Source organism: Zootoca vivipara, chromosome Z2 (assembly GCF_965207765.1).
Source record: "Zootoca vivipara chromosome Z2, rZooViv2.hap1.1, whole genome shotgun sequence".
In the NCBI taxonomy this organism is placed as follows: Eukaryota; Metazoa; Chordata; class Lepidosauria; order Squamata; family Lacertidae; genus Zootoca; species Zootoca vivipara.
The window spans coordinates 29,376,660-29,635,104 of NC_142585.1; the positions used below are offsets into that span (position 1 = coordinate 29,376,660).

Sequence of the window (258,445 nt, forward strand, 5' to 3'; positions counted from 1 at the left end):
GTTGCCATATTTCGAACAGTGAAAATCCAAATAGAAAAGTTGTTCAGCTTTTTTTTTTTTGCTTTGCTCAAAGTTGTTGAGCTTTTTGGGCAAAATTGCTTTTAAAAATGCCTTCCTTGAGCTATTTTTATGGGAAAACGGCACTGCCATATGTCCAAATTTTCCCAGATGTTTTACCGATTCCTGCACAGACACTCCTGTCAACTGCAGTAGAAGAAGAATCTTTATTTGTATCAGCCACTAGCAATAAAATTGAATAAAATGTACTGAAGATACAGGTTGAAACTTAACTATAGAAAATACATTTTGGGGGTTTCCATCAATCAGGGCCGTCTTAAGCGGATCTGGCACTGTGGTTCGAAGATCGCTCCAATGCGCCCCCCCCATTTTCCAGCGCAGCGGGCAGGTGGGCACAGCCGCGCGGCGCCCCCCTGGCGGCCCTGCGCCACCCAGCCTTGCATTAGAGCCGGCCCTGACATCAATAATCAAATAGCAGGTCTTATTCTAGTTGCCCCTGCTAAAAACCTTGCAGTTTTTGCTGTCACCTGCTCATCTTGATCTGCTAAAAGAAAGGACACAGTAGCAATGGTTGAGCGACCCGGCAGGGACAATAATAGAGAGGTAATAACCTCACTCCTCAAATCTTTATAAAGAGTGCAAGCCAGAAGCACATGAGCCACTGACTCAATACTGCCATCTCCACAGGGACATAACCATTTTTCCAGTGGAATTTTTTGAAATCGACCCTCGAGTACAATCTTGTGAAAGTGAAAAGCACATCTGTATTTTGGAATTGTTAAATTTTGCAAATAGGGTGCCAAAGTGTCAAAATGACTACCAGTAGGTGGAAAATAACCATACCATGGACAAAATATCCTTATTGTGGCCAGATTATTCTGTCACTCAGTATCATATATGCACTGTCTAATTACATTATTTGCTTTACTAAAGTCCAGTATTAGTAACTGTTGTGGTGGTAAACCAGAAAAGTAAAGCTTTTGGTTGACAATTTTAGTCCAAGCACTCTCATGACAAGCTTGCGATAAGTAGACCAGTAGGGTTTAAATTTAGGCGAAGCCAATAATTAAATGTCCTATGCCAAACCTGTAATTAAGCAGAGGGGAGGTTAGCCTCTAAGCAAAATGAAGCATTTGGAACACAGGATGGAACAGGGGGAGAAATTGCCTTAGGAACATAGATTGAACAGCTTCTGTAGATCCCAGGTGAGTGCCTGTCCAAATCTGAGCCCCATGTAATAACTGTGCTAGGGGTTTTGTTTTAAACGCTTCAAGTGCTGATGGTATGCAATTGCCACCTTTTGTATGGAAAAAGTGTTGCCAGAATTTTGGCACTTTGGGAACGCTTTTTGCTTTGCATATTTCTAAAGTCCTCCCCATGACCCTGTTGACTGGAAAATAAGGCCGAGGTATTTAAAGACTTTAACTTGTTCAATCAACTGATTATCCATATGGGTCCTGTAGTTTCTTGAAAACACCATGACTTTAGTTTTCTTGTAATTCACAACCAGCTGTTTTCTTTGGCAGTAAGCCAACTGCAGTATTCCGGATATGACATATTGACATAGGGTAAGGTTACCAGATGTCCCCGTTTCCCGGGGACAACCCCCCAAATTTACAAATCAGTCCCCTGACAAAATCCATCTATGTAGTAGGAAGTTGAAAAGTATCCCTGGATTGACTGAAAAAAATCTGGTAACCTTAACATATGGCAACCCTAGCTTATGAGCTCTTTTTGTGCAGTTTATCTGGTATGGAAAGAGCTTTTCAGCTTTCTGCCTTGCTTACCAGGCAAGGTCCACTCAGGGCATGGACTCTGAGATGCTCTCACAATATATTGCAGCCGGGCTGGCATGCTGAGAGGGCCCTGCCCGTTAAGCAATGCAGAGAGTTCAAAAGCTCATTTTTCACCAGGTAAGCCAAGCAGACCCAATGCAAGAAGTTCTCTGCCTTGCTAGAGGGCGGGGAGCAAGGCCCTCTCTGCATGCAGGTTACAGAAGGGTAAAGATGCTCCCATGTGGATGGTTCAAGTATGTGTTATTGCAGATACATGGAGCTCTTGGAACTGAATCTCTGTGTAGGATGCAATCATACTCTTAAAAGATTGAAAGATTTTTAAAAGCTGGTATCAGTGGATCATGTTCGTCAATTGTTTTGAATTACTTAAACAAAATAGTTCTAATGGATTTTGATTAATGGAAATGTTTGTTCCAGCTTAGGTGCATGGCTCTCACAAACCACTCTTCCTATATTGATTATTTAGGAACGTTACTATTTTGGAACTAAGTCTAGTTTCACTGCCTATGCAACTTTTTCTGAATGCTGTATGGAAAAGCACATGACTCTTCCCTTTGGAGAGTTTGTAAGTAAACCATTTTTAACTTACAAAATCTGTGGTATTTTTCTTTGCTGGGGAAGAGGGGAACCTTGGAACTCACAAGGGGATATTTTAAAGGTCTAACATCCTGTATTTCCTTACTATACTGCATATTTTTTTTACTTTAAATCTCTGTAGTTCTCACACCAAAAAATACTTGGCCCAAACTTGGATCTTGGCACCCAATATTTTTTTTTTATATACAGGCAACTCCCCATTTATGCATGCTCTATTTGCGCATGACCATGCACACAAGCGGTGCTGAGAACCTGGTAGTGGAACCTGGAAATGGGGAGCACCCTGGAGAGTTCTCCTGGCTTGTGAGGACTTTCCCAGGGCTCAAAGAGGATGTCCCATAAATGTGTTGTGAGATCTGCTTTTTTTAAAACAAAAACAAAAATCAAAAAAACTGCTGCTCTTCACTGCTGTGAGTTTTGTTTTTAGGTTGCATTTTGCCCTGTCTTTAGTTGTGTTTTTATCTTGCTTTGTACTGTGCGTCGGTTTGGTGCCTTTGTGTACTTTTGTAGAAAGGTTAGGTGTGTATGTGCATACATTTACAGATAAATGCATGCGGCTGAAGACTTAGCGGTTCAATCTCCATGAGGTTGGGCAAGACTTCAGACTCTGGAAAAGAGCAGCTGCCAGTCAGTGTAGACAATACTGAGAACCTCCGATTCTCTATAAAGCAGCTTCTATCAAAGCCAAGTTTAATAGGTTTACAATGCACTCGAAATTGCCTTGACTTTTAAAGTAGCTTACCTTTTTAAATAGCCAAAATCCTTTCATGGCTCATGTTTTATTGCAAAGAATTTCGATGATAGATCTGTACAGAATGGCATACCACCCCAAAGTTGTGTTTCTTCTTATCATCAATATTGTGGTGGCGGACCTTCCGCTAGCTGCAAGCTGGAACCTAATGCACAGGATGTTTTGGTTGCCCAGATGAATGTTTCAGGAAAGATTTAGATTTAGGTTTTTCATCTCTGCCAAAAAGGAGTCAGCAAACATTTCCCTAAGCAGCAGCTGCATCCTTGAAAGGAAAAGGGATCCTGTTTCAGAGCTTTGGCCCAGGGCAATATGTGAGCCACAAAGCTGTGTGGGACTCACCTTCCTTACATCTTGACAGCCTGTTTTTACAGGAGAAGGGAGATGCAAAAGTTGAAGGTCCACTGTCATCTTGGCGGTTAGAGCATGTTTCGGTAAACCACACATTGGGCCAGCCTGCTCCATTATAACTATTTCTGCTGTGTGCATGTTCATTTTGCCCCCATTCCAATGCAAAATGCTTTGTCTAGTGATTGTTGCTGTGTGGTCTCCCTTTAGCCCATGTAAACGAGGAAAAGGAAGTTAGCCCTCCTATTGTGCCACTTGCACAATTAAAGTGCACTAGTAAAGGTAAAGAGTCCCCTGACCATTAGGTCCAGTCCGGATGTCTCTGGGGTTGCGGCACTCATCTCGCTTTACAGGCCGAGGGATCCATGACTAAGCCGTTTACCTTCCCGCCGGAGAGGTACCTACCGTCACAGGGATTCGAACCACCGACCTTCTGATCGGCAAGCCCAAGAAGCTCAGTGGTTTAGACCACAGCACCACCTGCATCCCTCTACAAAGCTACTATTGAGACCAGCCTTCCAGAAATCCTGGCATGTCACCAATGATTTGAACAACAATTCCCATCACCCTGTAGTGATTGATGGAAGTTGTAGTCCAATCACCAGGAAGGCACTGCATAATGAAAAGCTGATTTAGGCATTCTCTAATGACAAACACATACGGTATCAGCTGGCAGGAGGTTGGTGCTACTATTGTAAGTCAGCGAAATTCTGTTCTTATAATTTAAATGACTAAAAATTGTAGTTTGCTCGGGCCCACTTCCGCAGCTACTACAGGTACCGTAACACCCACTCCACATTTGTAGGAACTCAAGTCCTTTTGTGTGGCAGCCCCTACACTTTGGAACTCCCTGCCTGTTGACATCAGGCAGGAGCCTTCACTGTATTCCTTTTGGCACCTGCTAAAAACATTTTTTTAGACAAGCTTAGAAAGTTGGTGCAAGCTACAATCTGTTTTTAGTCTATTATTATTTTAACTTTTTGAAAACCTTACATTGTTAATAATTATTCCCTGGGTTTTCCTCCCAGCTGGAGCTCAAATCAGGTGGGCACCATTGCCATTATAAGAGAACAAGAGAGGCGTTCATGGTGAGTTCCAGCACCTCTTTTTCTAGAAATATAGCACTGGTTCTTCTTCCAGTTGATAAAGTTTATTATTTTATCTTTTTTTTTTTTTGGTAAATGGCTTTGAAGGCTTCCCCCCTGACAATCAAATGGTGTAAAAAATTTTTAAATGAAACGAAATATAAATAATGGTTTATCCTGCCCTGCTGTAGGGCAGAGCTTAAGCCCCACTTAAGTCTCCCCAAGTCTCTTGAGAGTCCCATGGACTGCTAGAAGATCAAACCTATCCATTCTGAAGGAAATCAGCCCTGAGTGCTCACTGGAAAGACAGATCCTGAAGCTGAGGCTCCAATACTTTGGCCACCTCATGAGAAGAATCCTTGGAAAAGACCCTGATGTTGGGAAAGATGGAGGGCACTAGGAGAAGGGGACGACAGAGGACGAGATGGTTGGACAGTGTTCTCGAAGCTACGAACATGAGTTTGACCAAACTGCGGGAGGCAGTGGAAGACAGGAGTGCCTGGCGTGCTATGGTCCATGGGGTCATGAAGAGTCGGACACGACTAAACGACTAAACAACAACAACAAGTCTCCCCAGCAAAAGGGGAGACATTATTGGGCTGGGGTGAGCAACAACTTGAGCAATTCAGGTTGCCAACTTACCCACGTCAGGCCACAAGAGGAGTGAGTGAAGTCAAAGCGGGTAAGAACCAACCAGGCAACATACAGGTGAAACTCGGAAAAGCAGAATATCATCGAAAAGTGCATTTATTTCAGTAATGCAACTTATTATTATTTATTTTTCTTTTAATTTTTACAAATGCTTTCTTTTGGAAATTCCACAGTAATAAAACAAATAGTTACAATAATACAACCCCCCCCCAAATAGACATCGCTTTTACATTTCATTAATTACAGTCCATTTATAATTGACCCGCCTAACGACAAATAATTACAACAATTATATATCTTGCTTTGCATGTCATGCATCTATCTCATGTATTGGTTTCACCTTTTAAGTTGCATTACTGAAATAAATGCACTTTTCGGCGATATTCTAATTTTCCGAGTTTCACTTGTAAAAGGTGACCTACCCAATTTCTAGCAGTTAAGAGCCTTGCTCTGTTGGCCACCGCTAATCAACACAAGTTGGTGGTCACCCCACTGCCAATTTTGTGTGTCAGTGGCTAGGCTTGCCAATGTTTTTTCTTCTTTGATTTTAGGTAAATTGCTAGAAATTAAAAAGGCGGTATTTGCTGACACTAAAACGCAGAGAGGCGAAAGTGTCATCTGACACAATTTGGGCAGGGCACTACTAAAGGCAGAACAGCCCTGTCAGGAAAAACACAAACAACAATGTGTTGTTTGGGGGGGCAGAGTGGGGCTTTTGCATTGATCCCTGAGAACACTGTTTGTTGTGTTACGTTTCTCAGTATGTGACTAACCTTTATATATATTGTTGGGTAGACCAATGGGCATGGCGGCTGGGAGCTGGAGTCCAACAACTGGAGTTAAGAACCACTGTGGTGTAGTGGTTAGAGCAGTAATGGCCCCTCTATATGTTAGGTGTAGTCGAAACATCTGCAGGCCTACCCCTGGGTTAGAATGCTGGACTAGGCCAGTGTTTCCTAAACCTGGGTTTCCAGATGGTTTTTGGACTACAATTCCCATCATCCCTGACCCCTGGTCTTGCTAGCTGGGGATGATGGGAGTTGTAGTCCAACAAGTTTGGGAAACACTGGACTAGGCCCTTGGAGTCCTCTGTTCAAATCCTGAGAGCCTCAAGTTAGCCACCCCTGTTGAAAATGTTTCCATCTAAACACTGATGTGGATACTGAAAAAGTAGAAGTGCTAAAAACAGTCTGAAGCAAATATATTTTCAGAAACAATTTTATTTTCTCCATAAATACAGTACAGGTACACTTTGTCATGAGGCTTACAGTCTAGACATAAAAAATAATAATACACACATTCCTATACTGGTGCAGGAGAAGAAATATATATATAGAGAGAGGCACCAAGCGAAGACATTCAACATGTTCAGAGCTCCGCAAATTCCCTCCTTTCAACAGACTGGAGACACAAGATGTTGGTATCATCCCTACAACCAGTTCCTGAATCATCTGGTCTAATGGGTCTGTTCCCAGTGGGAAGACGTTGCAGGAAAGACCCCTGGAGTGTTGCAACAGGGTTGGGGGGAACGCAACACCTGTTGATTTGCTTTCAGAATCATAGGATTGGATTTGACCCTAAGGGTCATCTAGAGTCCAACCCCCCTGCAACGTGTAAGAATAACTACAAAGCCTTCCTCTATACAATCTACACATAGTCTTCCCCGCTGGTGCCGTCAAGATGTTTAGAACTACCACTGTCCCCCCCCCCTCCCCATTGGCCATGCAGGCTGGGGAAGATGGGAATTGTGGTGTTCCCAGCTGGGGAAGACTCATCTACAGCATAGCTTCTATTACCCGAGTTTGTGTTAAAACTCTTAGTCTAAGGTTTGGTTCGAGCACAAAGGTTATCAGTTTTATATTGTCTTGCCTCATGTCCAGTACCAATAAATTTTACAGATGAAAAGGAGAAGCAGAAGAAGGAGCATTGCGCAGCATAACTTCTCCTAAGTAGTGTCAACTTCCAACTTTAATTCCACAGCAGGCCAAAAGTTACATGCGAGGAAAACAATTTTTCCTAATCAGCATGCAGATTCCCAAAGTCCCATAATTAGCATAATGAAAAGAGTGGGTGACCAGTGGAAAAATTCACTTGCTTCCACAAAACTCCCAGCTACTATGAGGCTAATTCGTAGCAGCAGAGAGTTGCAAAAAATAAAAAAATCAGGGTGTCCCCAAATGTGCATGGAGAAATCTCCTTTGAATCTGCGTCTCTTCTCCCACCCAAACTGGCACAACATTTTAGGGATGAACCTGCAGCCCTCCAGAACTCCTTTTGCTGGCCTGGGGAGAGTACACTCTGAAATAATTATATGGTATAAGATCACTTGCTTTGTCCCTATTAAAGGGAAATAATCCCGAAGGTCAAAAGGCACCATAGGACACAATGGATGCTTCACCTTTCTTTATGCCATTTCAGATCTTGATCTTCTGAAGATGCTAAGGAGAGGCTTGCATGCAACATGCTCTCTCACCTACCACAGGATTGGAGGCACCTGGATAAAGGAGAATAGACTTGCGCTCAGAAGGCACTTCCCTTCGGACACAACTTAACCCACAGACTCAGAGTTTACATTTTGTTCAATGGTTCCCTCTGTTGCCTCTGAATGACATAATCTAGTTACTCCCCCACTTCTGCTCATTTCTCTAATATACGTAACTTTGGGATCTGTGCTGGCTGTTGTTAAAAACATGTACGACAGAAACACATTCTTTTTTCAAACTTTTAAATGCATGTTTAAAATCGATCCTTGCAAAGTTCTCTACCTAGTGCTGCAATATTTATGTCAGCTCCCAAGAAACAAAATAATGCATGTTACGTTACAGGTGTGTGTCTATCTGTATGGGTATGAAAATCTGAAACCTTAGTTATGAATCTATTATAATTTCTAAATTTGTGCAGAAGATTAATGAGTTTTCAGGAAAACGCAAGGTTTTCAACCTGCAGGGTTGCTTTACTTTATTTAGAAAAGGACCCCAGTGTAACTATTATCTTGAGTAAGGCACTACATTCTTACATCAAACTATACAATTATTTTAAGAGAAAAAACTGCTAACTTCTGGAATGAATCGATTATAGTCTAAGAAGGCATGTGGAAGAGGCAAAAATATGGTTTAGGGAAAACTCCCCAGCATGGCCACATAGAAAATCAAGTTTCTGTCTGGTGACACACCCTGCCACTTGCTTAGTTTAGCAGTAACTCCAGTCAAGCCAGCTGAATGGCTGCGGTTTAAACGGAACGGAACAGCAGAACAACATGGAGAAAAGGCTCACAGCTTGTTCACTGAAATCCTGAATGGGACACATTATTCCCCATCCTGCTGCAAGGGTAGGAAGCCCTTTGACATATATGAAATAAACAGAAAACTCCCCTTACATCTTGGGGTATCTAACGAATGGACAGAATGATATGAACAATAAGATGTATTTTTTTTTTCCTAAAAAAAAACAAAAAAACGAGTGCAGGCACATTGTGGAAATCAACTTATTTTTTTCTAGTCCTGGAATGTTCTGTGAAAACGGACACTCTAGCAAAAAGGGCAAGGAACGTGAAAAAAAGTCGTTCCACCCTTTGGAGTCCCATACGTACAATGGTTCTCAGGGACCCCTGAATATTTGGGACATTTAAACGACACTCAAAAGTGACAGCACCATGTAATCATCTGGCAAACAGAGAAACCTGGGAAGTAACAGGCTTTGTAAAAAGGCATTATGGACGTCAACGTCTAAATAAGGTCCTTACTTTCCTTACAACACAGGGTTGTTGTTTTTTAATAACAAAAAAAAATACTGACATTTAAAAAATTTAGTGCATTTAAGAGCTTGGTTTAATTTTTATCCAGATGCTATCAGATCCAGTATTTTTAAAGAAACAGAAAGAAGATACGGGAAAGAACCTTCTTAAAAAAACAACCCAGAACTACTTTAATAATTTTGGAACAAAATATAAGTTAACCTGTCCATACCTTTGAGAAAATATATATATATATATACAAAAACAGCAGAAAGCTCTGGGTTCCTTTACTATGATTTGCTATTTTAAAAAAAAAGTTTCACAGGGGGAGGGGTACGGAGACACTTCTTGCTAGTCCGCTTCAGCTTTCAATTTCTTCAGATGAGATACTCCACCATTTCTGCATCGTTGAGGTCCTGCCCCAAATTCTGAGCTGGGTTCTTCCTTTCTAGAGTGTTGGAATGGAAAACTGGCGTATCTATAAAGCAAGAGAAGGAAATAAGTTTAAAAGGTGGTGGGGTATGTGTGATGATAAGTTTATAGGGGTGGTAGTCAATTGACAACTATATACTTTTCCAGCTCTTGTTTCCATCTAGCAAAATGCCTTCCATCTAGGGCTGCAATCTTTAAGTGATTTAACTGGTGAGATCAGCTGTTCCCCAACCTGATGCCCTCCAGGTATTTTAGATGGCAACTCCCATCATCCCCAGCCAGTATGGCCCCTGGGCAGAATGTTGCTTTAACTCATTGAAAGCCTTTACATTATTGCTGTTCATTATTCTTAAGTCCTGGCTCAGCCAAAGGGAAAGTCCTCATTACCTGCTTTGTCCGAAGTGTAGGTCAGATTCATAGCAGGGAGCCTCCCTTGCACAGGAGGCAAAGCAGAGGAGGAAGAAGAGGTGGAGACCTTGCTTTGCTCACTTCCCCGGTCCGTCTGAGTGCTACAGTCTCGGCTGCCGGTCTTGGAGTGCGCAAACAGCAGCGGAGGGGAGGGGAGGATGGGCGAAGGAGTGGAAGGAATGGATTCGGAGCGGCATTCTGTTCCCAGCAGAACACCTGAAGGGGAGACAAAGGACAAGGCAGTTGCACACCAGATGCATGATGCCAGCTTCATCTTATACAGTATTCTTCTCCCTGGGAGCATCCCACAGCACCCAGTCTGTTAAGACAATGTAGAGTTTCAGGAAAGGGTCACAGCTCAGAAGCTGAGCATCAGGTCTGCATGAAGAAAGGTCCCCAATGGCATATTCCAGGTATGGCTGGGAATGACCTCCACCTGAAATTCTGGAGAGCTGCTGCCCATTAGTGTAAACCAGGGACATCCAACTCCCAAGAGACTGTGATCTACTCCCAGAAAAGAAAAGAAAAAAATGGCAGTGATCCATCCATTTGGGGGGGGGGGAGTTCAGATTTGTCAAGCTTTTTTGTCAAGTTGTTGTAGAGAGACGCAACATGGAGGTGATTATTTTAAGTTGGGAACCCAAAAATCGCTCACCAAGACAAAAGCTGGCCAGCAGCCAGTGCTAACTCTGTCATCCGGTTTAGCGATCCTGAGCGACTGAAGGAAACGGGGATCCCAAGGATTGACCTGCTGATCCCAATTGACCAGTCGGACATCCCTGGTGGGGACAATACTGAGCCAGATGTCAGCCACTGTGGTCTGACTTTTGTATGTTCTTAGGAATCTATCTGTGGGTGCAATATTGCCATTTCCCAAGACACCCAGGCATTTTGGGTGTGTGTTTGTTTTTAATTTTTTTGACCCATTCTTCTTTTTTGCTTTCATTTGCCTTACTTATTGTGTGTTGTTGAGTTTATTTGTTGGTTTTTAAACTGAATATATAATATTTACATTTATTTAATAATAAAAAAGAGCCAAGAGCCTTACTAAAGTATGCATTCCAGAGGGTCACAACACAAATACACACTTCCATCAGTGCAACTTTAGGCAAGTGATTATAATGGCACAGCCAGAAGTTCAGAGTGGGAAAAGATTGTGCTGCTGTGCATGTGCTTCACTGATGGCTGCCATGTTCATCACTGCCCAAAGCAGGAAGATGTGTCCACCCCACCCCCTGCCACAGGTGTGTAGTATTTGAGCCTGGTGTCAACATATTGGCACCAGAGAGATAAAAATCCAGTGATTGTTCAAATACAACAATAAATCAAGGGGTGGGGGTCATTTCAAGATGGCAGTTTGAGTTGATTCTCTGTCACTTCCATGGAGACAAATTCTAAAAATACATGCCGCCGATGTCAAAATTAAATTCTACCAAAGGATAGGGCCGGTCCTGCAAGGCAGCATTTAATCTCTGGTCAACTGGACTGCTCAGAGCCCATGTATTATTTGTGAAACCACACCACCCACCTACCCACCCCTACACCCACACCCACACACGTAAATCACCTAAGCTGCCCTTCCAGCTCTTGTCCTCTCTCTTATCTTCCAGAATGGGAGTGCTGCTCAGTGTTGATGAATGAGAGAGCAAGCCTGAGCCAGTGTTGGAGATGGACATCAGGGATTTCGCTGGCCTCATGGAAGACAGCTGGTCTGTCTTGCTGGCCTCTTTCCTGGACCGCTGCTGGAGCACCTTAATCATGGCATCCTTCTCAATGATTTGAGCATGGAGTGTCTTGATCCTAGGAGTGGGCAAAAGGACAGTCCTCAATATATCAGTGATCCTGGGGCTTTTTCTGACTGCATCCCTCTTCCCAAATATTAAGAAAACTGGGCAGAGTTCATGGGTATGTCAATAGGATGCTTGATAGCCCATGGGCTCTAGCGAAAGAACTGAGGGATGTCCTGCTACACTCAAGAAGATTCCAGATAATTTGTGCAGGACAGCCTCTGCCAAGCCTGGTGTTGATGGGACTTGAGGTCCAAAAAACCATCAGGAGGGCACCAGGTTCATCTACATCAGGGGTCCCCAAACTACGGCCCCCGGGCCGGATGCGGCCCAATCGGCCTTCCAATACGGCCTGCGACGACCCCCGCCACCCGCTGCCGCCGCCCGCTCTCACGGCGCGCGGCGCAGCGACGATCTTGAAAATCGGCAAAAAATCGCCGAAAATCCTTTGTGCGCATGCGTATGGGCCTCTCCCGACCCGGAAGAGGTAATTTCTGGTGCACTTCCGGGTCGGGGGAGGCCCATACGCATGCGCACAAGCGATTTTCTGCGATTTTTTCCCCGCCCGTGTGCGTGTGCGCACGGGCGCGCACTCCCCCGCCCTCCGGCCCGCTGCGCGCGCACTCCCCTGCCCTCCGGCCCGCCGCGTGGTCGGCGTGGCGGGCACCGGCCCGCCGCACGGTAAGTCTGGGGACCCCTGATCTACATCTTCTTCTCATCTAGATGACTAGATGAGGAATGCTAGATGAGGAGATCTTACCGAAGGACAGGTATATTCTAATGTATGCAACAGTAGCGGCTAGATTACTTATAGGAAAAAATTGGAAGAGTAACAGGATACTAAGCAAAGAGGATTGGCAAGTAAATATGATATCATATTACAATTTGACAACAAAAACAGCAGAAATTAAAGGAATAAATGAGAAAGAAAAGGATAAAGATTGGAAAAAATTCAAAGATTATATAGCTAGCTTTGTGGAGAACGCTGATCTCTCAACAGATTTATGAAGGTTCAAACTAATGAATATTAAAAGGGACAGTAAGGACATAGGTATACATATGAGCAAAGGAAGAGAAACAAAAAGCGCAATATAAGACTGGCTGGAAAACACAATAGGGTGGGTGGAGGGTTGGGTGGTGGGTGGTTGGGGTGGTTGATGAGATGTAAATTGTTTTTTAATTAAGGAAAGATTATTTATTATTTATTGTAATTTTGGTTAGTTTGTGGTAATTATTATTTACTATATTTTTGGTTTGTTTATGGCATTTTTTGTAAATTTTTGCATGAAAATTAAAATTGAATTTAAAAAATTACTTTTTTTAGAAAAAGGGTGGCACCAGGTTGGAAAGACTTTTCTTTAAATAATTTTTATTGTTTTGTACATAACAATTTTATCACTATGAACAAGAAAAATCAAACCAATGTGGAAACAGAAATTCAATCCCCCTTCCAAATAACATAAACATTCTTGATCCTGAAAGGATATCTTAACTACTCTCAATGTCCTTTATTAATCCAGAGAGATAAATAACTACAAAATATCAGTTTATTAATATGTGTATGAAAATAGTAAAAAACAAAACCAATCCAACTGGTTAATTCCTAGGAAAAAGGAATGTTAAAACAACAATAGTATGTTAAAGAACTGAATGTTAATAAGCCAAAAAGATAAGAGGAACAGGAATAATCAGATTATCATTTTAAATTAATTCATCAACTAACGCTTAAATTTCACGTGTTACAAATTTATGCATAATGTGAAGGTGGCTGAATATAATTAACGCTAGTATAAATATAATTGGCAAGACATGTCTGATACTCAATGGAGTTTCTAATCAGGGGCAAGAGAAAGAAGAGCCAGAGAAAATATAAAGGTTCTTGAAAATGAAGCATTTTTAATACAGTACAAAAAAAATATCACATTCCAAGAGGAGACTTGCCAGGCAGTGTTCAGGCATGGTTCAAAGCAATTCAATTTGATGCTGGACACAAAGGAGGTTTACATGGAAGGAGGAACCAAGAAATATCTAGCTTTTACACTGTTATAGTTGCAACATAACACTTGTTCCACATTTGTAAGAACTCACACTTCGGAACTCCCTGCCTCTTAACATCAGGCAGGTGCATTTTTGTGTTTTTTTTCAGCACCTGCTAAAAACATTTTTGTTTAGGCAAGCCTATCCAGATATGTAGAATGCTGAAATGTGATTTAAACTGGCTTATCGATTTTAATTGTGTGTGTTTTAATGTTTTGAACAGCTGTTTTTAACTGATAATCTTATTGTTTTTTGTTCTTTTTGTAAACTGGTTTGAGATTTGTTTTTATAATTTAGTATAGAAAATTTATGGGAGGGAGGGGAGTTAGACATGTGCGCACACATCAAAGAAGTTATGCTCCTCTTCCATGGATCAAGCTATCCAATCCTGGGAGGGGAGGAGCCACCTGGCTAGCCAGAATCTCTTCCTTTGGTGTTGTACTACTAACCCTGCTTGTGTTCATTCCCACAAAAAAGGTTTTCTGCAATCCTATGGATTGTGCAGCATCTCAATTTTGACTCCAGGAAAAAGGGTGTGGGTATGTGAAGAGAAGAAACGTTTCCTATCCTAATTAATTATGTACAGGTGAAACTCGAAAAATTAGAATATCGTAGATAAGTGCATTTATTTCAGTAATGCAACTTAAAAGGTGAAACCAATATATGAGATAGATGCATGACATGCAAAGCAAGGTATGTCAAGCCTTGATTTGTTGTACTTGAAATTATTTATCGTTAGGCGGGTCAATTATAAATGGAATGTAATTAATGTAATAGCAATGCTTATTTTTGTATTATTGTAACAATTTGTTTTATTACTGTGGAATTTCCAAAAGAAAGCATATGTAAAAATTAAAAGAAAAATAAAAAACAATAAGTTGCATTACTGAAATAAACACACTTTTCAACGATATTCTAATTTTCCGAGTTTCACCTGTATTTAAAAACTGATACGAAAGAACAGCACAAGAAAAATGATCAAGCTGCAGTTTACCTTCCCTCCATGTCTAGGCATCTCCTGTTAGCCATCAGGATTTCCTCCTCTTCCTTCTGGATGCGGGCTTCAAGAGAGGTGTCGTAACTGGCGTTGGGCGAGTGGCTGATGGCAGTGGTGTCCCTGAAAAGTAAGCAGGACTAGTAGCTGGGCAGTGTGTAAGCAGGATCCCTACCGAACAGAAGCCATCGCAGTGTAGCTCCTGCGTGTAACCAGGATGCTCAACCTCACCCAAACGCTAGCCAAGCTCCTGTATCAGAAGAATCCCATGTTGCCCCACAACGCGAGGTCTGGGTGGCTGCAGGATTTAGAAATTCTAGCCCTTGTGGTTGTATGAAAAAACACACAAACTTTTATTAGAAGCCAGGTTCATAATAATGAGATCCTGGAGGTTGCCCACTCTTTTTAAAAAAATAAATGTTTTACTAAGAGTATTACAGCAAATTAAAGTAAATAAGAACAAAAGGGGCAAAAAATGCATTAAAAACGTTTTTTAAAGCAGAGGAAAACAACACTCTCCCTAAAGGAGCGGGAACGCAGCTTCTGCATGCTTTTCTGTCGTCTGAGGCTCAGGTGACCTCAGTGGTGCAGAGTGGGTTCCATCAGCATATGCTTCGGCCCTTGAAACAGACACACCTTACTTGCACATCAGTTTACAGAGCCATACTCCATGAATGAAGTGAAATGAATAAATAAAAACACTGTGGGGACGGGGGCTCTAAAGAAACACTCTCCTCTCCCCCGGTTTCTGTACTATCAACTCCGCTTCCTACCTCTGGGCAGCAACTGTAGCTGCGGCATCCAATGCAAACTGCCTCATGACGCTTTCTTCCAGGTACTTCTGTTCCCACTTCGTCATGTCTGCTTCCAGGGCAAGAATCCGCTCCTCCTTTTCCCGCAGGAGCTCCATAAGTGCTGTGGCGTTGTATTCAGAGACACTGGCCGGCTGAGACGTCCCCTGGCGCTGATGATAAAACGAGCCAATAAGCTGCTTAGAATGAAGGCTGGTGCCTTCCCCACTGAACACATTATTATTATTATTATTATTATTATTATTATTATTATTATTATTATTATTTGTTTCAGGATAAATATTCGTTGAAAAGTGCAAACATAATACGAAGGGAAAGAATACAATGAACTGAAGATGTAAACCAATAGGGCCTTCTTGGTGGCGGCTCCCAGACTCTGGAACTCCCTCCCTAGAGAAGGCAGACTGACTCCCTCCTTCTTGTCTTTCCACTGGCAGGTGAAAACTGTTTTATTCTGACAGGCTCTTGGGGACTGACTGTGCTGTTTTTACCAATAGACCTTTTTTATATTGCTTTAATTCTATTACAGTTTAAGTATTTTTAAACTATCATCTTTCATGTTTTTAGCCTTCTGCATTTAATCAGAGTTGTTTTAATTCATGTAAGCTGGCTTTCCCAGTCTGGGGAAAAGGTGGGATATAAATAAAGATAAAGATAAACCATAGGACATCATAGCCTGTACAGTGCATCTCCAGAAGGGATAACAAGGCATTGATTCATACAAATATCCCATTTACAAGTATCAAATAAATGCAAAAATAAAAGTGTTCTCCACCTGCAAACTCTGACATTACTGAAAATAAAGGTTCTATAAAATCGTAGGTGTGCCACACATTTGCCTATGCTGGGGACACTGAGCGACTGTCCCACTGATCACATTATTATTACATTTGCTAACTCTGCGGCTTCCTGGAGAATAAAGTTTGATTCACCTAAGTCAGCCAAATGTTGGATTGCTTGGCAAGTTTGAAGTGTGCTAATTATCAGTTGTGGGACCAAGCCGTTCTGTGGCTCACTTGGACAGAACAGTTTTTATCCCCTAGTAATAAAAATGCATGCATCTCACCATGGGCTGAAAAACATGCAGTGGAACAACCTGACAACTGTTCAGCTGGAAGCTCTGCTTTGACACACACTAAATTCATTACATAACAGAGGCACTTTATGAACAGTGCAGGAAGCAGCAGAAGGAAAGGCGCCTGTGATGTGTCTCCTAACAGAAAAAAAATGCTCACTCTTAAGTCGCTAACTAGGGCCAATGGCACAGTGTTTGCGCCACATGCAGAAGGGCTGGGAAAGATTCCCTGCCTGAAATGCTGGAGAGCTGCTGCCAGTCAGTGTAAACAATTCTGAACTTGAGGGATGAAGCAGCTGATATGGTGTTAGGGTTAGGTTCCTGTGTGTGTTCACCTCCTTTCAAAAAAGCAGTTGGTTAAATAAGTTTCACCAGGGCTTTTTAAAAACCAGAAGCCCAGCTCCTCCTCCTCTTATTATTTATACCCTGCCCATTTGGTGGGTTGCCCCAGCCACTCTAGGTGGCTCCCAACAGAATATTAAAAACATGATAAAAGATCAAACATTAAAAACTTCCCTAAACAGGGCTGCCTTCAGATGTACTCTAAAAGTCAGATAGTTGTCTATTTCCTTGACATCTGATGGGAGGGCGTTCCACAGGGCAGGCGCCACTACCAAGAAGGCCCCCTGCCTGGTTCCCTGTAACCTCACTTTTCGCAGTGAGGGAACCACCAGAAGGCCCTCAGTGCTGGACCTCAGTGTCCGGGCTGAATGGTGGGGGTGGAGACGCTCCTTCAGGTATACAGGACCGAGGCCGTTTAGGGCTTTTAAAGGTCAGCACCAACATTTTCAATTGTGCCCAGGAACGTACTCAGTTGGAAAGTGGCGGTCTGCTTAAGATCCTCTTACCTGCTGCATCCGAAGGGATTCAAGTTCCCTCTCCAGCCGTGTCCGCAGTCGGTGTTCCAGCTGTTCGCGCTTCTCACAGGCTGCCTGCAGCTGAACTAAGGCCTGTTGCATTTTCTCCACCTTCTCAACATAAACCTGCTTCTTCTTCAACTAAAAGAAAAAAAGGGTGGGGGGGGAGTGTAGGTGGTGAAGCTCCTTTTAGTATCCAGAAGCATCATGGCACCTGCTAGCTCCAGCAAGCATTTGTCAAGGGCAGAAACCTAGATTCCCCCCCCCCATTATCCCAAAAGCACAGCAGGGGGAGGGCAACAACCACCCTTTTGCTGTCCCCCCAAATCAGGGGAAGGGCTCAGTGGTAGGGAACTGAATGCAGGACATAAGAAGAGCCAGCTGGGTTAGGTCAAAGGCCCAACTAGACCAGGACTCTGTTCTCACGCCCACTGACCAGCTGGGGAGTCTGCAAGCAGGACCTGAGCACAACAGTACTCTGTGGTTATGGGTTCAATTCCTGACACAGCTAGGTAAGGCTGGGAAAGACCTCTCCCTGAAACCCCAGAGAGCTAAGAAGGGCTTCCTGGATGAGGCAAATGGCTCACATAGTCTAGCGTCCTGTTCTCACAGTAGCCAACCAGATTCCTGTGGGAAATCCACAAGCAGGAACTGAGCACAGGAGCACACCCTCCCCACCTATGGTTTCCAGGAAATGGTATTCAAAAGCATTTGCTGCCTCCAACTGTAGAGGGCAGAGCTCAGCCATCAATGTGGGACGCGGGTGGCGCTGTGGTCTAAACCACTGAGCCTCTGGGGCTTGCCGATCAGAAGGTCGGTGGTTCGAATCCCCGTGACCGAGTGAATAAACCTGTATTCTGTATGGGAGGGTTTTGAGCATGGCTGAGTTGTCGCACAGAACCTTTGAGAACCAGACACCACGAAGCGCCACCGTGCCTCAAAAGCAACTCAAGCCAAACTCATCTGGTCAGTTCTTTCCCACTTTCTGTTTGCTTGTTTTAAAATAAGTTATAACCCTCAAAGAGTGCCTCTGGAAAATTACTCACAGACCAAAATGGAGTGATGCAAAAAAAAAAGAGAGAGAGAAGTTTAAAAACAACCCAGCAATTTCTGTGCCAATGCATATGCATGGGCCCTTGAAACAGACACACTATAAACAGACATGTTATATCTATGGTGTCCTAGTCACAGAGTGTTACACTAAGACCTGGGAAACCAGGGTTCAGTTCCTCACAATTAGCCATGAAGCTCACTGGCTGACCTTGGGGGGAAGTCACTGTTGTGGGGATTAAATGGGGAGGGGGGAGAGCCGTGTATGCCACATTGAGCTCCTTGGAGGGATATAAATTGGGATATAAATGCAATAAATGGGGGGTGGGGAATGAGTAAAATGAATATTCTTGGGCGATTCCACGGAAACTGGAATTTGATCTTGTGATATCCCCCCACACACTTCCGAGAGAAGGAATAGCGGACTGACCTTCTCCATCAGTTCCGCTGATAGAAGATAACTATGCGGTGATTGATGGTAGTCAGACAGATGGTCTGACTATTAAATCATTTTGGGAGATAAGAGTGATCAAATAGGAGAAACCTCAAATGCTTTGATCAAGGCTGTTCTCTGCTTTCTGCACCTGGTGGCTTGGATGGGTGACAGAACTAGATGGCAAGCTGAAGAGCTGGCATTGTGCCCAAACGCCACGTAACGACCCTCTGTGGGTAAAGAAAACCTGCACCCTCTCTTTCATTAAATACTTCTGGGACGAGAAAAAAACCCTGCAAATTAGAGAGATTTCTCTGTCTGCTGATTAAAATATACAATCAGAAAACTTGTAAGAGCCACTTCCTGTCTCTAAGAACAAAGGGGAAACTGGTGGTGGGAATTAATGGACATAAAGTTAATATTAAAGAAAAAACTTGGTTGATATTTACCAATAATAATAACAATCTGGGAACCAGTCCTGGACTTTGGTGGGGGAAAAGAAAAGAATGATTCTGAGACGCTTTGACTTAAAAGAAATACTGTTTAACAGAAAGTGGAGAAGATGGATGTTATCTTGGACTGACTGATTATTTCTTTTAAATGTAATTGGCAAATGGAAAATTGGAAGCCCCTTTTATCTCTCTCTAATCCTCTCTCTCTCTCTCTCTCTCTCTCTCTCTCTCTCTCTCTCTCTCTCTCGTTTCTTCTTTTTATTTTTTCTTTGGAATCCTTTGTTAAGGTCCAGGGAATTAAGTACTGTACCCCGTATTCATGCGGGTGGTGGATGGTTCATGGAGGACCCTGGGTGGGAGACAGGGGAGTGTTGCCGCCCTCCCAGGGTGAGTGGCTGGGAGGAGAAAGGAAGGATCCCAGGTGAGAGATGGGAGGGACTGATATGTTCTGTGGGTGGGGGCTGATAATTGCCTACAAGAGAGGAATCTATATTCTACTTGTTTTGCTTGTCGTTATGGTAGCAGCTATCTTATTGTATTGTGAAAAACTTTAATAAAAATATTTTAAAAAATAATAATTAAGGAATTAGATGAAAAAAACGGAATTCATATCTTCCCATATAACAAAGGGAAAAACTTGGCTAAAAACAATCCAGAATTTGAAAAGTATACTTTGAAAGCCAAGTTAACAAATACTATTAGCAGCTTGGATTTGATCACCACAATCAGTATTCAGAGGTAAAAAAGTAAATTAGAAAACCATGGCCATATTATCCCTGTTGATGCTGATCAATAAACTTTCCCTTATTTTCAAAAATTCTTTTGGTGCATATTCTGCGCAGTGACTCAAAGCACAAGATGTCTTCCCAACGGGTCAAAAATTCCAAGCAATCGTTCAGCCAGAGCTCTAGAGCTGCCACAGTTTGGGAATGAGTCCCAAGAGGCTTGGAAATGTTTTTCTCGTAACAGAGATGAATCCTTCTCCAGCTCCTATTAAAATCTGGGTGAGAGAAGACTTGCATGGCACAGTCACAGAAAAAAAAAACCCTCTCTTCAAAGAAGATGGGAAGACAACCAAGGCGGCTTTGAAAGAGGATTAAGGCAAATTCATGAAGGAGGAGAGGGCTAGCAGCAACAATGGCTCTTGCTGTCTGCCTCTACAGCTGGAGGCAGCAATGCATCTGAGTATCTGGAATGCTTCTGAGTTGCTGGAAACTGCAGGAGTAGGGTGTGGTCTTGTGCTTGAATCCTGCTTGCTGGTTTCCCACAGGCAACTGTTTAGGATAACAGGATGCTGTACTAGGCGGGCCATGGGCATAGGTGCCAACTCCCAGATTGAAAAATCCAGGATCGGTGGCACTGGAAGTCATGCTGCGGCCATTTTGGAACTGGGCAGAGCAGCACCGGAAGTTGCTTCTGTGCATGCTCTGCCCATTTCCAAAATGGCTGCAGCGCCGGAAGTCACGCTGCGGCCATTTTGGAGCTGGGCAGAGCAGCACCGGAAGTCGCTTCTATGCATGCTCTGCCCATTTCCAAAATGGCTGCAGCGCCAGAAATCGCTTCTGTGCATGTCCAGAGACTCCAGGCATGTGCAGAAGGAGCCTCCCCAGGCCGGTAAGAATCCAGGGCATTTACGGGTTTTTTTAAAAATCCGGGCTGCCAGCAGGAAACGGCTGGAAAAACAGGGGTTTCCCGGGGAATACGGGAAACTTGGCAGCTATGGCCACAGGTCTGATCCAGCAGGTTCTTATATTTTTAATGCAGCTGCTCTGAAATCGGATCACGCAGCAGCTGCGAATATCTTCCATCATTTGTACCGAAAACACAATAGCGCCAGCATTCCATTGCATGAGGGTTTCCTTCTTTTCTTTTCTTTTACAGCCTTGGTCACCCTGGTGCGCCCAAGATACCCTGGACCACAACAGCCATCAGTCCCTGGCCAGCCCAGTTCCCCCACCTGCACAATGAGCTGATGTAGCCCCCCCAAGCTCCCCATTGCTACTTTTGGAAGCATGGAAAGAAAAAAAAACAGAGAAAGGAGGAGAGCACAGTTCCCCATTTTATTCCCCACATACAAGACTGAAATCCTGCTGTCTCAGATGCACTTAAGAATAAGGATGCCACCGTCCAATTTTGTTATCTGGGCACCAGGAATGAAGCCACCCCACCCCACTTTATTTCCAAGAGCAAGCTCAGAGGCCCAACTGGACTTGCATAAAAAACAGCCTTCACAATACTATGCCCAATCATCCTCTTAAAAAGGAGTCTGGAAAAGGTTAAGCAAGCAGAGGAGAGTCAAGGAAGCAGCGTGCACAACACACACACACACACACACACACACACACACACACACACACACACACAAAACTCAACCATCTACACGTGCCAAGAACACCACTTAGCAAAATCCTCACTCTTTTGTAAGGCTAGATTGGAAATTATTTACAATTAACGGGCTCAGAAATGTGGACTAAGCACACAAAGGATCTGGCCAAACCACCTATAATAGCATTGATAACCAATCAGTGCTAAAATCATAGGCCTGGTTCTCCTTTTCAGAATTCAAAACACCCTTCACACAATGGTGTTTTGGGAAATTACAGTAAAAAAGAAAATGGCAAATCTTTTAGGGATTTTGGTTTCCTTAATAATGCCCAGTGAGTGTTTGAAGAAAGGGGGTCCAGCAGTCAAGCTGGCATCCTTAAGGACATTCCATTCTTACTGCCTTTTAGCAGTGCAGATCCTGTAAGTTTAACTGGTGCTCATTCATGGAAGAGCATCCACATTTATTTGCAAGAGGAATGAAAAGCACCAACCTGGTCCTTCGCAAGAGCGTCAAGCACCAACGCAGGTTGGCTAAAAATATGACAGTTGTCCATAGAGATGATGGGATCTCACTTATTTGAGATGAAAGCAGTGGAGGTTTTCCTTTTCAAAATGTTTTGTTTTTAAGACCAGTTTCCAAACTTTCTAAACTCTCCAAGGGATCTTTGCAGGTATGACTAAAACTGAGCAATACAGCTTTAACTACATTCTTTCATGACTCTCTTGAGATAGATGAAAAAAGCTTTTGTGCTGCCCCCAGGACATTATATGATGGCCATTCGGATAATTTGTATGGATTAATAAGAATCATTTATGCTACTGTGCAACTTGATATGACTTACTTTGCTTTTCTGTTAAAAGTGAATGTAGATGGCAGAATGCAAACACAAAAGTGTGAAATGAGAAACAGACCGAACATGTGATGAGAACCTCCAGCAGTTCCTCTGCGCTGGGGAATGGGGCCTTACCTCTTCTTCCAGTTTCACCACTTTGGCTTGAGCATTGTTCAAAGCCTGGTCGCGAATTTCAATGTGCCTCCTCTGTTCCTCATTAGCAGAGCGAACTCCGGCCAGCTCGATCTCCAGCTTCTCCTTCTCCCTCTGGGATTCTTTGTCTGCCCAAATAAAGAGGGGGTGGAAGGAAAACTTTTTAAGAAAGTGGGCATAAGGGCAAGGAGAAAGATTGAGTCGTCTTCTGGGAAATCCATTTAAAATCTGTTTCTTTTAAAATGCGTATCATCCTTCTTCATTCTACCTTTCCTCCAAGGAGTGCAAGGCAGTTGGCATGGTTCCCCCCTGACACTTTTATCCCTACTACAACCATGTGACAGGCCGTGACACTGGTGGATCTCAAGTTCTAGTAAAAAAACAAATTACGACTCTGCAAGCCTGATGTTTGTCCACCTGTGTTTTATATATTAACAGCCTAAAAAACCGTAGGTCTTGCAGCAGATGTCAAATTCAGTGCCCCACTATGTACAGAAAAGGACAATATGCTGCCAGCAGGAATGATTTCGCACACCTAATTTCCAGCAAGATTATCTGACTGCTTTGGTCAAATCCAGCCTTCGCCCCATTCCTTAGCTACGTGAACTCCACAGTGTAGTTTGCTACAAATGAGACAGACAACACCCATACAAACTGCAATTCCTTGCTCCTGTTTAGGAAAGTTCATTCTGGTGTGCAAAAACGTTTTGTGCTAGTGAGATTCAGATGACTTCCACACAATATGCCTAGTGTGATTTGAGTTGGGTAATTAGAGGGAGAGAAGTGAGTCTACCCCCACACAAGGGAATTGTGTAAACTGGACTTTAACTAAGGACATTTGGTTTGGCTGAAGCAAGCGCACGTGAGCGCGCGCACACACACACACACACGATGAATCCCAAATGGAGTGGATTCGCTGCTTGCTTTAATCCAGCAAGAAGTGTTCTACGAAGAATGAACAGCCTGGAACCTCTGCAGTGAGGTGTCCAAACAAGACCCATTTTATGGGTTACTATGTTCAAAACAAACAGGATAATCCAGGCATGCCTAAGGCATGAGGTGGCGTGGCACAAATGAAGAATGAATTCACCAAGGGTGCTGCTTTTTGCGGAGCTGCTGTGGTTCTCAGCATTCTGCCAGTTGGATGCCAACACTGACTCAGCTGCAGAATACACACCTCTTGAATAAAATACATCCAGCCCTGACAACACAGGAGAAAGCACATTCCAAGCTGCGGCATCATCCCATGCCTAAGGAATGACACCAAGTGGATAGTTTTGTTAACAGAACCAGATTTTATCCAGCCAGCAGACAGGCTAAGCAGTGCCAATCTTGCAGGTGTGGAAAGAATGAAAGCAGAATTTTACACTGTGTTCACATTAAGATTTTAGTGGTAGGGCTCTGTTTATATGTTATAAAAGCGACCCTATAGACGTGTAGTATTTTCACACCCTACCCATGGGGAATGGGATGGTGCATCTCATTCGGTTAGCACTGGAATATCCACCAGGAGTATCAGCAGCATTTTCTCCTTTCAAAATCAATTATGTTTCAGGAGCAAACTGGAGGAAGATGGATGTTGGAGCAAGACAAGCCTTGGGTCTGCTCCAGCAGGGGTCTTCCTAGATTCTTATCCCAACAGGTCCTGGATCTACCTACAATGGCCAGTCAGATGCTTCCAGAAAGCCCACAAACAGGGGCATGAAAGAAAAAGTCCCCCATCCACCCCCCGGTAGTCACTCCCTTGCAGCTAGCATTCGGTGATAGTCATCATGGCTGGGCTCAGGGGCAGCCCAGCAGCCACTGCCCAGGGAAGAACCATAGCTCAGTGGCACTGCACTTGCTTTGCAAACATAAGGTCCTGGGTTCAATCCCCAGAAACTCCAGGAAGGGCTGGAATCTTGTCTAAAATCCTGGTAAGTTGCTAACTTTAAGTGTAGACTGTAATGTGGACGCTACTGAGGAAAAAAAACCCCAAAACATTAAACAGCCCAACAATTTAAAACTTTCAAAAAAAATTGAAATCAACAATACAGTCGTACCTCAGAAGTTGAACAGAGTACGCTCTGGAAGTCCGTTTGACTTACGAAATGTTCGACTTCCAAAGTGCTGCTTCTGATTGGCTGCAGGAATGGGTTCGCTCATGTAGGGAAGGCTTAGTAAACTTCTCCCTTTGCTGGTCCTGCACCATCAGCTCAATGAGCCAGGAAAAAAATCCCTGCCGGCATCTCCAGGAAGAGCTGGGAGAGTCTTTTAATCTCTCCCTTTGTTTTGCACTATAGAACTATATCCAGTGCAATTTAGGAAAGGTATCGGTAAGGTGGGGGAGAACCAAGGGGTAGAGAAATAAATGTTCAGGGGAAGTGTGAATGTGTGGAAGTAAAGAACTGTAGTGAGTAAAGGGTGGGAAAGAGAAACTGCTCATTACTATGAGCAGCACTGATGGTGCCTTATTTTTTTTTAAAGATGCAAGCAGACACCACCAGCATCTCACCATCTTATGCTATGCTGAGCCATTCCCAAGCCTACCCACTGCTTGCACTAGTGATTTCTGAAGAGCTGTCACCTCAAGCCCACCTTTGCAACAGGCCTCAACCATATTAAAGGAGAAATTTAGACTCACTTTGTGCAAAGAGCTGGCAGATGGTTTTCTTGTTATCCTCAGAGCCTTCCTTCTCTGCAAGCTGCTTGTTGGCCGTTTCCATACGCTCTGCAGAGGAGAGGATAAATACATTTTACAGAATCCGCACAGGTAATTGCAGCTAGCATATTGTATGTTTTCCTAACACCAAGCTTCCTCAATCAATCTGGAGCTCCGGCTGGAGCTGATACCAAGTTGCAGTGAGGTGGACAGCAATTAAAGATGACTGGATAAATTCACGGATGGTTAAGCTATCAATGGCTACTGGCCACAATGGAGGCTGGTTCTCATGGCTGAAGAAGTAAGTGCAACAGTACTTCAAGAAGACTCCGCCAGGCAACCAGGGGTGGTGAGGGGGCAATGGGAGGAGGAGAGGTGCAGGGTCACTTTACTGGAGCACCTGAGAAACCAGCAGCTATTAGCCCTTCCTCCCCCTTGAACTGTTTATATCTCAGCTGCTCATTAGAAGATCTCTTCACTAAGGACTGGTATCTGGGTTTGCTTATTTTCTCCTTCTTCCCCACTCACTTGCCTTTTCTGCTGTGTCTTTTAGATTGTGTGCCTGAGGACAGGGACAGTCTTTTTTTCCTTTTTTTTTAAACCTGATCTGTAAATCACCCTCCAAGACTTCTTTTCTGGCTGAAGAGTGTAGTTAGAAAAAAGCTATCAATAAATAAGAGTTTTAAACATAGCATTTCTCAAAACAGGCTAGATAGCTTTTAGGTATAGAATCATAGAATCGGAAGAGACCACAAGGGCCATCCAGTCCAACCCTCTGCCAAGTAGGAAACACCATCAAAGCATTCTTGACATATGCCTGTCAAGCCTCTGCTTAAAGACCTCCAAAGAAGGAGACTCCACCACACTCCTTGGCAGCAAATTCCACTGTCAAACAGCTCTTACTGTCAGGAAGTTCTTCCTAATGTTTAGGTGGAATCTTCTTTCTTGTAGTTTGAATCCATTGCTCTGTGTCCGCTTCTCTGGAGCAGCAGAAAACAACCTTTATCCCTCCTCCATATGACATCCTTTCATATATTTGAACATGGCTATCATATCACCCCTTAACCTTCTCTTCTCCAGGCTAAACATGCTCAGCTCCCTAAGCCGTTCCTCATAAGGCATTGTTTCCAGGCCTTTGCCCATTTTGGTTGCCCTCTTTTGGACACGTTCCAGCTTGTCAGTATCCTTCTTGAACTGTGGTGCCCAGAACTGGACACAGTACTCCAGGTGAGGTCTGACCAGAGCAGAATACAGTGGTACTATTACTTCCCTTGATCTAGATGCTATACTCCTATTGATGCAGCCCAGAATTGCATTGGCTTTTTTAGCTGCTGCATCACACTGTTGACTCATGTCAAGTTTGTGGTCTACCAAGACTCCTAGATCCTTTTCACATATACTGCTCTCAAGCCAGGTGTCTCCCATCCTGTATTTGTGCCTTTCTTTTTTTTTTTGCCCAAGTGTAGTACTTTACATTTCTCCTTGTTAAAATTCATCTTGTTTGCTTTGGCCCAGTTGTCTAATCTGTTAAGGTATGGCAAACTGCCACAATGGCACAATTCACCATCTGTGTCGCTAGAAGAGAGTCAGAAGACAGAGAATGCTGCACTTGAGTTGAAACCTCCCTTAAGCTGTGACGCCTATCAAACAACCTGGAGTTCATCACATGCTCTCAGCAGAACAGAGTGCCTGGGTGGAGTAGGGGTTAGAGTGTCGGACTAGGACTTAGGAGACCAGGGTTCAAATCCCCACTCAACCATGAAGCTCACTGGGTGACTTTGGGCTAGTCATTGCCTCTCAATCTAACCAACCTGTTGTTGTGTGGATTAAATGAGCCAGAGAAGAACCACGTATAGCACCTTGAGCTCCTCGTGGCGGAAAGAAGGTGGGATATAAAATGAATCAATTCTCAGGGACCTCAGAGTTGCCATACTGCAAGTTTCATAGGCAAGCAGGATACCAACGTTTTCCCAGTGCAAGTTATTACACAGAGCTGTTGTAAGGGGAGGCGTGCTAAGACTTGTAAGCCAATAAAAATTATTTACAAGGGAAATAAATAGTGTAGTATTAGAATCAAAAATCTTTCTATCATGGCACTAATCTTAATTACATACATTAGTCAGTCATCAGCTATCAGTACTAACACGTAGAGTATTTTAAATGTCTTTTTAATGCCTGTGTGTGCACTCCTGGAACTATCTGTTTGGAGAAATGCTGGTAGTCTTAGTGGCCAAAGGTGATTTTTATTAGCCTGCACAGTCACCATGGCTCTAACTGGAACACCTGTACCTGGAAGAAAATGACATTGGCATAATGTGTTGCTGGACGGCAACTCCCATCATCCTTGACCACTGGCTTTGCTGGCAGGGGCTGATGGGAGCTGGAGCCCAGCAACTCCAATCCCAGGGAAGCCTGCTTTAAACTCATGTATAAACAGAAATTTACCTCTGAGGTCTCTATTGAAGTCGTGCAGCCTTCGTATCTCTCCTTCCAGCTTGTTCCTCATGGTCTTCTCCAGGGTCTCCCGCTTTGTGGAAGACTTTTCCAGGTTATTGTAGGCTTCTGAAACTTGCTGAATTTCTGTTTCCAGCTGGAGCAAACAAGAAAAGAAAACAATGCATGCATTATCTATCTATCTATCTATCTATCTATCTATCTATCTATCTATCTATCATCTACCTCCCTATTCATCCACTATATAACAGTATTTAGCATGGCTATATATAGGCTTTGTGGTGGTAGTGGGGGAATGAACAACTAGACCTCATGCAAGAGAAAGCAGATCACAACCATGTTGCAAACAGAACACCTTTCACTCAGTGAGCCAAAAGCACGTGATACTGTTCTGGTACTGAACCAAGCAGGTCTGGTCCTGAGAAAATTGGATGGGAGAAGGAGGGCCATAACTCAATGATCAGAGCATCTGCTTTGCATGCAAAAGGTCCCAGGTTCAAGGCCCCAGCATCTCCAGGTAGGACTGGTAGAGACCCTGTGTCTGAAATCCTGGAAAGTTGCTGCCAGTCAGTGTGGACAATACTGAGTTAGGTTGACCAATGGATCAGACCAATGGCCCATCTAGTCCAGCAGCCTGTTCTTACAGTGGTCAACCAGATGGCTCAAAAGGAAGCCCACAAGCAAGAGCCCTCTCCCCTCCTGTGGTTTCCAGCAACTGGTATTCAGAAGCATTACTGCCTCCAACTGTGGAGGGCAGAGCATGACACCCTGGCTAGTAGCCATCAGTCGCCCTCTCCTCCATCCATTTGTCTAAATCTCTGTTAAAGCCATCCAAGTTGGTGTCCATAACTGCCTCCTGTGGGAGCAAGTTCCTGTGCTGCATGTAGAAGTCTTTTCTTTTGTCTGCCTTGAATCTTCCAACATTCAGCTTCACAGGATGCCCACAAGCCACCTAAAATACCTAAAAGGCATGGAAGATGGAGCAAGCTTGTTTTCTCCTTCTCCGGAGAGTAGGACCTGAACCAATGGCTTCAAGTTACAAGAAAGGAGATTCTGACTAAACATCAGGAAGAATTTTCTAGTGGGAGGGGCTACTCAATAGTGAAACAGAAGGTAGTGGACTCTCCTTCCTTGGAGGTTTTTAAGCAGAGGTTGGATAGCCATCTGTCATGGATGCTTTAGTTGAGATTTTGCATTGCAAGGGTAGATGACCCCGGGGTCCCTTCCAACTCTACAATTCTATGATTCTATGAAATGAGTCTCCTCCACCTTTCCAAAGAATGCAAAGTTTTGTGGGTCTACAAGAGAGGTGTTTCAACACCCTCACAAATGCCACAATTTCTAGGACATGTGCACAGGAAGCTGCCTTCTTGGTCAACGGGGCTCAAGCGTTGTGCACGTTGACCGGACATTGTTCTCCAAGGATTCAGGCCAGCCTTGCCCAGCCCTCTCTAGAGATGCTGCTGGGGACTGAAGCAAGGACTCTCTCTGTACAAAGCAGGTGCTCAGACACTGTGCAAGGGTCTTCTGAAGCCATAAGCAAGACCGCAGCAGATGTACGTAAAAGCAAATGTGGTCCAACAGTATACATGCAGGCTAAACCAAGACATAAAAAGGTGCTCCCAGTAGATGCTTGCACACAACAACCGTGGTGTTCTCCGGCTTCCGAAAAGGGCAATCAAAGTGATGAAGGGAATGCCATCACTCCCCTATGAGGAAAGGTGGCAACATTTGGGACTTCTCAGTTCAGAGCAAAGGCGAATAAAAGGCCAGACAATAGGAGTTCATAAATTATGCATGGCCTGGAGAAACTGGATAGAGAATAGTTTTCCTCCCTGTCTCATAAAACCAAAACTTGCTGACATCTGATTAAGCTGAATGTTGGAAGAATGTTGGACAGGTAGAAGAAAATACTTCTTCACTCAGAGCATAGTTAAATGGTGGAACTCCCTCCCACAGGAGAAAGTGATGGCCAACAACTTGGATGGCTTAGAACAAATTAATGGAGGATAAAGCTATCAATGGCTACTAGCCATGATGGAGGCTGCCCTTGGCCTCCATGGTCAGAGGCAACAATGCCGTTGATGGAAACTGCAGGACAGTAGAGGGCTCTTGTGCTCAGGCCCGGCTTATGGATTCCATACAGGCATCTGGTTGGCCGCTGTGGTAACAGGATACTGGGCTTGGAAGGGCAGCGGCCAGATCCAGCAGGGCACTTCTTACACTCCTAAGAATGAAATACTAAATAGGCCTTCCTTGTGCTGCCGTGCAGGGGGTTGGACTAGATGACCTTTGGGAGTCCCTTCCAACTCTACAATTCTATAATACTATGTGGGGGTGGGGTGGGGAGGTCCCATCAGTTCTTACCTTTTGGAGCCTGGCTACTTTCTCATAGCATCCTTCCAGCTCCTGGCGCAAAGCTCTGTTCTCATCAGAGAGGATCTCCACCATCTGCTGGGCCCTGGAGACAATGGCGAAAGGGTCTACGGGCATCTGCTGGTATGGGGAAGGGGTCGGCTGGGGCCTGCTAAGGGCCGAGTAGGAGTCCCCTTGCTGATGCTGATGATGTTGCTGCTGCAACTGCAGCGGCAGCTGCGGCTGCTGGAAATGCTGCTGCGGCTGCCCAACCACAGGCTGGCAGAACCGGTAAAGATCTCCCTGGTGGACATGGCTGGGCAGAAAGAGATGCTGGGTCCGTTGCTGGGAGAAAGGGTCTCCTTGGATGGGAGTGTTTGGAGGCTGGGAAGGGGACACCCTGGAGGGAGGCAGCGACTGCAGGAGCGTCATGGAGCCCAAGGAGGTGAGTGAAGACGTTGGGCTGTGGTGGTGAGGAGGCCTCTGCTGCAGCTGGTGCTCCGGGTTCTGCCTGCAAAGACCAACAAACACCAGTGGCTCACTTGGGCTGATCTGGCAAAGAGAGAAAGTCATATGAACAGAGATGGGTGTGCGGCCAAGGCCTCTACAGCCTGGCCATATGATGCAGGGGGTGATGGGAGTTGTAGTCTGGCCTGCAGGGGCCGGTGGGCATTGTAGTCTGACCTAGAACCTGCACTGTACCACTTCAGATTGCAGGTAATGATTCTGACCATGGAACAGTACCCGACCAAAAATGGTTCCTACAGATGAAGAGTGAGCAGGTCAGGTAAAAAGCCTTCAACCCAAATAACTCATTTTTAATGTGTAAGACCTTGTCCTTTTTTCTGGCATGGAGGAACTGTCAATCACATGGGCCCCCATGTGCAGTCTGAACTGGTACAGTCAGTTGGTACTGACTGACAACCTCAGTAAGAACTAGATGCTTGTTTGGCCCAGCTACTGTGTATCAATCTTCCATCAAATATGCTTGCCTGAAAGCATAACTATTTCAGAAGCAAATAAAAAATTTTGAGGCTGGTTTAAGAAAATTCCTTCTAGCACGCCACAGGGGGAAAGAGGAGTGATCGAAGTGCCCCACTGCAAAAACCTTTGTTCTCATGCTAAGGTTCAATGTCTGAACCTCCCAAAAATTTCTTACCTGCTGCATTCTGCATTTAAATTTATTTGTAAAAAACATTTTGCCTGCTGTTCTCCAGATGGAGAACAATATTTTTTTAAAAAAATGCAGCGAAAACATCAATACAACTATTTAAAGGAGACAGTGAGCATTCCCTCTCCCAAAAGATGTGGCAAACGTTAAAAGCTTGTTTACAGTTTCCTTTGAAGAGACACAGCCCTGAATCTGCTGGATGCCATTCTGTTAGGGTATGGAAAAAGACATACTGTATGTGCTCCCTCAATTGCTACCCAGCAGCAATCCTGAACTCTCCATACCAGCTGTCCACTACAAGAACCTTAACTTTAAGAATGTGAACCTAAGGACAAAGACTGCCTTACTACTCATTTTCGTTAGGAGTTCTGGAAGCCCTTTCAGCTAAAGAACAGGGTAGAAATGCTATGAATGAATGAATGAATGAATGAATGAATGAATGAATAGGCTACTGGTTCTGTAATCTGTAGGCCGCCATCAAGGAAGCCCTCTTCACAATGACCATGAGCATACAAAGAAAATAATCTAAGCAAACTCTTAAGAATGGGAAAGTCTCATATGGAAGAAGACACACCTTCCGCAATCAATGCTCAGGTTAGAAGCAGAGCCTCACCATCTTGAATTTCACCTGGTAACAAACTGGTTAGCAAGAGCAGCTCTCACCAGCCCAAGTGTTAGATGCTCTCTAGCACCAACACCAGAAATCACCTGCTTAACACAAGAACAGCCCTACTGGATCAGGTCAGGGGTGCCAACTATAGGGGGCCCTAGGGGCCTGAGCACCCACAAAAATTTTGTTGTGGGTGCTCAGAACCCACATTGCTGGGCCCCCGACACAACTTCCGGTGCCTCGTGATGCACCAGGATTCATGTCTGAGGCTTTGTGAGACCTTGGAGATGTTAAACAGCATTGGCAACGGTCACCTTGCAAGACAGGATAGCTCAGTTGGTTAGAGCTGACAAGAGTGTGGTGCTAATAACCCCAAGGTTGCAGGTTTGATCCCTGCATGGGACAGCTGCATATTCCTGCATTGCAGGGGGTTAGACAAGATGATCCTCAGAGTCCCTTCCAACTCTATGATTCTAAGAGGGTTTCCATTTTATCTTAGAACAGTCTGTCCTACCGTGGCATTTGGAGCAATGTGTGCTGGTAAATACTCCCTGGTAAGTTCGTTCTTTTAAAAAATCTTTTTTTAAAAATCACATGCGAGAGGATTTGAATCTCACAATAGAGATTCTACGTCTAGAAGAGATGCTACTCAAAGACTGCCCGCCGGCCTAATAAATTTACTTATCTGGACAGGTGGGGTGGGACTGGGTATGCTAGTCCATAGCAAACAGCAACCTGGCATTTTGAGATCATGCATGTCCATTTACATACATGTATGCATGCCAGAGAGATATGACAGACATCTGCCACTCCAAGATGCAGATTCTAAGGAGTTGGAGGAAGGGACTCAGACTTGGGAAATAAACATTACAAAAAGAGATATCTGATTTTCCCTTAAGAACAAGAAGAGGATTAACAATGGAGGTACCTTTAACAAGGATCATCCCTGACACAACAAGATGCAACTAGAATACATGCAGATGGCCACTATATATGGCAGGACAGGGCAGAAGGTAGACTGGGATCTACCAGCAGATCTCCAAGCAACGAAAAGCTTTTGTCCCTTATGAAGAAACACTTTGGAAAGACCCAGGAATGGAATATTTCTTGGCGGATAAAAACAATAACGTTAATGACCAAGTTTTGCTTCTCAGCTGAAAGGTCTCAGAAGATGAAACTCTCACGTTAATTGCAATCTGTATCTCATGTTTTTATTTTCCATATCATATAGTATTTTAAATATGTGCATGTCTTATCTTTTGCATCATACTGAATTTCAAACAAGGAAATGTTTTAATTAATCCTCAACGTTTTTATTCTTTGTATGCTCTGGGTCTGTGACGGGATAATAAATCACAGAATCATGCAAAGTCAGAAGAGACCACAGGGTCATCCAGTCGTACCCTCTGGAATGCAAGAATCTAGCTAAAGAATCCCTAAAAAGATGGTCATCCAACCTCTGCTTGAAAGCCTTTCCAAGATAACTCCATCCCACTATCAAACATCTCTTACTGTCAAAACTTCTTCTTGATGTTTAGTTGGAATCTCCTTTCTAATAACTCGAAGCCACTGGTTTGTGTCCTACCCCCTGGAGCAGTAGAAAACAAGCTGGCTCCATCTCCTATGTGACAGCCGTTCAGATAATGGAATATGGCTATCATGTCTTAGAACATCAGCCTTCTCTTCTCCAGGCTAAACAAACCCAACACCCCCAACCATTAATGACTGATCAATTGACAAAAATCCTGCCCAAACCATCTAAAGATTAAGCAGGAGATTATTATTTTTTTGGTAGTGGATTCTGTGACCTAGTCATGATTTGCGAGCTAAGCAAGTGCCTAGAGGAACACTGGCCCTTAAATCTATGTTCTGCACCTGCACACACACAAAGCACACACATAAAAGCACACCAGGCAAAAGCCACTATATGGGACCTGGTTCCAGTTAGTGGATCACAGGGTTCTAGTCAGAAAAAACATAAGGATTCCACAAAACCATATAGTGCCTGGTCTGGTCTATGGAAGCTACTCCTCCGACTCCAAAAAAGGGAGGGAGAACGAGACACAGTTTATTATATTCATTATTGATCTAATTACCTCATTTATAACTCACCTTTCCTCCAAGGAGTTCAAGGTGACATGCATAGTCTTTCTCCTCCCCATTTTATCCTCAGAGCAACCCTGTGAGGTGGGTCCAGCTGACAAGTAGTGACTGGCCCAAGGTCACCCAGTGAGCTTCATGGCCAACTGGTGATTTGAACCCTGGTCTCCCAGGTCCTAGTCCGACACTCCAGCTACCACACCACAACTGGCTCAGTTTCTCCTCCAAACAGTAAATGAGGAAGAGGTGGGTGTGGCTTCAGCAAAGAGAAAAGGGTCTGTGTTTCCCCTTAAATATGTCAGGAACCACATTAAGTGTTATATGCAAACTCAACCCTGCTGAATTCATAGCTGCAACAGATGGCCTGGGACTGCAGAAAGGAGGCGAAAGGACAGTCTTGCCCTGTCCATTGGCCGAAGGAACAACAACCACTAGCCAGCTGCTTATTAGGCAAGATCGGCGAGAGAAGATCAGCTTGACCTGAACCAAATATAAATACATAATAGCTTAGCAGTTCATTGCAGTCTTGAACAGTTGAACCCTGTCCTACATATTTTGCAAGCTTTGTCTTCTTAGTCTGAAGTCTGATACTTATTATTATTATTATTATTAATGCTAAGGAGTTGCTTTGGGGGACAGTAATGTTAACATCTGATATTTTGTGAGCACAGTATTATTTCATAGTACCCTATGCAAAATGAATTACTGTACTGGATTCTGTTCACTTTTTGCTAGGCTTTGTGTACATCTTATGGGCAATGAACTAATGTGACTTCAATCATACGCAGCTGAAGACAGACGGGTTGAAATTCTGCAAGTTAAAGGTGGAGAACTTCAAAGCTCTTTTTGCACTAGGTTTTCCTGGAGCAAAAATATCTTTTCAGCTCTCAGCCTTGTTTGGGGGAACAAGGCCCTCCTTGTCACACTGGTTCTGGGATGCACTCACAGGATCTCACAGGGCTGTCTGAGATCCCAGGAGATTTCACATTAGCAGGGCCCTCTCAGCACAGTCACTCTGGAAAGTTGGGATGCTCGTATGGAGGAAGTTTGAATATACAGTCATACCTTGGAAGTCGAATGGAATCCGTTCTGGAAGTCCGTTCGACTTCCAAAACCAACTTCCAAAGTGCAGCTTCTGATTGGCTACAGGAAGCTCCTGCAGCCAATCAGAAGCCACATCGGATATTCGGTTTCCAAAAATAGTTCACAAACTGGAACAGTCATGTCCGGGTTTGCAGTGTTCGGGAGCCAAAACATTTAAGAACTAAGCTGTTCGTAAACCAAGGTACAACTGTACACATTTTTGTGTACTGAACCCCTGGAACCAAACCACAGCATAAAATACAACTGTACTGTAATTATAGAGTAGCAATATGGGGTGGGTTTTTTTTTAGTAAAACAACCTCTAGTACAGTCAAAACTAACAATGTAAATGAACTGAATGGCAAAAAGTATGCAGCCTACAAGTGCTCTCAGCTGCTCTGAGCTCTTGGTTGGCAGGCAATGAATTTTTTTGTAAGTTTTAGGTGTTCTTAGTCCGCTGCTGCCCTGCTCCCATTGCAGAATATTACCTGAATTAATTAATTGCCGTCTGAGTCTCACTTCCACAACCCAATTGCTGCTGCTATTACTTCCCTCCACAAATTACAAGTTAGGAGCAATGTGTTTAAGTCTTCTTATTGTTCTTCTGTTACAACTGTCTTCACAATGGGGGTTATTCAGGTTTAAAAGGGAGGGATCCTTGTACATTTTACAGAGGTGAAATTTCAGCCGTTTCCAGCAAAAAAGGGGGGAAAAAACCATTCTAAAATTCTCCTAATTAAAAAAGAGGGGAATGAAGTCATATGAATATTTAAATTCAAATATGCAGAACAGGATTCACAGTCCAAAAAGAAGAAATGTATCACCAGAAGATACAGATTTTGCATTAAACCGACATGCTGATTTATAAGCACAGACACAGATTTAGAATTGATTGCTATGATTTAAATAAAATTATGGTGAATCTGACCATGGAGCGTGGGGGAGCTGTGCTACCCCAATGCAGAAAAAAATAACTCTAATATACTTTAACACCCAAAGGCTGTCTGTTGGTTGAAGTTCCCATAGAAAATGAGCCTTTAGAAAAGGACATTATTGTCATTAATAGTAGTAGTAGTAGTAGTAGTAGTATATTTTATTATCATAATCATGAGCAATCTGTCAGTTTCTAAACCACCGCCTCAAAGTGATTTAAACAAGTGAAAAACAGCAAGTGCATTTAGAACAAGACTAAAACCCTAACAGAAAGCCTTTCGAATCAACAATGTCTTTTGATTGTTTCTAGAAAGTGCAGGCAGTTTGCATTTACAGGGATGCTATTCTACACGGATGCTATTTGCAAGTGCGGTGCAAGATGTATTAATCACCCTGTCTTATTTATTATTTATTTATTATTTATACCCCGCCAATCTGGCTGGGTTTTCCCCGCCACTCTGGGCAGTTTCCAGCAAATACCAAAAAAAACATTAAAATATCACAGATTAAAAACTTCCCAAAAAAGGGCTGCCTTTAAGTGTTTTCTAAATGTCAGGTAGTTGTTTATCTCTCTGACCTCTGATGGGAGGGCGTTCCACAGGACGGATGCCACTACCGAGAAGGCCCTCTGCCTGGTTCCCTGTAGCTTTGCTTCTCACAGTGAGGGAACTGCCAGAAGGCCCTCGGCACTGGATCTCAGTGTCCAGGCTGAACAATGGGGGTGGAGACGCTCCTTCAGGTATATAGGACCGAGGCCGTTTAGGGCTTTAAAGGTCAGCACCAACACTTTGAATTGTGCTCGGAAACGTACTGGGAGCCAATGTAGGTCTCCTAGGACCGGTGTTATGTGGTCTCGGCGGCCACTCTCGGTCACCAGTCTAGCTGCCGCATTATGGATTAATTGCAGTTTCCAGGTCACCTTCAAAGGTAGCCCCACGTAGAGCGCATTGCAGTAGTCCAAGCGGGAGATAACTAGAGCATGCACCACTCTGGTGAGACAGTCTACGGGGAGGTGGGGTCTCAGCCTGTGTACCAGATGGAGCTGGTAGACAGCCGCCCTGGACACAGAATTAACCTGTGCCTCCATGGACAGCTGTGAGTCCAAAATGACTCCCAGGCTGCGCACCTGGTCCTTCAAGAGCACAGTTATCCCATTCAGGAACAGGGCTTCATATAGATGTTAAAAAGCTTGGGGGAGAGGACGGAACCCTGAGGCACCCCACAAGTGAGAGCCCAGGGGTCTGAACACTCATTCCCCACCACCACTTTCTGAACACGGCCCAGGAGGAAGGAGCGGAACCACTGTATGACAGTCCTCCCAGCTCCCAACCCCTCTAGACGGTCCAGAAAGATGTTATGGTCGATGGTATCAGAGGCCGCTGAGAGATCCAGCAGAACTAGGAAACAGCTCTCACCTTTGTCCCTAGCCCGCCAGAGATCACCAACCAGCGTGACCAAGGCAGTTTCAGTCCCATGGTGAGGATTGAATCCCGATTGGAAGGGATCCAAATGGTCCGCATCCTCCAGGCGTGCTTGGAGTTGTTCAGCAACCACTCGCTCAATCCCCTTGCCCAAGAATGGTAGATTTGAGACTGGGCGATAGATTTGCCGGGTCTAAAGATTTTTTTTAAGAAGCGGTTTAATGACCGCCTCTTTTAGCGGCTCTGGGAATACTCCCTCATAGAGGGAAGCATTCACCACTCCACGGAGCCCATCACCCAGCCCTTCCCGGCTCACTTTTATTAGCCAGGATGGGCAAGGGTCAAGGAGACAGGTGGTCGGTTTCACTCGTCCAAGAAGCCTGTCCACATCCTCGGAGGTAACAGATTGAAATTGATCCCATGAAACATGACTAGACAGGACTCCAGCACTTTCCCGCCCCGGCCCTGCTCCCACGGTGGAGTCTACCTCCCTCCGAATCTGAGCGACTTTATCCGCAAAAAACTTTGCAAAAGCATTGCAGGAGATATTGGGGTCCCTACCAGGCCCCGATGACGAAGATGGTTCGGATAGATTGCGAACCACCTGGAACAGTCTCCTGCTGCTGTTTTCTGCAGATGAGATAGAAACGGTGAAGAAGGTCCTCTTCGCCGTCGCCACTGCCACTTGGTAGGCTCGAAGTTGAGCTCTAGCCCATGTCTTCCAGTGGTTAGAGCAGAAAAATAAGAGTACTGGATTGGGATGAGATGGGTAAGGATTAAATAATACATGAGAGGTTCAGGTATGAGAATAATCAAAGGAAGGATGGAGAGCCTGTGGCCCTCCTGAAGTTGTTGCCTTCCAACTTCCATCAGCTCCAGCCAACATTGAGAGCCACAGGTTGGCCTGATTTAAGGGTCCTAAATGGGAACCAAAAAGCAGAATATTTAGGAAAACACAGATTGATTTTCCTGCACGAAAGAAACCAAAGGCGGTATTCAACGAATCCAGTGGTTCCTGAACTGTTTTTGAAGGTTGGTTCCGTAAACTCACCCCGAATGCCCCCTACCCTATAATAAGCATGATTCAGAATAGTGGTTTGCACGACCCACTAAGGAAGGTAACAACACAATGAAAATTCAGAACCGTAATGATTAATTGCACATTTATTCAAAACTAGCTGGCCCGGTCATGTGTTGCTGTGGGTCATCCCTGTGATTCCCCCCACCCTGTCCCGATCCATGACGTATCCCACCCCTCCTCCCTCCAACCCCCTGGCTCATCCCTGTGTTTCAGTAGGTAGGACATCCTTCCCTCTGTTTTTCCCTGGGAGTGTTGTCCTCTCCCCCCTGTATATTTTTAGATTAATTTTTTTTGAAATAAGAACATGAGAAGCAGAAGTTATTATTGCTTAACTTTATTTTTGGGATTTTCATTTATTTTGGTGGGTATTGTATGATTTGGGCGTTGTTGTGTGTTTCGGGGTGTGTGTGTGTGTGTGTGTGTGTGTGTGTGTGTGTTTTGGTATTTGGATTTTCTAATTTTGGATTAGGTGACCCAGAGAACCTAGAGAACTACTTTAATAATCCCGACCGGGGTGGTTGAATCAAATAGCGAAGACCCACAGCCCCGTAGCAACAGAAGGCGAGTTCCGAAGCACCCAAGCTGTTCGGTTCCATAAGAAACCCAGGAAGTGGCAAGGGGAAGGTAGGAGATTGTAAATGGGGGAGGGGGTTGGCCACTGCAAATATCCGAGGACTTAAACTGGGGGGAGAAACTTGTTGTTTTTTAAGACGCAGAGGCTTGCGATCAGTCATAGTATAAAGCGTAGGTTACAAGGGGCATGACTGCCCTTACTTAAAATGGCCGCCGGAGCCTTGCATGTGACACAGCGCCCGCAAAATTTTAAAGTAAAAACCCCTTGCCATGCCCCCAAGTGTGTTGCTGTGGGTTATTCCCCCCCCCCGGGCCTAGTGGGGGCCTGGCAGGGGCCTACATAAAACAAAGGCTGTGCGGCCTGCGATCCATGAGCTTGCCCTCTCCCCCACCCTGGGCCTAGTGGGGGTCTGGCAGGGGCTACATAAAACAAAGGCCGTGCTACGACCTGCAATCCAGGCACTCACCCTCCCCCCCCCCGGGCCTAGTGGGGGCCTGGCAGGGGCTAGGGGTCTGGTAATGGCCACCTTGGTGGTTTCAGTTGCTTGGTTGATGATGTCATTATTTGGTTTGTGGGTGTGGTGTAGATTTCACAGGAAGGGATGGGGTGTACTATGGGAGGAAATCCACTTGAGGGTGCTGTTTTACTTTGTTGAAAAACAGGTTTTTACCTGCAGAGGTGTGAGATGTGTGGTGTTTTTTTCTAACAACACTCAGGGAGTGGCCTGGATCATTGTGTCAAAATTTCAGGATGATAGGTCAAGCGGTTACGGAGCCCCCACTTTCATGATTTTTACATTTAAATATATATATATAGATGCAATTGAAACTATTCAGTTTAATTAATTTAACAAAACTGATGAAGTCTGACAGTCATTGAAACATCCAGCGCCTCCCTGCCTGTTAGTGCTCCCTGGGGTGTGGGTATGTGCTTTTGCCCACTTGGGGAAGCACTGAACTAAAGTGTCCCATTGGCTCAAGGACTACTGTTAGCACAACAAGGCATCTCCATCTCTGTGTCTCATGCTCCCTGCCCTGCATCTTTATTTATTTATTTATTTATTTATTTATTTATTTATTTATTTATTTATATTTATTAATTAATTACATTTCTATACTCCCTTTACCTTTCAAAGAGCTCAGGGTGGTGTAGGTGGTTCTCCTCCTCCTCCTCATTTCATCCTCACAACAACCCTGTGAGGTAGGTTAGGCCAAGAGATGCTGACTGGCCCAAGGTCACCCAGTGAGCTTCACGGCTGAGTGGGGATTTGAACCCTGCTCTCCCAGGTCACAGTCCCACACTCTAATTATTATGCCACACTGGCTCCAGAGGATTGGAGGAACCCCAGAATAGATTTAGGAGGGGAGGAGAGAGAGGAGAAGTGGGAAAGCTCCATTGTGCAAGAAGAAATCTTTGTGCCGACAGAACTACTGACTTAGTACTACCCTGACTTAGCACAAACCCAACTTGCGTTTTTACACAAAAAAAGGACCTAAGAGCAAAGTGCTCACCGCTTTTGAAAGACATCATGCGAAATAGGGTGTTTTTTTCCTCCTCAGGGCTGGACACCACCTTATTGGCAAGTAGACCTAGACTTCTACAAAGCTGCTCAACTACATACCAGGAGAGAGGATGTTTTTAATCTTTGTGGGTTTGAATGCCTCAAGCTCTGATGACCCCGGGAAGGCTCACTGCCTGATCTCACGCAGAGTTAGGCATCTGGTTTAGGCGCATGCAATTATTCATAGGACTGACTTCCAGAGCACAGTGGAAGATATGACTTTAGCTGTTAGTTGGTGGTCTCCAATTCTGGCGAACTTAGCAACACAACAGGCCACTTTCCTTCAAGATGGCGTTCCCGTATAGTTGTGCCATGCCAATCCTTAAGAAAACCGATCACTCAGATCCTTGGAGCTACAGACCTATCAATCTTTTAGCTGTAGTCTCTAAACTATATAAGCTAACTAAATAAGTTATAAGAATGGGATAGGAAACAATCTTTGGAAAACAAGCAGGTTTCATGCAGGGCAGGAGTACTGCTGACCAGACATATCAGCAAATTTGTGAATACAGCAACAATCCAAATAAATTCATTTTTATAGCCACTGTTCATGTTCATCAGCCTTTGATTTAACAGAGAGTGATTACAGCATAAACATTGATAAAATACTACTCTGGCTTATTCAGTTACAACATCAAGAGAATTATTTGCCTTATCACAAGCATTTCTTATCAAGCAAGGAACGAAACAAGGCTATATTTTGGCGTCATTTCTAGTAACTATTAACTATCTAAATCCAGGTATGGATTTCCCCTTCCTACTTTCCCCCTTCCATTGGAAATTGCAAATTGTCTGAAATGCTTTGGGTTGATGACCTGGTCTTGCTCTCCTTGAACAAAACAGGCTTTAAAGGAACATTAACCAGATTTGGGCAGCTCAGTAAAAGAAGATACTGTACAATAGGAAAACGAAGGCCATTAGACTTAGGAAGAAGGCACCTAAGTTCAGGTGGTCATTAGATGGGCCTGCCCTTGAATAGATCCACTTGTTTTAAATACAGTCATACCTCCGGTTTAAGTATGCTTCGGTTTGAGTACTTTCAGTTTAAGTACTCCGCGGACCCGTCTGCCACTTTCCATTACTTTCAATGGGAAAGTTCGCTTCAGGTTAAGTACGCTTCATGTTAAGTATGGACTTCCAGAACCAATTACACTCATACTTCGGGTTAAGTACGCTTCAGGTTGAGTACTCCACGGACCCGTCTGGAATGGATTAATCCACTTTCCATTACTTTCAATGACTTCCGGAACCAATTGTGTACTTACACCGAGGTACCACTGTACCCAGGTGGCGCTGTGGTCAAACCACTGAGCCTAGGGCTTGCTGATCAGAAGGTCGGCGGTTCAAATCCCTGTGACGGGGTGAGCTCCCGTTGCTTGGTCCCAGCTCCTGCCAACCTAGCAGTTCGAAAGCACGTCAAAGTGCAAGTAGATAAATAGGAACCGCTACAGCGGGAAGGTAAACGGCGTTTCCATGTGCTGCTCTGGTTTGCCAGAGCGGCTTTGTCATGCTGGCCACATGACCTGGAAGCTATACGCTGGCTCCCTCAGCCAATAATGCGAGATGAGCGCGCAACCCCAGAGTCGGTCACGACTGGACCTAATGGTCATGGGTCCCTTTACCTTTTACCACTGTACTTATGACTTCATATTGATGAGAAACTCTTACGGGTGCCATTAAATTACTGCATACCAGGTCCATACAAAAGGCGGCTAATTAATCAATGCTGCGCTTGAGATCTTTGTGGCTAAAATCATAGCACAAAAAATGTTACGTGGGGCATAAATTTGGGGAATAGGAGCCAAATCTGAGCTGGAAACTCTGCAGAAAAAGTTTATGAAGCAGACACTGGGGGCATTCCCCACTGCTCCATTTCAGCCCTGAGCTTGGTCTTTCATTGACTGCAGCTACAATCTGTTTAGCATACATCAGATATTGGCATAGACAAAAAAAAGCCTAGAGGACTAAGCTTTGCTGGTTGGAGCATTTGAAATGCTATTTCACTGTTATAATTTTTGTGTTCTTCCATGTAAGAGATCTATTAAATAGCACTACTGTTGCAACCCACCTAGGACCTTAGGATAATGGGCAGGCAATAAATGAAAAAAATAATAATTAATGAAAATAATAAAAAAACAAAAGTTGTTGACCTTTTTTCTTTTACGGAAAACTTCAGAATCCAAAATCCCCACCCCCACCCCGATAAATGGCAGCCCTAAAAAAAAGCTTAGAGGGTGAGGACAGGAGTGTTAAGATAAACAAAGGATTTGTAATCACCCCATGGGGAAATATCTGTCTCTTAGTCCCCATGCTATCAGGAACTGGATTTTGGATCATAATGGATCAAGACGAAGCATCTGTGGTTGATGCTCCCCCCCCTCACCCAAAATCAAGATCAATCATTCAAGGCCCCGTTATTTCTATTCACAGCTTCTCAGAGCTTTTACAAAACCTAGGTTTTGGCAGATGCCCTCAGCATATTTGGACAGGAGATACCTTGGAATCTCAGTTGCAGAATGGATATGTATATCCGGTTGTAATCAGATCTAAAATATTATGCATATCTCCATGCATATCTGCTTTTCTTTTATTGATTTGATAATTGCAATGAAGTGCAGACATAACAAAAAGAAAGCAAAAAATCAAAAATTGTAAGCCATTAAGTGCCACAGCATGGAAGGACAAAAGTACAAAGCTACAGTACAGGTCCAAAGAAATAATAAAGCATTAACTCATACAAAGATTCCTTTTACAAATAATAAAGATTTATAAAAATAAAAGTATTGTGCACCTATGGATAATAATATTATTCTCCTTATTGAGAATAAAGATTATATATAGTCTTAAGAAATAAAATTTGTGTAAGAAATAAAATTTGCTGTTCTGTCCTTTCCATTTGGAGCCCAAAGAGAGATATTTATCCCCTATTATTCAGCTGTATTCAGAATGTCTAGCTGATAAACAATTGGACATTACACATTAAGTAGCTAAATTTGCACTGTCAAGAATTATCATGTATTATAAATCTTAACACAATGTTTTGTTACCCTTGCTGGATGGCACACATGGCTACTAATGGTTGTCCCGTGACTTTCTGCAACATGCATGTCCTTTAATTCATGCATTGCTTTGGAAACTATATATATATATATATATATATATATATATATATATATATATATTACTGGAAATGCCTTTGGCTATGTTCAATAAAGCTGACTGTCAGCAGCTGGTGGTGGCTCCCTTGCTCAATGGGAGGAAAAGGCACTCTGCATGTGCTCAGGTGAACTCCTTTAATATTCCCACTGGCTAGAATAAATAGCATTGGCTACCAAACTTGGACACAATTTGCTGACTGGGACAAATAAATAAATTTTGGTCCAAGCTGGGTGGCAATAATATTTCTCATTTCATAGAATTACAGAGTTGGAAGGCCCCCAAAGGATTATCCATTCGAACCCCCTCTGCAGTGCAAACTTTTCCGTAAAGACAAAATTTAGAATACATCAACCAACAATCAGAAAGGGGGGGGGCTCCTTTCCTGCTGTTCTTCAATATCTATTCAGAGGTATTATACAACTAATTTCAAATCATGCATGAAAATCAAACTTTAAAACAGAGAAGAAGCGCAGAATTCATCCAGCAAAACCCCTGTTGAAAACCTCACTAATGGTCTAGCTGCAATCTGAAAAATGCACAGAACGTTTGTCGACATTTGGGACAACTCACATGTTGTATCGTGAAGTGTGGAAGGTAACAGAGTCACTCCTGGGTGGGAGAACACGTTTCCCCAGTGAAACCAAGCAGCCGGTAAGCCTAGGTTTACATTTCCAATCTTTGGAGACACCAGGTTTGGAAAAAAAACGCTCCATCATCAATGCCTGAGCCAAAAGCACAGCAAGAATCCTAGACTCAAGAACACCAGGTCCTTCCCTCAGCAAGTGAGACAAGCGTGGAACCAATGTGGAAGGGAAACGCTTACAGGTCCATACAATGAGAGAGAGAGATCTCAGTGCCTCTCCAAGAACACATACCAAGGGGCATGTACACGGTCAAGGCAACAACTGACATCAGGCATGCGCCTTCCCTGTGCTCCTTTTGGCGCAGGCTAGAAGCATTTTTGTTTAGGCTAGCCTATCTAGATATGTGGAATGCTGATATGCAATTTAGTCATATTCCAGCTTAATCGTCAATTTTAACTATATTTTGAATTATTATTTTTTGTAAACAAACAAACAGATGTTTGCAACTTTGTCCCAGCTCCATCGTTTTAATGCTTTGTTCTCCTGTAGAATGCTTAGAGGTTCTATTTGCTGTCAAGAAGGCAAGAGCCAGTGTGGGGATGAGGACCTGGAGGAGACCAGGACTCAAATCTCACCCACTTGGCCGTGAATCTCATTAAATGAGGGGCAGACCCATGTACACCACACCTTGAGCTCTTTAAGAGGAAAAGGTAAGATGGAAATGCAGTGAATAAATGACTGAACTGATTATTTTATTTTAAACCCTACTCCGCTTATCTGGACAATGTGTTTTGTGTGCTTCTTACATAGATCGTAACAATAAAGATTTGAAGAAAGAAAGGATGGTTTGTTTATTTATATATCACACTTAGATCCTGTCTTTTCTCCTCCACTCCAGGGAGCTCAAGATGGCACACATGGTTTATCACCCTCCTCATTTAACGCTCACTACAACCCTGTGAGGTAGGTTAGGCTATAAGGGGCAGTAACTGGCCCAAGACCACCCAGTGGGCTCCATGGCCAAGTGGGGATTTGAACTCTGGCCTCCCAAGTCCTAGTCCAACACTTTAACCACTACACCACACTGGCTCTTAAATAAAGGTTTGAAGATTGGGCCAAATGGAGCTCTCTTCCAGGTCCTGGAATCCCACCGGACTGGCAAATGGATCTTACTTGAACACTAGCAATGGGAGAACATCCTTCACCAACCCTGAGGTAGCATGCCAAATTGCAGTGGTGGGACAAGGGGAGGCTATGTGACAACAGAGGGGAGTTGCTAGAGGCTCTGGAGCAATAACTGTGGACTGCAGCTGCCCCTGAGAATCTGCCTCACACTGTCTAATGAGAGGGCTGGGCTTGCTGAACACACCACCAGGTTCTAATTCAAACTATATTCAACGAAACCCTTGCTCAACCATGCAGTACACCACAAGAGCAGCCACAGAGAGCTGACAGCATCCTGCTGCAGAGTGTGGTTTCTGTTCATGGAGAGCAAAAGGGGAAGGCATGGAAGAGGGTACCCCTGGAACATTTCCCAGAATCCTCTGCAATGGGCAAGCCTTCTGCAGTGAATAAATTGATGTGGCATGTGTGCCCTGAGGGAATGATTTTGTGCCAAGTTCAATTCTCAATGGGATCCCCAGGTATCTTGTGCCCAACACCCAGGAGAACCACTGCCATTCAGTGTTGACCATACTGAGATAGACAGAGCAACAGCTGACTATCACAGCTTTCTACAGTCTATTTATTTTAGTTATCTGCTTAACTTACAAATATAACTGCTCTTTGTTATCAAATATAACTGCTCTTTGTTATCAAATTTACACACACACACAACAAAACTGAAACAGTAGTAAGCAAAAATCATAAATACTGTACAACAATCCCATAATAACCTCCCTGCAACAATGCCAAACAGAAAACATATCACTCAAGAGGCTGGTAAAAAGATGAGCAAATGTTTGTTTATATACGTCCGTCTCTGACAAACTAAAAAGATGAGCAAATGTTTGTTTATATACGTCCGTCTCTGACAAACTCCAAAACATACTCCAGCAATGAGTTGGAGCAACAAATGTGCTACACCAGCAAAATATCTGTCTCTGGTTGCCTCAAGATGTACACTGGTAGTCAATGAGAGCAACCAAGAAGGCATGATGCACAGATCTTAGTGAATGGGAAGCTTGACTGAGCTGACTGCTGCTAGCCTGAGTGATGCCCCAGTAACTGCTATGCAAAACCACCAGCGGGAGAATTACCACTGGCAGGGTCAGGCCTCTCACACCCCTTTCTGCCTACAGCACTTTTCAGTGACAGGTGCAGCTATCAGGAAGTGCTCTTGTTCCTCCAGCTGTTTTTAAGGAAAGCCAATTTCACATTAGAAGATGGCTACTGGCCACCATGATGGCCATGTTTTGCCTCCCATGTCAGAGACAGAAATGCTTCTGAATACTAGTTCCTGGAAACCATACTAAGGAAAGAGGCTCTTGAGCATCTGTTGACCACTGTGAGAACAGAATGCTGGACTAGATGGGACATTGGCCCACATCCTGCAGGCTCCTTATGTTCTCTTGATTCCCATCACGGAAGTACAAAACTGAGACATCACCTGAAAATACCACAAGTTCCCAAAGATGGTTTGTGCAGACAGGAAAGGAAAAAGCCAAGAAGAAATTTTCAAAGCACCAGCAAAATACAGTAATCCCACAACTTATATGCATTTAACTTGTGCAATCAGCTGTTATGTGTGTTGCAAGAAAAATTAAAAAGCGGTGGAGACAGAGTGCAGGGTTCCAGGAAAAATGACTTTGGCATTCCGGCTCGCCACTGAACCCAATGTGTCTTGACTATAAGTGATTTTAGCTTTAGGCATTATCCTCAGAACATAAGCCCTGTCTATGTTGCGGGCTTACCATAGCTCATTCTGGGCCCTTTGAGGACCTTGGGCTGATTTGCTCCCTTTCTTTGGTTTTGTGCATGAAAGGCAGGCTGCTTACCTGAACGATCCATATTCAGGAGGATGCTGGTACCTCATCAGTGGCCCATCAGCTCGGCCTTGCTGACCCAGGCGGTGGTCGCTGTAGAAATGCCCAGGGTCGGGCTGCTTACAGCTCATTGGTGGGGTGGGCATGTTTTTGTAAGGGTACTCGGGAGGGGGCCCCCTGTGCTCCATCCCTTTAATGTTTGGCTGGGGAGGGGCTGGCACAGAGTTCTTGTAGAAGTCGTTGGTCTGCTGGGAGGAGAGTGGGGAGAGTGGGGCGCTTGTGACGGGTGCGTGGGCCTTCACGCCGCTGGTGGCCAGAGACAGCTGCATCAGCCTCTCGCTCAGGGAGCGGACATGCCCTTGCTTTAGGTCCTTGAGTCCTTCGTCCTGGTGGACCTTCCCAGGGCTCACACGCTGGACCGTTGGGCGCCCCTCAGTCCTCATCTTCTGGTTGGAGACCCCCGTCACATAAAATGCCGCCCCAACGCTGGCGTGCTGCTGGCCCCTGAAGTACTGGGACTGGACTTTTGCTTCCTCGTAGGTTGGGAGGTCTTCACTGTTCTGGAGCCTTGGGGAGAGCTGCTTCTCCATGACACTGTTGTCCATTTGTATTTCCTGGCCCTGGGGCTCCTGGCGGGCAACATGGGTTCCGGCCTGGTGGTCCTGGGGGCTCAGCCCTTCGCTTGGAGCCCCTGGGCTCCCGTTGCCGGCGAAAGCAGGTGCGTTGCCCGTAGCTTGGTGGTGCAAAGCGAGGAGGTTGCGGCTGTCGTTTGGGTTCCCATATCGCAGCTGCTCCTGCAGCAAGCGCTGTAAAACTGTCGTGGCCGTTTGCTCGTCTGAATTCCTCATCTCAACAGCGAGGCCTCAGGGCTGGAATGCGAAAGGGGGCGCGCAGGCTGCCCGTGACCTGGAAAGGAGGGGAAGAAAAGAGGGGATTGTTGGCCTCCATGTTGAGCTGATAAAGATGGAAGTTTGGAGGGAGAAGGCAGAAAACCCCATACCTTTCCTTATTCAAGTAGTGGGGCTTAACATAAAGATTGCCATTAGCACCTTGGGACCAGAAAACTTGGGACCAGTTTATCTATGAGACTGCCTTACCCTGACTGCTTCAATCTGTGGCATTAGCACTATTATGGGCACTACCTGTTCCACATTTGCAAGAAATCAATCTTTTAGTGTTGCTGGACCTATAGTCTGGAACTCCCTGCTTATTGACATCAGGCAAGGCACCTTCAATGCATTCTTTCCAGTGCCTGCTAAAAACATTTTTGTTTAGACCTACCTGCGCAGACATGTAGAATGCTGACACACGATTTAATCTGTTTTTCATTTATTGCTGCTTTAATCTTTAATACATGTTTATAAGAGGCTTTGGTTTTTTTACTGTTTTTACTGATAATTTTATTGCTTTGTTCCCTTTGTAAACTACTTTGAAGGGCTGTTTTGGGTTTTTTTTAAATAATCAAGCCATGTCTAAATTTTGTGAAATAATGCATTAATTCAGACTAAGGGATTTATATGAGAAAGGGGTCTGAAATAATAGCCACCTCCCACAAGGAGCGTCAAGAGTCTAGCCATGGGTTTGATTGCTAAAATACAGACAGCATCTATATTGTCTAGTTCACACCATCATGTTAAACCATGGTTGAAACCTCCCCTCCCCCCCACAACTCCTGCTCTGCTGCCAGGAAAAGGGACAGAGTTTATGGCTGTGTGGGTTTTGGGGTTTTGTTTTTGTTTTTTGAAAAAGCAAACTTCCAAGCAGTAAGCTCCTTATTTGCTCCTTGTTTGGAGAAAAACAAATCAAACGCCCAAGTTTGGACATCGCAACAAGCTAGCCCACTGGTTCCTTAACATTTTTGGCCAACCAGCCCCTTGGTTCCAATAAGCTGGTGCCCATCCCCTCCCCCCGACCTTACCTTATAAAGAATGTTATTTAGAATAGCGGTTTTCATGATCCACTAAGGAAGACAGTAAGACAATAAAATTCAGAACAGTAACAGTTACTTGCACATTTATTCAAAATCCAACTAAAACTGTTCCGTTTAATTGATCCAACCAGACTGATGAACTTGATCCAGTGACAGTAGCATTTCAAAGTCTGAGCGTCATTTACACCCTCAGAGCCTCCTGCTGTCCCTTTGCCTCTTAGAACCCCCTTACATAATCCCACCTCTACCAGGTAGTGCTACTGCCCCTTTGGGAACCACTGAACTAGATTCTGACTAGCAGCAGCAGGAGTAGAGAAGGAGCACAGAAATAACTGTTAAATGTAAACACGGTGGAAAGCTTAACACTTCCGTTTTGCACTGGGTAACCCAAGAGGAACTAGAGTAAAAAAGGATTTTAAGCTCTCCGCCTTGCTTACTGGGCAAGACTCAATTTGTACACAGGCTCTGGGAGAACAGGGGATTCTCTCTCTCTAACCCTCATCCACTAGTTGGGTGGCAGACACAGTTGCAAAAGCTTGCCTATATGTGATTTCTGTGATCTTAGAAACGTCATCAATAAATAAATACCACAAAATATGGTATATGGTTGTATAAAACAATACAAATAAACCAACCTAATTTAACAGCTTAAAACTAAGCAGGAGAGAGAATAATGCCTAACACAGTAATATTTTTTTATTTAAAAAAACTAATATACAAATAATCCACACTCTCCAGAGAATGCATTTATTTCTAAGCGTTTGTATCCAAGATTCAATCTTCAAAGATCCAGAGGTCCTGGCCACTAGAAATCCCCCAGTTTCTAGTTATTTTCTGCAACTCAGGAGCACCCCCTTGCAACCAAGTTGAGATTTCCTGCTGTGAGATTTGGGACTCTCCTCTGGTTGGGTAGAAGAGCCAAAGACAGCCTTTCAGCTGCTCCCCAGGAAGCCTTTTGAAGTGTTGAAGAGGAAAACTTTCAATTGTTGCACGATTTGCATAAGCAAGCAAACAAGCTGTTCAAGCAGTAAAATGGACTACTTCTCTCTTGGGCCAGGAGCAGGAGGTGAGATCTGGCTGATTTTCACCCTTAAATCACTAACTTTGCAGGTAGCAACTGATTGTATCTTCTGGGGAATAGTCTCTCAGTGTGAGATTTGCACTTTTACTTGTGGAGCTATTGCTAGGCTGGCTGATTATTTAAGGGGTTTCTAATTGGTTCTGGTTTTGCTTCTCAAACCAGCTCTAGCAGCAAAGTAGTGCTTCTCTTCTTGCTTTGCCTTTCATTTCTTCTAATAATAATATTTTTGCTGGCTTCCCTGCAGAATAACGGTTTCCCCCCTTTATTTGGGTTCTGCTGCATCTTTTTTCCCCCTAGGAATGCAGGGCTGGGGAGAGCAGACTGGAAATTATGACAAATTATTCCTGATCCAATAGTCACCTTTGACTGGACTTAACTGTCTAGGGGTCATTTACCTTTACCCATTCTAAAGTTTTATTTTGTGTATCTGATGGTGTGTTTGGTATGGAGCAGGGAGTGAAAGTAGGGTAAATATTCTTATATCTTGAAATAGATAAGAAAAGCATTCTGGTTTAATTCTTCATTCTGGTCCTACCCATCTGTGATAGTGAGTTAGATATACTGGATGCATGTTGTCTGCTTTAGGTTTGCAGCATGAGACACAGCTTCTTTCTAGTCCTTTCTGGAGTTACAGAATCACAGAGTTGGAAGGGACCCTGAGGATCATCTAGTCCAGCAAAGTTTGCTGATGACACCAACTTGTACAGGGTTGTTGCTGTTTAACTAAAAGAAGCTATGAGGTGACCAAAAAGACCTCTCGAATCTGGGTGAATGAGGATTAAAATCACAAAACTGGTTCAATGTTAACAAGCATAAAGTGATGCCTGCTGATTCTAACTTTACATATATGTTATTGAGGTCAGAGCTGGTGGTGACTGACCAAGAATGAGATCTTATGGTCATAGTGGATGGATCAATTAAGATGTTGATGCAGTTGTGGCAGTGGTTTAAAAAAAGGGGGGGAAGAGAATTACAAGTTTTGTGGATCATTTTGAAAAAGATTCAAAACGGAACTGGCAATATCATAATGGCTTTATACAAGTCTATGGTGTAACTGCTCTAGAAATACTGTTTATGATTCTGGTCACCACATCTCTTAAAGGATATCATAATGCTGCAAAATTTTAGAAAAGGGCATAAAATCCCAATCCTGTTGTCCTTACTCTTGAATATCACATTTCCAGAAGGTATGGATTGAAATATTCATCATCCCACCCCCCACCCCCGGCATACAAAGGAGAAAATTATAAGATTGTAGCTGAATGGGAATGAGATGCAAAAATATGGCCAGTGATAATTACAGCTTAAATGTATGTTCAATAAGTGGTGAGATCAAACATGAGAGAAGTGGGTTTTGGGGGGTTGAGGAGAAAGGTACAGCTCCTTGCCAAGGGCACAAACAACCCTCGGTATGCCTCTGCTACTGAGTTCAACTGCGACTTAGCTGTCTAAAACCATGTGTAAGTTTATCACATTCTCCAGCAAAGTATCCTTGGATCTTTTATATATAAAGGGATAATTGAGAGACCTCATGGATTGACCTCCATAGAAATTTTTTCAAACAGGACCATGCCACCCTCATCACAAGAAAGCCAAAACACCGGTGGGATATTTTAGGAAAGATTTCAAAAAAATATTGTGAAAAATGAATAGGCTGAATGTGTGCAATTTGATGAGGATCTATCTATTTGTGACTCTGCTCCTGAAAATATTTTAAGAACCAACTCCTGGATCTTTTGCTAGGGGGAATATTAGAAAACAAATTGTACTGTCCATTTAGCAAATAAATTAGTATTACACACTACTGTAATGATAATAGTGCTACCTTATTAAAATTGGTTTATGGATTTAGCACAAGTAATGCATAAAATATTATTGTCATATCAGGTAGTGTTTCATACTAATCTAGAACAAGATGTTACACATCCACCAGTATTTATAAATATTAATTATTCAAATGACTTGTGGTTGGCACCAATTGCTAAGGCTGAACCCTGTTTATGTTTGTGGGGTCCAATTAACAATTGCTATGAAAAATGTGATATTAAAAATGTGTCACTGCAATAAACCTTTGCAATACATAAAAAAGAATGCCAACACACTGCATTTTAAGAGTTCACTCTGAAACCCAGTAAGGGAGGCAGTGAAGAGCTCTTGGCTCACCCCTGCTCCTTCTGCCTGCGGTCAAACCTATCTTACCAATGTTGGCAAATTATGATACAAGCACTTTCCAGCAGAGATTTGTACAGCCACATGAAAGCTGCCCACAGTTATCTTCTTGCTTGGAAAAGATTATGGAGGCCTTTGATGTACCTTAGAAAACAAACTTAAACTGGCGGCTCCAGCCTTGGCTCTTGCAGCATGAAGTGGGAGTTCTGGTATGTGAGATGACGATAGTCCCTCTTTTCTTCCTTAGTCAAGAGTCGCAGCGTATTTTGGGGTCCCTTGAAAGTTGGGTTAGCTTGGCAATTCCTTTACACTTTAGAAAATTCTGAAAAACAAGAAATGGTGGAAACTGATTAAATAAGGCAGTATTAGAAAACAGCTACTAACTTAACTCCGGAGGCATGGTGAGATAGGCTATGCAACACAGCCCTTATACAGAAATGAATGAAGCATCTTAGCATGCTCAGAAAAACAAAGGCTAACGGTAATTTTGAAACTGTATGGCCACTGACCCATGTACCGGTATATTCAGTGCGCTGGAAAGGGCAGTGCTGCTCCCGACCCACAGCTGCCCACAGCTCCCTCTGGGAAAATCTGTTAAGACAGAGACTCAAATTGTAGAGTTGGAAGTGACTCTGGGGATCATCTAGTCCAACCCCCTGCAATGCAGAAATATGCAGCTGTTGAAAGCACGTCAAAGTGCAAGGAGATAAATAGGCACCGCTTCAAGCGGGAAGGTAAACGGTGTTTCCATGCGCGGCTCTGGTTCGCCAGAAGCGGCTTTGTCATGCTGGCCACATGACCTGGAAGCTGCACATCGGCTCCCTCAGCCAATAATGCGACATGAGCGCCGCAACCCCAGAGTCTGTCACGACTGGACCTAATGGTCAGGGGTCCCTTTACCTTTACCTTTAAACAGTGGAGACATCCAACGGATGTGATCCATTCTAAACTATTTACAAATTTAATGTTTAGCTGCATTACTTACATGGTATATGCATGGAATGTTTATTGGGGGTTAGGGATAACATGTTTATGTTTGTTACATGTACTTTTAGAAACCGAAAAATAAAGTTAAGAATTGTTGGGTTGTTGTTTTTGAAAAAAGGAAACATTCCTACTTTCATCCAGGGGATTTGACAACACTGCGTCCAGTTTTGACATGCTTGATTAGAATGCTGCATTATTATTTTTTTAAGCAAAAGGAAGTGCAGTAAACAGCACTATTTCTATGTAAAGCAGGACATTTTCCTCTAAGTTCCGACCCTAACGGAAATAAAACTGAGCAGATCAGAATCAGTTAAAATTACAAATCTAAGTAAGATTAATGCTGCCCGTGTCCGTGCTGACACAAATAAGGCACAAGAGCCTTTCTGCACACACACACACACCCCGGTGGCCCATAGCACCCCAGACGATAAAAGAGCTGACTTCAATGCTCGAGAGGCCCGTTATTTGTAGGGCAAGGGGGTTGGTCTCCCAATGATAACTGCATTAGCCTCTCTCCATTGCACTTAAAAGTATTAGCAGCCCAGCAGAAAGAACGGAGTTTCACCTGCTAAAGAGGATCCCACAGGCAACTGGTTGGCCATGTGAGAAGAGGATGCAGGACTAGATGAGCCACTGATTCAGGACGGGGTCTTCTTACATAATTATGGAAGCCAGCAGAGAGTGCTCTTATCCTCAGATCCTGATGGTGGGCTTCTCACTGGGGCATTAGCTTGGCCACTGTGAGAAGAGGACACTGGGCTAGATGGGACATTGGTATGATCCCACAGGCTCTCCCTCTGTTCTTATGTAGGATGCAATATTTGTCACTTGCAACCAAAAACAAAAGCTGTGGGAACAGGCAGCCGAGCCTTGTGCGCTCCTGCTGCTGCTGCTGCTGGAGGAGGAGGAGGAAGGAGCCCAGAGCTCGAGGCGGCCGCTCCGGCTGTGAGGGGATTGAAGGGGAGAGGCCAGCCGGGGGGCGGCGGTCCTCGTGCCCGCCTCGCCGCCTCAGCCTGGCTCGTCTCCCTGCTGGGCCAAGCGGTCACCAAGCTCCCCTCTCCGAAGTGTCTCTGCGCTCCAAGTCCCAACGGCTGTCCATGGGGCACATGCGCAGTAGCGCAATCCCATGGACACAGGGACTGGACGCAGAGACACTTGGACTTTATTATATAGGATATGCCATTGTTTTATTTCTTATTCAAATATTGAGGGAGACAGTCACTCAGCACCACCAGTATATGCAAATGCCTGGCTCATTTAAGACTTTACAGAAACTATTCTGAATAATGATGGAACTCTAAACTACAGATATGTTATAAAGCAAAATGAGTTGGTGGGGGAGCTGAGGGAGGGTGCCAAATAGCCTCTTGGAATGTTTTCGAAAAAGTAGATATTGCAATAACAATTATTATTTCATCCAAGCTCAAGTCTTTATTCGTGATTAAACACACAGAGACACACACACAAGCAATCTCTTTTGCCACTGATTGTATGGATTCTGAGGCTAAACCCAAGAAGATAACCAAATTTAAACTGGTTAAATAGGGAGGCTTTTAATGTTTAATAATTATTTCATTTCATTTTTCTGTTGGAAGCTGCCCAGAGTGGCTAGGGAAACCCAGCTAGATGGGTGGGGTATAAATAATAAATTATTATTATTATTATTATTATTATTATTATTATTATTACTATTAAATAAGAAGTGACATGACAAAAGTTTATGAAATTATGCATGCCATGAGAAAGTCAGTAACATTTTTCTCCCACTCTCGTATCACTGGAACTCACAGGCATTGGATGAAGATGAATGCTGGAAGTTTCCAGGGCAGATAAAATAAAGTCCTTCCTCAACACAGAACAGAATTAAACTATGGAACTTGCTCCCGTAGGATGGCCACCAACTTGGATGGATTTAAAAGAGGATTAGTCAAACTCCTGGAGGGAGAAGACTATCGGTGGTTAATAGCCATGATGGCTCGGCTCTGCCTCCACAGCTGGAGGCAGTAATGCTTGTGAATGCCAGCTGCTGGAAACCACAGGAGGAGAGAGTTCTTGCGCTCAAATCTTGCTTGTGGGCTTCCCATTGGGGCATTTGGCTGGCCACTGTGAGAGAAGGATGCTGTAGATGCAACACTGCCTTGAACCCGCAGGTTCTTCTTATTTTCCTAAATCAAATCACCTCCTGCTAGATTCAGAGGGATGTACCCTAGTGCCCCCCCAGATGTTTTGGACTGCAACTCCCATCAGCCACAGCCACAGCACAACTACTGGGAAAAGGCTTCCTAAGTACATCTGCCAACAAACATTCCAGCAAAGGTGAATCCAAGTCTTAGAACAACAGAAAAGCAGAACCTTTCTGGCATGTTTTACAAAGAGCTTACTAAAACCATTCTTACTTCAGCTGTCCATTTTAAAAAAAAAAATGCCCAAAGCCACTCACAACACAAACATAGTTAAAATAGCAAGCAGTGAAGGGAAATACAAGGAAAACAGAAGGGGGAAAAACAGATTCAGACTAAAATACAAAGACAAAAACCTTAACAGAGCAGCTGGTCAAATATCTGATGAAAATAAAAGTCCTCCTCCTGCAACAGAGGACCACAAGAAAGGAGGGCCAGGCAGGACCCACTAGGAAGACAGTTCCACGGGCTTGGAATGGCTACAGAGAGATCCCACATCCCAAAGAGACACACTGCTCAGACTGCAAGGGACAGTCTTTCCAGAAAATCTTACGGCCTGGACAAGTTCATGAGGGTAAAAAGAGTTCTTGAAGCACCCTGATTCCAAGTCATTTTTTTATTAGAAAGAAAGTGGGGCTTTATTTGTATTAGACAACGTGAAAGTTTATTCCTGCCTCTTCACTGCCATATTCTCCCAGTGTCAACTGGATACTCCCATTTACCGTACTTGTTCCACATGCTGTTGTTTTAAACGGACAGACACACTCTTCTCTGTTCTCCAGAGTACACTTTGGTAACCAAAAACATTCCACAGATCCTAGTTTTCAATCTTAAAAATCTATTTAAGGGGTAGTGGTAGTGGTGAAGATTACCTCACTGGGTGGAATCAATGCACATTTACGAATAAGCCACAATGCCCAGGAATTCCACTCTCATGCTGACTGGGATGATTAAGATGACAAAGACTGGCTCCTGATTGTGTGACCAAGTTCAAAATCAATTACTTCCACAGTCACCACCATTTTCTGCAGGCCTAAATTCCAGCAATATTCAATCAATCGACAGCAACAGCACAATTTTACCTGCCTGCATCAGCCCAAGGTACTCCTTAGTGCAATGACCCACATGTTTAAACCTCATGCCTCACACAAGCTTGTAGTCCCCAACCTGATCTTACCTCTACTCCATTTTATTCACCATCCTACTCTTTCATTCTTATTTACTTTTTTTACTCAGCTGTTCATTTCACCGATGCAGTGTTTTCCTTTATTTCTCCTTTCTTATACAGTGGAACCTCGGTTTATGAACACCTCAGTTTACAAATTTTCGGTTTATGAACACTGCATACCCATCTGGAACGGATTAATTCACTTTCCATTACTTTCAATGGGAAAGTTCGCTTCATTTTATGAACGTTTCAGTTTATGAACAGACTTCCAGAACCAATTACACCCATGCTTCGGGTTAAGTACGCTTCAGGTTGAGTAATCCGCAGACCCGTCTGGAACGGATTAATCCACTTTCCATTACTTTCAATGGGAAAGTTCGCTTCAGTTTATGAACGCTTCAGTTTATGAACAGACTTCCGGAACCAATTGTGTTCATAACCCGAGGTACCACTGTATTTATCTTCACCTCAATTTCCTCCATTTTGAATGGTTATTTCCTGGCCGGGGCCCTCAAGAAGCAGGCCACAGCACTTTCACCTCACATGAGAGACCCTGCAGGCATCTCTCACCCTGCTCAGACCTGCAATGGTGCCTCACCAGGGAGAGCGCGGCTGATGGTCACGTCAACCAGAGCTAGGGAATGGAAACCAGAAGCCATGATCCATTGCCAGGGGACTGGAAGAGTATCAAGGACATTTGAGGAATGGGTTCGTGTTTTTGAAGCAAAGGTGTTGTTAATGGAGCGCAGTGCCTCGGGGGCACTCTCTGGAGAGGGCCACAAACTCATCCTGCAACCGCTTCAATTATCCTAATTCCATGCAGTGCACACTTCAAATGTCAAAAAGGCCACTTGAAAAATATGGAATGAAATAAGCAGGATGTAAGTACTCACGTGGGGGATCAAGTACTTGCAAATTATGCCACATACTACTTCCAGAGAGTGCTGCGAGTTATTTGTCAGATTGACTGCTGCAACTGAAACAGTAACAGGCACGCACATACAAGTGCTTCTCCTCTGCTTGCAAAACTAAGAAAAGTGGGCCACAAGTTTTGGTGTAACCTGCAATAACTTGCCCTGGAAAGAGAGCCCAGCCCAGCCATGAAATTAATAGGGAAATACTCTTAACTGGAAAGAACAAGTTCACCTCCTTTTGGGGGGAGGGCACCAAGGCAGGCCTGACCCTATGAGTAATACCATGTTAGCCATAATAAATAAAACTAGAGGGCTCAAAGGCTTGGGCTAGTGGACTATTACCGATATTTCACAGTGGAAGGTTCATGCTATTCTCGGAAGGTTCTCATTATGTTTGAGAAATGCAGGCACCACACAAGCATCCACCTTATTTGCAAGAGGAAGGGAATTGTGCTAATTGACAAGTCTTATGAGAAGTCTCTGAGAATCAGAAGCATTTCTCTGCCCTCAACCCGGCAGTAAACCTGTGAGTGTACACCACGTTCATGGAAAAAACCCGCTCTAGTAAAATGGGGAAGATTTGTGAAAGTGAATCTATTAGAAAAGGGCTGGGCAAAAAGGACAAATGCTCAGTGTCCCATTCAGCCTGAGGCATCACTGTCAGACTGTGATAATGAAAACTTCAAAAGGTGGCTTCGGCCCAGAACTCGAAATTCCCATAAGCAAACAACAGAGATCAAAAGCAGAGGGGATAGAAATCCTAAAGGACCCAACTCAGAGCCTGTGGAACTCTTAGGGGTTTCTTCAAATCACTAAAATGCTTGAGGTGGAGCAGAAAAAATAGGAGCATGTTGACATGAGAATGAAATGACCAGGAGGGAGGCATGGAGTGGAAAGCTTGGCTAAGAAGAAGAACGTTTACAAAACAATGTCTTTTCGGCTTTATGTATATCTAGAGTTAAAAGTCAATTATACTGAAGTGTACACAATTTGTCCCAATTAAGTAAATACAGTGACAAAGAAATGGGCCGCATTGAAAATTACAGTGGTACCTCTGGTTAAGAACTTAATTCATTCTGGAGGTCCATTCTTAACCTGAAACTGTTCTTAACCTGAGGTACCACTTTAGCTAATGGGGCCTTCCGCTGCTGCTGTGCCGCCAGCACGTGATTTCTGTTCTCATCCTGAAGCAAAGTTCTTAACCCGAGGTACTATTTCTGGGTTAGCGGAGTCTGTAACCTGAAGCGTCTGTAACCCAAGGTACCACTGTATGCTCCTTTAGCTACCCCTATCCCAGTTGCCTGCCAACTGTGTCTCAGGTGATCACACAGGTGTGGCACGAAGCAGGTGCATGGACAAGGGCCAGTATTACACATCCTCATTCCAGAGAGTAAGAGTCACCCTCACCACCACCTCCTGTTAATTAGAAACAAGAAGTGAGACTGCGGGAGACATACACATATTCTTAGCATGAGCTCAGCTTCCCAGCTCCTAAGGCAACGGAGTCGTACAGGCGAAAGGCATAATGGAAATTGCTCCTATGACCCGGTGATGCAAGGCAAGAGCTCATTTTCAGCAACCACTTGCCACTTTAAGAAAGGAGTTTAAGCTGTAACCACAGCCCTTGTGATCTGAGCGTTTCCCAATAAATTAAAGTTCAAAATTGGAACACCAGAACATATTCAGACCGAAATAATAATAATATGATAATAATAATTTGATGGGCCAAATTCTCCAAAATGAACCAAACACAGTATGATCGCATGTTACGTGGGGAGTTCGATTCCAAGAGTTCTGCATAAACACGAAAATCAAGTACCGTATACCCAAACTCTTTGAGCCACCCCTGTGACTAGCAGGTATTTGGGGGGGGGGAGATTCCCCAGCACTCCTAGACCCTGTATGCTAAGTGGGCCTTGCCCAAAAAGCAAGGCAGAGCGCTTAAAAACTCCTTCCAAGACAGGAAACCCCAAGTGGACTTGAGATAGCTCAGTCTCTATTATTATTATTATTATTATTATTATTATTATTATTATTATTTATACCCCACCCATCTGGCTGGGTTTCCCAACAATTTTAATGTATTTAGTTACTTGTTGGCTGGCAGTTTCCAACAAGTAACGAAATACATTAAAATATCACAGATTAAAAACTTCCCTAAACAGGGATGCCTTCAGGTGTTTTCTAAATGTCAGGTAGTTTTTTTTATCTCCTTGATAAAGCATGAGCATGAGTCCATTCATCTCTGGGCCAAGGGTTCGAGCCCCACGTTGGGCAAAAGATTCCTGGTGGTTCCCAAAGCTTTTCAGGCAACCACCCACTTGGTTCTATAAACTCGCCCCCAGTGTCCTCTGCCCTCTTATTCATAATAACAGTTCTCACTAAGCGACCCACTAAGAAATAGAATTCAAAACCGAGACAATAAATTGCACCCTAATTCAAAATGCAAGTAAAACTATTTCGTTAAATTAATTCAACAAAACGGATGAACTTCTTGTAGTCATTTACACCTCCAGGGTGTAAATGCTTCTTAGTGCCCCCCCTTGTAATCCCCCCCCAAGGGCAGCACCGCCCACTTTGGGAACCTATATAATATTCACACCCATTATGAAAGTGCTAGGCAGGCCAAAAAGTCTACCCAGTACAGTCCTATCGCAAGAGCCAGTGACCCAACACAAGCAGGAATTTAGGAGTTATAGTTTAGCTCTGTTTCTTTTGCTTTGCCCCTTAGCGATCCGGGTCCTGCTCTTTCCTCTCCGTTGTTAGAAGCCCCATCCCACAAATATCCCAAGAATGTATCAACGTCATCTTCATTTATTTGAGTGGTTTTTGCCATTCCTCTGCTTATTTAGCCCAGGCCTCTCTCTCTCTGCTCTGGGGTCCGTTAATGAAAACCACATGAGATCACAATGTGAGTTTGCCTAGTGCTCAAATCAATGTCATCTGCATTAATGATGGGGGGGGGGGCATTTTTTAGCATATAGTTTTTAACAAGGATCAAAAATGTCAAGCTGCAGTGCGCACAGAGAGATCAGATAAGCGCACAAATTTATCCACCTATTCATGCCCCCTCTCCCCTGTCCCAGACACTTTTGCAGAAATGCCAGCTGAGATGATAACTGTGCTTATGTGTATCTGACGAAGTGTGCATGCACACGAAAGCTCATATCAAAATAAAAACTTAGTTGGTCTTTAAGATGCTACTGAAGGAATTTTTTTATTGTGCTTAGCACTGAAAGCCCTTTTACTATAGCCGAAGTGCTTCATAGTATATTATCTCACTAATCCTGAAAACTGCTCTGTAAGGGAGACCAATATTATAATTATTGTAAATGACCTGCTGATAGGGTGGCCCTTTGTACATTGCCAAAAAGGGAAAAAGAGAAGAGGGTGCAGATTTACATTAAATTTGCCTGTGCTAATTACAAACAAACAAACAAACAAACAACCACAATCTTTGTAATAGCTATGATCTGAACAGCAACACACTTCAGCGCTGCTGTGAACAGGTGACCTGTGTTGCTTACTCAGCCTGATGCCCAGCTGCAAACTAGGGATGAACAACTTCAAGGCCTCCCTGATCTCTCTTTTTTGGGATCTTTAAACTGGATTTGCAGTGGATAGCCTTTCAGACACACACAAACTGTTCGTAGAGGACTGACCTCTGTAAGGTAAGACACATGGCTGCTCTATTGGGTGAGTCAAAGACAGGGCAGGTGCCTAGCCTTAACTAAGGCCCCCATTGAGTGGACGGCAAAGGCAAGGTTTGAACTGGGGACTCAGGTTCTCAGCCACTATTAGCACAGGGTGGCATTTAGGTTGGCCCTAATGTGGGTGAATTGATTCTTTGATAACTCTGCTGGATTTGGTCACAGAACTCTCAATTCTCAAATTTATATTTGTGACCTACCATACTTTTTACTCAGCACTTATACCACCGTGAAGTTGTTGAACTGAAGACCAGGATACACACCCTCTCTCGTAATAAATTACTTGTTGCAGTATCTCCTCATGAGCAGTGTGCGTATCCCTTGCCCAGGGTATGCGAAAGGGTTTCAAAGGGCACATAGCAGAACTTTTTAATTCTACTTTATCATAGTATAACTCTTTATTATATACTAATGAATTGATGCCACATGTTGTATTTGCTCTGGTCCAGATAAAACAGTACAGTGGTACCTTGGTTCTCAAACTTAATCCGTTCCAGAGGTCTGTTCCAAAACCAAAGCGTTCCAAAACCAAGGCACGCTTTTCCATAGAAAGTAATGCAAAATGGATGAATCTGTTCCAGACTTTTAAAAACAACCCCTAAAACAGCAATTTAACATGAATTTTACTATCTAATGAGACCACTGATCCATAAAATGAAAGCAATTATCAATGTACAGTACAGGGTGGATTTGATTTAAATTAAATCAATTTAAATCACGATTTAAATAACTAGTCAGTAAGGCTTGATTTGAATCATTAAATTTTTTTTACAAAAAGACTCATTCTTGCTGGTATAATCTTAATATTTACAACCATATGAAGGTTTCATTTTTGCAATAATAAATTTTCGGAGTAGTTTTTATAGTTATACTATCAAAAATTACTGATTTGGTTATACTATTAGAAACACATAGAAAGATAATTATGAAATTATGGTGAGGTTTAATATTTGGACAACTTTTCTGCCGTACTTTATTGGAACGAGAAAAATAATCATTTCCTTAATAACCATTTAAACAATTTATTTAACTAAAACAATAACATTATAGCCTATGTATTCATGTTTGTTAACTGATGTGGTTAAACATTTTTTTAAAAAAATTTAGACTTTTAGCACACATGAAAAACTTAAAACAAATCCTTATTTCCTGATGAATAGCCTTTGGACTATAATGTAACTGAAATAAAACTATATTTAGAAAGATTTTTCCTCCAAAAGCATTTCCTTTTAAAAATTTGATTTAAATATAAAAAAATTGATTTAAATTATTAAAAAATCATTTAAAAAAAAATCATTGATTTTTATCCACCCTGGTACTGTACTATAAAATAAATAAAACAGTATTGTAGATTATGAAAATTAAATTTCATTTTACCTGCACTGATGATAGTCATTGCTTGTATGAGGGGTTTTATCTATTTCCGCTGTCACACAATCAATCAATCAATCAGTAGCTAAACTGGGATCCACACAGTCCCCAAAACAAATTAACTGAAAAAGCCTCAAAACAAAAAACGCAAAATAAATAGCAAAAACAAAAGCACCAAATATCACCTCCAAATATCACCACCCAACACTGCAATCGGAGAAGGCTTGAATTACCATTGGGGGCGGAATTACCAGCGAAACAGGAAATCGCGGAAACGGAAGGCTTGAATTATAATGGGGGGGATGCAAATTAGCAGTGCACAGGAAACACAGGGGGACTCAAAACGGAGCATGTTCGGCTTCCGAAAATGTTCGAAAACCGGAACACCTACTTCCGGTTTTGCAGCGTTCGGGTTCCAAGTTGTTCGTGAACTAAGCTGTTTGAAAACTGATGTACCACTATATTATTAAAACTACCCCCAAATTACCTTCGCCTGAGCAGAGGCATGGCAGTAAGACTAAACTCTCAAAAGGGACTGACTGAGTCAGGACAATGCAGATGCTCTCTAGCTTCCTCCATCTGCACAATGGGAGCTGGGAGTTTTCCCTCCCTCTCCATCCCCACCTCCCTCTCCCCAATAGGCCTGGGCGATACTGTATCTGGTTTTCAACATCATGATATATCACCAGCTAAACATTGCAATACACTGATATATCACGATATATGAAGTAAGGATGGAGCTATGTAGAGGCATTGGCTGGCTTCACGGTTTTTCCTGCACCATGACTGGCAAGTAAAAAATGGACTTCAAACCAGTTTTGGAAAATATATCGCCTGGCCCTACTCTCTTGACATGCCCACCCCAGCACTAGCAAATACTGGGAGTTGCCCTGCTTGCCCAGGGATGCTTCACCAGTTGACACCTCCCGGTCCCCTGAGTCGAGGAGGAGTACAAATATGCACTCCTGTTCTTATCAGGATCAAGTAGTTGTGCATATATAGAGAGCCAATGTGGTGTTAGTGATTCAGAGTGTTGGACTAAGACCTGGGAGATTGGGATCCTAGTCTTCTCTCCATTTTAATCTAGAGCTTGCAGACCTCCAATGAAACTGAATATTGGAAGATTAAGAAAAAAAATCAGAGGAAGTTCTTCTTCATGCAGTGCATAGCTAAACTAGGGAACTCACTCCCACCGGAGGCAATGATGGCCAACTTGGGATGCCTTTAAAAGAGGATTAGATAAATACATGAAGGAGAGGACTACCGACGGCTACCAGCCGGGATGGCTCTGCTCTGTCCCCACAGCTGGGGGCAGCAATGCTTCTGAATGCCAGTGGCTGGACACCACAGGAGGGGAGACAGTGCTCTTGTGCTTGGGTCCTGTTTGCAGGTATCCCATGGGCATCTGGTTGGGCACTGTGGGGACAGGATGGTAGACTAGATGAGCAACTGTCCTGATCCAGCAGGGCTCTTGTTATCTTCCTACATTCAAATCAGTAGTAATCAAAATGTTGTACAGTACTTGAAATATACAGGTCATCCCAGCGTGCGAATCAAGCAGGCCAAGAGGCAATTAGTTCTACCTCTTGAGTCACCATTTTACATCTGACTCCAGTTGGCAGACTTCAAAGTTACAGTAGACACAAACACACCCTGCAAGCCTTGCTGCAGGCCAAAGACGGAGAACACACGTCGCTCCAGATGTAGTTCAACAACATAATGGTCGCTGTAGTTAACTACCATTATCCCACAGTACTACCCAAGAGGAAGGGGGTTGGAGCCCAACCGCAACTGGAGGGCCAGAGATTTCCCATGCGTATTGCTAGGCAGAGAGGTGTGCTCAGGGCAACGTTCTCTTCTTGTGAATTTTTTTGGGAGAGTAAACTACATTTTTTAAAGAGTCAAACTCTCTATTCCTCATCACTCGAATCTAACAAGTCCTTAAACTAGGATTAGATTGGACTGATGGCACCAGTTCTGTAGATTTGATTAGTCACATGCTAGCATAACCCATGGAACAGGAAGAACTAATTTCTGTCTTAAATCTTTGCATCTATGAAACCCAGCACTCTAACTCAGTGGTTTCCAAAGTGGGTAGCAAGCACTGCCCCCAGGGGAAGATAACCTAGGGGGCTCTAAGAGGCAAGGAGGCCGAAGGGGGCACTAGAGGTGTAAATGAATATCAGACTTTGAAAAGCTGGTATCGCTGGATCAAGTTCATCAGTTTTCTTGAATTAATTAAACTAAACAGTTTCAACAGAATTGTGAATTGAAGTGCAATTAGTGGTTGTTGTTTTGAATCTCATTTATTATCTTCCTTAGAGGGTTGTGCAAAGGGAATAATGCTTTTTATGTGTGGCGTAGTGGGTTCTAGGGATGTGTTTATGGAACCAACAGGGTAGGGGTGCAAAGAAGTTGGGGAACCACTGGTCTAGTTCTTCACTTGTTTGTTCTGAGAGAAGGGAGAAAGAGTAAAGGGTCAAACTCACAGCACAACCTGCCTTGTAACTCACAGGATCATGCAGCGTGTTAACTCTTTTATGGGTTGTGCTGAACTGCAAAGGTGGAATAAGATCTGTTCATTCCAATGCAGCTTCATTTTAGTTTTGTAAGCAAGAGTGAGATGTTAACGTCAGTTCTCAAATACCTTGGATGCAACAGCCACTTTGAGGGTTGCTGTCGCTGTTTACAATCAAGTGGCATGTAAGTTTTATGAAATAAAACAAATTTAGTAGGTATTATGCACAGACCAATCCATTTGCAGGGCCTACCATGCTGCTACATAACAACATAAGTATCATAAACACACTTGATATTCAGACACCACACCAAGTCAAATCATAAGTTTAGCATGAGTATGTGGGCTCAGGGAGAGCAGACTGCAGTCACGTCATTCCTTTCTGGTTGTTCTGCCACTATGCCTCACTGAGCTAAGCCATGCTTTGCCATAGCATGTTGTCTTACTTTCGACTTGTGATGCCGTTCTCCAAAACAAACCATGAGCCACAAACAATAGGGTAAGCCTTGGTTGCACCTCCTAAGGAAGCTAAACCAAAAGCCCAGATTTAAGTGGCACACTAAGCTAAACCATAGCTTAACTCCTTCCAACTTCCAAATTCTATGATTCAACACAGCAGCAAAATGATCAGGGAGGCCACAACCTCCTCAATGGAGCCTGCACATGAAATAAGTCATGGCTTGGCTTATCACGATATACAAACCAGATCATTCTGTTATCTGTACCGTACTAAAAATTAACCTGTGTGGGGTGATATGGGAGGGAAGTATCAGCCCTGCTGTAAACTTCAGTGGAATACAATAGATCAGAAAAAAATCAAAGTGAGGCTGAAGAGACACTGGGGGATGGGAGCAGAACTCGCCCCAACCAAAGATTTTAACACAGTTAACAATGCCTAAGTAGGGCTAATTTTGCATCATTAAAAAAAAATGTTTTGCCTACATACTGTACTTTGCTTTTGATCATAAAAGCAGGTTGTAACCAGGATCCTTTTGGATAAGGTATTTCCTCCTCTGGGAGAGAAAAGGGATAATGGTTCTCTCAATGATACTTCCACTCTCTATTTTTTAATATCTGCCTTAAAAAGTATGAGTTATATCCAACCAAGTTCTACTCAGAATAAACCCACTGGAAATAATGGACTTAAATTAGTCCTGCCTGTTATTTTTAATGGGTCTACTTTGAGTAGTGGTGGTAAAAGTAATATTTATTTATTTATTTATACCCCACCCATCTGGCTGGGCTTCCCCAGACACTCTGGGCGGCTCCCAACATAATATTAAAAACACAATACAGCATTAAACATTAAAAACTTCCCTAAACAGGGCTGCCTTCAGATACAACCCAGTCTCCTTGCCCATTTTGTTTCTTCTTTGCTGCCCAGTTGATTGGGGATACCTTTCCATAGTTTAAAACTGATTAATTTGGGCCATTGCCCCCTTGATTCCATAAGCTCATCCCCAGGGCTCCTTACCCTATAAAAAGCATTATTCAGAATAGGGGTTTGCAGCAGCCACTAAGGAAGATAGCAACGCGATGAAATCCCAAACAGTAACAACTAATTGCACACTGATTCAAAATCCAGTTAAAACTATTGAGTTTAACTAATTCAATAAAACTGATGAACTTGAGCAAGTGATGCCAGATTTTCAAAGTGATAGTCATTTACACCTCCAGTGCCTCCCTCCTGCCCCCTAAGTAATCCCACCACCTCCTGGGGGCAGTACCACTCACTTTGGAAACCAGTGACATAAGCTGTAAAATGCTTCACTCTTAGTGTTGGTATCCGTTAAGTGGTACCATCACTTTTCCATCATCAATGGGAAGAAGCAAATGACCACATAGGCTTGACCTGGGAGAGTTGACTGGCTCTGCAAAGTGTCAACCGTCTGGATTCTGCAACAGCAACAATTTGCACGCCAACCACATGTAACAAATGAGGATGCTCATGCCTCCATCCTGCCCATCCAGCGAAACCCTCCAATCCTGTCCAAGAATCCCAGGAGCACAGCACTGGAAGGAGCCAGCTTGTGTCACACCCCACCGTGGGAAACTGAAAAGCTAACTGGAGGGGTGGAGCACCCGTTCCACGGCATTCCTCTGCCCTGTGACACAGCCTGGCCCTGGGAGCAATAAGAGATAGAACCACAGGACATACAGGCAGACATGCTTTGCCTGAGCATGGTGTATGCAGGCACCATGTGTGCTATATACACAGCCAAGTACTGTAATGTATTGGTGCTACTTCAGGTGAACATGGAGTTGTGGCTCATCAGTACTGTTAGCAAAAGAAATAAAACATATAATTGCAAGTGAACATGGTTTAATGCTCTTAGGCTTGGTGCACTCTTTCGATCAGTGTTTCCAGAGAAAAGCCTGAAGTGTTTGGTTATTTGTTAATTGGTTCAGTTGTACTTTAATTTCATCTGTACTTGTAAACAGTTGACAAAAATGAACTGGAAAAACTGAAGACGAAATAATTGCAATGAATGTGGTTGCTTTGCTCCACCTGACACGCATCACTACCAAAATATATGCTTGGGTCTATTTTCACCTACTTAAAGAATGTCCATTAAAGAGGTACTGAAAAGTCATACTGCTCACTTATGATTGCCTGATAGCAAAGGACAGAAAGCAGTTTCTACAGAAGTATAAGAGGCAAAAACAACTGGGCCCTCTTGCTTAAGCATATATGGAACTTGGAACAGTGGAAGCCAAGAATTAAAGATAAACAATTCAAATTCAAAATCAGCACTCAAGATCTACTATCCAGTGACTATTGTTACTTTCCATCCCAATATTATTGCAAGAAAGGATGCTGTTATGTTTCAGTTTACATATTGGCCAGTGTGGTATAGTGGTTAGTGTCTTGGACTACGACCTGGGAGCGACCAGGGTTCAAATCTCCACTTGCCCATGAAGCTCATTGGAGTTGACCCCCCCACCCTGGGGGCCAGTCTCAGCCTAATCTAAGGTTGTTGTGGGAATTAAATGAGGAAGGGATTAATTATGTGTGCCACCTTTGGCTCCTTGGAGAAATAAGTGGGGGCTGTAAATGCAATAAAATAAATAATAAAGAAAAAAGTTAAGAGTGGCAAAATAAAGTACTGTATTAGTTGTCATCATTGTCATTTGGCAGTGAAGACTAACAAGCCCACTTGGAGAATAACTTGATAAATCTAACTGGGCTAAAACTTTAAAAATCCATAGGGTTCCATACCAGGTAGCTCCTGCATATCTTCCCCCATGTTAAGTAAAATTACGAATTGCCAGAGAAGCCACTTTCGTCTTAAGGGTGTTGCTGTCGCAGGTAAACAAAAGTGCACAACTTTTCATTTCTGGCACACACACACACACACACACACACACACACACACACAGGCCCGTGAGAAAGAAGGAATACTGGAAGGAACTTGATTTCCCAGCTGCAAAACCCCTTCACCAGCCTTTTGCCTCCAACATGCAGGAATTATATACTTTTGTTTTCAAAAAGTTGGGTTATACTGTATATATATTGCCGAAGAAACCAAACCTGTGCGCGTCCCAGCATCACAGGAGGCGGAGGTCCAAAGGGGCGGAAACGGTGCCGCTGGAGAAAAGCAAGGGTGGGGTGGAAGGGGCGTCCGTCCCGACGACTCAGTTTGTCGCGTGCGAAAAGGAAGACTGGAATGGGGGAGCTTCTTCTGCACAGTCTCAGCGGGAGCTGCTGCCGCTGCCCGGGAGACAGGCAGAAGCGTGCAGGGGGCCCATCCCCGCGTTCCCGGGGCGGCGAGAAAGATTCGCTTGCCTGCTGCTGGTGCCAAACTCCAGAGCGCCGCTCTCCCCTTGCGCGCAGGCGTTCAGCACTCCGCTCGCTAACGAGGAAACATGGCCGGGAAAGGAGGGAGGGAGGGAGCAGTGGGAGCGGAGAGCCTCCGGGAAGCGGAGAGACTCAGCCCCTCGCCTGCCTAGGGGAGCCTCAACCAAGGAGGGAGAGCGCGCTCAGCGCCGCCACAGCCTTGCCAAGCACCCCATCTCCATCGCCTTTGCGCGCTCCGGACGCGCCCTCCTCCCGAAGTCTTTAAAGCAACAGCAACCGCTTTGGAAACCAAAGGCTTGGAAGCAGAGGCAGGCAGGAAGGTCTGCCCAAAGCCACACGCCGCCTGCTCACTGGCCCGAGCCGGCCCAGCTGCAGATTTCCGTTGGCTGCCCGGCCTGCCAGTCGCGCTCATTGACAAAGAGCGAGAGGGAGGGAGGCGAGACACGGTTCTTTTGTCATCTCTGGCTTCTGTAGCAGAAAGGGTTGCAAAAGAGCCCGGTCTCGTCGGGCAGCGCCCCTCCGGAGTAGGCTTTGCAAAAAGGCTCCTAATTTTGCTGCAGGATCTTGTCTCGAGTTAACGCAGAGTTAAGTTTCACAAGGACACAGAGGATCTCACACAGAAGACCCAGAGCCATCTTCCTCGCACGGATTCACACACATTAAGTTCAGCAATCTTTACAAACAACCCTGCCGGGTAGGCAAGCGTTACCTGCATCCTACTGACAGGGTCCTTGTGCAGTTGAGACCACACAGTTAAGTCCTGGCAAAGGTTGGAGTTGCAATTAAGACTTTGCAGCACAGCACTTCACTGCCACGTCCTGTCAGGTTCCCATTAGATGCCCTTTTCAATCCCAAAGGAAACAAAGGACACATTCCCACCATACATTTAAAGCACTAGGAAGCCACTTTAAACCATCATGGCTTCCCCCAAAGAATTCTGAGAGATGGAGTTTATAAAGGGCACTGAACAGTTGTTAGAAGACCCTCTCTCCCAATTCCCCTCCCAGAGCTACAGTCCTGAGTGTACTAGAATCAGAGGTGTACCTAAGCTCCTTTATGCCCTTGGCAAAGAATTGTAATGCTGCCTCTGAAGCTGGGAGAGACCATGGACAAGAAACACAAAAAGTTTGCTTTTCAACACCTTCCATGCTCCACCATTAACTTCCTCCTCAGCCATCAGGGTCAAACTGAATAATGCAAGGGCTACTGGGAACGAGGTTTAAGGAACGAAGGGCGAGGAGTGGCCTGGAAAGGTTTGGGAACCACTGGTCTAGTGAGATGTATCAATGGGACAGTTTTGGATATTGCTCTTAACAAAAAACCTGGACTGGCTGAAGACATTTTGCTCTGTGGTGAGCGACAGGATGCCAGTCCTTCCCATTCCATATGCAGAAGCCAATTGGCCTGGCAGCTGTATCAGACCAGCACAGTCTGCCCCTCTTCACCCAGGGACAGCTGTCTAGCTTAGGCATAACCACTTCCCTGACCCTCAACTTCACTCTGCCTGATCCTGGGGTGGGAAACCTCTGACTCACCACATGTTGCTGGGCTAGATTACATGGTGGCTGAGGCTGATGGGGTTCAATTCCAAAAAACATATGAAGGGCCACATGTTCCCCATCCTTGACTGGCTAGGTTTGTTGGTAATTTATTTTTTTATTGAGATATTTTTTAGATAAAGAAAATTTGAAAAGTACATATAACACATCAACAACCACAAGTGGGGTACATTTCAGCAGGTAAACAAAGGACAGAGGATCAAGAATTGGGGGTGCAGGGGGGGAAGGGTCACCTCAGGGAAGAGGCAAGTAATGACACATTCAGTGTTTAGGTAGTTGCTTAGAACCAAAGCATTTGACAAACTCACATGAAGGACTGAAATAGTTTGGGAATAATCTCACACCACAAAGTACAGCGAGAATCTGGAGGGAGGGGGGGCTCCTTGTTAATGTAACCACAACTGAAAACCATGTGACTGAAAAGGGTGACTCGCATTTAAGTCCCCAGATTTGTGGACTATGCCTGTAAGTTTCTTGGCCACTGCCCTTTGCCATACCCCATTCTACCACCTTGCCAAAGAAAAATGGGCATGAGGCCTTCAGTGGTGCGCAACATCCATGGAATCGTAGAATCACAGAATTGTAGAGTTGGAAGGGACTCCAAGGGTCACCTAGTCCAACCCCCTGCAATGCAGGAATCTCAACTAAAGCATCCGTGGCAGATGGCCACCCAACTTTAAAACTTCCAAGACTTAAAAACTTCCAAGGAAGGTCTACAACCTCCAGAGTTTGACCATTCCAGACTATTAACCAATAGCACAATCAAAACTTTGTACAAAGTGTTTTGCATATTTTCTGGAAAAGATGAAATTCAGGATAAACCTGGGGGAACCAGGTATTTCAAGGAGTGTTTCTAACCAGCATTTGTCAACCCATGCCTTGAGATCTGCTGGGAGGGCTGTTGCAGCTTATTCTGCAGCGGCTCACAGCAGGGCCTTCTTGCTTATATGGCTGTAGAACTCCTTTTCATTGAAGGAACACTTGCCTCCCCCACCAATGTTTACTCAACAATAATTGAAGATGTACTTGTTCTGCTTGGCCTTTGGGAATTGGTTGGCTTAGTCTGTTCACCAGGACTCATGCAGGCACTGCTAAAGATTGGTGGAAAATCTGTGAGCTTTCATCATTTGAATGTTGAATCTGGAATCATTGCAATGCATACCCTGGTCTTAAATTGGGAACTTTGAACATAAGAAGAGCCTCCTGGATCAAGCCAACAATGGCCCAGCCAACATCTGGTCCAGCATCCTGTTCTCACAGTGGCCAACCAGATTCCCCAAAAGGAAGCCCACAAGCAAGACCAAAGTACAAGAGCCACCTCCCCTTCTGTGGTTTACAGCAACTGGTATTCATAAGCATTTGTTGCTTCTGACCATGGAGGCAGAGCATAGTCTTCATGGCTACTATTCATCTATAGACTTATGTCCCCCCATGAATGTGTCTAAGCCTCTTTTAAAGCCATCTAAGTGGGTGGCCATCACTGCCTCCTTTGGGAGAGAGTTCCATAGTTTAATTCTGCTCTGTATGAAGAATGACTCCCTTTCATCCGTGTCCTGAATCTCTCATATCCAGCTTCATTTGATGTCCTCGAGTTCTAGCGCTATGAGAGAGGGAGGAAAACTTTTCTCTATCCACTGGTAGTGTAAAGATATTATTACGTTAAAATGATGGTGGTGGTACAGTGGAACCTCAGTTCATGAACACCTCGGTTTATGAATTTTCAGTTTATGAACGCCGCGGACCCATCTGGAACGGATTAATTCACTTTCCATTACTTTCAATGGGAAAGTTCGCTTCAGTTTACGAACGCTTCAGTTTATGAACTGACTTCCGGAACCAATTACACCCATGCTTCGGGTTAAGTACGCTTCAGGTTGAGTACTCTGCGGACCCGTCTGGAACGGATTAATCCACTTTCCATTACTTTCAATGGGAAAGTTCGCTTCAGTTTATGAACGCTTCAGTTTAAGTACTGACTGTCTGGAATGGATTAATTCACTTTCCATTACTTTCAATGGGAAAGTTCGCTTCAGTTTATGAACGCTTCAGTTTATGAACAGATTTCTGGAACCAATTGTGTTCATAAACCGAGGTACCACTGTAGTCAGGAAAGCCCTGACAAAAAGACAGCTCTAGGAAGTTCTGGGAAAGAGGCACGCTGGTTCCTTTACCCTTTCAGAAACAGTTCTCTTGTAGTACTGTACTGTAATAGCTCTTGTGTGACCAGTTTCCTTTAATTTCAGGAGAGCATGAATGCACTGCGTTTTCTAACCAAACAAAGCCAGACACGACAACTTGAGCCGAACAGGAAAGGAGCAAGGAAAGGAGCAGGACATCCCAGGTTCCCTTTGCCAAATGTTCCTCCTTCCCTCCCCCCACTCCGTGAGCTGCAGCACACTCTTGAGGGCTTGCCAGATAAAGGAAGCTTGCGATTTTCCATGAATAGATCACACTACAATGTCGGAATACAGGAAGCAGCGCAGGAAAGGAGCTGGTAAAAGCCACTAAATTGTAGTGCATTTCTCAAGCCAAGTTACACAACTGAGCAAAAGGTTTCTTCTGGTCCACGGAAAGAACAGAGTCAGAGAACACAAGGGCTACTCTGCAAACAAACTGGAAGGCTCCAAAATGCCTTTTGTGTTGCCATAGGAATGTGGCTGGAAAGAGCTCTATCTCAGGTTATTAAGAAGCTGTGCAACAGGGATGGTGCTGAACAAAAGGGTACCTTAAAGGTCTACTGTCAGTGAAAGAACAGGAGACTGCAGCCATCTGCATTAAATGTCCATAGAAGGATGTTTGCTGGACAGTGAAGACCACTGAAAAGAGGATCTGCCTAATTTTTCTCCCTCGAAACCCTGGAGGTGCAAAGTGCACAGGAATCTTCACTAGTTCAAAAACATGCCACAAGAGATTAACTCAAGCTCATTTGTTAAAATGGATTAAAAGTCACAGAAATAACCCATAAATTCTCAATACGCCACTCCCTATTTGTCTATATCAAAGATAACCAGGATAATGATAGGACACTGTACTATTTTCAGGTGGGATGCATACACATACCAGCAAATTCAGGGTGTGCAGTTACAGTTGATTGGGAGGTCTTGTGCAACAAATTCACTTCTCTAAAAGATCAGATATTTTGCAATAAGGAAGCTGGCAGAAAAATGCACTGGAGAGTATGGGACTACACTTATTTAGCACCACATCGTCTAACCTCCCTGCAAACAAATGAGGATAAAGGCTCCACATACAGGTCATCTGGAAGCACTTTTAATTCTCTTCTTCCTGTGTCCCCAGTGGGTGAAGACAGTTATCAGGTGGCTTTAATATACAGTGGTGCCTCGCAAGACGAAAGTAATTTGTTCCGCGAGTCGCTTCGTCTTGCGATATTTTCGTCTTGCGAAGCGCGGTTTGCTGCGGCAAAAAACCCCAAACAAACAAAAAAACTGCCAAAAAACTTCGTCTTGCGAAGCGCGGCCATAGTAAACTTCATCTTGTGAAGTGCCGAAAACATCGCAAAACGCTTTCGTCTTGCGAGTTTTTCGTTGTGCGAGGCATTCGTCTTGCGAGGTACCACTGTACATTGCTGCAAAATCTTGTAGCACTACTGGATGCTACCTTCAAGGTTCTTGGTGGGGATTAAGGTAATCAGAGACCTATGACCTGCTTGCATCTCTAGAGTCATTCAAATACCCAGCAGTTCAATGAATACTTCTCCATATAGATGTGCACCCTATACTAGAACCTCAGAATCTACCAACTGGAGCCAGGTGTAAAAAAAACACACAGTTAGAATTGAAAAAACAGTGCTGAAGTTAGGCTGGCAAGCACACAAGGCCTTCTTGGTGGTGGCTCTGCAGTCATGGAACTCTTTTTCTGTTACCATTCCTTGGCCCCTCCAGCTCTAACATTCAACAAAGCCTTAAACATGTGCATTTGTTACTATTACCTTAAAGAGAGTTTAGGTCAGGCATCCCCAAACCTCGGACCTCCAGATGTTTTGGACGACAATTCCCATCATCCCTGACCACTGGTCCTGTTAGCTAGGGATCATGGGAGTTGTAGGCCAAAACATCTGGAGGGCCACAGTTTGGGGATGCCTGGTTTAGGTGATCCAGTTCGGTTTCTCTCACACACATCTTTGTCTGTATCCATATTTCATGTTCTGCCTAATGATCTGTTGCTTTATCTCCCTTCTCTGAGCTTCATGAGTTCTTGGCCAGAAAAGGAACTAATAAATAAGCAGAATAATACATATTCTGAGTTGAGGAATTTTTATGCACCAGAACTGAACTGAACTTATACAGCCCTTTCACACAAAAGGCCACCCCGTTAGCATTCCTCATTACACCAGCATGGTGCCATAGCTAGAATGTTGGAATAAGACCTGGGAGACCAGGGTTCAAATTCCCAGTGGACCATGAAGCTCCCTGGGAGACCTGGGGGGGGAGAGGGAGGGGGTCTGTCGCTGCCTCTCAGCCTAATCTACCTCACAGGGCTGTTGTGGGTATTATATGAAGGAGGTGAGAACAATGGACGCCACAATGAGCTGCTTGGAGAAAAAAGCAGAATAGCAATGCAGTGAAATAAATAAATAAAAAATAAATTTGGCTGTCTCTATCTTAGGTGGGACGCAGGTGGAGCTGTGGTTAAACCACAGAGCCTAGGAGAAGGTCAGCGGTTCGAATCCCCGCGACGGGGTGAGCTCCTGTTGTTCGGTCCCTGCTCCTGCCAACCTAGCAGTTCAAAAGCATGTCAAAGTGCAAGTAGATAAGTAGTTACCGCTCCAAGCGGGAAGGTAAACGGCATTTCCGTGCACTGCACTGCTCTGGTTCGCCAGAAGCGGCTTTGTCATGCTGGCCGCATGACCTGGAAGCTGTACGCCGGCTCCCTCGGCCAATAATGCGAGATGAGCGCCGCAACCCCAGAGTCGGTCACGACTGGACCTAATGGTTAGGGGTCCCTTTACCTTTGATCTTAGGTAGTAAAAGTTGTTTCATTGTTGCTCTTATAAAATGATTGGGTGTCACGTTAAATCACTCAAGAGATCCATCAGTAGATCCCAATCTACCTTCCACATACCCAAGGAAAACAAATTCAGTAGTTTTTATGGCTTTATTGGAGATTTGGACTGATCTTCTCCAACCTGATACCCTCCAGATATTTTGGTCGTCAGCTCCCATCTACCTTAACCAGTATGGCAGGATCAAATCAACGATTTCTAGGCATGATCCTGGGGACAAACCAAAAAAGGGGTGGTTGTTTTTTTGTGCCAGACTTGTAAGCTTCCCAGAAATGCCTGGCTGGCACTTATAGGAACAGAATGCTAGATAGATATTTGATTTAATATAGCAGGACCTTCTGCACACATTGGAAAAGCTCTTCCACTAAGCTATCTATGGCTCTTCCCCAGAACATGTCATGTACATTGATGGTGCTATTATGCTACTATTATGCTATAATTATGGTACTACTGTATTAGGTAGTACCATGAAGTGGCTCTTGATTCTTTTGAGATTCCAACTTTGTTGGAATCAGAGAAGGTAACAAGGAGTTCAGAGGAGGTATAAATTTGCTTTGGCCACGTACAGGCCATGCTAGATGTTCTTGGTTCTACAGAAAGTGCTGCTATCACAAGGGAAGCCTCCTTGAACAAGTTCAGAGAGTCTCTGCTGAATTCAAATCCCATTCAAGCCGAGGATGACCCAGTTATGCAGATGCTTATTGTGATCAGAAATACAGCATTTATAACAGCACAAAAGAGCCCTGCTGGGTCAGACCTACCGTATGACCCATCTAGTCCAGGATCCTCTCCTCACAGGGGCCAACCAGATGCCCCAAAGGGAAACCCACAAGCAGGATTCAAGCCTATGAGCCATTCTCCCCTCTGGTGGTTTCCAGCAACTGATATTCAGAAGCAATTCCCAGCTGTGGAGGCAGAGCACAGCCATCATGGCTAGTCACCTTCTCCTCCATGAGTTGGTCTAATCCTGTTTTAAAGCCATCTAGGTTGGCAGGCAGACACCACTGCCTCCTGTGTGAGCAAGCTCCATAATTTAACACTATGTGCTGCATGAAGAGGTAAGGTAAAGGTAAAGGAACCCCTGACCATTAGGTCCAGTCATGACCGTCTCTGTGGTTGTGGCGTTCAACTCGCGTTATTGGCCAAGAGAGCCAGTGTACAGCTTCCAGGTCATGTGGCCAGCATGACTAAACTGCTTTTGGCAAACCAGAGCAGCACATGGAAACGCCGTTTGCCTTCCCGCTGTAGTGGTACCTATTTATCTACTTGCACTTTGATGTGCTTTCGAACTGCTAGGTTGGCAGGAGCAGGGACCAAGCAACGGGAGCGCACCCCTTCGCGGGGTTTCAAACATCCGACTTTCTGATCAGAAAGCCCTATGTTCTGTGGTTTAAGCCACAGCGCCACCCACGCATAGAGGTACTTTCTTTAAACTCCCCTGAATCTTCCAATGTTCAGCTTCATTGTACTGTATGTCCACCAGGGTTATTACGAGAGACGGAGGAAAACTTTTCTCTATCTATTTTCCCCATTACATGCATGATTTTATAAACTTCTGTCATGTATCCAACCCTACATGCAAACTGCAGGCAAGCAAAACTAAAGGTAGTTCTTCTCATCCCATCACTTTTATGCCTTGAAAAAGGTAAATGCAAATAGAAATGCAGCATCCCCTACTGGTGATATGTGGCTCCACAGGTCTTTTTGAAAAGCCATTATGGGCCAGTTTTAAATGAAAACAAAAAACAAAGCTCTGCAATTACCCTTGCAAAATATTATTAATAATATCTGGCTACAAACCTGCTCTAACCTCAGGGACCTTGCAGCCATGTGTGTGTGTACAAATTTCATAAAGTACTATGTTCACTAATGGTGTAATATAAAGCTAAAGCAAAGTGGGTGTTCCTTTCTTGGTTTTGAAGGAAATGGTTTAAAGATATAATTTACAGGCAGATCTTGCAGCCAGCCTTGGTGCAGCAGGTGTTGGAACGGGAATGATATCGGGCACTGCTATTAATCCATCTAACTCAGTATTGCCTGCACTGACTGGCAGCAGCTCTCCAGAGTTTTTCTCTCCCAAACCTCCCTGAAGCTGCCAAGGACTGAATTTGGGGCCTTCTGCATGCAAACGAGACCTTCCGCCGAGCTAACCCTACCCGCAATCTGCCTTTTATCACGTCGGTCTACCTAGCTCAGTATTGTATACACTGGCCGGCAGCAACTCTCCAGGGTTTCAGACCAAGGCTGTACCTCAGAGGCCCAAACCTACCTAGAAATAGTCCAGGGACAGAAGCTGGGACTTTCCACTTGCGCACGCTCTGCCATTAAGTTGCGCCCCATCCAAACACTTCTCCCCGCAGCAGACAGGCAAGCCTTCCTTCCCCTCCAACTCCCACACAGGCTCCTTCTGTTTTACTCGTCAGCAGCTACGAAGCCGCTCCGAGGGCGGATTAGAGACGGCGGGTTCAACCTCGCTGCTCCCTTCCCGCCGCAACTGTCCCAGACACCGCTTGCAACGGGGCTTGCAAAGCAGCCATGCACGGCAGCTCACCGACTCTCACAAGCTCCCCCTTCCAGGAAACTGGCTGTTGCAAAGGCAGTAGCTGGACAAAGCCCCCCACCACGCGGCGCCTAGCTCCCTCCTATCCGCCTTACCGTGAGCCTTCGCCCTCGAAAGCCAGCATGGTTAACAAGGGCAGGCAGGCAGCCGCCCTCTTCCTCTCGTTAACTTTTACCAGCCAACTTCAGCTATGATCCTCAGCATGCAGCTAGAAGATACGGTGAGCAGCAAAGGCTCTTGGGAAATGTAGTTCATTGCCCCGGACAACCTTTGCTGTCTCGTGGATTATGGCAAGGCATTGGATGCATCGCAGCAGCACCTCCACCAGAACCCACTTCTGATCTACCAGAAGTGCATTCTAAAGCAGACTTCACCAACCTAGGTGTCTTTCGGATGTCTTGGATGGACTACAACTCCCATCACCCCGTCAGCAAGCACATCAGCCTGTGGGTGTTGTAACCCAAAACATCTGGAGGGCAGTAGAATGATGATAATGATTAATTTTATTGCGTTTGCATCCCACCATTCCTCCAAGGAACTCAAGGTGGTGTACATGGTCCCCTCCTCCCTCTCCATTTTATCCTCAAAACAACCCTGTGAGGTAGGTTAGGCTGAGAGGCAGTGATGGGCCTAACGTCACTTTGAGCTTTTGAGGCTGTGTTGGGATGAACCCTGGTTGGCCTAGTTCTAGCTGGGCACACCAAACCACAGGCAGTGGCGGAGCTTCATACTCTGGCACCGGGTGCGGAGGGTGTGGAGAGCAGGCGGGGCGGGGCCTGCGCACATCCAGGGGGGGGCACGCTACCTGCAGGGGTGTGGTGCCCAGCGCGGGGGGGGGGGAGGACAGCCGCGATGGCACCCTACTGGGATCGTACTGCCGGGGGCCGTGCGCTCCCCCACACTCCTCTTCCTCCGCCAGTGACCACAGGGTCTCTAGAAGGCTCTCGTTACAAGACTGTTCTAAACACACATAGCGTGTGTGTGATCCTGTGCACATTTGGGAGTAAGCATCATTGAACCCAACAAGACTTGTTTGTGAACAGACATGCACCCCAGTGATGGGAATTGTAGTCGAGAGAGAGAGAGAAAGAGAAAGAGAGAGAGTGAGAGACCCAAGTTTGGGAAGAACTGCTCTAAAGAGCTGAAGATTCAAACATAGTTGGGAAGGGCCTTGCCCCAGCGGCAGATCATCTGTTTGTATCCAGAAGGTCCCAGTAGGAGATGCCAGTAGGAGGTAACCAGCCCAAACGTATCCTTTTGAGCTTGCACCAATAAATTGTGACAACTGTAGGTGGTTAAGGGTTTTTCTTGTTTTGCAGCCCAGATATGTATGCTCGCCCAGCAGACACAGGTTCTTACCACCATCTCACACTTCATAGCCTAGAAAGTGGTGGCTGTCTTGCAGCAGGGCTGCAAGGGCAGAAATTGATTGAGCAGCATCTCCTGGCTACATCAGCTTTTCTGCAACATTTATGGAAAGTTTGGTGAAAGGAGATAAAATTATAAGAGTGGTTATGCTCTTTTTCTCTGTCTCTCAGAAGTTTTTGATGCTAAAGTGCATTACAAAACTCAAAACCGTCCTGAATACAGTATTTGGCTGCAATGCAAGCTCTCACGCTGAACAGTGCATCCGACTCCCTTTTTGGTCTTGAGAACCAGTATAGTAGTGAGTGTCAGACCAGGACCTGGGAGACTAGGGTTCAGATCCTGACCCTCAGCCATGAAGCTCAACAGGATTGTTGTGGGAATTAAATGAGGAGGGGGAAAGAACTATGTACAGCCAGCCTCCAGCCCCCTGCCCCCATTTACATGGGGGTTATGTTCTGAGGCACCGTGCACGTCAGTGAAATCGCATGTAATTGAAACCAATTGAAAAAGCCTGCAAACCCCCTGTTCCGCTCCTTTAGTGGTGTTTCAAGGTCACTTTTGGGTTTGGTACGATGCACATATACATGGTCAAACACGTGGTGGTGGTGGTGGTGTCTGCCTGTATGCCCCACTGAGCTCCTTGAAGAAGGTGGGACGGAAATGCAAACAGTTAACAAATCAGCTCTAAAAGTAGAACCTGTAGCTTTGCACAGAGTAAAGTCCGGGTTCAAACCAAGCTCCAGCTTCCCCAAGCAAAGCAGAGGAATAAATACCGTACCCTGTGTGAAATGTTGGAGGGGGGCATCCGCTAGTGGTCTGTGTTGACAATTCTGAGCTTGATGGACCCATGTGCTTACGGTATTTGGCATAATCCAGGTTCCTCTGTTCTGTTCAAACAACTTCATGTTCTCAAAGCTTAGCCTTTATACATTGTAAGAGTAGCATTGTACTGTATATTGTTTCTGCTGCCACAGACTAAGACTTGAGGCAGTTTATAGACCAAACACATTTACTATTGCTTAAACTTTCAAAAAGCTTCTGTAATGTTTGCCTTTAAGGTGCAACACTCTTTGCTTTAACCCTTTTATCTTCGGTTACTTATTAAATGTACTCCAAATGTTTGCTCTCCTCTGCCTTCTCTCCAACTGCCACCTCCATTGCTAGACCAGTCATTTGAACTTCAGCCATGTATTTGTATTTAAGTCCAAAGCTCATGCTTCGGACTAAAAATGAGCTATGCTGCTCCTGCAAAGATTTAAACCCCCCTCCTCCAAAGAATATAATTGGATTTCCTGTAACAGGAAAATATCTTCAAACTTCTCAGTAGCTATATCCTGTTATTGGTAAAGTGTATAATTTATCCTGTATCCCCAAGGGATTATTGTCTCCTCTCAATCTATTGCTTTCCCCAAAAGCCTTGTTATCACATCAGCACTCTTCATGTTTTAGCCTTTCTTTGAAGTAGTGAACAGCAAGTTATTCTTTATCCTCCAACTCAGGCTGCATTAGCATGGCAGTTTATTCAGTTTCCCTAACTGTTAATTTCTGTATTATATTTGAACTATCATGTGTCATAAAAGGCACTTCTGGAAATCTAGTGGAATATAGCGAAACTTGGCACTCATTTCTGTGTTAATTGGTTCCAGAAACAATCTATTTGCAATCCTAACCCAGAAAATAGGAGTAAAGTGATAAAATTTGAGGCAGAATATAGGCATATATTCCTTTCCTGCCATTTCCTGGGTGAACCATGGAGCAACTGGACAGATTGTAATCAGGAAAGCTAATGCAATACATGGAGAGTTACACCCTCAGACTTGAAGCAAATTCAGGAGTACATGAATGGTATTTCAGATAAATTTAAATTTAGGGAATTCTGGGAAGGAAGGAATAGAAGCAGTTTGTTTCCTACCATAAACAAGAAATTAAATAATTTGTCTCTGAATAAGCATTAAATATTGCAGCCCACTACTCATAATTGTTTAGAGTTCAAAAAATGTCACATGCACACTTAGCAGCACTTTGAAATATTTAAAATACATACCATACTGTACTAAATTTAAAGGGGGGGGCGTTATTGCAGAGGCTGTGCAAGTTTGGTCCAATGATCAAATCCAAAACAATAAAACTCATACAAGTACGGTAAAACAAATATTAAATTAAGGATTAGGAAAACTGTTAATTCTGAATAATTCTAAATTGCAAAATACCACCTACTTATCTGAGATCTTTACCCTGAATTTTTGGGTAACCTCAAGGCAATTTTAAGAGATTAGGATTAAGAGTGGGTGGCACTGTGGTCTAACCATTGAGCCTCTTGGGCTTGCCGATCAGAAGGTTGATGGTTCAAATCCCCGCAACAAGGTGAGCTCCCATTGTTCGGTCCCAGCTCCTGCCCACCTAGCAGTTCGAAAGCACATCAAAGTGCAAGCAGATAAATAGGTACCACCCTGGTGGGAAGGTAAACGGCATTTCAGTGCGCTGCTCTGGTTCACCAGAAGCAGTTTAGTCATGCTGACCACATGACCCAGAAGCTGTCTGCGGACAAACGCCGACTCCCTCGGCCAGTAAAGCGAGATGAGCGCCGCAACCAGAGTTGTCCGTGACTGGACTTAACTGTCAGGGGTACCTTTACCTTTTAGGTTTGCTGTGGGGTAAACAGCCAGAATCTTTTAATGTGATATGTTGGGACTGTTCGGCAGTGGAATTTGCTGTCAAGGAGTGTGGTGGATTCTCCTTCTTTGGAGGTCTTTAAGCAAAGGCTTGACAGGCATATGTCAAGAATGATTTGATGGTGTTTCCTGCTTGGCAGGGGGTTGGACTAGATGGCCCTTGTGGTCTCTTCCAACTCTATGATTCTATAATCATAGAATTGCAGAGTAGAAAGGTACTTCAAGGGATGCAATGCAGAAATCTCGACAAAAGCATCCATGACAGATGACCGTCCAACCTTGGCTTAAGACACTATCAAACAGCTCTTACTGTCAGAAAGTTCTTCCCGTTGTTTGGTCAGAATCTCTTCTTCCAATTTGAATCCATTGGTTTGGGTACTACCCTCCAGAGTACAGAGAAAACAACCTTCCATCTTCCATGTGGCAGCCAGACCGTTATCATCTCTTCTGTGTCTCTTCTCTAGCCTAAACATACCGAACTCCCTCAACCATTCCTAAGGCTTGGTTTCCTGAACCTGTCCTCTGCACATGTTCCAGCTTGTCAATATCCTTCTTAAACATCAGACATAAATATTTATTTCCTAAATGATCATATCCTGACCTGCACACAGTACTCTCAGTGTAGTCTAACCAAGGTAAAGTCACGGACGACTCTGGGGCTGCGGCGCTCATCTTTACTTCCCTTGATTGGGATACTGTACCTCTGTTGATGGTAGCATTAGCTTTTTTTGCTGCTGCATCCCATTCATGTTCAGCTTATGGTCTAATAAGACTCCTAAATCCTTTTCACATGTACTACTGGTAAGCAGGGTGTTCCCCATCTTATATTTCTGCAGCTGGTTCTTCCTGCCTAAGTGAAGCGCCTTACATTTGTCCCTACTGAAATTGTGTTAGTTTGCATCCAGCTCTCAAATCTGTTAAGGTCATATTGAATCCAGATTCTGTCTTCAGTGGCGTTTGCTACCCGCATTCCAGTTTGGTGCCATCTGCAAATTGGATAAGCATCCCTTCAATCGAAGTTGTTTATAAAGATGCCGAACAACGGGCCCAGGACATAACCCTGCAGCATCCCATTTGTCCCTTTTCTCCGGGGTGAGGAACCATTAGTGAGCAATCTTTGGGTTTGGACAGTTAACCAGCTACAAATTCGCCTAAAAGTTAAGCTCATCCAGACTACATTTTGTCACAACACCTGTTGGAAACCACCAGGATAATTTGGCTTGCATGATGTACTTCAGGTCTTTGATCAAGGTCCTGCTTTTATTTCATTGGTATTCATTTTTGCCTCTCATTGGTATATCTTATATACGGTGCTAATGCTCCTGCTCTTTTGCTTTGGAGGAGGGGGAATTCTTTATGTTCTGGTTTGCTCTCTGTACAACTGAAAAACTAATAAAAATATATTTTTAAAAAATATATTTCCTCTAGTTCATCCCAATCCGAAACAGAACATTGTACCAATGTAATTCATTCAAACAGCGGAAGTAAGAGGCCTTTTCAAATAGTTGCACCCAACCTGGTGCTCTCCTGATGTTTTAAGGTTACAACTTCCCTCAGCCAAAGCCAGCTTGGCTCTTTTGGAAGGGAGTTGCCAACACCTGCATCCAGAAAATATGTGGCAGCAGGGTTTTTGCAGCCTCAAACATCTGGAGAGCACAAACTGTCCTAGAAACGGGTCCAACCTGCGATTTCCCAGTACTAATCAGATGTTTTTTTTTGTTGTTGTTGTCTTTATCTATCTGCCAGGCTTAAACAAACAAGTCTAGATAATTTGCCTGTTGTTAACATATGTCCCCACCATGTCCTCCAAAGGCTAAGAATTATAAGCAAGACTATAGAAGTGTACAAGAATAACCAGATGCACATAACAGTGTGAAGATAATGTGCATGATAGCCCGGGGGTGCGGGGGGAGAAGAAACGCACTACCAACTCTGTTGCATCTCAAAACATTTATTTAGGAGCTAACATTGCAGTTGACACCTGTATTTTCCCTCCACCTTGTGGTACTGTGCAAAGGTGAGAAGCAGCAGTAGCTAAACAAGCTTTTGAGATTGAATGAAGAAATTTGCTTTGAGGTACTGACAACTAGTAGAGGAACTTGGCCTTGGTAAAAAGGCAAAAATATATAAATATATCCACTCTAAATATCACAAAAACCATTTAACACTACAGTAGTTCAGGTGGGGCAACAGTCAACATCAGGTAAACTGCAGACAAGAACCATTTTAACGCTGCTGTAAATCTTCCAGGTTACTTTATCTGACGCTGCTGCCAGTACAAACATAGAAGCGCTGCAGTGGTTGCTTTAAGGGCTGTGCACAGGAACATGTCAGGGAGGAGCTCTTATTCATCCCACGCTCTCCATCTACTGCTACACGCTGCTCAGAGCAGCCACACCAGGAAGAACTTTACCTGCACAGCATAAGAGAGACAAACACATATAAATATGCATCATGGAACACCTTTTAACACATCTATTAAGAATCTATAAAGGATGGTACATGGAAACTGGCTTTGGCTGACACTTTAATGACTGCCTTACCTCAGGCAGGTGCATTTGCTGTACTTTTCTGGCATCTGCTAAAAACATTATTGTTTAGACAAGCCTGTCCAGATGTTCAGAAAGTTGATGTGTGTTTTAACCTGTCTTCATTCTATTGTTATTTTTCTTCTACTAAAATAGATGTAAAAGCTTGACAGGTGCTTTCACATAGCACCAGAAACAGGTTTTTTTTTCCAGAACAGCAGAGTAATCCAATGCCAGACTTCTCAGAGGTTTGTTGTTGTTTAGTCGTTTAGTCATGTCCGACTCTTCGTGACCCCATGGACCATAGCAGAGGTTAGCCTCTTTTAATTCAAAGAGGTTAGCCTCTTTTAATCCAATAATAAAACATATTCCCAGATAAATGTGCTTTAAAATGTGCTTTAAACCCTAAGATTATTTTATTTTTTCTCTGAATTCCTGATACACATCTTGCACTATGCGACTTAGTTAATATCATTAAGTTTGCTACTGGGGTATTAGTCAGGATTTTGAAAAACTTTAAATGCTGATCTGTATAGAAAGCACAGTCACAGTCCTGAAGGTGGACAGATAATAAAGTATGGAAATTGCCTCAAGTGCTGAAAGCTCTCCATGAGCTTTTAAAGAGGCTTGTTATCATTCTGGAGCAGACTGGGGGTAAGAATGAGGCAGCAGTAGCTGATCTAAAAGCCACTTAGTGAAAGGCAAGGTCTTTTGACACACTCAGGTGACTGCTATTATTTATTGCCTTTCTATCCCCCCTGTCCTCCATGATTCTCTTCCCTCTCCATTTTATCCTACAACCACCCTGTGAGGTGGGTTAGACTCAGTAACTGGCCCAATCAAGGTCACCCAGTGAGTAAGGATTTGAACCTTGGTCTCCCAGGTCCTTGTCCAACACTGACCACTACACCATACTGCCTTTCTAGACCACACAAGCTAGGATTAAAATAGAAACCCACTGGCCTCATAGGTTTTCATGGAGTTGAGCATTAGATGAGAAAATAACTCATAAATTACATGTTGCCAAAGGCTCAGAGGACCCTGAAAAACCCTATGCTCTTTGGTGGGATTGTATCTTATTTACAATGAATAGACACACACGACTCCCTCTCCATGGTACATTGATGGCCTTAAGTACTCTATTTACCTAAGTCTCCTCTAGATATACAGTGGTACCTCTGGTTGTGAGCGGGATCCGTTCCGGAGGCCCGTTCGCAACATGAAAAGGCCGCATCCTGAAGCGCTAAATCTGCGCACGCGCATGACGCAATTCTGCGCATGCGCCAAACCCAGAAGTAACCCGTTCTGGGACTTCCGGGTTCGGCGCATCCGTAACCTGAAAAGACGTAGCCCACAGCAGACGTAACATGAGGTATAACTGTACTGCATTTCTTTTTTGTATTTGTACAACCTATTATTTTTATTGTATTGTTTGATGTACTCCAATACAAAATTATTTTTTAACGAATTCTGCAATCTGTGACTTTTTATCCAATTCCTTTCTCCCCAGTCTTAAGCTGCCTAACGATTCTTCTACAATTAAGGAAAAGGAGTTTGGTGCAATTTAAAACTCTGAAGTTTAGTGCCACTTAGCAACGCCTACATTTCCCAAAATGTCTTCCTTTGGTGCGTATGCCATTGCAGGTCTCCTTTTACTGGTCTGCATTCTTTCATTTCTCCACTACTTCCTAGGCAACATAAACAAAGCCCTTTCAGAACATAACTTTTGGTAACAACAGCTGACGAGTCCAGGGACCTCCCTGTCCAATAACCTTAAGAGGAGCAGCTACTCTTCCTGCTCTCTCTTACATTCAAGTCTTTCACTGGGAATAATCTGCTGCTTTTTTGTCAGGAAAATTAATGTATCAATACTTTTGAAATATTAAGATTTATTTTTATTGTATTGTATATGCATCTGTTTATTCTTGAGAGCCTTTGGGCTGAAAGGGGAGGTTGGGTGGCCATCTGTCGTGGGTGCTTTAGCTGAGATTCCTGCATTGCAGGGGATTGGACTAGATGACCCTTGAGGTCCCTTCCAACTCTACAATTCTAAAGAAACAAACAGTAGCATAACATGACATTGATTTTCTTTAGCCACTTGGCCCTGGTCTTTGAAGAGTAATCATTTGTGTGGGTAGCTGTAAGCATGACCTAGGTACAAAAAAGCATACAAGCAAAATTAATCCCCTGGACATCTTTAAGGAAGAGGGAAAAACACACTACCTTCTAGGAGTTCCAAGCTAGCACCACCTCCAGTGCTAACATGGCTAACTTTATCCTCGGTGTTCCATTTGGCACAGCATGTAGCAGTGTCTCCACCACCTGTTCAAGGAAACACAGTCAAGGAATCTGAAAATGGTTTTGGAAGCTTAACTGCGAGGTTGCCTTACCCCATACACTGGCACAGTGATAGGTGCCACATAATACTATTTGCATTTGTAAGAAACTGGTATTTTAGTGTGGCATTGGAACTCCCTGACTATAGATATCAGGCAGGAGCCATTGCCATACTCTTTTTGGCGCCTGCCAAAAACGCCAAGTTCCTGACTATCATTCAAGGCACCCCAAGGGCACACTGGCTGAAAACCATTGCACTAAAGGGATTACCGGGGTGTGTGCTGAGAGGCAAGGAGGTCACTGGAGATTAAAATGACTATGAGACTTTGAAAGGCTGGTATCACTGGAGAAAGTTCAGTTAAATAGTTTTAATTGGATTTTGAATAAATGCGCAATTAATTGTTACTATTTTGAATTGCATTGTTACTATCGTTGTTAGTGGGTTGTAGAATCTGCTTTTTTGAATAATGTTAAATCAGTTAGGGTAGGGGCAGGGGTACTGGGTATGAATTTGTGAAACCAAGGGGGTGGTGGCCCCAAAATGTTTAGGAACCACTGGCTTAAAAGCTCAGTCCCAGAGTCTGACCTTGTATAAGGAAACTTCTTAAACCCTACTTACGAAAGGGGGGGGAATCAAGTATTCGAAAAGACTGTAAAACTATTCATTTGAACTGGAGAAGATGACGAATGGTGGCTCTTACCAATAATGGTGATGGTGCCTTTGGATGTAACTTCCACAACTTTATCCATCACAGCTTTGGTTCCTTTAGAAAACTTGTCCCACTCAAAGACACCGACTGGACCATTCCACACAATCAGCTTGGCCCTGCCCACAGCTTCCACAAACAGCTTAATGCTTTCAGGACCACAATCCAAACCCTAGGATCAAAAAGGGGAGGGTGGAAGCTGTTCAGCAATTGCACCAGAAAGATCAAAGAAGTAGAAGAGCTCCTCACCCCCCCCTCAACCAACCAACCAACCAACCTCTCTCCAGTCTTTAAACCAGAATTCTCCACGCGGGTGCCCTTTGATGCTTTCAACTGCAACTCCCATCAACCCCATGCTATCTGGAGATGATGGGAGCTGTAATCCAAAGCATCTGCAGGGAATCAAGAGTTAAACCTACCATCCATCCATCAGGGATCCCAGAGGCCACAGTGGCTTCTCCAGTGTTAGCATTCTCATCAAATTTATCTGCAGTGATGAAGTCAACAGGCAAAGTGATGCGTACACCATTCTTCTCTGCTTTTGCCATCAGGTCCTTGACTATTTTTGATCCTTCTTCATCATACAAAGAGTTGCCAATCTGGAAGCAGAAGAGAATGCACTATGCAGCTATCTATAGATGTTTATGTAGATTGCTACAAAGCAAATCAGAATCTCAAAAGCAAGGTATTTATTATTATTAAATCCAAGTGACATCAATAGATAATATGGGTATGTTAAAGAAACTGTAACTAACAGAGGACAGAGAATTACAGTAATGCAACCTCTTAACTGCTGCCAGGATTATTATGTGTCAAAACGGGGGAGGGGGGAAAGATAACAAGAAAATCAACCTAGAGGAAACTAAAACCTAGGACCTAGTATTATTATTATTTATCAAATTTATATACTGACATCTGTAAATCTCAGGGCGGTTCACAATATAAAATTACAATATGAAACCCACAAAATACTTTAAAAATATAAGAAAAAAGCAACAATTCCCCCTACCATAACACATTTAAAAGAGCATTAGATTTCAATCAGCCGAAGGTCTGGGTGAAGAGGAATGTTTTTGCCTGGTGCCTAAAGTATAACTGAAGGCACATGGTAAGTAACCATGGTTAAGCTTACATAGTTAAAACCAAACAGGGCAGGTAACAAACAAATGTCTTCATCGAGAAATGAAGTCTTTTAAAGCTTGTGTTCTCTGGAAGGTTTAGACTACAATTCCCATCAGCTTCAGCCAGCACAGCCATATGATGCTGGGGCGGATGGAAGTTGCAGTCCACAACACATGGAAGACACCAGCTTGGGGAAAGGTTATATAGAAACAGTCAAGAAAACATAATAAGCATCTTTCATTGCCCAATTTATATATAGCAGACACTGCATGTTGCATACCTTCATGTTTTTGAGCACTTTAAGGAAGGTAAAAGCCATTCCACCACCGATAATCATCTCATTGACTTGATCCAGCATGTTTTTGATCAGCTGAATCTTATCCTGAACTTTAGCGCTGATGAACAGAACGAGGGTAGGGAAAGCAGAAGAAAACTGTGAGTTAATGCACCACTTTAGTTCATTAGCAGGGTTGTAGACAAGCCTACTATTGCCCAGTTTCACTTGTTATCAGTACATAATACAGAAAAATAAATATTAGCTGCCAAGTATCCCGTTTTTCATGGGAAACCCCCGGATTTTAATCCGAATCCCACTGTTCTCCCGAATGGAGAAAAATCCCAGAAATCCCCCAGATTTCCTACCTGCCAGGGAGCCTCCATTTTGGGTGCCGCTCTTCCCATGTGTGGGCACCGGAAATTGGGCAGAGCGGCACCGGAAGTCGCTTCTACGTAGAAGCGACTTCCGGTGCCGCTCTGCCAGATTTCCGGTGCCCACACATGGGAAGAGCAGCCCCAGAAGTTGCTTCTACGCAACATCTGGTGCCACGCTGTTGCTGATCCCGCATTTTTCAGTGGGAGACTTGGCAGGTATGAAATAAATACAGAAAATAAATAAATACATAATTATTGATGAATCTTGATAAGAGGGGGGAAATGATGAAGTCACATGTATTGATACTTATGTAGGATAATCTAGGATTTCTCTTAAAGCAAAAAAGGGGATAAAGTTACAAGTGTTAGAAGCCCCCTCTCCACCCCTGCCTGGGAGAAAAAAAATCGAGCTTTGGCTAATGATTTTAATGTGTATCTATAAACACAACTACAGGAGGTACCCAACATTTATTAAGTATGTGGTATGGTTGGACTCTTGTTCCAACTTCTTCCACTGCATTGGATGTTACTAGGATTTAATCTCATTTTACAGAAGCATGAAGCAATTTAACTCAAAGCAAAACAGGAAAAGTTGCAGCAAAGTGGGAAGGGAAATACTCAGGGTCTCCAAAGCTACCCACTCTAGTGTGCTGCTCCCCCCAAAACAGATTCTGAACAAGGCACTGTCTTGTTTTTATTGATTGTATGTAAGCCACTCAGCGAGTGGCACTGTGGTCTAAACCACTGAGCCTAGGGCTTGCCAATCAGAGGGTCGGTGGTTTGAATCCCCGCGACGGGGTGAGCTTGTCGCTCAGTCCCTGCTCCTGCCAACCTAGCAGTTCGAAAGCATGTCAAAGTGCAAGTAGATAAACAGGTACCGCTCTGGCGGGAAGGTAAACGGCGTTTCCGTGCATTGCTCTGGTTCGCCAGAAGCGGCTTTGTCATGCTGGCCACATGACCCGGAAGCTGTACGCCAGCTCCCTCGGCCAGTATCGCGTGATGAGCGCCACAACCCCAGAGTCGGTCACGACTGGACCTAACGGTCAGGGGTCCCTTTACCTAAGCCACTCTGGGAACCTCTGGTTAAGAACTTAATTCGTTCCGGAGGTCTGTTCTTAACCAGAAACTGTTCTTAACCTGAGACACCACTTTAGCTAATGGGGGCTCCTGTTGCTGCCGTGCGGCGGCAGCATGATTTCTGTTTTCATCCTGAAGCAAAGTTCTTAACCCGAGGTACTATTTCTGGGTTAGCAGAGTCTGTAACCTGAAGCGTTTGTAACCCGAGGTACCACTGAAAATAGTTATTTCTAAAAGACATTATACGCTACAATTGTACCTTGGTTTTTGAACAGAATGCGTTCTGGAAGTCCGTTCAACTTCCGAAGCGTTCAGAAACCAAGGCGCGGCCTCCGATTGGCTTCCAATTGTGCAGGTTCGTCGGAAACAATAGCAGAAGCAGCATCGGACATTCAGCTTCCAAAATAAGTTTGAAAACCGTAACACTCACTTCTGGGTTTTGATTGTTCAGGAACCGAAATGTAAGAGTACCAAGGCATTCAACAAGTACCAAGGTACAACTGTACTGGTAGCACTGGTTAATAGGAACACAGGAAATGACTCGCTTGGGTTCATTAATGTCAGAGTTCACTGGTCATATTCACTGGTCAATCTAGCAGAGTGTACTCTCCAAGGACTGGCAGGAACTCTCCAGGATTTCAAAAAGGGTTCTCTCTCAGCCCTACTTGGAAATGATAGGACTAGACTAGACTTTCATTATGCAAAACACGTGCTCTGTAATGATTAAATTTATCACCCACCTTCTCACCAGTTGGTTTCATTTGACACCCACAATAATGGGCTGACCATATGTAGAGTCTACAGTCCTACCTCCGTTCAATTTCCGAAATGTTCGGAAACCAAGGTGCGGCTTCTGATTGGTTTCCGATCGCGCAGGTGCACTGGAAACAATAGCGGAAGCCGCACCGGATGTTCAGCTTCCAAAAAGTCCCAAAAGCGGAACACTCACTTCCGGTTTTTAATCGTTCGGGAGCTGGAACATTTGACTCCCAAGGGAGGTGAGGTACAACTGTACACCCTGCAGTTTTAGGTAAGAGATTTAAACAGTACATCTGCTGTTTTTAACATTATGAATCTAGTTGGCATAATGTTTAAAACTGGGGGAAGCAGGCTTACTCCCAACCTCCACGTTTTGGACTATAAGTCCCATCATTCCCAGTCAGCACAGGAAAGGCTGGCCTTTGGCAACACCATTAGGAAATTTAATGGATTTCTGGTAGCAGCAGCACAGCAAATGAACAGAGATGGGTCAAGTCAGGGCTGCAAGGCTACTGTGTTTTCTATTATTCATTGTTGCATGCTTGCCCCCCCAGAGGGGCCTTTGCTCAGCTTCAAAAGCTGGCTTTGTTTTTGCAGGGAAGAAAGGAACAGAAGGATTTTGTCATCAAAGCAGCTCAGGTCTTTGTACTTTATCATACACATCTTGAAAGCTGTAATTGGGGCAATCAGGAAGATTCAAAGCAGTGCCCAATAAGAATGAAATCTTAATTGCAATGCAGTCCTTGAGATTTGCATGAGGATTAAGATTTTGTATAACTACATTTGAGACAAGCTGCATTCTTAAAAAAACAACAACAACCCTGAAAAATGATTTAAAAACCCAATTTCATTTTTCTAAGCAAAGCCTGGGGAGGGGGGAATTCTAGACAAAAATGGCATGTTAGGCATAACATATAGAATTCTGGCATTTGACCACATGTTCTGAGACTGTACACCATCATCCATCACCATACTATGCCTCTTGGAAGCTGTAGGAGCTGACATGTATCCAGCTACAGTTCCTCATAGTTGCATAACGACAGGCAGTGTCAATTTACACACAGCACTGCTGAATACGGACTATGTTTGTACTTTAAACTTTGGTGGAAAGGTCACCACAGGCAGACATACAGATATGCTGATTTGGCCCATGACACAATATGCACTGACTGTACTCTACACTTTTATGTACTCTATTATGAACTGGTTTGAAAATGCCTTATTTATAGCCACATCAGAGAAACTGACCCACCAACTTCAGGTTCTCAGAGGGGAAGTGGGCCCATTTTTGTAGTTTAACAACACATTCAGGCAAATCTTATCCAAATGTGATTTCATGTGGTGTAGTTTTTGATTACAATATATGAGTTTTTGATCTGCTGTGTCTTATCTTGGAATACTGCCATATTGCCTTTTTTGCAAATTTCTTTTAATATTTTCTCCTTATCTTATACCTAATCATGCTCAAACATTTTTTCTTCTGACCACCCCTCTTTGTTAAATTGTTGGGGGTACTTCAGGCTTGTTTGTTATACATTTAATAAAATTTAAAAATATTATTTTAAAAAGAATGATTGAAATAGACATGGTATTGAGAATATGGAAGGTAAAACTATTTGCACAGCACAGTAAAACAATTATTTACAAGTTCACATAAAGGTAGAAGCAAACAACAATATAGGCAAATATATTTTGTCCGTACCCTCCCAGGATTGCTAGGAAGGGTCGCTCTGGGTTCTCTAGAGCTCTTGCAAAATACTCCAGTTCTTTCTTCATCAGGAAACCAGCAGCTTTGTGAGGCAGATTGACACCTACCATGGAACTGTTACATTGGGAGAGAAAATATACAAATCAGCCAATAAAAATGAGTTCCACTGTTGTTGTTTTGATGCTACAACACCCTTCAAGTCCACAACTGTGCAAATATGGTGGCGCTGTGGGTTAAACCACTGAGCCTAGGGCTTGCCGATCAGAAGGTCAGCAGTTCAAATCCCCGCAACACAGTGAGCTCCCATGGCTTGGTCCCTGCTCCTGCCAACCTAGCAGTTCGAAAGCACATCAAAGTGCAAGTAGATAAATAGGTACCACTACAGCGGGAAGGTAAACAGCTTTTCCATGTGCTGCTCTGGTTCGCCAGAAGCAGCTTAGTCATGCTGGCCACATGACCTGGAAGCTGTACACCGGCTCCCTCGGCCAATAATGCGAGATGAGCGCTGCAACCCCAGAGTCGGTCACGACTGGACCTAATGGTCAGGGGTCCCTTTACCTTTACACAACTGTGTAAAAAGGCATGCTACTTCAGAAGTCCACATAAAAAATTGATGTGTTGACAAATAAAAGAGCAAACATAAAAAATTTAACCAGTGTGTCACAGCATGGAAGACCAAACGTACAAAGATACACTGCAGCTCCAAAAAAGAAGCATTCTCCACCTTGTGAGCTCCATCATTCTTGAGAATAAAGGTTCTATATAGTCTTAAATGAGCCAGGCATTTGCATATACTGGTGGCACTGTGTGACCTCAGAAGTTAAACCATGCCTTGTATCACAAAATAGTTGAGCTCTTCCATCTACATACTTTCAGTTTATGAGGTAACAGAAGTTCAGAGCTTTTTTTCTGATCTAACAGGCACATGACCTGCAGATTCTGTAAAGAACTCCCCCCCCCTCTTTTTTTTACATTTTCAATATGGAACACCCATTTTATGCTACTGGGTGAAATTCTAGCAAAAGGGAAGTGAAAAGATCCATCAGCAGAGTTTTGCTTTGTTAAATGAAGGATGGTTTTTAGAGGTTGCATGGCAACACCTGAAAGTTATTTCTGCAACTTGACAAAGGATATAGACTGAAAACATTTGCATGACAGAAACACACTTCTCATACCTTGGCAAACTTAAGTTTTCAAAACTGAATCAAAGAGTATCCAAGGTCTATGGCAGTCAAAAATTTCCATCCCACTGGGTGTCAATGTAATGCAGCTGCTTAGTAGAATATACAACTCAGCAGTTTGAGGAAAACTGAGTCCATATAAAGCTGTTTTCAGTCCATAAAGCAAACAATACTACATTGTTAATAAAGCAAATATCATTGTGTATTTCATAAAAGATCGAAAGGATTCTGTGATAATGGTGAGAATCCAAACCTAAAGATCTGTGGAATGGGTGCTGTTAAAGGTGCCACATAATTCTTTGTGTTGTACCCTGATACTCCCTGCCTACTCACATCAGGCAGGTACCTTTGCTATACTAGTATACTCTTTCCGGCTCATTCTTAAAACATTTTTGTTTAGGTGAGCCCATCTAGTCCTGCAGAAGTTACATGTGTTTCAATCTGTTTTTAGTTTATTAATTACCTGTTTTTACTGTCTTTTATTGATCATGTTAGTGTGTTTTTCTTCGTAAAGCACTTTGAGGATTCACAATACTCAAGAAGCATGTGCATTTTGTTAAAAGCCAGAGTCTCTGAAACAGACAGAAGCCCAGCTATGACAAAATAAAAGGCAGAGGCTTACATACCTATGAGCTCTGTGTGCAGTTCCAAAAGCATCATTGATATAAACATCTCCGAGTTTAGAAAGAGACACTCTGAAAGCATCCACCTTTGCAGAATCAGCCTTGATCTGGGAAGAGAAAGAGAATAAAAAACCCACCAGTTTTAGTTACTCTATCAATGGGCATTAGAAGCCACCAAATCACTGTTTAAATGGAATTGTTAACAGCTTTTCTTGGGGCATGGTAGGGAACCTTTCCATCCAGTAATCACAACAGTTGATCTCCTGGTATAAGATGTATTTTAAATGCCTCTGAGCACACTTGAAACTCTAATCTTGACAGCGGTATTAAAAAAATGGAAAGTGAATGCAGTACATATGAAAAGTACAAAAAATAAGGATGACAGGTGGGTTTTAAGCTTCATTAACATGCAATCAGCATTAAGCACTTCTGTACAGGTTGTTTCATTTATTTTATGTAGCAAACTTTATATACAGGTTGACTGCAATGAAACATCAAAACAGTTCTAGGAGAATGGGCCACATTTCTGTGTTGTTTATGAACTATGTACAGCAGAACAGCTCGTCGTATTGCTTCCACCATAAGGTGATTCTCATTCAATGCAAAAATTAGAGCTCTTCTCTTTTCTAGGCTAGTGAAAGCCATTCTGGAAGGGGTGAAGATTGTACTCTGGTAATGTTCATTATAAAAAAAATTAAGAAAGGATGTGACTCCCCTACTGCATCTTGAAAGAGCAAAACAGTTTGTTAATGAATCAGAATGAATGCACGCATTATATTTCCAACTTAAATTGTCTTTTAGATTTTTCTTTTATGCTGGTCTCAATGTAGGTGCTATGCTTTTGAGTTACCTTGTTAAGCAACCAATTAGTTTAATAAATGAATAAATAAATAAATAAGCAAGCTCTCTTCAGCCTTCTTGGCCAACACACAGAAAAGCAGTGTGGTGTAGTGGTTAGACTAGGAACTGGGATACCTGGGTTCAAATCGCTACTAGGCCATTGCCTGTCTGCCTAGCCTACCTCACAGCATTGTTGCAGGGATTAAATGAGCTCCTTGGAGGAAAATGTGGGATATAAATGAAATAAATAAATATCTTGTTCGTTCTTTGGTAGAGTTGTGCAGCTCAACCTGCCAAAGACTCTGCTCATATGGCAGTGGAGGTTGGGATCTTAAAAATAATCCTGTCTCAAGACTTGGAAGCAGCAGGAAACACTGCCAAGTAACAGTTGCATGCAGGCAGTACAGATCTGTAGCATTCCTCTAATCTTGAGGAGGGAAAAAAATCTATTATTATTATTGGTTTAAACTAATACAATCAATTGCTGCTTCATCTCCTCGGATGATCAGCTTTATGTACTTAGTTTAACTGTCTCTACTACAGCCAGTGGCAGCTAGCAGAATAGGAAGTATGTGCAATCCATTCTCCTTTAGCTCCTGATTAAGTCACCAGCACAGCACATAGGAGCAATGCATCTTAAGTGATTGCTGCAGCATTTCTAAGGCATCTGCTGTTTATTCCGCTCAGGCTTGTTAAGGCAGCCACCTTTCCTTTTGCTTCTCCAAGGTAACATACTAAAGCAGGAAAACAATGAGAAACAAGCCATACTTAAGGTGCGCAACCAGAGCAAATACTTAGCTTTTCTGTAATTTAAGATGGACACCCTCTCAAAAGATGAACTGCACCCAAATGGGCAATTCCAAATATTCTACATTCACTGAGGATTGTAGATAAGTAGTTTTATAACTGATTATATGCTGTTCACAATCTTTTTTCTTAATATTGGCAGCATAATTTTTTTGCTAGTACTGTAAATAATTACATTTCAGTGGGACAGGCAATACTATCCCAATATTTCAAGAATAGAAGAGAGATAGACACCAAAAAGGGAGGCCAGGGTCTTAAGGAAAAAAATGGGAGCAAGTGTTAAAAGTGTAAACACAGGTAACTTGACAGTTATTACTTTCGACTGGAGATGAGGACGAAAGGGTTGTGGCAAGAAGCTGAAATCTCTAAATTCAAGCTCTCCATCTTAAGAAGTTAATTTGCATGTACTTTTATAGCACAGTGTGGTGTTCTGTATCAAACTAAAAAAGGGTACTGTACTGTATATCACTGTGGCTGCATCAAAAGGGAGCCAAGACTCAAGTCTTAATGGGGTCAGAGGTGCTAAGAAAAGAAACCAAGTGGTCATGGCGACCTTCATTAAAATGTCAAGAGGTATGGATACCCAAGCGGCTGCCCAAGCAGACTGTAGCATCTGGATTCAAAGGTTTTGCCAGTCCCAGTTAACAGGGTTCAAACAGCCCATGAACAAAGCACAGCATTAACTGAGCAGAGAAGGGAAACATTCTTCTCACATGCTTAAACCTTAAACCCTTAAACTTGTGTTTCCCAAGCCAATTTAGACCGCCAACCCTTTGGTTCCAATAACTCCCCACCCTAAACTATAAAAAGCAGTACTCAAAACAGTGGTTTGCACAACCCACTAAGGAAGCGAATCACCCAGTAAGATTCAAAACGGTAATAATTAATTGTACATGTATTCAAAATCCAATTAAAATTACTTAGTGTAATTCGAATTGTTGATCTTGATCCAGCAATACTAGTTTTTCAAAGTCTGATTGTCATTTACACCAGCAGCCCACTGCCTATTAGCACCGTTACCCCCACAAGTACCACCCACTTTGGGTACCACACCCACTTTGGGTACCAAGAGGGTGGTTGGTATACACATGCTTTGGTGTCACCCCCTGAACATAACCCCTGCATAAAATGAATGCTACCTATATTGGTGCAAATAAAACCATATATCCCAAGGACACCAGTCACCACTGGCCTTCATTCCAATAAAATTGAACCTTGGAGAATCACCTAGAACCCCTGGATTCTCTCACCACTTGGGAGATTGGGGTGGCATATATCAATTTCTAGCTCTAACACCATCTGAGAGTAACTTTGTGGAAACATCTATATATGAGAGTGGCACAATTTAAGCACCCAGATGCGATGCAGTAGAGAAAGCAGAACTCAAGACGAGATGCCTCACCTTGTTCCCTGAAGCATCCTTTCCCTTCCCTTCCTCTTCTACATGGAATCGGAGGTTTTCCAGAAGAATGACTGAGCCAGTTGCAGGATTAGCGCAAGCAGCTTCCACCTCTGCACCCACACACTCATTCAGGAACATGACATCCCTGGAGACAATTCCCAGAAAAATGTATAGCTTCAGTTTACCAATTCTAAGGACGCTTCACAACAAATTCTCATTCAAAGCACCTCTTTCTAGTCAGTCTGTAATGTCATTGTGCCATACCTGTTTAGCAAAGCTTTGAGCTCTGCTGCTACTGGTTTCAATGAGTATTTGTCGGGCATAGGAACCCCATCAGGCCGTCCCAGGTGACTCATCAGCACCACAGACTTGGCTCCATTGTCCAAGCAATGCTTGATGCTTGGGACAGCTGCCTTGATTCTGCAACGAAAATAGAAGAACAGAAGGTTCCCACAGCAGTTCCTGCGACATCTAAGCTACATCAACAGATCATGGCTTTAAAGGAGAGATTATGCACATCAGCTACAGAATCAAGGGTTATTAGAATCAGGAAGTAATAGATCCCATTAGCCTCTTCATTCCTACCTCACCAAGGTAGAAATATCCTCCCTCATCAGCTGCTATGCCACACTAACTGTTCCCTACAATACAAACTGTCTTGGTCACTATCACTTTATCATGTGTGGGACTGTAACAAATGTTTCACTAGTCCTGTTAAAGATGGATCAGTTTGATACCATTAAAATCTTTGCAGTCATTTGCTTGCTTGGTGCACAGACTATCAGTTTGGTGCAAGAACTACTCAAAATGCAGAAATGCTGAAAATATAAGACAAAATAATAAAAAGCTCCTTTTGGGTGGTTGTGTTAAAAAGAAAAGGTTGTGGTGTCCACAGCAATGCCTAGTTAGCTACTCTGGCATGAATGTTCTGCAGCGGCTAACTTTTTAAAATCCTCATTCTCAATAAAATAATTTCTAATCCTGTTTTATCAATCCAGAGAAAAGAGGCACATCCAGCAGTTACAGAGGTCAGTAGGGCTTCTTGCTACTGGAACCACTGCCTGTAAGAGGGGACCTGCTTCAAGGGAGACAGGTCAGAGCTCCTAAGCACAGATCCTGCCTCAAGTTCTTCTCCCTGTTTGGCCCTGTCTTTCCGCTTTCTTTAAGGCAAAACCAGACACCAGCAATGGTCAAATTCAAAAATGTGTGTGGAGAAGCCTCTCCTCCCAAAGCACAATGAAAGTGTGAGCTGCTGGGAGAGCAATGGGACACCTCTCCTGCTCAAGACCACTCAAGCATTAGCAGGAAACATGAAGCTGGTATGATGAGTTGCCTTTAATCAGAGGCTATCTTGCTATCAACTCTGACTAGCAGTAGCTCCAAATAGAAAGCTGCCTTATACAGAGCCAGGCAATTGGTACATCTAAATCAGTACAGTATTGTCTATGCTAACTAGCAGCAACTCTCCAGGATTGTAGGAAGGGAGTTTTTCCCAACCCCACTTGGAGAAACCTTTGGGGTATGAACCTGGGAACTTCTGCTTGCAAGACCACTGAGCTTGCCCTAAATCTAGCTTGGCAGGACAGACTGAGCCCAAGACATGTTTCATACCATCAGTACCTCAGCATCTTACCTGGAAATGCCAGGGCATCAGTCCTGAAACCTCGTATGAGTAAAGTACTTCTTCTTCTTCTTTTTTTTTTACACTGAGTAACAGTCTACTAGCATCACTAAGTAAGGAATGACCAAGTATATGCCCTACTTGAAATTTGCAGGGGACACTTACCTTTGATTGTTGGTTATTTTGTTGTCCTTCATTGGAACATTGAAGTCAACCCTTTAAAAAAATGGGACAGAAATGTTTCAATGCAAGTAGTTGTTCACACCAACACAATTAATTACTGGGCACTGTAGTTAACAGCAAAAGCTGCACTTGGATGGGGTGAGTGCAGAGGGAGAGCTGTCACAGTACTACTCCCTTCCCCTGCTGAGTTGGTTGGTACAGCACTCAAAGGCTCTCAAATCCATGCAATGTCTTTTTTCTATACCAGGGATACAAATTTCAAAACCAGGGGTCAGTGGTGGATCAAAGACACCATGTGAACAAAAAAGCCTAACTGTGCTGAATCACTTTGGGTAAACCTGTTGCAAAAAAGGAGAAGGCTTGCAAAAGGGTTTTGCAAGAGCTGTCCTGTTTCAGAGGCTGCTTGAGTGAATTAATCCGCTTTCAGAGCCAGCATGGCATAATCGTCAGTGTGTCTGACTAGGAGACCAGGGCTTGAGTCTCCACTTGTCCATGAAGCTCACTGTCCCTCAATCCCACATCGTGGGATTGTTGTGGGGATAAAATGAAGGGGAAAACCATGTACACAACATAGAGCTCCTTGGAGAGAAAGGAAATTTTGCAAATGAGCAAATCACGCTGAGGCAGCTTCAACACTCATGAACAAGGCTATATAAGCCAGCTGTAATTCTTGCTGGAGGCTTCTGCCACTATTCAACCCCTAGGCAGGCAAAAGTTTAGAAATTCATTACTATGCAAATTAGAACACCAGAATGTTGTTGGGCCCCAAGTTTCATCAACTCCCAGTCAGCATGGGCAATGATGATGAAGGCTGCAGTCCAACAATACCCGTGTGTATGTCACAGGTTGGCCACTCCGGCCTAAAATAAAAGTGACCAGCTTTGAATATCTAAGTTATCAAGTATTAACAGAGATGCCCTTGACTAGAAAGCAATGGTTGAATTCAAAGAGAAAGGCAGAGAATAGGAGAAAAATGTTCCAATAACCATTCCATAACCAGGAATGGTAGGGGTTTGAGAGGCACAAAAGCCACCTAGACACAATATGAGATTTACAGGCAAGGTAAACACAGAGTCCAATCATCTTCAATATCTGTTATAATCCCTTGTTTTCCTTCACAAACTGCTTTAGCTATACTGTTGTAAAATAATAATAATCCGGGAAGGATGCAGCATATACCACATCTGAAGTACTTGCAGATCAAAGACTACCACCAGAGGCTTGGCTGTGACTATAGCAATGGGCTTTTATACAGAAAATCCAGGATCAAGTCACTTCTCAAGCTTGTATGATTGCCTTGGGTCAACCACTGTTTCTCTCTCCAACCTACCGTAAATACTCTGGGATGTTGCAATAACCATTTATTTATTTAACTACTGCCCCACTTTTGTGTAAACTACTGTTTTAGGTGCTGTACACAATCTCCCTGATCACAGATGCTTGACAATTCTAGCAAAATGTTATAAAATAAAACTTTTATTAAAAAAGATAATTCTAACAAAATTTTAGGGCTTGCATCACCTGGGATATCAAAAACAAGCACATAACATTTAGCAACAGGTAGGTCAGTGTCAGTGTTGGTCTGACGTAGTCAAAACAAAATAAAAAAATTCCTTCCAGCAGCACCTTAAAGACCAACTAAGTTTTTTATTTTGGTATGAGCTTTCATGTGCATGGTCTTTAAGGTGCTGCTGGAAGGAATTTTTTTATTTTGTTTCGATAACATTTAGCAAGCATTTGTCTCAAGCATTTAGCAACCACGTACAAGGTTTGGGTTTTATAAGAGGCCTGCTTGATTCAGCCAGCAGTGTACAAAACGTAGATTCAGTAGCAAACAGTGCTTCCAGAAACTCTTAAATCACATCCCTACGCATGGAGATTACTCAGCAAAGGCCTGCATGATGTAGCATGCCCCTGAGCAGGAAGAGCCTCAGAAGCCATTTCTACAAAGCATGCTGTGCCCCAAAGCAGGAAGAGACAGGAAGCCGTGTTGCATAATATAGCAACTGGCAGAACAGAACAGAACACATTACGATTAACAGGACTAGATTTTGTTTTAAGCGATTAACACAGGAAAAGGTGGTGTCAGGAATGTAAGATTTTTAGAATAACATTCCCCAAGTTTCAAAGGCAGGAAAGAAACCCAGGAACAATTCATTTCTTTTCTAGACTTCTCCATAAATAACGTGCTTCGGTATATAACATTCTGCTATCATTAAGTTAGATGGTAAATGTGGAGGACAGATGGGAGAATTGGACTGACGGCCACAGCATATAGAGGGTAAGCTTTTATTATGTATTTTGTGTTTTTATTTTGTATTTTTATGCTGTGAACTGCCCTAAGATCTTTGGATGAAGGGTGGCATACAAATCGAATGAATAAAATAAATAAATAGCTCCATGCTTTTGATGTTCTCATCATCCAGCTATAAATCAGACAGCAATTTAGAGCACAACACTGAACCAATGGAGATAATAAATTTAATGCACGAAGTAGGGTTATCACCTCACAGCCAGAATGAAATTCTTTTATCTTTGAAGATCTGGTACCTCAGTTACTGAGGGGGCACAGTGGAACAGAGTAAGCAGATAACTAAAGAGATGATAAAATCCAGAGTTTCCCTGCCTGAACTTTGCACCTATGTAGTTGTATCCATTGGCCTACATAAACACAAAGAGGCCATTGAACATCTCTACACAGGGTATCAAGTGGGAGGCTCACCAATCCCCTTATAGTTTGTGTGCAGCATGTGTCTTCACAGTGATTAAAGGTGGAGTCAAGTGACCAGACTGCAAGCTGGCAACTATTACCACAATGGAAGATGCTTGGAAAAGCAGGGTATGAATGAAAAAATGCCCATGATATTAAGGTCACTTGGTAATGCAAGTCTTTGGGATAGAACTATAAAAATGTAGAAAAGTGAAAGTGTTCCACTGAAAGTTTCACAAAGTTTAAGAGAGAAACTGTTGATATCTTCATGGAGGAAACTGAAATATGAATAACAAAATGAAATGCCCTTGCTAAACCTCAATGACCTTAAAAAAACCTGGAGACTTTTATAATACACATATACAAGGTTTGGAGACAATAAAAAATTCTCACACATTATGAGCAGCAAACTATTTCATAACAAATTTTCATGACAGTTTAAAGTATTTTTCTGGGGCTTAGAACTCAATACTGTACCTGAAATTAAAATACTTCCCTCAGCCCAGGATTCTAGTTTGGCTGACTTCTGCTTTTAATAAGGTAGTACTACAAAGTTTAGATGCAACTGATTTTTCCTCTTCTAATTTTGATTACCCTCCGTAGGCATACAATTCCTTAGCTTGGATTTTAGACTCCAGCCCCCACCTATGATCTCTTGGCAGGCTTGAAATAGTTTGGCATTTACAACCTTCCCTGTCAATCAAATTCTGGACTAAATGAAAATCCCTCTTTAATATTTCAATTAGTTGAAATAAATAGCTTAATTAAAGCACAATTCTGAAATTATAATATAATATGCATGAAAGTATAGTTCTATGCAATTTGCAACACCCAAAGGGATTCTGAAATGAAAATGAAGATCTTGCTTTGAAGTTGTTGTTGGTTTAATTGACTATAGGGAGCTCAGTATTACTTCTGGATAACGGAACCACCTACAACTCCTTTCCTGTACCTGACAAGAATCACTGCAATTCTTAGTCTTATTGCACAGGGTGGGATTGAAGCCAGCAAGCAATGAATAAAATAGGCATCTGCAAGTGTAAAAAGGTTTACTATGTGCATTCTGTATTAGCAACTTGTATAGTGATTTGTACAGTGATTATTAAGCACTGTTAGTATAAGTTAATACTTTCCTTTTAGAAGTCCTACCAAACATAATCACAGTCCAGTTCTCCCAGATTTGGACTAAAACAGCATAATCTTGTCCCCACTGTGTTCAATTATTTATAAGTGACCATATTCAGAATACACAACATAAGATGTGTAACATCTTAATTAAAACAGAAACTAGAGTTTTTATGGTTTCCTGTTCCTGTGACTTTATGGTTAGCACCTAAAAGGCAGCGCTTTACTACTTTCCTATACTGTAAAGGGTTTGTGCTAATCATTCCACAATACTGCTCCTTCCCACGTGGGTAACTATAGGCCTTAAGGCTATTTTGACTCCAAATTTGCAAATGGGGGGGAAACTGATATGCCATGTAAATATTCTGTGATGGCTGAAAAGTTCAGCAGCAGATGCAAGTCACTGTGTTGTAGTGTTTGAAGTGTTGCACCACGTAGGGCCTCTGGCAGCCCAGAGTTCAACTCCCTGCTCAGCCTTAAAGATCAATAGGTGACCTTGAGCCAGTCGCTGCCTCTCGGCCTAATCTACCACGCAGGGTTGTTGGGGGGATAAAATGAGGTTAGAGAAAACTACCTAGGTCTCTTCGGAGGGGCCTGGGTAAGGTGGGATATAAATACAACTGTTTCTCCTCCTAACATTCTCTGCTTCGCCAGTACTTAACTGAAAGCCTCAGTAAACGTTAACATAAAAATCAACTCAACCCATAACGGTTTATGTTCATTAACGTGCTAATTCTTACATCACTTGCTTTGCCACCACTTAATTGAAAACCTCAATACACATTGCACATATATAAATGCGAACAGATAAGCGAACCTCTCCCCCACCAAACCCTCTTGAAGATGCATTGCTTTCCCTCCCCCTCCCACCACCCTACCCCAGGCTACGCAGTTTTGCACCCAGCCTAGGCGGTGCAGGCCTACGACGAAAAAGAAGCAGCGAAAGCAGCTCACCGCATGACCACGCGCTTGCCCTTCACGTCCACTTTGTCCAGGGTGAGCTTGGTGGATAGAGACATTTTCGGAGCAGGAGCAAACAGACTGTAACCTCGTTCGCCGGCAGCAAGAGAAAGAGGCGGAGGGAGGACGAGCTAGCGCTGCTGCAGCCGGAGCGTATCGACCGGAGCCCCGCCTACCACCGGCTTCGGGATTGGCCGGGCAGCGTCACCCGCGCCGAGGATTGGCTCAGAGGGCTGCGTCAATCTCGGAGTGGGTGGGGGAACCGGGGCACCGGCTGACGGCGCGGTGGTCACGTCTCGCACGCAGCAATGCCTCAGAAAGGGCGGGAAGCTCCTGAGGGGAGAAGAGCGGTTGGGCACCTGGTCTGCCTCGTCGCCTGAGGGGACTGACCGCCCTCGCGGGGTACCCAAAGTGTGTCCCCGTGCCACGTTATACAAGCACAAGCACAAGAATGTTGTTGTTTAGTCGTTTAGTCGTGTCCGACTCTTCGTGACCCCATGGACCATAGCACGCCAGGCACTCCTGTCTTCCACTGCCTCCCGCAGTTTGGTCAGACTCATGTTCGTAGCTTCGAGAACACTGTCCAACCATCTCGTCCTCTGTCGCCCCCTTCTCCTAGTGCCATCAATCGTTCCCAACATCAGGGTCTTTCCCCAGGATTCTTCTCATGAGGTGACCAAAGTATTGGAGCCTCAGCTTCAGGATCCGTCCTTCCAGTGAGCACTCAGGGCTGATTTCCTTAAGAATGGATAGGTTTGATCTTCTAGCAGTCCATGGGACTCTCAAGAGTCTCCTCCAGCACCATAATTCAAAAGCATCAATTCTTCGGCGATCAGCCTTCTTTATGGTCCAGCTCTCACTTCCATACATCACTACTGGGAAAACCATAGCTTTAACTATATGGACCTTTGTCGGCAAGGTGATGTCTCTGCTTTTTAAGATGCTGTCTAGGTTTGTCATTGCTTTTCTCCCAAGAAGCAGGCGTCTTTTAATTTCGTGACTGCTGTCACCATCTGCAGTGATCAAGGAGCCCAAGAAAGTAAAATCTCTCACTGCCTCCATTTCTTCCCCTTCTATTTGCCAGGAGGTGATGGGACCAATGGCCATGATCTTGGTTTTTTTGATGTTGAGCTTCAGACCATATTTTGCGCTCTCCTCTTTCACCCTCATTAAAAGGTTCTTTAATTCCTCCTCGCTTTCCGCCATCAAGGTTGTGTCATCTGCATATCTGAGGTTGTTGATATTTATTCCGGCAATCTTAATTCCGGCTTGGGATTCATCTAGTCCAGCCTTTTGCATGATGAATTCTGCATATAAGTTAAATAAGCAGGGAGACAATATACAACCTTGTCGTACTCCTTTCCCAATTTTGAACCAATCAGTTGTTCCATATCCAGTTCTAACTGTAGCTTCTTGTCCCACATAGAGATTTCTCAGGAGACAGATGAGGTGATCAGGCACTCCCATTTCTTTAAGAACTTGCCATAGTTTGCTGTGGTCGACACAGTCAAAGGCTTTTGCATAGTCAATGAAGCAGAAGTAGACATTTTTCTGGAACTCTAGCTTTCTCCATAATCCAGCGCATGTTTGCAATTTGGTCTCTGGTTCCTCTGCCCTTTCGAAATCCAGCTTGCACTTCTGGGAGTTCTCGGTCCACATACTGCCTAAGCCTGCCTTGTAGAATTTTAAGCATAACCTTGCTAGCGTGTGAAATGAGTGCAATTGTGCGGTAGTTGGAGCATTCTTTGGCACTGCCCTTCTTTGGGATTGGGATGTAGACTGATCTTCTCCAATCCTCTGGCCATTACTGAGTTTTCCAAACATGCTGGAATATTGAGTGTAGCACCTTAACAGCATCATCTTTTAAAATTTTAAATAGTTCAGCTGGAATATCATCACTTCCACTGGCCTTGTTATTAGCAGTGCTAGTTCTAAGGCCCATTTGACTTCACTCTCCAAGATGTCTGGCTCAAGGTCAGCAACCACACTACCTGGGGTGTATGAGACCTCCATATCTTTTTGATATCATTCCTCTGTGTATTCTTGCCACCTCTTCTTGATGTCTTCTGCTTCTGTTAGGTCCTTACCACTTTTGTCCTTTATTATGGTAATCTTTGTACGAAATGTTCTTTTCATATCTCCAATTTTCTTGAACAGATCTCTGGTTTTCCCCATTCTATTGTTTTCCTCTATTTCTTTGCATTGCTAGTTTAAGAAGGCCCGCTTGTCCCTCCTTGCTATTTTTTGGAAATCTGCATTCAGTTTCCTGTATCTTTCACTATCTCCCTCACATTTTGCTTGCCTCCTCTCCCCCGCTATTTCCTCATTGGACAGCCATTTTGCTTTCTTGCATTTCCTTTTCCTTGGGATGGTTTTCGTTGCTTCCTCCTGTATAATGTTACAAGCCTCCATCCATAGTTCTTCAGGCACTCTGCCCACCAAATCTAAAACCTTAAACCTGTTCCTCACTTCCACTGTGTATTCGTAAGGGATTTGATTTAGATTGTATCTTACTGGCCCAGTGGTTTTTCCTACTTTCTTCAGTTTAAGCTGGAATTTTGCTATAAGAAGCTGATGATCTGAGCCACAGTCAGCTCCACGTCTTGTTTTTTCTGATTGTATAGAGCTTCTCCATTGTTGGCTGCCGAAAATATAATCAATCTGATTTTGATGCTGCCCATCTGGTGATATCCATGTGTAGAGTTGTCTCTTGTGTTGTTGGAAAAGAGTGTTTGTGATGACCAGCTTGTTCTCTTGACAGAACTCTTTTAGCCTTTGCCCTGCTTCAATTTAAACTCCACGACCTAACTTGCCAGTTGTTCCTTTTATCTCTTGATTCCCTACTTTAGTATTCTAATCCCCTATAATGAGAAGAACATCCTTCTTTGGTGTCCTTTCTAGAAGGTGTTGTAAGTCTTCATAGAACTGGAGGATTTCAGTTTCTTCAGCACCGGTAGTTGGTGCATAAACTTGGATTACTGCCTTGGATTCGTATCGAGATCATTCTATCATTTTTGAGATTGCATCCCAGTACAGCTTTTGCCATTCTTTTGTTAACTATGAGGGTCACTCCATTTCTTCTACGGGATTCTTGCCCACAGTAGTAGATATGATAGTCATCCAAACTGAATTCACCCATTCCCGTCCATTTTAGTTCACTGATGTCCAGGATGTCAATATTTATTCTTGCCATCTCATTTTTGACCACATTCAGCTTACCTTCATTCATGGTTCTTACATTACAGGTTCCTATGCAATATTTTTCTTTACAGCATTGGACTTTCCTTTCGCTTCCAGGCATATCCGCAGCTGAGCGACCTTTCGGCTTTGGTCCAGCCACTTCATCAGCTCTGAATCTACTTGTACTTGTCCTCCGCTCTTCCTCAGTAGCATGTTGGACACCTTCCAACCTGAGGGGCTCATCTTCCAGCGTCATAACTTTTATATGCCTGTTGTCTTTGTCCATGGAGTTTTCTTGGCAGGGATACTGGAGTGGCTTGCCGGTTCCTTCTCCAGGTGGATCACGTTTGGTCAAAACATAACTTCTCTAAGTTATTTAAGCCCCTTCGCCATGACAAGGCAGTGATCCATGAAGGGGTGTGCATCACATACTGATCTATATAGGTTAGCTGCAGCTGGCAAGAGGACTATGGTGAGTTAAAATGCCAATCACCACCTACAACAGCCATGCCTGCAAACAAATGTGTAGGTTTTGAATCGTGGAAGGTACTTATGTATTTCTGAAATATTTACATGCTATGTTGCCACCTTTTTTTAAAGGGCTGGAAGACTCTTTTTCCCATGCTACACCAATGAGCTGTGGTAGTAAGGGATATGGTCATGAATATCTCTTAAGCCATGCTGCAGATTATATGACTCATAAAATCATCTTATTCCAGTAAATGGTGGTTTTGGCTTCTAAACCAAAGGCTGTAGTAGCAATAACAAGGCAGATAATTGAGTATTGCATCATCTGCAGCAAATGTAATAAAATAACTACCAGAGGAGATGTGTTTGGAATGATCGTATTAAACATCATATTTGAGATTAGAAAGAATAACATTTTGTCTCCTGTGGTAAAAATATACTAATAAAGAAGGCAATAACATTAATGGCATTATGGTAGACATCTGTCTTTATTGCCAAGGTAGAAACTTGTAAAAAGAAACAAAATCGGCATGAATTTCTCTTTAGAGCTTAAGCTCATGCTCATTTTTCTCGATAAGAGTCTCAATTCAAATGTCCCCCACCCCCTGTACTTTACTGAACTGATATTTATTGGATTATTGGCTTGGATTGAAGCAGTGTATGCCAGAAGTGTATGTGGGGCTACCCTTGGGCTTGGTCCAAAGGCTACAGCTTTTGTGCAAAATGCTGCGGTGTCTTGTGTCTTGGCCAAAACCATCACGGTGGTTCTGGCGTTCATGGCCACCAAACCCGGATCCAGGATGAGGAAATGGGTGGGGAAATCTCTTGCCAACTCTGTTCTTCTGGCTTGCTGCTCACTTCAGGCCAGTATTTGTGCTCTTTGGCTCTGCACGGCTCCTCCCTTCCCAGATGTGGACATGAACTCTCTGGCGGAGGAAATCATTGTGGAATGCAACGAAGGCTCTGCCACCATGTTTTATTGTGTCCTGGGGTACCTGGGATTCCTGGCCATTGTCAGCTTCACCATGGCTTTCCTGGCCAGGAAGTTGCCAGACAGTTTCAACGAAGCCAAGTTCATCACTTTCAGCATGTTGGTGTTCTGCAGCGTTTGGCTGTCCTTTGTCCCCTCTTATCTGAGCACCAAAGGGAAGCAGATGGTGGCTGTGGAGATCTTCTGCATCTTGGCCTCCAGTGCAGGCTTGCTCGCTTGCACCTTCTTCCCCAAATAGTACATAATCCTTTGGAGGCCCGACTTGAACAGCAAAGACCACTTGATTCGGAGGAGCAAATAAGAGTCAACTTGCAACATTGATGCCTTTAATTGTTGCATTATTAGAAAATGCAGGCATTTGTTGGAAGAAAACCGGCCAAGGAAATCCCTTGTGTGTCCCAATTCTTATCTTTTTCATACTCAGTGTTTTCACCCCTTTCTTGTCATTGTCTATTTATATACAGCATTTTTCACAATCTGTGCTTGAACTGGTTTACCCAAAAATCTAAGTCTAAACACAGTAATACATAAGAACATAAAGGAGAACTTGCTGGATCTGGCCCATGACACATTTAGTCCAGCATCTTGTTCTCACAAGGGCCAACCAGATTATTTTTGATATTATTATTTTTTTAAGTTGTATACCACCCTTCATTTATTATTATTATTATTATTATCCGCCCAACTGATTAGGTTGCCCCAGCCACTCTTGGTGGCTTCCAGTATATATAAAAACATAATAAAACATCACATACTAGAAGGCTTCCCGATCCTGGGCTGCCTTCAGATGTCTTCTAAAGGTTATATTGTTATTCATCTCCTTGGCACCTGAAGGAAGGGCATTCCACAGGGAAGGAGCCACTACCGAGAAGGCCCTCTGCCTGCTTCCCTGTAACCTCACTTCTCGCAGTGTCAGGGACTGGGCAGAGGAGGAATGGTGGAGATTGCCTCTCCAGCCTGATCCTTCCAGGGAGGAGTAAGAAGAGGAAGACAGTTTAGAGTTACAACAGGAGTTTGAGGGAGGCCGCAGAGGGCAGTAAAAAGGGGATGGTAAGACACATTCCCTTGTCTTTGTACATTCTTGGGTAACCAGCCCGGAGTTGCCAGCAGCTGCCTGACATGCAGTGAGGGAACCTCCAGAAGGCTCTCAGAGTTGGAACTCAGTGTCCAGGCTGAACGATGGAGGCTCCTTCAGGTATAAGCCCATAGATCTCAGGGTTCTTCACCACATGGACCTGCAATGTTGAAACCACAACCTGCATAATAAAATTAAGAACAACAACAAACCAACAATCTCCCCTTCTGCAACACATTTGAAAGGGCACTGGAGGTCAACCAGCCAAAGGCCTGGTTGAAGAGAAGGTTTCTTGCCTTGCAATCTAACCTATAGGTTACCAGAGCAAGGGCAACATTAGTTAGGCTTTCGCTGGCCTAAGGAACCACCCCCAAACTGTGCTTCTCTCTTATCTGGATTGAGCTTCAGATTGATTGACTCTCATCCTGTCCATTACCAAGACAACAATCCAGCCACACAAACTGCCACTCTTGCAGGTGAACAGGGCCGTCTTAAGCATATCCGGCGCCGTGGTGCGAAGATCCCTCCGGCGCCCCCCTTAGAGAGCAGGGAGGGATTTCTAAGAGGTAAAAAACACACATTTTGGAACAAAACTCATCACAATCTCTGTAGGTTCATATATGCATTTATTACATAACATATGTGAACCCCTTCCACACAAATCATGTTTGAGCACTAACAATTATCTTCCTATGTACATGATCAGAAGAAGAAAAGACAGAGCAGGCTTCGCCATGAGCCCACCTGAGACAGGGCACTTCAGCAGGAGGTGACAGATCTGTGTCCTAGTGAAATTTACCTTCTTCCTCTCATCCTGACTGGTCTACAAGGCGCACAATGTCAGGCAGAGCCTGGAAGGAACAGCACCCGAGGGAAGGGAAGTAGTGGAAGGGAGAGAGTAGAGGGGGCACCCTGTGAAACCGAGAAGAGCAGTATTCAGCAGCATTGGGCAAACAAATCTTACAGGAAAAATGATAAGAGTTTTAAACAATGAGCAGAAAATATGAAATGGGCAGTAGCATTTAAGACAATATGGAGAGGCTTACGAGAAGATGCCAGGTAAGGGTGGAGTAGTGCCATGACTGTCACATGTGAACTGACCCTGTACATATGACTAAGAAGGTCTACTGAATCACAGGAAAAGGTTAATCTCTTTAGACAAGGTTTAGTAGAATGTTGACCAAAGAAAACAGAATGTGAAAGTCAGAGGAAACCCTGTTCCTGCATCACTTCAGTGTGGGACCTGTTGTATGAACAAAGCACTTAGGAAAATAATTCTATTCAGCGCTTTCCTTCTAGAATACTGCAAACCCTTGAGTATCCCCAGAAAAAAAAGCACTGATTATATTCCCAGTCATCTTCAGCCAGACAGGTATGGCTATGGAGGAAATGAACACTGGATTTCTTTCTAAAGATGCACATCAGAGCTCTCAAAAATAGATGAGCTCTCTCCACATGCTGTTTTAAAATCTAAGGAGGTTTAGTTACAGCTATTCAGGAAGGCCAAATGCCTATTGGTCATGCTGGCGATGGTTTGATAACCCCTGACAGTCCTTAAGGAAGAAATAAATAAAGCCCAAACACTTGGGGAACTATTATTGATTGAATAAATACCTTATTGAAAAAATATCTCATTTTGTATTTTTCATTCTGTGTCACCAAAATGATAGCAATCTGTGTCAAACTTTGTAGAGAAGTGCTTCTCTTATTTTGTTAGCACCTGATGTACACTCATCATGGAAAGCAATTGTATTCAATCACATCTCCCAAAGAGTGATATGACTATGACACACAATGTGTTGTCTATCAACTCACATTTTACAAATTTTAGTGTGATATATAGTTTCAAGGAAGGTGTTATGAGGTCACACTGTGTTGTGTAACAGAGGCAGCATCATTCAGATCATGCCATGGACGTAGACAGGGGGCAGGGGGGGCAATTGCCCCCCCTAGAGCAGCAAGGTACCGGAGGGCAGTACGCGCCCGCGCCCTGGCCCCCCAAAAGGAGAGAGAGCACTTTTTTCTTCTCTCTCCTTGGCTCCTCCGTCTTCTTTTCCCCTCCGTGTTCGGCAGGGGAAAGCAAAGCCTAGAGCATAGGACTGCCCCCTCCCCTTTGGGAGCGTGGACGTTGGCCACGTCACCGCCAGCCAGCCAATCGGGTGGCTGGAGGTGGGGGGGGCGTGGTCGGGCCACTTTTAAACTAGTGCGCGAGTGGAGAGTCTTCCTTTCCGCTCGCGCTTTTTTTCCTTGCCTTGCCTGCCGGGCGCCTCCAGAGCTCCAGAGCTCCCTGCCTACCTTGCTGCTTGCAGACCGGTCACCGGCAAAGCGGCGCTTGCCTTGCTGGGCGCCTCCAGAGCTCCAGACCTCACCGGACCCTGCCTTGTCGGCCTCCACCAGGTGAGTCTGAGCCACATGTGCTTGGGGGGGGGGGCTTTGCCGCCACTGCTGCTAGCCCTGGAAGACATAGCCTGGCCGAGGGAGGGAGGGGGTTGCAGGAGGGGGCGTTTGCGGCCATGAACTGAGACTGAGACACAAGCCCCAGGCTAGGCAGGCAGGCAGCCTCTGGGGTACCGGGGAGGAAGGAGGTTCATGGTGTTCAGGAAACTCTTCTGTTGGATCCCTGGCCTTTAAGTAAAGTATTGTGCTTTACTTGAACCGTGCAGAGCTGGTCCAGTGTCAGGAGTATGGGCAGGAGTCAGGCTCTGGGGCCTGTAGTGCTTTGCAGGGCTGGGGCCTGCCTCAGCTTGTGCTGGAGAAGCAAGGCATGGCCACACAGGTGAAGACCTCAGCTTGTGCTGGAGAGGCAAGGAGTGGTCACTCAGGTGAGGCCACTTGATATCTCACCGCACCTGGTGGCAGGAGCTGGGAGGGATAAAGGCCCAGCATTTCCCTCCAGCTCTTGGCCACAGCAACGCTTTCCCTGCCTGGTTGCATCTGGCCTCCTGCTCCTTGGACCCTTGCCTTGTTGCCGCTGTGCTTCTTGTTCCTGGATCCTTCGCCTTGCTCCGTGCTCCTTGGACCCTTGCTTTGCCTTCGCCGTGCTCCTGCCCTGTGGACCTTTGCCTTGCTTCTTGTTCCTGGACCCTTGCTTTGCCTTTGTCTTGCTTCGTGCCCCGTGGACCTTTGCCTTGCTCCTTGCTCCTTGGACCCTTGCTTCGCTTTCGCCTTGCTCCTGCCCCGTGGACCTTTGCCTTGCTTCTTGTTCCTGGATCCTTCGCCTTGCTCCTTGCTCCTTGGACCCTTGCTTCGCCTTCGCCTTGCTCTTGCCCCGTGGACCTTCGCCTTGCTTCTTGTTCCTGGATCCTTCGCCTTGCTCCTTGCTCCTTGGACCCTTGCTTCGCCTTCGCCTTGCTCCTGCCCCGTGGACCTTTGCCTTGCTTCTTGTTCCTGGATCCTTCGCCTTGCTCCTTGCTCCTTGGACCCTTGCTTTGCCTTCGCCTTGCTTCGTGCCCCGTGGACCTTCGCCTTGCTTCTTGTTCCTGGATCCTTCGCCTTGCTCCTTGCTCCTTGGACCCTTGCTTCGCCTTGCTCCTGCCCCGTGGACCTTCGCCTTGCTTCTTGTTCCTGGATCCTTCGCCTTGCTCCTTGCTCCTTGGACCCTTGCTTCGCCTTCGCCTTGCTCCTGCCCCGTGGACCTTCGCCTTGCTTCTTGTTCCTGGATCCTTCGCCTTGCTCCGTGCTCCTTGGACCCTTGCTTTGCCTTCGCCGTGCTCCTGCCCCGTGGACCTTTGCCTTGCTTCTTGTTCCTGGACCATTGCTTTGCCTTTGTCTTGCTTCGTGCCCCGTGGACCTTCGCCTTGCTCCTTGCTCCTTGGACCCTTGCTTCGCTTTCGCCTTGCTCCTGCCCCGTGGACCTTTGCCTTGCTTCTTGTTCCTGGATCCTTCGCCTTGCTCCTTGCTCCTTGGACCCTTGCTTCGCCTTCGCCTTGCTCTTGCCCCGTGGACCTTCGCCTTGCTTCTTGTTCCTGGATCCTTCGCCTTGCTCCTTGCTCCTTGGACCCTTGCTTCGCCTTCGCCTTGCTCTTGCCCCGTGGACCTTTGCCTTGCTTCTTGTTCCTGGACCCTTGCTTTGCCTTCGCCTTGCTTCGTGCCCCGTGGACCTTCGCCTCCGCCTTGCTCCTCGACCCTGCTTCTTCACCACCATCTTGCCTCTGGTCCTGACGCCCGCCGACCGGACCGTGACATCCAGGAAGTCTCATTGCCTAAAATGCCCAGCTCTTGAAGTTCATTTGGGGGTTGGGGGGATGCTTTGATGGTGTTTCCTGCTTGGCAGGGGGTTGGACTGGATGGCCCTTGTGGTCTCTTCCAACTCTATGATTCTATGATTTCACTGAGATTATACTGTATTTCATTTACAAACCTTATCTCTGGAAATGTAATGCTGTACTACTTAATGTTTGCTTCTTGAGTCTATTGAAACCAAGAGCCAGAAGTCTGCCCCCCCCCCCGCATATGCTCCTGGGCTGGACCCGGGGGATGTGAGGGATGGGGAGCTGCAGAGGGTTGTGTTGGATTTTGTTTTGAATAGTCATTACTTTGGTGCCAGTCTAATGTAAACACTGTCTGTTTAAGAGAAACAGGTGCAAGTGTTTCTCTTAATTGCTCACAGGCATGGGCTATGTTTTTTGTATATAAGGCTCTGCTAGAAAGCCTTCTGCATCTCTTGCTAGATCTTGGATCACTCTCTGTTTGTTCTTAGTTTAAGAGATCCCCTTTAGTTAAACCTTAGTATAATTACTTTGTTTGCTGATAGTTCTCGGGTAGTTTAATGAGGGTTTTTGTGGGAGGTTTTGGATGTGGGAGAAAGTATGTATATTTAGTTTAAAGCCTTTAGAGTCAGTTTGTTTTTTGCGTTGAAGAAACCCAACAGTTAGTTTTTCATCTGTATGCTTTGACAAGCATACAGCTAGTAAGGGGTTTCACACAAGGCAGATTATGTTAGCATAAATCCTATACATGGCACAGATACTGCATGTGGCTGAATTGTTTACTTTATATGATTGCTGTAACTTTCCCACACACAGGAGACTGTGTAACTTGATCTCCTGTCATGTGATGTTTCTTTGTTCTGTTTCTACTTTCACTTCTGAACGGAGAGTGATGGCGAACACACTTAAACCACACTCTCTGAATAAACGTAGATTAGCACCTACGATTGTTTGCTGTCTTCTTTACCGAAGCCAGTGGCAATAGTAAGAATATTGGTGATTTACACCCCAATATTCTAACAGATTATACCTACACTCTTGGTGGTGTTTTGCTTAGCTAACTGCGCATACTCTGCGTGAAGAATACTTTAAGGGGCCACTAGTAACTGGGTGATTTGTGTTTAGTACCCAGTCATTCCCAATATTTTTACTTTATATATTACATTCCAAGAGGTTGGGGGGTGTTTGTGTGTTTTTGATGCTGTCCCCCCCCCGAAACTTGAGCCCCAAGGAATCAATTCAGTGGTCAGCCTTTGGACACCCCCTCCTCTCAGACTGGCCTACCTTGCAGGGTTGTTGAGAGGAGGAATTGGGGGTGAGGAGGCAATGTCGCCTGCCTTGAGCTCCTTGCAGGAGAGCAAGGTTAGAGACATGATAAGTTAATCTTCTTCTTCTTTGGCGATCACTCGTAGCCGAGTGTCTTCCATAAACACGATTTTAACAATGGGTCCGTATGTGACTGTGGAGGCCAATTCTGGATCCACATGTCCTTCCACAGTGGGGACATTGGTTTCCAGGCAGGAGTTCATCACAGTGTGGATTTGCCAGTAAATAATATGTGAATGCTTCTTCCATGATCTCCATGATCCCCCCCCCCTCGTGCAGCTTCTGTTTTCTTGTTTTCTTAATATGTGGAACAGTGCTGCTTACCTGAATCATTAACAGCCTATAAGAGGAGGATGATCAATAAAAAGAAGTGAGCTGGCTGTGTTAATTATGGCTGAGTTAATTCTGTGCATCTCCTGGCTGTGTTTATTTAGTACTTCTGCCTGCCTCATTGCCTGCTTGTCTTGCTGCTTATGGTTGCTAGGGCATCCTGATAGCCACCATTTTGTTGGTGCCACATGTGCACCATGTGGGAAGTTTTACCTGTTGAACTCTTTCTAGCGGCCTACGGGGGTTTAAAATAAACTGTTTTCCAGACTGGATTTGAAGTTGATAGATAAATAGTTGATACTGTTAAATAATTTACATAGATAAAAAACTTGGGCATCAATTATCCCATAATTTGGCCGGGTAGTGTTCTTTTTTTCTGAATTTGGTCACACACACACACCCCTTTAGACCTGAGCTTGGCTCATGTTAATCAGAGCAAAAAAACATTAGTGCACTGGTGAGCAGAGGTGAATTATCTTTGATTTGTTAGTAGAATAAGGTAATTCATCTGAGTTGGTTAGCAATTTGAATTTATATCCGTGGTAGAGGCTTGCTATTTCAGTTCATTTGTGGACAGGGTTTGGTGCCTGATTTGAAGTAAAGTAATAATTATATAACAAATAGGGTGGCAATTTATTTGATGGTTGCAGGAAATATTGGTGCTTGATTAGCCTAATCAATGTTCATAAATGTACCAAGCAAACAGTACAGGAAGACAGGCCTGGAAACCATTTTGACTCCCAAACTGACCAAATGTTTCTCTATGGGGAGGGAGGAAATGGGGGGATGGCAATATATTTTCCTCAAAAAGCATTTTATTTAAAAAATTCCAATGTAAATTTTTGGGATTTTTTGAAAAATAATAATTGATTTTTATCCACCCTGCTCGGCACGCAATTATATATAATAAATTTTTGGTTTCATTTTGCCTTTTCCGTGCTGAAATGTCACAACCTGGACGACCATGGCCTGCCCCCCCCCCCCAGATTTGATCCTGGCTACGCCCATGGATCATGCCAGTTTTCCTTGATGCAACTGATGCTTTGGTACAAGGACCTACTTTAGTGGAAACACTAGGAAAGAGCAACCACATTGTCATACATATGAGGAAGTGAAATTAAAAACAGCATAGAAATGAGCAAAATTATGGGAGGTATCCACATCAAAGGATCTTGCTAAGCTCAAAAGAATTCCTGTTCACCCTTCAGCCAATTGTTCTGATAATAATTTTCCATAAGAAGGAAGGAGGTTCATGAACAAATTTGTTAGAAATCCAGCATCTCTGCTTCAAAGTTCAATGTGTGCTCTGATGTGCTTGCATAAATTCCATAGAAGCAGGCTTTGTCATTGATTTTGATGTCAGAAATGGTTCTGCTATACAATAGGAAGGGACATGGATCAGGGGCGTACCCAGAATCAAAACTAGGGGGGGGGGGACAACTGATTATTTGCCATCGCCCTACCTAATTACTGGCTCTTGTGGGTGGTTATAAGTGTTGGAGTGTGTGTTTTTGTAGGTTGTAAGCCACCTTGAATTCATTTGGGGAGTGAAAGACAAGATGCATGTTTTGGTAAGAATTACCTTTTGGTAAGAATTGTCTTTGAATTTATATGGACAGATTTTTGCCAATAGAAGATTGCCTAATGTCAGATGATGACAAGGAAATTGGGGGGATTTATTTGAAAATATGGTCCTCAAAAATCTGCTATTTGAATGTAAAACATAGATCCTCGCCCCCCCCACTCCAAAACACATACTTAGGTTGTTAACATTTTTTAAAGCTGGTTGGCACCTACTAGGATTTACTGTAGTTAATACAATGGCCTGATGCATAACAGGATGCTCCATCTCTGACATGAATCAAGGAGAGGACAGCATTTCTACAATAAGTAACCAAGCCATCGTCGTTCAGGTTGTGACATTTCAGCACGGAAAGAAGCTCAACAACTTTTATGTGAACCCCCCAAAACAGGGCTTTCCTTCTTTAAAAAAGCCTCAGCAACTTTGACCTGGACCCCAAAGGGGGGTAGATCGCTGCCAGTTTTTAACTCTGTGAGTAGATCGCAGTCTCTTGGAAGTTGGCCTCCCCTGAGCTATAGGATGTATAAGCATGCATAGTGTAAACAGGTATGCTCAGTTAATCTTGAAATTGAGTCCCTGTGCATCAGTTGATTCTTGCAGTAGTCAGTCTGCGAGAAACACAACTTTAAATCAAAGCAAAAATCTAGGTGAGTTGCCAAAGTTAGCACTGGGTTTCTGCCAGTGTGGTACTCACCAGATGTTACGGACTATAATTCACATCACCCCTGACCATTGCCGTGGCTTGGGGCTGATGGCAGTTGTGTTTCATTACTTGAGTCTCATGGGTTGAGCCCAGCAGAGATTTGGATTTGACAAGGCCTAAGGCAAGTGATGGGGGAGGAATGGTTTCTGTATATGCTAACCCCTACTAAGCAGGGAAGAGGGATGATCTGCATTGCATTTGCATCCAACAGAGAGCTAGGAAACAGTGTAGTATGGGAGGCTCTTAATAGCAGAAGGGAGACATAGCTATGCATGCCTTCCGCATGGTACAGATCAACACTAATGTGCTTGAATGAGCAGAATCATTGAAATCGCTCTTTGGAATATTAAAGGTAAAAATAGATTCCTACACTGTTCAGCAGTAATAAACCCTCTTCATTTGCAACAGCAGCCTGCCGTTCTTTCTACCTGTTAAACGAAATGCCAACAAAGCCAGTTGCCTCACCGGGCGCTATCATTCACACCTGCGCAGGGGTGGCGTGACACGACTCCGTGCCCCAGGGGTACAAAGGACCGCTTCCACACGTGTCTCATCCACAGCCAGCCAGGTTATCCAGAGGAACCACTGGGGCCCCCTGGGGGAGGGGACAAGAATTCATGGCCGAAAAGGTCCTCATGCCCCGGCCCGGAGATGAGGGGAGAGGAGACCCCGGGCAAGTGACCGACACCAGAGCTGCCAAGCCTTTTAAAAGCAAAACGGGGCTCGGCGCCAGGTCTTTCTCAACAAACCACACACTTATTTACACCTGTCACTTACAGTCCAGTAATGGAAGTCAAATGCAAAAGTTAACCCTAACCCTAACCCATCACAACAGATTTCCAAGATTCGAGTTCTCAACAGGCCACACCACAACATATACCACACAAGGCATGGAAATGTTACAATATCACCAGAATCTTATCTGTCTCAAGTTTTCACTTTAATGTTTTCCTTTTGTGGGATCAATATACTTTTGTTTGTATTTTAAAACAGGTTCCCGCAACCTCTTGTTTGGCATTTCAAATTTTATTTTATATTGCTGTTATGTACTGAGCTGAATCCTAGAACAATAGGATTCAGAATCAGCGGGAGCTACCCAATCCAACTCCAGGTGGAAGTGAATCCGCAACCTGATTGGCCTGCTGGAGCAGCCAATCAGGCGGCTGGCAGAAGTGAATCTGCTACCTGATTGGCCTGTAGGAGCAGCCAATCAGGCTGCAGGCAGAAGTCAATCCACAATATAATTGGCCCACAGGTGTAGCCCTGAAGTAGCCAATCACGCAAGGCCCATTGTGTAAATAATGTATATAAGTAGATGGTTTTGGGAAAAGAGCCATTCTTCTTCTCCTCTTCTCCTTGATGAATATGAGCTGAATAAAGAGCATGAAATTCACTCTCGACTCCGAGTATATTTCAATTGCCCTATTTCTTACGTAGTTTGCCAGTTTGCTCACCTCTTCCAAGTTAGCAAAACACTGGACCAAAGCATACATTTCCTTTGGCACAGCTCGCTCTCCAACACTGTGTGTCAATATAATCAATACACCAAGGGTGGGGAGTCTGAGACACATACAGAGCAATGCATACACACAGAAAGAGCCACTTCCCACTTGCTGAGAAGATCTACTAGGCACAGCCATAAAATTTATCTCCTAAGTGCCACATTTTAAGGTGTCCCAGCCAGAGCATTCCAATGTACTATAACTATACCACCCATTTCTGATCTTTAGGATACAAACTCCCCACCCTTTCCCCTCTACTACAGGCATCACCAACCATGGGAAGAAGGGGGTTAGTAGGGGAACTGCACAAATTTCAACACTGACTACACTGACTTTCAAATACAGACTCGATAGCTTTGGGTTCGAATCCACATTAGGCCAACAATTAATTGGGTATCGTTGACACAAATCCCTACCCTTTTGCCTCAATTTATCGCTTTTAAAATGGAATAATAGAACCGTTGGCTGAAAAACTAAGACAAAATTGGAAAACTACTGTGTATTCTAAGTGCCCCAGTCACTAATAACAATATCCGCCCTCACCCCCTCCCTTCAGGTGGGCGGGGTTTGCGACACCGCGCGGGGCTTACCTGGCCGGTGACACCCACCTGAACGTCCTGGCCTATGACCAGCCACCTGGCAAGGTCGGATTAGATTGACCTCTAATATTTGCTGTTAACTTCACCATGTCTACCAATTCACACATTTTACTTCTCCATTCTAATATTGTTGGGATTTTCTCCCCTTTCCAATTTTTAGCAATTAACAATCTAGCCGCTGCTGTGGCATATAGAAATACATTTGTATTTGTGGGGATCTCCTCCAAGATTAACCCTAATAAAAAAAGATTCTGGTTGTGTTTTTTAATGTGATTTTAAACAATTTATTCAACTCTTCATATAACTCACTCCAGAATCTTTTTATTTCTTTGCATCCCCACCCTAAACGATAAAATGTACCCACCTCCTTTTCACATTTCCAGCACAAATGGTTTATTAGTAGGGTCTCTTTCATGACTTTATCTCATTGGTGGCACAATGACTTTTCTGTTCTCCTAGTCTTTAACATTCTGAATTTTATTGTGGTTTTTTTTTTTAATGCAAGCCTTATTACTTTTTATGTTTAATTACACCGCTTTCATTGTTATTATATTATCTTGTTGGAAACCAACCAACCAAACTCTGTGAACTATTTGGCTGAAGGGCAGTATATAAATGTACTGAATTAACTAAACTGACCTCTTTTGGATACCTCCAGACTGGCATTAATTTGCCAGAGTGATTCAAATTCAAACTGGAGCTCTAGGTTTGTGCATTTGAAGTGGGTTAAAGAGCTGTGTTGTCCCACCTCCCAGGATTTTTTTGCATGTTTGGAAGGTAACAAGGAAATGCATTGAAAAGTGTGTGATGAACAAATTATTAAAGGGAAGAGCTGTATCTTTTTTTTCTTCCTTTCCCCCCCCTGAGGCTGCTGGGCTGGGGGGCGGGACCTGGGAGGTGAAGGGCGGGCTAGGCTAGCATGGAGGCGTGTTATTGGCTGGCTAACGCCCCTCCCTCCTAAGTGGCCCGCCCCTCGCCTCCATGCTCCAGCCCTGGGCTGTTCCGGGGCCTCGTCGCGCCGCGCGGCAATCACTTCCTGCTCCTCCCCTTCTCCACTCGCTTTGCCGGGACTTGGAGAGCCTGAGTTTTCCCCGCAGGCTCCGGTGGCGCTGCGCGCCATTTTCAAACGCCAAGCCTGCAGCCGCGATTGGAGGGGCGCAAGGAGAAGGCGTCACCTTAAAAAACAACAACAACACCCGGCTCTTTGCGCCGCCGGGAAACGCCTGCTACGGGAAGGTGAGTGTGGAGAGAAAGAACAAGGAGCCTGTAGCAGCAGGAGGGATGCGGGGAACTTGGGAGCTTCCAGGGCGAAAGCGGGGATCTGCGTTCATACGTGTGGAGTTCTCCCGAACCTGGTGGGTTCTGATTCTTCTGAAATAAAAACAGGGCGAGGAGAAGAAGGCAGGAAGTAGGCAAGCAATGCCTCCCACTTGCCCTCCACGGTTTATAGGGTTGTCGGATCGCTGCAAGTTTGTTTTCAAATGCTGTATGCCAGGAGCGGCCAACAGGGAAAGAAGCTCTCCAACTCTTGTCTTTCTCCCCCTCTCAAAATCGCAACAACAATGGGCAATTACAAGGAGAGCTCCTTCCCTCTTGCCGACAAAGAGCTGGAGTGTGTGTGTGAGCGCGCGCGCGCCTCCGTCTTGCCGGCAAATAGTTCTTATCCATGCAAGTGGCTCCTGTCCCGTTGCTGCTTTAAAGCCAGCCACAAAGCAACCGTGCACTTGACAAATAGCCTTGGAGGCTAAAGATTGATCCGGTCCTGCATTCCTGGACTTCCCCCTGCTTTGTGTTTTGTAAGGCAAACCTGCTTTGTCACCATTCCTGATCACTGCTGATATAAAAAAAAAGATTCCTGGAATCATAAAATCAAAGGATGTGAAAATGTCATCTCAGCAGAAAGGGACGCACGCTGGTTGTGTCTTTTAAACAGGCACGCCTGAGTGTTGTAGAACAGCGTAGGGAACCTCTGGCCTAGAAGCTGAATGCAGCCCTCAAGGCCACATCCCTTACCAGCCTTGCCCCACCCACTTTTACTTCTGGCTCCTCCCATCACTGGATTGCAGCCCCCAGTCTATAAAAGTATTCCATCCCTGTTGGGTTGAGAGGCTGTGTTTGTTTCCATTATTGCATCTCTGCACTGCGGGGGGAATGTCACTGTCAAATAATCTACGCCTCACTGGAGATGTAAGAAGAGGCAGTGCAGTTCAGTGGTTGGAGTGCTAGGCTATGTTCGTGGAGACCTTGATTCGCAGCCGCACTCAGATGCAAAGTTTGCAGGCTGTACGTTGCTGAGCCAATCACTATCCTTCAGCCTAGCCTACCTTGGAGGACTGTGGTGAGAATAAAAGGTGTATGCGAATAAAAAATGAAGTGTGTGCACACCTTCCCACAGTTGTCCCCCCTCCCCCCCACATTGTAATCCTTCACAGGTTTACTCAGTCCAGCTGAATTGAACAGATTTGCAGGTTACGTCTGCCACTGATTGCAGCCTGAAGAGTTCTGGTTTCATTTGCCCTTCTCTGTCCTGACCTGCTGCCCAGGCACTTGGCCTGCACTTTTCCAGGCATCCATTGCAGCCGCAAGCACCTTTGCCTTCACTTCTGCTTTCTGACCTTTCAGCAGGTGTCTTGCTCAAAAATTCCTCTCTGTGGAAATTCGGTCCTTGCTCCAGCAAGCGGCTCCTTCCGGCCCCATTGCCACATCAGCCATCTTGAAACAACTCACACCTTCCCACAGTTGAAATTAGAGCCTTGGATTCTTTGATCTATGCCATGTGCAGTATTTTGTTTCTTCCTTTGCTTAGGGATTTAAAAACCACTTTCCAACAAGTATTTCTGAGGTGCTGCACAACAGAAGCAAAAAAAAGTAACAAAAAACCCAGCAGCATGCATAGATATATTTTTAAAATTACATTTATATCCCTCCTTTCCTGCATAGAGCTGAAGCTGTTGTGTGTGGCTATCTCTACTTCTCATTTTATCCTCACCACAACCCTCTGGGGTAGGTTAGGCTGAGAGAAAGTGACCAGCCCAAGGTCGCCCAAGGTCATTTAGACCTTCATGGCTGAGTAGAGATTTGAACCCTGGTCTCCCAGGTCCTGGTCTGACACACTTGATCTTCCAGGTATAACAATCTAAAAAAGCAGATCTTAAAAACACCAGATTACAGGTCCTGTATACCTGAAGGAGCGTCTCCACCCCCATCATTCAGCCCGGACATTGAGATCCAGCACCGAGGGCCTTCTGGCGGTTCCCTCATTGCGAGAAGTGAGGTTACAGGGAACCAGACAGAGGGCCTTCTCAGTAGTGGCACCCGCCCTGTGGAACGCCCTCCCAGCAGATGTCAAGGCAATAAGCAATTATTTTACTTTTAGAAGACAACTGAAGGCGGCCCTGTTTAGGGAAGTTTTTAATGTTTGATGCTGTACTGTTTTTAATATTCGGTTGGAAGCCACCCAGAGTGGCTGGGGAAACCCAGCCAGATGGGCGGGGTATAAATAATAAATTATTATTATTATTACACAGATCCCATATTCTATACAACATAAAATACAGGGGAGACTGGTCTATTGGGGCAAATGGGTCGTTGTCCCACCAAGCTTGATCTACTCTTGAGACAAGCCACCAGCCTGCATTTGGAGCTGCATCTGTACAGTTCCATCGCCTCACCTCAAAAAGTGTGTTGTAAAGTTCTAAAGGTTCAGAAAAGAGCAACTAAAATGATCAACGGCGACTCCTTTCTAAGGAAAGGCTGCTGCATTTGGGAGTTCTTGGTCTAGAGCAGGCATCCCCAAACTTTGGCCCTCCAGATGTTTTGGGCTACAATTCCCATCATCCCTGACCACTGGTCCTGTTAGCTAGGAATCATGGGAGTTGTAGGCCCAAAATATGGAGGGCCGCAGTTTGGGGGTGCCTGGTCTAAAGAAAAGGCAAGAAGCAAGTGACACATGATAGAAGTTCATAAAATTATGCGTGCTGTGGGAGAAAGTAAAGAGAGAGAAGTTTCCTCTCCCTCTCTCATAACACTAGAATTCATGGACGTCCAATGAAAACGAACGTCGGAAGATTCAGGGTGGATAATATAAAGTATTTATTCACACAGCACATCGTTAAACTATGGAAGGGGGCAGGGATGGCTGCCAACTTGGGTGGTTTTCAGAGAGGATTAGACCCCTTGGTGGAGGAGAAGGCTTTCAATGGCTACTAGCCATTATGGCTGTTTACTGCCTCCATGATCAGTGTCAGTAATGCTTCTGAATGCTAGTTACTGGAAACTGTGGTAGGGGAGAGTTTGGGTCTCCTCCTCTCTCTTCCCCCTGAAGGTTCAATGGGGAGAAGGGGGGTGCATGGGGGTCCCTGTTCAGATCATGCATGGGGAGGAGAGACCCCCAAGTCTGGGAGCGGAGAGTCATGGCGGAGGGCAAAGGAGACGCAGCAGCAAAGGGGAGAAATTGCAGGCGTCACCTGAGGTGTTTGGGTGAAAGGGGCAGAAAAGAGGAGGCTGCAATAGGGGAGAAAAAGGCAGGGATGAGGGAAGCGTCATTCGGTGTAACACGGAGGGATCAAGGAGGCCCAAACAAGCCGGGGAAGGAAGGGGGGCGCTCCTTGGCTCGCTCCGTCCTTGCCTGGAGGTCATAAAGTACCTTTTGCTGCTTCATTCCTGTGCTTTAGGCCACAAAATGCAGGTGTAATTGGGGGTGGGCGCTACAAATTCCTTGACCTGGTGCAGAAATCACTTCCAAGCAATCCATTGCCATGGCCCAATGGAAGCTCTCAGTCACTGCAAACATTCCAGCAACAATATTGAAAGGAATTCCTCCCCGCCTGCTGGATTTCTGCCTGCCAGAAGGATGAAGGACGTAGAAACCCAGCCAAAAAGGGGGAGGGAGAGCAATAGATTCTGCTTCTCTTCCTCACAGATTGGCATAGCCCCAGGGCACCTTAACCGGAGACATTTTGGGGTCTTGGCAAGCGTGCCTATAACTTAAGGAATACAGTCAACAGGTCTGCCAGCCAGCCATGACTGACTGCATAAGAGGCAACTCCGAGGGCTGAGGTCCCTTTGGTGCCCCCCATAAAATATTTGAGGCCCCTCCCCCAGTTAATGGCCATTGCTATTCAAATGGTGTGCGCAGCTGCATCTTGTGATCAGTTTTGCAGGGCGGGGCTTCCTTGGGTCCAAGGGAGTCCAATTAAATCCTTAATTAACTGAGATTCTGCCCCCTAACATAAATCCTGGCCTTGCCCATGCCTGCCCTCCCCCATATTCCTACTCTGCAATTCTCTGCTGCAAGTTTGTGCAGATTTTTAGGTACAGGTTGGGTGCAAGGGCTGCATAGGATTGTAGCCCATCTTCAATTTTTAATTTCTTTTAAAAATTCATTAATAATGCAATTTGGTTAAGGAATATTGGCAAAAGATAATAAAGGTAATTTCTGGATTATCCCAAATAAACATAGAAATTAATAGGGGCTTGCTGTTTTCGGGAATACTGGGAAATAACAACGTAAAAAGTAACAAGCAAGAGCTGTATAAGATCATGATTTTAGCCGGAATGGCAATTATTGCTCTAGGATGGAAAGAAAAAGCTAAATGGAATATGGAAAAATGGAACAACTCTGTTTTTGAATATGTACAATCAGAAATATTTGCACAGATAGGAGTTGAGGATAGATGGGAAAGTAAATGTCAAAAAATCACAAATAAGTGGGCATTCTACAGGAATTGGGTAGAAAGGGGAGAAGCCAACCTGAATATACAGGCAAAAAGGAAGAGACTCTGTACATGGTTAAAAGATATGAAGAAGGAAGGCCCGGTTATGGGGAGGGTGGGAAGGGAGGGGGAAAGACTGGGGGAAACTGTAAAGATACGGGGAATGAACTGTTGTTATGTCAACCTTTATAAGAATCATATTAAAAAATTCAATTAAATTTTTAAAAAAGTTTCCTGTTTTCTTTTCCCAAGCAGAGATAATGTGTAAGCGTGGTGTCAGCTCCCTAAAAAAGTCAACAACTCTTGGGAAACTTGGGGTTCCCCCCCCTTAAAAAGGTTGGCAACTATGGGAAGGGGGGGCGCCAGAAGGATATTTGCACCACGGCGCCGGATATGCTTAATACGGCCCTGCCTCTGAGGCTCCCTTTGCTTCTTCCTCTCTCCCAGGACCCTGCAGCTTGTTTTGGCTCCCTGACTCCTCAGGAAGGACGAAAGAGACTGATCCTGCAAACCTGGCGAGGATGGAAGGGGGAAGGTGGACGGTTGACCTGGTGAGGTTGTCTCCTGCATCCCTCCCTACAACCTCTGAGCGTTCCCTCCCAGGGACCTCCAAGAGATCTGGTGAGTCCCAGGGGCATGGAGGGATGGAGCCAGAGAGGTATTGGGGCTTGCTTTCTGACCTTTCAGCAGGTGTCTTGCTCAAAAATTCCTCTCTGTGGAAATTCGGTCCTTGCTCCAGCAAGCGGCTCCTTCGGCCCCATTGCCACATCAGCCATCTTGAAACAACTCACACCTTCCCACAGTTGAAATTAGAGCCTTGGATTCTTTGATCTATGCCATGTGCAGTATTTTGTTTCTTCCTTTACTTAGGGATTTAAAAACCACTTTCCAACAAGTATTTCTGAGGTGCTGCACAACAGAAGCAAAAAAAAAAGCAACAAAAAACCCAGCAGCATACATAGATATATTTTTAAAATTACATTTATATCCCTCCTTTCCTGCATAGAGCTGAAGCTGTTGTGTGTGGCTATCTCTACTCCTCATTTTATCCTCACCACAACCCTCTGAGGTAGGTTAGGTTGAGAGAAAGTGACCAGCCCAAGGTCGCCCAAGGTCATTTAGACCTTCATGGCTGAGTAGAGATTTGAACCCTGGTCTCCCAGGTCCTGGTCTGACACACTTGATCTTCCAGGTATAACAATCTAAAAAAGCAGATCTTAAAAACACCAGATTACAGGTCCTGTATACCTGAAGGAGCATCTCCACCCCCATCATTCAGCCCGGACATTGAGATCCAGCACCGAGGGCCTTCTGGCGGTTCCCTCATTGCGAGAAGTGAGGTTACAGGGAACCAGACAGAGGGCCTTCTCAGTAGTGGCACCCGCCCTGTGGAACGCCCTCCCAGCAGATGTCAAGGCAATAAGCAGCTATTTTACTTTTAGAAGACAACTGAAGGCGGCCCTGTTTAGGGAAGTTTTTAATGTTTGATGCTGTACTGTTTTTAATATTCGGTTGGAAGCCACCCAGAGTGGCTGGGGAAACCCAGCCAGATGGGCGGGGTATAAATAATAAATTATTATTATTATTACACAGATCCCATATTCTATACAACATAAAATACAGGGGAGACTGGTCTATTGGGGCAAATGGGTCGTTGTCCCACCAAGCTTGATCTACTCTTAAGACAAGCCACCAGCCTGCATTTGGAGCTGCATCTGTACAGTTCCATCGCCTCACCTCAAAAAGTGTGTTGTAAAGTTCTAAAGGTTCAGAAAAGAGCAACTAAAATGATCAACGGCGACTCCTTTCTAAGGAAAGGCTGCTGCATTTGGGAGTTCTTGGTCTAGAGCAGGCATCCCCAAACTTTGGCCCTCCAGATGTTTTGGGCTACAATTCCCATCATCCCTGACCACTGGTCCTGTTAGCTAGGAATCATGGGAGTTGTAGGCCCAAAATATGGAGGGCCGCAGTTTGGGGGTGCCTGGTCTAAAGAAAAGGCAAGTAGCAAGTGACACATGATAGAAGTTCATAAAATTATGCGTGCTGTGGGAGAAAGTAAAGAGAGAGAAGTTTCCTCTCCCTCTCTCATAACACTAGAATTCGTGGACGTCCAATGAAACCGAACGTCGGAAGATTCAGGGTGGATAATATAAAGTATTTATTCACACAGCACATCGTTAAACTATGGAAGGGGGCAGGGATGGCTGCCAACTTGGGTGGTTTTCAGAGAGGATTAGACCTCTTGGTGGAGGAGAAGGCTTTCAATGGCTACTAGCAATTATGGCTGTTTACTGCCTCCATGATCAGTGTCAGTAATGCTTCTGAATGCTAGTTACTGGAAACTGTGGTAGGGGAGAGTTTGGGTCTCCTCTCTCTTCCCCCTGAAGGTTCAATGGGGAGAAGGGGGGGGTGCATGGGGGTCCCTGTTCAGATCATGCATGGGGAGGAGAGACCCCCAAGTCTGGGAGCGGAGAGTCATGGCGGAGGGCAAAGGAGACGCAGCAGCAAAGGGGAGAAATTGCAGGCGTCACCTGAGGAGTTTGGGTGAAAGGGGCGGAAAAGAGGAGGCTGCAATAGGGGAGAAAAAGGCAGGGATGAGGGAAGCCTCATTCGGTGTAACACGGAGGGATCAAGGAGGCCCAAACAAGCCGGGGAAGGAAGGGGGGCGCTCCTTGGCTCGCTCCGTCCTTGCCTGGAGGTCATAAAGTACCTTTTGCTGCTTCATTCCTGTGCTTTAGGCAACAAAATGCAGGTGTAATTGGGGGGGGGCGCTACAAATTCCTTGACCTGGTGCAGAAATCACTTCCAAGCAATCCATTGCCATGGCCCAATGGAAGCTCTCAGTCACTGCAAACATTCCAGCAACAATATTGAAAGGAATTCCTCCCCGCCTGCTGGATTTCTGCCTGCCAGAAGGATGAAGGACGTAGAAACCCAGCCAAAAAGGGGGAGGGAGAGCAATAGATTCTGCTTCTTTTCCTCACAGATTGGCATAACCCCAGGGCACCTTAACCCGGAGACATTTTGGGGTCTTGGCAAGCGTGCCTATAACTTAAGGAATACAGTCAACAGGTCTGCCAGCCAGCCATGACTGACTGCATAAGAGGCAACTCCGAGGGCTGAGGTCCCTTTGGTGCCCCCCATAAAATATTTGAGGCCCCTCCCCCAGTTAATGGCCATTGCTATTCAAATGGTGTGCGCAGCTGCATCTTGTGATCAGTTTTGCAGGGCGGGGCTTCCTTGGGTCCAAGGGAGTCCAATTAAATCCTTAATTAACTGAGATTCTGCCCCCTAACATAAATCCTGGCCTTGCCCATGCCTGCCCTCCCCCATATTCCTACTCTGCAATTATCTGCTGCAAGTTTGTGCAGATTTTTAGGTACAGGTTGGGTGCAAGGGCTGCATAGGATTGTAGCCCATCTTCAATTTTTAATTTCTTTTAAAAATTCATTAATAATGCAATTTGGTTAAGGAATATTGGCAAAAGATAATAAAGGTAATTTCTGGATTATCCCAAATAAACATAGAAATTAATAGGGGTTTGCTGTTTTCGGGAATACTGGGAAATAACAACGTAAAAAGTAACAAGCAAGAGCTGTATAAGATCATGATTTTAGCCGGAATGGCAATTATTGCTCTAGGATGGAAAGAAAAAGCTAAATGGAATATGGAAAAATGGAACAACTCTGTTTTTGAATATGTACAATCAGAAATATTTGCACAGATAGGAGTTGAGGATAGATGGGAAAGTAAATGTCAAAAAATCACAAATAAGTGGGCATTCTACAGGAATTGGGTAGAAAGGGGAGAAGCCAACCCGAATATACAGACAAAAAGGAAGAGACTCTGTACATGGTTAAAAGATATGAAGAAGGAAGGCCCGGTTATGGGGAGGGTGGGAAGGGAGGGGGAAAGACTGGGGGAAACTGTAAAGATACGGGGAATGAACTGTTGTTATGTCAACCTTTATAAGAATCATATTAAAAAATTCAATTAAATTTTAAAAAAAGTTTCCTGTTTTCTTTTCCCAAGCAGAGATAATGTGTAAGCGTGGTGTCAGCTCCCTAAAAAAGTCAACAACTCTTGGGAAACTTGGGCTTCCCCCCCCTTAAAAAGGTTGGCAACTATGGGAAGGGGGGGCGCCAGAAGGATATTCGCACCACGGTGCCGGATATGCTTAATACGGCCCTGCCTCTGAGGCTCCCTTTGCTTCTTCCTCTCTCCCAGGACCCTGCAGCTTGTTTTGGCTCCTTGACTCCTCAGGAAGGACGAAAGAGACTGATCCTGCAAACCTGGCGAGGATGGAAGGGGGAAGGTGGACGGTTGACCTGGTGAGGTTGTCTCCTGCATCCCTCCCCACAACCTCTGAGCGTTCCCTCCCAGGGACCTCCAAGAGATCTGGTGAGTCCCAGGGGCATGGAGGGATGGAACCAGAGAGGTATTGGGGCTTGCTCATCTTGGGGGTGGGGGGAGGCAGGCAGGCGGATGGAGATGGAGAAGGGGAGCACCTTTTGTCATCTGCAGGCCATTTGAGCTAGGAATACATCACAGCTCCCCGGCCACCGCAGCTCAAAATGTCTAAATCCAGTACTGTGATCTGGATGCCCTACCAAAGTCAGACAACTTACTGATCTATCGCGCAGCACTAGAAGCCATGACTATTTAAAGTAACCTGATCCTGCTTTGCAGATGGAGCCACTGTGTGTTTTTCTCTCCTTTTTGGAATAGCTTTTTATTTGCTTTTAAAAACAAGCAACATAGGACCACTAAATGATATAAATATGTAGACCGAGTCTTCTTGTGTCATTTGTATATCTCAAAACTAACAGAATAAATTTGCAGGAATATCTATAACATGATTCAGCATTACTGGTCAGTTACGAGTTCTAAGTTCATGAATTGCTTTAAACTAAAACAAAAAAACCCCGAGGAAACAGCAGAGAGCAAAGAACATTCAACATCGCATAGCTGAATGCCTAGTCAGGAGCTCTTGTGGCCGTTGTGCTTAGATTAAGTGTGAGTCATAGTCATTTGTCCTCTTCTGTTAACAATGAAACAATACAGAGTTGGTCTTCTCCTGAACATGGGACGGAACAGGTTTAATGTGAAAAAAGTGATTTGCGTATAAATTTAAATTTAGTCCAACCAGATTGAGGCAACAGCTGTTGGGAAGTGCGTTGGTGAAGATGTTGCTGTTTGTTTCACCGACAAAGTTGGATGATAATATCCATTTTTAAATTTCATACATACCTCTATGTGATGAACCTCCACTACAAAAAGTTGTAGAAGATCAGATTTGTTTTTGTTTTTGTCTGTATTTGGTTGACTAAAGAGATGACTGACCTTGGTGATGGAGTGGATTCCAGGATTGAGCCAAACAAAATCCATTTCCAGATGAAAGCCAAGCAATACATCAGTTCATACTAGGAGGGGGGGAAAGCAGTGGGAATTAATTATAGTAAGGCCTCACATCTAACATTCTTCAGTTCTTCCTCTATCACAAGCATTCATTAACTTTGTTCAATAACCTGGAGCTCCATTTCTTCCTGAGGCTCTAATTAGCTTCTCTCTTCATTGCAGATGGTGATGAATTGGAAGGGAAGAACAAGGGGGACCACAACAGAATCCACATAGAGGAGAAGTCATATAAATATTCAGAGTGTGGAGAGAACCTCCGTCAGAGCTACCACTCCAACAGCGGAGAGAAACTGTATCAGTGCAGAGAATGTGGGAAGAGCTTCAATCACCGTCAGAATCTCACTAGCCATCAAAGAATTCATACAGGGGAGAAACCCTATCAGTGCTTTGAATGTGGAAAGAGCTTCAGTTGCAGCACATATCTCGCTTCCCATCACAGAATTCATACAGGGGAGAAACCCTATCAGTGCTTGGAATGTGGAAAGAGCTTTCGTCTGAGCGCTGATCTCACTTCCCATCACAGAATTCATACAGGGGAGAAACCCTATCAGTGCTTGGAATGTGGAAAGAGCTTTCGTCTGAGCGCTGATCTCACTTCCCATCACAGAATTCATACAGGGGAGAAACCCTATCAGTGCTTAGAATGTGGGAAGAGCTTCAATCACCGTCAGAATCTCAAGACCCATCACAGAATTCATACAGGGAAGAAACCTTATCATTGCTTCGAATGTGGAAAGAGCTTCAGTCAAAAGGCCAACCTCACTTCCCATCAAAGAATTCATACAGGGGAGAAACCCTATCAGTGCTTCGAATGTGGAAAGAGCTTCACTAATAGCTCCGATCTCGTGTCCCATAACAGAAATCATACAGGGGAGAAACCTTATCAGTGCTTGGAATGTGGAAAGAGCTTCAGCCAAGCCTCAAATCTCAAGACCCATCAAAGAATTCATGCAGGGGAGAAACCCTATCAGTGCTTCGAATGTGGAAAGAGTTTCAGTTGCAGCTCATCTCTCACTTCCCATCACAGAATTCATACAGGGGAGAAACCCTATCAGTGCTTCGAATGTGGAAAGAGCTTCAGTCAAAGCAGCAAGCTCACTTCCCATCAAAGAATTCATACAGGGGAGAAACCCTATCAGTGCTTCGAATGTGGAAAGAGCTTCACTAATAGCTCCGATCTCACGTCCCATTACAGAAATCATACAGGGGAGAAACCTTATCAGTGCTTGGCATGTGGAAAGAGCTTCAGTCAGAGCAGCAATCTCACTTCCCATCAAAGAATTCATACAGGGGAGAAACCCTATGAATGCTTTGAATGTGGAAAGAGCTTCAGTCACAGGCAGAGTCTCACTTCCCATCAAAGAATTCATACAGCGGAGAAACCGTATCACTGCTTGGAATGTGGAAAGAGCTTCAGTTGCAGCTCATCTCTCACTTCCCATCACAGAATTCATACAGGGGACAAACCCTATCAGTGCTTCGAATGTGGAAAGAGCTTCAGTCAGAGCAGCAATCTCGCTTCCCATCAAAGAATTCATGCAGGGGAGAAACCTTATCAGTGCTTGGAATGTGGAAAGAGCTTTAGTCGCAGCCACCATCTGACTTCCCATCAAAGCATTCATCACAAAACCCACTGAGCGTCTCCACCCCCATCGTTCTGCCCGGACACTGAGGTCCAGTACCTTATTATTATTATTATTATTCTCATGCCCAATTTGTCCCCTGAGCATCTTATATTCCGAAGAGTTTTTGACCCACAGTTTCCTCCTCTCTCTCTCCTCCCTGCCTTGGCTCCCTATTGGCTCCTCCCTATTGGCTGCTCCAGGCTCCAGCCAAGGCCCGTCTCTGTGGAAGTAATTCCTGAGCATCTGGCATCAGGTGTTGCTACTGTTTTGTGCCACAACTAGGAAAGGACCAATGTGCAAATCCAGTTATTGGATTGGAAGCTCATGTACAGATAACCTGCAACAGTGGGCGTAGCCATGATTGGTTTTTTGTGTGGGGGGGGGCAGATCCTCAGTTTGCTTTGTACTTGTATTTGCAGCCTATTTGATTGGTTCTTTTTTGAAGCAATTTTTCCTTCAGAAAAAAACGAGGCACAGGAAATTCCCTCTGTAGGTGGGGGGATGACTGAGTACTGGGATAATATTGGCTCCTAAATACAGAGGCCTCCAGTGCTGTAGGCTACACCCAAAAACATTGTAGTACAACACCATATTGGCTACCTTCTATGTATGGGGTCAAGCACACCAGTTAACCCACCATTCTGGATTTTATTCTCCCTTTCCAACTGATTCAGCATTGCGTCTCAGTTCATGTCAGGAGACTTGACCCCTTAAAATTTTCGGAAGTGTTTATTTATTTATTTTAGCATGGGGGCGGACTATGCCTGTGAACCTCAAGGACAAACCTTTGTTAGACCTCATGGCTTGCCTGGAGGGGGGAAGGAACCATGGTTTAGTTTGCAGCAGCAGCACATGACAAGCAAAGTGACTGCAATCTCCTCTCCAGGAATCCATTGCTAAGCTTAGTGTTATGTGCAAGGTGGGTCGATGCTATGCTAGACCTATGTGCAGTAACCTCTGGTTCACCTCAGACAGGGCTAGGAACTGTGGTTCGAGGCCACAACCCCCCTGAAAGCAGCCTTAAAAGGCAAGTAAGTAAAAGGTGCCTTTCCAAGCAGCTGCTGAGGGTTTGTCAAATCACGTTTTAAACATTAGGATGAAAATGCACTTTGGCGACTCCTTGCCCAAAGCATTCAGAGCACAAGAGCCACAGCTCACAGGAAAGGAGAATTCATGCCATGGGCAGCTGGAAGGTACACCTGAACTTAGCAAACTAAAGGTTCATGTTGCACTCTTTCTCTCACACCAGCATTTGCATTAGCAGTAACAAAGGAACTTCACACCTGGAGTATGGGAGGAGGAAGGTTCTGCAGAACATCTGCTTCAAGATCCGTAAGGAGCATTCTCAAAATATCTTTGCAATAGTTACAGGAATGGGGACACACACACACACACACCAAGCAGTTTCTCAGACTCTGGGAGAAAGCTGCCCAATTCATTTTGTATAAAATTCCAGGATTCGTTTTTTTCTTTCTCCCTTCCTTTCTTGAGATGAGTTTTAAGTCAAACTCCCCAGACGACTTATTCCAAGAAGAGTCCCAGTGAAAGCCATTCAACTGGCATGGAGCAAGATAACTGAGGGCTGGTTCACACCCATCTCTTGGACTTCCACATCATCCAGAAGTCATTGAGTATCCCCAGAAAAAAAAACACTGATTATATTCCCAGTCATCTTCAGCCAGACAGGTATGGCTATGGAGGAAATGAACACTGGATTTCTTTCTAAAGATGCACATCAGAGTTCTCAAAAATATATGAGCTCTCTCCACATGCTGTTTTAAAATCTAAGGTTTAGTTACAGCTATTCAGGAAGGCCAAATGCCTATTGGTCATGCTGGCGATGGTTTGATCACCCCTGACAGTCCTTAAGGAAGAAATAAATAAAGCCCAAACACTTGGGGAACTATTATTGATTGAATAAATACCTTATTGAAAAAATATCTCATTTTGTATTTTTCATTCTGTGTCACCAAAATGATAGCAATCTGTGTCAAACTTTGTAGAGAAGTGCTTCTCTTATTTTGTTAGCACCTGATGTACACTCATCATGGAAAGCAATTGTATTCAATCACATCTCCCAAAGAGTGATATGACCATGACACACAATGTGTTGTCTATCAACTCACATTTTACAAATTTTAGTGTGATATATAGTTTCAAGGAAGGTGTTATGAGGTCACACTGTGTTGTGTAACAGAGGCAGCATCATTCAGATCATCATGCCAGTTTTCCTTGATACAACTGATGCTTTGGTACAAGGACCTACTTTAGTGGAAACACTAGGAAAGAGCAACCACATTGTCATACATATGGGGAAGTGAAATTAAAAACAGCATAGAAACAAGCAGAATTATGGGAGGTATCCACATCAAAGGATCTTGCTAACCTCAAAAGAATTCCTGTTCACCCTTCAGCCAATTGTTCTGATAATAATTTTCCATAAGAAGGAAGGAGGTTCATGAACAAATTTGTTAGAAATCCAGCATCTCTGCTTCAAAGTTCAATGTGTGCTCTGATGTGCTTGCATAAATTCCATAGAAGCAGGCTTTGTCATTGATTTTGATGTCAGAAATGGTTCTGCTATACCAGGGGTCCCCAGACTTACCGAGCGGCGGGCCGGTGCCCGGCGCGCCGACCGCGCGGTGGGCCGGACGGCAGGGGAGTGCGCGCGCAGCGGGCCGGAGGGCGGGGGAGGGCGCGCCCGTGCGCATGCGCACACGCACACGGGCGGGAAAAAAATCGCCGAAAATCGCTTGTGCGCATGCGTATGGGCCTCCCCCGACCCGGAAGTGCACCAGAAATGACCTCTTCCGGGTCGGGAGAGGCCCGTACGCATGCGCACAAAGGATTTTCGGCGATTTTTTGCCGATTTTTTAGATCGCCGCCGCGCACCGCGAGAGCGGGCGGCGGCAGCGGGCGGCGGGGGTCGTCGCGGGCCGGATTGGAAGGCCGATTGGGCCGCATCCGGCCCGGGGGCCGTAGTTTGGGGACCCCTGTGCTATACAATAGGAAGGGACATGGATCAGGGGCGTACCCAGAATCAAAACTGGGGGGGGGGGACAACTGATTATTTGCCATCGCCCTAACTAATTACTGGATCTTGTGGGTGGTTATAAGTGTTGGAGTGTGTGTTTTTGTAGGTTGTAAGCCACCTTGAATTCATTTGGGGAGTGAAAGACAAGATGCATGTTTTGGTAAGAATTACCTTTTGGTAAGAATTGTCTTTGAATTTATATGGACAGATTTTTGCCAATAGAAGATTGCCTAATGTCAGATGATGACAAGGAAATTGGGGGGATTTATTTGAAAATATGGTCCTCAAAAATTTGCTATTTGAATGTAAAACATAGATCCTCCCCCCCCACTCCAAAACACATACTTAGGTTGTTAACATTCTTTAAAGCTGGTTGGCACCTACTAGGATTTACTGTAGTTAAAACAATGGCCTGATGCATAACAGGATGCTCCATCTGACATGAATCAAGGAGAGGACAGCATTTCTACAATAAGTAACCAAGCCATCGTCGTTCAGGTTGTGACATTTCAGCACGGAAAGAAGCTCAACAACTTTTATGTGAACCCCCCAAAACAGGGCTTTCCTTCTTTAAAAAAGCCTCAGCAACTTTGACCTGGACCCCAAAGGGGGGTAGATCGATGCCAGTTTTTAACTCTGTGAGTAGATCGCAGTCTCTTGGAAGTTGGCCTCCCCTGAGCTATAGGATGTATAAGCATGCATAGTGTAAACAGGTATGCTCAGTTAATCTTGAAATTGAGTCCCTGTGCATCAGTTGATTCTTGCAGTAGTCAGTCTGCGAGAAACACAACTTTAAATCAAAGCAAAAATCTAGGTGAGTTGCCAAAGTTAGCACTGGGTTTCTGCCAGTGTGGTACTCACCAGATGTTACGGACTATAATTCACATCACCCCTGACCATTGCCGTGGCTTGGGGCTGATGGCAGTTGTGTTTCATTGCTTGAGTCTCATGGGTTGAGCCCAGCAGAGATTTGGATTTGACAAGGCCTAAGGCAAGTGATGGGGGAGGAATGGTTTCTGTATATGCTAACCCCTACTAAGCAGGGAAGAGGGATGATCTGCATTGCATTTGCATCCAACAGAGAGCTAGGAAACAGTGTAGTATGGGAGGCTCTTAATAGCAGAAGGGAGACATAGCTATGCATGCCTTCCGCATGGTACAGATCAACACTAATGTGCTTGAATGAGCAGAATCATTGAAATCGCTCTTTGGAATATTAAAGGTAAAAATAGATTCCTACACTGTTCAGCAGTAATAAACCCTCTTCATTTGCAACAGCAGCCTGCCGTTCTTTCTACCTGTTAAACGAAATGCCAACAAAGCCAGTTGCCTCACCGGGCGCTATCATTCACACCTGCGCAGGGGTGGCGTGACACGACTCCGTGCCCCAGGGGTACAAAGGACCGCTTCCACACGTGTCTCATCCACAGCCAGCCAGGTTATCCAGAGGAACCACTGGGGCCCCCTGGGGGAGGGGACAAGAATTCATGGCCGAAAAGGTCCTCATGCCCCGGCCCGGAGATGAGGGGAGAGGAGACCCCGGGCAAGTGACCGACACCAGAGCTGCCAAGCCTTTTAAAAGCAAAACGGGGCTCGGCGCCAGGTCTTTCTCAACAAACCACACACTTATTTACACCTGTCATTTACAGTCCAGTAATGGAAGTCAAATGCAAAAGTTAACCCTAACCCTAACCCATCACAACAGATTTCCAAGATTCGAGTTCTCAACAGGCCACACCACAACATATACCACACAAGGCATGGAAATGTTACAATATCACCAGAATCTTATCTGTCTCAAGTTTTCACTTTAATGTTTTCCTTTTGTGGGATCAATATACTTTTGTTTGTATTTTAAAACAGGTTCCCGCAACCTCTTGTTTGGCATTTCAAATTTTATTTTATATTGCCCTATTTCTTACGTAGTTTGCCAGTTTGCTCACCTCTTCCAAGTTAGCAAAACACTGGACCAAAGCATACATTTCCTTTGGCACAGCTCGCTCTCCAACACTGTGTGTCAATATAATCAATACACCAAGGGTGGGGAGTCTGAGACACATACAGAGCAATGCATACACACAGAAAGAGCCACTTCCCACTTGCTGAGAAGATCTACTAGGCACAGCCATAAAATTTATCTCCTAAGTGCCACATTTTAAGGTGTCCCAGCCAGAGCATTCCAATGTACTATAACTATACCACCCATTTCTGATCTTTAGGATACAAACTCCCCACCCTTTCCCCTCTACTACAGGCATCACCAACCATGGGAAGAAGGGGGTTAGTAGGGGAACTGCACAAATTTCAACACTGACTACACTGACTTTCAAATACAGACTCGATAGCTTTGGGTTCGAATCCACATTAGGCCAATAATTAATTGGGTATCGTTGACACAAATCCCTACCCTTTTGCCTCAATTTATCGCTTTTAAAATGGAATAATAGAACCGTTGGCTGAAAAACTAAGACAAAATTGGAAAACTACTGTGTATTCTAAGTGCCCCAGTCACTAATAACAATATCCGCCCTCACCCCTCCCTTCAGGTGGGCGGGGTTTGCGACACCGCGCGGGGCTTACCTGGCCGGTGACACCCACCTGAACGTCCTGGCCTATGACCTCCTGGCCAGGTCGGACAAAGGACACCTGGCTGGAGGGGGCGGAGTAAGGCCAAAGAAAAGGAGCCCAAGCACATTGGCGAAGCCTCTTTGTTCCTTCTTCCTTTTGCAGTCAGAGCTCTCTCCTGGATCGTCGCTGGATTCCACTAGGCGTGAGGTAGGCCTCCTTTGCCCCCTTTTACTTTTTCTTGCCTTGGGGGGACTGTTGCTTTGCCCCCCCCCAATTGAACTGAGGGCCCTGCAGCCTTGGGATTGGGAGGGCAGTGGCGTTGGCCTCCCCTGGGGCTCCAGGGCTGGTTTTCTTTTGCTGTCTAATAAATGTGTCATTCAACACCATGGTGCAAAATTCCAGAAGAAAAACCCAACACCACTTTTATATTCCACATGATAAGTCACATCCATTCTCTATCACATGGGTATGTTTCCTGGGAATGACTGAACAGAGTTTAAATGATTTGATTAAAAAGTACTTGATGTCTAGCATATTCCCCAGGGAGAAGCTGGCTTTTCAAAAGAACATGCGTTATATATTTTGGTATTTCTTTCATTTTGAAGCATATTCAAAGTTCTTTAAAGGTGGTTTTTATAGCCAAAGTACTAACAGCGAGAACAATGCAAATGTAGAAGATAATTATGCCTTACCTTATTCATATCAAAAGTATGAAAGACTTGGCTTCTGGAGTGAGTCCTTGTAGACCCAACACTGATTTAAATTCATGTAGACAGAACTGTCCAGATGGGCATTCCCTCATAAACTTTGTGCACCAGTGGTGAATTTCCAGAGCATCAATGTCATCTGTAGACCCATTGGCACCCATAATGTCTAACATTCCAAGTACCCTTGTTTGATTTTTTAGTAAATTTTCATCCAAGTGATTTCACTGCCCAGTGGCAATTGCTTTGCTTATAGTAATAGTAATAGTAATAGTAATAGTATTTATTTATTTATTTATTTATTTATTTATTTATTTATACCTCGCCCATCTGGCGGGGTTCCCCCCCCCAGCCACTCTGGGCGGCTTCCAACACAAATTAAAATACAATAAAATATCGCAGATTAAAAACTTCCCTAAACAGGACTGCCTTTAGGTATTTTCTAAATGTCAGGTAGTTATTTATCTCTCTGACCTCTGATGGGAGGGTGTTCCACAGGGCGGGTGCCACTACTGAGAAGGCCCTCTGCCTGGTTCCCTGTAGCTTGGCTTCTCACAGCGAGGGAACCGCCAGAAGGCCCTCGGCGCTGGACCTCAATGTGTAGGTGTAGGACCTTTTAATGGACCTTATGAAGCTGTGTTTCTACCAGGCTTTAGATGTTGTTGTTTTGTCGTTTAGTTGTGTCCGACTCTTCGTGACCCCATGGACCAGAGCACGCCAGGCACTCCTCTCTTCCACTGCCTCCCGCAGTTTGGTCAGACTCATGTTCGTAGCTTCGAGAACACTGTCCAACCATCTCGTCCTCTGTCATCTCCTTCTCCTTGTGCCCTCAATCTTTCCCAACATCAGGGTCTTTTCCAAGGATTCTTCTCTTCTCATGAGGTGGCCAAAGTATTGCAGCCTCAGCTTCACAATCTGTCCTTCCAGTGAGCACTCAGGGCTGATTTCCTTCAGAATGGATAGGTTTGATCTTCTTGCAGTCCATGGGACTCTCAAGAGTCTCCTCCAGCACCATAATTCAAAAGCATCCATTCTTCTTGTAAGCACAATTATAGCCTACACATCAGTTCTTCTTCACAAGCATACACAGGTGTATATAGTTGAATGGTTCAGAAAAGAGCGACTGAGGGGAATCGACGGAGGAAGTGTTTCTTCCCTCGCCTCACACTGGATCTCTGGGACACTCAAGAAAACGGGAGAAAAAGAACCAGCTAAACTCCCTCAGGAGGCAGTGATGGCCACCAACGTGGATGGCTTCAGAAGAGGGTTGTGGAAATTCACGGGGGATAAATAACTTGTCGGCGGCTGCTGGTCATGACGGAGGCAAGCAATGTTTCTGAATGCCAGTTGCTGGAGGCTGCAGGAGGGAAGAGTTTGCTCATGTGCTCAAAGTCCTGCTTGTGGGTTTCCCACAGGCATCAGGTTAGGCAATGGGAGAGGAGTATACTGTACTAGATGGTTTTTGGTGCTGAAGTGACTTCAAAGCGACCCATTACAATTTATTGCAGCCTAACAGGAGGTCCTCTCTGAATTGTGTCATGCATGCACGCACGCATAAACACATGAATTTGTAAATCAGTCTGCCCTAGGCTACCCAGAGCTTAAATGCATGACCTTTCACACACCCTTTCAAACCCAAGCATTTGGAGAGGACCCCTAATTTGGCAGGGGGGGGGAGAGGGAAGAGAGAGAGACCTGAAATACAAGACAAAACTGTATTAATACAGGACGCAGCATTTTACATTTAAATATGGGACAAACAATCCTGTATTGTACAGGACAGATGACAACCCTACACACCCCAAGAAGAGCCAAGGTGACCCAGAGAGGAGGCAGGCCCCCCAATCAGCAGATAGGCTGACAGTAAGGCATGGCAAGGCCTGGTGGAGTTAATGGTAGTCACTAACATTCATTCAGTCAATTAATCAAAACCTACAAACTAGGGCTCATTGCAGATGACCTGATGGTCACAACACCAGACCCCATGATGAAATTGGGGGGGGGGATGCTGAAAATAACTTTTCCTAAGAAACCAGAAGCTTTTCTTTAAGGTATTATAGGACCTAGAGATCCCGAAGGACCAGATGAAACTATGCACGTGACCAATGCTTCGCATACTCCCTTAGCCCAGAAATGGAAAGATGGTATAACTCTGACCAAAGACGAGTGGCAGGCAAAACTGATGAACTATGCAGAGATGGCAGAACTCACAGGATGAATCAGAAAACAAGAGGAGGAAGTCTTTAATAAAGAATGGGGAAAGTTTATAATTTATTGGAAAAAACTATAGTAAACAGATACATACCGTACATTGGTAGGATTGACAGAAAACCTGTAGTAAAAATTTGAACTATGGCTTGACAAAGGATTTATAAGAATAGTTATGAAAGAGATGCAGAGTGGGGAAACATTACATTAAGACCCACAATGGGGGGAGGGAGGGAAGTCAAAGGGGATTATATGTTTATGTTTTTAACTCATTGATGTAAAATAGAAAATGCAAAAATAAAATTTATTAAAAAACAAACACCAAACCCCATAAACACAGCAACCACCCTAACTAAAGAACTCAACATATTCACAATGTTGTCAGGCCTACAAGTAAACTTTGCAAAATCTGAGGCTAAGTGCTTCAAAACACACACACATACATGTCTCACATACCCAAAAGGAATTCACCAACATCACAAAGATAAAACTCTGCTATACTAAATTCAGGTACCTAGGGGTTCAAATAATGAGAAACCTCAGCAAACAATACCTCCGCAATTACAAGCCCCTGTAGCGACAAAGGAAGAGAGACTTGAGGAAATGGAACAACACCAACTTCACTCTCAGACAAAATAGCCATGATCAAAATTAAAAATGGAAATAGGAAAGGTGCTGGAAGGAGTGTAATGGGAACTAACTGGCTGGGGGAGAAAATCAACATCTGTTGAGAGAATATTATCAAGCATCATAGAGCCAACTCCTAGGGGCTAAGGGGTCCACCCCACTGCCAATAAAATATTTGAGGGAGCTGGGCCACTCAAAGTTGAAGGGCATTGCCATTCAAGTGGTGTGTGTGCACTGTGACCTGAGATTATGAGGAGAGGAGCTTACCTGGGGCCCCCTGTCAAGAATATTGGGTTGTGTATAAGTCACTGAGTGGGCTACAGAGATAAAGGTGAAGACCCGGATTTTCCATTATGAATTGATGCAGCTTTCGTCTGGTCTGTGGTGAAGGGCTTTACAAAAAGGATTTCATTATCACTATGAAATTTAAAACCATTTCTTTGACAGGTCCTGATTTGTCAAGAAGGCAAAATGCAGGAAAAGCAGCCTAGAACAGTGGTTCTCAAACTTTTGAGGCACTCCCCTTGGTTCCGTAAACCCACCCACAGTACCCCCTACCCTATAAAAATAATTATTCAGAGTAGCAGAATTGCATGTTTATTCAAAATCAAAATAAAACTATTTAGTTTAATTCAACAAAACTGGTGAACTTCAACCAATGATACCAGGATTCCATGGTCTGATAATCATTTGCATCTCCAACAACTCCCAACTGCCCCAACGTCCCTCCAGTGTCCCTGCCACCCCCTTGTCTCTTAACACCCCGTAGGTAATCCTACTTCAACCAGGGCAGTACCACCCACTTTGGGAATCACGGGTCTAAAAAGAAACTCATGTGTCTTTAGTAAGGGTTTATTTTTAGGGTTGCCATATTTCAAAAAGTCAGTGCTTTTTTTCTGGGGAGACACAGGGGTATGTATACATTTGTGAATCATTTTGTGAATCTTTGTACTTTTGTCCATTTACTGTATTTATTTTTGCCGATTTGAACTATAAAATGGTGATTTTATTGAGTCAAAATGAGATTACCCCTAAAAATGTTTTTAGGGGGGAAAGCACTGCAAAAAGTGAAAATCTGGACATAAATGTTGTTGCTGCCAAAGTTGTTTGAGGGTTTTTGCCCAAAATTGGAGTTTTTGAGCTATTTTAAAGGAAATTCATCAAAATCTAGACTTCTGACATGGGATGCCATATATCTGGATTTTCCTGGACATTAAAGTGATTTCTGCCTGGATACTGTTTTCAACTACCATATTCCGGCTATGTCCAGGAAATTCCGGACGTATGGCAACCCTATTTTTTTCATGGTGCCACTGCCGTAAGTTGCTTGAAGATGCATTAATATTTAATTTCTGTGAGGGAGCTGTAGTCATGGTTTCCTATATTCATTGCTAAACAGGCACATTCTGGAAGGGGGATCTCCTGTTTTTTAAAGCACTTATTGACAGCCAATGTCTGTGCCTGCCCATTCTTTACCTGGTCAATGCTGATCAGTGGAAGCAACACATAAATAAAGCTGTCATCTCATCCCAATAATTCATTTTTAAAAATCGGATGATTAAATTTTGAAGCCTAGAAACATAGCAAGGTGCAATCATGTACATATTTTTGCTTATGTTGCAAATTCTCTTGCAGAATAGGGCTGCCCTCTAGGGTCTTCTGGGCCGGGTACCCAACTGGCATGATTTAGGGTGGGCCCCTTTCACCCCCGCAACAGCCTTTGATTCCCACTTCAACCTGGTTGATTTGATTCTCCCCCTTATTGCCAATCTAGATCTTCATTCCTCCCTTGTCCCAGGGGGACCGCCATTTTGCAGTTTGCCTCAGGTGCCAAAATGCTTCAGGCTGGCCCTGCAAGGGGCTGTCCTATTGCTCCCTGTCACAACTCTTGAAACAGCAATTGGTTGTTGAAGGAACTGGGATATATTGGCTCTGAAAGTGAGGGAGGGGGTAATAAATGAGATTTTTAAATCCCTTTGTAAATACCTACGCTATGTGTTGTAGATATTTGCCTCATGCCTTGGAAAGCCTGGTGGCCAGCAATTGCTGGTTGGCCAGAGGTTCCCCATCCTTGGCTAAAGCCATTATTTACAGAGCAGCAATGATGTTTTATATCTCTTTCTGTCAGGGCTCAGCATGGAAGGACTCTGGTGCAGGAAACGTTCAAGAAGACAAGGAAATGGTCTCCTTTGAAAATACAAGTTTGTTGAAGAGGTAAAAATAGCTTTCTGTGGCACCCTCAGGCGACACAAGACTCTTTTCAGAATAACCTTGGCAGAAGGTGCAGAATCCTGCCCTGAGATTCAAAACTAGGACTGTGGAAGAGATAACAGGAAACAAGGGAGAGAGAAGGAACAGCAGGGATTACTTGATTCAGACCCACTTAGGCACCCTTTGGCATCATTTTGGTTTGGGTAGAAGAGGAATAAGCTTAATTGTTTTATTTCTGGAAAGCTGATCAGTGAACAACAAAGGAGAACCTTTGAAGAGAACCATGCTGGCCAACTGTTAAACAGTTTGTAAGTGCACATAGTGGACACAGGGACACAGGTGGCGCTGTGGGTTAAACCACAGAGTCTAGGGCTTGCTGATCAGAAGGTCGGCGGTTCAAATCCCTGCAACGGGGTGAGCTCCCGTTGCTCGGTCCCAGCTCCTGCCCACCTAGCAGTTTGAAAGCACATCAAAGTGCAAGTAGATAAATAGGGACCGCTCCGCTGGGAAGGTAAATGGCGTTTCCGTGCGCTGCTCTGGTTCGCCAGAAGCAGCTTTGTCATGCTGGCCACATGACCTGGAAGCTGTCTGCAGACAAACGCCGGCTTCCTCGGCCTATAGAGCGAGATGAGCGCTGCAACCCCAGAGTCGGACACGACTGGACCTGATGGTCAGGGGCCCCTTTACCTTTTGTGGACACACACTCCACAGAAAACCAATCCTTCACCCTAAAAAAATTAGGAAATATTCCAGGGGGGGGGATACACTCTATTTGAGTTCACAGACCAATCTGGAAGCCATCTTGACTCTCTTAAAAACCCCAAATATCTTCTCTGCAGCAGAAGAAAGTATCTTGGTAAAACCTTTTCTAATACAGGTAGTTCTTTTCATGTGCAATTTTTCAAATACTGTAAATAGATAAACTTCTCACACAATTGGTAAAAAGATCTGGCAAGTATCTGTTAAAAGCAGAGCAGAACTGCCAAATTGCCTCTTTTGTGAGGCTTGTAGGATGCTTGTGGGTGGTCTCTGTCTAGGGTTGGGGAATTTCTGAAGTTGTTACACACCTTTGTCCCAGGTCCTCACCTCCTTGCAAGGGGAGAGGGAACTCTGTTGCAAAAGAAAATAAAGATATCCCTTGCTTTCCTCTACTGGTTTCTGCCTCCACCCATTCTTCTCTGGCGGATCATGGACTTAGAGGATACTGGGTCACTTGAAGGGGATTTTGGCTGAAAAGGCCAACCCCAATTTTCCTTATAACACAACCTCCAAATGTAAAGTGAGATGCCCCAGAGCTGAAAAAATCATTATTCATGTAAAGGTAATGTCTATTTCCAAGGATATGTGGAATGGGTATAACCACATCTCAAAAGAGAGGTTGACTCTCTCTCCCTCCCAGCCAGCTGCTCTCTCTCTTCTTCTAGACCCTCCAGTCAGGAGAGTCTAATATGCGGCTTGAATGAAAGTTCTATAGCTGAAAAATGCACCATTATTTCCACAGTTGATTTTGTCTTAACATCCCTAATTAGCTCTTATGTCAATTACCACAAGGTGTGCCTGTAATTTTCTCTATTAAGTACATTTTCTGTAGTCTGATCAAACCTGAGGTGTACCAGATTAAGTCTCAAGTATTACACAGGGGAAATATGGATCTTTTTTCTGGGGAGAAAGTCCCTACAGCCAAACTGCATTTTTGAATGCTGTCATTAGCACCTGATTGGGGACTCTAATGCGAACACAAAGCATTTTTATATTGTTTTTAAACTGCCCTGTGATCTTCAGAGGAAGAGTGATATAGAAATTTAATTAAATATATATATAAGTAAATAAACATTTTGAATTTCCACTTCCATAATTTTCCACAGAATGGCTGTAATTTCGAGAGACTCTCTCCCCTTTCTTCATTGTGATCAAACATGTTCTTTAGCTTGTTCTTGCTGACGTCTTCATCTAGGTCCACTTCACCCCACCTGTGTGAACACAAAATACAAACAATCTTTGTTGGAGTTGATGTGGGCATCTTCCTTACTCTGGCACAACTTTTTCCTGTAATAAAGCCATGGCAGAGGAACATGAGAATTCTAGAGCAATCGTGTGCACAGTCTGCTGTTTGACTTGGCACCCACAAAATGAAAGAAATGAGCAACCAAAGACGAGTCTGTAGAGGTGCCCTTAGCCTTCCTAGTTCAGTGCTTCAGTAGGCTATTGAGCCAAACCTCTGAGAAGTACATACAGTGGTACCTCGGGTTACAAACACTTCAGGTTACAGACCCCACTAACCTGGAAGTAGTACCTCGGGTTAATAACTTTACCTCAGGATGAGAACAGAAATCGTGCGATGGCAGCGGGAGGCCCCATTAGCTAAAGTGGTACCTCAAGTTAAGAACAGTTTCAGGTTAAGAACGGACCTCCAGAAAGAATTAAGTTTGTAACCAGAGGTACCACTGTAATATCGTACAGATGCCTTATTCAAGCATAGTGTATTGTACCAGATTTGTTAGTATTTCCCCTATATGGGCTGAAGCATCCATACTGTAGGGGAATCGGGCTATAGCTTAGTAGCAGAGCATCTGCTTTGGTTGCATAAGGTCCCAGGTGGGGCTGACTTTGGATAAGGCAGCTTACTATTATTATTAGTATTGCCCTCCCTTCACCACAAAGTATCTATTCCAGGTGCTGACACTGTACCTCCACACTATGAGGAGGAAGAGAGTTGTGGGAGGAGTTAGCTGCTAGGAGCAGGTCTAATGAGCTCGTGACCAGGACTTGTAAACTGGGGCGTTTGGGAGGGCATTTTGATGGGGAGGCCCAGAGTGCTACCGGTATCTCACAGTGTATGTAGGACCAAGAGACATGAAGGGCAAGGGAGCTGCTGAAGCCATCTGGGCACCATAGTTTAAGAAGAATATTGACAAGCAGGGGATGTGTACAGAGAAGGACGACCAAGATGATCAAGGGTCAGGAAACTACAGTAAGCCTATGAGGAATGGTTGAGGGAGTTGGGTATGTTTAGTCTGGGGAAGGGGAGACAAAGAGGATGACAGCCATCTTCTCGGGCCTTCTCAGTGGAACGCCCTCCCATCTGATGTCAGAGAACAACAACTACCAGACTTTTAGAAGACATCTGAAGGCAGCCCTGTTTAGGGAAGCTTTTAATGTTTAACAGACCATTTTATTTTATTTTTTTGTTGGAAGCTGCCCAGAGTGGCTGGGGAAACCCACCCAGATGGGCGGGGTATAAATAATAATAAATTATTTATTAAATAGTGGGTAGACAACACAGCAATTCTTCAAGAAGCTCTTTATTCAGAAGCCAGAACAGAACTGACCTGAACTGCTGAGCCAGCCTGCTTTTATAGAGGCTGGCTCAAACAATGTATCAAACATAATTCAAAGTTCCCTCCTAAAAACAACTGCCAAGGACCTGAGGGAAAACTACAATAATAAAAAATTATTAATTATTATTATTATCTTCATGCATGTAAGCAGAGCTGTCTTTCCTATTGAGCTTGCTGGCATGTTGTGCCAGGGCGCTGGCCTCTCAGGGGCGCCCCAGTGAGTGGGGGAGCTGCACGGCCTTGCCTGTGGCCTCCCCTTTCCCTGCACGCCCACCATCTGTACCCTATCAACCATATGGCTGGCGGGCATGCAGCTTGCCTCCCAAACCTTCGTGGGAAGAGAGTGATCCCTGCAGAGGCTTAGGATGGAAGCTGTGCCCCGCCAACTATATGGGCTGGCGGGTGTGCAGCTTCCTTCCCAAGCCTCCGCGGGAGGGCAGTGATCCCCACAGAGACTTGGGGAAAGGTCGCCAGAGGGATCTTTGAACCATGGCGCTGGATATGCTTAGGACGGCCCTGCATATAAGGAAGATGGAAGATGGAGCATGCTTGTTTTGTCCTGCTCTGGAGGGCAGGACCCAAACCAATACATTCAAGGAAGAACTTTATGACAATAAGAGTTTCTGACAGTGGAGCAGAGTCCCTCAAGGGGGGTGGGGGTGGACTCTCCTTCTTTGGAGATTTTTAAGCAGGGGTTGGATGGCCATTGGTCATCGATGCTGTTAAGTCGTGGGTGCAGATGTCAGCTCTTGTGTGATCAGCTCTGTGTAGTGATTCAGCATGCTAGCAAGGATATGCTAGGAGTCAAGTCTAACAAAAACAATCTTTATTGCAGTAGAAACTTAACGGGGGGGGAGGGAAAGGACGAGCTTCTTTTATACTCTCAGGAACAGGAGTTGGGGAAAGGATACATTTAGATTTTGGCGGGACCGAATCATACAGTAGTAAGGATCCAAATTGTACTAACAAGTTAACCGATAGCAACAGTCACTACACCCGTTTGAAACCTCCTGGAGCAGGAAAGGTAGTTACAGAACTTAACAGTGAGATTCATGTACACAATTTAAACCAATACATAACAGATGCTGTAGTTGAGATTCCTGCATTGCAGAGGGTTGGAGTAGAATATACAATACTTAGGGTCGCTTCCAAATCTACATAGAGTTCTAAAATTCTATGAACGGTGAACCTCAAATCCTTTGGAACAATGCTTCCCAAAGTGGGTGGTGGTGCCCACGGGGGGGGGGGCAATGGAATTACCTTGGGAACGCTTAACATGCAAGGGGGTGGTGCTGGAGGTGTAAATTGCTATCAGTCTTTGAAAAGCTGGTATCAGTAAATCAAGTTTATCAACTTTGTTGAATTAATGAAGCCAAATAGTTTTAATTGGATTATGTATAATTATTTGCTATTGCTTTTAACTTTTATTGTGTTACTTAACTCTTACTGTTTTTAATTTTAATGTGTTATTATTTTCTAATTGGATGAGCAGGACTGGATTGCATCTCCCATTGTTCTGAGAAGATGAGAGTTAAGTATTTCCAACAACAAAAGTGCAATGACTTGGTTAAACACCGCCACCTGCTGCTTGGTAGTGGGAGTTTGTTTGCTTGTTTGTTAAAAAACACCCACCCACCCACTACCATATTTACGTGACATCAAATCTAACTCGTACCTCAATTTTCAAAACCAAAAATGTACTGTATTTTTCCATGTATAAGACACCCCCATGTATAAGACGACCCCTATTTTTTTTAACCCAAAATGTAAAAATTAAGTTTAGCTTTTTTGGGTCTGGGGGAGCCCGCCACTGCTGATCACTTGCCACAGCCACTGCCAATCGCACACCTCACCACAGCCGCCAATTGTCTGCCTGCTCGCTGCCACCAACAGCCCACCCGCCCCCTTGCTGCAGCGGCTGAATTGCTGCAGCCACAGCCAATCGCCAGCAGGCCTTGCTGCAGCCACCAATCACCCGCCCAATTGCCACTGCCAATCTTCTGCTTACTACTGCCATTAATTGCACATTCCCCCTCTGCATTCACTATCCAAGGATAAGATGACACCCAATTTTTGCCTTTTTTTAAAAAAAGCAAAAAGCATCGTCTTATACACGAAAAAATACGGTATTTGCTGGTGCAATCAAATCTAATGCACACTCTAATTTTTGCAATGTTATTTGGCAAAAAAATGAGCGTATTACATTCGAGTAAATACGGTATATATTTAAAGCGGTATCATGACACTTTAAACCAGTGGTTCCCAAAGTGGGTGGTACTGTCCCCTAGAGGGTGGTGGGTGGTGGGGGATCCAGGTGGCGCTGTGGGTTAAAGCACAGAGTCTAGGGCTTGCTGATCATAAGGTCAGCGGTTCGAATCCCTGCGACGGGGTGAGCTCCTGTTGCTCGGTCCCAGCTCCTGCCCACCTAGCAGTTCGAAAGCACATCAAAGTGCAAGTAGATAAATAGGGACCGCTCTGGCGGGAAGGTAAACGGCGTTTCCGTGTGCTGCTCTGGTTCGCCAGAAGCAGCTTTGTCATGCTGGCCACATGACCCGGAAGCTGTCTGCGGACAAACGCCGGCTCCCTCGGCCTATAGAGCGAGATGAGCGCCGCAACCCCAGAGTCGGACACGACTGGACCTGATGGTCAGGGGCCCCTTTACCTTTACCTTTATCATGACACTTTAAACCAGTGGTTCCCAAAGTGGGTGGTACTGCCCCCTAGAGGGTGGTGGGTTACTTAGGGGGCGCTAAGAGGCAGGGGGCAGTAGTAGTTGTTGGAGGTGCAAATGACTATCAGGCTTTGGAAAGCTGGTACCACTGGATCAAGTCCATCAGTTTTGTTGAATTAATTAAACTAAATAGTTTTAATTGCATTTTGAATAAATGTGCAATTAATTGTTACAGTTTTGAATTTTATGGTGCTCCTACCTTCCTCAGTGGGTTGTGAAGACTGGTGTTCTGAATAATGCTTTTTATAGGGCATGGTAGGCGACACCCGGAACCAAGGGGTTGGTGACCCAAAAGTATAGAGCCACTGCTTTGGAGGCTGGAAAGTAGGAACTGACTGAGGCAATGGTTATGGAGGCAATTGAATTGTTTTTCTTTCTGGAATAATTCATAAGTGTTATGTATGATACTAGTAACAAAAACAGACTAGGAAGGTGTGAGAAACCCAGTGTTAGGTCTGTTTCACCAAATGAACAGTCCTGTATTAAACCTGCCATCATCTGAATGAGATATTTTACATAGAGAAGATTGCCAAACGTTTTGTCAACTCACCTTGCTCGGGCCCAGCTCACAAATCCGTTTTGAAAGTCTGCACGTTTGTGGTTGAGCGGATGCTCTGTAAAGAAAACCTTTGCTTGCATTTGATTTGCTGCATCCATGCCTCCTGATACGGAAAGGTTGCCCCTGGAATGAGGTTCTCTCTCGTCTGCTGCACCTTCAGGCACATGGCGAACAAGGACTTGAGCTCAGTACGGAAGCTGTCATTCAGCCAGCAGTAGATGAAAGGATTGTAGCAAGTGCTGCTCATGGCAAACCAATGAAGGACAAAATAGAGGGAGTTTTTGGTTCTGATGTTCATGGTGGAGATGAGCAGCACATAGCAGTTGAGCGGGAACCAACAGACAGCAAAAACCACCACCACCAGCATGAGCATTTTGATGCTTCTCTTCTTGTTGTTGTGATGGACGATGTACTGCTGTGTGGTGACATCCCCCACGGCATTGCGCAGCCAGAGCTTCTTAGCCAGCCGTGTGTAAGTGACGGAAATGATGAGGAGGGGCAAGAGGTAAAGGAGAAGGAAAGTGGAAAGGTCCACATATTTCTGCACCACCTCTGCTGGCTCAGGAAAATCTGGGAGGCACAAGCTACGAATAGTAGTTTCCCTTTGAAAACAAATAAACATTTATTCTGGATACATAGTCAAGAAAACTTTGGAAATTTTTATGTAGCTTAACACCTCCTGACACCTGACCTCCGCCAGGGCCCTTGCAGAACTTCTTGTGCCTCATCTCCCCAATCCCCCCCATGTTTCTGCCAAACCCTGCGTTTTGAATCACTGCTTGGTCCCATTGAAATTAAACTGTGTCTGTGCGCCATATGCAAACTCAAACTACGCTGAGATCCTTCTTCCCATTTCACCTCTCTTCTCATCCATTCTTGTCCTACAGATATTGTCACTGCATACTTTTTTCCATGGCTTAATTCACATCTTTAATATCCTGTTTTCAGCCTCCTGAACTGCAGTGACGCTATGCTGCAAAGGGAAGTTCCATCCAAACTCGTTGTTGTCCCAAAGTGGGAAGTGAGAATGGAATGACAATAGATTCCCCAGAACTACTGCTCCCATTCTGTTGTTCCTTGCCAGATGAATATTGGCTACTCGAATTAAAAAGAGTAGGGGGCTAATCTCAAGAAAGGGGTGGCTGAGTTGGTGCCCTCCAGGTGTCATACCAAGCTCCAATCAGCCCCACACAACACAGTCCATAGTTGGGGACAATGGGAGTTGTGTAGCACAGCAACATACTGTTGTGGGTTTGGTAAGTCCCTTCCCATTCACTGTGCCCAGTGAAGGTTGGAATCTAATAGAGGAGGAAGTTGCTAAACTGGTCAGACCTTTTCTTTTTAAGATGGTGACCTTAGCTGCCCATTCAAGTGTCCTCATCAGCACCCCAAAAGAATGAGCTGGGTTGCAAGAGCTGCAACTAGGTGTGATGGGGCCCTCAGTGTTAATGTTATTGGCTGCCTTGTGACTTTCAGAATAATAAATGCAAATCACCAAAGGAAATGGCTTTGAAAGCCGTAAAAGCAGTAACACTTAAAATATGAAGTGAGGAAGGTGTGCTGTTTTAGGCTGGAGTCTGACTAATTGTAAATAAGCGTTCAACACACTCACGAGGGGCCCACCTCCAGAGCCCCCTGCTGCCCCTTTGCCTCTTAGCAACTCCCCACCTCCCAGGGGACATTACCACGTACTTTGGGAATCACTGGTGTAGGCAGTATTCAGCTAGGTGGGTGAATGGCCTGACTTGGTATAACACATCTTCCTGTATTCCACCTACAGAATGGAAGTTGCCTAGTCCAGCCTCCTGCCAATGTAGGAAATCTGCTCCTGTTGCCATCTTTGGTAGGAGGTGAAGCTTGCTTTTTTATATTTGTAAAAGTAACCCATAGTTCGACAAGTGAGAAAAGAAAAGGGCAGTTTAAAAGACTCACCTATAATTATACTTGAAGAGCTTTTGGTAGATAGCATGGGGTAACGAAAAGCAGGCTGCCATCATCCAGATGCTGGAAATGGCCAGTGCTCCTTTGGTCAGTGACATCCTTGGCTTGAGTGGGTTGAGGATGACCTGGAAGAAAGGATGCCTCACAGTGATTCTCATCTCTTCAGAGCAGGGGTGGGTAAAGTACAGGCCATATCCATACCCATATAAAGCTCCCCATAAATTTAGTTGCCATGTTGGGCACCACCTGCACCATGCATTTAAAGCACTGTGACCCCATTTTAAACGGCCACAGCTTCCCCCAAAGAATGCTGGGACCTGTAGTTTGTTAAGGGTTCTCACAGTTGTTTGGAGACCCCCCCCCAACTACATTTCCCAAAGCAGTTAACAACCAGTCTGTTTTCCCAGGGAACTCTGGGGATTGCAACTTTGCAACAGGAATAAAGGGACCTCCTAACAACTGCTGACCCTTGACAAACAACTTCCCACGATTCTTGGGGGAAACCATGACTGCCAAAAGCAGTGGCTCCCAAACCTTTTTTGGGGCCACCCCTTCTTTCCATAAACTCATGCCCAGTGCTCCCTACTCTACCCTACAAAGGGCATTTTTCAGAATAGTGGTTTGCACAACCCACTAAGGAAGATATGAACAGCATAAAAATCAAAACAGTACCAATTAATTGCACATTTTTTCAAAAGCCAATTAAAACTAGTTTAATTAATTCAACAAAGCTGATGTGGATACTTCAATTGGTAGCGTGGTGCTGATAACACCAAGACTGCAGGTTTGATCTCCAAACGGAACACCTGCATATTCCTGCATTGCAGTGGGTTGGACTAGATGATCCCCAGCGTCCCTTCCAAGTCTACAGTTCTAAGTTGGCGACCATGGCTGCATCTAAGTGGATTTAGATCCAGTGGTACCAGCTTCTCAAAGTCCAAAAGTCATTTGCACCTCCAACAACCACTACTGCCCCCTTGCCTCTTAGCGTCCCCTAGGTACTCCCACTGCCCTCTAGGGGGCAGTACTGCCCACTTTGGGAACCACTGGTTTAAATGGTCGTGATATTGCTTTAAATATATAGTGTGGATGTTTTTTAAAAAACCTCCCACTACCAAGCAGAGTGTGGCGCTGTTTAACCCCACCACTGCACTTATGTGGTTGGAGAGATTTAACCCACATCTCTGTGACCAGTGCAGGCAGCCATGGGAGATGCAATCCAATCCCACTCATCCAATCAGCCTTGACAATGGAGGCTCTTGGCCTTCATTATCATGCTGGTGCAAGTCTTGAATCAGAGACAGTGCTTTGAGTTCTGAAGTCCTGCCTCTTCTTACTGCATTAGACATAAACTGGAGAGGGGAGGGAGCTGGGTGATCATGCAAGAATATTGGCATAAGCAACCACCATTATCAGCTTCTTGCTAATTGAAAGCTGTTGAGTGCAGTTTGCAATCCATGGGAGATGCACAGACAAGAAAGGCAGCAGAGTTACTTGCGAGTCCGTGGTTTCCAGGTGTTGCTCAGCACATAAAAGGGAGTGCTGTGTTTCTAGTGGTCTGCCTGTGTGGGTTTGTGTGGTGTAGCAAAAGCCATGTTACTCTCAGAGGAGTGGCTAATATTAGGCTGAAGAAAGGCAGCCAACCCTGCTGCAGACAATCTGCAAAGCTTACCTCAGTGCTACCAGCACATGACAATCCGGTGCTTTTAATGCTGCCAAGGCTTGACTTATTAGGGAGATGGCCTCAATAATAATAGAACACTTTCTCTGAACACTCAGGAGAATATTTCAGCATGCACTTCCTAAGCCTGCAATTTCTTTCTACCTTCTTTTGGTGTCACAATGTTCTATTAATCATTGTCCATACTGAGCTGATATTATAATACACATTGTTAGTTTACTGATGAACACAGTATCTCGGTTAATGAAAGAAGCTCCTAAGACACACTCCAACCCAGGCACCCCCAAACTTCGGTGCTCCAGATGTTTTGGACTACAATTCCCATCATCCCTGACCACTGGTCCTCTTAGCTAGGGATCATGGGAGTTGTAGGCCAAAAAAATCTGGAGGGCCACATTTTGGGGATGCCTGCTCCAACCTTTAGTTCCAATTTTTTTTAAAAAAACTGTTTCATCTTTCTGTGAGTATATTCTCCAGGAGTTAAGGAAAACCCACTATATGACAAAACCCCTATCACCCTATCATCCTGCATTGCAGATTCTGCACTGATGGGGGAGGGAGATGGAGTTGGTGATCTCCTACAGTAGGTCCTTTCCAACTCCATGAGTCCTTAATCATCGTGCAGCCCATGTAAGCAATCTATCAGAGGCTTGATAAACCATGTAATTTTGCTGCAGGACATTTATCAAGAAGTGCAAAACAACGGTCAGTTATTGTACATGAGTATGTGTGAGAGCTGAACCTCTTTATTCTAATATAGACCAAGAGTGCCATCTAGAGCTAAGAACACTGCATGGAAACAATATCCTTGGTTTCATTTAATTTAATCCTTTCTTTCCTATAATTACAAACTGGTCTGAATTGACTAGTTCTTTCGTAATGGTAGTTCAAAACCATTAGGAAGCCGAACCATCCTCTATGCACATTTCTGATTAGTGGCTGTTGGCATAAAAAGGATTTTCTCTGTAATACAGGCAACCCCCATTTTGCACGGGGAGTGCGTTCTGGGCATTCATGCGTGTTGGCAGAGCACGCATAAGCCCATCCCATCATGTCCTGTTACGCCCCGCCCTCTCCCAGGTCCAAATGAGCCACATGTCAGTGGTGGCGCAATAATTGAACGTGCGCAGACTAACCACTGCTTAGGCTGTTTTTCACCTGATCAAATTGGATGGATGCGCTGCAGTACCCTTCTCTGACCATTATGGGAAAGGGCCATAGCTCAATGATAGAACGCCTGCTTTGCATGCAGGGAGGTCCCAGGTATAATCTCCAATGGCATCTCCACTTAGTGCCGGGAGAGATTCCTGTCTGAAACCCTGGGAAGCCATAGGCAGTCAGTGTAGACAGTACTGAACTAGACAGACCAATGTCCTGACTTCGTTTAAGCAGCTGCTTATGCTCCCAAGTACATACATAAACTGGCTGTATGGTGGGCAATTTAAATTTCCTTGTGTCCTTAGGGGACCCTTTCTCCCACTCCACAACTTTGTGTTGTCAAGACTAAAGGCAAAATAGCATTAGTTTCAGGCATAGGAGCCAACCTCTAGGGGCCAAGGTCCCTTCAGCCATCCCCCAATAAATTATTTGAGGGGGCCAGGGTTCCCAAAGTTGATGAGCATTGCCATTCAAATGGTGTCCATGTGCTACATCTTGTGATCTATTATGCAGGACAGGGATAATTGACAGGGATCAATTATACCTCCCCCCCCATATTTTATTCAAGTTGGCACCCCTGGTTTCAGGATACCTTTTACAGGGGGAGGTGGGGGATGGAGTCGAGTTTCATACCTGATGCCGGTCCAGGGCTATAGCTGTCAGGGTCAGAGTGGAGACGTGGAGAGAGCAATACTGCGCAAAGCGGCTGACATGGCACATGCTTTCCCCAAAGACCCATGTGCTGTTCACGAACCGAACCTGCGGAAGAGACTGGCAAGAATAATGGGGCCAGCAGGAAATTTGTGGCTAACAACTAGGAATCACTTGGTACAGTCAAGCACATGGGGTTTCCATGGGCACATGGGGCCTCTGTCCATTGGTGAAAGTTCACAAAGATTAAAATAGGGACTTCCATCAATTTTTTTACTTGAGCTGACTGTTTGCTTGCCAGGTGGCAATGGGAGTGGAATAGAACCCTCCTAACAACTCTCAGCACCTTTAACAAACTACAGCTCCCAGAATAATTGGGGGGGGGAGAGCCATTTATTTATTTATTTTATAAGATTACAGTATTTATAGTCCACTTGTCATTGAATGTTTTCAATCTCAGAAAGGGGAACAAAGTTTATAAAAATAAACATAGAAAAATATGCACCAAAATTACAAAATCATATAAACAGGACCAATAAATAACCAAACAATTCTATCATAAGGCAAACAAGCAAAATCACTAAACTACTATTTCCAATTGAATGAAATAAGAGCCTCAAGGTCAGCAGTTTGGCCAGGCAGGGGTGGGCAGATGGATTTGCTGGCCTCCTCCAGATCTCCCATGAACATTTAAAGTGGGATCACAGTGCTTTAAATGTATGGTGTGAACAAGGCCCTGGCTGTCTGCCCAGCACATCAAATGCAAATGCAAGGCAATGACTTAATCCAGGCAGAGACCTCCTCCATTTCTGGTTTGGGGGCATGGCAGTTTGGCGAAGGACTTACCAAAGTGAAAGGTGTGTTGAGCAAGGTGATCATGATATCAGACATGGCCAGGTTGGCAATGAAGAGGCTGGTGGCCGAATGCATCCTCCTCCTCCTCTTCTTCATCACCACATGGCATACCAGCAAGTTACCGAAGAGAGATATGATGATGATGATTGTGTAGGCCACAATGAGGAGAGCTTTCATGGTGGGCTTCTGTGACTCTGGCTCGTATTTAGCCAGCTCAGCAAACTTCTCCCACTCAATGATCTGGCTCTCTGTCCAGTTGAAAGGTGTACCATTCTTGGCTTGGTAGAATAACATAAACTTGGCCAGAGAAAAATTGCATTTGGACTCCTGAGGAGGACATGGGAAGTGAGGGGAATGGGATAGAGGGAAGAGGAGCATGTGAGAGAGGTCATCTTCCAGCCAGCTGGAGCCTTGCATGGAGACAGGCTAAGTTAGCAGAACGTGTTTGTTCCAGCAGGTGGGACTAAATAGGAGAGAGAGAGAGAGAGAGAGAGAGAGAGAGAGAGAGAGAGAGAGAAGCTTTTTAGCCAACTCAAGTTGGGAGCAGCTGTCAGGACAAAGGTAGCATTTAAATATCCAAGTAGAAAGAAGTCTTGAGGTGCATTAAATATGTTTTGTAGCACACTGTCAGAAAGGCACTAGTGGGTCATTTGACAAAAAATGTGGACAGTAAAAGTGGAGCTGGGAGAATCTGGTGTGCTCGTTTTTCTTTTGCATGCTGAAGGGCAGCACATATGTACACAAAATAAAGCAAAATGGCATATGGCAGAGCACACACAAATCATGGAGAAAGATCGGGTGTGCCGCTTTAATTGGTCATCTTGGATCATTTTGTGCTACCCGTTATTGAGGCATTCAATCTTCCAACTTCTGAGAGTGCCCTACAGTGTTTTGTTCTCTCCCCGCCCCCCTCCTTTTTAAAAAGCACTTTACCTCCTACCGTATTTGCACTGTCAATTTTTTTGGAGCACAATTCTTCTAAAATGTGTATTTTTTCCTCCCTTATAATTCTCTTCCCAGCTGGATTGTCCTGCAGAACCTGTGAATGATATCAGGAGAAAACATTAACATTATGCTGATAGATTTGAGTGTTTCTTTTCTGTACAATAGAAAGCGACTACGCAAATTGCCTTGATAACAGGTCTCTTGACATATTCACAGATGAGCTTGGAACAGTGTCCTAAACTGAGAACAAGCTGGCTTCGGACACCATAAGTTCACCTCTGTTTTCTTTTCTTCCTGCATTCAGTGTTCTTCTTCAGTACAGTATAAAATGAAGGGTTATTTAGTCTTTTGCTTTCATTTGCATTTTCCAAACAGCAGGCAGCCAGGTGACCAGTTGAGCCATGATTGTAACTCTGTACGTACAAAATGAGCAAGGTTTGATAACTAAGAGCTCTGGTGACTAGATTGTGAAAATAAAATGACAATTTCCAGAACATGTTCCTCCCAACAGTCAACATTACTAGCTCAGAGCAAACAGGCAACCTAGTTCTGAAGCAAAGGTCTATAAAGTAAGCACCCCCCCACTCCCCTTTCTGAAACTCTGTGGTTAGGGTTGTTCAGACAGTTGTCATGGTTTCAGGGGTGCCAACTTGAATAAAGCTCTGCCCCACACAGGGACCCAGGTGGCGCTGTGGTTAAACCACTGAGCCTAGGGCTTGCTGATCAGAAGGTCGGCGGTTCGAATCCCTGAGACGGGGTGAGCTCCCGTTGCTTGGTCCCAGCTCCTGCCAACCTAGCAGTTCGGAAGCACGTCAAAATGCAAGTAGATAAATAGGAACTGCTACAGCGGGAAGGTAAACGGCATTTCCATGTGCTGCTCTGGTTTGCCAGAAGCGGCTTTGTCATGCTGGCCACATGACCTGGAAGCTATACGCCGGCTCCCTTGGCCAATAATGCGAGATGAGCGCGCAACCCCAGAGTCGGTCATGACTGGACCTATTGGTCAGGGGTCCCTTTACCTTTACCTTTACCTTAAGCTCTGCCCCACATAATTGATCACAAGATGCAGTGCATGCACACCATTTGAATGATAATGCCCATCAATTTTGGGCCCCCCAGTTCTGATATGTTCTCACAAGATATCATGGAGCCATCCAAGTCCCCATGAGATCTCCCAGTACCACCCCTGGCAGAGAGCTCAAAAGTTCTTTTTGTGCCAGGAAAACCTTGCATACATTTAATTTGCTCAATTTCAACCGGCCAGACTTGGACCACACAAGCTTGAAATTTACATATTAAAAATGTGTAAGATGCAATCCTACTGTAGTGCTATCACAGAGAAACAAACCTATTTTTTTAAAGTACTACCTGTGCTCCCCTTTGTCTACCAGAGTACAGTACTTATAATCCAGCATGCTAAAGGGAGAACAAAACAATCCTTCAAAAGTTGTTTATATACTATTCATTCATTAATTTTCTGCCCTCTGAAGCAGCTTTCATCAATTTGTAGTAAGCTAGTCCCTGCCCATCAGGTTTACAATCTAAAAGACACAACACAACACAAAAGGAAAAGAGGTTGGACTGGAGATGGAAAAAAGCCAACTCAGACACCAGTTCTCAGGTACAACCAGTGCTATTTTTCTATTAAAAAAGCAGAACTCACCATGAATGCATCCCTTATTCTTTAAGAATGGCAATGGTGCCCACCTGAGAGGTGCCAGAACTAAGTTCCAGTGAGTTCCGGCTGGAAAAAAAGCCCTGGATATAATATTTTTTAAAGTGCTCTTCCTGACAGGGAGGCACAAAGCAAGCTCTCTGCAGTTGTTCCTTCTCTGCCCACTGGATAGGACCAGCCTCCGGTAGGCTCTTAAGTGTCAGAGTTTCAGAAAGTGCTGCTGTGACAAATTGAAGCACTTTTAAAATGTTTATTTCTGCCCGGCTGGCAAAGAGTTAACCCACCTCCAGCCTGACTGGCATAGAACTCTGATGGGGGCGGGACTGTGCCCGGTTTGAAAGGAGGGAGTGTCGGTTTTGGTCAGTTAGGAGGGAGAGGGAGGAAGGTGTGGTGTGATGTTATGTGGTGGCTTATATGAAGACAGTTAAGAGGCTAGGAAAACTTAAAGTTAAATGTTTGACTGAGTTTATTTTGTACATCTGGAACAAAGCTAATTAATAAATGACACGTTAAAGAATCACTTATGTTTTTAACACAATAAAACTTCATCTCTGTTTTTGCCAACAAGAGGTCCGTTTGTATTTTTCCAGCGAGGTACCAGGACTCACAGCCGTGGTGACTCAAGAGAGGGCCAAACTCACCTCAGGCAGGGAGGTGGTGGTTTGTGTCCTGAAGTTACACGGAGGAGGCTTAGAAGGGTAACCTGAGGTGCCAAGAAGTTGCCAGAGTGCCTAGGGCAAACTTCTACAGTGGGGGAATCCAACTGAGGGAGACCCTTTACAGGAGGCAAGAGGTTATTCCTGGGGGACAGCCTAGAGTTTCTTAAGGTACCAGGCCACGTAGGCTGGAAGGCTCTCCTTACTTAGAAACCCATCAGGAAAAGGGGTTTATTTTTGAGGCGGCAGGAGAAGAGGGTGGGTGTTTTCCCCTCTGGATTCCTGTGTCGCAGTGATAGTAAGGTAGAGTGGGACCGGGGTCGTCACATTTTTGGTGGCAGCGTCGTGATCGAAATTAAAAGCTCACGCGCCTAGTTTGGTTTGAGTCTGTCAGGATTTTCCTGTGAGGAAAATGACTCACGTAAGAAAACCCAGAGAGGCAAAAGGAGATGAAAGAACGGAAGGGGCTGAGGGAAGCCCAGGTTCTGAGGTAGAACTGATGAAACTACGAATTGAGATGGCCCGAATTGAAGCTGAGAGGGAAAAGATAGCAGCTGAAAGTGAGAGAGAAAAAGCTAGGATTGAAGCTGAAAGTGAGAGGGAAAAAGCTAGAATTGAAAGTGAGAGAGAAAGAGCTAGGATTGAAGCTGAAAGTGAGAGGGAAAAAGCTAGGATTGAAGCTGAAAGTGAGAGGGAAAAAGCTAGAATTGAAAGTGAGAGAGAAAGAGCTAGGATTGAAGCTGAAAGTGAGAGGGAAAAAGCTAGAATGGAAGCTGAGGAGAGAATGCAGTCCGAGAGGTTAAGGGTTCAATTAGAACAGGACAGAATGAAGCTTGAAGAGATACGTTTGCGAACAGAATTAACTAGTAGCCCAGTTAACAATGATAGTACCGCAATTAATTTAAAAAGGTTCCCCAAATTTGGAAAAGACGATAATGTCGAATCGTTTCTATTTACCTTCGAACGCGTTTGTGTGGAATTTCAAATACCTGAGGAGAACTGGATGCTTTATTTAAGACCTCAAATTTGTGGGATACTAAGTGAAATTTATGCTGACCTGAGGGAAGAAGAGCTGTCAAGTTACCAAGTATTTAAGCAAAGGGTCAGGGTTCGATGTGGACTCACGGCTGAACAAAGCAGAAAGGCTTTTCGTGAGGCAAAAAAGGAACATAAAGAGACTTATGCCCAACTAGCTAGCCGCTTAGATAAATTACTTGACAGATGGATTCAAGGGAGTGGAGTGAAGGACTTTGAGGAGTTAAAACAATTAATTTGTTTAGAACAATTTTTTAAGCAAATCCCTAGCAATTTACGTTGGTTCTTGAGGGATAAAAAACTGAAAACTGTGGCACAGGTTGCCGAGGTCTTAGACGAACTACAAGGAGATTTCAATGAAATAGCATTCCCAAAACACTCACAGAAGGGTAATCCATGGAGAAACAGAGAAAATAAAGACAGGCAAGAAAATTTTCCTGTCAGGGAATCAGTTTCTGACAAGACAGGGTCTAAGAAAATCACTTGTTTTTTCTGTAATCGTGAGGGCCATGTACGTGCCAGGTGCCCCCTGCTGGTTAAGTCGCAAACTACACCTACTGCAGCTAAACAAGTAAAACTGGTAATGCAGTCACAGGAAAATAGCTCGCCTCAGACAGAAGGCTCAGAGAAATCAGACAGTCCAGCTGAGACTACTTCTAAGGTCTTACAGGTCTGGAGGGCTGAGCAGGAGTGCAACCAAGATTACATGGAGCCAATTGAATTAAATGGTCAGTCTTTTTTAGGTTTGAGGGACACAGGAGCAGAAGTCTCACTTGTTAAATCCCAATTTGTTCCAAAGGAGCAGTACCTCAAGGGTCAGTCCTATAGTTTAAAAGGCATATGGGGCCCACATTTTGAAGTACCATTAGCTGAAGTTGATATTACCTACAAAGGATTTTGTGGCAAATGGAGAGTAGGAATCCTAAATGAATTGGAGGTACCCTTTTTAATAGGGAATGACCTAGCTAGTCAGAAACACCGTATTCAAGTGATAACTAGGTCACAGTCTCAAGTCACTGAGAGTAATCCTCCTGCAATTATAGAGTCACCCATAGAGCCTGGTGAGGATGAAGGGCTGATTAGCGTGCCAGTGGTCCAGGAGCACGGTGCCCAATTCTTGAGTGATCAAAAAGAGGATGAAACTATAAAAGAGCTGTGGGGTAAAGCACAAAGTCCTACTGCAGAAGTAACTGTGGAGAACCCCTGCTTATTTACCACCATTGAGGGAAGACTGTATAGAATTTCTAGGAGGAGGAAAACTGCTGCTGTTTGGGAAAGGAAGAAACAGTTAGTGTTGCCAAGAGCTTACCGGTTGCAAGTGCTACAAATGGCACACGACGCACCCTCAGCAGCGCATCTAGGCATTAGGAAGACTAGTGATAGAATCCAAGCAAGATTTTACTGGCCTGGTATGGGCAAAGACATCAAAGCGTATTGCAAGTCCTGTGTGATCTGCCAAAAAGCAGGCAAAAGAGCGGACAAAACGCGAGGCTTGTTACAGTCTATTCCTGTAATTACTGAGCCCTTTTCCAGAGTAGGAGTGGACATCCTCGGGCCTATCTCCAGAGTTACAAAAAGGGGGAATAAGTTTATTTTATGCCTCGTGGATTATGCTACGCGCTATCCAGAAGCAATACCTCTAAAGGACATTGACTCAAAGACTGTAGCAAAAGCCCTCATGTCGGTGTTCCTAAGGCTGGGATTCCCCAAAGAAATTATAACAGATTTAGGGACATCCTTCACGTCCAAGACCATGGAAGAGCTTTTAACTCTTTGTGGGATTAAGCATGTTAAAACTACGGCTTATCATCCACAGTCGAATGGCTTGACGGAGAAATTTAATTCGACCCTGAGCCGGATGCTAAAAACCTATTCCATCAATCATCCTAACGACTGGGATGAGAGGCTGCAACACTTCCTATTTGGTTATCGCGAAGTGCCGCAGGAGAGCACAGGGTTCAGTCCTTTTGAACTCCTATTTGGACGACAGCCACGAGGACCCCTAGACTTGATGAAAGCAGCGTGGTCGGGGGAGGAGCAGATCGACAGCCCTGATGTTGTGACGTATCTACAGGAGCTGCAGAGCGACCTTCAAGAGCTACGGGAGCAAGCTGCTCACAACTTGCAGCAGGCACAGCGTCGACAGAAGCAGTGGTATGATGCACACGCAAGAGACAGATCTTTCCAGCCCGGTGACAGTGTGCTCGTGTTAAGAACAAGACGTCGAAAGAAGTTGGAGATGTCGTGGGACGGTCCCTTCAAAGTGGTCGAGAGGATATCGGCGGTGAACTATTTGGTAGAGTTAGATGGGGAAGGGAACCGATGTAAGAATTTTCATGTAAATTTACTTAAGCCTTATTTTGACAGAAATAAGTTGGTGTTGCAAGTAAAGGGGAAGGTGACCCAAGGAATTCATTTAACTGGATGGGGAGAGCTAAGTAAGGGCACAACTCTAGCAGAGGTGTCATTCGATGAAAGTCTGACCCCAGAGCAAAAGGAGCAGTTAAAATTAGTCCTTGCTCAGTTTGCTCAGATCTTCTCAAACATCCCAGGGAGGACCAGCCTAGCAACTCATAAAATAGATACGGGGGAAGCAAGACCCATAGCTACCCCCCCTTACAGGGTGACGGGAGAGCACGCCGACTTGGTCTCTACAGAGATCAGGGAGATGCTTGCACTGGGATTGATTGAGCCCTCTTACAGCCCCTGGTCATCGCCCCTGCTCTTGGTCAGGAAGCCAGACAATACCTTTCGTCCCTGTGTAGACTTCAGAAAGTTGAACCAGGTGACCGTGCCGGACGTTTACCCCATGCCACGGGTGGACGACTTGGTTGAGACCATAGGAAAAGCGAATTATATATCTACACTTGACTTAACAAAAGGGTACTGGCAAGTGGAAATGGATCCCTTAGACAAGCCCAAAACCGCTTTCATCACTAGAGATGGGTTGTTTGAATTTAAAGTGTTGCCTTTTGGATTAAAGAACGCGGCAGCCACGTTCCAGCGACTCATCGATAGGATGCTAAGGGGTCTGCAAACGTTCGCCCTTGCTTACATTGACGACATAGCGGTATTTAGCCCATCGTGGAGAGATCACTTACAGCACCTAAGTGTGGTCTTCCAGAGGATAAAAGCGGCAGGTTTAACAGTAAAAGCGGCTAAGTGTCAGATGGGTAAAAGACAGGTAAAATACCTAGGCCATGTTCTCGGAGGGGGAGTGATCAGGCCAGATACTAACAAAGTGGAAGCCATCAGAAGCTGGCCGGCTCCCAAAACTAAGAAGCAGGTGCGTGCCTTTATAGGAGCTATAGGTTATTATAGGCGTTTTATCCCCCAGTTCAGCACTCACGCGGCTGTGTTGAGTGACTGTACGAAGAAAAGCCGCCCGGACAAGATTATCTGGACATCACAGTGTCAACAAGCTTTTGAACTTTTAAAGGCTGCTCTGATGACAGAGCCCATTTTAAAAGCACCTGATTTCTTTTGCCCTTTTAATTTAATGACGGACGCTTCAGGTGTTGGTTTAGGTGCAGTGCTGGCACAGGAGGGAGAAGGAGGTTTTTTACACCCAGTGTTATATATCAGCCGGAAGCTGTTAGAGAGGGAAAAGCACCTCTCTACCATAGAACTCGAATGCCTAGCGATTTTGTGGTCCGTAGGTAAACTGAAGCCTTACCTGTGGGGCCGAAAGTTTACCCTATATACCGATCACTCACCACTGAAATGGTTAAACCAAATGAAGGGTAACAACAGTAAGTTAGTCAGGTGGAGCATGCAGTTACAGGATTACACTTTTGATGTCAAACACATAAGTGGGAAGGAAAACATCATAGCGGACGCCTTATCCAGGTATTTTTGAGAGGTATAGAATGGTGCAAATGATTATATGAAACGGTGATAACCCTAGCAGAACATTTGTGCTTAGGCGTTATAATCTGACACATGCCAAACATGGTTTATCTGTGTACAAGTTTATGAGATGTTAATTTAGTTGACTTTGTAATATGAATGTTATAGAATGCATTGAAGTATTTTGGACCCCAAGCCCATTGCTTTGGCATTGCTCTAGTTAATTAAGAGCAAGCCGACGCAATGTCTTTGTGGTGGGGGAGATATGTGACAAATTGAAGCACTTTTAAAATGTTTATTTCTGCCCGGCTGGCAAAGAGTTAACCCACCTCCAGCCTGACTGGCATAGAACTCTGATGGGGGCGGGACTGTGCCCGGTTTGAAAGGAGGGAGTGTCGGTTTTGGTCAGTTAGGAGGGAGAGGGAGGAAGGTGTGGTGTGATGTTATGTGGTGGCTTATATGAAGACAGTTAAGAGGCTAGGAAAACTTAAAGTTAAATGTTTGACTGAGTTTATTTTGTACATCTGGAACAAAGCTAATTAATAAATGACACGTTAAAGAATCACTTATGTTTTTAACACAATAAAACTTCATCTCTGTTTTTGCCAACAAGAGGTCCGTTTGTATTTTTCCAGCGAGGTACCAGGACTCACAGCCGTGGTGACTCAAGAGAGGGCCAAACTCACCTCAGGCAGGGAGGTGGTGGTTTGTGTCCTGAAGTTACACGGAGGAGGCTTAGAAGGGTAACCTGAGGTGCCAAGAAGTTGCCAGAGTGCCTAGGGCAAACTTCTACAGTGGGGGAATCCAACTGAGGGAGACCCTTTACAGGAGGCAAGAGGTTATTCCTGGGGGACAGCCTAGAGTTTCTTAAGGTACCAGGCCACGTAGGCTGGAAGGCTCTCCTTACTTAGAAACCCATCAGGAAAAGGGGTTTATTTTTGAGGCGGCAGGAGAAGAGGGTGGGTGTTTTCCCCTCTGGATTCCTGTGTCGCAGTGATAGTAAGGTAGAGTGGGACCGGGGTCGTCACAGCTGCCCTTCCAGTCTGCAGTCCCAGGAGAACAGTGCTTTCCTTTTCCACCCACCTAAATTGTTACAATTGGGAGGCAATGTTCACCAACATTCAGTTAAGACCCAGAAAGAGCACAGCACACAAAGGCAGCAATCATGTTTGGAGAGTCAGCTTTTATGGCTTACCAGAAGGAAATGCAATGTCACAGTACAATCTCACACAAGGTTGCTCAGATCCAAATCCCACTAAGCTCAATGGGTTTTCCTTACTTACCCGGGGGGGGGGGAGAGAGTGTGTTTAGGCCTATAGTTTAACTAACTACGGTATTGCTGAAAATCAGCCCCATTAACTATGAACCTCTAAATCTGGGATTCTCTCCAAACCTGTACCAAAGTTTACTAGGTTTTTTACAGCGAAAACCTTGTGTCTTGTAGCACCCCACAAACTGAGCAATTGATACATCAAACATGGGGTTCACACTTAACTACAAACCCCAAAATTTGGGTACCAGGAATTATGTTTTAAGTGATCACTGCACCTTATTGGCTTTGCCTGGTACATTTTTATTAAATGAATGGAACGAAAACTCCCACTTATTTAAAAGGTGTACATTTCTAGATTACATTTCTTCTGCCTTAAATATGTGGCTTGTGTGTTAAATCTACTTCAGGAGCCCTTACAAACCAGCTATTTGTTGGGTATTCATTCTGACTTGCTTGCACAAAGCTTCCTCAGAGGCTAGAATATATCTGGTCTTTATCAAGCATTCATTGTGATTTGCTTGTGGAATGGTTAAATAACAATGAGAATTTGTCTGGCATCCATCCTAATTCACTTGAGGTGTCTTTAAGCATCTCCATGTTAGTCATTCATTCATCCCACATTTTACTGTGAATTTTCCTGTCAGTTTCCAAACCAAAAGGCTTTTTCTCAAAGAAGAAATAAAGTAGATTTGCATGTCGTGGCGCAAAAGAGCGCCTATTTACTTTAAACGATCTGCTTGAATCAGTCCTGCAAAATACTGACAGCTCGGACATTAAATTGCTTCAGTAAATCATCCCTTTTGTCTGTTGAAGTGCGTTTCTGCTGTGAATTTTCCCAGTTAGATTTTTTTAAAATACTGTACTCAATTAATCTGTTTTAAATTGTGTTATAAAACTGATAACCTCATACCTACAGGTAACATTTTTTTTAACCAGTCATGAATTGGCAGTAAGAGTAAGATTCTATGCAACAAACAAGAAAGCAACTGTGTTTACAGCCTCATACACAGAATAATAGAATCGTAGAATTGTAGAGTTGGAAGTGACCCCGAGGGTCATCTAGTCCAACCCCCTTTAATACAGGAATCTTGCCCATAGCTGTTCCTGGGTACCTGGAAATCTATTTTGTAATGCAATACAATGAAAAATAGGTAGGAATGCACGCATTATGGTGCACAAGCGGTTTTCTTACATAGGAATGATAATTCATGCAGGAAATTTTCTTGGATGAAGCTACCCTAAGGCAACAAGCCCCATTGAAGATAGCAAAGTTTACTTCAAAGCAGGCAGGCATATGATTGCACAGCAGTACATAATACTTCCGGCCATTGTTTGTCAGCTGAAGGAAATAACATTCTCTATTCACTGCACAATTATTAAAACTGAAAGTTATACACAAACAAAATCTAATTGCCTGGGACTTGTTTTCAAACTGCTTATCCTCAAGGAGCAGTTTCCACTGTGATTTATTTATTTTTGTTGAGAACCCCCACTTATTTTTCCACTTATGCCTCTCCCATACGGTAGCTGTCAAGTTTTCCCTTTTCTCAAGATGAAGCCCATTCAGCATAAGGGAATTTCCCTTAAAAAAAGTGAGAACTTGACAGCTATGGCCTCTCTCTTTCACAGTAAGGCAGCTGCATCAACCAAGACCCCCCATGTGTGGTGCAGAGAGTTATTGGGCATCCTTGGGGGAGGGGGCTCCTTCTACACAGGGCCCTCCCATGACAGGTTAGACCTGGTTTTGCCATTACCTGCCCCCCCTTTTAAAAATTTGCATCTTGCAGCATTACAATGTACCTGTCTTCTGTACTAACACATTGGACCCAGATATTGTAAGCAAAGTCACTTAAATAACCCAAATGCAGTTCCAGAAAGAAAAGTGCAGATAACACTTTACTGAGCAAGCTGAACAGAGACAGTGTGTAATATGAAGAGAAAGGAACAGAGAGGTTTTGTCTTTCTTAGTTCAGGCCTTGTACATAGCAAGGAGACATTCAGCCAAAAATTAAATTAAATTAAAAACTCATAGAATCATAGAATCATAGAGTTGAAAGAGACCACAAGGGCCATCCAGTCCAACCCCCTGCCAAGCAGGAAACACCATCAAAGCATTCTTGACGTATGCCTGTCAAGCCTCTGCTTAAAGACCTCCAAAGAAGGAGACTCCACCACACTCCTTGCTAGCAAATTCCACTGTCAAACAGTTCTTACTGTCAGGAAGTTCTTCCTAATGTTTAGGTGGAATCTTCTTTCTTGTAGTTTGAATCCATTGCTCCGTGTCCGCTTCTCTGGAGCAGCAGAAAACAACCTTTCTCCCTCCTCTATATGACATCCTTTTATATATTTGAACATGGCTATAATATCACCCCTTAACCTTCTCTTCTCCAGGCTAAACATACCCAGCTCCCTAAGCCGTTCCTCATAAGGCATTGTTTTCAGGCCTTTGACCATTTTGGTTGCTCTCCTCTGGACACGTTCCAGCTTGTCAGTATTCTTCTTGAACTGTGGTGCCCAGAACTGGACACAGTACTCCAGGTGAGGTCTGACCAGAGCAGAATACAGTGGTACTATTACTTCCCTTGATCTAGACGCTATACTCCTATTGATGCAGCCCAGAACTACACAGTTCTGAGGGAGTTCTGAGGGAGTTGTAAAACTACAACTCCCTCAGAACTACACAGCCAATCAGAATGCATGCCACTTCAGGGAAGATAATGCCACTCTGCCTGGTTGCTACACCTCCACCCATTCACCTCTTGGCTTTAACAGACAGTAACAGTAACAGAATTTACTACTAAGTTACAAACTGAATGATCGCTGCTGTTGCACTTCCAACAGATACTTCAAGGACAATCTGCCCCAGGAGCCTGCCCTTTCCCAGGTCTCTATGCTATTAGAGATCTGATGGGTGGTGAACAGAGAAGGGGCCTTCTCTGTGTTGGTGCCCCGGCTCTGGAATTATTTCCCTCAGTACAACTGTCCCTATTTTTTTATTAGGGGCCTCCTTTGACAAACTACAGCTCCCAGAACCCATGGGTGTTTAAAGTGGTATCATATCATTTGAAATATATGGTGCGGATGTGACGTTTGACAAGCTATTATTGCTTTTTGTGCCCTTCCCCTTAACCTTTTATACTCTGTAACTTTTATACTGTACTTGTAGCCTATCTACCGTAAATAAAGTGTGTGTGTGTGTGTGTGTGTGTGTGTGTGTGTGTGTGTGTGTATGTTTGAGTTTGAAACTGCAAATACAGAATGTCAGTAAATTCAAAAGTGGCAAAAAACAACAATCTGGCAAACGCAGAATAAATTCAATAAATTCAATATTACAAAACAAAAGCAATCTATGCCCAAGTGCATTCATAATAATAATATAATAATGATTTATTATTTATACCCTGCCCATCTGTAAAATACAATAGTGCATCAAACATTAAAAGCTTCCCTAAACAGGGCTGCCTTCAGATGTCTTATAAAAGTCTGGTGGTAGTTTTTCTCTTTGACATTTATATCCCACCTTTCTATCCAAGGAACTCAAGATGGCATGCACAGTTCTCTCACGCTTCTCATTTAATCCCCACAACAACCCTGTGAAGTAGATTAGGCTAAGAGCTCAACCACACTTCTGCTTGCCCTATGCCTAGAAAGCATGGGCCCAAGCGGTTTTCCCTTTGCCTGGCTCCTTTCCCAGGGAAAACCCACTTTTAAAAAATCAGTGCAAATGTCAATCCAGGGAGAACACAATTGTCGTTTGCTCCGATTGAGTGCTAAAGGGAGGCTTTTCCCAGAGGGATAAGAATAAGTGTGGACGAGCCATAAGTTGTCATTTGCACACATGCAACAGCTCTCTCAAGTGTACATACCTCAGCTTCATTGTGGCTTGCATTTTAAAATCAGAGGGAAGTTGGTTTGAGGGAAAGTGCTCCAACAAGCAATATTTCATAAGAAATAGCAGGATGCCTCTGGATCGTGGCTAATGCTGTTTGTACTCAGCTTCAGAAACCAGTGGAGGGAGAGCATTGGAGTCAGAGCAAAGATTAATATGACAGGCTTTTTTGTACTCAGTCTACTAAATGCCTTGCCACTGTATATTTCCATGCCTAAGAATTATTCAGTTCATCTCCTCAGAAATAAAGCCAAAAGAAAGCTTTAGTGTATTGCGGTCTAGCAGAAAAAGTTAGATTTCAGTGTGAGTAAGAGTCTGTTTCAGAACTGGCAGTGCAAACCTGGAGATGGAATGGCAATGTTCTTGTTTATTACAAATTTTATGTCATGCCCTTTCTCCCAAAGAAGCCCAGGATGGCAAACAGCACTACAGTGGTACCTCAGGTTACAGACGCTTCAGGTTACAGACTCCGCTAACCCAGAAATAGTACCTCGGGTTAAGAACTTTGCTTCAGGATGAGAACAGAAATCATGCAGTGGCAGCAGCAGGCCCCATTAGCTAAAGTGGTACCTTAGGTTAAGAACAGTTTCAGGTTAAGAACGGACGTCCAGAACGAATTAAGTTCTTAACCAGAGGTACCACTGTATTAAAAAACAAAAACAAAAGAATGTTAAAAACACTTGGAAACTATTTTAAACTTCTGAAATATTAAAAAAACTATAAGAAAAGAAATCCAGTGGTAACACCAGACATATTTTTTTAGGGTGGGTACAGAAGGGGCAAAGTACTGGTATATCTCTAGGTGGGTGAGTTGTATCCCACATGTTAAGATCTCTGAATGAAAAATAAGGGTATATGTTTGTGGTAATAGGGGGGCAAGTGTGTGTGGGAGCTCCTTGCTTGGTGTGTGTGTTTGCCATCTTCTCTCCCTCTGGTGATGCCCATGATAGAATCCCAATATAACAGAATATATTCATTGCAGAGGGTCGCTTTCAGCTCTACGATTCTATGATTCCGTATAAACATTCATACACAGCTGGAAATGGTAGACACATAGTAGAGACTAAAGAATGTTCAAATAGTGCTTACTACTACTGGTACTACTATAATAGTAATAATACAACTATTATTGTCTTTATTACACATTCAAGGCAACTTCAGAATCTGTGCTACTTCAGAAACCACAATACATTATCTTCTAGTGTTACATGTGCATTGCAATGTAGTATCAAACCAACTCTGCAGTCGAGCCGCATCCTTTCATTTTAACTCGCCAGAAACATCTGAAAACATGAATACAAAATTGTGCAAAAGCTGAGGAAATCTGCAGCAGCACAGGAATATTGATGCATGGCTGACAGGCAATGAAAACAATTCTACTTGTCCTTTTCACTTTACTCACCCTCTGGGAAAGAAGGGAACTGCTTCGGTTGATCCTGCTGGCTTTTCCACAGCCACCCAAAGCTATGGCCCAAAGGAAAATGTTGAGCACTCTTTTCCGCCTCTGCTGATGAACTACTTCCCAATCTCTCACAGTGCCTTCTTGCAGGGCGCCCTGTTCTGCCTGTTATTCCTCTAGTCCTGCAGAACACCAAACACACACACAGTCCTTTCTAATCACTGGGCACATGTGCCTTAACTGGCTGGCCAATCAGAGATAGGCAGGAAAGTGGGCGAGGTGGGAGGGAGCTTGTTAGTAGTGAAGTGCATGAGTTCCTTCTGCCATTTACAGGATGATGAGTGGCACTTACAGTAACTCTCTTTACTACAAGAGGGTAAGAAGGGATGGTGGTTCTGATCACCCAGTGCAAAAGAGGGATAAATCCAAGGGTTGTTTTTAAACCACAGTGAAAACTGAATCTCATTTCCCTTTCAACTCAGTGTTTACAATTCTTCCCCACTCAACCCAATCCACACACACGTGTGCATGTGTTTGTGTACTGTGTGAGAGCTGGACTAGAACATGCATCCCCAAATGGCGGCCCTCCAGATGTTTTGGCCGACAACTCCCACGATCCCTAGCTAACAGAACCAGTGGTCGGGGAAGATGGGAATTGTAGTCCAAAACATCTGGGCTAGAAGCAGGCTGCAGGCAGAAGCCTGAGAGTGATAGCCATGCTTGATTTCTGTTGTAATCCAAGACTGTGACTATGGGAGAAGCAAGACCTTTTTTGGTTGTTAATCCTGCAAGCTCCTCCATCATAGACTCAGGTTGTATATGTGTGTAAATAATCCATATATCCTAAGGACACAACACTCTCCACTTTCCCTCATTCTAAGGAAACTGAACCCCAGGAACCCACCTGGAACCTTCCAAGCACCACTTGGAGATTGGGTTGGTGGGCAACACCTCAGATTGTTGATCCTCAAATCACAGAAAATCCAGCTAGTGATCGCTTAGATGTAAGTCCCATGGTATTCACTGGGCCTTTTCTCACAAGTAATGTGCACAGGAGTGATCACAATGGAATGTCTGTCAATCTTAATTTTGCGGTTTGATGGCAGCCTGTGGTGCTAATAAAGGGGGCCTTCCAACCCTTGATTGAGATTTCCCCAGAAGCTGCTGGAAGAAAGCTAACTACAGAATAAGCTCCACTGTGTTTATTAAACTTACTTTTAAATCAAGTTGCAAACTTTACAGTGAAACTGTCTCCAAAGGGTCTCCAAACACAAGAAAGCATTTATGCTCACTTGTCTCTGTGTGTTGCCTTCTGCATTGATAAATAGATAATTTAACAAGATGCTGGACAACAAACATTACCGGTAGTGTCTGTGTGGGGCTGGAGTGACAGAATATGTTGATCATGTTCTTTTGCATTGTAAACCACTGGAGACTATTGTAGTGGTATATAAATTGTTCAAATAAATAGTAAGTGCAGCTGGATTTTGATGTCCCTGCTTTTTTAAACACCAGAGCAGCCTTTTCGTGTACCTACACTCCAATCTTAAGGAATATTGCGAAGACGTTTTGGATGAAGGAGTTGTAGCTCCTTGCAGGATCTGGATACAACGTCAAAAAAGTGCTAGCGCTTTGATTAAGCTACAAAGGCAAGGAATGAGATCAGCTTTACCATCTATATACCGTACCTCTCAAATCACTTGACAATAAAATGGATGATCTGCACCTTATTAATCAAGAAAACTCAAGGAAACTCTGATATGCTAAAGAGGAGGGTTTGAGGAATGGAGACAGAAATTTGTACAACCAAGCTAGGAGCACACTGACGAAGGAGATTATAGTGGCAAAACGAACCTATGGTTCGGACTCAGTTCTCAAACATGTCCCAGCTACTCTTCAGAAGAATTTACAGAACATTTCTGAATATAAGAGAACATCTTCTTTTACTGAATATAAGAGATCATATTCTTCTGCTCCAGAGAGTCAAAAATTGGCAAACGACCTGAATCAGTTTTATAGCAAAGTCAAGCATTATCAACTATTCACTCGGCGCCAGAAGCACCAACAACCACCTCAACCTGTTCTGAAGTCACTACAGGGACAGAAGGCAAAAGCTCCAGGCGCAGTCGGAGTGACTCCTCTTTGCTTGAAATAGTGTTCTGCACACTCCGATCCTCACACAGATATTTAACAGATATTTTGTATAAAGTACGTTTACATTGTAAAATTAGCCAAAGCAAATTCTAAGTATGTAAGTACTTGGCGAATAAAATTCTATTCTATTCTATTCTATTCTATTCTATTCTATTCTATTCTAGAACCCTTCCTTATATTTACTGTGTCTGCTGCAGAATGTGGCTAATCTTACTAATCTTATCTGCATATGTATATGCTGATGTTTTGCTTGTTTTATTTTAATTTGCCAATTGAGAAATAAGCTTTTGAAAACCAAAACCAAACAAAACAAAAAAATAAACAAAGCCTCCTGGGAAGGTCTACTGTAAGTATTGTTTTGATTAAGGCGCATTTATTTCCACATTACTGAGAGAGTAATTTGCTCCAGCACCAGAATTCAAAAGCATCAATCCTTCGGTGACCAGCCTTCTTTATGGTCCAGCTCTCACTTCCATACATCACTACTGGGAAAACCATAGCTTTAACCTTTGTTGGCAAGGTAATGTCTCTGCTTTTTAAGATGCTGTCTAGGTTTGTCATTGCTTTTCTCCCAAGAAGCAGGCGTCTTTTAATTTCGTGACTGCTGTCACCATCTGCAGTGATCATGGAGCCCAAGAAAGTAAAATCTCTCACTGCCTCCATTTCTTCCCCTTCTATTTGTCAGGAGGTGATGGGACCAGTGCCCATGATCTTAGGGTTTTTTTGATGTTAAGCTTCATACCATATTTTACACTCTCCTCTTTCACCCTCATTAAAAGGTTCTTTAATTCCTCCTCACTTTCTGCCATCAAGGTTGTGTCATCAGCATATCTGAGGTTGTTGATATTTCTTCCGGCAATCTTGATTCCGGCTTGGGATTCATCCAGTCCAACCTTTTGCATGATGAATTCTGCATATAAGTTAAATAAGCAGGGAGACAATATACAGCCTTGTCATACTCCCTTCCCAATTTTGAACCAATCAGTTATTCCATATCCAGTTCTAACTGTAGCTTCTTGTCCCACATAGAGATTTCTCAAGAGACAGATGAGGTGATCAGGCACTCCCATTTCTTTAAGAAACACAGTCAAAAGCAGAAGTAGATGTTTTTCTGGAACTCTCTACCGGTAGCTTTCTCCATAATCCAGCGCATGTTTGCTTTTTGGTCTCTGGTTTCTCTGCCCGTTCGAAATCCAGCTTGCACTTCTGGGAGTTCTCAGTCCACATACTGCTTAAGCCTGCCTTGTAGAATTTTAAGCATAACCTTGCTAGCGTGTGAAATGAGCGCAATTGTGCGGTAGTTGGAGCATTCTTTGGCACTGCCCTTCTTTGGGATTGGGATGTAGACTGATATTCTCCAATCCTCTGGCCACTGTGAGTTTTCCAAACTTGCTGGCATATTGAGTGTAGCACCTTAACAGCATCATCTTTAAAAAATTTAAATAGTTCATCTGGAATATCATCACTTCCACTGGCCTTTGTTATTAGCAGTGCTTTCTAAGGCCCATTTGACTTCACTCTCCAGGATGTTTGGCTCAAGGTCAGCAACCACACTACCTGGGATGTACGAGACATCCATATCTTTCTGGTATAATTCCTCTGCGTATTCTTGCCACCTCTTCTTGATGTCTTCTGCTTCTTAACATATTATCTGTCTGGTGCTCGCCTTCCTGCCTAATATCTGCCCGCCCACAGGATCACTCTGTCCACTCAACAGCCATTGAGAGGAGGGAGCGATCCGGTAGCATGTGGGTTGTGCTTTGCATGTTGCTTTCCTTTAGCTGTTGCAGAGCATCCCCCCCCCTTCGTAGAACATCCCCTCTCAACACCTGTTGAGCAAGCAGGTGGAGTGGTGGTAGCACCCATTGTCTTATTCAGGAAGGGACTTATTCAGAACAGGACCCATCCCTATTTTCTAGACTGTTTTTTGTTGATCATTCAAAATGTAAGGATATACTGTACTACAAAACAAGAATGGCTAACACTCTTTTATTAGTCAAATGGATGGCATTCCATAAATTTCCAAAAGCATTTGAACACTTTAATGCGCTATGGAGCTCAGTAGTAGCTTTTACAAACAACTCTTTATTACTGCATTATGACTAATTTGAATGATTAGACTGCTTATAGAGGGTAATAGTCTACCTATTATAAATTTACTTTATACTATCGACATGTGGCTTTTATATGGAGTCAACATTTCAGCTTTGTTTTGCTGCTTGCATCAAAACCATTTAAAGTGAAGAGAAGAATTTGATTCCCCTGAGGACTGGCAGTCCATTTTCACAGTTCCCTGTTTCATTCAATGATATTAATAAAACAAAGGGATGACACCCAGGGAAGAAAACAGTTATTCATGGGTGCCCTGCCACCTGCCGTGTTTAATTCCAAGGTGATGTCGTCACAAAGACTTTGTGGTGACTGAGGCATAATTGCTGTCATTAAGTGTACCTTGTTGGGCTGAAGAAAGAGAAAACTTGAGAGGAGAGAAGATAATTCAAGAAGGGAGAATGTGAGGACAACAATGTAGTAGAAATTTACATGGGCCAGCAACCCAATTGAGGCATGGCACCAAAGGGCCTGATCCATAGTACTAGCAGAAAAACCAACATGCCACTTTCATGTGTGTAAAGGAAGGGAAAGCGCCTCTTCTTTCTACATGGTATGGCAAGTGTTCACATCCAACATGAGACAGGAAGAGCAGACCTTCCTGTCCACAGCCTTACAGTGGACTTTGGAGAGATCTCCTTGATTAGAGTATGTTCTTATATGCCATTTGTATTATTATTTCATTCATGATTTTCTGAATGCTCTTACGGGTGAATAATGAAAAGACTGTGAGTCAAGATGATACTTATATATTATGAAATGAACTAAAAGCATGTTATATTAAAAAACAGAGATGAAGTTTTCAAGCTAGGTATTGCTCAATATTTGCTAGGCTTCCTGAAGCCGGAATGAAAGCAGTAAAATCTGGCTTTAATCACAGCAGCAAAAAGTAATAATAAAACACCAAGCACATTCGGCAGAATACAGCAACAGATTTAATACTACTACTGAAATAATAATAATAAAAGCTGCAGACAGAAGCTATATAGTAAGGAGGCTGATCTAATTTCCCAAGGTGTCAAAACAAAAAAGACTCTTCTCTGTAAAGCCTGCGGAACCTACTGTCTCCACTCATATCTCAATAAAAAAAGGCAATGTTTCCGCACACACCCACTGGAGGGCAGCAAACACCATGAATAATGAATGAGGACTTTATTCCTGTCCTTCTGACTCCGGGCTTCTCCTTTGACATTTGAAGCGAAGTTGTGCATCTTATCTACCTAAGATCATACAACAAGAACAGTGCAGATCCTCTAACATTCAATATGTAACAGTGCTTGCCCCCCCACCCCTTTTAAAGTCATCTGAGCTAGGGACCATCACCACAGCTTGGGGTCTGTCCAAAGTGCAGCTTCCTTTTGAACCTACTACAGTACAGTACTGATAATTTTTATTGGGTGATTCTGAGTTAAGAAGCAGCTATCCACTTTCTCCCTACCATTCATCATCGTATAATTTTCTATCATGCCTTCCTGCAGCCATCTCCACCGCCTGTTACTTTTAAAGTTCACCCGCTCAGGGTGTTGAATGAATTGCCTTTTTTAAGACTTCCAGTTTTAAGGTGTTGCTCAATTAAAAAGCTCTGTTGTAGGAAAGCCAAGACACTACACTATGCAGCAATGAGAGGCTTTATTGAGAGCCTTCACTGGAGAGGACAGGTTGAATATTGTCTTTTCATTCAGCTGAGTTGATCTCCCTTCCTCTGAAGCATTTGTGGTATATTTTCCTTAATTGAGCCTTGCATATATATACAGTGTATATATATACAGAGAGAGAGAGAGAGAGAGAGAGAGAGAGAGAGAGAGAGAGAGAGAGAGAGAGAGAGAGAAAACTTTGAGATTTTGCAAAAAAACAAACAAACAAACCTCAACTACCTTAGCTTATGTTACAGGTAGGTAGCCGTGTTGGTCTGAGTCGAAGCAAAATAAATAAATTCCTTCAGTAGCACCTTAAAGACCAACTTTGTTGTTGTTGTTGTTTGTTGTTTAGTCGTTTAGTCGTGTCCGACTCTTCGTGACCCCATGGACCATAGCACGCCAGGCACTCCTGTCTTGCACTGCCTCCAGCAGTTTGGTCAAACTCATGTTCGTAGCTTCGAGAACACTGTCCAACCATCTTGTCCTCTGACGTCCCCTTCTCCTAGTGCCCTCAATCTTTCCCAACATCAGGGTCTTTCCCAAGGATTCTTCTCTTCTCATGAGGTGGCCAAAGTATTGGAGCCTCAGCTTCACGATCTGTCCTTCCAGGGAACACTCAGGGCTGATTTCCTTAAGAATGGATAGGTTTGATCTTCTTGCAGTCCATGGGACTCTCAAGAGTCTCCTCCAGCACCATAATTCAAAAGCATCAATTCTTCGGCGATCAGCCTTCTTTATGGTCCAGCTCTCACTTCCATACATCACTACTGGGAAAACCATAGCTTTAACTATACGGACCTTTGTCAGCAAGGTGATGTCTCTGCTTTTTAAGATGCTGTCTAGGTTTGTCATTGCTTTTCTCCCAAGAAGCAGGCATCTTTTAATTTCGTGACTGCTGTCACCATCTGCAGTGATCAACGAGCCCAAGAAAGTAAAATCTCTCACTGCCTCCATTTCTTCCCCTTCTATTTGCCAGGAGGTGATGGGACCAGTGGCCATGATCTTGGTTTTTTTGATGTTGAGCTTCAGACCATATTTTGCGCTCTCCTCTTTCACCCTCATTAAAAGGTTCTTTAATTCCTCCTCGCTTTCTTCCATCAAGGTTGTGTCATCTGCATATCTGAGGTTGTTGATATTTCTTCCGGCAGTCTTAATTCCGGCTTGGGATTCATCTAGTCCAGCCTTTCACATGATGAATTCTGCATATAAGTTAAATAAGCAGGGAGACAATATACAACCTTGTCGAACTCCTTTCCCAATTTTGAACCAATCAGTTGTTCCATATCCAGTTCTAACTGTAGCTTCTTGTCCCACATAGAGATTTCTCAAGAGACAGATGAGGTGATCAGGCACTCCCATTTCTTTAAGAAACACAGTCAAAAGCAGAAGTAGACGTTTCCTGGAACTCTCTAGCTTTCTCCATAATCCAGCGCATGTTTGCTATTTGGTCTCTGGTTCCTCTGCCCTTTAGAAATCCAGCTTGCACTTCTGGGAGTTCTCGGTCCACATACTGCCTAAGCCTGCCTTGTAGAATTTTAAGCATAACCTTGCTAGCGTGTGAAATGAGCGCAATTGTGCGGTAGTTGGAGCATTCTTTGGCACTGCCCTTCTTTGGAATTGGGATGTAGACTGATCTTCTCCAATCCTCTGGCCATTGCTGAGTTTTCCAAACTTGCTGGCATATTGGGTGTAGCACCTTAACAGCATCATCTTTTAAAATTTTAAATAGTTCAGCTGGAATATCATCACTTCCACTGGCCTTGTTATTAGCAGTGCTTTCTAAGGCCCATTTGACTTCACTCTCCAAGATGTCTGGCTCAAGGTCAGCAACCACACTACCTGGGGTGTACGAGACCCCCCTTCATGGATCAATGCCTTGTCGTGGCGAAGGGGCTTGAATAACTTGGAGAAGCTATGAGCTATGCCATGCAGGGCCACCCAAGATGGACAGGTCATAGTGGAGAGTTTTGACTAAACGTGATCCACCTGGAGAAGGAACTGGCAAGCCACTCCAGTATCCCTGCCAAGAAAACTCCATGGACAAAGACAACAGGCATATAAAAGACCAACTAAGTTTTTATTTTAGAATGAGCTTTCGTGTGCATGCACGAAAGAAGTATCTGAAGAAGTGTGCATGCACACGAAAGCTCATACCAAAATAAAAACTTAGTTGGTCTTTAAGGTGCTACTGAAAGATTTTTTTAAAATTTACCTTAGCTTATGTATTGAACCCCTAAAGGGAGATTTCTCCCACACTTGGCATCTTTAGTCAATAGACATGGTTTCAGCCTAACCCAACTGACATTATTTATTTTGTGTATTATAAAACATTGCTGTGTTTCAGAGAACATATCCTTCTTGTTTACTCTGCATCATAAGAATCTGCATCAGACCTATGGCCCATCTTGTTCAGCATCTCACAGATGTCAAAAAATAGTCTGTGGGATGCCCATAAGCAGGACTTGACTGCAAGAGCACTCTTATCCCTTATGTTCATAAGATTATAAGGAGAGCCTGCTGGATCAAGTCAATGGCTTATCTAGTCTAGCATCATGTTCTCACAGTGGCCAACCAGATGATTCCTGTGGGCACCTCATAAGCAAGACATAAGCACAAGAGCACTCTCCCCACGTGTGAGGATAGACTGTATAAAAGGCAGCCTGCTGAACCAACCAAACCACTTATTTAAGGTTATTGGTTGGCCAGTTAAAGTTGGTTGACCAGTTAAATTCTGCCATGTCACAAAAGCTTGCATTACAGCAGGCATGTCCAAAGTCTGTTTCTGGGGCTTAATCTGTCCCGTGGGTCAGTTTAATCCAGCCCCTGTTTATTTTGTGGGGTAAAATCCTAAAATAAAGCTCAACAACTTCAATCCTGAAAAAAGGTCAACAACTTTGGTTGGCCCTCAAGCATGTTTGCTTCATCAAATCTGTCCCTCTTTGGGGAAAAAAAGGTTGGACACCCCTGCATGATTACAGACATAAGGGTGGGCCTTTTCCCACCTCACCTGGGGGGCTGTCCCATCATCCTAGGATGGAGTACAATAGGCCAAGGGAGTTAGTTTAGGTGTGTGTTTGGGCTGATACTGGAGCCAAGAGCATAGAGCTTCCTGGGAAACCTAATGTGGAAGCAAAATATTCTGGTGTGTTAATGCTGTGAGACCATCCATCCTGTCCTCAGGTTGTATATATGGGTAGATAAAACCATAGCTCTCAAAGCTACCACAGGTTCCATTGACTTTCTTTCCAAGGAAACTGAAACCTTGTAAGTGCAAGAACCCTTGGAGTCTCTTGCCACTTGAAGATTGCGGGATGCAACAATGTCCTTATTAGGGTGTTAGTTCCAATAGGATCACTATTTATGCATCTCCAAAAGGGATATAGCTGTACATAACATTTGCAGATGTTAGCTTATATGAATAGATGCAAATTTTGACATTATTTTGACATGATTGTCACGTGCTGCAAACATCAAAAGCTTATAACCTATCTAAAGTATTCTCCCTGAACTCAATGGGATTAAGCTGGCACAAATGGCTGGAGTTCAGTAGCCAACAGCAATTGAACCTTGCCCACGTAGTTGTACACATGAACCTGACATGAAAGAGGATCCTCTTCACCTACCCAGTCCGCTGCACTGAAATCTTTCATTTTGTAATGCTTTGCATCTTTTCTAAAAAAAATATATGTTCCTTTTGACAAATCCCTTTCATAATTACAAAGATCTCCTTCTGAGCATTATCTGAAAATTTGGCAAGATTAGTCAAATCCATCCCTAACCATTTTCCCCCAATAGCAAATGATGAGATACCCAAGAACACAGCCCTCTATCCCTTGGTAGGTGCATGAATGCAGCTCATTAAAGTAATGGCTGTTATTGAGAGAGGCATAAGCAGATAATAATAGCACCAATTGACTGATCTCCACTTTGATCTCATGATGGACACTGTAGGGTGCTCAGATGCAAAGGAGGACACAGCTCGTGTACCATTATAACTGTGATGAAAATGAAATGAAATTAAATTATTACTATGAAGTTCTATTCCCAGAGTCTCCTGGGATGGCTCCTCTCCTCTGAGGGGACAGGTTCTTGTGGGGGGGAGGAGTCATTCTACACTTGCCGGACCAGCTGGCCAAGCAGGAAGAAATCTCTCCCCATCACTCGCCACCATTCCAGGCACACTTCCCTATGGCATCCTGTTCTGCTTTGCATTCCCTGTCAAGATTGTATTGTAACCTCACAGCTCCATGAAATAAAAAACTCAGGGATGGATATGAATAACGTATGTATTCTACATAACCTTAAACCCCAGGCCACCTCTCCTTTTGGTACCCCCTAAGGGAAATGGTTGTCTCTCTAGCTATGTTTGACTAGACTGGTGGGTGCTATCCTCCAAGAGACTCTGGGAATAGAAATTCACTGTAAGAATTTTCTTTCATTACCCAGAGGCTCCTGGAGGACAGTCTTTATGTTGGGATTTGTGGGCTTCACTGACAGGGTGGACATGGAGCGACATCATGGTTGTACTACCCTTTGCAGCACCTTCCTACTGAAGGCTGTGTCAGACAAAGCCAATTTGTGTCTGGGAAAGGTGTGCAGGAAGGTCCATGTGGCCACTCTGCTGCTTAACGAGAAAATAATAATAATAATAATAATAATAATAATAATAATAATAATAATATATTATTTATACCTCACCCATCTGGCTGGGTTTCCCCAGCCACTCTGGGCTGCTCCCAACAGAATATTAAAAATAGAATCAAACATTAAAAACTTCCCTAAACAGGGCTGCCTTCAGATATCTTCTAAAAGTCATATAGTTGTTTATTTCTTTGACATCTGATGGGAGGGCGTTCCACAGGGCAGGCACCACTACCAAGAAGTCCCTCTGCCTGGTTCCTTGTAACTTCACTTCTTGCAGTGAGGGAACCACCAGAAGGCCCTCAGCGCTGGACCTCAGTGTCTGGGTTGAACGATGGGGGTGGAGACACTCCTTCAGGTATACTGAGCCGAGGCCATTTAGGGCTTTAAAGGTCAGCACCAACACTTTGAATTGTGCTCGGAAATGTACTGGGAGCCAATGCAGATCTTTCAGGACCGATGTTATATGGTCTCGGCGGCCACTCCCACTCACCAGTCTAGCTGCTGCATTTTGGATTTTTTGCAGTTTCCGAGTCACCTTCAAGGGTAGCCCCACATAGAGCACATTGCAGTAGTCCAAGCGGAAGATAACCAGAGCATGCACGACTCTGGCGTGGGGTCTCAGCCTGCGTACCAGATGGTGGGGTCTCAGCCTGCGTACCAGATGGAGCTGGTAGACAGCTGCCCTGGACACAGAATTAACCTGCGCCTCCATGGACAGCTGTGAGTCCAAAATGACTCCCAGGCTGCGCACCTGTTCCTTCAGGGGCACAGTTACCCCATTCAGGACCAGGGAGTCTCCACCCCTGCCCACCCCCTGTCCCCCCCAGAATAGTATTTCTGTCTTGTCAGGATTCAGCCTCAATCTGTTAGCCGCCATCCATCCTCCAACCGCCTCCAGACACTCACACAGGACCTTCATTGGTTCTGATTTTAAAGAAAGGCAGAGCTGGGTATCATCTGCATTAAGGAATAAAGGAAGGGTCTGCTCATAGTATCAGGTTGTCCTGATGGAACATGCATAATTGGCGGTCAGAGGATAGGGCTCTTATCTCTGGTACCCTTATAGCTGATATGATGGCCCCCAAGAACACTGTCCTTAGGGTAAGGAGAAAAAGGTCCATTATAGCCATGGATATGAAAGATGGGCCCGTTAGTGCTGTTAGCACTATTAGGATGTCCTTACAGAGTTCACACCTTTCAGGAACCTTTGAAGTAAGGGGGGGGGGTGGAGACAGTGTGAAATCCCCTTTGCTGTCCAGGGCTGTGGCCTCTCCTCTCTCCGCAGTGGACTAATGCTGGGTCTTTCATCTAACTCCTCCCGAAAGAATTCTAGGATGCTCAAGATGTTTCTGGTGGTGGGGTCTTTCCTGCCCTTACTTCACCTGGATAGGAAGACCTTCCACATTAAAACTATATGTTCTATATGTTGACACCTTGTGTGAAGCTAGAACCATCTCCAACACCCCTCCCAAAGCTTGAAGGAGCGAGGAGTTCAGGTGGCGCTGAGAAAGAGTGTGCTTTTGGATGGGGTGGGAGGAAGAAAGAGTGAGGAGTTCAGGCAGGGTGGGGGTGCAGGGTGTGTTTGTCCTGCTTTCCCATCCAGGTTTAGCAGGTTTCTGGAGCACCACCTCAGTTTCCTGTGCATCAATAAAGCTATTATCCCCAGGGCCAGGTGCTCTTCTGTGAGGTGCAGCCCATCTCTCACCAGAAATCCTACCTCAAGGAAGTGGAGATCATGATCCAAGAAGCCAAATCCTTCCTGACGATACCACCTGTGCAGCCAGTGATTTACCTCAAGTTTTCCCCTCTCTTTTCTTGGGTGATGACCTTCAACAGGAAGGAGTGATAAAAAGACTACCTGTGCCCCAAATCTCTTTAGCTTCCTTCCCAGTGTCTCATAGTCCCTTGCTATGTGTTGCAGGCTATGTGTGACAGTATTATTTGTACCCACATGAATCAGAAAGAAGGGGTAGAGGTCAGTGGGCTTTATAAGCCTTGGCAACTTCTCCGTCACATCGTGAATCTCTGCACCCGGAAGACAGCAGGACATCCTGTTACCCAGGACATCCTGTTACCTCTGCACACTGCTGCCTCTATTCCCCTCAGTAGGGAGTCAGCTTTCACCCCCACTCATCTCCTCCTCCTCCTCCAGGGAGTAGCAGGAAGGCTGTGCCTTCCAAAGGCTGCTTGGAGTGTTCTGAGGTCTGCTTCTGTTGTCCTCGAGTCTTCCGCTCTTGTTTATTGGAGCTTATTTTGATATTACCGTATTGGGATTAATTACAAAGGCCGGAAACATTGTTTGAGTACTTCCTACTCCTTCCTCCCAGCTTGTCATCTCTAGGCTGCAATAATACAAGAGTTCTTGGGATCCAGGCTCAATTCCGCTTCCATCCCTGAGTCATAGCCATTCTCTTGTTTGCAAATGAGCATAGCTGCCAAGTTTTCCCTTTTCTCACGAGGAAGCCTATTCAGCATAAGGGAATATCCCTTAAAAAAAGGGATAACTTGGCAGCTATGAATGAGAAGCCTTTCAATGTCACCAAATATTTCATGGTTGATGGTGCCTTTGCTGCTAAACATCCTCTACTGTCATTGGATGGCCTCTAGGCAGCAAAGCCAGGCCGGAGTGACCTTCCATCCTGTAGACACTTATATCTTATTGATTTCAGTCTCCTATTTAAGCCATCACCCCAAGGCACCCTGCCATGTGAGGAACCTGGTTTCCAAACAATACTGGAGCGCTGGGGTGCCCCCTCCCCGCTGCCATGGAAGACTGTTTTCTTCAAATGAACATTTCTCTGCCTGCAAGCGGTGCATGCCATCCTCCTCTCCAGCTCTCTCAGCCTTGGCTTCTTTTCTTTGTCTATTTTTGACTCAAGTAATAGAGATGTGGCTGCCCTGACATTTTGACAACAGCAGGACTTTATAAATGAAAGATTCCACTGTCTTTTTGATTGGTTTGTTTTTAGCTTCTTTATGCTTCATCCCCTATCTGTGGAACTCAATGAAGTGCCCTTCTCATTAAGGGATGGGGCGGGGAAGAACTCATGGACATCCAATTAATCTGAATGTTGGAAGTTTCAGGACAGAGAAAAGTAGTAACTACCGGTTACTACTCACACAGTGCATAGTTAGACTAGAGAACTTCTCCCAGAGACAGTAATAACCACCAATTTATATGGCTTTAAAGGATTAGACAAACCCACAGAGCAGAGAGCTATCTATGGCTATTAAGCACAATGTCTGTGATCTGCTTCCAGAGCTGCTGGAAATTACAGGAGGGGAGAGGGCTCTTGTGCTCGGGTCCTGCTTGTGAACTTCTCACTGAGGCACCTGGTTGGCCTCTGTGAGGACAGGAGTCTGGGCTAGATGGAACACTACTAGCTTGATCCAGCAGGCTCTTCTTGTGGTCTTATGAGAGGAAACTACTCCAAAGTTTTAGGAGCCCAATTAAAATACTTATGTGCCAATGCTGGCTTAGAACTCAGCAGGCCAAATTTTTCTTCTTTTAGTACAGCTACACATTACTTTTTTTAATTTTACATAAGACATTTTAAGCGTAACTGTAAGCTTGAAAATATGAAGTGTGAACACATGGCATCAAGCATGTTCTTCTTACTTTTAGAAATCAAGCTATCTCTCCCCCCCCCAGCCTTTAAGAGACAAGGGTGGGCATACTTTACTAGCTTCAAATTCCGTGCGGTCGTTCTTTTGCTTAATGCATATCAAAGCTGGTTTGGGGTGGGAAATGCATCAAAACACAGTATTTCATAAGAGGAAACAGGATGAATACAGCACTTATTGAACCAGAAGTGAGAGCTTGCTCTAGAAAGTGGGAGAAGAGGGTGTGGAAGGGTCTGGTTGTGTATCTTGCTTGCCTTTGATTTGGTACTGAATCTAATGAACACATTTTTACTTTTCGGAAGGGGTGGTGGTGGAGGAGAACGTCAGAGGAGCCCTACTGGATCAGACCACTGCCCTATCTAGTCCAGCATCCTGTTCTCACAGTGGCCAACCAGATGCCCCAAAGAGAAGCCCACAAACAGGACTTGAGTGCAACAGCCCTCTTCTAACCTGGGATTCCCCGGTGTTCAGAGGAACCATGGAGGCAGAACACAGACCTTGTGACCAGAAGCTACTGATGGCCTCGTCCTCCGTGAGCCTGTCTAATCCTGATTTGGTGACCACTATCACTACCTCTTGTGGGACTCCAGCTGCAACTGGTCCCAGTTCTAAAGATCTAAACAAGCATGTTTCTCAAACTAGTTTATGTAGCAATCTCTGAATGGTGTAAGATTCCAGGGGCTCCAGGCATTTAGGGTTCATGGTTGTTGTTGTTGTTTGAATGAGGCACAGCAGAGACTGTGGAGTCTTTAAGATACATGGTCTTTGGTTTTTTTTACACATACTGCATATACAATCTGAGCCTTCAATGGTGGGGTTTACAGAATTAACACCACCAAGGGTCTTGTTTATCCCATAGCCACAGCCTTGGATTCAAGCAGAGATCTGGCATGTCTCTCTCTCTCTCTCTCTCTCTCTCTCTCTCTCTCTCTCTCTCTCTCTCTCTCTCTCTCTCTCTCTCTCTCTCTCTCTCCTTGCTTCTGGCCCATATCACTGCAACTCAGCTCTATATTCTGGCTTCATCCTTCTAACTAACCACAAGCTGGGGGAAGGCCCCCACCGATTTGCCATCTCACAAAGAGCCCCTTTTTTCTTTTCTTTTCTTTTCTTTTCTTTTCTTTTCTTTTCTTTTCTTTTCTTTTCTCTCTCTTAATGGCCCATCACCCAGGCTATCACCTCAACACACTTGCTGGATCCATGGATTAGAAGAATCTCACATATAGCCTACCCTGTTTCCCCTATTTTAAGACGTCATAAAATAAGCCATAGCAGGATTTTTAAGCATTCAAGGAATATAAGCCATACCCCGAATATAAGACATAGTGATAGGCGCAGCAGCAATGCCGGCCGCAGCAGGAAGAGGAGGAGGAGGAGGAGGAGGAGGAAAAAAATAAGACATCCCCTGAAAATAAGCCATAGTGGTTGTTTTTTAAGGAAAAATAAATATAAGACGGTGTTTTATTTTCAGAGAAACATGGTACTAGTCAAACTCATAGTACCATTCTTATCTTGGAGCTGTTCTTGGGGAATAGGGATGCAGGTATGGAAAAGTACCCAATGGAAGATTTAAACAAGTATGAGAAACAGTTTAAACCAGAACTTTCTCAAGGTTTTGTTCACAAATTAAGCAGAGCAACCTGGCTTACAAGTGCCACAATTTGATCTATAACCAGATCTACACACCTGAGTCATAATGTAATTTAAACCCTGGAGAGCTTTGCCATTTCCAAAAAACAAAGCAACCCTTTGGAGTGCACATAGAGGGAACATTGCAGAACTTAATATATTTATCTGCCTGTACTGGAGTAACTGGAAACAGAAAACAAAACAAAGAGCCTCTGACTGGATCAATTAATGGATTGCTTGCGGTGGAGTGGAGAGGAGTGGAACAGTCTGGCTTTCGTAGGGCTGTGGAAATGAGTGTATTCAAAGACAAATTGTTTAGCAATGCAATGAGGAAGATCATGTTGTTGCAATGCCTCAAGGGGCCACCTCTCTCCATATGAACCGACCCAGACTGTGAGATTATCCTCTGAGGCCCTTCATTATGTGCCTCCTCCATGAGAGATCCAGAAGGTAGCAACACAACAACAGGCCTTTTCTGCAGTGGCTCCTCATTTGTGAAATACTCTCCCCCAGGAGGTTTGGCTGGCGCCTTCATTATACACCTTTAGGCACTAGGAGAAAATGCTCCTCTTCAACCAGGCCTTTGGCTGAACAACATCCAATGCCCATTTGAATGTGCTGTCGAATGGGGGATTAGGAACGGAGAGCCTACGGTAAGTCAACCAAACCTTATTTTATACTCGTGATAGCAAATATCCATGCCCATATTGGTAAATATTGTAAATCAGAGCACACCACAGTAATATTTCTTAAGATAAAGGTAAAGGGTAAAGGGGCCCCTAACCATCAGGTCCAGTCGTGTCCGACTCTGGGTTGCGGTGCTCATCTCGCTCTATAGGCCGAGGGAGCCGGCGTTTGTCCGCAGACAGCTTCCGGGTCATGTGGCCAGCATGACAAAGCTGCTTCTGGCGAACCAGAGCAGCGCACGGAAACGCCGTTTACCTTCCCGCTGGAGCGGTCCCTATTTATCTACTTGCACTTTGATGTGCTTTCGAACTGCTAGGTGGGCAGGAGACTGCTTAAGATAGCAGGCTTTAAATGCAACCTCTCAATCTCCTGAAAAATCACGAATGTCCTGGAGATTTGTGGTGAGTGCTTGTAAGGTAGAGTGTGAGTAATATAACTGTTTTTGCACTTGAAAAAAGGCATTAGGAAGGGGTAGCGAGGGCTGTGAGTGGTTTTCTTTTGGGGGAAGGGTGTGCTGCCTTGTACAGCTGTTCTGAAAAATATGTTTCCAGGGTAGGGCATAATCTTACCAACAAATCCACATCAGATGATAAGACCAGGTAAGACTGAAGTCAAAATGGTCTACTGAGAAGAAGAATGAAGCTTTGAGAGGACCCCCGAGGTAGGTCAAAGTGCATTTTTTAAAAAAAGAAAAAGATTGTAAAACAAAACAAGGCACACATCAGTGAATACTGAGCATGGGGAATACATATGGAATGTTGACTGTCAGCTGTCAACTGGGGTGGAATGGTCTGCTTGCAGCCATAATGAGCATAATAATTAAGAGTGACTCTTTGCCAGTGCTCTGCTTGCATACTTGCAAATAAAGCTAATATTACTGTAAGTGAGAGCCCATGGGGTGTGGTGGTCGGAGTGTTGGACTGTGACCTGGGAGAGCAGGGGTTTGAATCCCCACTCAGCCAAGAAGCTCACAGGGTGACCCTGGGCCAGTCACTGCCAGGATGGCTATGCTCAGGGTCCACAGTTGGATGCACTGATGCCTTAATACCAGTCCATCATCCCCCCACCCCAGTTGTTGGAAACCACAGGAGGGGGGGGAGTTCTTCCTGTGCTTGAGTGCTGCTTGTTAGTCTCCTGCAAGATGCATCTGCTTGGCTAGACTACATGGGTTGGAGTCTGTGGGCCACTTGCCTGATCCAGCAGGCTCTTTTTTTGTTCTTATATAAGTCACCTTGAACTCCTTGGAGGAAAAAGTGGGATATAAATGCGACAAATAAGTAAGTGTGCTCACTCTCTCTTCTACAAGAAACCAAGCCTTGCTATGCTGACCTTGTAATTTCTGACTTCTTAGAGAACTGGTGAGCTTATAATGATATTCTTCTATGGCAGATTCATCTTAACACAAATTCTGTAGGCATTTCTTTAATCATGCTGAATCCCATCCTCCACCGTGAAGCACCTTCTCACATCTCCATCACTGCATTGAAAAACCATTTCCAGGTTCCTTTCTTTATGCTAATAAATGTGTGGCTGATGAAAGGGGATAGCTCCTGACAAGAAAATATATTCTGTGAATATCTGCCACACTGACTGGGAATTTCATCAAGGAGGAAAGAAATACAGGGCAGGGGATGTTTTGGACAAGCTGCCCCCGTTATGCCTCTTTCTGCAAGAACAAAGAAAGACTATTATTGCACAGCAGAAAGGAGTGGGGTCATAAATTAGTGGAGATAATTGGGAAAATAGAGGTTTGCTGAACTAAGGCTGCGGTAACATAGTGAGGGAGATTGCAAATTTTCTGGCCGGTGGTGGAAAAAACTCCTGTGCCTTTAATACTATAACAAGGGTGGGGGATGGGGAAAATAAACTTGTTAAGTTTGGTCAATCTGTAAAATCCTTGAGGGTCCCTTTCAAACCTGGGATCCTGTGTTTGTAAGGGGGTCGAATCTATAAGAGACAACCAGCTAAACCAGTTCCTTTGTTAAGGTAATGGCCTCAGCCTAGTTAAGTACTGCCATGTATTGTTGCTATAGAGACAAATGGGGGCAACCCCCCCAATACCTGCTTGGAAGCAGCATCGCATTGTAGGGTAAGTTAACAAGAGCCACAGGTTTTTTGTGTGTTTCTGACTGATGCTGGAAGCTGGAGACACAGAGTTGTGTTGTGTCCTGCTCTTTGCTGGACCCAAAACTTGGGATTTGGGGCTTTCTTGGAAACCTGATGGCAAAAACCAGATTGGCTGGAGTGCTAATGCTCTGGGTCCCTCTATCCCAGGCATCCCCAAACTTCGGCCCTCCAGATGTTTTGGACTACAATTCCCATCTTCCCCGATCACTGGTCCTGTTAGCTAGGGATCATGGGAGTTGTAGGCCAAAACATCTGGAGGGCCACAATTTGGGGATGCATGCTCTATCCTTTGCTTGTACGGTAACCTTTTGCCTGTTGTTCTCCATCCTAGAGTGATGTGGCATCTAGCCAGGTGCAGTGCATAAAGGCCCACCCATTTGTCTCTATGGCAACTTCTGAGGACATGAAAATGACAGTACTTAAGTGCCTGGCCCAGGCCATTACCTTACCAAATGAAGTGATTTGGCCAATTTAGCAGGCTTCCTTTTATACATTATAATCTCACAGGTACAGGATCACAGGTTTGGAAGGGACCAATAGTTATCACTTAGAGTGACTGACCCCTTACTATGAGAAACTGCCTTATGCAAGCCCCAGACCATTGGTCCATCTATTGTTCTCCGGGAGTGGCAGCCGCTTTCCAGGATTTCAGGCAGGTGTCTCTCCCAGCTCTACCTGGAGAAGCCATCAGGGATTGAACCCAGGACCTCCTGCTTAAAAGACAGATGTTGCTGACATTTAACTATGGCTGTTCCCCGTCATCCTTTGATAATGGGCACAGCTTCCATTGATTCACAGCCAAACTGATTCCAGGAACATTTAGCATCTTCTCCCTCTCTCCTGAATTGATGGAGAGATAAATGGGCAAGAACAAATAATGGGTTTCGCTTTGCCCAATATACTGTGAAAGGGGCTGAAGAAGTCCAGTGATCTGTCAAATTTAAATATTCTTTAGGACACCCCATTGTATTATCCTTTGTGACAAACCATTATATCATGGCAGATAACGAAAGCATTTGAATAAATGCAACTCCTTTTTATTAACTACACTCTTTGTGGAGGTTAAAATGTTCACAGTAATCTGTCAGTACAGTGAGTGAGTGGCTGAGCATTAGAAGACTGAAAATTGAATAGTACCAGAATGGTACCTTTTAAGCTATTAAGTGGGTCTGCTGTTAGCCAAAGTATCATTGGTTTATTCAGGGTGAATAACAGTTCACGGTGTACAATTTTTTTGTGATATTTCAAACCAGCTGAATTCTGTGTGACCTCTAAAGGTGCTCACAGGATAAAGATTGGGTAAAAGACCTAGCGGCTTTGCTGCTTTAACGGTGCAGCTGTGAAAAAGAGATATTACTTTGTGGAGATGGAATTTTCTTTACCCTGCAGTGTACAATGCTTGGTGTCAAAATATTTTGGCCTGACTGCAGTTCCCACAGTCTATGTTGCAGAAACTGACATGTATCTTAAGGAGATCAGCCAGTTAATTTTTTTAGTTGATTGACTGAGCAGCAACTTTCTTACTAGCTGGCCCATTGATTAAGTTTAAATCCTTTCATTATTAGCAGAATTCAAGCACAGGTGACTTTTCAGTAGGTTTACCTATGAGATCACCTTACCCCAGACACACCCACTCAGCCACTTCAATTGGCAGAAGGTGTAAATTGTTACAGGTGTCACAAATTAACCCATTCCACATTTGTAAGGATTTTAGTGTGCCTACTACTGCCTTTTAGTGTGGCAGTACCTACCCTTTGAAACTCCCTGCCTATTAACATATTTTCAGCGCCTGCTAAAATGATTTTTGTTTGCACAAGCCTACCCAGAAGTTTAGAAAGTTGATACGAGTTTTAATCTAATTTTAGTCAATTGTTTTAACTTTTTGAAAGTCTTAAATTATTGTTGTTAATTCTTCTTATTGATAGCTTTGTTGTGTTATCTTTTTGGTGTGAACAGCTTTGAGGTTTTCTTTTACATCCAAGCAGTGTATATATTTTATCAAGCAAACAAACAAATATGGGAACTCTCCACTTGCCTCCACCAAACAACTATTAAAAGTTTACCAGTCAAGCCAGTTATAAACTCGCAGCCCTAATCTCATACCCCCCAACATCCTGGGGACCAAAATTGAGATGCTTCTTTTTTGGCCCCAAGCTCTTGCGCATGTCCGAGACCAAAAAACAAACGACTTTTGTTCTGGTGCACTGTGCAAGACTGAAAGGGGAGTGTCTTCCAGTCCAGCACTCTGGTGCAAGCCAGCTGACTAATGCCAGAGCTAGTGTCTTTTAGTCTGATGCTCTGGGTTGAGCCAGCTGACTTATGCCAGAGCGGTGGACCAAAACAAAAACAAAACAGAACAATCTGGGATCCAATACAGATTTCCCTTTGTGTCACATTTCTAGGCATACATAGGTCTGAGCTTTCAAGTTCCATGTCTGAGCACTTTTTATCTTGCCCTGGTGCTTTCCCCATGGACACACACTCTTTACCACCAAACAGCATTCTGCAGAAAATCCGAATTGCCATTTGTCTTGATTCAGCATTTTATGAGAGGGTTTTCGAGGGAACCCTGGGGGCAAGGGGAAAGCACTCAGACACAGCGCTTTCAAGCACAGACCTGTGACTAGAAAGCATGGGGCAAAAGGAAAGTCAATCAATCAATATACTTTATTCGACCGATAGTCAGAAACAAAAAAACATTTCTCAATACAAAGATAAACATATAAAACTGAAGGCATCAGAGGGATACATAAAAATATAAAAATATAAAACTGAAGGCATCAGAGGGATACATAAATGGGGTATGACCGCACTACTAAACCTCCTACAGATAACCCACATCAAGACATTCAATTATACGTTTCCGACACTTGAGCGCCAGGAAGAGGAATTTAGCCACTGAGAAGGTTATTTTCCCAGTGGGCTTGTTTAGCAAATATGCTGCCTGCCATTCTCTTGGTCGGGAACTAAACTGAGATAAATACGGGTCTATAAGATATTGCCTTAAATCATTATAAAAGGGACAACTCAGTAGAATGTGTTCTGTGGATTCTACCTCACCCAAGGCACAATGGCACATTCTCTGACCGCATGGGACTCCTCCAAATCTTCCCCTCAAAACCGCCGAATCAAGGACATTCAGTCTAGCCGCAGTAATTAGTCTGCGGTATTCCACGTAGTGGATATCCGCCAGGTAACGGGCTGGTGCAGACCGATACACCTGCTCCCCTAAAAACATCCCAGATTTCACGCGGGCTATGTCCTCCTGTCTGGCGATATCCCCCAATCTCTGAGCGATCATCGCTTTAGCGTGGCTGTATGTCATGGACTCAATATAAAGGGAGGACAGACCACACTTTTGCACTTCCTCTACCACTCCCCTTTCCCATGGAGATTTAAAATTATCCCTCAGAATCAGGGGGGCCAAACCTATCGGTCTGAAACATAGTTTGAGCCATAGCCATAATTTCGCTTTCAGGGCCACATACGTAAAGGCTTGGCAACCGGTCTCCAATCTCATGTTCGCACCCGCAACAGAAGGGGGGGGGGTCCTGAGAATGGCCCTGAGGAATTGTGATTGGATAGATTCCAATCTTACAAAGTCCCTACGCGAACCCAAGACAATGCCCACCAGAAGTAGTGGGAGAACTTTCATTTTAAAGAGTCGCAGGGCAACATCTACTGTTTGTGCCTGTTTCTTGGAATACAGGGATCTAATCAACAGAGCTGCTTTAGAAGCATTTGTGGCTATATATTCAAAAGGAAAGTGTGGATGAGTCTCCATAGTTGTCAAGGCTGGAATGCTTCATAATATGTAGCCAAATTAGTTCCTCTCCATCTGCCTTTATTTTATTTTTATATATATAGATGAATTTCATGGACATATACTCTGGAAAATAAAGGGAACATATATTCCAAAAACTCTAGGGAAATTGCATGCTTTAAATTACAAATCTTTAATGAAGGCAATCCAAAAAGAGATGGGAGCAGAAAAAATCTATCTATGCTGGGCAGAATTCATTTGGTGCAAATGACGTTTCTTCCAATGTTTTCTAATTTGTTTCAGGTGCCCTCTATCCCACTTTCAACAATAACACAATAATCATCATAATAAAATGAGAGAACAGGCTTGGATCTATGTGGGTTGTAGCCCAAAATATCTGGATGAACTTAGATTGAGAAAGGTCTGCTTTGCTGGGAAACCACTGAGAATAAAACATAAGCTTTTGATAGATAAAAGGGAGAGGGGTGGATTCTCCTTGCCAGACCTCAAGACATATTACGAGGCGTGCTGTCTGACATGGATAAAAGAATGGACATCACTAAAAGACACAGACCTGTTAGATCTTGAAGGGTTCAACATATGGTTGGCACAGCTACCTGTGGTACAACAAAGTAAAAGTTCATAAAGGTTTCTTATTTCATGTAATAAGAAAACCATTATATGAAGTATGGCTAAGATATAAGAACCTACTTGAAAGAAAAACACCCAGGTGGCTGTCGCCCGTGGAGGTTCTGACTGTTAAGAAAAAGAACATGGAATCTAACTGGCTGACATATGAAGAGATATTAATTGAAACAGACAAAGGTATGAAAATAAAAACGTATGAACAACTAAAGGAAAAAGGGATAGGATGGTTACAATACTATCAGATCAATGACTTGTTTAGGGAGGATAAAAAGAATAATGGCTTTGGGGAAAAAAACCAACCAAATTTCAAATTGAGCTAGTAGAAGGTAAAGAAAAATTAATGACAAAAATGTACAATCTTCTCCTAGAGTGGAATACTAAAGACGAGGCAACATAAGAGTGTATGATAAAATGGGCAGCCGATTTTGGATACAATATCGATACAATAGCAACATACTGTTAGGCACTACACTAGTCTCTGAGTGGTGGAAAACTCCAGGGGCACCTAGGTTTAAGGAGCCATTTACCTCCTAGCTTTCATATCTCAGTTTCTAACTTTGTATGGAGGCTTACACCCAGCAGTGCCAGCTTGAATAAAATATTGAGGGGGGACGGCAGGTAAGCTCTGCACAGCATAATTGATCGCAAGGCACACACCATTTGACACACACCCATCAACTTGGGGGGTAGCACCCTCAAATATTTTATTAGGGGACAGAAAGGATCAGCCCTTGCATTAATCTTCTAAGTATCAACGTAGGCTTGTCTAAATTGTTTTGGTTTAGCAGGCACCAAAAGCAGTACAGTATGGCATGATCACATCTTACATAGGAATTCATTCTCAAACCTTTGGAACCAGGACCTCCCAGGACTTCTGGAGCCAATGCACCATGACCCCAAGATGCTCTCTCTAGATCTCAAAAGATCTTGTGGGAGCATCCGAGACCCAGTGTGCAAAAAGGGCCATGCTTCCCAGGTGAGCCACAGAACTTAAATGCTCTTTTTGTGCCAAGTTTTCCAGGTGGAAAAACAGTGTTCAAACCAGAGCTTTCCAATCTTTTCATGATGGTGACACACTTTTTAGATATGCATCATTTTGCGACACAATAATTTAGTTTTACTAGCAAGCTAGAGCTTAAAGTTCTATGCATCCCCAAACTGCGGCCCTCCAGATGTTTTGGCCTATAACTCCCATGATCCCTAGCTAACAGGACCAGTGGTCAGGGATGATGGGAATTGTAGCCACAACATCTGGAGGGCCAAGGTTTGGGGGTGCCTGGGTTAAACTAACCCCTTTCCAGCCCCCCCGGGAGGAACACAGTGAGCAATCATGCAACACACCCACACATTGCAGCCGACACACTAATGTATCAAGACACACAGTTTGGAAAGCTCTGATTTAAACTCTCTGCCTTGCTTGCGCAATTTCAACCAGCGGCTTTCAACTGCATATGGTTTAAAAGTTGAATGTGCACAAAATGTGATCATACTGTACAGTGAAGTACGCCTCTTCACACATCTAGTGAAGGCAGCTTATACCAGCAGCTTTAGGTACCTCCTTCTGCAGTCACAGGCCTATCAATCCACAAAAAAAAAATTGAACAACTGACTGCTAACTTTCTGCAGCTTCCTGTCTAGTTTCCACGCCCACAGATGCTTTCAGACCTGGTGATGTTGTTGTTTCGGGCTCCTAGCAAACACAAGCCCAAGGGATCAGCAACTGTCAGCAGGCAACTGGGATGATCTGTGCAATCAATAGAATTATTTTGCCCTCCAGCTTCACAGCAGGTTGCTTTTGTCTGGAAATCACGTTAATGTCTTCCTCATGGTGCAACGGTGGGTGACAGCGACAGCATTACAGGAGGCTGGAGGCAGTTAGTGTAGTGTGTAATAGCAGGAGTTATTCTGAATACCATCCTCGCAAGAATTTTTTTTAATATAAGGTATAAGAACTTATGTCTACTATATACATTATGAAGGTGCTTTTTGGAATTCAGACCATGGCAACAGCCCATATTTAAAAAGGCTGAAAATTGCCAATAGATACCGTACTCAAAACAACCTCTGCTGGTTTCTGAAACACCCTCTTGTGCAGTTTCAAGCTGGTTTTAGTCTAATGCAGTTCTTTCTTCTTTTTTTAGGGGAAAAAGATGGCGATACTCACCATGTTGTTGATACAGTAAGTGCCATACATTTCTTTTTTTGGGGGGGGGGTGCTGGTACTGTGTACCCTTGAGCACCCCCAGAAAAAAACCCACCGGTCTATTGTTACATATTTTAGCTTTTAATAAGTGTTACATTATTGTTGTTAATTGTCTTAGTGAGAATTTTGTTTTATCATTTTTGTAAACTGTGACTCACTCTCTCCCCCCCACCCCTAATCAAGGGGTTTTTATACATTTTATGAAATAAAGAGCTTCTCCCCATCTTCTTTAGACTGGGAAGGGGACTATAGCTGGCAACATTAGCCTTTGTGACTGGCAAGCAGTAGAAAGCCTTTTGATTGGCCCAACATGTTATAAATACTTAGGCCTTTCATCTTTATTTGCTTAAACAAGTCAGTACTCCTTGAATGCTGTTCATTTGACTCTAAACTCCAGGTCAAGTCTCTGACTAGGTATGTGCACCAAATTCATGGGGGTTTTTTTGGTGGTTTTTTTGGGGGGAAATTGCTTATGTGAAACACAATGTAATTCACGATTTTGTGCCCTTGTTGAAGCAAGCACACATTGAGTGAGATTCAGTGAATGTTCTTGGGATTACAATGCCCTGGACCATATTCTTTTTTAAATAGTTAAAACTTTTTTCTGTAATATTAAAACCTGCTAGGTTAGCTTCCCTTTGTGCATACGCATATCTGATCTCTGTAATAAGACATCATAAAATTACGTAAATTACGTATCTGAAGAAGTGTGCATGCACACGAAAGCTCACACCTATGACAAACTTAGTTGGTCTCTAAGGTGCTACTGGAAGGAATTTATGTTTGTTTGTTTTGACTACGTCAGACCAACATGGCTACCTACCTGTAACTAGTAAACCAAAACAGGCACTGAAGTTTTCAAAAACAATGAAATCTTGTTAAAGAGAATCAAAACGCTGCACAAGAAAGTGGTTTGGGCTCAATAATTAACAAAAAAATGGATTAAATAACATGACATCATCAATTACATTGCTAGCTGTAACTTCTGGTACAGGAAAAGTCTTGTACCTTTGGCCAATGCTTTTTTTCCTGGGGGTACTCAGTGGTATGTAGTACATTACTGTACTGGCACATTTCCCCCCTAAATTGGTAAAAGTGTGGCACTTACTGTACTATAACAATTTCATGTTACAAAAAAGCACTGCCTTTGACCAATGAGGCCAGAAGGCCCAGGCATACTTGTTATCAGCTAATTGAGAAGCTGGCTGTGCCTGGGCTGCTGTTAATTATAGATGGCAAATGGAGCAGGAATCAATTAACTAGCTATTAGGGTAGAGGTCCATCTGGAAGGAAGTATACAATGCTAAGGCTTGAATGGGAATGGGGGGGGGCAGTGCTGTTTCCTGGAAAGTGAGTCATCAACTTGCATTAATGGAAATTCCTGAGCTAGTTAACAATTCACAGACAGCACAATATCATTTGAACTAACTAGTCCCTTATTCGCATGCAGGTCCTACCTAGTGACATTTAAGCAGCTTCCTAAATTCCAGGGGCGGTTGCTCTGTTGGTTCAATTCAAAAGCCCATCTTAGTCCGGAAGCTCGGGAATTGGACATAAGAAGCAACAGCCCGTCTTCAAAACTTCTCCGGTGTTTAGAAGTTCCACCACCACCCTCCTTTTTAAAATCAGGTTGGGTAGGAATGTGGGGGAAACTTGGTTTGATTCACAATGGGCAGGGGTATTAGAAAAGAGGTTAAAGCTCTGTCCCAATATCTTGGAACAAAGAGAACCATGTACAGACTTGAGCAGCTTTGGGGAAAGGTGGGATATAAATGCAGTGAGTTAATTAATTATAGAGCCAATGTGGTGTTCAGTAGTGGTTAGAGATTTTTGCATTGTAGGGGGTTGGACTAGAATGATGACCCTCAGGGGTCCCTTCCAATTCTACGATTCTATGATTGTATCTCACTCGGTATAATTCAAATCCTGACGTTGTGTTCTTGTGGATTCACACTCTAAATTTCTGAAGTGCCTCTTTCATGCTGCACTTTTCTCTTCCGCAGTTTCTCTCTGCTTGGATTTCCCCTTTCCAAGTTATCCGACTCAGCTTCCAAGAGAATCTCCATTTGTTCCAGAAGAGGGTTTCGAGAAATCTTGTGATTGGTGTAATTTTAACGAGGGAGATGAAGGTGTCGTGCTGAACTCCACAGACATAGTGATTCCTTATTGGAAAGAGGAATGCACCCTAGTTTTGACATGATTTGGCTTATTTTCCTGTAATGCTGTTTGAATTACTCATCAAGATGATACAAACCGTTCGCTTCGCTCTCTGTGACTGCGAGTATATGATTGCTTGCTTAGTGGATGACTGTGAAATGTTCACATGGGTCCTTTAAAAATTCATCAGATATTGCTATCAAATCTGGCTGCAAAAAGAGGAGCAGAAAAATGTGTAAAAGGCAGAAAGACACCAAGACAGGGAAGAGGCATCTTATTGCCAATATTATTTCTTAGCAATTATTGCCAATATTATTTCTTGGCTATTCTTCAGAAGCAGAAGCAGATGCAGAAGCTCTCTTCAGAATCCCAGAAAAGCAGGAAGAAATAACAGAGCGATTGAAAGTACAACATATTCTGTTCTGAAGTGTTACTCACAGACAAGCCACAGGCTCCAAGTTTAGGGCGAACCTAGATGAGATGATGGTGGGAGATCAGATCTTCCATAGTTTTATAAGGATAAATGCAGCTGTCTAGGCTGTCATTCAAATCAGGGTATGGATCAATATATCTCTATCTCTATCTATTGTTATAGATTTGGGATAGGGAATCTCCCAGACATAGCCAGGATTTGCTCTTTGAAAATGGCATCCTAGCGGAATTTTTGGAAAGCGGCTAAAATGTCCCAAAAACCCTGGGCATAAGTGTTGATTTTGCAAAAAGCTCAACAACTATTGTGTCTGGATTTTCACTTTTTGAAATATAGCAACCCTAGGTTTTTTTTTTTGGGGGGGGGACTCCCTGTACCAGGGATGGTGGGAATTGTAGTTCAAAAACAGCTGGAGATCCAAGTTTGGAAAGTCCTACACTAAACCCTGGAAATCAATAAATGCTAGTTTCCTGGTAAGGTGATAACCCTAGGTCAGGCATAGGCAAACTCAGCCCTCCAGATGTTTTGAGACTACAATTCCCATCATCCCTGACCACTGGTCCTGTTACTTAGGGATGATGGGTGTTGTAGTCCCAAAACATCTGGAGGGATGAGTTTGTCTATGCCTGCCTAGGTAATTAAGGGAACAAAGGAAGTGACTCTGTGCCAGACAGCAAATAAGTGGTCCGTATCCCTCAACTTACTGGGAGTTAGAAAGAAAGAGGCCAGAGTTGAGAGTTGAGTTGTGTGAGCTGGAAGCTGGCAAGGTTGCAGGCTAGGCAGCTGGGAGACAGGCCTATGCCTGATTTCTCTTGGAGTCCAGGGTTGTGGCTATGGGAGAAGCAAGACCCTCTTGGGGCATTAATGCTGTGAAACCCTCCATCGTAGGCTCAGGTTGTATATATGTGTGTAAATAAACCATATACTGTATCCCAAAGACAACACTGTCTCTACTGTCCCTCATTTGAAAAGAAGCATGAATCCTGCGTAAGTGCCTGGAACCCCTGGAATCTTGCACTGCTTGGAATTTGGGGTGGCATCCAATAATATGTTCAAAGGGACCATATACATGCTTGTCATATGTGCACATCAGTTTTCCTGAAAGCCCAGCTCCACCAGGCATCCCCTGCCCCTGAACTGGGCCAGCTGGTCAGTATAAAAATAACTGTTTAAGGATTGGATTTTCCTCCCCTCTTCCCTCCCTGCTCCCTCTTCCTTGTGTGTCATGCCTTTTAAAGGTTGTAAGCCTATGGACAGGGAATGTCCTGTTTGATTATAGGTAAGCTTCTCCAGGTACAAATACTCCAAATAAATAAATAACATGGAACCAGACTATTGATCCATCCAGCTCAGTGATGCTGACTGTCAGCAGTTCTCTCAGGCAGGGGACATTCCCAGCTCTAACATTTGGGGACTGAACCTGGGACCTTCTGCATGCAAAGCAGAAGTTTTAGATGCTCTACCATAGAGCTACATCCTTTTCCTGCCATTAAATTTTCAATGACCTTTAACAGTCTTATGCCACGTGTATGAATGTTCCACCCCTTAATTCAAGTGCAAATCATGTTTTTATCATTTACTGTAATACGTAATTGAAATAAATGATTTTATTATCCTGTCAGTACTGTCCTTGTAGGTGTCATTAGACCCATCTCTCTTGAAGTTTGGGACCTTCTGATCACACTTACAGTGTGGTGTAGTGGTTAAGAGCGGTAGACTTGTAATCTGGTGAACCGGGTTCGCTTCCCCGCTCCTCCACATGCAGCTGCTGGGTGACCTTGGGCTAGTCACACTTCTTTGAGGTCTCTCAGCCCCACCCACCTCACAGAGCGTTTGTTGTGGGGGAGGAAGGGAAATGAGAATGTTAGTTGCTTTGAGACTCCTTCGGGTAGTGATAAAGCAGGATATCAAATCCAAATCCAAACTCTTCAAATCTGAGGTTTTCCTGGACTGCAGGGTTTTGTATTCATCTCTGATGTGCAGCCCTAGCTATACCTCTGACAGCGTGACCAACACACAAGAGGGAGGTCTCAGCAGGCTCAGAGGAGCTCTAAAGTTTGCAGAAGTACAGCACACACACACACACACACACACACAGAGAGAGAGAGAGAGAGAGAGAGAGAGGGAGAGAGAAGGAAGGGGGGATAATATTCCTAAACAGGCATGGCAATGCTAAAACAGCCTATGTGAATTAAGAATCCATAGAATACCAGAAAATTTGCAGTGGTAGAGAGGATTGTAGCATATTGTGATGATGGTGGAGCATGGCTGGCTTCCTGTAACAGTAAGCACACACATGCATACGTCATTTTAATTGCATGCTGTACTTATGCCACCTTTCTGTAGTCAAAACCATGATCAAGGCAGCTTGCAACATGAAAAACACAATAAACTTCAAAATGCACTGCAGTGTTTCGTTACAGGCCTCTCTTGCAATGCTCTATTATTCTGTGCAGAAAATAAGTACGCTATACATCTATCCCTATTGTCGTTTACTATAGGGCCAAAAGTGTAAAGGTGGAGGGACCCCTGACCATTAGGTCCAATTGTGGATGACTCTGGGGTTGCTGCGCTCATCTCGCATTATTGGCCGAGGGAGCTGGCATACAGCTTCCAGGTCATGTGGCCAGCATGACAAAGCCGCTTCTGGCGAACCAGAGCAGCACACGGAAACGCCGTTTACCTTCCTGCCAGAGCAGTACCTATTTATCTACTTGCACTTTGACTTGCTTTTGAACTGCTAGGTTGGCAGGAGCAGGGACCGAGCAATGGGAGCCCACCCCGTCGTGGGGATTCAAACTGCCAGCCTTCTGATTGGCAAGCCCTAGGCTCTGTGGTTTAACCCAAGTGTAGTTTCTTCAAAAAGGCTTTTCGAAAGCCTCTTGAGAAGGGGGCCTGTCCACTGTCCCTCAGACCTTGTGGGGGGGGGGGGCAGACTATATTTTGAAAGAAAAAAAAATGAACGAATTCCTATGCCCCACAAATAACCCAGAGATACATTTTTAATAAAAGGACATATTCTACTCATGTAAAAAACATGCTGATTCCTGGACCACCCACAGGCCGGATTTAGAAGGCGATTGGGCTGCATCCGGCCCCCGGGCCTTAGTTTGGGGACCCTGCTCTTGAGGAAAACTTTCCAAAGACACTTTCTTTTAATGCAACACTTTAAGGACCCTACAAAAGGACAATGATTTCATGTGCTTGGCAAATGGGGGAAGGAAGGAGGATGAGATGCCTTAATAATGGGATCCCCTTACATGATCACCCTTCTTATTTAGAGAGCGTCCTCCTTAGCAGTGCATTTCTCTTATTCTTGGAGGCTATCAGTCCCAAGAACAAGTTGCTGCCTCCATGAGAAAAGCTTGGCTACAACTCTATTAAGCCCGAACCAGAATGGCTAGGATTGTAGGCAACATCTGAGGGGCCAGGAAAAGGTAAAAAGGTAAAGAAGCCCTGGATGGTTAAGTGCAGTCAAAGGTGACTATGGGGTTGTGGCACTCATCTCACTTTCAGGCCGAGGGAGCCGGCGTTTGTCCATAGACAGCTTTCTGGGTCATGTGGCCAGCAGGACTAAACTGCTTCTGGTGCAACAGAACACCGTGACAGAAGCCAGAGCACACAAAAATGCTGTTTACCTTCCCGCCACAGCGATACCTATTTATCTACTTGCACTGGCGTGCTTTCAAACTGCTTGGTTGGAGGAGCTGGAACAGAGCCACGGGACAGAATCACCGACTGTCTGATCAGCAAGCCCAAGAGGCTCAGTGGTTTAGACCACAGCACCACCCACGTCCCAGGCATAGCTGCCAAGTTATCCCTTTTTTTCAGGGATTTTCCATTATGCTGAATAGGCTTCCTCGCAAGAAAAGGGAAAACTTGGCAGCTATGGTCCCAGGATGGCCTAGCCAGCAAGGCACTGGAACACATGAATCAGACCCCCATTCCCAGGAGGTCTTGGGCTTCAGCAGGTAAATATGAACAATCAGCTTTCCCTGCTCCCAAATAAATACATCTTGCAATAAGATTACTCCACAAAGAAATGGCAGGGGAAGTTCCAGGTTCTACTTGGTGCAGCTGAGGTTGCCAGACCCACCCTGTGAATTGGAAGTCCTGGATTTTTGTTTCTTAATTAAAAGACTGTGTGGGCAGCTTGTGAGCTTCAGTTTGGCAGGAGCTGGCTACAAATTATAGTAGTTATTGTGAGAAGGGGATCCTGCCTTCACCCTCTCTCAATAAACCTCCACTTCCAAGGCTCAGTGATGGGAGGGAACACAGAAGAAGAAAAAGAACTGGGCTGGACTCAAGAGGAGGAGAGGGTTGTGAATGTGCATGTGTACCTGGTGCAAGGGGTAGGGCTGCAGAAGTAAGCTGAGCACATGAAGAGCAGCAACAGGAGCCGAACCCCAACAGGAGCTGTCTCTACCACCTTCAGCAACTCCTGGTTGGCATTTTGTTCTTCTTGAGTGAGTCAATGACAACAAGGACAAAAATTGACTAAGGGAGACTAGAATGCTGAGAGAAAGGAGTGTCTGGACTGGTCTCAGGTTTGAGCCCTAAAATCTCAAGGTCAGTCTGGGATGCTGCTGACCTGGGGACCAATTCTCCACAAAGGGAACTCACTGACATCAAAATAGCATCCAGAGTTTTGTGGATTGCACAACACACAAAGGAAGATAATGACACACACAAAAATTCAATTGCACATTTATTCACGATCCAATTAAATCAATTGCACAATATTGATTAACTTGATCCAGTGATAACAGCTTTTCAGAGCCTGATTGTCATTTAGCAAGAGTCTTAGATAGAACATTTAGTAACTAATTCACAACTTCAGTAAATTCTTAATATGATGGATGGGCTTACAACCATGAGTTTCTGACACAACAAATATATGCTCTGATCTATTCTTGTAGCTTAATCAAGAATATGCAGCAATGAATATTTCATGAGAAATATTTCTATGCATTATTACCAACAAAAGCATGAGGATGAAGGAAATCTATAGCATAAAATGTTTATATATGTATACGGTAACTCCTTACCAAACACACACAAACCTTCACCTTGCACATATGTAACTAATTTATAAGAAAATAAATAACTATTACCAATAATTGGCTATCTTGTAACAGCTAAGAATTGTACACATACAAAAGTGACCAAACAAAATAGCTTTGAAAGCAACAAGAGCAGTAGAACTTTAAGTAAAAAGCAAGGGTGGTGTTTCACTCTAGACTATAGCCTGGTCAATCGTAAAGAAGCAATCAGTGCACTCAGAGTGACCCACCTACAGTGACTGCATGCTGTCCCCTTGCCTCTTAGCACCCCCTAGGTAATCCTACCACCCCCAGGGAACTACTTGTCTAAGATCTTCTAGACAAGAGCATCAGCTGGGGTGGGGTTATAGCACTGGATCTACATTGACCATCTAAACCAGGCATCCCCAAACTGCGGCCCTCCAGATGTTTTGGCCTACAACTCCCATGATCCCTAGCTAACAGGACCAGTGGTCAGGGATGATGGGAATTGTAGTCCAAAACATCTGGAGGGCCGAAGTTTGGGGATGCCTGATCTAAACGTTATTAAAAATAACATTCTATAACATTTAATGGCAGTTTCCCTTTGCTGGTGGCTCGGTGCTCTGTAGCACCTTCTGGTGTTACATTTCAATAATGCTTTTTAAAGTTGTATACGACAAGAGTAGAACCCCCGCTAGGTCTGTGGCATCAGCCCTCTGCTCACCTAATGAGAACATGTGTGTTTCAATGCTGATAAAAGACACCTGATGGTAGGAGACAGCTGTGTTTTGAAAAAAAGAAGATTGGGTTCTTAATTTTTTGGAGTGTGATGGCCAGTGTTGCAGCACTACAGAAGTGGTGGTGAGATCAATCGACATATCTGTGGTTTCCATTCCAGCACCTAAAGAAATAAAGAAAATTATGCACCTGATAAAGAGTTACATCTTTATGAATTTGTTTTCCAGATTAGTTTGTATTTTATTAATTCTGTTAATAGATCTCTGAGAATAAATGCCTTGGATATGATTAAACTTGTGCACCTGGTAAGATGGGACTCACCAAATTATATTATTTCATACTAACTGGAATTACTTTGGAGTTTCTTGGAACAGGATGAATATCTGGCGCGTGCTGGGGATAGCATGGTCTTACAGCAATCAATTTCTGCTTCATGAGTGATAATGAATCATGTTTTGATTGAACACTGTTACTCATTTTCATACATTTAAAATGCCAGATTAGTGTTGTTAATTTGGCTCATTAATTTGAAAAAGTAGGAAATTTCAACTGCTATTTATCTTATTGTATTTTGTGTTCCTTTCACAAAAATGTTCATTCTACAAGTGACTCTTTAAAATCACGGGACTAACTCTTTATAGATATATCATAGCTGCCAAGTTTTCCCTTTTCTCGCGAGGAAGCCTATTCAGCATAATGGAAAATCCCTTAAAAAAAGGGATAACTTGGCAGCTATGGATATATATAAATTGCATTTTAAATATAATATTTAAAGTATGTTATGTATGCTACAATGATTTCAAAATTTTGTCAGTTCTTTGTAAGTAAACCACTTGAACTGCCTGCAAATCCTAGAGTTTGCAACAGGTCTTCCTGTACTGAACATAATTTGAACATCATCATTAATTGATTACCTGCCCTTCACCCAATGGTCCTAGGGCAGGTTGCAGCATAACAATACAACATTCAAAACTATTTAAAACAACATGAGGCAGTTGGGGCCACCACCACCAACCATTTCATCAGGTTGCAGCAGAGGGCTGTGCCACTTCACCAGTTCAGCTGAAGGACCAGCTCCTTCTCTCCCTGAACTGTCTCCATCTCAGCTAGATTTTTTTTTTAAAAAAGTATTTTAGAACTAGTACCCCAAGTTTTGCTTCCCCCCTTCCTCTTCCTCTTCCCCAACCCCTTTTCCTTTTATGCTGTACCTTTTAGGCTGCAAGCCTGAGGGCAGGAGTTGTCTTATTACTGATCTTTGCAAACTATCCTGAGGGATCTTCTTTTGCCTGAAGAGTAAGGTAAAAATGCTTCAAATAAGTATATAAGCATAAAACAAGAGCCATTCTCGTTCCTGCAAACCAGACAGATGGAAGTAAAGAAAAAGAAAATAAGATTTCTTTATCTGAAACTACTTTAATCTTATTTAGGAAAGTTAGCAAAAGTGTTGAGCCACAGTGTGTAAGATCTTTTTTAAAAAGTCTAACTTTCTGCAAGGGTTAACAGAAAACCATTGATCTGTCCAGGGCTGTCTTAAGCATAGCCAACTCCTTGGTGCAAAGATCCCTCCGAGCCCCCCCCCCTTCCCAGAGTTGTCGACCTTTTTTTAAGGGGGGGAACCCCAAAGTTGTTGACCTTTTTTAGGAAAGGTTCCCCAGAGTTGTTCACCTTTTTTTAGGGAGCTGACACCACGCTTACACATTATCTCTAACAAGCACTTAGATAGAGCTGTCATGTTTTCCCTTTTCTCGTGAGGAAGCCTATTCAGCATGAGGGAATTTCCCTTAAAAAAAAGGGAGAACTTGACAGCTATGCCTTAGAGCAAAATAAAATGAAAAGGCAGAAGAAAATCTAATGAAGTCCTCAATTCCAAAGCAAGACTCATTCAAGACTCAGCAGTTCCTCTAATTCATCCTTATGATTCAAATTACCACATATCAAAAAGTTAAAGCAGTCACCAGTTTTGTTGTTCTTTAAATAAATTAATAAAGACACAGACAATGAAGTTCCCAGCCAATTTGTGTTTAGGTACAAAGCTGACGTTTTCAAATATTGTGGGTGGGTGGGGTGGGTGTAAAGCAGTGACATCCCGAACCTAAAAAGGACCCAAAACCTGGGTCACAAAGGCTGCAACCCTAACTGCACTTCCCTGAGAGTAAGCCCTACTGAATCTGAATCTGTTTTAAGTCTCAACCAGAGGAAAATGTAATATTGGAGATTAGGGAAAAAGGAATATGAATAGATTAGGGGGAGGGGGCTGATGAGAGACCAAAAGCCACAGGTAGCAAGACAAGGCACACTTTCTGGGGAGCAAGACTCACACACAGTTGCTTGGGTGAGGAATGCAGAGGGACCATACAGTAGTTGTGTGTTGTGTGTGTGTTTTTCAGAAAAATGTAGAATTGGGAGGGACCCTGTGGGTCATCTAGCCCAACCCCTGCAATGCTTTTTAGCTTGCATTGATCTCAAAAACCTTCAGTGCCTTTTTTTTAGTTGGATAGGCAATTAACAGGCTTGTTTCACAAATAAGGGAGAAGGAGGGTTGCTGGCTTGGTTTGGTTTGCCTTTGTTCTAGTTTTTAGCATGTGCTTAGTACTGTAGTTTCAGGCTGTGAGCCGCCCTGTTATCTATGGGTGGAGGGCAGCAGCAGCAGCAGCAGTAAGGATGATGATATTTTTCGCAGGGCTTGGAGTGAGCGGGTGATGGCCAGCTCCTGGAATGAATGGGGTCGATGCTAAATGGTCTGGCGTGCTTTACAACCTCTAGGGACCTTGTTGGTGGGGGGCAGGTGGAGAAGGAGCCTTTTTTTAAAGTAAGTCTCTAGTCTACTAGAGTGAAAGTTATAAAGCAAAATGTTTAGGTGCCCTTCTAAATAATTTCTGTGAAGTGAGCCTGCCTGGCAGTGTTTTTAGCTGATAAGTAAAGTCAAGAGTTGTGACTGATGAGTGAGTTGTTTGGGCACCTAAAGAGCTGCTCTTTTATTCTCCACTTTCATCCACTTTTGCTGCCTCGGTCTCATTCCCCCCCAGTCCTTTGCTCTCTCTCTCTCTCTCCCTCCCTCTCTCTCTCTCTTCTTTGCCCTTCTTTTTTCCTAGAAAAACAGGATGCATCTTTTCTGCAGTGGATTCAGATACACCCTAGATATTTCCTGCAAATACTATTACAGTGATACCTCTGTTGCGAACGGGATCCGTTCCAGAGGCCCGTTTGCAACATGAAAAGCCCGCAACCTGAAGCGCTGTATCTGCGCAGGTACATGGAGCAATCTGGCGCTTGTGCGCATGCACAAAGTGTGATTTTAGCACTACTGTGCATGCGCAAGTGGCGAAAGCTGGAAGTAACCATTTTTGGTACTTCCGGGTTGCGGCGGGACGCAACCTGAAAACATAACATGAAGCGGACATAACATGAGGTACGACTGTACACACAATGAGTGCCAGCGAAGGTCAAAGAACCCCTCTTCCCTGAAATGGCAAAAGCAAAATGTGAAAACTTTGTCCAAAAAAAGAGAGGCATAGGCTTATCTCCTGCTGTGCAGGAGCTGAAGTCCAGTCACTCTTAAGAATTTACTATATAGTTAACAAACAATAGAATGGCAAACATGTCTACGCAGCAGTAAGTCTCTGTGATCGATGGGACTTACTTTGATGTATGTACAGGGCATGGTTTAGGGTTGGCACTGGAAGAAAGCAGGGTTCTTGTACCTTTAACAGTGGTGGGGCAGGCAACAATTCAACAGTTTAAGCACTTTCAAGCATGGAAATGCAATTATGGGCAAAGTTCCAAATGCTCACATTTTTGTTGTTTATCATACACTTGTGGTCACTGATTTATTTTGGGGCCTTCCAGTTTGCACACAAAACAGGGCACAAACTTGTATATGACATGTACCCTGTTTCATGAGCTAGTCGGATGGTCCAAACTATCTAGTGTAGCAGGCACAGAATATGCTGCTGGCAACTCCTGTGAATCTCAGGCTTGATGAAGAACCATGCATGTAAACAAGGGTGGCATCCATGGTTTCTTCTCCCCTATACATTAAGAAATAGAGGCTTCTTCCAGAATCAGAAATCACACTTACCAGCTGTTAAGGGAAAAGGATTCAGTCTCCCTGCACCCCTGCCAAATACAAACAATTGATCTCTCCTATAGCTTTGTGAAGATGCCTCCATGAAGCCTAGATTACTGAACACACACCTTGTTCAAAGACCAGGTTTATCCTGAATTATAGGCATTCCATCATAACGTCGGCCATCAGTCAAATTCACCCTCTTGGTTCCTACTGAAATAGGTTGCCTGTTCACCAAAGATCTGTTTAGCATCCTGTCATTTAAGCACAAGCCAAAATTGATAACTTGACAAAATTTGACAATGCAAAACTGGAATTCCTCTCCAGAGGAAAACTGCTCCATCTCCAAAGTGTAGAAAGAACATGTTCCCAGGCCTCAACAAGGGGGGTGGGTGGGTCTGCTGAAGACCCAATGTTTAAGAGGAAAAGATGCATGTAGGACCTTCACATACCCACAAGTGTCCCACTTTAAGCAGGACATCCCAGATCACAGAAGTCAATTCTGGCTTCTATTTGGATCCCGGAATGTCCCATTTTTTTGGTCCAACACTCTGATGCGAGTACTCACACCAGAGCACCAAACCTAAAGACACTCTGGCGTGAGTCAGCAGGTTCGTGCCAGAGCGCTGGACCAGAAGATGCTCTGGGATGATCCTGCTGATGATCCCCAGAGCACTGGACTGGAAGCTGTGCCTCTTCTGACTTCCCGATTTTGGGGACAAAAATGTTGGAGTGTATGCCTTTATCTCTTGCAATCTCTCTCCTCCTGATGACCAAGATGTAAGCTGGATCCAAACCAGAGCTTTTTGCTTTTCAGGAGGGGTGAAACTATCCCCCTTTGTCCCAAAATGCACCAGTGTTGCTTTTTGTATGCATGCATTCCTGTGCGCAAATAATAGGCCAGGAAACACTTTCAAAACATGCACCGGTGTCAGGTGGCAACTGAGGCACCATGAGGTGTGGTGAGGCAGTTGCCTCAGGTGGCACGCTGGGGGCTGCTGGGAGGGCCGGCAGATCTGGGCCCTGAGGAGCACACTGCTTGTAGCCTCCTGCACTTGTTATCCCCATCACCACCACCCACCAACCTCCATTGCCTGCTGCTCTCTGGCCTTTTTTCTCCCCCTCCCCCTTCACTGTACAGGGGCTTCCCTATGCCACCTCCAGGCACTTCATTTTCTGTTTTGCCTAAGGTGGCAAAACATCTGTAGCTGGGCCTGCAAGCTGGGCACTAGGGAAATACATTCTGTATCAATTTACTGGCTGGGACCCTCTAACCCAGGCTTCCTCAACCTCAGCCCTCCAGAGGTTTTGAGACTACAATTCCCATCATCCCTGACCACTGGTCTTGCTAGCTAGGGATGATGGGAGTTGTAGGTGAAAAACATCTGGAGGGCCGAGGTTAAGGAAGCCTGCTGTAACCTATAATTGAAAATGAAGTCTCAGGCCTAATGGTGGCTTCTGTGCCACAGTCAGCAATGCTTTGTGAGAATGATCCCTTCTACCAAAGTCACCACATCTTTCCTGGAGAGCTGCACCCTAAAGCTGTGACTGATTTGTGCAAGAGTGCATTGACTAAGTTCAGGCCAAAAAACAATAATGTCTCTGTTTCTCAAACACCTGAGCAGTCCATGCATCTGTGTAAGGAGCTGCTGATATCCCAGAGTTGCACTGGCTGGCTAGCTCTATACACAATGCTGTAGGAGCCCTCTGAACCCATTCATTCTTCCAGAGCATACTTCATCAGCCTGGTGCCTCCCCCCAGTAGTTTTGCAACACAGCTCCCTTCAGCCCCAAGCAGCACGCTGACCAGGGCTGATAGGAGTTGTAGCCCAAAACATCTGGGGGGCACCAGGCTGATCTGCAGATGCATCTACCCATTGTTGGCCGAACAATGGATATCTCTGTCCATACCAAATTCCTGTGGGATGCACCTCTTGTTTGCTGAAATGGTACCTTGCTTGCAGGGGCAATTCTCACTGCAGGTGTGCCTGAAAGGGGCCATGATTAACTGCAGGGTATGATTTCCAGAGGCCCTCTTCCTCCAGCGCATACGCAGCAGGGACCTGAACTCTGAGCGGAAGTTCTCATTCAGCCAACAGTAGATGAAAGGATTGTAGCAGGTGCTGCTCATGGCGAACCAATGGAAAGCGAAGTAAAGGACGTTGTTGCTCTGGATGGCCTTGCTAGACATGAGAACCAAGTAGCAATTTAATGGGAACCAGCAGACAGCGAAGACCAGCACAACCACCATCAGCATCTTCAATGTCATCTTCTTCTTCCTCTGGTGGGCATAGTACTGCTCCATGGTCACATCACCAATGGCGTTCCGCATCCAGATTTTCTTGGCAACCACTGTGTAAGCGATGGAGATTACCGACAGGGGCAGGAGGTACAGGAGGAAGAAGGTGGTCAAATCCAGGTACTTCCAATAAAGGTCCTTTGGAGGGGGGAAGCTTGGGAGGCAGACCATGCGAATCGTTCTGTTTCTGGAATACAGAAGAAGAGCAAATTCCTCCATGAAGAGCGGACAATACTGATAGGAGTTGTAGCCCAAAACATCAGGAGGCCACCAGACTGGTGTAGACTAGGCAAGCTAGGCCCATGTTCACACCACCCATTTTAAGTGTTATGATACTACTACAACCATTCATGGCTTCCCCCAGAGAATTCTGGGAGCTGTAGTTTGTTAACAGAGGTATCATGAGGTTTCAGGCAAAAGGGGAGAAATATGTTTACACGGGTTTCTTTCCATCTTGCATGGGATAAGTTGGGCTAGACAGACAGCACAGCCCTCTCATTCCAAACCTGTTGGGAGTTGTGGGGGAGGGGACCGGGGGGGGGAGAGGGGACACTGTGTGAAAAATCTAGCATCATATAGCCACCATGCTTAACTCTAATTAATGCATGAAGGGGTTAAGACCATAAAGTAAGCTGTGTTGCCAGGCTTTACTAGGTCACATCTCACCTTGGGAGGAAGGGTTACCAAACTCTCTGTTCTCTTCTCTTCTACCATGCAAACTCTACCAGTAAGGTGATCTAATTTGGATGCTCCAAGCCTAGATTGTGTTGCTTAAGCAAGCCATTTTTGTGTTTTATTCAAATAGTTATTTAGAAATATTTGCCAATTTTGAAGTAAGTTGTACTGCTGGTCTTTTCTTGCTGCTGCTGGAGTTTGTAAGGAAGCCATTTTTAACTTACCAAATGTGTGGCCTCTTTCTAAGCTAAGGGGAAGTGGGGAACTTTGGAAGCAACTTAGAAGGGGTACTGGTATTTTAAAGGTCTATCAGCCTTTGTATGTATGGAGGGAAGCAGTTCTGGGGAACAACAGGGCCACCTTCACAACATAACATTTAAAACAGTCATGGGCTTCCCCCAGAGAATCCCGGGAGCTGTAGTTTTGTTTTGTTTTGTTTTACGGCACTGAGTATTGTTATGAAATCCTCTATTTCCTTCACAGAGCTACAGTACCCAAAGTTCCCTGTGAAGAAGGATTGACTGTTAAAGAAGTCTGAGAACTGCAACTCTGTGAAGGGAATAGGGGCCTCAGCACCCTTAAACAAACTCCAAGTCCCATACATCTTTAGGGAAAGCCGTGACTCTTACTTTAGGTGGTATCATAGTGCTTTAAAAGTATGGTTTGAATGTTTCCCAAATAGAGCATAGATACCCAGAGAAGCAGCTAAATAACAGCAGCAGCATTGTCAGAGCTGTACCCTTCAAATAAATTTCCTTTGCAGCACATTCCCATCTCTTCAGGCATCATTTGTAATACAGTATTTACAGAGACAAATAATGCAGCAGGTGCCCCTTTTAATGATGTGGATTTTTTGTTCCTCTTACCCCAAAGAAAGCCATATCAGCTTCTGGTAGATGGCATGGGGCAGAGAGAAACAGCTTGCCATTAACCAGATGACAGCGATGCAGATCCTTCCTTTCACCATGGACATCCGAGGCCTCAGTGGATGCACGATGACCTAAGGAAGTCACAGAATGAATAAGGCTGTGAATCCTCATACAGGCCTTGACTCACAAACATATTCCTATGTCTTATGGAGATCAATAGACTCAATCTCATGTAATAAAGTGGGCTGAGTCAAAACAAAGGTGAAAAGAGGCTTTGTTTGTTTTTGCAAAAGGTCTCGCAAGCTGCTGAAAATAGTCTCTGCAACTGAGGTTGTGGCGGCAGGGTTATTGCAGATAGGGGCACATTCAGAGCGTGGGCAATGTTTACTTGCTCCCACTTTGAATTTGCTTAGTGCATTATCTCATGAACATAAGGACAAATGAAGAGCCTGCTGGATCAGGGCCATGGCTCATCTGTTCCAGCATCCGGTTATCTTACTGGCGACCCAGATACCTGTGGGAAACCCACAAGCAGGATTTGAGCACAGGAGCAGCTCTCCTGTGGCCCTGATCCAGCAGGCTCTTCATTTGTTCCTGCAGTTTCCCTCAAGTAGTATTCAGGAGCATGGCTGCCTCTGACAGTGGAGCCAGGGCATAGCCATTATAGCCAGTAGTTATTCCATGAATTTGTCTAATCCTCTTTTTAAGTAGTCAAGGTTGGTAGCCATTACTGGTCAAATCTGAGGCCCATTTAAACAACAACAACAACAACAACAACAACAGCTCATTCTAGCCAGTGTTATGTTTGAATGACATTCTCGGGAAACACCAGAAAAACTGGTTGCCAGTTGATATGTGAAAATGCCTTTATACGCTTGCCTTGGAATACCAGCACAGGCTGACATCGACTGTTCCAGTGTCCCACCCGCCTGGCCAAGCAACGTTCAGTGTTCACCTTTACCTGCCATTAGCAGGCCATTTCTGCTTCTCCCAGCTTTTAAAGTGCATTATTAATTCTGATCATGGAATCTGAATTCTGTTGGTGCAGATTTCGTATTCTCTTTGTAAAGTATTGGAATTTTAAAAAACGATACTCTACCTGATGGCGGTCCAGAGCAATAGCTGTCAGAGTCAGCACAGATACGTGGACAGAGCAATATTGGACGAACCGGCTCACGTGGCACATCTGCTTTCCAAAAACCCAGGTACTGCTAACAAATCGGACCTAGAAAAGTATAGCAGGCAGTTCGTAAATCATCCCAAATGTGGATTAAAGTGAAGGGTCCCCCCTCCCCCAAACAGGAGCTTAATATCATAAAGGATCATTCAGATATTGTAAATAGGTTGTTGGCAAAATGTTTTTTTTCACATTATCAGATTCTTACTAGAAACCTGGATTATTATTATTTTTTGGAGAGGGGTAATAGGGACACGGGTGACTCTGTGGGTTAAACCACAGAGCCTAGGGCTTGCCCATCAGAAGGTCGGTGGCTCGAAAGCACCTCAAAGTGCAAGTAGATAAATAGGTACCACTCCGGTGGAAAGGTAAACAGTGTTTCCGTACGCTGCTCTGGCTCGCCAGAAGCATAGCTGCCATGTCTCCCGTTTTTCGCGGGAAACCCCTGTATTTAAACCCGTTTCCCGCTGTTATCCCGAATAGAGAAAAATCCCGCAAATCCCCCGGATTTCCTACCTGCCAGGGAGGCTCCTTCTGCGCATAGAATCATAGAAACATAGAGTTGAAAGAGACCACAAGGGCCATCCAGTCCAACCCCCTGCCAAGCAGGAAACACCATCAAAGCATTCCTGACAGATAGCTGTCAACCCTCTGCTTAAAGACCTCCAAAGAAGGAGACTCCACCACAGTTCTTGGCAGCAAATTCCACTGCCGAACAGCTCTTACTGTCAGGAAGTTCTTCCTAATGTTTAGGTGGAATCTTCTTTCTTGTAGTTTGAATCCATTGCTCCATGTCCGCTTCTCTGGAGCAGCAGAAAACAACCTTTCCCCCTCCTCTATATGGCATCCTTTAATATATTTGAACATGGCTATCATATAACCCCTTAACCTGGACATGTGCAGAACCGATTTCAGGTGCCCCTCTGCCCATGTCTGGGCACCAGAAGTTGCTTCTACGCATGTCCAGACGTGCGTAGAAGCGACCTCCGGTGCCGCGCCACTGTTGATCCCGGATTTTTCTTGTTTGTATGTTTGTCTGTTTTATTGCATTTATATCCCACCTTTTCCTCCAGGGAGCTCCAGGAGCTTTCAGAGGCCCCCTCATTTAATCTCCAAAGCAACCCTGTGTGGTAGGTTAGGCTGATAGGCAGTGTGACTGGACCCCAAGGTTACCCAGTGAAAGCTTCATGGCTGAGTGGAGTTTTAAACCCAGGTCTTAGCCCCCAAACTCTAGCCATTTCGTCAGACCAAGGATCACAGGATTCATAGTTCCTCTTCAGTGTATCCTTACAAGAGCATTGTACTGTATAGTGGGATAGATTGGCAGACAGGTCCAAGGTGAACCTGTCATACAACCCCCCGTCAACACAGCGCTGGCACCGGATGCGAATTTGAAGACAAATTACCAAAGCTTCCCTTTGAGGGTACCCTTTTAGGGTACAATTCCCATTGAACTGTATGAATTCTTGTAAACAAGGGCAGAAGACTTTCATCACACCAACCAAGGCCAGCCCAAGACTTCTGGGCACCTCAAATGAAGTACAAAACTGCACCCCGCTTCCTGCCAGGGAAGGAAGAAGGGATAAGTGAAGAGCTTCATCAGGAACAAGAGGGGAATAAAGATCAGTACAGTATTGGGATCTGCTGCTCCTGGGGATTCTGCCACCTGAGGCAGTCACCTCACCTTGACTCATAGGTGGACTGGCCCTCAGGCCAATTGTAAAAGTGTCTGTGAGGAAATGGGGTCACAATCCATTTGGGATGGTACAAGAGATTTCCCCAGTGGAGTGTACACTGTGTTTTCAAAACATTTCCCAAACTAACATTACTTTGGAGGGGAACGGAACAGTTTCTTCTGTTGTGTCAGGAGCTGTCAGAGAAGAGTCTTCTATCTGCACACCTCTCCAAGCCCAGTATCAAGATAAAGTACTTTAAGTAAGGAAACTGGGTGATGGTGAATATGTGATTTAGGGTTAGGTTTGCAGTTGATATCAGACACATGCCTTCACTGTAGTCTCTTTGGTGCCTGCTGAATACATTCTTATTCAGACAAGCCTATCCAGATGATTAGAAAGTTTTAATTTGTTTTTAATTTATTCTGTAGTGGTTTAAACTTTTTATATATTTTAAATTATGGATGAAGTCAGGCCATTGGTCCACTACCTCAGTACTGTATACATAGACCAGCAGTGGCTCTTCAGGTTTCCTATCCTTACCTGGCCATGCTGGGGACTGAACCTGGGAACGTCTGCTTGCAGGGAGCAGCAGTCCTTCAATCTATCCCACCTAACCTACCTCACAGGTTTGTTGTGAGGATTTTTTTTAAAAAAAGGAAAGGGGGGACTTATGTATGTTACCCTCTGCTCTCTGGAGGAACTGTGGGATAAATATATCATTACTGAAAATTGATGGAAAGAACTGAGCACCATTTTTGTTGCACTGAGAAGGGACAGGAAGGTTTTTTTTTCATTTTCTAGTGATGTGAATTGTATACATTCTCCTTTGCCCCAATACTGGGGGAGTTTTAACTTTGTGCACAAATGGTGGTGGTCCAGTAGAGAACAGAGCAAGCCCCTGCTGGATCAGGAACAAAAACTCCAAATGCTTATCACCAGAAAAGAAATAAGGCGAGCCAGTGCTGTGGTATAGAGGTTTGAGTGCTGCACTAAGACCTGGGAGACCAAGGTCCAAATCCCCACTCTGCCATGAAGCTCACTGGATGTGACCTTGAGCCAGTCACTTTCTTTTGGCTTAACCTACCTCACAGGGTCATTCCAAGGATAACATGGAAAGGAATGACGGCATTTATGCTACCTTGAGCTCCTTAGGAGGAAAGTTGGGAGAGAAATGTAAGTAAGTAAGTAAGTAAGTAAGTAAGTAAGTAAGTAAATGTACACCTTCCCTCTTATTCCCCTGTGAAATCATATTCTCCCACAGTTGGAGGTTGTACAAGACTATACACAGCATTCCAAAAGAATAGCATTTGCAGAAGTTTAAAAGGTTTAAATACACAGAAGCTTAAGCACACCCTAAAAATGCACTTTGGTAATTTTAGACTCGGGACTTAATGGCCATATGATGGGTGGGTGGCTTTTTAAATGTGTATAACTTCACTCACACCAAACATGTGGCAAGTCAGTCCAACTGCATCTGCTCTCTCTCCCCCCCCCCTATTCAGCTGAGCAGGGCCCAGGGCTTCTGCCCCAAAGTCCTGCCCTGATGGCGCTATAGGCCAATGCATTCTGGCACACTGTGCTAGTGTGGAGAGGTCCTCTTGTGGGTTAGGAATTGGTTAAGTCACATGAAGCAAAGAGTAGGAATAGATAACAGTTCTCTGAACTAGACAGCCAGTGTTGGTAAGGTTGTTAGCGTCCTGGGTTAGGACTTGGGAGAGACCAGGGTTCAAATCTCCCACAACCATGAAGCTTGCTGGGTGTGACTTTGGGGGCCAGTCACTGTCTCTCAGTCTAACCTACCTCAAAGGGTTGCTATGAGAATAAAATGGGAATATGTCCGTCCACACATTGGGCTCCTTGGAGGAAAGGTAGGATATAAATGTAGTATGTAAATAAACTTAATAGGACCCCGCTGGAGCTCAGTTCTCAAAAAGTGGCATAGTTGTGAAGGATGGGAGGTGTGAGGGTCCTGAGGGGGATTGTTATTTTATTATTCTCTTTTTAAAATGTAGTTTGCTGTTCACTCCTTGCTGAATAACCCTAGAGCCAGTGTTTCCCAAACTTGGGTCTCCGGCTGATTCTGGACTTCAATTTCCATATTCCCTAACCACTGGTCCTGCTAGCCAGGGATGATGGGAGTTGTAGTCCAAAAACAGCTGGAAACCCAAGTTTGGGAAACACTGAACTAGACAGTTCTCCTGTGGCTTCTAGGATTGGGGTAGGGCTTCTTAAATAGGGGTATGCAGTTTGTTACTGCAAAAACAGCAAATACAAACAAAAGTTTATGCCTGCTCAGTACATTAATCAGCTTTAAGGTGCTGCAATACTTGCTTAACTGCTTATTAGTCACCTTGGAACTTAAACTGGAGCAATTGCACAGACAGATAAAAATTATTGATTAACTCTTATATGCTTCACATGGTGTGTGGAGCTTTTTGCTGGAGGCTGGCACCAGCACAGAGATTCGGTGTGCAGTTTGGAACAGCCACTGGGAAAGAGGAGGGAAGGCACTCTGCATACCATCAGAGGAACTCTTGCCCCTGTTGTTTTGTCTCCTGTCTTGGGACTGAGCCCTGTTTGGGAGCCAACACAATGCTAAATGCTGTGGGCTAACGATTCTATGACCTGATGACCCAGCTGCTGCTAGTTTGTTCAGATTTAGATCTACAAAAGGAATTACTCTTCCCAAGGAGCAACATAATGGCGAGTGGGAAACCAGCCTGGTCTCATCTATCCACTGGAGAAGATGCAGCTAGTGTTGCCCTTCCCTGCTAGACTTTTAAGAACTTTGCAACTCAGAGCTAGTGTCTGGATTGGCATTTCCCCCCCTTCTCCTCCCTCCCAATCCCTTTTCCTTTTGTGCCATGCACTTTATGATTCTAAGCCTGCAGCTAGGAGCTACATAACTTATTCTTGCTCACTGTAATTTGCTGGCTGGGTGAGTAGGGGAGCGTTCCCTTTCTTACCAAAGTGAAGGGCGTGTTCAGGGTGGTGATCATGATGTCCGCCACGGCCAGGTTGGCGATGAAGAGGCTGGTGGCCGTGTGCATCTTCTTGTTCTTCACCACCACGTGGCAGACCAGCAGATTCCCGAAGAGCGAGATGCAGATGATGACCGAGTAGGCAATGATGAGCAGCGCCCTCACCCTGCGGCTCTGGGACGCCCCTTCATAGCGCGCGCCGCTGTCGAAATCGCTTAGGTCGTCCACATCCCAGTCGTCTAGGGAGAAGGAGCTCTCGTTGTCGAAGCCCTCGAAGTCTGAAAACAAGTCGTCGCTGCTGTTCTCGCCCTCGGCATCTTGGCTGCGGAAAAAGGGATTTGAGAGGAAGAGCGGCGGAGGCAGCCAGAAGGGCCGCTGCCGGCTCATAGCTGGTCACAAGCCAAGGGGCTTGCAGCGCCCATTGGCTCCCGATCTAAGCTTTCTTGCGAGGGGTCCGGAAAGTTCCGAGCCAGCTGTTGCCAGCTGCGTCCTGGCTGCGATCTACAGAGGCAGAGGGAGTCGCCGGGACGTTGGACAGCCTCTGCTTGCCTGCCTTATATCTGCTTTCTCTCCCGCCCCCCCGGTCGGAGATGGGCTGTTTCCCCTGATTAAAATTACCCCCAGAACGCTCTGCTCCTCCCTCTGTCCGCCACGCGCGCCCGGGGTCTTGCTGTACCTGGCCGCGCGGCGAAGCTGTCAACTGTCAAGGAATGGGGGCTAGGAGTGGGGTGGGGGGTGGGGGCTGACTGTCCTCTCCCTCCCTCCCATCTCCCTGCTGGAGGCGAGGCGGCGACGATTGCACTGAAAGAAAAGGAGGAGGAGGAGTCCTCGCTCGGCCAGAGAGAGCAAGAGCGAGAGCGAGCGAGCGAGATACAGTCATCCAGCTGGATGCTCCACGCGAGGAACGAAGAAGAAAGTAGAATCAAAAGACCTGTTGAGTTGGAAGCGATCCTGAGGATCGTCTGGCCCCAACCCCCTGCAATGACTGTCCCACACGGGGGTCAAAACTTCAATCTCTTCTTACGTTCACATAGCCGCCTTTCCTCCAAGGAGCTCAAAGTGGCGGGCATCGTTCTCTTCCTCCCCATTTTATTCTCACGAGAGACCCAGTCCAAGTGGATCAGGCGGATAGCCCGTCTAGCCCAGCATCCTGTCCTCACAGGGGCCAACCAAAAGCCTGTGGGAAACCTGGGCACCCCAGCTGCCCTCTCCCCTCCTGTGGTTTCCAGCAACTGGCATTCAGGAACATTGCTGTCTGCCACTATTGATAGCCCTCTGGTCTATGTCAGACTGAGAGTGGGTGACTGGCCCAAGATGAGGTTCATAGCCAAGCAGGGATTCGAACCATGGCCTCCCAGGCCCTAGTCTGACACCCTAAACACTATACCACACTGCTATAAATGCCATATCCCCTGACTCTCGCCACTGATGAGACAGTGAATGCCATTCATATAGAAGGCAGGAAAGGGATGCCACCCAGACATATTTTATATACCAGAGGAGGAATGACCGCTGGGAGGAGTGCAGAAAGAAGAAACTATGTGATGCACCTGCATTAGCACAACCAGACTCCTTCATCTGCCCCAGCTGTAACAAAACATGTCTCTTCAGTCACAGCAGGAGCTTAAACCTTCCAACAGTTTGACTTCACCTCCAAAGGTGCAGTCTTCCACTGTCTCCAAAGACAGTCTACACCTCGTTTCCTTCCTAAGATCTCAAGGTTGGGTACATGGTTCTCCCCTTCCTCATTTAATCACCACAACAAACCCACTAAGGTTGGGGAAAACTGACTGCTCCAAGGTCACCCAGCAAACTTCATGGTCAAGTGGGAATTCAGACCCTGATGTAACCTTACCTGCTGTAACCTTATTCTGCACTGGTTCTCTCCCTCCTTCTTTCCAAAGTCACTGAGAACTTCGGGAGGGCAAAGGCTGCAATCTCTTTTGCTCCTCTGTTAGGGGTCCCCTTCCTGGAGCCCCCCTCCTTTCTTCTCTGTCTCCAAATAGACCTTTTGCCCCTGATAATTCAGGGGGCAAACTGAGTAAGTGGGGAGAGAGCACCCTTAGCTGGGAAGGTTGGCAGGTAGCTTAAGCTGTGGGTGGGGAGGGACACAGATGACTGAAAGAGGTACCTACAGGACAGCTATTGGACAATCCAAATAATCTAAGGGATGGAGCGACTCCCCTATGAGGAAGGGTTGCAGCATTTGGGACCTTTCAGTTTAGAGAAAAGGTACGTAAGAGGCGACATGATAGATAAATTTATGCATGTCCTGGAGAAAGTGGATAGAGAAAAGCAATGAAGGGTACAGGAAAGTAAAAGAAAATAAGAAGAAAATATTGTTCAGGTGGAAAACATACAATATTGATGTAATATGAAGCATAAAACCATTTACTTACTAAATTTATATACAGTGGAACCTCGGTTTATGAACACCTCGGTTTATGAATTTTCGGTTTATGAACGCCGCGGACCCATCTGGAACGGATTAATTCACTTTCCATTACTTTTAATGGGAAAGTTCGCTTCAGTTTATGAACGCTTCAGTTTATGAACAGACTTCCGGAACCAATTACACCCATGTTTCAGTTTATGAACGCTTCAGTTTAAGTACTTCACGGACCCGTCTGGAACGGATTAATCCACTTTCCATTACTTTCAATGGAATAGTTCGCTTCAGTTTATGAACGGTTACTCCGCGGACCGTCTGGAACGGATTAATCCACTTTCCATTACTTTCAATGGGAAAGTTCGCTTCAGTTTATGAACGCTTCAGTTTATGAACAGACTTCCGGAACCAATTGTGTTCATAAACCGAGGTACCACTGTAATGCCTTTCATCCAAGGACCACGGGGCAGAATGAAAACCACTAAGTGACACTATAAAGCAGGGGTGGCTGACCTTTTGGAGGTCAAAGGGCCCCATTGCAAATTCTCCAGTGTGTGTGTGTGTGTGTTCGTGTGTTCATGTCACAGTGGGAGGGAGTGAAGTGCCACAGAGGAGGGGTCAAAGCCAAGTGATGTTATCATTACTCAGCAGTTGCCTACGCTTGCTTTGCAAATTAGTTTTCTAATATTCCCAAATAATTGTGACACTATTTGTAAGAGCCTGAATTAATTGACATGAAATAATTAGGCTAGCTTGACCGATACTTTCAAAAGTACCAATAATTATTTGAAAGCTTGCTCTGCTCTTCCATCTTTTGCATTCATTTGAGATAAAAACATTTCCTCCCACCTTCTTTTCCCCATTCTACCCTCCCAAACAGAGGATGGTCACTACAGTATATATATAGTATATATTGGGGGGGGGGATAATTGGTGTGCACTCAGATTCCAGAATAATTAATGTATTGACCAATGTCTTTCTTAAACAAGTACTTGGCATGTACATGGGATGTTAGCGCTGTCCAGAAGTAGAGCTCCTTGCGATGCTGGCAAGAGGATGATCTGCGCCTCTTAGACCAGAGTTTTGACCCGGGCTATGAAGAGTGTTTTTGGAAATCGTTGAGTACACCATGTGGAACTCTAGTCTGCTCTGATTTTATGAAGCACTCTCCTAACTGCTGACAGGAGAAATTGCCAATGCTCAAGAATGCAGAAGTGATAGTGGTGATGCTGCTCGCCATCCATGTCTCCCAACAAACCACTGCTGATCCTTGCATCCCCAAACCATATGGCCAATGGTGGTTAGAGAGTATTGAGATAGGACCTGGGAGAGGGTTCAAAACCCCACTCCTTGGAATCCAAGTCACTGCCTCTCAACCTGACCTACCGCAGAGGGTTGTTGCAGGGATTAAATGAGGATGGGGACAGAACCATGCACACTGCCTTAAGCTCCTTGGAGAAAAAGGTGGGATATAAATTGAATGAATGAATGAATGAATGAATGAATGAATGAATACATCTGCACACACACCCCAGCAACTGCAGAGTGGTCCATGACTTTCTGTGGGTGGGTGGTGCCACCAAATTATTGGCAATTTTGGGGTCCTTGGAAATAGTTTGGGGATCCAGATCACACTCAAAGACCACTGGTTAGCCACCGCTCCATTAAAGGTTATCAGTGTAATAACAACTCCCTGTGGAGAAAGACTTCAGCATTTGGGGCTTTTTAGTTTAGAGAAGAGGAAAGTAAGGGATGACATGATAGAAGTTTTTAAAATGATTCATGGCATGGGGAAAGGGAAAGTGAACAGAGTTTTTCTTCTGATCTCATAACACTAGAACGTGTGGACATTCCATGAAGCTGAATGTTGGGAGATGTAGGACAGATTAAAAAAAAAGGGGGGGCTTCTTCACATAGTGCATGAACTATGGAACTCTCCCCCATTGGAAGCAGTGATGACCACTAATTTGGATGGCTTTAAAAGAGGATTGGACAAATTCTTTGAGGGACAGAGGGGTGAGGCTATTGATGGCTATTAGATTAAAAAGGTAAAGGTAAAGGACCCCTGACAGTTAAGTCCAGTCGTGAACGACTCTGGGGTTGCGGTGCTCATCTCGCTTTACTGGCTGTGAGAGCCGGCATTTGTCTGCAGACAGTTACTGGGTCATGTGGCCAGCATGACTAAGGCGTTTCTGGCAAAACCAGAGCAGCACATGGAAACGCCGTTTACCTTCCTGCCGGAGCGGTACCTATTTACTTACACTTTGACGTGCTTTCAAACTGCTAGGTTGGCAGGAGCTGGGACCGAGCAACAGGATCTCACCCCATTGCGGGGATTTGAACCACTGACCTTTTGATCGGCAAGCCCAAGGCTCAGTGGTTTTATTTCAATTATTTCATCTCTGAGCCAAAAAAAGAAAGAATTGTAATGCAATTTGACTACCCTATTCAGTGAAAGATTCTCTGTTACCAATAATGCTAGAATTGGCACAAATAAGAAAACATATGGTAATTCAGCTGAGCCCTGACTTAAATCTGCCTCCATTAAACTAAAATAGGCAAGTTATTGTGGGTTCTGTAACCAGGAGGTCTGGAAACATGAATCTTGGTTAGGGCTGCATTCTGTTTTGTTTTACTCTCCCCAGCCATAGGTGCATATTGGAAGAGATTGCTTGTATAACCACCAGATCTGTATTAGAAGGTTGCCTAAACAACCACCAGATATAAATAGATACATCATATACAGTCATGACTTTGCTATGGGCCAAACCAGATGAGATGTGGCATAGAATTCATTGCATCTTTTCCGGACTCCCCCCACCCTTTGTGTGGTTTTTATTCTTCTGCTGCTTCTGTTTTAGAACAGCCTTGGAGGCTACCAATGAGATCAGAAGACTACTGAGAATACTCTGATTGCTTTCTTAATTCTTTCTCTTCCTGCTCATTGTTGATTTGAAAATGAGGTCCCTCTGACATGTTTTTCCACCATGAAGAAAAATTGTGATATGGACTTTTTGCATCCTTCACTGTGAAAGGAAAGTGGTTTGTGTGAGGGTGATCTTGAACTGCAAAGTTAGAGGGGAAAAGACTTAAGAACCTTGCCTTTTCAAATTAAAACATGTACACAAACACAGTCTTCAACACAGCACAGAGGAAAAAAGACACAGAGGTTGGACAGGTCTAGCTTTGCCCTAAGAGGTAATTGTAGGATCCTTTGTAGGATTTGCTGAAGCAGAAATATGGGCAGCATAAGGGACAGGGTGTGGTTCAGTTGTCACCAGCTCTACAGCAGCCTTCTGCAACCAGGTGCCCTTCAGACGTCTGGAATTCTGGCTGCAGCCAGCATGACTAATGATCAGGGAAGATGGGAACTGGAGACATCAGGAGACAAAGTCAGGAGGTTGTTCCACAGACTCATAAGAATATTAGAAGAGCCTGCTGGATCTGGTCTGTGACCCATCTAGTCCAGCATCCTGTTCTCATGTGACCAACCAGATGCCCATTATGGGAAACCAGCAAGCAAGATTCGAACACAAGATCACTTTTACCTCCTTTGGTGTCCAGCAACTGATATTTAGAAGCATAGCTGCCTCCAGCTGTAGAGACAGATCATAGCCATCATGGCTAGTTGCCTTTGATGGCCCTCTGCTCAATGGATGCATCTGATCCACTTTTAAAGCATTCTAGGCTGGTGGTAGTTACTGCCTCCTGCGAGTAAGTTAAGTGAAGAAGTTATTAATCCGAAATCTTCCAGCCTCATCCTACTCTTGCCCTGTGCTCTCTTCCTGGACAGGTTTGTGGATTGGACCCAGAACTACTAGAACTCAGTGGGGGTAGCCACAACAAAGCTTGTTTGTTCCTTTCAGAAGCATTCCTTTCATGGGCGTACCCAGGATCAAAACTAGGGGGGGGCAAGGGGAGGGGCCAAGGCACGGAAGGGGAGGGGCCACAAAGTGGGCGGGAACAGCGAACTCGCGCTCCGCCGGGCTGTGCCCCTCCCTAGCAGCAGGGCTGGTGGGCGGAGGCGGAGCCCAGCCCAGCGGAGCGCGAGTTCGGCGTTCCCGCCCACCGCGCCGCGCTCCCTGGTTCCCCGCCGCGCTTGGCCTTGCCTGAGGGCGCGCCGGGGAGCTGGAGGGAGGGTGCGGCGCGGTGCGGCGGGAATGGCGAACTCGCGCTCCGCCGCTGTGCTCCGCCTCTGCCCACCAGCCCTGCTTCTAGAGTAGGGCAGCTGCCCTAACTTGCCGCATGGTGGGTACGCCCTTGATTCCTTTCAGGATGGAGGATGGAAGCACTGCAAGAAGTGGCTCAGAAGTGTGTGTGTAAAGGGAGGAAAACTTTTACAGAGAAAGGTAAGGGGCCCATGTCTGGGATTAGTTGTGGGAATTCCCTCTCCACTTCAGGCTGAGTTGTGAAGCTTTCTCTACAAATAAAAGAAAGTACTTAGAATAATAGAATTGTAGCATTGGAAGGTATCCCAAGGGTCATCTCGTCCAACCCCCTGCAATACAGGAATCTCAACTAAAACGTACGTGGCATGTGGACATCCAATCCAACCTCTGCTTAAAAACCACCAAGGAAGGAGAGCCTGCTACCTTCCGAGGGAGTCCGCTCCACAGTCCAATAGCTTTTACTGTCAGAAAGTTCTTCCTGATGGTTAGTCAGAATCTCTCTTTTTTTCTTCACTTGAAGCCTTTGGTTTTGGTCCTACCCTCCAGAGCAGGAAAAACAAGCTTGCTCCATCCTCCGTGTGACAGCCCTTTAGACATTTGAAGATGGTGACTATATTCCTTCTCCATCTCTTTTCCAGGCTAAACATACACATACACAACCCCCTCAACCATTCCTCATAAGACTTGGCTTCCAGACCGTTGATCATCTTGGTTGCCCTCTTCTGCACACCTTCCAGCTTTTCAATATCTTTCTTAAATTGTGGTGCCCAGAACTAGACACAGCACTCCAGGTGTGGTCTGAACAAGGCAGAATAAAGTGCTCCTATTACCACAGTATTCATTCAGCACATAGTTACAACTATGGAACTAGCTCCCACAGGAGGAAGGGGTGGCCACCAACTTGGATGGCTTTAAAATATTATTGGACAAATTCATGGAGGGGAGGGCTATTGATGGCTACTAGTCACAGCTGGAGACGGCAATGCTTCTGAATACCACTTACTAGAAACCACAGGAGTTTGGAGTGCTCTTGAGCTCAAATCCTACTTGCTGGTTTCCTGAATAGGTAACTGGTTGGCCACGGAGAGAAGAGGATGCTGGATTAGATGGGCCAATAGCCTCATCCAGCAGCTTCTTCTTATATCCTCTGGATGAACTATGTCAGTTCCCCTTCACTCAGTAATCTTTCACTCTGTTGTGGTAAACAAGGCTATAGACATGAAAGGTCAGGCTGACCTCCTGAGTTCTGCTTTTTAAATTATCCACAGCCTTGGTTTGAAGTCATCTTAAGTCTTACATGTATTTCTTATATGTCACAATGACTGTGAGATTGTCACTTCTCCTAAACAGCACCTACTTTCTTTCTCTTTTTCCTATTCTTTAAATATCACTGGAGACCCCCAAAATACCTTATGAAACCCTGTATTCCCAAACATGCACTGCAGTTAATAACAGCATACATCTGTTAAAAAAAGTTCTTTTAAAGTTATCCACAAGTTAGCATAAACCTTTGGGATTGGATTTGGGATTGGTTTTCTGGAGCATTTGTGAATATAATGAAACTCTATCATCGGGGCAACACTTTATTCTGCTTGAGGCAGAACAGGAAGTGCCACCATGACAGGAAGTGCTGCACTGTCATGGTGCCTGTGACAGTTTCTTAGACTTCCAGATGTGTACTGAGCCCCAAAAGACTGAAGGATCCTACCTGCCTAATAGGCTGATTAACTACATCCTGGGGTCTGATTGGTCTGCTCCTGCAGGCCAATCAGGGTGTTGCATTCTAGAATCCTACCTGCCTATTGTTCTAGGATCCAAGCCCAGTACATAACAGTGTGTGTGTGACAGAGAGCAGGGTATCTCCCACACTTTCTAGGCACAGTCCTGCACTTTCCTAGTCTATGTCTAAGTGCTTTTTTGCCCTGCTGTGTTTTCCGCAGGAAAACCTGCTCTTTAATGCTGAATTTGGGTTTTCTGTGGGTTGCTATCCGCTCTGATTCAGTGGTAAAGAGTGGGTTTTCAGGGGGGAAAGCACCAGGACAAATTAGAAGTGCTCTGACAAAGAGCTTTAAACCACATATCTGTGCCTAGAAACATGGCACAAAAGGAAGTCTAGATGAGCCCAGAGAAAGAGAGAAATAAAAACTTGTGGAAAAAAAAGCAATGAAATACAAAATGGACAGATAGTGGAAATTAAATTAAAGCTTATATATACTGTATGTAAAAATATGTTGGATGGATTTATTTTACAACATTTTTTTTACAATGCATCCTCCCTATTACTATTACTCCCTATTACTGATGTGTGTGAGCAGAACATTTAGCAGAGTTTAAAACACCATCCCTTGTGCTTGTGGCATTAAAACTTAGGGACTAGATCAGGGGTCAGCAACCTTTCCCAGCCATGGGCTGGTCCACCGTCCCTCAGACCATGTGGTGGGCCGGACTATATTTTGGAAAAACAAACAAACAAATTCCTATGCCCCACAAATAACCCAGAGATGCATTTTAAATAAAAGGACACATTCTACTCATGTAAAAACACCAGGCAGCCCCCACAAATAACCCAGAGATGCATTTTAAATAAAAGGACACATTCTACTCATGTAAAAATACGCTGATTCCCGGACTGTCCACAGGCCGGATTGAGAAGGCGATTGGGCCGCATCCGGCCCACGGGCCTTAGGTTGCCTACCCCTGGACTAGATTGTGTTGCCTTATTGCAAGTTTATATAGGCTGTGGTAACAGAATGAATCTTTCCCCTTGGTGGAATCTAGACACATATAAAAATCGCTCTGAAAATGCTTTTTAAAAAAGCATTTTTTAAAATACATTGAATTTTCCTTAAAGCTCACCATCGCCATCTAGTGTCAGATTGAATATTGCACTTAAAACACACTTTAAAAGTTTTATTTGCAGCTGTTATAGCTGAGTCCCTTCTCCCTCTAAATTAAATGAATCATGGAACAGACTGTAGATTAAGCATAAAAATTGTGTTTATTTACATAAAGTCTTGTACTTCATTCTAGCATTAACAGTAACAAAAACAAGTCAGGCAAATTCTACTTCTAGGCGGTGCTTTTTTCTATTAAAAATGTTTAGGTGTACTCTCATTTTCCTACTCAAATTGAAATGCTCAATGAGGCCAAACTTAGAGTCACAAAATGTTTAGGGTACACTAAATGCGTACCCCTGTGTCCCCCCAGAAAAAAAGCACTGCTTCTAGGTTATAAAATACATAGTTGAGTTCAAAAATGGAGTCTCCACTTGAGCAGAGACCATACAGATGTCCATCTGCCTCCGAAGCATGGTGGAAAAGAAGGCTTAGTTTTGAGGCAGAGGGAAGTAGAAAGGATTTAACCCTTTTGTCTTTTTTCCTGCCAGAGAACTCAAAGGAAATGATGTCACACAGTGCCTTCTCTAGTAATTATGAACTCTGTGACTCTTAACCCCTTCATACCCTTATTTAGCAAAATATGCAGATTATGGCTTCAAATTCCCACAAAATAAGCATAATGACTGGTCATAACAGCACCAGTTCCTGTCAGAACAAACATTTAAACCTCTTTCACTCCTTCATGGAATTCAAAGCAGTCCATGATCCTCTATGTTTTGTCATATAAACCTGCCCCACCTGTGTCTTTTTCTAGAAAAAAAAAGGTGGTGGTCCTCACCAGGTTAATGGCAATGCGCCTTCCGTCGCTGCTGCCCTGCCTATAGGGGGTGTTTTGCGGGACCCCACAAAATGTCTGCTTCCTAACAAGCCAGGCAGCCAGTTGCCCACCTTGTCTCATCTCCTCACAGTGGTTGGGCTGCATCCAGCCCCCAGCTCCACCCCTGTGTCCCAGGTTTCTTCTTTTCCCTCCTTCCACACCCACCAAAAGCGCCCGGTCCTGCACACTGGCACCACTGGTGGGAGTGGCTAAAAGGTGGGAAGGCACTGCGCATGTGCAACTGTTAGGCAGCTGTGCCATGGGTGCCTCTGAAGCTTTGCCCTGTTGCTAGGCTGGGAAGGTCAAGGGGAAAAAAGCATTCCCTCTTGCCTTTCCAGCTCATCAGCCTTTTCTTAGGAATTGAGTGCAGGGGATGGGGACGCCAACCCTCTAGGAGCCACATGCCACCAGTGTGTATGGCCAAAAGTAGGTGTGGCAACCCCACACTCTTGCACGCATGTACACCCACCCACAGGCACTCAGTCCAGGGTGTGCCAGGGTCTAGGATAAACTAGAGGACATTGGTTGGTGGGCTGGATTTACTCACCCCTGCTTTGCTCACTCACTCTCTTAAAAGAGCAGTGAGATAATTGCACCTGCAAATCACTGCAAACCATAGTTTACTGTGTCGCATCCTCCTGATATTGACTTTTTGGGAACTATATTTTTATGGCAGCACTATTGAGGCTTTTCAGGAACTATAATTCACCTCCTTTTATTCCCCCCTCCCTTTTCTAATTCTGGATAGGGAATTACTGAGGAATGGACTCTTGAATAGTCTCTCTTAACTGCCACTTAATGTGTGTTTCTGTTACTGTGTGTGGAGATGGTATTAATTAACTAGTTTTTCTTCTTTGGATATGCGAAATAGGCCATTTTATGTACTTATGGCACTAATCATATACAGTAATTGAAATTGCCAGGAATCCTTGCTTGATGGGACTTATTTGAAATTAAATATTATAGGAGGGTCTTGTCTGGATAATGCTGCAATACACTAAAGTGCTTTGGGGAATCTCTGCTCCTGCCAATTGCGGAAAAGTAATGCCTCAATAGCACTGAAGAGGTTGAATTTAGAAGCAGAATTTAGAAGCATATAAAAGCAACCAGGGAAACAATTTCAGATTTAAGTAGTGGAGTCTGTGGGTAATGTGTGTATGCATGTGTGTGTGTGTGTGTGTGTGAGAGAGAGAGAGAGAGAGAGAGAGAGTTAAATGTCACTCAGATTCTACATTTTTGACATATTTGCAGTTGTTGTGATTATGATTATTATTTTACAATAATCCCTTTTAAAAACTTGTACTCAATGTACTTGTAGCTTGAATTTTTCCCTGTAAAGTTGGAAATCTTAATAATAAAACCAAGGCATAAGAATGTGTATGCTGTCTTGGAGGTTGTGTGAAATGGAGCAGTTATCTCTTGGTGCAACAGGCAATATAAGAAGTGTGACAAATGCTTTTGGGCTTTTGTAACAATACTGTACTTTGGATTTTCTGGTCTTGACAACTGCATGATAAAATGTCCCTTCATGTTCTTGACACTTCCAACAAACATTTGAAACATTTTTGTACATTCCAAATAACTTCTCAGGAATTGGGTACCAATGATACATCATTTTGTAAAAAATATATTTTAAATCATAATACAATGTGCATTTTAACTCATTTAACCCTTTAGTTCACGTATGGGTTGTTCCACCTGTTCCATCTGTATATTATAACTCCCCACCCCCATTTAAACATGCATTCTTTAACTTGTTCTTGCATTTCAAATTTCCACAAAAGTTTATACATTTTCTCAACAACATGTTCACCATCTGTATACAATTGTATTTCAAAATCTGTCTTTTTTGTTCTATACCAAAAGTCTTCTTATTCAACTTAAATCTTTCTGCTAGTTGTAAATGAGAAAACGATCGAAAACTATAACCTTCCACTGTTAACTGTTCCTTAGTTTTACAATCTCCATGACTCCACTGTAATAACTCTTGATAAGTTAACCATTTCTCTTTGCCAGTCTCCTCTTTCCTATGAAAAAATATTGTGGTGAATCCATAAGGGTATCTTTGCACATAACCAACAACCAGCCGGGGTCAATGACGGAGTCAGCCAGCTGTGCATGAAAGCTCTCCTGCAGCTCTCCTGCACCCCCAGCTCTCCTGGGGGCCGTCTTTCCCATAGGGCTTAGTGGTGCATCATGTCAGGGCGCCGGCCTCTCAGGAGCATCCCAGCAAGTGGGGGAGCTGGGCGACTTTGCTGGCAACCTCCCCTTTCCCTGCACACCTGCCAGCTGCACCCTTCCAAGCCTCTCAAGCCTCTGTGGAAATTGCTCTCCTCCCGAGGAGGCTTGGGAGGGAAGCTGCACTCTCCTCCTGTGGAAGCTTGGGAAGGGCACAACTTCGCTCCCAAGCCTCTGCAAGGATCGCTCTCCTGATGCATGGGGGAGAGCTGAGCCCCCCGGATGTCTGGCAGTCCGCAGCTACTGCCACCCCAACACTATCCGTGGTAATTTTGGGGCACTGGGTGGATATTTGCACCCCGGCGCCACATCTGCTAAAGACGGCCCTGCCTACAGCTGCACCAGGCCACAATAATCAGTGCCACCAAAAATGGTAAGCAGTCTTTCTTTCCCAAGCAAATCGCTTCTGTTGCATTTGTCCTAAACATCTGCAAGAGAGGGCAACATGGGTTTGATTTGTTCTGCCACCTGAAAAGCCTGTTTGGGTGGTGGTGGGGAAGCAGTTTGTGATCATGCAAGAGAAGCATTAATTAGAAACTGACATAGAGCAAGGCAGCAAGAAACTGTGTTCCAATGGGCTCCGTTACAAAAATGTGATTAATGGATGAAAACAGAAATTCATTAAAGGGACCACAGAGGAAAGCAGCACAACTGCCTGCCTGTTAGATTGCTGGACTGTGGAACAGGGGCCAGTTCAGCTATTAGCTATAATGGCCTGTGTCAAAGCTCAGGTGGTAATTAGTATGTTGGTGCCATAATATTTATAGAATAGTTGGAACATTTCCCCTCCTAACTGATCTGGAAGATATTTTGCAGTGTCCAGCTAGCACTAGAAGTCATGCCTTTGAAACATTAGCAGTGAAAACATTTCTATAGTTTACTGAGAGATTTCCGCACCCCCCTGTGTAAAAAAAAACCTCAATGAATGTCACTTGTTGAATAAATGAAGGCCTTAGAGACAAATAAAGTTGAAATATGAAAAGGAGCTCAAGGTGGCATACATGGTTCTCCCCCTCCTCATTTTATCCCCACAACATCCCAGTGAGGTAGGTTTGGCTGAGAGGCAGTGACGGTCACTGGCCCAAGGTCAACTAGCGAGTTTCATGGCTGAGTGGGGGATTTGAACCTTGGTCTCACAGGGCCTAGAGTAGACTAACACTCTAACCACTGCACCACACTGACTCTCTAGATTTGAATATATGCCTCTGTTATCTATATTAATGTTATTTGTAAAACAAAATGGAAATGTTATAACAAAAGACCAGCTGAAGCTCAGACATAGAGAACTTTGTCTGCATTAAATTTAGATTTATGAAATAAAAATGTACAGAGACCAGCAACAGTAGAAAACAAATAACGTGTGACGCTGAAGCAATGAAAGGTTTGTGAAACTAACCACATTCTATTCCACATGGCATCTTTTTATCATGTGTACAAAGTAAGCAAGCTAATCAGCAAATATGGATGTCAATGTGCCATAGAAAGGAGGCAGGAATTGCTGTAATTGTTCATTTTCTCAGGATATCACATTAGGAGCAGCCTCAATTACCTGCCAGTTTACAATCACAGATATAGGATGGGTTCTGAAAACACACATCCTAGGACAAAAGGGTATGTCTTCAGCACTCACCAAAAGCTGCATAGTTAAGAAGCCAGATACACCTCTGTGAAGAGTTCAACAAATTAGGGGGCTACCGCAAGGAAGGCCCTCTCCTGTTTCCACTACCAACCACTGAGGGTGGAGGAACTACCAAGGGCTCCCCCTCTGCTCATCCTAACAGCCAGGAGGGTCTGTAGGGAAGGGAGCAGCCCTTCAAGTATTAGGGGTGCAAGTCCCCTAAAGGCTTTGGCCTTTAAAGACTGTCACTAGATTGCCATAGAAATGTTCTGGTATTACTTAGATGGCAATATTGAAGGATATTAATATTCACTCATCTGTACCACTGACATTTTATGAGAGTTGTAGGGGGAAGGGGTGTACCGTGTATTTGTTTTGGCTAAACATTAATTTAAAAAACCTATTTATGTAAAAGGAAAAAAATAGCTCATTGATACCTCCATGACTTAAGAACATCAGGTGAGCCAGCATCCTGTTCTCACAGTGACCAACCAGATGTTTCTGGGAAACCCTCAAGCACTATCAGAGTACAGTGGTACCTCTGGTTACAAACTTAATTCATTCCAGAGGTTGATTTGAGAACTTCAAGCATTTTCCAACAAGCTTAAAACCCTTTAGCATCTACAACATGGCAGTTTATTAATTTTTCCTCAGGTTTCCTCAACTGTTGATTTCCACATTATATCTGAGCTTTTGCACAATGTAAAAGCCACTTCCAGAAATGTAGCACAAATGTAGTGCTCATTTCTATGTTATTTGCAAAAGGTCCCCCCCCCCGAAGCAAATAACATGGAAATGAACACTAGATTTGTACTATATTCTGCCACAGAAATTTCCATTGGGGAAATGGAATGAACTGCCTGTATATTGTTTGATACCCTACCCTGGTAATATGTATCAATCCTGAAAGTGTGATATGACACCATCCAACCACACACTTTCCCCCTTCCACATGAAGCAGGTCTGAGTTGGGAAAACTCTGAGCATAGTGATCTCACATGCCGGTCATTATGGATTAATATACTGTATGTTACCAGGGGAGAAAGGATGAATGTGTGAGGCAATGTATGTGTGAGGAGACAGCCTTGCAGCCCTTCTTCTGTCTGGGGAAAGGCCTAAAGCTGCAAATATCTTCCTGAAATTATGCAGGCAACGTTCAAAGCACAATCCCACCACTGACACCAGTGTCTCATCATGCACTCCTATTGCCAAGCTGTGAGAGACTCAAAGGGTTCCAGCACTGATCCAGGGTTTGGTTTCTTTGGAATGAAGGCCAGAAGTTCCTTTAGGATGTATGGTTTCATTGACGCATGTACACAACCTGAGCACAGGATGGAGAGGCTCACAGCATCAGTACATCAATGGATTTTTGCTACAAACTGGACCTGAAGTGAACATCAGATAGAGAACACCTTGACATAGAGCAGCCCATTAAATAGACGACTGCCCCCTGTAAAGGACATATTCATCCTAAATCTCAGGAGAACAAAGCAATCTTCCTCGAAGTCAGTGTACGAGGCTTCAATGCCCTGATGTGGCACATGCTGGGTGTGGAACTTACTGCCTCCCCACGCAGCGCACCGGAACTTGGGAAACTTGTTTTTCTTTAGGGTGGGGGAAGAAGAGAAGCAGATTTTGTCTTCCTGAGAGCCAGTGTGGTGTAGTGGTTAAGAGTGGCAGACTCGTAATCTGGGGAACCGGGTTCGCGTCTCCGCTCCTCCACATGCAGCTGCTGGGTGACCTTGGGCTAGTCACACTTCTCTGAAGTCTCTCAGCCCCACCCACCTCACAGAGTGTTTGTTGTGGGGGAGGAAGGGAAAGGAGAATGTTAGCCGCTTTGAGACTCCTTCGGGTAGTGATAAAGCGGGATATCAAATCCAAACTCTTCTTCTTCTTCCTGTTTGGGGCTGTCAAGATTTGTGTCGCGCCCCCCCCCCCCATGGTCACCTTCCTTGACTTCTACAGAAGCAGGGGAGGGGGGGGGACAGAAGGGATGTTCTTGGCAAATCAAGAAGATGCATTATGCTTAAGTCTGCTCCCCCCTCAAAAAACAAACAAACCCCAAATCTTTTCATGGTAGGAGATTGTCTCTTTGGAAAAGGAAGGAGAATGTCATTTTTGCTCTGAGAATCCTTTCCTTCTTTTAAAGGAGAGGCACTATGCACTTGAGCTAGTACTGTTCTGACACACTGTGTTGTAAGAATCTAAATTGGGCCATAATACAATGTTTTATTATCATCATCACACTATTGCATTTGCAGTCCTCCTCAGTCTGAGAAGCTCAAAGTGATGTGTTAGCCTAGGCTCCCTCACTATAAACACTATGTGGCTAAGAGATATTTTGGGCAAAGCCTCTGAATGCAATATCCCATGGGCTCCCACAACTAATAAAAATCTGTTTGGTGAGTGTGTTTGCTTCAGACAGTAGTATATGGTGCTGAAATATGAACATCCTTTGGAAGTTGGCAAATGTGTCCTCTTTCTTGCTCTTCAAAATATGGTAACCCTACTGTAATATGCAACGGTGAGCACACAGTGAGCACACACACACTTTGTCCTCATCACTGCCATCCAGTGGGCATTTTGATTCACTGATTCACTTGATCATACAAGCCCTTTGCTAATAGGGTAGTATATGAAGCCCCGAATATCTTAGTATACAAAGCACTGAACAGGAACTGTACTCTTTTTGGTGCCTGCAAAAAACCTGTCCAGACATGTAGAATGTTGATATGCGTTTTAATCCATTTTTAGTTTATTGCTGATTTTATCTTTTGGATGTTTTCAAGTGTTGTTCTTACTTTACTGTTTTGTTCCCTTTGTAAATCATTTTGAGGCTGTGGGGTTGTTTATTATTATTATTATTATTATTATTATTATTATTATTATTAATCAAGCAGTATATAAATTCTGTGAAATAAATAAATAAATGTTTTAAATGGTATTTACAATTCACACTATAATACAATACAACATCCAGCACCATTACAATCACTGCGACAAGCGAAAAAACCATTAAGTGGTCTACCAAACAATTTTTGAATGGGGGAAAAAACGGTTGGGGGTCTGCTGTACTACCCTATTGTTTACACATCCTAGTAACCTTTTTGTTGTTGCTTCTGCATTGCACTGCAAAAAAGGCATGGAGAGGGAGATGGAGGGCACTGCGAGCGTTTAGAGGTTGCAAAAGGATGGAAAGATGCTACCAATATTACCTTGGACAGGTGTTTTTTTTGTTTTGTTTTTTAAAAGCTCTATACATAGCTAACACTAGGGAACTGCCCTATCAGCTGAAGGTTTTGAAGGGTAGAGCAGAAGCAGAGGGCTTTGCTGCTCTCTGGTGGACCTGTGTAATGCATATGAATAAGCAACTTCACAAAAACCTTGGGTGAGCTAAATATGGCCCCTTTTGGAAATACTCCCAGTGTGCTTTTATTTATTTTATTTCTTGCTGTGAGCTCTCTAGAACCAGCTGTTCCTTCTTTTGTCTAGCTTCCTCCGATTCTCCTAATCAATCTGTGCATTTATGGTTTCTATCTTCCCAACCTGCAAGATGCCTTTTGAGATCATTTATATGCACACACACACACACACACACACACACACACACACACCACACACACTCACAAAAATAGGAAATCCATCTTATTACAGAACTATACCACTGTACCATACCATGACCTCCATTATGTGGCTCGGTCCTCTTGCTATCTCGAGCACCTGGCTTTTCTGTGGTGGTGGACTCTCCTCCCTTGTAGGTTTTTAAGCAGAGCTTGGATGACCATCTGCCACATATGATCTAGTTGAAATTCCTTCATTGCAGGGGGTTGGACTAGATTGCCCTCATGATCCCTTCCAACTCTACCATTCTATGATTCCCCTTCAGTGCTTAGTATGAGGATTGAGCGATGTTCTGTAGGGGACATCTGGCTCTCCATTCTAAAGAATTGAAAATAATCTGACTTTGTTTTGCTTTATATAGTCTGTTTGAAATATCCAAACATGGAATGTTTGGTAATCTGCTCTAGTAAGGCATTATCCAAGTCTTCAGTCTGGCTTGGTGGTCTATAGCAGACACCCACAGTAAGGTCACTGTTGTTTCTCTCTCCTACAATTTTTACCCATATACTCTCAATCTGCTTTCCATGTTCCAGCTCATGTCATGGATGTCTTCACATGTGTACACATCCTTTACATACAGTGCTGCTCCTCCCTCCTTCCTGTCTGATTCTTTTTGAGCAGGTTGTACTCTCAATTCCCAGATTTCAGTCATGAGTCTTACCCTACCAGGTTTCAGTAATGCCTACTAGGTCATATTTGCCACCTTGTATTAAAAGCTCCATTTATCTTGCTTGTTTCCCATACTCTGCGCCAGGGCCGTCTCAAGCAGGTCGGGCGCCCTGGCGCTGAGGTGCGGAGATCTCTCCGGTGCCCCTGCCCTCGCAGAGCACAGCATGGTTTCCGCGCAGCTTCGACGCGCAGCCCCCCCCCTGCCGGCCCGGCGCCCTGGCGCCCTGCGCCACCGGGACTACACCTAGAGCCGGGCCTGCTCTGCGCATTAGTACAGAGACAACTGAAACCATAAGTCATTCGCTCCAGCTGCTTCCTTCTTGTAGTTTCTTGCTTGGTGGTCTATAGCAGATACTGCACCAACATCACTGTTGTTTCTCTCTCCTAGAATTGTTGTGGTGGTTAGAGTACTGGACCAGGACCTGGGTGACCTGGGTTCAAATCCATACTCAACTATGAAGCTCATTGGGTGACCTTGGGCCACTCACCATCACTCAGCCTAACCTACTTCACAGGTTGTTGTGAGGATTAAATGGAGAGGAGCTGGACCACACATACCACCTTAAGCTTCTTGGAGGAATGAATGCCATAAATGAACAAATTCAAGCCCAAGGGCAACACTTTCCACTCCTATGGTTTCCAGCAACTGGAAACTCAGAAACCAGTTCCAGCAACTGGAAACTCAGAAACCAGTTCCAGCAACTGGAAACTGGTACTCAGAAGCATTGCTGCCTCTGGAGATAGAGCATAGCAGTAGCAGTAGCAACAACAACAACAACAACAATAATAATTTCATTATTTCTATGCCGCCTATCTGAATGGGTTGCCCCAGGCACTCTGGCTAGTAACCTTCAAAGCCCTCCTTTCCATGAATCTGTCCAATCCTCTTTTAAAGCTATCCAAGTTGGTGGCAATCACTGCCTTCCATGGAAGCAAGTTCTGTAGTTTAACTCTGCACTGAGTAAATGACTTTTTATCTATCCCGAGAGATCGCTATATTTCCTGATATTTCCTGATACGGTCAGCATACCCTCCAACATTCCTTAGGGAATGTTTCTTACTCCCCTGCAATGGACACTCCTCAAGCCCCCATTGTTGTTCCCCGTCCTGTAGAGCAAGTGCCACCACCACTATATCAATGGGACACAGCACACCCACCCACCACTGTCCTGAGAAAACCCCTTAATCCCAATTTTATTTTATTCTTTAGTAGATTTGCAAAACAAACAAAACTTCAATTTTTATTTTTATTTTTCAAAAGCCAAGACTCCTTGCACTCCTCTCTGCTCCCCCTTTCTTCCCACCCAGGATGGCCCAGCTCTCTGCCTGCCCCTCACAGCAAGCATGTCATGCAGGGCTGGGGCTTGGCAGCGACAGCATCTCCTCCTCCACCCGCCCTCCAGTAGCCACTACAAGCTGCCCAAGAGAGAAGGTCAGCAACGGCAGCCACGGAGAGACCATAGAGAGGTGAAAGGATGCTCTCTTGCAGCTGCCACAGCTGCTGCCACCACTTGTGGCAAGCACTGATGGCACTGGTTTGTGCTGATGGGAGAAATAGGGACATTCCAGGACTAAATCAGAAGCAAGATGACTTTTGTAATTCCGGAGCTGTCCCTGGAAAATAGGGACACTTGGAGGGTTTGTGTTAGCTTACAGAGCCCTCCAAAACTGTGCTTTGTCTGTGTCCCACTTGAAAAAACCTGTTCTCCTCCAGCCATCTGCTAGCCTTCTTGGGATCATTTACCTGCATCAACAAACAATTGTCTAGCAATTACTTCCCATGGAAACACAATGCCTGTATATATCAGGCTACTGATACGCCTTTGCCGAAATCCAATACTCTGACCAGCTATTGTCTTAAGGCATGGGTAGGCAAACTAAGGCCTGGGGGCCGGATCTGGCCCAATCACCTTCTAAATCTGGCCTATGGATGGTCCAGGAATCAGCTGTTTTTACATAAGTAGAACGTGTCCTTTTACTTAAAATGCACCTCTGGTTTATTTGTGGGGCTCCTCATCCCTGCTTCAAGGCTAGTCGAATAAATAGTCCTATTAACAAAAATCTGATAGCAAACATTATTGTAGTAATTAGTTTTTTTATTTGTATAATAATAATATTGTTGAAATTATCTACCTTGGAACATGAGAAATGCCTCTGATGAGTAATAGCTATGGACGCTTTCAACTGAAATCTATTAGTATGATGTCCATTTAATTTTTGAAATGCGTCTCGTGAAGCATCTCAGAATTTCACAATGCAATAAAGCGTATCTACACTTATGTAAGGCAATTTTGAGATGAACTGGGGACTCAGAAGAGCTTGGACACCTTATTACCTGTACTACCGAGGCAAAATGAAAGCGGGCACAGAGGGGGGTGCAGAAGCCTGCCCCCCCATTGCCAATGGTATGGCTGTTTCAATGAAATTCAGAGCCCCCTGCGGCTGGATTAAAGTACAAACAGGGAAGCTGGGAGACTGAATTGTGGTAAAGGGTGTTGTTTAAGCTGTCAATTTCTGCAATTTTTTCAGCCCCATGACATTCTTTTAAGACCAAACTAATGCACAACATTCTAAATGTGACTGCACCATAAATTTATTCTTACATAATCTTCCCCACTTATATAAGTGTTTACTGGCAGAGAACAGAACAGGAAAGTCCTAGAGGGAGGTCAATTTTGGAAGTTTGCCGATTAGTTGGAGAGCTGTATTGTTGCGTTAACTAGCACTCACAAGGCACTGTGCATCTACAATGGTGTTGCAGGTCCTTCCTGTTTATGCTTAATTAGCAGTGGCCCCCCAAAAGACAATCTTCAAGGCTCAGAAAGGTACTGGATGGGGCTTCAATTCAAGCTAGGCCATCACTCTAACGAAAGGTAGTATCCTTCCATATTAAAGTGTTCTGACTTCGTCAAATGAGAGCTCTTCTAAGTGGGAGCTCCGGGAAAGGCCAGAGATCAGTTAAACGAACAACACATTTGCATGCAGAGGGTCTCCATCTCCATCTCTAGCAGCTCCAGATAGGACTGGAAATGTCCTGAAACCCTGAAAAGCTGCTGCCAGTTAATACTGAGTTAGCCGGACCAACGATCTGACTTGTTCAGATCGTTTAGTTCATCCACACTTTAGCTTGGGGCCCCCTGCATTTTGCTTATGTTCCATAGCTGTGCCATGTGAAAATCTGATCTAATCCACAGAAGTGGATCTTAGCAGATGCATGGGAAATCTAAAGAGTAGTTTTGCTTTACGGAGCTCCAATTCAGCGGGTGAGGTGGGATTTTTGCAAGGCACCGCCGTGAAAGAATGAGAAAAGCTCTTGGACCCAAGGGAATTAACCGAGCAATATAACCTAAATATAGGTGGTCAAACAAAAGTTGGATGAGCCCTCAGTGTAAGGCTGAGTATTGCTGAGCATTTGTTGTTCCTGCTAGAGAAATGTAACAACCTTGGGTAATATATCCCCCACACAAAGGCTGCTGTTTAAGGTCTACTTGCAGGGTCTCACTCTGATTTGCTTTGTGCCATTCTCCATGAGTCAGGCAGTCCTTGGGAACATCCACTCAGTGTGGATGTTGATAAACCCTTTGAAAAAGAGGGATGTGACTTGTTCCTGAGTCACCTTGGCAACTCTTTGTGAATGTACTCTGAAGGTGAGAGCCAAACTGGAGTCCCTCCTCTCTCATTTTTAACCATAGCACAGCTGTGAGGAGCTCAGAATTGGATTGGAGCTGTGGAAGCCTAACCATTCTTTTGCACCAACTGGTGCCCACAAAGAAAGCCACCTTGGACCTGTTTCCACATTTGCAGGAGCAGAGGTGTCAGATCAACATATCAAGAGTAACGAACCAGGGTTCAAATTCCCCACTCGAGCACATGAAAGCTCACTGAGTCTGGCCTTAGGCTGGTTGCTGCCTACATCACAGGATTGTCATGGAGATCAACCAAGGAGGGAGACAACCACCTGCACCATCTTGAACTCCTTGCAGGAAAACATGGGCTATAAATGCAAGAAATAAATAAATATCATCACATCTTATGCAGGGGTTCGTTCCAAGGATTCTGTACATACATGAAAATTGCCTTTACCAAAACCCTTGAAGTCACCAGGATCACGGGCAACCCCCAAACCAGATAGGGAGATAGTTTGCCATAGTTTTTAGCACCTCCACAGTTGGTGAACATGGCTGATGTCAAACTGGCTTCTGTTCAGGGCTGTCCCGAACCACCGGCAACTTACTGCAATAACTTCATGGTGAGTTCCAGCATCTGTTTTTCTTGGGGCGGGGGGAGAGCACTGATTACAAACATACCGGTAGTAAAAGCATTCATAAATAAACATTACATAAAACATCAAAAGTACACAACCAAATTAAACAATTTCCACAGAAATCCTAATAAGATCCAAAATAAAGATACAATATCAAAGCCAGCAACAATTCACCCCAACCCCCTAAACAATACCCCAACCCAAGAGTCTGTTCAGCAGCCTCAGCTTTCATAGCTGGAGTCAAATAGGGCCCCACCTTCCCAGACCATGTCGTTGGGCATAGCTGCCAAGTTTTCCCTTTTCTCACGAGGAAGCCTATTCAGCATAAGGGAAAATCCCTTTAAAAAAGGGATAACTTGGCAGCTGGGTGGGAGTAGGGGTGGGCAGCCTGCAAGGACTAACAGCCAATATGGTTCAATTGCATATGGTTGAAACTGTGCAAGTCAAATCTGCGTAGGTTGTGATAACACTGTAAATAAATCAATATCTGGAGTGAATGTGGTCTCAGGCTGAAGAAGCTGGCCACTTTGTTTTAAAGGTTCTGCTGTGCTCACAGCCATAAGGTTGTTTTGGGGTTTTTGGTCATATTTCAATAACAATTGAGTTTTGCGTCTGGTTAACATCTGTCCTTGGCATATGCTGGCACCTTTCAAGTCTGAATGACTCAGCCAGACTCATTATCAGCCGGATACTTTCCTTAGGCATCTCTTAGGCAGAGGAAGCAATGGAAGCTCAGGGTCAGGGCCAACTTGGCATGACATCTTAAGAATTACCACCCAAAAGCCCAAGTCATTTTTTAAACCTTGGTAAACACTGGAGGGGGCAGATTTTGCAGGCACACAGAAGCATATTGCTGAGGACACTTTGAGCAGGCCATGTGCTTCAGTTTATTGATTTACTTGGTCCCACAGGTTATAGACACAATTACCTCTAAAGTTAATAGTAGTAATAATAATAAAAAATCTGCCAAGAGTAACCATCAAGCCAGAAAATTTTCTTACACTTCTTTGCTGGGATAAAATGGTATTCACCAGGTTCCAGGCATCCAACAGGAAAGTCCAAACCATCCCCATACTCAGATCAGAATTGATTTGGGCCCTTCCATTAAGACTGCTCTGTAAACTGCGGTTAGGAAGCTCGAGAGTAAGCGCTGTGTGCAACGAAACTCCGATGCTGTCAATAAATTATGAGACGAAGGGGTCCAGGGGGTGTAGCAATCTCCCACTCAACTGCTTTCGCCTTAAAATAAACCCCTCACTACTTCTGGGCTTCTTAGTAATGAGAGCCTAATTCCAGCTTTCGTGGCCTGATCTCATAAAAACTCAGGGCTACTTAAATGAACAACCTCTTGCCTACAGTAAAGAGTCCCCCCTTTAGCTAGGATCCCCACTGTATCAGTTTGCCTTTTCACCTTGGCAAATTTGTGGCACTCTAGGTTTTCACCCTATTGCCCCTTTTGTGTGATTCTAGGACACAAATTTTCCTCCCTTTTCCCTGAGGTAAGTTTTGCCCTCTTCTGAGTCTCCACCTCTGTGAGTTTTGATACGCTGCTGGAACAACTGAGACGATTCTCCTTGGCACAACAAAGATGAATTTTATTTTCTTGAGAACATAGTTTTTTCCTTCTTCTTAACAATTCATAAGGTTACAAACTTAGTTACAGTTGTGCACTAACTCTGTCAAACTTTAACTCCAAGTTAACCTAAGCCTAACCTAAACCACCACTAACCTCACTTCACACCCTTCTCCTTCCCTCCTTTGTCCCCACACCCCCCTCTCCCTCTCCCAATGGCTATCCCCTCCTCTTTTGAACCGGGAACCATCCCACCTCCAAAAGATGCGCTGTGTCCGTTAAGTTGGAGATGGATTAACTCTTTCTAATCCAGGGTGTAATAAATCTTCCATACTAGGGCTAATCCGTTACACTGTGCTTGAGTGTAAGCGCTGTGCTCCCAACCTCTTTCCTTCATTGTGAGTTGGTGCACCTAGGACTGGATATTGGGGCTGACAGACAGAACACCCAATTTAGGAGGGGAGCAAATAACCACCCAAAGGGTGGTGAATAAGGGAAGCTATGGGAAACAGGTCCAATGTCATCTCTTGGGTCAGCAAGGGTACAATGGGGGCCACTGGCGTTGGCGCTGATTATAGCAGCATTTTTTCTTTTTAAAAACAAAACAAAAACAAACAAACAAATAAACAGGGGTGGTTAACTTGTTTTCAGCCCGAGGGCTGCATTGATGGTCTGTTACTGCAACGAAGGCCTTTGTGGAGGATGGGCCGCACACACTCACACTACTAGGCAAATGCCTTCATTTCACTCTTTCTCTCATACAATAGATACAACCTCTCACACAAAAACATGTACACACACACACATGTCACACAGAGCGAATACATACCCTCCATCATTTCTTGAATGAAAATAGGGACATCCTATTCAATAATAAAAATAATTTTATTATGGTTGCCCCAGCCATTCTGGGCAGCTTGCAACATATATAAAAACATAAGAAAAACATTAAACTTTTTTAAAACCCTTCCCTATGCAGGGCTGCCTTCTGATATCTTCTAAAGGTTGCAAACTTATTTCCTTGGCTCAGGGGTTGCATAACTCTATACCCCCAACATTTCTCTGATGCGAAAACAGGGATGTTCTAAGGAAAAACAGGACATTCTGGGATCAGATAAGAAACCAGGATGACCTCTGTAAATCTGGGACTATCCCTGGAAAATAGGGACACTGGGAGGGTCTGAGAGAATAGCATTTCCAATGCTCCCCATTCCAGGGCTGGAAATGCTGTCTTTACTTCACGCAGATTGTTATGTGCAAAGTACAGTAAAACCCAGCATTTATATCTACCCCTCACAAACTCCAGTGCTGGGCTGTGCCCTTGTCAATGTTGTCATTCAGTCTTCCAAGAGCAGGGAGGTTTTAATAGCACTCTGGTACTTAGCACTAAGTTCCAAGTGCCCATTAGAGAGAATCTTAAAGCTGTGGGGGCAGCTGCAGGACTGGCCAAATACATGTTGCTGCCTGAGATGAATGATAAGGCAGCACCTCCCACAGTTCATGTACAAAAGCCAGCCAGCCAGCCAGAGTGTTGGTGCAGGATAGCACCCTCCAATCTCCCTGAGGGTAGCAGGGCAGCTTAGAAACTCCTGTGTGGGCCATGTGGCACACACAGCTTTGTCCATGTCCCACCCCTCACCATTTGCTACCTGAGGCAGCTGCCTCACTCTGTCTCATAGAAGAGCTGGCCTTATTGTGGGGGCTGCTGGATCCCTTACTACTCCTACTCCTACTACTGTTGTTGTTTAGTCGTCTCCGACTCTTCGTGACCCCATGGACCAGAGCACGCCAGGCACTACTACTACTACTACTTATTAAATTTGTATACTGCCCTATTCCTGCAGGTCTCAGGGCAGTTCACAACATAAAGCCACAATAAAAAACACAACATGCATAATAAAAACAAGAACAACCCAACAATCCTCCATTCCTGTGGTTTGGCAGGTCAGATCCAACCTCCAGGCCCCCAGGTTAGCTACCGCTGGTTTATTGTCAGGGTTATTGTCAGGCAGGCATGCTCAAAGTGACAGCCACTGGCTTTATCATTTTTACTTAAAATATGCATATTATCATTTTGTGTAGTAAAGCAAGCATGTGTAGCATCCAAGCAGCAGAAACAAACTCCATTTCATTACTAGAGTCCTGATGGTGCTGTGATTTAAGTGAGTTTGAAATGTGAACCTGCATATGATCAAAATATTTCTTGTTAGAAAAAAAATCAGGATTTCCAAGACAGACCCCTCCTTCTGCTCTAACATATCAATAATCTAGAAGGAGTTGTAGAGCATGACTATAAAGTCCAGGATCTAAAATTACCTAGCACCATTACTCCTTGTGCTATTTTATTCCTTCCCCCCTGTTCATTCAAACTACAGTTTACTGTGACGTCTGACCTGGCAAACTCTGGTATGTGGGATTCCCTCCCAACCAAGACTGCAAGGGACACAGTTTCAGGGCCGGCTCTAAGGGAAGGCTGGGTGGTGCCCGCCCACCAGCTGCGATGAGAAATGGGGCCGGGGGCGCCGGAGCGATCTCCGCACCATGGCGCCAGGGCGCACAACATGCTTAAGACAGCCCTGCACAGTTTAATTCTGGTTTCTTGGCTTTTGCTTTTTGCCTTTGTTGCAGTGATTGGACAAAGTGTTCTTTTGGGGGCTCTAATGAGGGCACTGGTGTGGGAATGCAGAAAACATTTGCACCACTGTGCCAAATATCCTCTGATCACGGAGGTTGTGTTTAGCCTCATGACTGATAGAAAGAGTTTCTGTTGGCAAGGCCAGGGTCAAGAAAGCAGGAGGAACATTGGGTGGGTGGACTCAATGGTAGTTGTGGGGTGAGTGGCATGGCAGGATGAATGGGACTTGTTGGAAGCAGTGGATATTGCTAACAAGCTACATATATAACTTTGCTATGTTTGAAGCAGGAAAAAAAAACAAAGAACCAAACCCTCACTTGGTCATATCTTCTTGCAGCCCCAGCCCCAATTTCTCATCAACACTCAGAGGTCAGAAACTACTGTATGTGCTTATTTCTCATCTCTTAACAGCACCCCAAGGCTGTATTGCCTAATCCTGGTAGACCTTTAATCTTCATAACTTGGATTGCTGGTATTCAATATTGCTGTTGTTCTCAGGTCCTGTTTGCCATCTTCCCATGTCCAAATAGGATTTGGGACACAAGGCCTCAAAACTTTAGGTGATTTGTTTAATCTAGCAATTCATGAAAGTACAACCATAGTTACCATTTCTTAAGAGAACGTTGCAAACAAAGTTCTTCTGGAATACCCTTTCATGGATTGCAACATTGATTTTTATTTTTATTTTTTCACCTAAAGTGCTTGTGAGTTACATAATATCCACGGAGAGAGCTCAGAGCCTGCTATGATTGATGGTTCAGGCCTGCCTTTTCTGGGAAATCATTTTTAAGAGGTACACAATGGCAATTCTGAGCATCAGGTTCTGTCCAATGCACAAAGAAAATAGTTTCTTTTTTCTTTTTATCTTTTAAAAATGTTATTGCTTTATCAATTGGGGGGGGGAGTGTAAACATAGCAAAAAGAAACAAAGAATCAAAAAATGTAAAACCAAAAAGCACCACAGCCAAGTAGGACAAAAGTGCAAACATACAGTAGGCTACAGCTCCAAAAATATCCCATTTACTCCACCTATATATTCTCCACCTATGAGTTCCATCATTATTGAGAATAAAGGTTCTATATAGTCTTAATTGAGCCAGACATTTGCATATACCAGTGGCCCTGAGTGACCATGTGCCTCAATATTCACATATGAAATAAAGTAATATATATTGGGGGAGGGGGAGAGAAATGATCATCAACCTTTGTCCTTTATATACCGTATATTCCGGCGAATAAGACGACTGGGCGTATAAGACGACTCCCCAACTTTTCCAGTTAAAATATTGAGTTTGGGATATACTTGCCGTATAAGAAATACGACCCGGCGTATAAGACGACCCCCGACTTTTGAGAAGATTTTCCTGGGTTAAAAAGTAGTCTTTTACACAGGAATATACAGGTACTTGTGGGACCCAGGTGGCGCTGTGGGGGATCCAGGTGGCGCTGTGGTTAAACCACTGAGCCTAGAGCTTGCCGATCAGAAGGTCGGCGGTTCGAATCCCTGTGACGGGGTGAGCTCCCGTTGCTTGGTCCCAGCTCCTGCCAACCTAGCAGTTCGAAAGCATGTCAAAATGCAAGTAGATAAATAGGAACCGCTACAGCGGGAAGGTAAACGGCGTTTCCATGTGCTGCTCTGGTTTGCCAGAAGCGGCTTTGTCATGCTGGCCACATGACCTGGAAGCTATACGCCGGCTCCCTCGGCCAATAATGCGAGATGAGCGCGCAACCCCAGAGTCGGTCACGACTGGACCTAATAGTCAGGGGTCCCTTTACCTTTACCTTATACAGGTACTTGTAGTATATGAGGTATCATTTCAAGCAGGGCCATTTCCAGAAAGCTTACAAAATGTGTTATACAATGACCTAATTATTCACCTACCACCAACTACTAGGTTAGAACTGGCCCAGTATTGGATATTTCATTCCCACTTCTCCTGAAAGGATGGTGGAACAAGATGTGGCAGTTGACAATTTTAGAAAAGCTTAGGACTTATCCACACTTACCTTTCTCCAGGCATGGTTCACCATTTAAAGCTCTGCGTCAGAGTAGGCTACAGTGGTACCTCGGGTTACGAACTTAATTCCTTCCAGAGGTCCGTCTTTAACCCGAAACTGTTCTTAACCCGAGGCGCGTTTTCACTAATGGGGGCTCCCGCTGCTGCTGCGCTGCCGCCGCACATTTCTGTTGTCATCCTGGGGCAAAGTTTGCAACCCGAGGTAATACTTCCGGGTTAGCGGAGTTTGTAACCCAAAGCATTTGTAACCCGAGGTACCACTGTATCCATTTTTGCCCTGTACTTTCCCAGTGGAAACCTGCTCTTTAAAGCTCAATCAGAGCAAACATCAATCCACAAAAAACCCAGAAGTGACTTTTTCTCCGATTCAGCTTTAAAGACCAGGTTTTTGGAGGGAAAGCTTGGGGTGGGGGTGGGGATGGAATAAATGCTTTGACCTGAGTGTTAAAGTGTGGACCTCTGTCTGGAAAGAGCAGTGCAAAATATAAGTGTGGATAAACCCTATTTTTTATTAAAGATTTCTTGAATTACAAAGGTATGTGCAGTGTCACTCATATTTTAACATGCATCATTTTTAAAAATCAGTTTCATTTGTTAAGACACTATGAAGAAAGAAGGAAAGCAAGGTAGATAGGGGATGGGAGGGTGGATGGGGGTGTGAGTAGGTGATGATGTTTCTGTTTTGCTTAATATATGTAGGGCTTGATGTCAGCTTTGTTTCTGTTGGTATTCCTTTATTCGCTTGTGTTCTTTTGATGGTGAGAGAGATGGTGTAGTTGTTCATTTGTGATTGGCTATGATGGTCTTTGTTTTCATGTGTGAGTGGGGTGGGTGGGTATTTTTAGATTAGGTTAGCCTTACCGATTTGTATGCTGGTGGTAAATTTTTGTCAGTATCTTGTTGGGCTGCGTGTGTGATAAAACCTCCTCCTAATGACAAAAGGACACGGCAAAGGAATGGTATCTGCAATATACAAAATACTACTACAAAATCACACCAACCCCCTAGATACGATAAAAAGACAGTGGGAGGATGACATAGGATATGAAATCAACCCTACCCAGCATAGCTGCCCAGTTATCCCTTTTTTTAAGGGATTTTCCCTTATGCTGAATAGGCTTCCTCGCGAGAAAAGGGAAAACTTGGCAGCTATGCTACCCAGTGGAACAGAATGTGGTCTAACCCCCCCCTTTAAATCTCACCCTAAAACTCACTTACAGGTGGTACCTAACACCAAGAAAGCTAGCACTAATACTCCCAGGAACCTCCCCAAAATGTTGGAGAGGATGCACTTCTGCAGGTACATACCTTCACATGTGGTGGGAATGCCCCAAAATCCAACTATTCTGGGCAACAACCATACGAGAAATATGTAAAATAATCGGACAAGTAATGGAAATTACCCCAGAATTGGCTCTACTAAACACCTTTCAAGATAATAATGCTCATTTAGACCACAAAGACCTCATAACCCACCTACTTTCAGCAACCAGGAGTGTCATAACCAGGCATTGGAGGGACCTGTCAGGAGTAGACATGGACCAGTGGTACCAAGTAGTATGGGAAACAGCCTTACTAGAAAAACTAACCAACAAGCTGAAATTGGCACGGGGACAAATAGAAGAGGACGCCTTCACCCCAGTATGGTTCCCCTTTATCACACATGGATAAGCCCTATTGAGAAATCGAAAACATCCTTTTCTGCTGCTTGGTCTCCTTTTTCATCTATTTTGGACTGGTACTATAGCTATAGCATTTTTACCTCTAGCCTAAAAATTTGTGAATTACTTCCTTCAGTCTTCCAAATGCTGTTTCTTCATCTTACACATTTTGTGATCTCAGGTTGCTTCAATTTGCCCCCCCCCCCAATCAATGGGTAGTGCTGGGACCAATACCGTAGTCAGTTCTTGTTGTATTTAGTGCTACATCGTTCTCATTTACCATTAATAAAAGGGGGGGGGTGATTTGCGTTCTGTGTGCCAGGTCCCTTTGCTTATGTTGCTTTGTTTGCAGCGCTGACCCTGGAAGTATTCATGGGTGTTGCAGCCAACAGGAGAAATTTGTTGTGTCACACCCTCACTGTGGGGTCTCTCAGTTGCTGCTCAGTTCTACCAATTACATTCCTATGCTCAAATTTATGCACAACTTCAGAAGAGCCAATGAACATAGAATGACACTCAGTGCTTGCTGCTCAGCTAGCAATTTTGCTGAATATAAATTAAATTTACTATATTAAGTTCCAAGCCCCGTACTGTGCCTGCCTAATAAGAAAATTACATTCATATTTTATTGATGAACTATTTAAAAGGCAATACAGAAGTTTTTCTGTAGGTGCACACACTTTTGTTAATCTTCCGGAGTAGATTTTGCTCAATGCTTTGGGAAGCTACAAGCAATCAGTGTTGAGAGTATTTGGTACCCTCTTCCCATAGAAACAAGGCAACACAGGAGAGGATTGGGTTGTTTTTGATTTTATTATTTTTTTGTGTTTTTATATTGTGATTCTATGTTGTAACCATCCTGAGACCTGAGGGTATAGGGTGGTATAAACATTTAATAAATAATAGTGATAAGAAAAGGAACTGCTTTTGGCCCATACTTTTCTTCCTTTCTTCCTCACCTATTAATACAGAACGTGTGTGTGTGTGTGTGTGTCCCAACTATCTCTGGTTTGGCTGGTTCAGTAGGCTTCTTCTCATAGACTCTTAACACCACATACACAGGGTCACATGTTTGGAAGTGACCCCAAAATATCACCCATACTGATCCTCCAAACTCATAACAGTATTTTTAACATCAAGTAATTTTAAAATATTTAAAAGTAAATTATGAAGGGGCAAAGTTTTTCAGTGTTGGAGGGGAGCTCTGTCCCATATGTCAAAAATCTGAAGAAAAAAAAAGATACTTAATGCTCCCAGACCTAAACATATTTCCTCTGAAGTCCTATTGATTTTGGTTGTCTGATCCAGCTTTCTGTAACCTGATGCCTGTTTTTGGACTACAACTCTGCCAGACAGACAATATAAGCCCATGTCTGATGGGAGTTGTAGTCCAAAACATCTGGAGAACACCAGTTGGAGAAGGAGGGTTTAAACTTTTAAGCAGGCATGCTTAGGATTGCAGCCTTACTTTACGATTATTATTTATTTATTTATTTTGAAAAATGAACCTTTCCTTCAAGTTTCCACAGGGGTCCAAGGATGGGGTTGGTGAGGTACCTCTGCTTCTCCTCAGGCTCCACCTATGCAAAATAAATAATCTTCTCACTCCTCTCCCAGTTGCTAACCCAACATGCCAATCACTTCCCCACATGCATCCTTTTCCTTAACTTGACCTTCAATTTTGAAATACAGTTCTCCAACCAACCAATGTTTACAAAATGGATACATTAGGGGTAGGTGCATAAAAGTGAATATATTAGTGAAAACAACATGCAAAATAATATTAAGGAACATTGTCTGCAGAAACTATGTCCATTAGTCAAAACTGCGTGGAAAAATATGTTTATTAGGGGAATGTTGATGCATTTTCATGAGGATTTTTTTTATTAAAAAAAACACCAAACCACAAATTGCTGCAGAAATGTAGGGAACTGAATTTAAGATTGAGAAGGGGGGGGGGAAGTGAAATGGAGAGAACCAAAATTGCCAGATCCATTCATCCATATTAAAATCCCAGACGAATAGCAAGACAACACAAGGACGGACCCAACACAAGGGCCCTACAGCATGTTGGTTTGAAATTGTGTTCAGAATTGTGAATTTTACAAGAGACAGAAAGTGAAATTTGCTCTTATTATCCCTCAGATGTTGCCTTATTACTTTTGAGTCCTTTATACAGGACATTTCTGAGGAAATGCTTCTGAGGCAACCCAACAAAACCTTTATAAACTGAGGTCAATTTCCAGCATTGTTTGACATTTAAGAATTCACACAGGCTGTTGTCAAAGCACATGATAATAAATTGTATGTTCTCACAGAATGCATTTTTGACACAATAAGAAAATGGAAGCCAAAGGGAACTCATCAGACATGTCTGTAGGAGTTTTAAGCAAATAAAGATTGGTTTTTCCTGTTTCCAAAAATTACAGATGAAGTTGCAAGTCAAGCAACATTGATGCATGCAGATTTGAGAATTGTAATTTCACACAATGTAAAGCTGGTCATGCAGGTGGGAGTTGATGGGTATTGTATTCCAACAACATCTGGAGGACGACAAGTTCCTTGCCTGTTTGACAAGCAAGGCCACATGGTAGCTCACTTGTTCAGACAGGATGGGTGTGTTTTTGCACTTGGTTCTGGTGATCTGGGTGTAGGTATATTACCTGCCTTGAAGGGGTTGTACTGATTGAAGTACTGACTGTGCATTCTCGGGGTATTCCTAGATACAATACTGATGTTAGAGGCAAATTTTTTTTTGGCTTTATACCAGCTTTTACATTGGGTGGAGTATAGTTCTCTTCCAGGACAAAAAATCTCCTCCCCACACACACCTCCAGTAACTAGGGTTCCTTCCCACACCCCAGCTGGGGGGAATTGCTGGGATCATCTCTACTGGTTGCAGAGTCTATCTGCACTGTGATCTCTGACATGTTCAACAAGAGTTTGGAATGTTTATATACAGTGGTACCTTAGGTTACAAACACCTCGGGTTAAGAACTTTGCCCCAGGATGAGAACAGAAATTGCAGCAGCAGCGGCAGCGGGAGGCCCCATTAGCTAAAGTGGTACCTTAGGTTAAGAACAGTTTGAGGTTAAGAACGGACCTCTAGAACGAATTAAGTTCATAACCAGAGGTACCACTGTATATGCATCTGTAGTTTTAGATGTTAATGTTGCACACCACAGGCCCAAATCAATCTCGCTGAAAACTGAAATCTATGAAGCTGCTCCTTTGAGAAGCTGTAGCTGTGTCTAGCAGGAGGAAAAGTCTCCTGTGAAGTATCCTTGTTTAGTGCTGAAGGCAGGCACAGAGGTTGTACAAAGGCTAATAGGCCACTAATGAGCTTTTCCAAGGCAAAGATTCCCATTAAATATAATGCAATTTAGCAATTCAGTTCCTTGAAAGGTCATAAATGCATTACAATTGCACTCCTTTTGCTTCTCAACAAATCAACAAGCTGTTCCATGGCAACAAAGAAGGGCACCTAGATACAGCATTTTGGGAGGTACAGGGCAGAGGCACCAGGTCAGAAAAGCATTTACAGGAACCTACATGGGCAGTCTTTCTCCATGAAGATCAACAGCAGGAATCTTCGGCGCAATCTAGAGCTACAAATTCAATAAATATGTGAAATGAGAGATGCTGCCTGGAAGGAACAGCTTTTGCTCCTGGAATGCCTTTCCTCTAATTTCCAGTGTTTTGTGGCTGGTTTGGTAAGTGAAAAAACAACTTACCGGTACATTTCTAAAGGATGTGTCTTCTTTTATGCATCAAGGTGCAAAGTACCACTAGGAAGGCCCGCAGGTAGCTCCTTTGACCAAAGGACTTCGAAAAGTTGATGCAAGTGTAGTGGGGAAATGATTGGTATATACATACATTGATAGATAGATAGATAGTCTACAGTGTATGGGCACTAAAAGAAAGTGTTAGAAGGATGTTCAGGAGTCAATGTTGTAAAAAGAGCCAAGATTTCTATGAAGATGTGTGAAGGAATTTACTGGCATTGATGCTAGGTTTATGACCTAGTTCTTCCTCTGTTCCTGTGATTTTATTCTGATTTTCAGCTGTATTTCAATTGATCATTTGATTTTATGTTTTAATATATTATAGATTTTGATGTTAGCTGCCCTGAGCCCAGTCTTGGCAGGGGAGGGCTGGAATCTGGATATAAATTTATTATTATAATATAATTATAATATTACCTCTTGCTATTCTGATAAGGTCATTGTGTAGATGCCGAGTTGTAACCTCTGCCTGTTACGTGACATAGAAAGTGTGCATGTGCTTAGATGTGTTAATCTGGAAGCTTATAAAAGTTGACCTGCTCTTGAGGCCTTCTGAATTCAATCCCCAGAGGCTGCTGCTTTGACTGAAATAAAGGTGACTTAAAACATCACAGCTGGTGCATTTAATTGAAGAAAATCCACGGCACATGTCCAAAGTGAGTGAAATCCTGCATTGACATGATGTAGCTGATGAATCACTCAGTCAGATTCATTTGCTAAAAGCCAACCCCCCTAGTCCATGCATTGGTTATGGCAAGACTGGATTACAGCAATGTGCTCTATAGGAGTCTTCCCTTGTGCTTGGTCTAGAAGCTGCAGTTAGTGCAAAATGCTGCACCATGATTGTTGAGTGGAGTTAGGCCTTGTTGGCATATAACCCCCTGCTCAGAGTGCTGCACTGGTTGTCAATTTGCTACTGGGGCAAGTTCAAAGTATTTCAGTACTATTAGTATACAAAGTCCTAAACAACTTGGGATCAGTTTATCTGAGAGACCGTCTTACCCCATAGATACAGGTAGGTAGCCGTGTTGGTCTGACGTAGTCGAAAAAAATAAAAAAAATCCTTCCAGCAGCACCTTAGAGACCAACTAACTTAGTTGGTCTCTAAGGTGCTGCTGGAAGGATTTTTTTATTTTGTTACCCCATAGATGCCCTCTCAATGTGTGTGTTGTGCCCACTGTTGGCTCTCTAGTTTGCAAATGGGACAATGGGCCCCAAAGGTTTAGTGACCCCTGACTTAGCAGTTTTACTTTTGTTGGGAGAATAGGCCTTGGCATAACTAAAGAGATGGTCAAGTGCAGGCTATGTGTCACCACAGACACTAAATAGCTGGAGATCCTTCAGCGACAGCCAAGACAAAAAAATCCACCAAACAATAATTCCACAAAAACCACAGTCAAGAGAACAGAGTCAAATGGTTGCAATGCAACAACTTAAACATACCAAGTAACAGCAATTTGTTTCAACTTTTTTATATTGTAATTTTTAAATTGTTTCAGCCCACCCCAGGAAATCTAAATAATGTCAACAACATATAATCCATAGTGAGCAATATCTTCCATCTCTCTCTGACCAGAAAAGGATAGGCAACAATTTACAGGTATTGCAGTAGTGTGCACCCTCTAAGTCTGCTGTGGCCATTGATTGAAATCCCAGGGCAGTAAATGACAGATACCAGTAAATTGAAAAACAGTAGGGTGGTATTTGACACTAGTCCTACTCAGAGTAAATGCATTGAAGTTACTGGGTGTGACTAACTTGGTTTCATTAAGCCTAGTGGGTCTACTCTCAGTCTGGAATACCATAATCAAATTTAAAGTAATAATAACATGGTGAGAATTGCATTGTTTGAAGAGAACATTGACTTAACAAAATCCCCCACTCCTTCACTCTACTTTTAATGCGCTCAGATCATAGTACAGTACAGGAATGCTTTGATGGTGTTTCCTGCTTGGCAGGGGGTTGGACTGGATCGCCCTTGTGGTCTCTTCCAACTCTATGATTCTACAGTTGGAAAGCACCCAAAGGGTCATTTCCCTGCAATGCAGGAATCACAGCTAAGGTATATGATCGTCTTGTTGGTCCAAATTGGCTCAGGGGGCCTATATGTGTATGGAGGGAGCCTTGCCACAGAAACGCCTGGAACTGAAAACCCCTTTGTGGGAATAGTCAGGATTCTGCTGTGTGTTTAATGGTAGCAATGGAGACTCCAGAATCCCCCAAAAGTGGGATGTGTCAGAGAAGGTCAGTATGGGTCTGATGAGCCAGAGTGTTAGTCATTTCTGGTTCCCCCTTCCACTATTTTACCTTGTGGTGAAGTAACTTTGCTTCTCTAATGAACTTCTGGATTCAGAATGTTTGACTGCAGGTGAAGGGGCCTGTTTGTTGAGGTAAAGGTTGCACATCCAATGTAGCTCTTTCATGTATAAAGGAGCACTCACCAATCCAGCATTTGGTTTTGTATATAGAGTTCATAGGACACCTGCAGCATAATGAATTGCTTGCTTCTGTGAAAAATGGAAATCCAGTGGAACCGGTTCTCTGGCCAGCTAGTAAATGTGGATAATTGAGCCCATCAAATGCTAATATCCATTTGATAAAACTATTTTTATCAAATGGCTCAGACTTTCCACTCCAGCATCCAGAGGACTTTATTAAATGGTGACGCTGATGTTTACAGGGTTTTCTGTATCATTTATGTACAGAACCTCTGCCCCAGCCCATCCCCCCAAAACACATTTTAATTATATAGGAAGAAAAGTGTCCAGGTTTTTTCCCCTTTTCTTCCTATGGCTGGTAACTGAATTAGCAGCCAGTTATAGACTGTTTCCCATGTTGTCTTGCAGAATCTGGATCCATATTTATGAGCTGATCAGGTTCCTCTCTCTCCAGGCTGTCCCTCCATTACCAAAGAGGATTTAATCAGATGCTAAAAGGATTTATTCTAATACTGGTTTTGAATGATGTGTGAATGTGAAAATGGTGCAGATGTATGCTAAGGAACATTTCAGTACACAGTGCTATGCTCATCAAGTAAACACCATTATATTAATTATTTCTACAGAAGACCTTTGTGCTCCAGTTTGACTGAAATTTTCTTTCAAACTGCTTTCCAAAAGAAATTTCTCTTTTACATAAGAGTTTGTGGTGGCCAGACCAGGGCAAGTCTATGGCTAAACTCATGCATGTCAAATACTTTGGCAGTCGGTGCAGAGAACTTGTTGAATTACAGATTTGGCATAGGACATTTAATTATTGGCTTTGGCTGAATTTAACCCCCACTGGTCTACTACCCCTAGTATTGCAAGACTGTCATGAGAGCACTTGGACTAAAATTGTCACCCAAAAGCTTTACTCCTCTGGTTTATCACAACAGTTATTATCATTGGGCTTCAGCAAAGCTGATAATTTAAATAGACAGCACTTTATATATCGAATGACAGATTAATTTGGCCATGGTAAAGGAAATTTTGTGCAGGGTATGATTATTTTCCACCTAGTCTTCTTGACACATTGGCACCCTACTTGCAAAATGTAACAATTCCAAAATACAGATGTGCTTTCACTTATGCAAGATTGAACATACTGACTTCTGCATTTCTGCAGGGTCGGTTTCAAAAAATTCCGCTGAAAATCCATTTATGTCCATGTGGAGATGGCAGTATTGAATCAGTAGCTCATGTACTGCTAGATGATACTGTTTGTAAAGATTTGAGGAGTGAGGTTATTACCTCTACTATACCAGGTTACTCAACCCTTGATACTACAGTATGTCTTTTCTTCTGACAGATCAAGATAACCAGGTGACAGCAAAAACTGCAAAAAATTTAGCAGGTGCAATTAGAATAAGATCTAATATTTGATTAAAGATTTCTTGGTTTACAAAATTATGTGCAATGTCTCTTTTTCAAGTTACATTTTCTACAGATCAGTTTCATCTGTTGAGACATTAGTGTTACATTAGGAAGAAAAGGGGGAAAGAGGTGGAGGGGGGCATGATGAGTGGGGTGGGGTGGGGTGGGGTGGCAATGCTTCTATTCCACTTAGTATATGTGTGGGGTTTTATGTCAGCGTCATTTGTGTGGGTTCTCTTTACTATTTGCCTGTATTCCTTTGGTGGTGAGAGAGGTTGGGGTTGGCCTAGGGTGTGGTTGTTTGTTTGTGATTGGCTGTGGTGAACTTTGTTTTCATGTGTGAGTGAGGTGTGTGTGTTTGGATCAGGTTAGCCAGGTTGATTCGTATGGTGTTGGCGGGTTCTTGTCGTCTTGTTGGGCTGTGTATGTGATAAAGGGGAACCATATTGGGGTGAAGGCGTCTTCTTCTGTTTGTCCCCACATCAGTTTCAGTTTGTTGGTTAGTTTTTCTAATAAGGCTATTTCCCATA

General features: G+C 44.1%; 5 protein-coding genes and 1 long non-coding RNA gene across 10 annotated transcripts; 2 read left to right on the top strand and 4 right to left on the bottom strand.

The window, feature by feature from the left end:
• Positions 1–6,445: 6,445 nt before the first annotated feature.
• Positions 6,446–78,530, bottom strand: AMOT (angiomotin). Of its 3 annotated transcripts, none has more exons than XM_035113573.3 (13): positions 78,400–78,530; positions 52,660–52,837; positions 47,348–48,241; positions 30,087–30,585; positions 27,711–27,855; positions 25,248–25,334; positions 22,607–22,752; positions 17,370–17,519; positions 15,408–15,598; positions 14,635–14,757; positions 11,384–11,616; positions 9,796–10,032; positions 6,446–9,454 (listed from the first exon to the last, which is right to left on the bottom strand). In XM_035113573.3, exons 3-13 carry the CDS (start codon positions 48,181–48,183, stop codon positions 9,354–9,356), a joined length of 2,748 nt encoding a protein of 915 aa, XP_034969464.1. In that variant the 5' UTR covers positions 48,184–48,241; positions 52,660–52,837; positions 78,400–78,530; the 3' UTR covers positions 6,446–9,353. The 3 variants fall into 3 exon arrangements, with proteins under 3 accessions (XP_034969464.1, XP_034969463.1, XP_088520820.1); XM_035113572.3 differs by lacking the exon at positions 78,400–78,530 and adding an exon at positions 68,896–69,468; XM_088664694.1 differs by lacking the exon at positions 78,400–78,530 and adding an exon at positions 69,151–69,452.
• Positions 78,531–84,279: 5,749 nt separating this feature from the next.
• Positions 84,280–104,786, bottom strand: PGK1 (phosphoglycerate kinase 1). Its single transcript, XM_035113574.2, has 11 exons — positions 104,680–104,786; positions 99,873–99,923; positions 98,351–98,506; positions 98,087–98,231; positions 95,041–95,144; positions 93,228–93,347; positions 89,319–89,433; positions 88,336–88,515; positions 87,911–88,088; positions 87,096–87,194; positions 84,280–84,757 (listed from the first exon to the last, which is right to left on the bottom strand). The coding sequence occupies exons 1-11, from the start codon at positions 104,742–104,744 to the stop codon at positions 84,717–84,719; spliced, it is 1,254 nt and encodes a 417-aa protein (XP_034969465.1). The 5' UTR covers positions 104,745–104,786; the 3' UTR covers positions 84,280–84,716.
• Positions 104,787–121,682: 16,896 nt separating this feature from the next.
• On the top strand, positions 121,683–135,486 carry LOC132591516 (uncharacterized). Of its 2 annotated transcripts, XM_060270356.2 has the most exons (4): positions 121,683–121,885; positions 126,811–126,984; positions 130,591–130,764; positions 131,944–135,486. In XM_060270356.2, the coding sequence occupies exons 2-4, from the start codon at positions 126,885–126,887 to the stop codon at positions 133,416–133,418; spliced, it is 1,749 nt and encodes a 582-aa protein (XP_060126339.1). In that variant the 5' UTR covers positions 121,683–121,885; positions 126,811–126,884; the 3' UTR covers positions 133,419–135,486. The 2 variants fall into 2 exon arrangements, with proteins under 2 accessions (XP_060126339.1, XP_088520809.1); XM_088664683.1 differs by lacking the exon at positions 126,811–126,984 and having other exon boundaries at positions 121,721–121,885.
• A 15,907-nt stretch (positions 135,487–151,393) lies between these two features.
• On the bottom strand, positions 151,394–158,108 carry LOC118079183 (G protein-coupled receptor 83-like). The gene is made up of 4 exons (XM_035103208.3): positions 157,664–158,108; positions 156,800–156,925; positions 153,319–153,452; positions 151,394–151,988 (listed from the first exon to the last, which is right to left on the bottom strand). Exons 1-4 carry the CDS (start codon positions 158,087–158,089, stop codon positions 151,394–151,396), a joined length of 1,281 nt encoding a protein of 426 aa, XP_034959099.2. The 5' UTR covers positions 158,090–158,108.
• Positions 158,109–197,115: 39,007 nt separating this feature from the next.
• On the top strand, positions 197,116–201,144 carry LOC132591517 (uncharacterized). The gene is made up of 3 exons (XR_009557015.2): positions 197,116–197,248; positions 197,554–197,591; positions 199,619–201,144. It is a non-coding gene; the product is annotated as an uncharacterized LOC132591517 (long non-coding RNA).
• A 3,749-nt stretch (positions 201,145–204,893) lies between these two features.
• On the bottom strand, positions 204,894–220,505 carry LOC118079252 (G protein-coupled receptor 83-like). Of its 2 annotated transcripts, none has more exons than XM_088664684.1 (6): positions 219,693–220,505; positions 214,973–215,098; positions 213,871–214,004; positions 211,984–212,516; positions 207,173–207,250; positions 204,894–206,127 (listed from the first exon to the last, which is right to left on the bottom strand). In XM_088664684.1, exons 1-5 carry the CDS (start codon positions 220,092–220,094, stop codon positions 207,210–207,212), a joined length of 1,236 nt encoding a protein of 411 aa, XP_088520810.1. In that variant the 5' UTR covers positions 220,095–220,505; the 3' UTR covers positions 204,894–206,127; positions 207,173–207,209. The 2 variants fall into 2 exon arrangements, with proteins under 2 accessions (XP_088520810.1, XP_060126550.2); XM_060270567.2 differs by having other exon boundaries at positions 211,942–212,516; positions 219,693–220,490.
• Positions 220,506–258,445: the final 37,940 nt, after the last annotated feature.

What these genes read in the sequence shown, in the direction of transcription:
- AMOT (XM_035113573.3), bottom strand. Translation starts at nt 48,183, where the DNA reads ATGAGGAATTCAGACGAGCAAACGGCCACGACAGTTTTACAGCGCTTG. An exon ending in AAGTAGCCAGGCTCCAAAAG is followed by an intron (nt 27,856 to 30,086) that starts GTAAGAACTGAT and finishes TGTTTGCTCCAG; the next exon opens with CTGGAAACAGAAATTCAGCA. An exon ending in GCTACAGTTGCTGCCCAGAG is followed by an intron (nt 14,758 to 15,407) that starts GTAGGAAGCGGA and finishes CTTACTTTTCAG; the next exon opens with GGACACCACTGCCATCAGCC.
- PGK1 (XM_035113574.2), bottom strand. Translation starts at nt 104,744, where the DNA reads ATGTCTCTATCCACCAAGCTCACCCTGGACAAAGTGGACGTGAAGGGC. An exon ending in TTCCTAGCAATCCTGGGAGG is followed by an intron (nt 89,434 to 93,227) that starts GTACGGACAAAA and finishes TCTGTTCATCAG; the next exon opens with CGCTAAAGTTCAGGATAAGA. An exon ending in AGGCACCATCACCATTATTG is followed by an intron (nt 87,195 to 87,910) that starts GTAAGAGCCACC and finishes TTCCTTGAACAG; the next exon opens with GTGGTGGAGACACTGCTACA.
- LOC132591516 (XM_060270356.2), top strand. Translation starts at nt 126,885, where the DNA reads ATGGAAGGGGGAAGGTGGACGGTTGACCTGGTGAGGTTGTCTCCTGCA. An exon ending in AGGGACCTCCAAGAGATCTG is followed by an intron (nt 126,985 to 130,590) that starts GTGAGTCCCAGG and finishes CCTCTCTCCCAG; the next exon opens with GACCCTGCAGCTTGTTTTGG. An exon ending in AGGGACCTCCAAGAGATCTG is followed by an intron (nt 130,765 to 131,943) that starts GTGAGTCCCAGG and finishes TCTTCATTGCAG; the next exon opens with ATGGTGATGAATTGGAAGGG.
- LOC118079183 (XM_035103208.3), bottom strand. Translation starts at nt 158,089, where the DNA reads ATGCAAGGCTCCAGCTGGCTGGAAGATGACCTCTCTCACATGCTCCTC. An exon ending in TAGCCCTGGACCGGCATCAG is followed by an intron (nt 153,453 to 156,799) that starts GTATGAAACTCG and finishes CCTTTCTTCCAG; the next exon opens with GTCATCCTCAACCCACTCAA. An exon ending in CTCTTCAAGTATAATTATAG is followed by an intron (nt 151,989 to 153,318) that starts GTGAGTCTTTTA and finishes TTGTTTTCAAAG; the next exon opens with GGAAACTACTATTCGTAGCT.
- LOC118079252 (XM_060270567.2), bottom strand. Translation starts at nt 220,094, where the DNA reads ATGAGCCGGCAGCGGCCCTTCTGGCTGCCTCCGCCGCTCTTCCTCTCA. An exon ending in TTGCTCTGGACCGCCATCAG is followed by an intron (nt 214,005 to 214,972) that starts GTAGAGTATCGT and finishes TGACTTCCTTAG; the next exon opens with GTCATCGTGCATCCACTGAG. An exon ending in CTGATATGGCTTTCTTTGGG is followed by an intron (nt 212,517 to 213,870) that starts GTAAGAGGAACA and finishes TCTGTATTCCAG; the next exon opens with AAACAGAACGATTCGCATGG.